The 243,793-nt window shown below is 41.8% G+C and overlaps 1 protein-coding gene and 1 long non-coding RNA gene across 7 annotated transcripts; one reads left to right on the forward strand and one right to left on the reverse strand.

Moving 5' to 3' along the window:
- Positions 1–49,903: 49,903 nt before the first annotated feature.
- On the reverse strand, positions 49,904–53,755 carry LOC116568988. The gene is made up of 2 exons (XR_004276812.1): positions 53,609–53,755; positions 49,904–49,990 (listed from the first exon to the last, which is right to left on the reverse strand). It is a non-coding gene; the product is annotated as an uncharacterized LOC116568988 (long non-coding RNA).
- Positions 53,756–54,086: 331 nt separating this feature from the next.
- On the forward strand, positions 54,087–235,917 carry SLC25A13 (solute carrier family 25 member 13). 6 transcript variants are annotated; one of them, XM_032304864.1, is made up of 18 exons: positions 54,087–54,243; positions 80,179–80,232; positions 89,360–89,502; positions 122,269–122,384; positions 144,186–144,325; positions 158,398–158,544; positions 160,377–160,515; positions 161,273–161,366; positions 161,578–161,662; positions 165,183–165,270; positions 165,722–165,880; positions 178,148–178,200; positions 179,685–179,765; positions 201,112–201,252; positions 222,231–222,369; positions 234,190–234,348; positions 234,442–234,532; positions 234,807–235,917. In XM_032304864.1, the coding sequence occupies exons 1-18, from the start codon at positions 54,229–54,231 to the stop codon at positions 234,991–234,993; spliced, it is 2,031 nt and encodes a 676-aa protein (XP_032160755.1). In that variant the 5' UTR covers positions 54,087–54,228; the 3' UTR covers positions 234,994–235,917. The 6 variants fall into 6 exon arrangements, with proteins under 6 accessions (XP_032160755.1, XP_032160756.1, XP_032160758.1 ...); XM_032304865.1 differs by having other exon boundaries at positions 165,186–165,270; XM_032304867.1 differs by lacking the exon at positions 201,112–201,252.
- Positions 235,918–243,793: the final 7,876 nt, after the last annotated feature.

Consider the following 243,793-nt stretch of genomic DNA (forward strand, 5'->3'; position numbering starts at 1 on the left):
CATTCATGACTTCTTCTTTTTTTATTACCTTTTAGCCTAGTGTTTCACAGCCCTATTGGGCTTGACGGCACCTTTTAACAAATATTTTGTTAAGTCCCTTTTAAAATCCTAAAATGAAAATACACAATATAACCTGTATACACCTATTTTTTAAAAGTCAAGATCATGCCTTAAGCATGACGTAAATTAGAAATAAAGGGAGAATGATTTTTTAATAAAATTATATATATTCCAATAATGTATATTCTAATTTGCTTGGGAATAACTACATCGAAAGACGTAATGAAGTAGTCAGAAGCTGGCATTAGATAGAGAACCACCTTTGACTTCAACAGCTATAAACACAAACCAAGACAAATGTGTTATATAGACAACTAAATTCCCTGAGCAATGTTGCAATTTTCCAACAGTTCCATAAATTTCCAAAATAATGAACAACTTAAAAAAAAAGTTCTGAGCAAGGCATAAGGTTTTATCCCTAGAAAACTTAGGGTGTGTTAAAACTGTGTAATAAATATGTTGTGCTTATATATAAAATGGAATTAGATTTTTAGTTGAAAAGATACATAGGCTTGTCCAAATTCATGACTGTCTATTCAAAAGTCATGTACGGAACAATTCTTCATTGTGCAGGACTGTCCCAAAGGAAATATTATTTTCTGTACAGCTTTGTGCCAGGACTGTCTTGCAACATGTCAGTATCCCTAACATTTGCCCGGTAAATGTTAGTAATGGTCCCCAATCAGTGTGACAATCAAAAAACAAAACTCATGAATTTTTGAAATGACCCAAAAGTAGAAGAATAACTTGCCTAATCTTTTAGAGGTGGGAAGCCAGCAGATAATTCGAAGTGCCTTTAACAATTCGCAAGTATGTTTACACACCTAATTTCCTGAGTGGGATATGGAGAAAGAAAGGCTCGGACAAATTAGGCAGGGAGGCTCCTCGTGTCCTGGCCCATGCCATGGGCCTGAGATCTTATCCTCTGCCTTTTTTTTTCCAGACGTTCCATCCACCACCACCTTTGCCAAGCTTCATAAAGATAGGAAAGTACATAAACAGTTTTCCTGTGGTGTAGTGGAACCTCTGGGGTTGAACATGCAAATTATGTCGTTACAGCTTCAAAAAAGGTTCAGGTTCTTTCCTCCATTTCATTTTTCCCTTCTAAGCTCACCCTTAATTGCAGCCTCCAGACCAAAGCTGCAAGTCTTGGCATAGCTCCCATACCATTCAAAAATCTAATAATTCCTTTCTATATGTGTCTCCAATTCCACCTCCTACTTGGTTCCTTGCCTACAATGGTCTCGAAGTTTGCCTGAGCTAAACTTGGTGGCTTCCTGCATTCTGTGCCACAATCACCCTGGAAACTGAGCTTTCTATTCTCCAACATTTTAGTGTTCTGGGTCATCTTTCCTGAGTGGCCAATCTTGCCACATATCAAAAATATGTTCTAGGGGCGCCTGGGTGGCTCAGTGGGTTGGGCCTCTGCCTTTGACTCAGATCATTATCTCAGGGTCCTGGGATTGAGCCCGGTGTCGGGCTCTCTGCTCAGCAGGGAGCCTGCTTCCCCCCTCTCTCTCTCTGCCTGCCTCTCTGCCTACTTGCGATTTCTCTCTCCGTCAAATAAATAAATAAAATCGTTTAAAAAAAAATATGTTCTAACAGAGCCGATGCCTTCTATGCCTCATAGACTCTAAAATTTTTCTCCAGCCCTGATCACTTATGTTGCCTACCTAGACCCCAAGATAATCCTACAAAATGGATTGAGAAGGTGACATCTTTTCACTAAGGTCACTGAGATGGGACAGATTGACTTGCTAAAGTTCCATAACTAATAAGTAGCAGAAGTAGGGAACGAACATGGATTTTGTTTCACTTACTTGATTTTTGTCTTTATTTTCTTACTTTAATTCAGTAGGCTTTTTAGGGGTTAGTTCACTAACCCCATTAAAATAAAAACCTCTTGAGTGAACTATTTCATGTTTACCCTTTCCACTCTCCTTTGAGATTGTGCAAGTCTCTCAAAAAGCCTTCTTGCTTTGCTTGCTGTCAGTCTGGCAGAAAACCCCTCATTTCCTAGTCTATCATCACATCCCCAGAAGTGCCTCTGCCCTTTAGATGGTTTAAGGTGCCCTTCCTTTGACCCCTTCCCCCATTCTTATTTTTCCTAGACACACAGAATCCAGATTGCCACTAAAAAACATGTTTGCCCTGCCTCTGGGTACCAAAGGTGTGCTAATATTTGCTGTTTTATTTCTGAAGCATATTGTAGGCAGGAGAGCACTTTGGACTTGGGACTTTTCAGAGCAATCATTGCTGTAGGTTCACCAGCTGCTGAGGCGCCAGCTTCCTATGGGTCTTCCTTTGCCCCTGAACCACACTGCTCTTCGGCCCCTTTCTGCCCTCAAATATGACCCCATCTTTAAGGCCTTGCCCACATGCCGCCTCCTGTGTAAATCTTCCTTTAAACTTCCAAAAGAATTCCTCTATTTCTCTCATAGAAGATCATCTAAAGTCCATTTAGCACCTGTTTAATTCTGTGGGATATTCTAGTAAAATGCTCACAAATATTTGTTTTGCATTCTTTCTTCTTTTTGCCTGGCATTACATTTCACTCATTTCCTTGCTTATCGTTGTTATCGAACCTCCTGCTTCTCTCTAGAGTTGCTTCTTTCTAGAGTAGACTCTATCTGAGAGGATCTGTGGATGTTAAATTTCTTGAGTTCTATATGTTTCAGTTAAGGAATTTTGGTCTACAGGTAACACAAATCCCTGCTCAGATGGTTTTAAAAATAAAGGAACTTAATTATCTCACCAACAGCTCCCAAGACAGGGCAGCTGCATGCAAAGATATCATCTGAAGGAATGATTCTTCTCATCTCATGCTGCTAGTCTCCACCTTTCTCATTTGCTCTGGGATTAACTCCCTTCTTGACCATGGTCGCCACAATCCCAGATATCACAGGCAGACATGATAATGTCCAAGGAAAGAGTACGCTGCCTCTTTTCCTCTGGACCTCTTGGAAGGGAAGGAGAACTTTCACATAGTCCCCCAGCACACTTCTCAAATCGAATTGGTCAGGACTGAGTTACCCTGCCCTTTCTATACCAACAAATGTCAAGGGGAATGGGATTACTGTGATCTAAGATCTACCTTTTCTTGAGGGCCAGAAGATGAGGGCAAACACCATTACCATCTTGTGATAAGGATAGCACTTGGCTTGTTGGACCACATTTATAAGAACGCCTTCCAAGAACGTACTTAGTCCCCACAAAGAGTTATTCTCGAGCCTGGCGAAGCAGGATTCACAATGGGTCATGTCCTAGGACAGAGAGCTCATGGCTGCACTGCTTTAGCAGGCTTGAAGAGGCAGCAGGGATACTTAACCAATCCTGCAACTGAAAACTCAGGGCAATGGCCTTTCTGGTGAGAATATGTGGAAGTGGGACAGTAGCTACCTGCAGTTTTCTTTCCAGCTCTGGTGTCAGCTATAGACTTCATAGGACACCCCACTGAACCAGCTTGTTGCTAGGTCTGTAGGAAGGGGAAAAGAGTTCCGAGGATGTATGATAAGAGTTTGTCTTGCCTCATCCCTAAATTACATGGAGAAAGAATGAACACTTCAGAAAAACAGGGCTCTCCCTGCAAGAGAGAAAGTTTCTTTAGAGAAGGCTATTGAGTGTGTTCTATACCTTGAATGTTTGAAACCCTCACCAGCTGTGGCTGAGTCTTAATTCTAGACCCAAGTTCTTTCCCCTTCAATACTCTGAAGATATTGCTTCATTGTTTTTTCTCATCTAGGATTATAGGTGAGAAATCTGTGAGTAATCTGTTTTGATTCTTTAGAATAGTTTTTGCATTTTTTTAATCTTTAATGTGCCAAAATGTCATAACTTTATGCAAATATGTGAAGTTGTTTCATCCTGTTTGGCGCACAGTACTCCCTTTCAATCTAAGATGGTGTTCCTTTTTTTTTCAGGTGTTATTTCTTTAGTCATTTGCTTGAGGATTTCTTTCATTTTCTCTATTTTATTCCTTCTGACTAACCCAGGAGACTCATGCATCATTAAACACATTTTCTTTCTTTTTTTTTTTTTTAAGATTTTATTTATTTATTTGACAGACGAGATCACAAGTAGGCAGAGAGAGAGAGAGAGGAGGAAGCAGGCTTTCCGCAGAGCAGACAGCCCAATGTGGGGCTCGATCCCAGGACACTGGGATTCTGACCCGAGCCGAAGGCAGAATATCTCATCCAAGTCACTTAAGTTCTCTTGCCCACTTTTCCTCTATTTATTCTTTGTGCTCCCTTCTGTAAGGATACTTGCTCCATTTTTCAGCACACTATTTAGCTCTTTCATTTTTATTTTATGCTGCTTAGCCCTCATTGAGTTTGTTTTTCTAATAAACTTCATTATTGAAATATAACACACTTACAGAAAAGTGCATAAATCCTAAGCATACAGGTTGATGAGGACTCGCAAAATGAACTCTCATCTGTTACATCTGTGTAACCCTCACAGATGAAAAAGGAGGACAGCACCAGGGAATGTTGCCTTTGCAGCTTTAATATACAGGACGTATGTTTCTGATATGTAAATTAGTGAAGTGAAAGAATAAAGAGAAAGTGGAAAGTACTGCCAGACTCCTCTTTAACTTAGCTTGCAATTCCGGCCAAGTATTCATTCTGCTAGAGCCGCCATTCTGGTCCTGGGTCAGAGAAGAGTTTTGTTCCCACGAGATAAGTATGCGATCCTCTTTCTCTATAAAGATCTAGTTTACTGTGATATTGCTGACAAAAGTCCTAATTATTTCCTCTTGTTCATATGATCATTCTCCTCACTCTTCCTCTCTGTGATGTCAGCTCATGAGTGTCTATGGCCAAACCAAACCAAGTGGAAGTTTTTCTGAACAAACCCTTTCCTAGAAGTCTAAGGATGGATTATTATGCAAGGGCCCATCCCTGATTGGGAGGATTAAGAGGAAAGGGTTATTTCTTCTCAGTAAGAGATATATGGAAATGACAACTCTCCCTGGACCATCAAGTCAATGTAGCCTGGCCTGCTTATTGCCTCAGGAGTGATCTGGAAGGGGATTCTGGAGAGATATGCTATCTTCCTTACCCAACGTTCTGCCTGCCACTCTCAAAGTTATTGTCACTCATTCTCCTTGTGGAGGACTCTGTTTTAGCAGATACTGTCGTGAGGAGAAAAATCTCAAGAAATGGATCACAACTTGCAGTTCTCATATAGGTCCAATGAAGTCTCAAAAAATGGGTCATAGCTAGAAACTTCTGTGACTCATTAAATTCAATAGATGTTATTGAGCACCTACCATTTTTTAAAATTTAGTCAACAACTATTTATTGATCAACTACTATGCATCAGTCTCTGTTTTAGGAGCCATAGTAAACACAGGAAATAAGATGAGACCCTGCTCTGAAGGAAATCATAGTTCAGTTGGAATGGAAAAGCATATAGAAATCACGAAAACCAATGGCAGAAAAAGGCATTGCCCTGGAGCAGTATAAACAAATGACACTGGGAGAGGAAAGGGAAGGTCAAAAGAAGATGCAGATGTAGTGAAAAGAAGGTGTACATGCACCCCAATGTTCATAGCAGAAATGCCCACAATAGCCAAACTGTGGAAGGAGTTGAGATACCCTTCCACAGATGAATGGATAAAGATGATGTGTTTCATATATACAATGGAATATTACTCAGCCACCAGAAAGGATGAATACTCACCATTTGCATCAACATGGATGGAACTGGAGGGGATTATGCTAAGTGAAATTAGTCAAGCAGAGAAAGACAATTATCATATGGTTTAACTTATTTATGGAACATAAGGAATAGCATGGAGGACATTAGGAGAAGGAAGGGGAAAATGAAAGGTGAGAAATCAGAGGGGGAGATGAACCATAAGAGACTATGGACTCTGGGAAGCAAACTGAGAGTTTCAGAGGGAAGGGGGTGGGGGGATGGGTTAGCCTGGTGATGGATATTAAGGAGGGCATGTATTGCCACAAGCACTGGGTGTTATACACAAACAATGAATCATGGAACACTACATCAAAAGCTAATGAAGTACTGTAGGTGACTAACATAACATAATTTTTAAAACATTTTTTAAAAAGAGGGAGCTCACACTCAGATCAGTAAACCAGGAGGGCTTTGTGGAAGATAATATTTAAGATAATCCTTATGGCTAGGTAGGAATTTGACAGCGGGGATGGAAGGAAGAGCATTCCAAGAGAGAAAACTAGAAAGCTGCTTAAGAAAGGGATGGAATTAAACGCAGACAAAGTATTTGCGTGTGGCTGGAATGGCAGTAGTGACAAATAAACAGAGGTTGTTGTTTTTTTTTTTTTTAAATAGAGGTTGGTCTGTGGGCACCATACTTATAGATAGCAACTCTAACCAACAGCCAATGGAGAGTGTGTCATCTAAAACAAACTATTTTATAGAAAAGAATAGGGTTTCCGACCGAAAATAAATGGTATTTTTGTTAATCCAATATAGTCTGGGTTGAAAGCAAAGTGCCAAAATGACCCTTTCCTTAAGGAGTCCTCTTTTTCATAAATGGATTAGAGGAACCAAAAATTTGCCCAGTTTCCCTAGCTAAAAAAATATGGGTAAGCTAAGGTAAACATTATTAAAGAATTAGTTCCAGCTAAAAGGACCATGGAGAGCTTTCTGGAAAATGCACATTTAAGCAGAATTTTGAATGGTGGGACAGGGGTGGAGAAGATGGATCTGGGAAGATCAAGCTCCCAGTTCTATTTGTAATGCTCATGGGGCGTGGGTGCCTATGGAATCATATGCCCTCCACAGACATAAGCTCCCGAAGCACTCTGACCCAGCCAATTAAGTGTGGGTATCAAATGAGCTTCTCATTAGCATCAAGTGCTATGATGGATAAACATTTTATGAATCCTGTGCAATCCTCTAGGCATTTAAACAGGGGCTTTTTTTATCTTCTGTAATCACTATTACATAATACCATGTGTGGCCACTATCCCCACAATCTGGGGGGATGGAAAGGAGAGAAGTTGGGGACGGCTTCTGGGAGAAGTGGATGGTGAATTTAAGATCTAAAAGTCGAGATGGAGAGAGAGGGAGAGCATCCCAAGAGGAAGGTAAAGGGGGCGACACAGAATTTGGTGGACTCAAGAAATGTCCATAGTTCTGGGGCACTGAGGTAGAGGAAGACTTTAAGTAAGGGGAGTATGAGCCACATCTAAGGCCTGGAATACCACCGTAAGAAGGTTAGTTCTTACCCTAAAGGCGATGGGAGTCATCAAAGCGTTGCCAACAGGAGCAAACTTCTGCTTTAGAAAAACCACTCTGGCGCCTGGGAGAAAGAATTGAGCAGTAGGAGGATGGACGGCAGAGAGTGGAGTCCAGCTTCCACCACAGTTTCCCCAGCCAAAGCAAGGTGGGCCCGGATCGGAGTGTAGTAACTAAAACTCACTTTTAAGAGCTGCAGAACACACTTACTTTTCTGCCGCCTGGTAATGTCGTTAAGGTCTCTCAACACCCCTTGTTTGTCAGAACATTGCCCAAGCCAATTTTTTAAACCAAAAGGCTTAGGAGTAAGAATATCACATACACTGAGGAAATTTTAATTTAACTTTCCTGAAATTGGGAAACCAACCTCTTGCACAGTTCAGCACATTCCTCAAAGCTGCCCTCACTTTCCTGCCCGGCTGAGTCAGGCAGCAAGAGGACGTCGTTGCTAAGACGACTCCATCCAAGGCCCAGCACTCGGCACTGCCCTCTGCTGCACTCTCTGGCCAAACCCTTTGGGATTGCTTGGAAAATTACAAATGAAAACTAGCAACGCTACTTCTCCACCTCTCTTTCTCAGAAATCCCGCTTGAGGCATCCCATTCTAACTACCATGTTATTTCTGTATCTGTCTGTCCTGCCTCAAATTCTTTCTTCTTTGAAAGGAAACGTGAACTTTCCATTGAAATTAGGTTTCATTTTCTGATATCTTCAGACCTTATTTACTTTTATTCTATCTGTTGGAAACCCATCTAAGGAAGGAGGAGAAAGGGAAGGAGAGAAGGTGCATCTGATCTAATGTATGTTGCCCAGTGCTAAGTATTATGAGGCATCCGGGTACCAAATCTAAACACATTTCCTTGTTAATATATATGACACCATATATTAAATAAGAGCAATACACTACATCTGGATTTCAAAAGGTATTTGGCAAAGTTTCAGTATAAGGAACAAGGTGAAGAAATGGAGACTAGTCAAGGTTGTGTGGTTAGCATGATTCAAATCTGACAACATGCAGAGCATGTCGATTAAAGAATCCCTGACATTTTGTAGCAAGGGCTTTAATCTTAACCCTATCCTATTTATCAAATTCATAATCACTTAGATAGCAACATGTGCTATTAATTTCTTAAATGATCCAATGCATCTAGTGCAATTCTAGGAACTTAGTAATTGCTCAATAAATGTTGAATTTAATAGAGAGAAAACTATTGATACTTCACCTGACAGAATCACAATTCTAAATTAATTCATTAGTCTGAAAGAAAGTAAAAATACAAATACAATAATATTGAAAAGGTAAAAATTGGTTTTGTACTCTTGGGCTCAAATAATTTATGTTCAAGTATAGGATTGAAAAAGCCTAATTTAACATGTGATTTTAAAAATTAAGATTTAGGGGGCTCCTGGGGGGCTCAGTTGTTAAGTGTCTGCCTTCGGCTCAGGTCATGATCCCAGGGTCCTGGGATCGAGCCCCGCATCAGACTCTCTGCTCAGTGGGGAGCCTGCTTCTCCCTCTCCCCTTGCTTGTGTTCCCTCTCTCACTCTTTCTGTTAAATAGATAAATAAAATCTTCTTTAAAAAAATTAAGATTTAGCCAACTACAAGCAAAGTATGCATTAATAGGTGACTTTTCTCTCCCTGCAAAACTAATTCAGGCTACATAGCATCATATACGGATCAAGGCAGATAACAGTGTACTCGCCATTGAGCTGTTTAGACATCTGGAAACTGTGCTTCATACTAGACACTGCATTTTAAAAGGATTATTAATCAAGAGACTGTTTCCAGACTAGATTAGGCATAATGGAGCTCCTATGAGGAAAATGTCAAGATATTTGAATTATTTGCCTATATTACAAAATAAAATTTATGCCAGAATAGGGGTAATACTGCGAGTCTTCATAGTAGCTACCTTCACATGTTGAAACGCTATCATGTACAAGCAGAATTCAGATGATTCTTATTTGCTCTAGAGGGCTTAGTTTAACTAAACTCAGCTTAGCTAAGCTAAATTTAACTTAACTAAGTTTAACTTAGCTTAACTACACATTTGAAAGAAGTGAAAATAAAGCAGACTTTGACTGTAAGTAAGAAATAATTCCTTAGCAAATAAATTGGCCAATAAATGAAATAGTAAGTGTTCCAAAGAAATACTGAAAAGCAGGTTACTTTTAGAGAGAATTATTACGTGAAATAGTTTGTTGAATTTTAAAAAATACTTCATATTTTGAAGTCCCTACCATCCCTAAGACTGACTGACTATGATCACAGTTACATTGTCTGAAAGAAAAAAACAAAAATTAAACCACCATAACCAACTAATCATCATGCAGACCAATACGATGCATGAATTTAAGAAATACTAATGCAGTTGAATTCCACATGTCTTTGGGGATTGCTTCTTTAGTACTAGGCACTTTGTAGATGCTGACTTTATCATTGACGCTTACAGTCTTGTGGTGAAGAATGATCTAAGTGGGTAATTTCAATATGCTTCATAACATTCATAACACGTAACAGACATTTGTATTAGTTTCCAATGGCTGCTGTAAGAAATTGCCAAATTTAGCCGCTTAAAACACCACAATTTTACTTACAGTTCTGGAGGTCAAAAGTCCAAAATGGACCTCATTATAAGCTAAAATCAAAATGTCAGCATTCTAGTTCCTTTTGGAGGCTATAGGAAAGAATCTGTTTCCTTGCCTTTCACAGCTTCTAGAAACCATCCATATTCCCTGGTCTGTGGCTGCATTCTTACAACTTCAAAGCCAGTGACATTAAGCGCAGTTGTCCTTATACTGCCATTCTTCTGATTCTGCCTCCCTCTTCCATATCTGAAGGCCCTTAGGATTATGTTGGCCCTACCCAGATAATCCAGGATAATCTCCCTATTGAAAGGTCAATGGAAGAGCAAACTTAATTCCCTTGCTGTTGTATTAGTCATGGAGGGCTGCCATAACAAAATACCACAGACTAGATGCCTTAAAAAACAATTTTTTTTTCTCATAGTTCCAGAGGCTGAAAGTCTAAGATCAAGGTAGTGGCAGAGTTGGTTTCTGGTGAGACCTCAGTTTCTGGCTTCTAGACATCCTCCTTCGCCCTGTGTCCTCACATGACCTTCCCTCTGTACATGCATACTCCTGGTATCTCTTTCTCTTCACAGGGATGCCAGGCCTATTGGATTAGGGCCCTCCTATTATAACTTCATTTAACCTTAATTATTCCTTAAGACCCTCCCTCTAAATGTAGTCACATTGGGGTTCAGGATTTGAACACATGAAATTTGTAGGGGGACACAATTCAGCCCATAACAGCCATGTAACCTAATATATTCCCAGGTTCCAGGCATTAGGACATGCATATGTTTAGGGGGCCATTTCTTGTCTACCGCTGTCAGTGAATGTTTGTTGAATGAGTGAATGAATGCTAAGGCAGGACTGCTGACAGGGAAGCTCAGAAGAGATTCTTGGGTCAACCTGGTATCTCAGGGAAAGATTTCTAGAGAACTAATTATGGATGCATATAAAGTCAATAGGGGAAATTGTGGGGAAAAATATTAAGCATCATGCAGTCCAATGCTCAATTTACAAAGAAAAAAATGAAGGGTCAGGGAGGTTAAGTGACTTGTGATAGAAGCTAGTTTTCTCTACCTTTAGTCTAATACTCAGTCTACCATATTGGTCAACACTTGGGACAGCATGGAGAAGGGCTGCCCCTTTGACAGTGCGAAGAAAGCAAACAATAGGTAGAATGAAACAGAAGCACTCCATCTCATCAGACAAAACAATCCCCTTGGGGATTTGGGAAACTACAAGGAAACTGCTCTAAGTATGAGATGATGAGAACTTAGGTAAAGTGCGAGCCCCTGTTTCATCATCTACAACATGGGGAAATAGCAACTTTGATTTCATCCAGTTATTGTCAACTTAAAAAAATAAGTGTTCTTAGAATAGCCTTTTGTGCATAAGAAGTACTCAATGAATGTAGATACCATTATTATTGTTATTATCATTACTAGCAACTTCTAATGTCTTTATTGTAATCGACATACCTCCCAGCTAACTGGCGCTGAAATAGTACCAGGACACAGAAATCAACAAGAGAGTTTCCACCACGGAGGACATCAGTCCAGCCAATGCCTAAATGACTATGATAGTCACACAGGTGGTCTCTGTGAGTGAAACGAGCCAGCTGGACCCTGTGGCAGGAGGAGGGCCATGTCCAGCGTATGTGGAACAACTACTGAGTTCCAGACAATTTTTGCCATATAGCATCTTGCCCAATTGTCTGATAGACCAGTTTTTCAGAGGAAGCTGAAGATCTGGATATTTACGTATAAAATATCAAAATTTTTCACTGGCAATTCAAATCATAAACATCTGTGAACCAGATGTGGCCCATAGACTACAAGTTTGCAATGTCTAAGGTGAAGAAAGCACTGAGTAATTAACTAGCAGTTCTTTACCTGGGGTCCTAGATAGAATTCAGGGGTCTTTGAACATAAATGGGGGGAAAAAACACCTAATTTATATATAACATAATTTCCGTATCTTTTTATATCTATTTGTATTTCTTTTATTAAATAATAGAAAATAAATTGTATATATTTATTTTTCTAACACCTAACTGAAATTGAGCATCTCCTTAATTATGAGTATCAACAACAGACCACAGGAGTATTAGAAGTACCTGTAGCTATCACCCATAGAAACGACAAATATTTTTACATCACATTATACCATAGTGGCATCTCAAAATATCTACTGTGCTCATTATTGCTTTGAAATCACAATTAGTAGATCTACCCTAGGTCTTGCTGTTTAATGTATAATGTATTTAACGTGTGTGTGTGTGTGTGTATAACATACATAATACCGTATCATGAATTTGATTTTTATTTATTTTATTTTTTTAGATTTTATTTATTTATTTGACAGAGATCACAAGCAGGCAGAGAGACAGGCAGAGAGAGAGAGGAGAAAGCCGACTCCCCGTGGAGCAGAGAGCCCGATGTGGGGCTCGATCTCAGGACCCTGGGATCATTACCTGAGCTGAAGGCAGAGGCTTTAACCCACTGAGCCACCCAGGTGCCCCTGATTTTTATTTTAATATTTTGATAACTATTTCATCGTATTTGGTTACTTTTGCAATGCTTTTTTATTTTATGAACTGAGAAAGATTATCCTGAGGAGGGTTCCATATTCTTCACCAGACTGCGAAGGAGTCCATGGAACGCACTACACACACGCCTACACTCACACACACACGCACACACACGTGCACATGCACACGCCAGGAATGAACATTGAGCGTCCAAGGAGGGGAACGAAGGATCCAGAAAGACAAAAGTCTTCTCCAAAAGTAGCACACACAAGAATTGTGCATCTTGGTTTGCTCTTTGAGAAAATGTTAGTGTGTGGCCGTGCAGCAGTGGCCCATCTCTAACTATCCCTGAATTCATCCAGTCTTCTCAGGTACTACAGTTAAATTGAATTTCAACGCCCAGGAGTGACTGAGTGTTGTGAAACCGAAGCCTGCTGTTGTTAAGCATTATTATGGAAGCCGGCTAGCTGAGGAACCTCATTTTGTTCAGTAAACGGGTCATGCTAGAACTTCAGCTGTAGTCACAGATAAAGTTTTTTTGTTTCGGTCTCGCTGGGCTGAGGAGCTTCTAATTATTTGCTTGCGATCCCCTCTTACCAGAGCCTCTCTGCTGGTGGATGATGGTGGGTTCCTTTGCAGGTCTGGGAAATGTGTTTGGCCTGCTCCAGTCTGGGCTGCCGGCTCTGCTTGCTGGGTTTTGCAAATCTGAGCTCGGTTGTGGGTTTATTTAGTTCCAGGAGACTGGTTTGGCTTTTCACATTCCTAGGTCTCGTGTGTCTGAAGACCTTCAGTTTGGCTTTACGAATGATCCTATGGTGTAACACTAGCTCCTAAGCGGTAACATAAGTTTGGTAATAATAATAAAACAGAAATAGGGAGCTATCAGAGATTATTAGTACTGGCATATGAATTAAACCATATTGTAACAAATCTGTTTCAAGGGTAATAATCTTAGTTTGGACAGAACTGAATTCAAGACCTCAGTCTCGCTGGCATTTCCCACATCCACTTCCTCTGAATATGAAGATTTCCAGATATACTTACATGATGTACGTTCCCAACTAGTCTTCAGATAGTGCTCTAAAGGAAGTCATTTCTATCAAACTCTGTTTTCAAATGTCCTCGTAATTTTTGAGTTCTAGTATTTTTTGAATACTCCCAAAGTCATAAATAAGAGGGCCCCCATACCTATTTATAGGCCTGAAGGGGAGAAATACTTGTTTCTTTTGTTCGTCATGGTTCATCTCTAGCCTGGCACACGATAGGTGTTCAAAAAATACTAGTTGGTTTAGTAAATATATGAATCAATGCAACACAAATTAAGTGTAATTACAATGCTTACTTCAATAGTTATCGAAGGGATTAAGACACCATTTTAAAAACATTCATAAACTCGTAAGTCCTACATAAGTGAATAAACTGGATTCACCAGTGCCATAAACCATAGTTAACCTCACACCCTCCCTCCATTGATACCAACTCTAATAGTCTTTCAATTATATAAAAACCTGTCGCTAATTAAAATTATATATTTGGCATACTTTTATTTGCTGCCATTCTATTCTCTTTCTCTTTTCTTTAATAAGATTTTATTTATTTATTTGACAGACAGAGATCACAAATAGGCAGAGAGGCAGGCAGAGAGAGAAGAGGAAACAGGCTCTCCGCTGAGAGCAGAGAGCCCGATTCGGGGCTCGATCCCAGGACCCTGAGATCATGACCTGAGCCGAAGACAGAAGCTTAACCCACTGAGCCACCCAGGTGCCCCCATTCTATTCTCTTTTTATCAATGCTACCCTCATTGTGGGGGCTGCAACTTCCAGGGGTCCAGGGTCCTCACAAAATCTTACACATTTGACATAATTAGTTTAGAAGATACCCGCTTCCTTACTCCCGACACTGAACATCTCCTAACATTGCCTCCCTACCCTCAAAATTTATCTTTTTTTATGTGCTATTTGTTCTCAGTTGTACCGAAGCTAACCTGAAGAGCTTTATATATGTAGGTATGTCTCAGCAGGTTACTACTTAATGTCATATCCTTCCTGGTTGGTGCATGTGTCTTTCAGTAGGGGCAAATACTTCAGCCATCCTGGCAAAATGGCAGGAGCATACTGGCTTTTCCAGGATCATTACGTATTATACCATATTGGTAGCTACCTATTTGGTGCATAAATTGAGCTCTACCAGTACATGCAAAGGCTTATTTTGCCTCTATGCCACCCAGGTGCACTGGGAGACCTGGGCAAATTGCCCCATGTCTCTCTGCCTTAATTTCTTCACGTATAAATTGAAAAGGGAGGACAGAAGTGCCCCAGATAATCTAGTCCTTACTGCACCTAAAAGAGCAGTGGTTCCGGGGTTATCTCTAATAAACCATGTTAAATGAGAAATCTGTAAGAGATGCTGATGTTTTTCTCACCCTCACTTGACACCAGTCTTTGACAATAGAGTAATTTAGGGATATATATAGATATATAGATACACGTATACATGCTCTTGGCCATGTACCAGCCTGAGGTGAGAATTGCCAGTTGGTATTTCCACTGCTTAGTAATCATTCAGGAACCCAGGCTAAAGGTGACTCAGATATCTGGCCCCTAGTAACACCTTCAATTCCATTTATGAGCTTAGAAATAGACCACAAACTGGTAATTTTATCACTTTGTACTTTAAAACATGATTCACAAATTGACTTATGTCTTCTTTCTATAAATTCGACTTTTTAAAAAAAAATCACGGCATGATGACTCCTTAACTTCATGTAGTGGGCAAACTTGATAAAACATATAGAGTCATTTTTTATCTCTACGATGACCTAATAAATGAATCTGAAGGCTTATTTCTTGTTTATATGATTCTTCTGTTCAATACAAAATGTCAACGATTGATAACAAAGGTCTATGTTTTTAATGTCTTATTTGCCATCATGTTAATATGTCAATGTCAGGCCGTCCTTTCTGTAGAGGGAACTAAACTTTTAAATATAAACAAAGGAATGAGTTCCTTTGTGTTCCACTTTGGTTGACACTGGATTTTTCTGGACAAAAATAAAGCCCTTTCCCCCCATCATAAGTAGTGACTCTAAATTGACCAAAAAGGAAAAATAAAAAGACAGTAATGTGTTGTCATATGCCAGAAGACAGTGGTGACTGTTTTTATTTTTATAGTGCATTGTAAAAGACATCTAACAAAAGAAGTTTGAGGGACTGCTAAGAATAAAATACATTTAAAGGTCTCTGGCTTCCTTTTCAAACATGACTTGAAGGATGATCAGCATTCATTTCTGGGGGATAAATAGAAAGTCAAGGAAAGTAAGTCAGCTTATAAAGAAATATATTTACCAAAACCCAGAAAATGAAAAAAGTTATGCTCTTCACATCCATCCAATACAAGTTTGTTTGCGACTGTGGAGAGCTGTGATATCCTATTGGCTAGAACTGCCACGTGGTTTCTCCATTTGGCTGGATCTTTAGGGCGAGCAGACCCACAGCAGCTGAGCAAACAGGCTGGAGTTATATGTAGCTTGAGACCACCACGAGGGCTGCTGGAGGAAGGCAAGACAGCCATACTGTGGAACCTGGGGGAGTGGCTTCTGAGAATGAGATGGTCTCAGGGGTGTCAGAAGCCTGTTATGGACTCTGTGCCAAGATGCTGAGTCTCCCAGATCAGCAAGGTCCCCCAGATCAGGTTAAGTCTGGGGTCCCCTGCCTGCCTCTGTCAGACAGCCAACGATACTTGGTGCTAAGTCCCAAGGAACTGTTTCTGGGCCCTCCCACGGCTGTCTCACAGTAGTTTTGGCCCAGATCATTTCCTGCTACATTTCCTTTCTCCATTGCCATGTAGAAAAGTGTGATGGGGCATGAAAAATAGTATTGCGAGCCAAACAACACACTCTATTTGAAAAGATTGGTCTGGTATCCTTAAATAAAAAATAATTTTGCTTGTAATTTCAAATGCTAGCCTACGAACTTGAAAGAAACCCAAATGACCACAGGATGGGGTGGTATAGACTACCATGTGGCAGACAGCAGAAAATGCAGATCCCATAAGAGCCTGGGAAAGGGGTCCCTAATTAGAAGGTGCGGCTCTGGGGTTGGGCCTGAAGGCATTTGACTATAGTTAAGGACTTTCCAGGACTCAGAAGCCTGAGGTGAAGTTAGTTATACATCTAATGCCTGCTCACACTAAGTCTCAAAAGTTAATTGTACCAAAGTATACTTTTTCATTTGTATTATTTTATTTGTTAGCATTAAAATTCTTCTGCTTTATTTTCAAAATCTGACAAATTACTAAACAATATAAGGTAAGAGTAAATCTGAAAACATCTGAGATTTGACAAATGGGTTCCAGACTGACCACTTGCTTATTGGCTACTCTGGGGAAAACTCTCCCACTTCGGGTCTTTAAGCAAAAACTTATTACAACGAGTTTGATAGGAATAAATCTGGAAAATTAAAATGATCAATGTCCTTGCCCCTAGGCAAGATTAAAGGCAAATAAATATACTATTTTTCAAAAAATATTCATTACTACATAACTAAAGAAAATATACTATTTTTCAATAAATATTCATTACTACTTCATTACTACTTCAGTCTCCCTTTTCCTTTAAAAAAAATTGTTATTAACATATAATGTCTTATTTGTTTCAGGGGTACAAATCTGTGATTCATCAGTCTTACACAATTCACAGCACTGCCCATAGCACATGCCCTCCCTAATGTCCATCTCCCAGTTTCATTTGTATTATTAAAGAGAGTCAGGTTGCAGTCTCATATCTTGTAGTCTATCCCACATTAGCAGAAATAGTTACAAATTAAGGTTATCAAATGTATGAATATATATTTAATGCAAAATATTCGTGGCAGGTAATTCCGTTGGAAAGCAGTCATTCTCTTCTTAGCCCATGCACATGTGTGCACAAGCACCAATACTATTACACACGCACAGAATTCAAAGACAGACCCAAAGGAAAAAAGATGAGTAAGGAAAAACAACTCGGGAAGAGTGGGGCAGAATTGGAAATCAAAGCAAACTTATATTTGAAATGATGTGATTAATAAAGTAGCCAAAGAATGGCCCTTCAACATCAAAGTAATGCAAGACATTTTCCAAAGCTCCGTGGAGAATAAGGAAGTCATTTCACTGCATGAACTACAACAATATACACAACACTAGCTCTCCTTTCTAGTCATAACAAAAATTACTTGAAACATATACAGAGTGAAGGAAAGAATTTTGGTTGTGAATATTGAGAATTCAAGAAAAGAGATTTCCTCTGAAGGCTGAAAATCTACCCAGTATGTATGTATCTATATATATCACACACACATATATATGTGATTTTTAAAATTCAAATTCTTGTTTTCTCCTTTACCTTGAAAACCTAAAATAATTTAATCTTCTTGCAAATTATTTTAGAAAATAGACTGTAAACATTCACATTATTGAGCATATGTTTAATGGAGATAAAAGAACAAGAACAAGAATTTTAATGAGGCATTTTTGCTAAGAAAAGATCTGAGTGAATTTCATGCTGGCTTAGAAAAATAGAGTGGGTGTGTTTCATGAAGATTAATGTTATTTGGAAAGTTATAGGATAAGATTTTAAATCCATTTTATGATAATAACGACAAGTCACCTTAAGTAGTGCCATTATATGCTGTTAATAAGTTAATTCATAACTGAACTTTCCTTCTTTCACAATAGAAAAATTCAAAAATTTTAACACCACGAAAGATAAATAAGAAAGGGGACTTGTCTCGATTAAAGGAAACTGGAGAGAATGACAACCATATGCAATGTACAATCTTTGACTGGATCCTCAAACAAAAATAACTGCAATAAACTATGTTTTGTGGAAAATTGAAGAAATTTGAATATAGACCCTTTATTAGATATTATTGAATCAATATTAAGTTTCTTGGATGGTTTGGTAGACTATCTTCATTCTTAGGAAATATATGCTTTAGGAGATGTATATAGGAGAAAAGTGTAAAGTAAAGTTGCTTTCAAATATACATACAGATATACAAGTGTGTGTGTGTGTGTGTGTGTGTGTGTGTAGAGAGAGAGAGAGAGAGAGGTAAAAGCAAATGTGACAAAATGTTAACAATTGGTGGATCCAGGTAAAATATATGGGTTTTCATTGTACTATTCTTTCAACTTTTTAGTTGATTTGAAATTGTAAGGACCCTGAGTTACTAAGTTATAGATGAGAGCTATTTCACTTTTTAGCAGTATTTCAGGTAATAATTGAAGAAAGAATGATAAAATTAGTCTATCTCCATTTTGCAATTTCTAATTACTTATGAATCTAAATGCCGAGCATCAGTGGCCATAAAAGGAAAGATGATCAGATATTATGTGCCTTTTAAGAGAACACATCACTGAGAACACACCATTGTTATAGAGTGGGCTTGAAAGAAAAATTAAAAAACAACAACAAAAGTATCGAACCTAAGTTCAGCTTCCAGGCTGTCTGTTCTCAAACATCAGCAGAATCAGAATCTCCTGGAAGGCTAGGTTAAACCACAGACTGCGGTCCTTCAAGTCCAGAATTTCTGATTCCATAGGCTTGGAGTAAGTTTCAGTGATTTGCGTTTCTAACAAGTTCCCCAGTAATGCTGAGGCAGTGATCTTGGTCCACCCTTTGAGAACAACCTCTCCATATCAACATATTAACTTACAAGAACTACAAATGACAGAGAAACAAGTCAATTAATACCATAGGGCTGATATCAACCAAACCAGACTGGGGGTAAGCAAAGGAAAGAACAATCTGCTTCTTAAATACAGTACAATGTAAATAAAGTTGAAAGGGGAACCTGTAGGTTAAAAGAGATTTAAAAGAGGTACCCATCAATTGTAACATGTAAAATTTTACTTGGATTCTTATTTAACTGTTGTGTTGTTGTTTTTTTAAGATTGTATTTGTTTATTTGAGAGAGAGGGGGCATAAGCAGAGTCAGAGAGAGAGGGAAAAGCAGGCTTGGAGCTCCATCCCAGGACCCTGAAATCACGACCTGAGCCGAAGGCAGACACTTAACTGACTGAGCCACCCATGCACCCCTTAACTATTTTTTAGAAGTATTTATTACATTTACGAGACATTTAGAAATTTGGCCACTGACTGGATAAATTATGGTTAATTTTTTAGTTGTATTAGTGGTATTATGGGGTTTTTTTAAAAAAAAGAAAGTTCTGGGGCGCCTCGGTGGCTCAGTGGGCTAAGCCTCTGCCTTAGCCCACTGAGGTCTCAGGTCATGGTCTCAGGGTCCTGGGATCGAGCCCCACATTGGGCTCTCTGCTTAGCAGGGAGCCTGCTTCCCCCCCTGTCTCTCTCTGCCTACTAATGATATCTCTCTCACTGTGTGTGTCAAAAAAATAAATAAAATCTTTAAAAAAATAAAATAAAAAGTAAAAAAGAAAGTTCTTATTTTTAGATGTATGTATTGAAATATTTACAGATGAGAAAAGTTAGAGGGAAAAAATAAAGGCAAAAAAATCTATAATTCTTAATAGCTTTGCTGATTTTTATTCTCCAGAAAGAATATTTTTTTTATCCTTGCTTGTTTCATCATTAACATTCCTGTCTATCTTTTTAAAAATCCTCCTTTCCCCTGATGATGACTCAGTTCTTGGAAATCTGAGATGGCCCTCACAATTATTCTCGTGGTTAAATTCTCTTTTCTTTGGTGCCAGCATGAGTCTTCCTGAATCCAAAGTACCCATGTGTTGATTTCCTCATTAATTTGACATTTCAAAATGTCAAAATACCAAAATACATACTAAAATACCAAACACATTCAATATAAGTTCCATTTTAATTACAAACAAAATCATGAAAAATTAAGTTCAGTTTTATTGTGAAAATACTATATATAAAGTGTATATGATGAATAGATAAAGAATACCAATGAAAACCATCCATCAACCACTCAGCTTAAGAAATAAGACTATCAGTACCTTAGAAGACCCCATGTGCCACCATCTAAATCACCTCCCCTTCCCTGCCCCGGGAAAGTAACACTATGCTGAATTTCACACTAATTAGTCCTTTGCTGTATAATGGTTTTATCTTCTAACACTATAGTTTTGACCGTTTTGATACCTACATAAGTAGAATCATACCACGCATTCCTCTGTGTGTCCTTATTGCTATTTTACATCATGTTTTTCAATTTCAGCCATATAGAAATGTATAGCAGTCACCCATCCTTTTTCACTGCTGTATAGTATTCAATTATCCATTTGTACAGGTTTCCAAGATTTATCAGTTCTTGCATTGACAGATAGTTTCTCTCTTCTTTTCCAAATTTTAAACCTGTTTATTTGCTGGCTTTTAGAACTTTTCTTTATTCATTTGCTCTTTCTTCTAAGGACATCATTTTGTTTAGATTATTGATTGTTTTTTTAAAAAAGATTTTATGTATTTATTTGACAGAGAGAGATCACAAGTAGACAGAGAGGCAGGCAGAGAGAGAGAGAGAGAGAAGCAGGCTCCCTGCTGAGCAGTGAGCCCAATGCGGGACTTGATCCCAGGACCCTGAGATCATGACCTGAGCCAAAGGCAGTGGCTTAACCCACTGAGCCACCCAGGTGCCCCAAGATTTTTCTGGTTTTTTTTTTTTTTGTTTTGTTTTTTTTATGTTAGTTTTGGCGGATTATCTTTCCTAAATAAAAGTTCATCTGTTCAGGGGTGACTGGGTTGCTCAGTCTGTTAAGCATCTGCCTTCAACTCAGGTCATGATCCCAGGTTTCTGAGATGGAGCCCCGAGTCAGGCTCCTTGCTTGGCCGGGAGTCTGTTTCTCCTTCTCCCTTTGTCATGCTCATGCTCTCTTGGTCTTTCTTTCTCAAATAAATAAATAAAATCTTTTTTAAAAAATGTTACTCTGTCAGCTAAATTTTCAAATATATTTTCAGAGCTGAGTGTTCCCTTAGATTCGTTTTATTTCCTTTGTTTCTACCATTGTTTCTCTGTAATCATTCTTCTTTTATTTTTTTTTGTCCTTTTTTATTAACTTGCCCAGTGTTTTGTCTACTTTATCATTTTAAAGAACTTGTTATATTTTCTGTGTTCTGAATCACTAATTATATTGTTACCATTTCTTTCCATTTGCTGTGCTTCATTTTTTTCAGCCAGATACCAAAACATTATTCACTCTTTGGAGTCTTCTACCAAAATTATTAAAGCTATTGAATTTTCCTCTAATGGCTGCTTTAGCTCTATTCCGTATGTTTTGATAGTATTCACATTTGTGTCCTTTTGTAGAAATCCTGTGGTTTTTGTTTGGATTTCTTCGTTAACCCAAAAGTTGTTTAAAGAGAGCTTTTAAAATTCCAGGCAAGAGGGGTTTTTTTTTTCATGATTAGTTTGTAGTTTATGATTTCCAGTGTATATTCAGAAAGCAACTGAAAATATTGTCTATTTCCAGGGCACAGGTTTTGTGATACTAAAATCCTATTAACTATTTTTTCAGTTCTTTATATACTTCCATACAGGCTTTTCATCCATTTAAGCTATCATTAACTATGTCTTCTTTCCAGGCACATGGTTAAAGTGTTCTACCTACCCCAATTTAGGTTAGAGATGGCTGTATTGATTGCTGTGGATAATGAAATGTGAGCAAAAGTAGCATGCAGCATTTCCAGGTGAAGGTCTTTAAATGCTGGTGCACTACTTATTTACACATCAGCTTGCCACAGTACCAGGAAAGGAATTTGGAGTAAAGGAGACTCCATCAGCCTATAAGCCTCAGTGAAGGAGGCCTTGAGAACAGGCCCTTATTCACCCATGATGCACATGTCGCATAGGCAAGAACTTAATTTTGTTAGTTAAGCTGCTGAGATTTGGGGATTGTTTGTTCATCAGCAGGGTGGGCAGGACCCAGTTCATCTGAATACAGCAGGTATTGAAGACGCTTCGAGGCAGAAGCGTCTGCTTCAACAGCTTGATATGTCATCAAAGACCCAAGTTTTTGTACCTTTAAATCTTGACTTCAGCTTCTCCCTGATAATAAGAGATGTAGAGGTTCTAGGACTTAGACTCAGACATGAAATAGCAAAAACAAGAAGAAAGAGCATATTTCCTCTACTCTCTCTTAGGAAATGAGAAACTCCCTGATACAGTCCAGCAGAGGGCCCTTTCTGCCTCGTTGCCTAGAACTGTCACAAGCCTATTTCTGAGCCAATCACTGGCAAGAGGGATGGAATTTCACGATTGACATCGACTAATGGTCTAGGATAAAACAGATGTTGGGGTCTCAACCACAATGACTGCTGGTAGCCAATGATCTCTATTAGTATGTATATATATGTAGGAATGATTATTTTTCAATATTTTTACAGAAGAAATATGTTGGTTTCTAGAATTTTCCTGATAAATAAGAAACATAATATAAAACAAAGTCATTAATTTTCTCCAAATTCTGAATTTAAAAACTTTTGTTTCTTAGGTGATAGTTTATATATTATCATTTGTATCTCATATAGGCCTTTTATTTGTAAAAATAGCCACTCACATGGTGTCAATAGAAACAGAAATGATAAAAATGTGTAAAATTATAATCCAGAATAAGCAATGATCAGAGTATATTTGTACACTGGCAAATATATATTTCTTATTACCTGAGAAAGGACAACTTTATTTCTTATTACCTGAGAAAGGACACTTTAACCAAGGTTCCCATACTTTCTGACAGCTAAATTTGGCCTTTTGTCTTACTTGCCGAAAATATTTCTTCTTGTCCAGACTTCAGTCAATTACCATGTATGTTATCTCCTTGTCAGATGCTGCTCCTGTTCAGTTTATTTATTTGTAGCAAATAGTCAATGATATTTCAGAGATCATTTCCCATTAATACATGCATCCTTTTAATGTGTACATCATATCTTTTGTATGAATGGATCTTAATTTAACCTGTCGCCCCCATTTATATGTATTGAGGTTATTGCCAGTCTTTTGTTTTTATAAGCAATGTTGCGATGAGCATCTATTTTTGTTCATTTATATAAGCATATCTGTAGCAGAAATTCCTAAAAGGGAAGTGTGTTTTCACCACTTGACACAGCTCTGATATGAGTCAGACTTGCCATTTTTAAGAAATTATTCAGAGGATGTATCCACAAATAAATAACTCTAAAAACATTACTTGATTCATAGGAAGATAAAATGTTGAATGAATCTTGTCCCTGTAAGAACACACCTCTTTATTTTTATTTCACCACTTTTTCTGGTTGTTCACAAAGTTCACATTACCACAGAATGATTTATTCATGATTGTCAATGTGATTTAATTAATTTGGGGGATTTACAGCTATTTCATTCACTTATAAATATGAGAATAAATGACCATTAAAAATAACAAAATAAATACCACCATCAGGAACTTGTGAGAAGAAAAGAGTAGTTTGAAAAATAATGTTTTCCAAATGCTCCCTATATTTCATTCAAGGCTCATCTCTCAGGGCATTATTTTATATATTTTTAAAAATGTTTTATGGGTCCTTTGTGAAATACTGAAGGTTACTGGATGTATGACTTAAGTTTTGCAAATCAAATGTTTCTTTAAAATTCAACAAATTTTCAATGAGGTTTAATTAGGCAGAGAAGTGGTTCAGAACTCATTTTAAAACATGCATGATAATTAGGGAACATCAAAGAGTATTGTTACATTCTAAACAGTAAACAACCAGCTGTTAATGATTTAACAAATTCCAAATGTTAGTTCAGAGAACTGAAGCTTTGTTTTTTTAAGGCAAGTATAGATTAAGTCAATGATTTACTCAATTCCTCTTCTCAAAAAATAGTTTCACCAAAGATTGCAAGGGTCAAAGTTCATGGAATTTTGGACCTGAGAGACGTTCTGTGTCTTCCCATCCACGAGCAGGGGAGGACACTGTCTTGGCCAAGGTCATATTTGGTTACCAATAGGCTGAGCTAGGACACAGTTTCCCGGGCTCTCAATCTAGGTCACTTTCTACTAGACTGTGCTATGTCTTCATTAATGTATGTAAAAAAAACTCACAACACCATCTACTGAGTTTACTGCGGTATATACTTTTTTTAAATACACTTAAAAAAAAAAAACAAAAAAAAACCTATGTTGAAAATCATGGATAAATTACAGATACACCAGTGAAGGAGGGAGAAAAAGTTTCTCTCAGGAATCCATGTTCTGGTGGGAAAAGTGCATCCCTGATGATTAGAATTAGAAGAGGCACTTGGGGAGAATGAGAAATCCTGCTAGGACTGATGAGCCTTTCTGCCCTGGACTTGCTGGGAGTGGTGGCATGTCTGTCCCATTATGTCATGGTTGCCTAAGATCTACCACATTTTCATTACAATCATAATCCCTCCTTCTTACACCCTTTACAGGTTTTAAAACATGTCTCCATGACTGTCCTCACAGTGAATTGTGAGGCAGTTGTTATCTCCAGTTTCTAATTAAGAAACCCACTGTTATGAGAGGGTGACTTGCCCACAGCCTCACAGCCAGAAACTTGTAGAAGTGGGACTGGAACCCCAGGATTTCTAGCCTTTGCTCCAATGAGTTGTTCACTATTAATCAACCTGAATTTCCCAAATTCCAAATATTAGTTTACTGGGAATTCTGAGGTTACTTTGGAAGGGAGATCCTTCAGTGGAAGTTTGGGTAACCTAAATTTCCAAATTATAGCATGCTTTCTTGGAAAAGGAAAATAGTAGCGCCCAAAAGTTCCATGGAAGTGCTTGTGGCTGTTAGTGAACTGTGAGGATGGCATTTTGTTAGAAGCATGAAACCACAGTGAGCTTTGAGTTCCTCAGTTTGTTTGTTCCATTCCTTGTCATGGGGATAAGGAAACTTGAAAATAAAATATCACTGAAATTAAATGCATCTGGAAAGAAGTTTACCAAAATGTTACTAGTCCCTGGGTGGTTGTATTGCAAGCTAATTTTGTTTTCTGAATTTTCCACATTTCCTACAATAATTATGTTACTTTGATAATCAGAAATTACATAATTCATCTGTAGCTGTATATAATTCCCAACCTATTCAAAAGGGAAATTTACATTTTCTTGATCTATATACTTAGATGGACAGACATTTGTAACCTCTCCTAACAGAAAAACATCCTTTAAAAAAATCAATCTGTGAGTGAGCTAAGGAATTCATTCAGGCATCTATCCATTCTTCTAACAAATATTTATTGAGCACCTACAGTGTACCAGGCATACTTAGACACTGGGACTACAGCACTAAACAAAACAGATAGAAATCCTTGCCTTCATGGACCTTCCATTTCAGAAAGGGAGACATGAGTATGAAATGAGTATAACAGAATATGTTAAATGGTGCTAAATTATCAGAAAAAAAAAAAAAAGCATGGAAGAATGGAGTGCTTAGGGTGGGAACATTTGGGATAGGGTATTCAGGGAAAGCATCTCTGAAGAGGTGACCTGAAAGAAATGAGGTAGTGAGCCTGATGAGTTTCTGGAGGAAGAGAAATCCAGGTAGAGAGAGCAGTGAGTGCAAAGGCGTAGGGCAGGGATATACTTTGCATGTTCACAAACCTCGAGGTGGCAGGATCGTCTGGAAGACCTCATGTAGCAGGAGAAAGAGTAGAGGATGCCATTGGCAAGAAAGAAATAGAATCTGACTTAGACTTTAGGATCATTTTGGCTGCTGAGATAGGGATAGATTGAAGGCAAGCAGAGGCCGATGCAGGGAAACAGATGGAAGGAACATTATAAACCTCACCAAGTGGAGTTGGTGGCTTGAACCAGAGGGGCGGGGACGCAAGGAGTCAGAAGCAGAGAGCTGCTGGATATACTGGGAAGGCGGGGCTACTGGGATTTGCTCATAGATTGACTGAAGGTTGTCCGAGAGTCAGCCGTGACTCAAAAAGTTTCCAACTGAGCAACTAGAAAATTGGAGTTGTCATTTCCCAAAATGGGGAAGATGGTGGGAAACACAGACCGGAGATGGACAGAATCAGGATCTCACTTTTGGACATGCTAACTCTGAGATGCTTATCCTCTATCAAAGTAGACATGTTGATTGACCCTTGGGTATACAAAGGAGTGGTTTGAGCTGGAGTTAAAAAATTGAGACATGTCAGCATGCAGATGACAGGTGAACCTAAAAGGCCAGGTAAGAGCAACAAGGAGTGAGTGAGAGCAGACAAGAGAGCCAAGGAGTCTTGAGTCCCAGCTCCTTATAGAAACCAGGGGAGGAAGAGCCAAGAGATGGCATATCCTGGGGGCCCAGTGAAAACCTAGTGAAACAACAAAGAGGGTATATATCAGGTGGTGGTAAGTCAAATGTAGCTGAGAATTATTGTGCTTCAGACCAGTTATTTCTCAGAAACATCTGAGTAGTGTTTGTTCCAGGGACTAACAACTCATAACGACTGTGCCAGAAAAAAAAAGCATTTTAGAACCCATAGTATCACTTCTTAGCATTTTGGCTAAGATAGAGTATAAAGGCCATGGTATAATGAAAGATGGAAAACATGGGTTGGAAGACCAGCTCCACTATTTATTGGCTGTGTGATCTGGGAGAGTCACGTAGCCGGTTCTCTTCTAGGTGTCCACATCTGTAAGACTGAAGCAATACTAGCTATCCCATTCTGTTGCTGCGAGGAATAATGGAGAAAAAAAATCTCTATCTATCTTTGTTGTTTCTAGCAAACAACAGGCACTCAATAAATGTTAGCTTCCTCTTTGGTATTAAGTGGCAGAGTTGTTGGGCTGTGTAGTAGAAGGTAATATGGTCCGACCTTATAACAGATTTCAGACTCTATGAAATTGGTCCTCAATGACCTAATTCCCCAAGGTCCCCCTTTGTAATTACTCAGGTGCCAAATATGTGTCCCTTGCTAAACTTTAAACTTGGCTTCTCAAACTCAAAAACATGAAGCTGAGGAAGTTTTAAAAAATACTGGCTTATGTTCTCCATATTCTTTTTTTTTTTTTTTTAATTTATTGATTTGACAGACAGAGATCACAAGTAGGCAGAGAGAGCGAGGAAGGGAAGCAGAGCAGAGAGCTGCTGAGCAGAGAGCCCGACACGGGGCTCAATGCCAGGACCCCGGGATCATGACCTGAGCCGAAGGCAGAGGCTTTAACCCACTGAAGCACCCAGGCATACCATGTTCTCCATATTCTTAACGTCGTCAAAGCAAAGAAAGGTTTAGGAACTGTTCCAGCGCGAAGGAGAATAAAAAGACATGACAAGTAGATACAATATGTGATCCTGGACTAGATCCTGGACTGTTGGGGGTCAGGGGGCTGCTTGAAAGGACATAATCGGGACAACTGACAAGATTGGAATATGGACTATACATTTATTGTTAACATGTTAATAACATTAGATGCCCTGAATTTGATAATTCTGCATGTATATCTAAGGGAATATCCTTGATTTAGGAAATGCCACTAAATCATTTCAGATTAGTAATTCATTAAAATAATTATATATAGAACAGAGAGATAGAAAATGAGAAACAAACATGACAAAATGTTAAAAGTCAATTAATCTGGGTAATGGATATACAAATTATCTCTATTCTTGCAACTTTTCTGTACATTTGAAATGATTTCAAAATAGGAAGTTGAAAAATATTACTTCATGGAATATGCTGTTTAGTATATGTGCTGCCGAAGCGAGCACTGGAGTATGCTGTTAATTACTTCATGCAAAAAGCTTCTTGCCCAGGGCCTCCTGGGTGGCTCAGTGGGTTAAAGCCTCTGCCTTTGGCTCAGGTCATGATCCCAGGGTCCTGGGATCAAGCCCTGAATCAGGTTCTCTGCTTAGCAGGGAGTCTGCTTCCTCCCCTCTCTCTCTTTGCCTGCCTCTCTGCCTACTTGTGATCTCTGTCAAATAAATAAATGAAATCTTAAAAAAGAAAAGGAAGAATCTCTTATTATTAAAAAAAGGAAAAAAAAAGTTTCTTGCCCAGAGGGGCAATTTGTCTTTCACATATATTTTATACATATGATGATTTTCACAACAAAAAAATTAAAAAATAATAATGAGGAATGTCTAAATGTCTGTATTTATATGGAAATATGTCAGGTGAAAAATGAAATTGCAGGCCTTTGAATTACAAACACCTTTGGTTATGGAAACATATACACACGTTATACTTGGTTTATGTCTGGAAGATAGAAAAAACAAAACCTTTAAAAGCAATTCCTCTGAGGAGTCCAATTGTAATTTTATTCCAATAATTTTCTTTCCTGTTCAAGTTTTTTAAATCATTGCTTTTCTAATTTAAAATATATTTTAAGGTGGATAATAAATGATACTGTTAAAATTTGTGAACCGATAATGAGGGAGTGGTTTTGAAAGAGAAAAGCAGAGAATTTCTCCTGCTGCAAATACAAAGATTAGAAAAACTAGAATTTATCAGTCTTTGTCTTTTGTCTAGGATCACATTACGGCAGGAAGCAGAATTATTCCTGAGAATGGACAAAGCAACTGTTATTTAAGATCTTACTGGCTTTCAGATATTTAGGTAAATTGTTTTTTTTTAAATATTTATTTATTAGAGAGAGAGAGAGCGGGGGGGGGGGGCAGAGGGAGAGGGAGAAGCAGGCTCCCCACTGAGCTGAGAACCAGACATGGGGCTCAGTCCCAGGACCCCAAGATCATGACCCAAGCCAAAGGCAGGCATTTAACAGACTGAACCACACAGGCACCCCTAGGTAAATTATTCTTAGTCTCCAGTTCCCTGGCTTCTGAAAATCTAGAGCTTCCCCATGAGTTCTGCTAACATCTGACTTTATCATTCTAGTTTACTCTGCTTCTTCAACATCCAAAGCCACTTTGTTGCTGCCTGGGTTTTCTTTGCTGCCTTTCACAAGGAGCTCAGGTACGTTCCTGGTTTACAACTGCATAATTTAAGGAAAGACTTGAAGAGTGTTGGAAGCACCTTTACCAGACATTGTCAAACCCTCCACTATCTCCCTCTTTCACATTACCCTGACTCCCCAAAAATGGATGCTCTCGTTCTATGAGCCTGGGGCTGTGTGTATACCCTCCAAAAGGTAGTAACATTCTATCCTAGCAGTTGCATCTACAGTGGGCCAGCGGGGCTATCCTCCTTGCCCCAACTCCCCTTGGAATTCTGGTGAATGGAGTGTCTGTGAGTAAGAGTTTATGATTATGGTTTTTGCAAATGAAACATCCAATCAGGCACAATTGTGGTAGGGAGTGAAACTGATTCATGGAAGTCAATAGTTATCAAAAGACTGTACCTGAAATGCGCTGATGTCTCCTCTGACTCATCCCTCCTTATTCTTAAAGACATGATCCTGGGATCACTTCCTGGTGAAAAATGTTTATAGCTCTCTGGTCCATCTCCAGGCCGATCATCTTTAGATGCACATAGTAGCTGAAACCACACAGGTAAGTGAGGTGGTCTAAAGGGTCCGTGAAATACAGAGCAACAACAGCAATAAAAATAAATGACTATGATTAGAGACGCAGACTATAGACACTGGCACCCAGAATTCAACTCCAGATCCTCTCCTGGCCACTTTGATCATAATGATACTTGCTAGACTACGTGCAGGGAAAAGAGAATCACACAAATTCCTTTGAAGATCGTGGGGAATTTGTTTTATTTACTTTCATGAAAATGAGGGCATGTACAGAGGTGGGAAAATTTTATAAGGAAATCTATCAATGAAGTTTAGTAAGCCTTCCAATGTATGGCTTGTCTTGTTTCTGACCTTGAAGTATTCCATACCTTTTCTTCATTATTTTCCCACTTACAGCCATTGACCAAAACATTTGTGTTTGTCTCTCAGGAAAAAAGGTCATGAAAGGTCTTTAAAGACCTACCTCGGTAGGAGCCTTGAAGTTAGTTAAAATCCAAAATAGAAGAATGAGGTTCATCTCAAGCTGACACTGGCCTATCCATCTAAGCTCTGGAACCCCTCGCCGAGTGTGGCAGACAGAATAATGGCTCCAAATCCCTGAAAGCTGTGAATCTATTACCTAACATAGCAAAAGAGACTTTGCCAATGTCATTAGATTAAAGAGATAGAGAGATTATCCTGGATTATTCAGTAGGTCCAACGAAACCATAAAGGCTGTTATAAGCAGAGATAGGAGAGGGGCGCCTGGGTGGCTCAGTGGGTTAAAGTCTCTGCTATAGGCTCAGGTCATGATCCCAGGGTCCTGGGAACGAGCCCTGCATCGGGCTCTCTGCTCAGCAGGGAGCCTGCTTTCCTTCCTCTCTCTCTGTCTGCCTCTCTGCCTGCCTGTGATCTCTGTCTGTCAAATAAATTTAAAAAAAAAAATTAAAAATAAGCAGAGGTAGGAGAGCAAGAGTCAGGAAAGAGAGTTGCAGGTGCTGTGCTCCTGGTTTTGGAGATAGAAAAAGGGACTGTGAGCCAAGGAACACAGGTGGCCTCTAGAAGCTGAGAAAAGCAAAGAAGCAGATTTCTAGCTGGAGCCTCCAGAATGATCACAGCCCTGCCAAAACCTTGACTCTTCTAACCAGTTCAGACTCTTCTGACCTCCTGAACTGAGTAATCATAAATGCGTGTTGTTTTAAGCCATGAAAAGTGTGTAATTTATTATAGCAGCCGTAGGGAACTAATACACCAAGTCACCCACATTATTTTCTTCTCATACTTCTCTCTAGCTGAAACTGTGTTGTTCAACTGATTTGTTACTTCCTTACCTCTCTACTCCCTCAAGAATGTAAGCTACACGTGATAATGAGAAATAGCCTAGGACTGAGCTTGTTCCCTGTCTCTCGAGCGACAGAACTACTAATTATGCTGCTGAAATAGGTTGACATTAGTCAGTATCACCAGATACCAAGAACCCGGTATTCATTCTCATGTGTTCTTAGGAATCTGTGACGGGCCAGGTACTTGGAAAGTGTTGGATGGAGAGAAATATAAACATGGCTCTGGACACCTAGGAGTTCTCACTCCAATTACATAGAATAACAAGGTAATATTGATTGTAAAAGTGTTTTTTGAGCAATCAAAATGCAAATAGAATAGCAATGTTTTAGAAGTCTGTGTTTTACAAGAAAGGTATGGTGGTTCAGTGGTGAAGAGTAGTAGCTTTCAGCTCAAGGCATTTAGTTGAGAGTCTTGACCCTTCTTTCTTTCCCCGGGACAATCTAGAGTGGCTACTTCTCTCTTCAACCTTATTTCCTCATCAGTAAAATGGGACAGTGAGATTCATGCCATAATCATTGTGATAATTAAATTGGAAAATGTATGTGGGAGCCTTTAGTATAATGCCTGGCACAAAATAATCACTCCATAAATGATACCTTAAAAATAGAATTCATTTCTCGATATCCAGAAGCAATTTTTACAGAACTGGATGGTTTCCCAACTTTTCCTCACCAAGAATCTCCAGAACTGAGTTATTATTTTGAAGAGCTTTGCTTCCCATGTGTCCCTACTCCTTCCCCCATTCCCAAATCCATAGTTTCTACTCACTGCTGAAATGACTTTCCAAGTCAGATTTGTCAACTAGGATTTTCATTAGCCTATTTTCTTTTTAAGGGATGGGCCCCAGTCAGAAAAGGGGTTTTGGAGGTTAGTTAGGAGCCTCTCCAAATAAAAATACAAACATCATTCAGGAGGCACCATAAGAAAGCAGAAATATAAGGACACAATTATTCTTCTTTTTATGGTCAAGATGGATGAGCTAAATGTGTTAGGGCAATTTTGTTTGCCTATATGTGTGTGTGTGGTGGTGGGGCTATAAAATCCCTCATTGTTCATTTTCTGCTGGATGTTTTGCAATATGAGTTTCATGGTTTTCGTTCCAACACCTCACTGCCAAACCTGATTGGAAAGGCAACTGAGTTTACCTTTCAAAGGTTAAGTTATAAAGTTGAACACATGTGCCAGATTTTCTCTTTAACACATAAAAATGCTTTGTCTTATTTCTTTTCCATCTAACTCAACACACAAAAATACTCAATCTTATATTCTGAATATTCAGCAGCTAATGCGGGGAGTAATAAAGAATGATCAACAGATGGGGCTCCTGGGTGGCTCAGTGGGTTAAGTGGCTGCCTTGGGCTCAGCTCATGATCTCAGGGTCCTGGGATTGAGCCCCACGTCGGGTTCCTACTCAGTCTGCCTCTCCCTCTGCCCCATCCCCCAACTTGTGCACTTCTCCCTCAAATAAATAAAATCTTTTTAAAAAATGAATGATCAACAGATACATAGACCAGTGAAACAGAATTGAGAGCCCAAAAGTAACCCAATCATACACAGTCCACTAGTATTTAACAAAGGAGCCAAGAATACTTAGTGGAGAAGAGATAGCCTCTTTAATAAACGGTGCTGGGAAAATTGGATATTCACAAGTAAAAGAATGACCCAGTATCCTTATCTTTAATCATACACAAAAATAGACTCAAAAGACTTAAATGTAAGGTGTGAAACTATGAAGCTTCTAGGAGAAATTGTAGGAAATTGCAATTTGACTTTTTTTTTTTTTTGGCAATGACTTGACATGGTTCTTGGTAATGATTTTTTAGAAATTACACATAAAGAACAAACAACAAGATAAAAAATAAGCAAGTGGGATTCATCAAACTTAAAAACTTCTGCACAGTAAAAGAAACCTTCAACAAAGTAAAAAGATAACCTACAGAATGGGAAAAAAAATATTTTCAAAGCACATATCTGATAAGGGTTTCATGTCCAGGATATATAAACTACATAGCAAAACAAAACAAATGAAACCCACAAATAATCCAATTAAAAATAGGCAAAGGACCTGAACTGGCATTTTTCCTAAGAAGATATACAAATGCTAACAGGTACATGAAAAGATGCTCAACATCACTAGTTATTAAGGAAATGCAACTAAAACCACACTGAGATGTTACCTCACAATTTTAGAATGGCCATCGCCAAAAAGACAAGAGACAATAAATAAATGCTGGCCAGAACTGGAGAAAACTGTGCACTTTGGTAGGATTGTAAATTGGTACAGCAACTCTGGAAAACAGTATGAAGTTTCCTCAAAAAATTAAAAATAGGTCTTCCCTAAGATCTGGCAACTCCCAATTCTGGAAAAATATCCACAGGAAATGAAAACACTAACTTAGGGGCGCGCTGCCTTTGGCTCAGGTCATGATCTCAGGGTCCTGGGATCGAGTCCCGCATCGGGCTCTCTGCTCAGCAGGGAGCCTGCTTCCCTCTCTCTCTCTCTGCCTGCCTCTCCATCTACTTGTGATTTCTCTCTGTCAAATAAATAAATAAAATCTTTAAAAAAAAAAAAAAAGAAAACACTAACTTAAAAAGATACCTGTACTCCTGTATTCCTTGCAGCATTATTTACAATAGCCATGACATGCAAATAATTTAAGTGCCTATCGATAGATGAATAGATACAGAAATTGTGGTATACATACACAATTTATTCAGCCATAAAAACTGAGGAAATCCAACTATTTGTAATAACATGGATGGGACATATATGCATTATGCTAAATGAAATAAGTCAGAGAAGGACAAATACTATATGATCTCACTTACATGTGGAACCTAACACAAAACCAAACAAACAACAACAACAAAAAAACTGCACATGAAACTCATATTAAAAGAGACTAGAGTCATAGTTTTCAGAGGTAGGGTGTGGGGGAGGAGGAATTGGAGGAAGTAGGCAAAAGGTGCAAACCTCCAGTTGTAAGATAGGTAAGTACTAGCAATGTAATGCACAATGTGACGACCATTGTTAACACTACTGCCTGGTATAGAAAGAAGTTGTTAAGAGAGTATTTCCCAAACATGGGCATCACAGGAAGCTAATTTTGTGTGTGTGTGTGTGATGAGTATTCTTAGAATCTATTCTCTTATAAACATTTCCATATATCACACAGGAGTGATATATGTGATGATATTTTTTCTTTTCCTCTTATTGTATCTGTATGAGGTAATGCATGCTAACTAAACCTATTGTGGCAATCAGTTTACGGTATGTCTAACTGAAACAGTCCTGCTATATACATTAAACTTATAAAGTGATATATGTCAATTATTTCTCAATAAATCTGAAAAGAAAATAATAATTAAGTCCCTTAATTTTTTTTTTTACTTTTTATTTCTTTTTGGTATTTTGTTTTGTTAGGGTTTAAAGATTTTATTTATTTGAGAGAGAGAGAGAAAGAGAGAGAACAAGTAGGGGGAGCAGCAGGTAGAGGGAGAGGGAGAAGCAGACTCCCTGCCGGGCAGGGAGTCCAATGAGGGGCTTGATCCCAGGGTCTAGGATCAAAGCCTGAGCCAAAGGCAGCCGCTTAACTGACTAAACCATCCAGGTGACCCTGTTTTGTTAGGGTTTTAATGTCTTTTTTAAAATTGAAAATCAATCAATTAACATATAGTGCATTGTTAGTTTCAGAGGTAGAGTTTAGCGACTCATCAGTTGCATACATAGCAGTGCACATTACATTAAGTGCTGTCTTCAATGCCCATCCCCCAGTTACTCCATCCTCCAACCACCCTCCCCTCTAACAACCCTCAGTTTGTTTCCTATAGTTAAGAGTCTCCCATGGATTGTCTCCCCGACGCCCGCCAAAGTAGAGACTCTTTTTGTTTTTGTAAAGTTTTTATTTTAATTCCAGTTAGCTAACATTTACTGGGGTTTAAACGGTCTTATTACAACGTGGGAGCCGATGTGTCTCTTTTCCTTTGTTTTCCAAATAGAAAGAACTCAAGTAGCAGTCCCAGTAATGAAACCAGCCCTGTGGAATGGGGGTTATCACCTGTAATTTCCTCATATGCTGGTGTCTTTCGGAAAATCCAACCTTCCCGCTGAGTAAAGGGTCTCGGCAAATATGGCACCTTTTCCCCATTTATTACGGCAGCTACCCAGGAATCTGTGATAGGGTCATATTCCTTTTGGAGAGGTGGGAAATTTGAGGAGAGTAGTCTATGGAGTCATGCTTGGAAGGATAGACCCGTGGAAGAGTACTCGTCATTTGTGATGGGCAGGGGCTGGGAGCTGCTGGTAATCACAGCACAACCTCCCCTTGAGGACACCGTGACTATTGAGTCTGCCTTTCTGGCTTGCCTGCTGAGACCTGTGTGGAGCCTCAGCAGGCACAGTACGTGATATGTAATTCCTGGGCTCTCAGAAGGCAACAGAAGCCAACTTCAAACCCTTGCAAAAGAATTCAGGCTGTTTAACAGTGGGGATCTACCAATCAAGATGTATGAATGAATGTCAGCCTCCCTCACTTAGAAATCTAAACCAGAGTATATATTTTGCCACATGGGTCAGTGTGTGTGAAGACTGGAATCTCTCCCTGTCTCAGGCTATTGAATTCAGTTCAATTTGTCCTTACTACTTATTAAATTCCTTCTGTCTGTATAGCTCCGTAGAACACATTACTCTGGTAAACACAGAAATGAGTGATGATGTCCGAAAGAGAGGAAGACCACATTTAGAGAGTCCATTCTATGTATCTGCTTTAATTCTTTCTTAAATGTTTCTCGTCACAACCCCAAGAGGCTGTGCAGTCTGAATTAAGGGTCCAGCCTTGTGTAATGAGCAGTCTAAATGCTGAAACCACATTAAAACAGAAGTTTCTTTTTTCTCATGGAAGAGTCCAGAAGTCAGTGCTCTGGGCACTTTCTACCTTGTACTCAGCCATCCCTAGAGTGTTACTCTCATCTGTATAATGTAAGATGGCTCTGCACCCCATCGACATTCCCTCTCCTTGCCCGTGTCCCTTCCGCTCACAGCCTGTTTATCAAAGCTTAGCCTCATGGCTAAATCTCCCTGGGAAGTGGAGGCCTTCTAATAGGTGGTCACATGCCAGGCTACAAGGCAGAAATCATTTACATAAGAGCTAAGGAAGAAACAGATGTTGTAGAACTTAGATCATTCTAATGATTCCCATTTTACATTTATGAAACTGAGATACACACGATTCATTCATAACTAACCTTCCCCAGATCCAGGGGCTTTACTGACCTGTACTGCCTCTCTGTAATGCCCTACAATAGTTGCTTTAGCCTATTGGCTAAGCTTTTCCTGCCAGAATAGAGTCCTGAAATGCCAGAAGTATGCATTTCCACAGTTCTATATTCTTTATGTAATCGGAAATAAGACTAGGATGAAAGCTATTTAAGGGAGAGCACTTAAGAGGTTCCAAAGCTCTCATTCAGCCAGCAAAGGAAAATCAGGTTTTGTTTAAGTGGGAATTCTGCTAGGGTGTGGGAAGAAGTCCAACACACCAAGCAGCCAGGGTGGCAAGGTTGTAAGACTTGTCTGGGAGGAGTCAAGGTAGAACCTTCCCTCTCTCTGGTTTTATACTCTCAATATGACAGTGGTCACCATCACGACAACTCAAGTCTGCCATCATAACATGAAAACAGCCCTAGGTTAGACAGTATCAAGCAAATGGGCATGGCTGTGTTCCAATAAAATATTATTTATGGACACTGAAACTTGGCTTTCATGGGCCACAAAATACTATTCATCTTTTGATGTCTTCAACCATTTAAAAATGTAAAAATCATTCTGAACTCATACTCCATTTTTAAAACAAGTAACAGGTACATCTGTACTATGGATACTACTTAACAATAAAAGGAAACAAATTTTGATACATATGACAACTGGCAGGGATCTCAAGGATGTTATGCTGAGTGAAAAGTCACTCTCAAAGGTGACATACATTATGATTAGATTAAATAAGAGTCTCAAAATGACAAAATTACATAGAGAACACAGTAGTGGTTAAGGATTAGGGATGATGGGGGATTGTGGTATGGTTGTGACTACAAAGGAGTGGCACGAGGGAGATCTTTGTGATGATAATGGAATTGTTCTGTGTCCTGATTGCGGTGGTGTCTGCATGAATCTTTACCTGTGATAAAGTGGCACAGACGCACACATGCACACGCCCACACACACATGCACACACGCACACACACATATTATGCCAATTTGGATTTCTTGGCTTTGACGTTGTACTAAATTCTATAAAATGTAACCAGTAGGAAAAACTGGGTAAAGCCTACATGGCACCTTTCTGTATTATCTTTGAAATTTCATGTGAATCTATAATTACTTCAGAATTAAAAATTTAAAAAAGAAATTAAAACACACAGTGGGTTTGGCTCATGGGCTGTAGTATGTCAACCACTGGACTAGAAAAAAATTTGCAATATATATAATAGGAAGATATTAATATACATAATTATGTAAGAATATGTAAGTCAACAGGGAAATGATAAGCAACCCATTTTTAAAAATGAACAAAGGATATAGGTAACTCACAAAGAAATACAAAGGCCAATAAGGATATAAAAAAATGATTAAAGCAACACAGTAATTTAAAAATTAATAACAATAAGCATCTTGCTACAATATAAAAAACACAAGATTAATATTATCAGGTGTTGGCAATGTGATGGAGAAATGGATACTGTCAGTAGGACAGTAAAGTGGTGAATTAAATTTGAAAGACAACTTGGTGGTTTCTGTGAAAAATTCAAAAGACATCCCTCTGGTCCACCAATTATACATCTCAAAATTAATTCTCTGGATATACTTCCACAGGACCACAAAGATGCGTATAAGGATTTTCAGTATAGGGCACCTGGGTGGCTCAGTGGGTTAAGCCACTGCCTTCAGCTCAGGTCATGATCTCAGGGTCCTGGGATCGAGTCCCGCATCGGGCTCTCTGCTCAGCGGGGAGCCTGCTTCCTCCTCTCTCTCTCTCTGCCTGCCTCTCTGCCTACTTGTGATCTCTCTCTGTCAAATAAATAAATAAAATCTTCAAAGAAAAAAAGAATTTTCAGTATAGTTTACTTGTTTGTTTTTTTAAAAGCAGCTTTATTGAGTTATAATTTATGTAGCATAAAATTAACTCATTTAAATATACAAGTCAATGATCATTAGTAAATTTACAGTCATAAAAATCTATCATAAAATCCAATTTTAGATCATTTCCATCACCCCCAAAAGACACCACCCACCCGTTTGCAGTCACTCCTTGTTCCTATCCCTAGACCCTGGCAACCACTAATGCACTTCTTCTGTCTCTGTAGACTTGTCTTCCCTGGATATTTCATACAAGTATTGCATTTTAGTTTTAATTGGGACATGTTCAGTATTCAACAACATAATATTTGTTTCACTAATGCTCTGGTACCAACTATGGACATGATTTAAAATCATGCTTGAATTTAGCTTAAAAGCATCAAGGATACAGCTTCAGTAAGAAGGAGCTTGAAGAATATTAAATAGCATGTAAATTTGCATGTATACCATCTTCCTTCAGAATTTGATAAGCAAAAGCTGTTGAAATTTGTTAGAGAGTAATGCCATGCAACTGTTACACTGTTCCCCTTCCACAGGGGATACAAAGTTGATCCGTGTATTTTCGAAGTGGGAGGCATTGGTACTTTGACAGAGTTCTATTACAGTGACAGTATTCTTGTTACACCCAGTGTCTAATGTACACCTAATTGTATTAGACACAGAAAGCTGTTATGCACTGATTACCAACTGCTGTTTGTAATCTTTTGAATGCACTTTTCTGATGCTGAAAAAAATGCTGGAAAAAGTCACAAGAGAGAGAAAATGGAAGAGAAAGTGATCCATAAACAATGGGGCTTCATATAGCTCCATGTGGCTACATCAAGCCTCATGATGTCTCAGAGACTCTGACAAGTTCTAGGAGCATAATAAATTTCTAGGCTTAATAGCAATAAAGCAAATGGTAGCTTCTGATTTAATAGGTACATGGGTGTCAGGATTATGGTAACACTTGATATCATGAGTCCTTTGAGACTTAGACCTCCTGACAACTGCTGAGCCTACTACACCCCAACCATAAATCATCAGTCCTCCTAATCAATCAAAGATCAATTTTCTTGTAAGCAAACTGCTAATTTAAATGTTCAGGGCTATTTTCTGTTTGTTATGATCCAATTACATTTTCAAATATTTGAAAGGTTCAGTAGCGAGAGAAAATAAAAAGATTTGGTTCCTTCAAGCAGGATAGGTGCTATTGATACCTACAAATTCAGCCACCATGATAAGAAAACAAAAAACATAGGGTTGTTCTCCATTGGGACCAGATACTGAAACTCTGCTCTCTCCTGTCCATATAGTAATCATTTTGGGAGAAAAGTGAGAGAGTGGTAACAATAGAGTAACATCTTCCCCACAGTAGAACAAGCAAGATTTGAAAAGAACCAAGGCAAAAAGAGAGTGGGGGAAGAGTTTAAGAAACTAAAATTAGTTCAGCTTGACTAAAGCAGAAGTTGCAGGGAAGAAAGTGGCAAAAGATGAGGCTGACGTGTAGACAAGAGCCAGCAAGCAATGTTAAGGCTTCGGGAATTTACTCAAGGGCTAAGGAGAGCTATTAAATAAAAGATTCTGAGTAAAGAAGCAGCCTGATGAGGCTTGGAATTTTAAGGTTCACTTTGGATACAGGGTGAAGAACAGTGTGGAGGAGAATGAAGCAGGGGCAGGGGAGACCCTTTAAGAGATCATCAGAATTCCTCAGGAGAGATGATCATGCTGACATTACTACCGTGGTGGTAGGACAGAGAAGAGGTATTTACATGGTGGAATCTACAGCACTTGAATCTACACTGATTGAAGAGATGTGGAGAGTGAGGGAAAGAGAAGGAGAAGTCAAGAATGCTCTCTGTGTTTCTAGTTTGGGCAACGAGATGGCTGATGGTGACATTTACTGAAATAGAGGTCAATATGGGAGTAGCTTGTTTAAACTTGGACATATTTTTTTTTTTTTTAAGATTTTATTTATTTGTCAGAGTGAGAGGGAGAGAGTACAAGCAGGTAGAGGGGCAGGCAGTAGAAGAGGGAGAGGCAAACTCCCCACTGAGCAAGGAGCCTGATGTGGGACTTGATCCCAGAACCCAGGGATCATGACTTGAGCCGAAGGCAGATGCCCAACCGACTGAGCCACCCAGACATCCCCCAACTTGGACATATTAAAGTACTAATATTAAATATTAAAGAAATGGTCAGAAGGCAAGTACATAAACAATATGAGTTGGAAGTTCAGGAAGAGAAAGGAAAAGGGTAAATATTTGAGAGTGATATATTAAAGCTATAAAGATAATGAGATGAGACAAGTTTATGGGGAAACTGGGACACAAAGACAGGCCACAAAGATAGTATTATTGGAGCTGGGATCACAATCCTCATATAGTGGCCTTGCCTAAGTATCAGAAGACAGAGCCATCTAGCATTGTAGCAGAGAGCCCCAAATTAGGAAAAAGAGCAGTTTGAATCCCAACCTGGTCACATATAAATCAAATGATATTAGGCAAGTGCCCTAGACTCTTTATGCCTTGCTTTCTTAAGCTGTGGTAAGCAGATAATAGTAATATGAGCTTGAAGGTATTGGAGATGGAATGTGAATGCAAAGCCAAAGCATCTAGTTCAGTGTATCAAATAATAAATGGTAGTTCTTACTATCATTTTCAATAAATGGAAGGAAAAAATTTCTTTGAAGATCATTACATATTATTACATATTACAGATTATGTTGAGAGATGCTGATTTTAATATTTTCATTCTAATTGAAATTTAGTCAACTTTCACCTTTACTTCTCATTTAAAATGCCTGATCTTTAACTTACACAAATTGTACTTTTTTTTTTAAACAGTAGTTATACTACAAGAGGATTGGTTGGCCCAAGATCATACTATATAAGTGCTAGAGAGGATAATCTGCAGTCTATATTGGAAAAGCTCTGCCTAAGGCTGAGAAAGACACAAGAACCATGTACAGTGTCACACTTATTCACATTAGGGGCTACTGGTATTCTGTATAGAAACAGTACATATCTCTATAAAGAATAGGGTACCATAAGTGGAGGGGTAAGTGCCTACATCATAGGCAGTACTGTTTAATCTGTTTGGGGAAGAAAGAGCCCATATGAAAGAACATGATAAATATGCTAAGTTTATACAATACATGCTCAGTGATAAATATTCTAAGCATGTACTTCAATAATTCTCTCATCAGCACAGCCTTGTTACCCCCACCATCAGCAGATACTGATAATTAATCAACTGAAATGAATCTTTACAGAATAAACAAATCTGTTATACATGAATGATGATTATGTCTCTTTCAGTTGTGAAGGCTTTTCATAACTTATTCATGCCAACGTTTGAAGACTTTTCCCTTAGGGAACAAAATCTTTTTGGTGAGACCTCTTTTTAGATTGTTTCTGGTGATCAGTGGCATTTCAGCCATATTCAGTGGATGTAGGGAATTTTAAGGAGCATATGGGGTTTGTGCGGTGTTACTCCAGTCCATTCTCCAGGAGGGAGGGAGTGAGCTCCTCATTCTGTCTCACAGGCACTTTGCAGTCTTGCTGGCAGAGCTGGGATGGTTTGCTCTGACTATACTCGTGGAAGTGGACATGATGTTATTGTATCCAGATCTGAATAAATCTCTGTATAGGCTACTTTGCAGCTTATGCATACAGACATTAAGTCCTGTGGATAAGGAATATGGAAAGAAAGTGCCACACGCCAGACAAAAAGAGGCCTCAGGTTGGTCCTGATGAAAATAACAGCAGTCTCATGAATACAATATACAGACATACTCCAACCAGTTCCTAATACCATCTTCATGCCCATAATGAAGGTAATACCCTACAGGTCTCTTGCATTTTTGCACATCTTATTAGCAGAGGCTTTACTGGCGTTTGCTCCAAATTGTCTCATTAGGACATTTGTATAACAAACAGCCTTGGAGACTTCTGGCCATAGAACAGCTGTCTGTTCTGTCCCTTATAAAAGATTCAGGTTCCCTAATTCAGGGTCCTCCCCTGTAATGCAAATAACTGCATGGAGAGGTATCACCTGGCCCTCTTTGTGTCACCTTATGGGAATGGGACTTAGAAAAACCAAAACCAATATCCCGGCTGTTGCTGTAATTGTGAATAATAAACTGTCCTCTGTCTCTGACTCAGGAGTCTCATGTCTTCTGCCAGCATCTGTGAAACTTGTTAGCTTTCAGGTAGACTAAAGTCTCAGAGCCTTTACAGTTTTTAACACTGGGTTTCACCACATCTAATATCTGAGTTATTTTCAGTTTCAATATACCTTGAAAATTTGCCTTGGTGCTTCTAGTCCTTCAAATGTGAAATGCGGGATAGAGAGAATTGATCTGTAGTCAGTACAAAGAGAAGATATTTCTGAAAGTCATGTGGAAAGCCAAATAGTCAAAGCCTGTTCTAAATCACCCATAGGAGATAGGAAATTATAAAACACTCTTCTATATCTTAAATGACAAAAAAACTCCCAAAGAATGATAACTAAAATGTTTTTCTAAAGAGTCAGACATAAAATTTCAAAATAGGAAGAAAACTTAAAAATAAGTTGATTTGACTGATTCTGTCTATTCAAAAAGATAAGGTATGTAAGGACACTCACTGACTTCCTTTGCATTCTCTGTAATAGTTTTGGTAGACTTCTTTCACTTTCCTTAAATTATTAGAGCAAATTTGATGTGCAAAGTTATTTGTCCCATTTTACCTATGGTAGATAAAATGATAAATGATTTAAAACTCCCAACCATTAGAGAATGCTTAAGTGTTGATAAATTCTTGCAGTGTAATATCATGTAGCAATTATATTTTTCAAGAATAATTAGTGACATGATATAATTTTTATGCCAAATCATTGAAACAGTAAGATACACAAATTATGCAATCCCAATAATATAACACATCATTATAACACACACTCATGCATACAAAGAAAAAAACTGGAAGAAAGTTACTGTAAAGTATTAAAATAGTTATAACTGGATTAGGGGAATGTGGATGATTTTTATTTTTTTCTCCTTTGTTGTTTTTGGTGTTGTCAGAACTCTCTCTAATCTAATTAAAATTTTAAAATAACTGGGGTGCCTGGGTGGCTCTGTGGGTTAAAGTCTCTGCCTTCGGCTCAGGTCATGATCCCAGGGTCCTGGAATCAAGCCCCGCATCGGGCTCTCTGCTCAGTGGGAAGCCTGCTTTCTCCTCTCTTTCTGCCTGCCTCTCTGTCTACTTGTGATCCCTGTCTGTCAAATAAATAAACAAAATCTTAAAAAAAACAAAAACAAAAGATGCTTTATGCCATAAAATCAAAATCCTATTCCTAAATAACTAAGGTTCAGTCTGTGTTTAATCCACCACGCTGTTTATTTTAGCCTTTCTCCTTTCCATTTAGAGCTCTTTTTGCCAGTTGGGCAAGCTCAGGGTACAGTGTGGTTTTGAGGTGGGACGGGTAACAGAATTGTATCTGACTTTTCTGCCTCCCACTTCATCCGATTCCTCTTACCCTATCCTCATGTGAAATCCCATATCTGAAAATCCCTCAAATGGTCATCTCTGGGTACGCCAATCCATGACCTGGTATTGCTGGACTTTGGCCATCTTGCTGCCTAATGGTGCAATTGAGTACAAATTGGGGACACACTAGGCAGAATATCTTCTTGATTCACTCCCATCTTCTCCATCAAGTCCCTCTTTTCTGTACCAATTCCTGCTCCTTTTCCTCCTCCTCTTCCTCCTTCTCCTGTTTCTCTCTCCTGCCCCCCTCCCTACACACAACTAGCTCTGGATCAGCCCTATTCAATAGCAACATCATTTGAGTTCCTCAGTAATTTAAAATTTTCTATGAGCTACATTAAAAGAAACTTCCTATTGGAAGTGGCTTCCTATTTCACCTTATGTCTGAGGTTGGCTGGCTGGCTGACTGGCAGTCTGTTTAAATGAATCAGGAGAAGAAAACAGAATATTAGTACTTGATTGAGCATTTGCAACATCAAGTACATTGACTTTATTGGTAAAAAAAAACCTGAGTCTTGGAGGGGAGAAGTAATTTGCCCACAGTGATAAGATTGGTAAGTGGCAGAACTGGATTAGAACTAAAATCTGGGTCCTCTGACCCTTAGCCCATGACATCAAATCTCAAATCATTTACTTGTGACAGTGTTGATTGAGCTCCTGCACCAGGTCATTTACCAGTAGAAAGGCCCAGGATCTACTCCAGAACTAGAAGCCATTCACCTTCTCCACCTAGCTCCAATCTTTCTGTCCCAAGTAACTTTCCACACCAATGCCCAGAAAACACACACACACGTGATTACTCACTGTCATAAATGCTAAAAGGGCCAGAAACAGGATGCAGAGATAGAGAACAACAAGGAGGTTCCTGCTTTAGAAAGGAGGTGGGGAAGGCACCCCTGAGTACCTGAGGATGAAAAAGAAGATCAGGGAGAGGGACTGGCGGTGTTCGCTGCAGACTCAACAGTCTGTGCAGAGATCCTGGGGCGGGAAAGCTCGGCCCGTTGAGGAACTGGAGGCAGTTAGGAAATAAGAGGTGGGAGAACCTGAGAGGCAGGAGGGGCCACATTCCATGGGCTCTCACAGAGAAAAGCCAGACAGTCAGCTGGAGTTTGAATTCTCCTGCCCCTTTTGGTATCTGGTGAGTTTCTTTTTACTTTTACCTGTTGATGTTTAACGACCTCTTATTTGTTTAAAGATCCTCTTATTCTCAAGAGAATGAGCTCTGCCATCTGCACGAGTCCTTGGAGGTTGGCTGTGCGGGCCTCTCTTTCTAGTTGGCCCGGGATCCCTAATGGACTTAGGCAGTGGCAGCCAGAAGGATGATAAAGCACTGCAAAGGCCGGTGGCCCTGGGGCTGGAACTGTGATTGTGTCCAAGTGACAAACAAGTTCAGACATGAACCATCTGGTCCAATATCTTCAAATTGGAAACCTAGAGCTAACACTGGTAGGTTGTTCGTAAAGACTCAGGGGCTCTCATGTTCTCTGCCTTATTGGAATTTCAAGTTCCAGCTTTGAAAGTAAATTTTCCACGTCTTCTAAATTGATCTGCCTCCCTTCTTCGTTTCCACCCCTATGTTTGCCCGCCTTTGAAAGATTCTGAGACAGTGCGCCTAGGCCTGGATAGTCTTCATCTGTGTAACAGAATACTAGAAGCAGTAACACTAGAATAGTCATGAGAGCAGGAAAGAGTCAAGGAGGACGGCTGCTCTGACCCTTTCATTCTTGTATTGCTATTATTTAGAACCCACTTTTACGTGCTGAATGATTTACATATTCAATTCAGTATCATAGCAACCTTGCAAAATGGGTACTTTTATTTCATTTACAGATCAAGAGACTGAGGCTCAGAGAGGTTACTAACTGCCCAAAGGCTCTGCAGCCATAACTGGCAACTGGCGGAGCTGGGACTGCAATAAAGGTCTGTCTGATTATTCACTCACCATTCAATCGGAAGCTAGTTAGACAAACAGACACAGAGAGAGATAGATGAGGAGATAGTAAGAGCCAGGGTAGAATCTACATAGCCCAACTAGTTCTTGCTCATCTATATCTTGATTAGCTATAAAGAAGGGTGAGAGGGAAATAATACCTGTGACAGAGTTTGTTGTTGTTGGTGGTGGTGTTTTTCTTTGTTTGTTTTTGATGCTTACTTTTTATTAAAAACAAAACAAGGGGCGCCTGGGTGGCTCAGTGGGTTAAAGCCTCTGCCTTTGGCTTGGGTCATGATCCCAGGGTCCTGGGTTCGAGCCCCGCATCGGGCTCTCTGCTCAGCGGGGAGGCTGCTTCCTCCTCTCTCTGCCTGCCTCTCTGCCTACTTGTGATCTCTCTGTCAAATAAATAAATTAAAACAAAACAAAACAAAACAAAAAAACAAAAACAAAAACCAAGTCTCATGAAACCAGTTTTGGTAAGATTGTTTTCCTGAGCATCTAATTCCATAAGGAATTATAGAGCTCTTGATGAAGAGTTTTAGGAGTTCTTGTGAAAGAAATAGCTGCCCTAAGAAGGAATGCTCCGTGCTATAGCTGGTCAGGCCTGGAGAGCTCACTATACGTTACTGGCTTCTGCTCCTTCCTGCTGATCAGATGCTGGCCTGCTGACACATTTGCCTGTTCTGCTACATCCCTTCTGGGTGCCCCGAGGGGTTGGGGTGGTCTATGCCTGACTTGCCACTGCTTTGAGTGGATTGCTGGGCTTGGGGGACCTCAGTCAGACTCATAAACACAGAGTTGGGTTTGGTGAACAAACCCTCGAGTATTCTCCTTCCGGACTGTAGAGATAGAGCTTAATCTCTTTAAAGACTTGACCTAATCCCCGTTAGCAATCAGTTTCGCTTTGGTTAAAGGTTTTAAATATTCTATTCTCAGAACTGCTATTTCTCAAAGATTTGCTATGCCAGTGATACCATATTCAGCACAAGGTGTGTTAGGCTCCCCAAAGGCATTCGTGTCTCCATCTTCAGAACCTCTGAATATGTTACATTACATTATGTGGCAAAAGAGGATTAAGGTAGGAGGTGGAATTAAAATTGCTAACCATTATGAACTGAATTGTGTCCCCCTCAAAATTCATATACTGAAATACTAACCCCCAGAACCTAAGAATGTGCCTGTTTTTGGATATGGGTATTTAAAGAGGTAATTAAATTTAAATGAGATCACTAGGATTGCCTCTAATCCAGTATGACTGGTATCTCTATAAGAAGGGAAGATTAGGACACAGGGATGCACACAGGGAAGACCATGTGAAGACACAGGCAGAAGACAGCCATCTATAAATCAAGAAGAGAGATTTACTAACCCTGCTAAAGACAAACCCAGCTGACACTTTGGTCAGAGACTTTTAAACTCCAAAATTGTTAAGAAAATAAGTTTCCGTTGCTTAAGTCACTTAGTCTGTGGCACTTTATGGTAAACGCTAACAAACTAATACACTAGTCACTTGACCTTAACATTGGAAGGTTATCCTGAATTGTGTGGCTCAGCCTGACGTAATCACAAGGGTCCTTAAATATAAAAGAGCAAGCAGAAGAAGAGATCAGATTGATGTGATACGGGAAGAACTAGACCTGCTCTTGCTGCCTTTGAAGATGGAAGAGGGCCATGAGCCAAGGTATGAAGTGACTTCTAGAAGCTGAATAGGCAAGGAATAAATGGATTCTCTCCTAGAGCCTCCAGAAAATAACACAGCCCCACCGATATCTTGATTTTTTACCCATTTTGGACTTCTGAACTATAAGATAATACACTTATGATGTTCTAAACAAGAAACTTGTGGCAATTCATTATAATGGCAACAGGAAACCAATGCACAAAGGTTCTGAGCCTGGTCCGTACAACACAGCAGGATATAAGGCATGACTCTTGCTTCAACATGGTTCAGACTTTCCTTGTTCTCATACTATTAGTTCTTCAAAATATCCCTATTATTTCTTATTTACCTACCTCTTTTGTCAGTGTTGTATAAGATTCCAGGGGCGTTTCTCTTATGAATGGTGCTGGAATAAGGTACTGGAAAGAGCAACTGCTCTGGTCTAATATAGGAACATTCACAATTTGCCTTGAAATTGTGGATGAAGCCAAGTCATCAGGATGTCCTTAATTTAAACTTTGACTCACTGGCCCCTGTGGGGTAATCTTCCTCAGTCATTAGAGGCATTGGTGCTGTAGGTGTAGGACTTCATGTATTCAATGCATACGTTAAAGGGATATTTATTGAGTGCCTTACACATGTCAGTGTTGCAGACACCAGGCATACAATCTCTACTTCCTTTCCAATGGGGGAAGGCAGAAGACAAATAAATTATAAATGTATTCCAGGTGATAAGGTGATAAGAATGAAAACCTAAGCAGCAGGTGAATGGAGGAGGGGCAGATTTCTCTGATCCAATGACATCTGACAAAGACAAGAATGATAGATCTGTGAATTCTCTGAGGGCCAGGACTGTGTCTTCTTCACCTTGGCTTCTGAGCGTAGAATATGATGTAGGGCAGGAAAATGAATAGAATATAAGGCCATGTTGGCAGGGGCTGCAATGGTCAACACTTAAGCCATGGAAGTATAAGTAATGTGTATAATCCCATGAATCCTGGTCAAGCATCGGCTCTCTACTGAATTTTACCCAAGAGTCCGTTATGCTCTCAGAATAAACAGCAATCACATACCTCTGTCAACTTAGAACTTTTTGGGGTACTATGTGCCATCTGTTACCCCAGTACCATATTTAGATACTCTTACCAGTAAATACTGTAGTCTAGGGACTTGAAATGAAATTGGAAACCTGAATTCATCCCCAAAGCTGTAGTGGCTATAGCAGATTTTAGAGGTTTTTCTTTGCCTCCTGCAAAGCTCTATGTACTTTGAGTGCCTGTGAATCTCATCATTTATCCCTGGAATATTTGGCTATTGACCAAGACATTATGGTGAATTATATGTAAAGTTAGTGATTGTGATTCCTTTTCCCCAGCAGACTGTTGGTAGTTACTAATATGGCCCCTACTTCCATTTTTGGGTAGCTTTCAAAGCTCACATTTTATATTAGGTGAAACTGAAGGTCTACCCAACGGGGCAAGTGTTCACAGGCTTGTGTAACCTGCTCTGGTCTCAGCAACTAGCTATTCAAGGCCAAGAGCATATCTCAAAACTCTGGGGATTTGATATCAATACACTTTCTCAAGATGTCTTCTTTTCTTATCTTGACTCCCTTCCTCCCTTTCCTTTCTTTTTAACTCTAAAAAGGTTGACACAGCTTTCTCTTTTTGATCTACTAAGAATACTAGGTCATATTCATTTCTGACCTACTTTTAGCCCACTCTCAGGGAAGCCTTGTCATGCTTGATCGGACACTGGCAGGATTCGCAAACCAAACGACTGCCCCAGAGGGTCCTGGGTCCTGAGCAAGGTCAGAACTTGGGAACTCTTCATTTACTTATTTCATGGTGCTCCTCTTGCTCTGGCACACATGTCCTTTACCTGCTCTGCCATTACCTTTGCAAAACGCAATCCATACAAAGGATCGTGTTGCAACTTATAGTAAATGCTTAAAATTTCCAGTAGATGATGTGTTTCGCAAGCATTTTTGCTGGAGTAGACTTTCCAGCATGCTGGGATCTGGGAGCAGGCTGGTAGTGGTAAGGGTACCGCTTACTGGCTTGTCTGCTTTTTAGGGAGCTGAGGAAAACCAGATAGTTTAAGAGCACGGTCAAAGGGCATCTACAAGGTATGGCTGCTCTGGGAAAGGTGAAAGCTCAGAGCAGGACACGTTGTTCACTTTTCTGAATTCCTGGGGCTTGAGCTCACACTCGGGCTGTGTGCCTTCATAGCCCATGAGCTTTCCCCATGATTTGGATTGGCTGCTTTCCCAGCATGCCAGGTTGGCACCTGGTGCTATAAGACAGATGGCTTTGGGACCTCTATGGGTTTCTTTGGGCGGCTATAACAAAGTACTACAAACTGGGTAGCTTCAAACAACAGAAATTTATTATCTCATGGTTCTGCGGAGTACAAGTCCCCAGTCAAGGTGATTTTCCCAATCAAATCAAGCAGAACCATGCTCCCACCGAGATTCTAGGTAAAATTCTGTCTTTTGTCTTCTTAGTTTCTGGTGGTGGCTATTGACTGTTGGCATTCCTTGGCTCATAGCTGGGTCACACTAATCTCTGCCTTCTGATCACCTGGCCTTCTTTGGTATGTCTCTGTGGCTTCTTCTAAGTGCATCAGTGTCGGTTACTTTCAAATGGTAGGGAGGATGGTAGTCTGGGAACAGAGAGAAGGGACAAGTATGAGACAAGTCAGTTATCAAGAGTGCACCTAAGCCTGTCAGGACATGATGAAGAGGTCAGAGGGAACATGGTAGGTGCCCAGGCAACTTACACTTTATCTTCTCAGATGATGTTTCACATCATGTTGGGCCCCAAGAGGCTAAGATGGCGCCGGGTGGCCTTCTCTTCCGGATCGGGAACCCACATGGCCGACCACAAAGGCGCCAAAGTGGCGGTTTCGGTTTCCCATCAGTTTCATTTCCCGCGAGTCTCCACCCCCTGCAGGGCGTGTCTCTCCCAACTCCCGCCGACACGGCACATCCCCATTGGCCCCCACTTTGCTGACCTCACTTCCCTTCCCTCACCCCATATAAGCCGCTGCCCTGCTCAATAAAGCGAGATCCTGCTTCGACAGACTTCCCGAGGCCTCCGGCTGGCCCGGGCGCCTCCTCCCCTCGGCGGGGAGCCCAACAACATCATGCTATTGCTTCCAAGGAAATCAAGGAGGATCTTTCCTATTTCAGAGCTTGTGACTGAAAAGTTCCTATTTTGAAAAACTTTTTGAAAATTTCTTTTTTTGGGGAAATTCTAAAATGAAGGAAGAAGCTTAATAATTGAGTCTGACTCCAAATGTAAGTCAAAATTCACTTTTATCCATATGTGGATACACTTGCATCCATAGAGTGGTAGGTTTTGTAGGTGGACTGATAGCCCCCCAAAAGACGTCCACATCCTAAACTCTGGAGCCTATAAATGTTAATGTCTATGGCAGAGACTTTGCAGATGTGATTAAGGATCTGGAGGGTGGGAAGATTATCCTGGATTATCTGGGTTGGCTCTAGATGCCACTGTGAGTGTCCCTAAGGGGGAAGTGGAGGAATTCTTAGACAGAAGACACCATGTGAGGGAAGCAGAGTCACACACAGAAGATGCTATCTATGTATGTGGGCTTAGAAGATGAAGAAAAGGCCGTGAACCCCTGGAAAAGGTAAAGAAACAGATTCTCGCCTATATCTTCTGGAGAAAGCCCAGCCCTACCATCACCTTGATTGTAGTCCCTTAAGGCTCATTTTGAAATTCTGACCTCCAGAATCGTAAGAGAATATATTTCTGTTGTACATCACCAACCATGTGGTAACTTTGTTAGAACAGCCATAAGAAACTTACAAACAAGAGTACGATGCTTTGTCCTATATTTAAAAACATAACTCTTTCAGAAAACTTATCATGAGCACTGAGTAAGATATAGACTGGTGAATCACTCTATTGTACACCTGAAACTGAAATAACACTATATTTATTCAGTATATAAAACTGAAAGAAATTAAAGAAAATATATAACTCTCTTACATAAGGACATAGATACATCAAGACTTGAAGACAATACAGTAAAATGTTTAACAGTGGCTAACTCTGGTGGTGGGATTTCGAGTGATTTTTTTTTTTTTTTGGTCATTATTATGATTTCCTAAATTCTCCAAGATATCCAGAGAAAATCTTACAGATTCTTGATTCTTTTTCTATTTTTTTTTCTTTAAAAGTTAAGGGAATATTATTCAATCTTAAAGAATCTTAAAACTCTGACACACACTGCCACATGGATGGAACTTAAGGACATTATGCTCAATCAAGTAAGCCAGTCACAAAAAGACAAATATTATATGATTTCACTTTTATGAGGTATCCAGTATAGTCAAATTTTTAGAGACATAACGTAGAATGGTAGTTGGTTGCCAGGGGCTGCAGGGGAGGGAAGACTGGGAGTGGCTGTTTAATAAGCATAGAGTTTTAGTTCTGCAAGATAAAAAGAGTTCTGGAGATTGCATAACATGAGTGTGCTTAACAGGACTGAACCATACACTTAAGATTGGTTAAAAATAGATTCAAACCACATTGAGGGCGCCTGGGTGGCTCAGTCGGTTTGGCGACTGCCTTCAGCTCAGGTCATGATCCCGGAGTCCTGGGATGGAGGGTGGTCCCCAGGGACTCAGCTTCTCCCTCTGATCTTCCACCCTCTCATGCTCTCTCTTACTTGTTCTCTCTCAAATAAATAAATAAAATCTTCAGAAAAAAAAAAAAACCCACACGTTGAAAATTTTTAAAGTTCATCTACATTATAAAAGGAGAGCTTCAGTGATGCCCTTAAAAATAAATATGCGGTATGTGATGTGATCTTGGTTACATGAGGTTGTGTCTGACACAACCTTTAAATTCCTTTTAAATTCCTTTAGAGCAGCTGGGGCCACTTCTCCGCATGAGCTGTAGACCCATCCCCCTGCCATTCTTTTCTCTATCAATTCCCCTGGTTTTGCTTTTGTTTTTGTTCTTTCACTCTGCATGGTCTTCCTTCTCTATGAACATGTTCAAGTTTTTCTGGCTCTGTTAGATCTCTTGGGAGTATGTTAATCAGTTGCTCCTCTTTGAAATGCTTATTTTACTGGCTTTTCAAGGTAATATGTATATTGCACATCCTCTTCTTACAAAAAGACACACACTTCAAAACACTCCTCTCTTGTATTACTGATCTCGGGTGTCTTGCCAACATTCATATACCAGGGATGTAGGTGCAAGATAGGACGACTCTGCTTCTCTCTCCCACCTCCACATATATTAGTCATCACAGGTGACTAATTTTACCTCCTATATATTCTTTTAGCCCCATCCCATCTCTAGTTTCAGGCCCTCAGCCTGCCTTGTCTGAATATACCAACAGTTCCATCTTGCCCCATCTTCCCCACTGCAAGCAGAGTGATCCATCTGTATTGCAAAACTTCAAACACTACTTCCTGCTCTAAAGCCCTTCAGTTACTACCCTTCAGCATGGCACCTGACACCCTCTATGACATGATCCCTACCTGTCCATCCAGACCCTTCATGCACCAGTCCCACAGCTCAAGTCACCTTTCATGACCAACTACTTTCATAACTTGCTGTGGTTCTCCAGCAATTTCTGAGTCTCCTGTCTCTCTTCCTTTTCTCTGGCTGGAAAACCTTTCCCCTCCATTTCACTGAACTAATACACAGCCTCTTTTCTGCATACAACTTAGGCATTATCTCCCCAAGGTACTTTCAGAGTCCTCAGTGTTCCCACAGTGCCCTGGGAACAGGTTATTGCCTTAACAGGTTATTTAAATAGCAGTTAACTATTTATGCATGGACCTCCTCACTAGCCCTTAAGCTGTTTAAGGGCTGGGACCATCTTTCAAGTCATTTTGATGTTCCCAGTATCTAGCACAGTGCCTGGCACATGTAGGCACTCAATTGGTATTGATGTATTAAAATAATTAATAATACACTTTTGCTGAAAGGTTATATCCATAACCCACAAAACATTTAAAGCCCTTTTCTCTCACCACCATTGCCCTAATTATAAATTGTCATGGCAGAGACACGTGAATGGAATTTTGATAAAGAGGGCTAAGATCTCTGGAGGGTTACACATTCAAATTTTCCAATTAAAATTCTGACCTAGTTATCTTAACAGAGCCTATATTCGGGGTGTGTGTGTGTGTGTGTGTGTGTGTGTTGGGGCGAATCTTTGACCTCTTCCATCCTAATACGTGGGGCTGAAACGAAGTAGCCTCCCGAATATTATGTTCCGCACTATATATACCTGGTTGGTACTTAGAGTTTACAGATTTGGCCTCAAAGTAGATTTGCCAGTGATATCACTTTGCTATCTTCCCTTCGACTGGCCAATGCCTTTGGATACATTCTACTATGGTGCAGAGTGGAGCCCCTTTGAAGGCGAACCGACATAGAAAATGTGGCTAAAGAGTGACCTAGTGGAGTTCTCGGCTTCCTCAGGCTCCGTGCCCCTCCTGGCGAGTCTCACCCGGGTCTGGCCGTTCCCAGTCGAAGTCAGAAGCTTCCCTCGTCAGGTCACCTACCCCCAGGCCACCGGTCCGCGCCGCCGAGGTCGCCGCCCCGGGGCCGGGGTCACGTGCGCGCGCCCCGTCCAGCGCCTCCCGGACCCGGGCCCGCCCCGGGCCGCAGGGCAGAGGCCGTCGGATCACGCGCGCCCCGGCGGCCCCGGCCGGGCGCAGCCAATGGGCGGGCGGCGCCCGCATGACCCGCGCCGGCGGGAGGGCGTGGGGAGGCAGGCCAGGCGCGCACGCTGTCGGGCTGTATCGCCACCCCCGCTGCCGCCCGGACTGGAAGTGAGCCGCCGGGGCCCACGGTGCCAGCCAGCCTCCGGGAGGGTCCTGCAGCCGCCCACACTCGGGGCGCAGCATGGCGACCGCCAAGGTAAGCGTCGGCCCGTTGCCCCGGGGAGCGTGCCGGCCGGCCGGGGCGGGGGGACTCGGGAGCCTCAGGCGTTCACGTGCCGAGTTGGTGCAACGTGGAAAACAAATGGGAGAGGGGCGTGGGGCAGCTGTTCCACCTTGCAGCAGCGGGAGGAGATGGGTGACCGTTCCTCCTGGGGTAGCACATGTGGCCGGTGCGGGGACGGAGGCCCGACCTTGCGGTAGAAACTTTGCCGGTTGAACCCTCCCACTTGGCCCGGGAGGGGAGTCGGTGCCTGGTCGGCGCCCTGCGGGCTGAACCACGCTGGGCCTTGGAGAAGCCCGGTGGGCCAGGGCGGGCGAGGGCCCGGGGTCCTTAAGAGCCCCGCGACTGCCCCAGAGCGCACCTGCTTCTGACCCCGGTTGTTGTTGACTCGGGCCTCTCCTTCCCGGCGGCACAGCGCGGGCTGAAGCCGGAGCCTATTAGGTTTCAAAGGCCCCGCCCTCCCGCGGGTGGGGAAGTCACCTTGACTTCCGGCTGGTCGGAGAAGTTGGTGTGCGCGCGCGCGCGTGTGTAACAACTCCGGAGGACCCCCGTCCCGCCCCCACTTTCCATTCTTCAGCCCTCTCCCCATCTGACAACACTTACATACCGGCCTCTGAGCGTTTGAGAGGCTTCTTTTTAGAAACGACAAAACAGATTGTCCTGGGAGCCTGTTAACTCTTGTGAAGTTTTACTTAAAAGGAATTCTGTGTAATGTGAATCATTCACAAACCCAGAGGAAAGGCAACTCCGACAGCTTGACCTTTCCTCTTTCACCGTTTTTTGGAAACCTGGACACCATTTCAGTCTCTTTGGACTCCATTTCAACTTTTCTGACAGAACACCATATTTAGTCCCAATCACTTGACTCATTGGAATTTATTGCTTTTAATTTTAAGTTCACGAAGGCAGCCCTTTAATCAAGCCTATACAACTTCTTAGTTCGTTTTAAGTGCCGTGAACTTAAATATACCCAACATCTCAAACATTTGTCCTTAATCAAAACTCGGTGATAACCCTCAAGAGGAAAACATGGCCAACACATCATATTCCTATTTATTCAAGCAAACTAATCACATTTGCAATGGAAATTGTAAGCAGACAAATATATTTAAATGCTGTTCTATGACTTAAGTTTCTCCAGGCTCCCCAAATCTGCAGACTTCGTGTTCCTAACTATGTGGCCTAAGTGGCCTTTTTCTTTTCTGTAATTACTCTTGAGTTCCATCCTCAAGAGTCTGCTCTTGGGTGTGTGCATGAGTGTGTTTATGTGTGTGTGAACATATGGGTATAGAGAATATAGAGAACTATTTTAGGTAGATTCTTTAAGGATCCCTGGTATTCATTTTTGGAAACTACATTAACCCTTTCAAACCCAGTAGCCCTTGACCTTTTCTTTGCATTAAATTTGCATGCATTCAGAGCCCAAGGCTTCATATGAATGCGTTCTCTCCTGGTAACTTCTTGTAGCAGAGTAGGTGAAAGTAGATTCCCGTACTTTATTTTTTAAATATCTGCAGGTGATTTAAATAATTTTAATTTGGGGATAAAATAATTGAGGGGCCTAAATTGAGGAATATGCATATAATATAATTGGAGTACAAGAAAAAGATCATTAACCAGTATGAAGTAAATAAGTGATATGGAAGCAGATCCTGCTTTTTGGTTGTATCTTTGTGAAACTGTCACATCATGTCAATAAGTGCAGTTGAATTTTAGCCAAGTATGAGAGAGAAAATGAAACATTTCATTTTTGCTCTTCTGGAGTTTGTGTTTCTGTTTGTTTATTCATTTTAGCCTTGCCTCTTTTCAGGGTTTCTGATGGCTCATGTCATGTATACCTGTATTTATAAGCCAACAAGACATCAACCACCAAGTCAGAGTAGGTGAGAAAAACAGGATGAAGGGAAAGTAAGATGCAGCCAGGACTAAAGTTAGTGGAAAATAAGGATGTGCTTGCTAGAGGTGACTGAATTTTCTAGCATCCAAAGTAAAGAGGAAATGATCAGTGAGGTCAGTTCCTTGAGAGAGAGGTCTCCTTGTTCTGAGGATGGTTTCTCCCCATGTCCTTTTATATGCTGTGAGTGAAGTGCATTCAAAACTAGCTCATGACCACACATATATGTCTTTGGGTTCCATAAGGCCATTTCTTGTAGTGTTACTCCCTGTAGCTCAAGGGCAGTGCCATAAATGTAGTCTTAAAAGTTCCCTAAATGACTGTGGTGGTCTGCCTTAATCCAAGAGTGTCTCTTATTTAGTTGCCTTTTAGCACTATTCTTGCGAGGTGATTGTGTTGGCTACTAGTCAGTGTTGGACAACCCAAGTTAAAGGCTGTGCTCTTTGCTTTTTCCTGGAGTGCAGTTATTCCATATTGCTGGGTTGAACACAGAGTTATAGTCTAATTTAGAAGTAGGACTGACATCCCCTCTTATTAAAACGTGAAGAGCTTGTCTAGGAGAGAGCTCACTTAAATGGAATGTCTCCGAGGTTGGGCCAAGAGTCTGAAACTTAGCAGTTTATAGGTGAATTCCAGCACTCACTGTGATGAATTATTTGAATATTTAATTAGGCAGATTTGATATTTTCTGGATGAACTCAGTCACACCTAGCAGTTTCTTGATCTCTTTATTCTGAGTTTCCTTGTTTTTGTTTTTTTTTCTTTTTCCCCAAATGTAACTAATTGCTCATGTCCCTCATCCTTTAAGTAGTTCATATAGGCAGGCCAAGAATCTAGTCTTTGGTCTGCTTTTATTTTGCATGAAGACTCCACATAACGATGCCAAAGGTACATGTTTTTCATGATGTAACATTTATCTGACTCCTAGTATTTTGAGACAAACTCAAAAAACTTCCATTCTCGGGGCACCTGGGTGGCTCAGTGGGTTAAGCCTCTGCCTTTGGCTCAGGTCATAATGTCAGGGTCCTGGGATAGAGCCCGGTGGGGAGCCTGCTTCCCCCCTCTCTCTGCGGGCCTCTCTGCCTGCTTGTGATCTCTGTCTGTCAAATAAGTAAATAAAATCCTTAAAAAAAAAAGCTTCCATTCTCTTGTTCTGCCTACTTTCATAAGGATAATCCTATGGGTTCCCTTGCTATATGGTAAATGGTAAGTGGTCTGCCTGTACTGTTGTGTTGTTTTCAGGATTTCTTTTAAAAACTTCCAAGCACTCCCCGCGTGTATTAAAATGCAGATGAGTTTTTCAAAATTCACGCAACTCCACAAAAACTGCATTTTTAAAAAATTAGTATTAGAGAGGAAAAACCTTTCCTTCCCCTTCACCCCTTGTTTGGTTGTAGGGAACATTCCTTCTTGGTCATCGGTTGAGTTTGTACATTAATAATGAGGAAGTGAAACTAAATGAAACTCTTAAAAGTTAGAGAATGCTCCCTCCAGTTCAGCCAGGAGAGACGTTCAGAAACAATACTGGACATGACCAGTAATTTATCTAAAATTAGCCTAGACCTGAAAGAAAGGAATTTGGAGACAAATTGAAGTGTTAGTCATGAAAATGTGGTCTGTAGGACTAGTACACTTAGTATTGATAGTCACTTCTTGGATGAGATGTTGCCATGATCGTATTATGTTCTTTCTTATGTTCCAAATGTGGCTAAGTTGAGGATATGAAAATGAGTTGGTCTCCCTTTGGACCTTCAAGAAGACCACAGCCACACTGCAGGCGGATTCCTCATATGGAAATGCCTGGGTAGGATTAGTGCTATAACAAGGGCTATGGGGGCATCAGGGAAGGAGACCATTTCTGTGGGCATAGGTGGTGGTATTTCAGCGTGAATGGTTGGGGGGAAGAGGGAAGACCCATTCCAGTGATAAGAAACAGCAGGTGAAAGGCAGAGTTATGTTACTTACAGAGGAACCTTGGTCCGGCAGCCTTTTCCCCTGGCTCACCTGGTTTGGGACCCTGTGCTGTAGGTGTTCCTCAGTTAGGCCACACTCCTTACAAGTGTCGCTCAGCCAATAGAGAACTGGGGGGTGGGAGTGGTGGGAAGGATTGAAAGCCAGGATATAACACTTAAACTAGGGAGCACATCTTTTTGGGTATGGAGTTATTTATAAGATTGCTGGAGGGGCTGTGGCTCCTTCTGCTTCTTTGACTTTTTGTCCTATGTGTGGCCTCTACTTCTGTTCGGTTCTTAAATGGAATCATTCTGCCCTGAGTTTCCCACTCTCTGTCAGTGGGAAGCTCCCCTCTTCGCTCAGCATGTGCTTCTTCATAAGCATCCATCCTTGCTGCCATGATGCCTTGGGGTGTATCTTGGAAAGGAGGAATGTGTGACTCTGCAGATGCATGTTGGTTTTGCTGGGAAGTAAGGGGGCTGTGCCCTCGCCACGGTGATACAGTTCCTTTAGCATGTCTTCAGCAGCAACTGAGCAAGCCCTGTTTTCATGGCCCATTTAACCAGACCCTCTTGTTGGGTTAAATCGGCCCAGTTAATGGTGGCTCTGGTGTGTTACCTCAGAATTATTCCCAGTGGTTGATATGTAGCGTGGTGGTCTGGTTTGTTGATTGGAAACGTTTACAAGATAGAGTACTCATATTCAGCCATTTCCTTTGGAAATTTGCTGTGCAGTTGTGTGAGTGAAAATAAGCCCGGATGGTTCCTTTTGACTTTAGGTGCTGACAACATAGCAGAGTTGGCAGTGTTGAAATTCTTAGTAATTTAACCTAAATAAACCACTCTATTTAATGACTGTTATTAGGCTGGTAGCTTTGTCTTGATTTCCACATGTAGTCACAGTTTCCACATGTTATCCATGAAAATTGTTGACTTGATATGTAAGAGTCAGATATTTCAAGATACACTTACTATTCTATGGTAAAACGTCTTTTGCATAAGACTCGCTTGGAGGAAAATTGTGTAAGTCTAAGTGTAGAGGAGGGAAAAGTTTTTCTGGACTCTCCTAGGGGTCCCTGGCTGGATCTGAGAATTAAATTGACAAAAACAAATGGACAGAAGAAAAGCACACAAATTTTACTGAATTTTTACCTGGGTATGGGAGTCTTCACAAGAGAATGAAGACCCAGAGAAGTGACCAGGGCAGGAAACTTTTATTCCTTTTAGACAAAGAAAGAGTGGGTTTGTAAATAACTGAGGTGAAGGGGTTTGGGCCAGGAGTAGTAAATGATGAAGAAGTAACTAGAAGACAAGGGTTAGTTTACCGAGGTTTTGTTTGTACAGCTGGCTGGGTCCCCACTTCCCCATCTCTGGCAGCGATAAGAATGTCTTTCTTCCTCCTGTTACAGGGAGGGTAACCTTCACCTGGGAGTTACATGACCGATTTCAGGAAAGAGGGTTGTGGGGGCGGAAGTCAGAGTGATCTTCCTGTTCCTGCTGTTTTCTCAGACTCCTTTGGCTTCAGACATTACAGATGCCAAGGTGCTGCGTTTTGGTGCAGTGTGTCCTGAATCCCATCATAAGCCTGATTTGAACAGGCTTGTAGCCCCAGGTGCCCATATAGAAGTTTTTCTAAGTTAGGCATGAGATTTTCGTGTGTCTGAGTCTGGTCTCGGTGGTAGGTTGAGCTGCAGAGGAGCTCGGAACTGATTTCTTAAGTGGGAGGAGGCTGCAAAGAACGTTTTATTTATTTATGTTTGTGGTTTATTGAGGAGCTAGCCGGGGAGGAGTGGGTTATGTGCCCGCAGCTTACATTGATGGTGAACACATGGATGAGTCTAACTTCTCTGGGAAAGTAGGGAGTGTCTGTGACGTGTGTGATGAGCAAATGCAGTGTAACATGTGCAAATTCTTTGGGGATTAGGAAGTGCTGCAGGATGGCCACGAGATGCCTTTGTGGGCTGTAGGACATTTCTACCTAACTGAAAACTGGGGGACATAGACATTATTTGATTTACCTGGACAAGACATAGTTTGCTTTTCTTATACTTGTGAGCCATTCAGTGTTCACCATAATAGTTAGCCGATGTGGCTGCTTAGCCAGATTGTCTGAGTGGTCTTCTGGAGACTTGCTGTTGGAACTTTCGGTCCATGGGCCAGCAGCTTTGGTTTACTTGGGAGCTTGTTAGAACTGCAGCATTTTTGGACTCAGCCCAGGCCAAAGATTTTGTTGCATCAGAATCTGCATTTTAACTAGATCCCCAGGGGACTGTATGCACATTAAAGTTTGAAGAATAGTGGTCTGGAACTCTCATTACTGTATAATTAAATGTAGTTGCCTTCCTATGCCAAGGTTGCAGCACCTTTTGAATTGGTTGTAAGTTAGTCCAACTTTTTGCAGAATTAAATAAATAATAATAAAATCCAGGATAAATTTTAGGGTTTTGGGATTAGTTTTGATTCTGCATTGGGGTCAGGGTATTATTTTTGGAACATATCCCTGAATTATTATTTAAGGGAGTGTACGATTATTATACAAGGGTTGTACTTTTCTCCATTTGTTAACTACCCACCCATACTTACAGGTCCTGAAAATGAACTTGTGCATCTTCTCTTTTTTGACATTCCCTCCTAAAGTCGTCAGTTCTGAAACTGTTAGCCTGTCCTCCTCATATCTGGATTCATGGAGCCCCATGTCCCACCGCTTCCTGCCTGTAACACCTTTCATCAGCATTCACAATATCCCCTCTCACTGCTGGCATCTTAACTCTCTCATTATTCCTTTATTCTCGTTTGCCGGCTTCTTTTTGCCCTTCTGCTTCCCCCTGAACTGTGGGTGTCCCTAGATCCTCTTCCCTCTGAAGGGTGATGGCTCCGTGTCAGTCAGTCTGGATAGCTCTCTCAAGCAGCAGCCTTGCATTTGCAGCTGTTTGTTACAGATCTCAATTTTTCTGCCTCAAAGATATTTCCAACTCTGCTTACCTAGAATTGAATTCATCTTGTTGATCGTTCCTCACTTTCAGCTTGTGACTTAACTTTCCTACTGATTCAGGTTTCCAATCAGCTCAGTTACGTGCCTGTTGTGGGTGGCCAGGAGAGGCCATCGGTGGGAATTTGGAAGAGCACCAAGAGATGGGTCCAGTAAACCCTGATGCCCCAGAGCAGGAATGTCCTATCTCTTCCATTTATGTCCCAACTTTTCATAAAGCGTTGCTTTAGCTTCCAGCCTGGTCTTGCCTTTGGTCCGCTCCCTTCACTTCCCTCTCCATTCTGTCCAGGTCTGTCAAAGGCAGCTTCTAAGATTGGCTCTTATTGCCAGGCTCGTAGCAGTACTGTGTTCACGTGGACAGCGCTTAACAGTTTTTATTAAAAGATACATTTGGGTGTGTTATTGATACTGACCATCTGCCAGCTCATACTGTACTGGGCTTACCAATATGAGTCCGTTATTGGGCATGTTTTCAAGAATTCAGTCTATGGGGATTAAAATAACCAGGTAATATGAAGATCCATGCTTATCTTTATGATTATCTTTATAATCATCTATAGCATAACAGGGAAAAGGTATTGTAGCCTCATTTGACAGGGAAACTTAAGATTCAGAAATGTTGTGCAAGTAACAACAGCCTTAGCAGGTTACATTTATTTAATACAAAGTCAGGCACTGTTCTAGGCACTCTGAACATGAAGTAATTTAATCTTCTCAACAATTCTATGACATATAAATGCTGTTCTTATCTCCGTCATACAGATGGGCAGACTTACCTGAACAGAATGTTTAAGTATCTTGCTGAACAGAGAAGTTAAATGATTTGTCAAGGGCACACAGCTTAGAAGGGGCCAAGCTAGGATTTGGAAGTCAGGCAGCCTGGATCCAGAGTCCAAGCACATAACCACAAGATGATATTGCCTTCTTTAATTTGCCTTGTTACACAATGTAGTTTCGTATTGCCTATAGAATAAAATTAATCTCTTCAGCCAGCTAACGCTTCCTTGGTCTTGGCTGTTGTCTCTTTTTTCCAGTATTACCTCACCCTTGTTCCCTTCTGATATCCTTCACAGTGGTTTGTGAATGGGACCCCTGTTCTCATTCCCAGCCTTAAAGCTATGGCAACAGTGTAACTCCCAGGGAAAAAGGGAGCCTGTTTGTTTGTTTGTTATTTAATTTAGAGCTTAGTCAGAAGGGGTGTTTCTTGTCATTTCTCTGTATGGGTTGGTAGGTTTTTTAAGTTTTTTATTTTAACTTTTTTAGTTCTCTTTAGTTCTTCTTAGGAACAGGGGTCTTAGTTTTGTTTCACCATTCCTTCGGACACCTGCCAGGATGTTAATCCCATGTCCTGCAGTTATAGTTTTTACAGTTTGTTTGTTCTAATCAAGATTCAGACATGGGCCACACATGGCATTTGACTGATCTGCCTTTTAAATCCTGTTAATCTGTAGGTTCTGCTGCCTCTCATTTTATTTCCGTGCAGTTTATTCCATGAGGGAATTGGGTCATCTTTCCTGCAGCTTGGATTTTACTGGTTGCAGCCCCCTAGTGTTCTTTAGTCCTCAGTGTTTTCTGACAAGTGATCGATCTGGAGGCTTAATCAAGTTTAGAGTTTTATTAATTTTTATTTTTTGTGTTTGGCTTGAGTACTTCCTAAGGGATGCTGGGTGCCTCTCTCAGGTTATTGGGTACTTGGTACCGAGTACTACATCAGGGGCCCATAATTCTTGGTTCTTTCCTGTGATGTTATGTTTGATGAGTGGGTTTGGATGTTGCCTTTCTATTCCAGCAACTTCTGCATAATGTTTTATTTAAGTTGGCTAAATTTTTTTTAATTTTTATTTATTTACTTGACAGAGAAAAAGAGAGAGAGATCACAAGTAGGCAGAGAGGCAGGCAGAGAGAGAGAGGGAAGCAGGCTCCCCACTGAGCAGAGAGCCCAATGTGGGGCTCGATCCCAGGACCCTGAGATCATGACTTGAGCCGAAGGCAGAGGCTTAACCCATTGAGCCACCCAGGCACCCCTAAGTTGGCTAAATTTTAATATTAGCAGTCATTCTCATGTATTATGATTTTCATTCTTTAAACACACACACATATGTGTATACATACCCATATTACAATGAGTATGTCTCACAATTATTACAAAAAAAAATGGCTGTTAAAATCAGTTAGCTATCAGTGGCTATAGAGTTTGTTTGGAATGATGAAATGAGGAGAGCTGGTGGTTGTCCAACATTGTGCATACACTAAATGCCACTGAATTGTGCACTTGAAAATGGTTAAAATGTTAAGTTTTGTAGGTATTTTACCATGAAAAAAAAATCAATTGCAAATAGACTGTAACACATTGAATAAAAAGAGCCACACTGTCATTTCATGAGAGAGTAGTATTCATGCCCCCAAAAGTCAAAGTGAGACAGAGAGTGAGAGGTATAGCTTTTTTCTTTTCTTAAATACCAAAGAATGCCAACCAATAAAGGTGGAAGGCTCGATAGAATTAGGAAAAGGAAAAAAATACCACTTCATAACTGATTTGGGCAAGGTTCTTCCAGTGGATGCTAAAACAGTCCAGTAAAAGACTGTTGGAATTCCCATTGTCTCAGAGTATCTCCTTATAAATTACTGTACAATGAAGAGCTCTGCTTCGACCTCTGATCCAATTTAACATTATCAGGAAATGGAACAAGCTATCATTGACAGTCCTCTGAGGTGATGCATTGGGAAGTACACAACATTCATGACATTGGGAGAATGCTTGTTAAAAATGTTGGATCTAAGTCTAATCACAGAGAAACAATCAGACAAATACAGAAAGTAGGACTTTCTGTAAGACCTCTGGTCTGACTTCAAAAATGTCAGTGTTGTGAATGAAAAGGCTAGATTAAAGACGTTCAAGGAGATGTGACAGCCAAATGCAGTACTTGAACCTGGGTCCAAAATAAATAAATGAAACAGTAAAATAAATAAGTAAAAGAATGCCCAACTGGTGTAACTTGAATGAGTGTATATTAAAGGATTCTGGATTAATTTGCTAGGGCTGCCATAACAAAGTACCAGAGACAGAGTGGCTTAAACAACAGGAGTTTATTTACTTACAGATCTAGAGGCAGAAGTCCAGGATCAAGGTGTTGGCAGGGTTGGCAAGGTGAGATAAGATTTAGAATTTGCTCGTTAGTCCTTGGATGGCCTTTTTCTCCCTGTGTCTTCACATAGTCTTCCCGTAGCGTCTGTGTCCCGATTTGATTTCTTGGGAGCATTCACACTCTTCTCTTACTGCAGGTTGATGTTGACTCTGTTTGAGGATCCCACTTCTTTCCAGTGTCTCCCATTGCAGTACCAGAAGGAAAAGCTCAGTCCCTGCTTCTCTCTTTTGGGGGTTCTTGGAGATTTGTTAGCCCTATTTTGGTGTCCACCAGCAGTTTGAGAAGACCCTGGTCTTGACCTTTGTCCAGTTTTCTGTTGGATTATTTGTCTTTTCACATTGATTTGTTCTAAAAGCACTTTTAAGAACCTTGGCCCTTTGCCCTGTCTGTTGCACATTTTTTTTTTTTTTTTTTGGTAGTTGTTTAACTGGTCAATACTCACCTTTGATTTAAAAAAGGTTTTTAAATTAAAAAATTACATATTTATTAATCTTTTCATTTATGGATTCCTTTATGGATTCTGAGCTGTTTGTGATGTTTAAACATGGCTTCCCCATTTAATAATATATAGGAAACCACTTGTGTTTTTCTAGTACTCTTTATAAGTCTCTCTTCTCTCTTTTTGAAATTATTAATTATCTGAAGTTATTTTAATACAAGATGAAAGGTAGGAAACCAGTTTAATTTTTGTTGTTGTTGTTCAACCCCGGGAAGTCATGAACCTTCACTGTAGTGCCACATCCCCAGCCACCATGACCTGCTGCCAGCTCAGTCCAGACCCTCTGCTGGCTTAGATTCTTAAGAGAAAATACGATTAGTTCAGAAAGCCAAGACAGCCTCCCCTTGCGGCCCAGTTGTCCTCCTGTGACTCCATCAGCTCAGCTGCTATGAATAGGAATATGGAAAGGGTACCAGGAACTGGGGAGCGAGGCACTGCTAGATTCTGTCCCAGCTTACACTGCTTTCATTCAGTCCTTTCCCTCCCTTCCCCGCCTCCTCACAAATGAGAGCACAGGCGATCATGTTGCTGGTTAGTGATAGAGTGAAAATTCAAATGTCCAATTGCAAGGCTCATAAAACAAGGGCAAGTAGCATTCCATGAGGGGAATTTGGTTGGACAAGTAGGAAAATCTTCCAAGAGGAATTGGCATTTGACCTAGGTCTTCAAAGAACTGCAGCATTTTTAAACTTCTCATTATGGAAATTTTCCATGATGTAGAAAAAAAAGAAAGAAAAAAAAAAAGAAAAGTATAATGAACCTCCATGTTCCTATCTAGCCAATTTCAGGAATCATCAGTTTGTGGCCAGTAATTGTTTCATTTATACTGCACTGGCTCTTCTCCTTCCATCCCCCGGATGTTTTCAGTACAAATCCCCATCATCACATCATTGTATATGTAAATATCAGTGTGTATCTCTAAAAGAGATTTTTTTTTTAAATGCACAACCAAAATATTATACCTAAAAAAAAAAAATTAGTGATTCTTCAATATGATCAGATATCTATTCTGTACACTCTTGATACATTTTCCCATTTCTTAAAATTTTTTAAATAGTTTTTTTTTTAATATTTTTATTTTTATTTATTTGACAGACAGAGATCACAAGTAGGAAGACAGGAAGGCAGAGGGAGGGGAGGGAGAGAAGCAGGCTCCCTGCCGAGCAGAGAGCCCGACGCGGGGCTCTATCCCAGGACCCTGGGATCATGACCTGAGCCGAAGGCAGAGGCTTTAATCCACTGAGCCACCCAGGCACCCCCTTTAAATAGTTTTTTAAATTGTCATCTACATAAGACCCAGGCATTGCAGTTAGTTGGTGTGTCTTAATTTTCTTTTAATCTCTAGGTTCTCTTGCTCTTTCAGTCTTGTAGTCTCTAAAAGCCAGTATAATATAATGGTTGAAATCTTGGACTCTGTGTTCAGATTATGGCTCTGGGCAAGTTACTCTATGTATACCTCAGTTTCCTGACTTATAAAAAGGGGCATAGTTGCATTTGTTTCCTGGGTCAATGTGCTCATGTTTGCAAGGCTCAGAGCCAGGCCTGTAACATAGGTAGCTTATGGAAGTGTTAGCTGTGGGTTTGGAATCAGAGAAGTTGCTCAGAGGAACGTGGGAAGTCTGTGGAGCATGGAAGAGAGCAGAGGAGGTCTCATTTGAGTGAAATTGTGTGCATTCTTTAGAAGGGGGGGCCCTGGCTGTGCAGAGGGTTCCTGTTCTTTTTCTTTAGGCTTCCTCCTGGCTCCTTGACTGTTCTTCAGTTCAGTGATGTTGATGCACAGTGGAATTTTGAACAGGTAAGGTATGATTTAGTGGAAGCAACTTTTCTATTGTCATTTGATTTGCTGCTTTCTCTTCCTCTGCATTTATGAAGTTAACTGTTCTCTCTCAGAAGCCATTTTAACTTTCGGTGGCATTATTTGGGCTCCAGCAACTTGTGATCTCTTAAGTAGAACCTTTCAGCACTTTATAAATATGTCATATACTTTTTATAGTCCTTTGTTCCCCATCAGGAACATACATCCCAGTCTTCCGAACAGCACAATCAGTTTTTATTCATTTAAGGAGCAGTAGTAATTTGACACTTGCTAATATGTAACAAATTATATTGGGAGCTGTAATTACAATTGCAGCTGGTTCCTAATTATACTGTAACCTTGATGCTTTAAAAAAAAATGAAGACCGAGTTCAACCTGTAATACAGGAGAATAATATTCTCCATTCGACAGGTCTGCTTTCTGCTGACTGTGGGCACTTACACATCGTAATGCCAAATTAAAAAGACTTTGTTAGTTTCAGCTCCGGTGTTGTCCGGTGATACCCTTCCATAAGGACAGCTTGAAGTCCCCATCCCTGCTTGCCAAATTCTCAGCACGTCCTCCAGGTATTATAATTAGTGTCAGAACATCCTGGGCTCTTGGGTCATTTTTGGCTCTGTAATTTACCTGCTCACTTGTGATGACTAAGAGTCTTATAGCCTCAGTTTCCTCATCTGAAAAATGGTGATAGTAATGACTCTTTGCCTTAAATAGTTTCAGAGATGTTCTAATGAGGTCAGATATAAAGACTTTAAGCACTGTGCCTAGCATAGACTAAAGGACCCGGTAAAAGTTACCTGGTTACTGTTAATTGCTGTCACCAATAATGAACAGTCCAGCTCCAGAGACTTTACCTCTACAACCCCCCAACACCAACAGAATTACAGTTTTAGTTCTGCCACCACTCTAATTTGCAGAAGCACGTATCTCCACTGATGGATCAGGCTGGCATTCCCGTTGTGAGGCAGGGTCTCTGGCTTATTTGGCATTGTGTCCTCAGTACCTGGCGCTGGGCCTGGTGCAGGGAAGGCTTCCCCGAGGCGATGGCGTTGTGAGAACGGGCAGCACCATCTAGACAGTGGTTCTCAACTCAGGGTGCAGTAAATCTGCCCCAGGGCATATTTGGTAATGTCTGGGTACATATTTGGTGGTCACATCGGGGAGGAGGGGTGGCCAGAGATGTTGCTAAACATCCAGTGCATCAGACAGCCCCCTGTAACAAAGTATGACGGGGCATCCAAAATGTCAGTAGGGCCAAGATTGAGAAAGCCTGCTCTGAGGTAACCTGACTGCCCGGGTTATGGTCCTGTGGAATAGATTTGGGGTTTGGGGTAGATCAACCTGTTTGACCTGCAGTTTTCTCATCTGTAAAGGAAGAGAGTCAAACCTGCTTCAAGCGTTCTTTGAAAATAAAGGGGGATTAAACAGGTGTGTCCCTAGTTACACTACCTAATTAAGTTAATCTTTTTTAGAAAGGGGGAGAGCACAAGCTAGGGGAGAGGCAGAGGGAGAAGCAGACTCCCCGCTGAGCAGGGAGCCTGATATAAGACTTGATCCTAGGACTCTGGGATCATGACCTGAGCCAAAGGCAGATGCTTAACCAACTGAGCCTCCCAGGTGCCCCTAATTAAGTTTCTGATTGTTCTGGCTACTCATGATTTTTTTTCCCCCAGTAGACTTAATTTTTTTTTTTTAAGATTTTATTTGTTTATTTGACAGAGAGAGAGGTCACAAGTAGACAGAGAGGCAGGCAGAGAGAAGGGGAAGCAGGCTCCCTGCTGAGCTGAGAGTCCGTTGCAGGGCTCAGTCTCCGGAGCCTGAGATCATGACCTGAGCCCAAGGCAGAGGCTTAACCCACTGAGCCACCCAGGCCCCCCTAGACTTAATAGTTTTGAATAGTTTTAGGTTCACAGCAAAATTGAAAGGAAGGTTCAGAGGTTTCTTATATACCACTTGTTCCTAAGAGTGCACAATCTCCCCATTATTTTCCTTCAGAATGGTACATGCGGTACAGGTGATGAACCTACATTGACATATCGTTATCACAAAAGTCCCTGGTTTGCATTCGGATTCACTTCTGGTGGTGTACATTCTGTGGGTTTGGACAAATTGTATAATGATATGTATCCACCATAATAGTATCATAATTGGTATTTTCACTGCTCTAAAAATCCTCTGTACTCTGCCTGTTCTCCTTCCCTACTCCCTCACCTCTAGCAACCACTGATCTTACTTACTATCACCACACGTTTGCCTTTTTTTTAACCAGTGTCATGTAGTTACAGTCATACAGTATGTAGTCTTTTCAGATTAGCTTCTTTCACTCAGTAATCTGCATTTAAGTTTCCTTCATGACTCTTCATCACTTCGTAGCTCTTTTTTTTTTTTTTATGCTGAATAATACTCCAATATCTGGATGTCCATGGTTTAATTAACCATTCACTGAAATACACTTTGGTTGCTTCCATTTTTCAATAATTAGGAATATAGCTGCTGTAAACATTCATGAGTAAGTTTTTGTGTGGATATACATTTTCAATTTGTGAGTCATATGGTAAGACTATGGTAATTTTGTAGGAAACTGCCATTCTTTCTTCCAGAATGACCATAGCACTTTGCATTCGCATCAGTAATCCGTGAAGAGTTTCTGTTGCTGCTCATCCTCACTAGCGTTAGTGTTGTCAGGATTCTGCATTTGGGCCATTTAGATAGGCATGCATTGATATCTTGTTTTAATTTGTATTTCCCTGTTGGCAGATGATGTGGAGCAACTTCTTATATTTACTTCCTATCTATCATCCTCCTTGGAGATTTTTGTGAAGGTCTTTCGCCCATTTTTGTATTTTTTTTTTTTTTTCTTACTGTAGAGTTTTAAGAGTTCTTTGTGTATTTTGGATAGTAGTTCTTAATTGGCTCCTCTTTTGCAAATACTTGATCCCAGTCTTTTGCTTCTCTCTTCATTTTCTTGACATTGTCTTTTGCAGAGCAGAAATTTCTATTTTAGTCAAGTCCAGCTTCTCAGTTCTTTCTTTTGTGGGACATGCCGTGGGTGCTACATCTAAAAAGTCCATGCCTAACCCTAGGCCATCTGAGTTTGCTCCTTTATGATCTTCTAGGAAGTTTACATTTAGGTCTCTGACCCATTTTGAGTTAATTTTTGTGAAGGGTTTAGGTTTGTGTGTGGATTCTTTTTTTTTTTTTTTTTTTTTCCTGTTGTTATCTAATTGTTCCAGCACCATGGTTGAAGAGGCTGTCTTTGCCCTCTTGTGAAAGATAGTTGGCTCTATTTATGTAGGTCTATTTCTAGGTTTTCTGTTCTGTTCCACGGGAGATCGTTAATATCCTCTTGGAGGATTGACCCTTCTGTCATTCTCTAATGTCCCTCTTTATCCCTGGTAACTTTCCTTGCTTCAAAATGGGCTCTGACTGAAATTAATATAGCTACTTTTGCTTTCTTTTGATTAGTGTGTAGGTGACAGTATCTTTCCTTGTTCATTTACTTTTTTGTTTTTTAAAGATTTGTTTATTTTAGAGAGGGCAGGAGTGAGTAGGAGGGAGGGCAGAGGGAGAGGATCTCAAGCAGACTCTCCACTGAGTGAGGAGCCCACTGTGGGTCTCAACACAGGATTCAGTCTGTCGACCCTGAGATCATGATCTAAGCCGAAATCAAGAGTCAGGCACTTAACTGAGCCACCCAGATGCCTGCCCCCTGTTCATTTACTTTTAATATATAAGTATTTTTATATTTACAGGGTTTTTTTTTTGTTTCTTTGAAGGTAGCATATAGTTGGTTGTTATTTTATTTTTTGATGCATCTGACAAGCTCTGTCTTTTAATTAGTTGGTACATTTAGATCATTAATATTTAAGGTGATTTTGATTATCTTGCTTAGTTTTTTCTATCTTCATGGATTTGTGGTTTCATGTCTGACATTGGAGGGAAGTTCTCAGTCATTATTATTTCAAGTAATTCCTGCTGTTCCTTTTTTCTTCTCCTTCTGGTATTTGTTTTACATCTGTGTTACATTTTTTGTAGCTGTACTGCAGTTCTTGGATATTCTGTTTCCCCTATTCTACCCCCACCCCCCCCATCTTTTTTCTCTCTGCTTTTCAGTTTTGGAGATTTCTGTTGAGATATCCTCAAACTCAGAGATTCTCCTCTTAGTCATGTCCAGTATACTAATAAACCCATGAAAAACATTCTTCATTATCCTTAAAGTGTTTTTGATCTCTGCTGTTTCTTTTGGTTCTTCCTTAGAATTTCCATTTTTCTACTTACATTGCTGATTCGTCATTGTATGCTGTCTACTTTATCCATTAGAGCCCTTAGCATATTAATTGTAGTCGTTTTAAATTCCTGTTTGATCATTTCAACATTCTTCCCATATTTGAGGCTGGTTTTGATGCTACTCTGTTTCTTCAAATTGTGTGTGTGTGTGTTTTGCCATTTGCTATGCTTTGTAATTTTTTCTTGGTAGCCAGACATGATGTACTGGATGGACAAAAGGAACTGCAGCAAATTTGCCTTTGGTAGTGTGGTGGTGGGGTGCAGAGGGGGAGGAAGTGTCCTGCAGGCCTGTGATTAGGTCTCCACCCATTGGAGAGTCTCTGGCTCCAGGCAGCGTACTTCATAAAGATGTCTCAGTTTTTCCGCCTTCCCTGAGGTGGGAGAGAATGGCTAGCAGTGGCTGGGATTAGGGTATTTATCATGCCAGTAGTAAGGTAGGCTCTGATAATACCCCAGCAGGTTAGACTGTTAATAAGTAATTTCACCTGAGGACAGATCTTGTTAAAAAGAACCGAATACTCGGATGGCATTTCGGAATGGTTCCTTTTCCTGTCCTTGTGTGGGATGTGCAAATGATTTTTCTCCCACTTTCACTGTGAGAACCAGGTGGAGTTCCCAGAGGGGAAATGCACAAAAATGTGGAGACCCTCCTATGGCTGGGACTTCCTAGAGTTTTCAAATCTCTGTCTGGTCCACACTGAGCCTCCAGCAGTTTGTCTTTCATAGGTCAGGTTTTCCTGCATCAACACAGGTTCCCACAGAGGTCCTAGTTGGTCCTTAAAATAACTTTCTGAAATAGATACGCAGGTTTCGTTACTTTGCCCATTTTATAGATGAGGAAACTAACTTGGAGATATTACTTGATTGTCCGGGGTCACCGGGTTAGTAATACACTGGACCCAGATCTTTACTCTGAACCTGGGGATGTTTGCTTTTGTCAGGGTGGGCAAATACCTTCTGTCTCCATGAGGAGTTGAAAATATAAACAGAAAAATGTCTATTTTAGAAAAGACTCATACTGTCTCTTGTCAGGTTTTTACTCTTGGGAACATTTACTGGAATGTTAGCTTTAGCTTAATAACAATAATAAAATCTAAAATTAGTGTGTTTAAAGTTATTTTAGCATCACAGAACCCACAGCTAAAACACCACCATTCATTTCTTAACTGTTATATTCTGCTTCTTAATACGGAATTGTAATGGTGGTGGCTTTATCCTTGTTTAAAGTTTGTCTACAACAGTGCAGAGTTAAATCCAGCACACTTCACAAGCTACTGAATCCTTCTGATAAACATCTGCAGCACCCCTGACATGACCCGTTTGTGTAATTACCTGGTGGGTTAACGTTTGTGGTATCTGGTGCCTTATAAGTCAGCTGTTGAGTGATGTGAACTTTTGAGGGTTGATTACACAGAAAGGCTGTGGTTTGAAGCATGCTTAACAATGCATATTGTCTCTATACTAACGCATGTTTCAGTAGCTTTTTATAATCACTGCTCTTCATTTGTTAGAACTAAGGAAAACTGTAGGATGAGGAATGAGTGACTTAGTGAATTCGGTAAAAAAATGATTTTTCTTCAGTTTGATAAGACACCTCATTCTTTCTTTTAGAGTTAATGCTAGCTGTGGTTTTGGGGAATTCCAGACTTTCTTTCGAAGTTACTGATTGTATCAGTCAAGGTTCACTTGCAGAGAACAGAATCTACTCTAGCTGATTTAAGCAGAGGGAGATTTAATACAGGGTATTAAATGGCTTACAGAATTTGTTGGGAAGGTGAAGAAACAGACTTCAGGTTGAGCTTCCAGGAGTGCCTCCTAGGCCCTCACGGCAGACCAGGCCACCAAGGGAGCAGCAACCTTTTGTATAGTCATGAAATGGCTTGCCGGAAGGGGAGTGTTCAGATCTGTACTGCCACTGACATGGGCAGGAGGTTGGCATGGGAAAATCCAGTACTTCTAGCAGTGATACTTGCTGGCAGAAGCAGCAGAAGCATGGCCCCCTCCTTCCCAGTTTTTGCTTTACAAAATGTTGCCTTCCACATTTTACCTAGCTTCATTGGATGGACAGCACCTAGGCCACATAGCTGCAAGGGAGTCTGGGAAATGTAGTTTTAGCCTTCCAGTCTCTGCAGTATGGGAAGTAGATGGGAAGGAGAGTTGGGCCCAGCTTCTAAATTGTTGGGCCACACCCAGTAGAGCTTTCCTCTGGGATTCAGGTCCGCCTACTACACTTCCTCAGATTCAGAAGACAGGCAGAGAGATTTCTTTCTCCACCTCCCATTTTCTGCTTGTCCCTGCATGTGTGCCTGTACATACAGCAGAGGCTAGCTCACTTTGATGAGCTGTCTCTTCTGGTTTTTATTTCATATCTAAGGTAAATAATTACTTCATGACAGTAGAATTTTCAGTGTAAGCCTGTGCTTGTCTTAGCTTTCAGACCTTTTAGGTTTCTGGGTGGGGGGTGGGGGTGGTTGGGCACAGGGCTGAGTGAAGGCGGTGTTGTGCAGTTGGTGGAGTAGCAAAGCTGAGATTGGGATTTTAGGGCCTAACTCAGTGGGTCTCAGCTGAACCCCACAGTATAATCTCTTGCTGAAGCTTTGAAGGTACCCATTTCGGAGATTCTGCTTGGATTGACCTTCGCAGTCTAATCTGATAGGCCTGGACCTGATAAAACCCAGAAGTTCTTCGGGAGACTTGAATAGACAGCTGGGACTGAGAATAGCAGCCCTAACCAGACCGAATTGGACATTAGCTAAAGCTGTGGTTCTTAAATTCTAATAGCATCAGAATCACCTGGAGGACTTGTTCAGTGAAGTTCCCATTGGAGGCTGATGGTCCAGTGCCCACACTTTGAGCACCCCTAGCCTAGAAGGAACTACTATGTATTTTCACTGTACAGATTTGATTTCTACTCATCTGAAAAACTTTCTTCCTGCATCAACATTTTTGGAGCATCTGCTTAGTTTCTTTTCTTTGCAGGAGTTGGGAGTAAGATGCATTTGAGGAGATCATGCATATATAAATAGATATCGTACAGCTTTTCACTGGAAGAAGAGAGCTTTTCTTCTCTTTACATTTTCTTCTTCAAATTAGTATCCCTTATTCTGTGTAGGTGTTCTTGTGGTGTTCCCCACTGCCCTGTTGGACTCACAATTCTGTACTACTGCGATTTGTTAATGAGCTTATAACTGTGCTTGATTCCAGTGTTAGAAAGTCAGTTTAAAAAAATATTGCTCCACGCAGAATAATCTTTCCTGGTGTTCTCCTCCTTTTGGCTGTTCTAACTCATACTAAAATAAGAATGAATTTATTTGTCCTGAAAGTATTTTTCTGGTTCTCCTTGTCATGCTTCCTGGCACCACCTTTTAAAAACACAGTCATTGAAGTTATGTTCTTGTTGGCTATTTTTTAAATATGTAGGATATACCTAGTTAGTGCATCTGTTTTGCAAATGCTATTGTTAACCTGTTCAAGCTATTATATCTAATGTTTGTCTTGTCAAAAATTTTACATACTCAGTGGTCCTGAAATTTTGTTCTGTGAAACATAGATTCACTGAATTGACCTGAAATTTCCATATTAAAGTTCAGTAAAGGTAAACTTCTCCCGGTTTGGGGGGTGGGGAATATATATATATATAGCATAGTTTTTTCAATTTTAACCCTCCCTCTTTTCACTGAGTCTTGACTGTGTGTGAAAGTTAGCTGCTATAGTATGAGGCTCTGTTGTATTGATTTAAGGAGCAAATGGTAATATTTCATAGTCATCTGCCAAGAACTCTTTTCCTTCATGGTGATTTTCCTAACTATGCTGGAAAACTAGTACCTTTATTTAAAACTTCTAATATACAAATTTTGTTTAATAGTGGAATCTGTTCTTGCAAATGCAAATTCAGAAGCATGATGATAAAATCAGGCAATTAATTTGGAAGAACAGTAGCTGTAAATATTTACATACTGTTAGTATAAGGAAAAAAAAAAACTTATAACAATGAGATTCAGCCTTCTGGAAACAATCTGAAGTTTGATGAATCTTCTAAAGGCTTGTTAAAGTGATGCAGAGTGTGCATGCTGAGCCACTGTTTGAGTTGACTTGAAAAGGGAGGCTGCATTTCTGTAGTTCCCCTTTTCCAGCTCCCCAAACTTCCTGGGTATTGATTTTTGCCACCAGGCAGAATCCATCTCAGTACACCTTCAGAACACTGGTACTTCTAGCTCTAACTTAATGTTGTCTCAAAAGAAGCTGTGTTTAGTATTCTTCCTTCACTGCACATGATACCCAACAAGATAGGAATGGGAGGTAGAAGTAGAAATGGGAATTCTGGCTAGCCACACAGCAGGGGGGAGGCCAAGAGACCAGTAAAAGAGTTTTTTGAATTTATCCCCAATTGAACCATAGTTATTTTGTGCTTCATTAGTATGTTCAGGACCTAATAACACACATTTCCACAGGCTGCAGGGAAATTCCATGGTGTATCTGGAACTTGGGATCTGTTTTCAAGAAGTCGCATTGGTTGAGTCTCAGATAGCAGAAGGGATGAGTTAGGAAAACGTCTGTGGTTGGTGGTTTGCTGAATGCTTTTGAAGATCCATGAGTTCCTTTCCCCTCCCTCCTCCTCATTTTTTCCTTGTCAATTTATATGCCAGGTTACTCATCGCTTAGACTTTTTGAAGAGTAAGCATGGTAGAAGATAAACACCTTTCCACAAATAGTACAAATAATGGATTTCATTTGAGTGCTTTAACTGTGTGTCCTTTTGTTGCTAAGCACTAGATGTTATTATCTCCTGTAACTCTTGCAACCATCCAGGACTTCTGATTTTACAGGGGAGGAAAGGGAGACTGAGAGGTCAGAGGTCTAGCTCAAGGTCACACAACTAGTAGGTTTAGATGTCACACCTAATCCCAGTCACAGGTGGGCTGATACTAAAGCCATGTTTTTTGTTGTTGTTGTTTTGTTTTGTTTTTAAGATTTTTAAACATTTATTTATTTATTTATTTAGTGAAAGTCAGGGAGGGGCAAAGGGAGAGGGAGAGAGAGAATCCCAAGCCAACTCCATGCCCAGTGCAGAGCTCGATGTAGGGCTCGGCAGGGCTCAATCCAGCATGCTGAAATCATAACCTGAGCTGAAACCAAGAGTCTGATGACATGCAACCATCTGAGCCACCCAGGCACCCCTAGAGCCATGTTCTTAGTAATAGCACTGGATGGATGCTACAGTCTGGTGGTTGTAGGATAAAATCTTGATTTCTAGGCATGTACTATATTAGTGGTTAACTTAAGTTATGGTCAGTTTGAAGCTCTCTACCATGTGGCTCAGTGGAAAAACCAATAGAGTAGGAGGTGGAAGATTGGGAATCTGATCTCAGCTCAGATGTTACTTAGATATGTAAGCAGAAATGGGTACCAGATCTGACTTTTGGGGAAGTACTTGACCCTCTTTGAGCCTTGGTTTCTCCTTCTATAAAGTGGGTGCAATATTATGCTGTCTGCAGGTCTCAGATTTTGCTGTGAAGATCCAGTGAAGTAATAGTCATGCATTGAAAATATTAAATGTTCTATACACATTAGGTGATATGGCTTAGATTTGTTAGGTAACTATACGGATTTTTAAAAAATAAATTTATAGAATTCAGTACTTCAGCTAATATTTATTGAATCCCTCTTATGCCAAACATTATACTAGATGTTGGTCATACATTGATGAATAACTCCTGCTTTTTAAACAAAAAAATTTTTTTTAAAAGATTTTATTTACTTATTTGACAGACAGAGATCACAAGTAGGCAGAGACAGGCAGAGAGAGAGGGGGAAGCAGGCTCCCCGCTGAGTAGAGAGCCTGATGCGGGGATTGATCTCAGGACCCCGGGATCATGACCTGAGCCAAAGGCAGAGGCTTAACCCACTGAGCCACTCAGACGTCCCTAAACAAAATTTTTAATAAATTTATATACCCTTCACCCATTTCTCCCACCCCACTCCCCTGTCTCTAGCAACCACCAGTCTGTTCTCTGTATCTATTTTTTTCCCTCTGTATCTGTTTTTGTATAGATACATAGATTCCATATATAAGATCATACAGTACTTGTTTTTCTCTGATTTATTTCACTTAGCATATGCTCTTGAGGTCCATCCATGTTGTTGCAAATGGCAAGATTTCATTCTTTCTTATGCCTGAATAATAATCCATTATTTATTTATTTATATATATTTATCTATTTCACAATTTCTTTGTCCATTCATCCATCAGTGGACACTTAGGTTGTTGCTTTGTCTTGGCTATTGTAAATAAAGCTTCAGTGAACATGAGGGCGCATATATATCTTTTCAAGTTAGTGTTTTCATTTTCTTCAGATAAATACTCTCTTAGTAGAATAGTTCCATTTTTTAAATTTTTTGAGGAACCTACGTAATGTTTTCTGTAATGGCTGCGCTAATTATCATTCTCACCAGCAGTGTACGGTTACCTTTTCTCTACATTCTTGCCAACACTTACTATTTTCTTGTCTTTTTTTTCTTATAATTAGTCTAACAGGTGTAAGGTAACATCTCATTGTGGTTTTGATTCTCATTTTCCTGATGATGAGTGATACTGAGCATCTTTTCATGTATCTGTTGGCCATCTGTATGTCTTCTTTGGAGAAGTTTCACTTGTTCATGGTGTATGATCCTTTTAATAATATATTGTTGAATTTGGTTTGCAAGTATTTGTTGAGGATTTTTGCACATATGTTCATCAGGGATACTAGCCTGTAATTTTTTTTTTTTTTTCTTGCGACATCCTTTTCTGGTTTTGGTATCAGGCTATGCTGGACTCATGAGTTTGGAAGAGTTTCTTCCTCTTCTATATTTTGCAAGAGTTGGAGAAGGATTGGTATTAATTCTTTGAATAGTTGATAGAGTTTTTTAGTGGAGCTGTCTGGTCCTAGACTTGTGTTTTGGGAGGTTTTAAATTATTGATTAAATCTCCTTACTAGTAATTGGTGTCTTCAGATTTTTGTATTTCATTATGATTCAGTCTTGGTAAGTTGTGTGTTTCTAGGCATTTACTCATTTCTTCTAGGTCGTCCCATTTGTTAATATAATTGTTATAGTGGTCTTTTATCTTTCATATTTCGGTGGTACCAGTTGTTGATGTCTCCTCTTTCATTTTTGATTTTATTTGTGCCATCTGTCTTTTATGCTTGGTGAATCTGGTTAAAGGTTTGTCAGTTTTGTTCATTTTTCAAAGAACCAGCTGTGTTACATTGATGTTTCCTATTGTCATTTTAGTCTCTGTTTCATTGATCTCTGCTCTCATCTTTGTTGTTTTCTCCCTCTATGGATTGTGTTCCCCTGTGCCCCTTAGATCCTGGCAGAGTCGGGGAGTGAAAGCCTTGTTTCTTAGGGAGGTGCAGTCCTGCTGGGGGATACTGATGTGCATTTGGGGGTTAGCAATGGAAGAATGCTGTGGGAATTTAGGGCAGGGGAAGTTCACTCTAAAATAGCATTGCCCTGGGAATGCTTGATGAAGTGCATGGAATAGTGAAGTAATTAGATTTTGAAGGATGTGGTATTCAAATGGAGCAAGAATAGTTCACTTGGTGGAAACCTAACCTTTGTTTTTAAAAGGAAACCCAGCTAAGTGCCTATGGTAACCATATGCCTTTTAAAAAATGTCACATATGGGGGCACCTGGGTGGCTCAGAATGTTAAGCATCTGCTTTTGGCTCAGGTCATGATCTGTGGGTCCTGGGATCGAGTCCCACTTTGGGCTCCTTGCTCAGCGGGGAGACTGCTTCTTCTCTCCCTCTCCCTCTCCCTCTTCTGCTTGTGCTCTCTCTGTTTCTGTCTCAGTAAAATAAAATATTTTTTAAAAATGTCACATATGGACGGTTTCAAGATACGGAACTTGGAGGGACTTTGTCCGCCCTTAAGAGGATGGAGGCGTTTTTATGCTGTCTCATCTTCTTCAGTAGTGTTTGGCCTATCCTACCTTTCTCAGAATATAAACCCGAAAGGAAGGAATCTTCTCTGGAAATGTGTAGATTGGCACTATCATCAGTCTTAGGTTGGTTAGCATTCTGTTTTTTCCTCCTTAATTGAATAGCAAAGAATACTAATTTAGAATTTTAAAAAGATTTCCAAATCTTACGGACAAAAAAATGCATTGGTGGTTACAAGTGCTCAGTTGAAATTAAAGGAGTTATCAGTCTTGCTTTGGGAAACAAGGTGAGTAGCCAACTCGTTTTAGAAAAACTACCTTTCCCATTCCAGCGATTAGTTAATAAAATTATTCCTGACAGTGGCAGGCCAAGAAGCTCGGCAGTTACACATTTAGAGACAGAGAACCCATTGTCCAAAGATCTCAGAAGAGCCTCTGCAAACACACAGAAGGGATTTAGAACAATTTGCATAAATCTCCCTGTGGATAGCGACATGGCTCTGGTATTAGGGTGGTTCCAGGAACCCCTCCTTGGCTGTATCATGGGGTGACGCTGTGCTTGGTGAGACTTAAGTCCCATGACGGTTATTGCCAGCAGGATTGGGTGATGGGACACTGAATAAGCCCACTGTTTGGTTCCACATAAGGACTCTTTTGTGTTGGCCTGGGGTGGCCATATTCAAGTTTGTCTTGCTTTTTCTCCACTGATGTTTTTGGACTTTGTGGGCTGGGGAATTAAGCACAACACCTATTCTGAGCTAATCTGTCAAATTTTGTTCTCAAAAGGTAACCATAGCCCCTTGTATTTCTAGAATGTGGAGAATAATAGTCATACCTTTGGAGACTTTGACTTCTTAAATTAAAAGTTGGGGAGGGAAGGAGACCTTGCTTGGCATGCCCAGATAGCTAGGTATTCATGCGTGTTCCTGGCAGAACTGTGAGAAGTAATTCCCTTGTTTGTTAATATGATTTGCCTTGTTCACCAACTTCTTTAAGAACTGTGTTCTCTTGCATAGTTAACAAACAAGTTGTACTTTAATATTTAATATTCCTCTGTGGAAAGGTATGGATCACTCTGGTGTGTAGTTTAAAAATGCCAGGTGGTCACAGATCTGTTTCCAGTTTTCTTTTTTTCTAATTTTTGGGGAAAAAAAATGATATACATTAAGTACCGCATACTAAGAGCTTTATTGGTTTCTTGCACAGACTGTTACCATTCTAGAAGCCACATAAGGAGTCTGATTTAAAATCCAGGGAGTAGTTTATGCAATGGGGAAATTTGGTGCTTTAAGTACAAAAATGACATCTACTAATTTCTAACCTGGAGTTTATTTTCTTTCAGTCTGCTAGCTTGATTTCTCAGCTTTGTTCTAATAATATAAACATTTTTATGTTTATTTATAGGTGGTTTTAACCAAGAGAGCAGATCCAGCTGAGCTTAGAACAATATTTTTGAAGGTCAGTATAAAGGAATGTTTCTTGTTTCTTGTTTGATTTGTGTTCTTGAACTTTTAAAGATTATTTTCAAACAGCTCTTTATTTCATTGTTATATATATATATATATGAAAGATACCTTAAGTAAAGGATCTTTACTTAAGACTTATGAAAGAGATCCATTTCAGTTCTATCTGTTTTTTGAAATGTGTCAGCAGCTTGCAGGTGACTGTGAGGACAGTATGGTTTACATTTTAATTTCTTGTCTCTCACTTGGTGTCAGATACTGGAAGGGGGTTGTTGGGGGATTTAGTCTTACAACTCATTGACCCTTCCAGGACTCTCCTATGTGTTGTGATGATTGTGGTTTTTCTCCTAGGAGGCTGAAAGCTCTTTGCTAACACTTCCATAATCTTGATCCATCCAGAGAGGGCTGTCTTTGCCTCTCATTGGCCATTGTTGTTACCATCATCATCATCATTATCATGGTTTTATTGCAAGTGTGGTTCATGGTGGAAGCCCAGTATGAGTAACAATACATACCAGTTCATGACAGATACCGTATATTTCCTTAGTTTCTTATATTGACCCTACTTGGTGACCTTGGGCAGTGAATGAATGATAGATAACTCAAATAGAAGTCTAGCCCAGGTCCCAAACCTTGAATCACATGTTATTTTACCTTGATTAAACTACTCAAAAAAGGAAAGGCCACCTCTGTAAAGATCATTCAAAAGGTGTATATGTGGGCCTTTTCTAAACATGATGGAAAAGCAGCTGTGCTGTATTCTTGAGGACCAAGGCTTCAAATGAAACACTTCGCCTGCTGCTGTGTACCAAATATATGGCCCTGAAAGTCACTAATTCTGTGAGCATCTCTTTCCTTATGAGAGTGTGGTACAATTAAAAAATACTGAGAAATCAGAGAATTTGAATACCGACAGGATTAACTGATATCAAGGAATTGTTACTGATTTTTTTTTTTTTTCCTGAATGATGATATTGTGATAGGAGCTATAAAGAGTCTTTTTCTGTTAGAGAGTGAAGTGTTTATAGATAAGATTATGTCTTAGGTTGGCTTTTAAACACCCCAGTTTTGGTGGGGGAGGGAAAATGCCTTGTCCGTGTGGTGGTAATACTTGAAATTGGTAAAGGGAACATTGAGTTTCTTACCCTATTCTTTCTACTTTGTTCATGTATGAACATCTTGTGAGTTATAAAAATTTGTAAAGATTGAGTGAAAAAACTTGGGTGAAAGTGCCCAGCGCCTTACTGATAACTGATCAGTAAGTATTTGAAATTAAATAATTCAACACAAGAGACAGGCTTCAAAAGGAGATGGTTAAAAATGTGAGTAGGGCTGGGGGTGGGGGGAAGGGATAATATGTAAGGAGGTTTGGATTATGTATAAGAAAGCAGAATTCTTTATCAATTTGGTTTTAACCTGAAAGGACAACACAGTATACAGATTCGAAGGTGGAAAAGGATTGTAGGCCATGCAAATCCAGAAAGCAGAAATGCTTTGTTTCTCACCTGGACTAGTATCTGTTACTCTGCATTTGCGGCCCACCGTGATTGGGATGAGGTGTGTATGTGGGAACCGTGGACATTTTTATTGTGTATATTTAAGATTTATAGTATAAAACTTAAAATTCTAGGAGACCACTTGCAGTGGGTTGCCAGAGACCCTAGAGAAATGGGTAAAAGCTCATTAACCTCAGCTGGCAACGTCATAATCATTCTTCGAACTCAGGACCTCGCTATTACTTCTGTTTTCTAAACCAGCAGTAATTGTGGGCTTCCTTCTGACAGGAAATGGGAACAAGTTTGAAGATCTTAGTAGATGGTACATCTTGGGCACCTCTTGGTCTTTTGGCGTGATCCAGTAGAAAGACTCCACCTGGGTAAAAGCTGTGCCCACCTTTTGAGGCTGCATGGCCGCTGGGTTAGGTTAAGATCCCACTTTGGAGAGCCTGTCTTTTCCATCTACTCCTGTTAATAGGAGGCGAGTCCCTGCTGGAGACAGATCAGATTGGTCAGAGTTCTGGAGAGCCAGCTGTGAGGTTTCTGTGTCAGTGAGCCTGAAAGCTGGGGCGGGATCTTTGGCAGCACGTGGGGAAATGCCGTCGGCTCTTGGGGTGGCTAAGACGATGTGGCTTTTGAGTGAGAGTGTGACTTAGAGTCCAAGGGAACGATGGGGCCAGGAAGGCGGGAGTGGGGGGGAGACTGTCCGTGAAGAAAAGAGTGATCAGCAGTTTCTGGAAGGGATTGTGGCTCTGGCAGAGGTTTGGGTGATCTCATCAGGCCTGGGCAGGGTCGTACCAACACAAATCCACCTTGGCTCAGCATGTGGGGGATCTCTTGTTTACCGTCTGCCACAGATGGTGGTGTGGTGGGAGGAGAAAAGGGATGAGAATTGGGGTGAGGGTTGGGGACTCTGCCAGGCACTGCTCCACTGTGGCCAGGCTTTCCCATTAAGTGGGGGGATCAGCAGTAAGCTCTCTGCAAACTGGGCTACTTTGCTGATTTTCTGTGACTTTCTCCTGACTTTTCTTCCTGATAAATAAACCAGCCTTCTGACTGTCACGCTAGTTAGGGGATTCTTCTGTAGCTCAGGGGAGGTGGACCTTTGGACCAGATGAGCTGATAGCAGGGGAGATGGCAACTGTGGAGGTCCGAGAGAGCCAGTGGAACTGGCAGAGAGGAGGAAAGAGGGGTCCTGGAGGACGGAGATGGGCCCTTGAGAAGGGTTACACTTTCTTCTTTTTTTGTGGGGAGGGGTTGCTTACTGTATGTGAAGTGTAGCATTAAGTGTTGGGGATATAAAGATGCATAAATCATGGATCCTGCTTTTTACTAGTTCACTGTGTGTAAGTGTAAACAACAAAAAAAGCCATGATATGGTTGATAAGCATTATATGGTGTTAATTAGTAGGAAGATGATGTGGGGCTAATTAGATCTAGCCGAGGTCATTGCAATTACAGAGAGGTGGTGGTGTTGGAGCTGGGCTTGACAGTGAGTAGGTACTTACCAGCTGGAGATGGTATAGGGGGGCTGTGGGCAGAGGGCAGAGGAGGACCATTCCGGGCAGAGGCAGCAGCAGGTGTGGAACAGAGGGCTGTAAGAGTGCCAGGCGGGGGGTGACCTGGAGCACAGGCTCTTGGGCAGCGCAGTTGGGTGGTGGGCAGGGGGCACTCAGTGGCTAGCATTCCTAGCCTGAGGGGTTGAGTTGGTTATGCAGCCTCTTCGGGTGACAAGTGGTGGCTAACATTTTGTCTGCGTGTGGAAGTTGAAGTCCAGGTGTGGTCAGTTACGTTTCTAATCTAAGTGTTGACATGCGTTTTGGAGCAGGTGTGCTGAGTACTTCCAGTTTAAATAAAACACCGTGAAACTTCAAGGTGAGTAGGGTGTATAGAAGAGGTATAAGCAGCAACCAAGTCTTCAAGGAGTTCAGCTTTTACACGGGAGACCACATTTACAGGTAGGCAGCGGGTGAAAAAGAATCTAGGTTCACGTAAGTGCCAGTGCGGTGAGCGAATATGGAAGTTGAGGTCCAGGTATGGTCAGTTCTGTTTTGTGGCACACAGGAAACCGAGAGGCTGGAGTGGCCTCTGTGGTGAGGAGAAGGCTCCCTGGAGAGGGACCTGGGAGAGCCGCAGGGCGAGTCGGCACTGGAGTCAGGAGGAGGGCAGCTGGGGAGTTCCGGGAGAGAGGGCCACATTCGAGGGAAGGCCGGGAGATGGGTTTGGGAGCACACAGCCTCTCCACGTTGAAGGATTCTTGCTCTTTCAACTTGTTGATTTAAATTCAGCTCTGTGCCAGGGAGTCTGCCAAGCCTTACAGGGTGTGGGTGACAAAATTAGCAAGGTAATTGGGAGTTTGGCACGCCTGCTGAACAAGAGGAAGCCACTGGGTTCATCCAGTGACACTGGCAGGGTGGGTCGAGATTTGGCAGCAGGGTCATGAGTTAGGCGGCCTTGGCGGGTAATCCCGGTGCAGGGCCCTGAAGACTTGTTAGGGTTATGATAGCAGCAGGGGGATGGAGAATGGGGGAGGTTAAGACATTTTGAAGGACTGCTTGATGGACATGATCTTGTACAATGTATGAGAGGGTGCAGGGTAAATACAGCCCCTGGATAGAGCCTGGGTTAGGGAGGTGCCAGTAAAGAGAAGGGGAAAATTGAGAAGGACAGTGTTCGCTCAAGGGAGAGCAAAGAGGGTGGTATGTACTGTTTACGGGTGGAAGTAGCTGAATGCCTGTAGTGTAAGTTGTGGGAGATGACAAAACTGGGTAAAGGGACTACTAGACAAGGGGAATAGGCCTTATGACAGTTTGTAATGATACATAGTGAATTACACTTGGATTTTTTATAATTGTTCTTTGTCAGCAAAACATACATATTTAGAAATTAGTTAACAAAATTGGAAAAACAGTTAATTTCTTTATTGAAAACTTAAGATGAGAAAATGCTTCATATTGGCAAAAATTTAAAAAGCAAAAGTATATAAAGAAAATTAATATGTGATTCTGCTGTATAGCTAAAATCCATATCTATATCTATGTATAAATATGTAAAATTATATTTTATATACCTCTCTCTGTCCGTATCTCTGTGTATGTATATAAAACCTTTTTTTTCTTAACAGGAGAAAAAATACTTTTTTATCCAGCTTTTCCCTTTACCTAATACGTTAGGAAAACTTTTTTCCTATAATTGAATGTATTTCTACAGTATTTTTATTGTCATGAGCTATCCCTGTGTATGGCTCTTTTTACCATAATTTATCTAGCCACTTCATATTTTTGGGTGCTTAGTTGTGTTTCCTGCTTTGCTAGTATAACAACACTGTACTGAATACTCTTGGACCTGCATTTTTGCATATAGCCTGCATATGTTTAATCATATTAGAACTTACAAAAATTTGTAAGGGAGAGAGAGAGGCTTCAGGTCACTTGTAAAATCTAGTCCCCAAAAAGGATTAAATACCATTTTAAAGGTAGTGAGAGCTGTGTGGTCCACTCCCTTGACGGGGACCCCTGCGCGCCCTGGGGCCCCATTGGCAGTACATTCTTACTATGATCTGTCTTTGTCCGTCAGTTGAAGGAACAACCTTTGACATTTTTACTGTAATCACAAGGCAGACCACCCAGCCTTGGTAATGCGCTGGTTTTGCAATCTGAAGAAAACTGTTTTCCATGTTCAGATTAATATGTTCTTATATTTATAAAATTATTTCATTATCACCTCTAAAAACTGGGGCAGAAAATATCTTGATTTTTTTAAAAAATGTAAAATGCTGAGGTATAAATCAAGTGCCCAAATCATAAATGTACATACAGCTCCATTAATGTTCCCAAAGTGAGCTCACACCCATGTAACGAGCCCCCCCAGAAGCCATCTGATGCCCCGTCTAGTCAGGATCCACCTCTTCTGAGGGGAACCAGTTGTCTGGTTTTCAGCTTCTTAAAAATGGAAAAAACACTATATTTTCTTGTGTCTCATTTCTTTCATTCTTGCTTTATTTATTTATTAAAAAAGATTTTATTTATTTGACACAGAGATCACAAGTAGGCAGAGAGGCAGGCAGAGAGAGAAGGGGGAAGCAGGCTCCCTGCTGAGCAGATAGCCCGACATGGGGATCGAACCCAGGACCCTGAGGCTTTAACCCACTGAGCCACCCAGGCGCCCCTCACTCTTGCTTTAGTTGTTAAAATTCATTCCTGTTGTTGCATGTGGTTGGCGTTCTCCTATTCTCATGGCCGTGTTGTATTCCGTAGTGTGATTGTACCACAGTACACAGTTCATCTGTACATCCTATTGTTGGTTGTTGTTTGAGTTATTTTCCATCTTTTCGCTATTGAAGCTAATGCTGCTATGGACATTACAATGCCATTGTAATGGCACACGTTTCTGTTGGAGACCTCCTTAGAGTTGAAATTGCTGTGTCTGAGGTTCTGTGCATGTTCAGTTAGAGGAGATGCTGCCAGACAGTGTTCTAAAGTGGTTTGACAGTTTACTCTCATGACACCAGTGTATGAGAATTGCATTTGCTACCTGTTTCTGCAAACACTTGTTATTTCTTTTTAATTGTCCTATGTAAGGGTTAGAGGTATGGCATTATAATTTTATTTTGCACTTTCAGTGGAATTCTTTTTAAGGGGGACAGCAGCTCAACAATGATTCTGAATGTTACCTGGGGGAAAAATCAAAGACTGATCATGGCCCAGAAAACTCCCAGGAGGGAAAGTAGCACAATAATTTTAAACTTTCTTCCATTCAATAGATGTGTATTGACCATGGTTCTCTCTGCCTGACACCAGTCCAGGACCCTGAGGATGTTGCAGTGAGAACCACGGGAACAAATCCTGTCCAGACAGAGCTTTCCCTTTAGTTGTAGCAATTAAGGTGCATGTAGTCTTGGAAGAGTAGACAGGTGAGTTGGCCAGGACTCCTGCTGGAGGAATGGTAGGAGTTGACAGCACATCCCTTCAGGGAATTTGATGGATGAAGCATCCCTTCATGGAATTTGAGGGCAGCCCCAGAGGGGAGTCTCTACCTTAGGAAGCCATTTGTCGCCAACTGATCAGAACTAGTGTTGAAGAAGGACTTACTTGCCAGGCTGTTCCCTGATGATCATGTGATAATTAGTATGTGATACACTTGCATCTTAAAGACAAGGGAAGGGAGAATGATTTCATTTGTGCGCCTGGGACAATCAAGAGATTAAGTGGGGAAAAACTAAAGTAGGAGGATCCTCACCTCAGACCACATAAAACAATAAAGTACCAGTGCATTGAAACTTAAGAAATAAACCTACTTAAAAGTTAAGAGAAAATATGGGTAGATACTAGTCTTGAGATGAGGAAGGCCTGGGTTTTAGATTTAGAAGTAAGCAATGGAAGAAATTGCAGAGGAGGAAGAAAAATCTACAGACTCCGTTATCTGCAAGTATCAAACTGGATAAATATTTACAACAAATCTGGTAGGGAGGAAAAGGGCATGTTCACACACTGCTGGTGGGAGTGTAGATTGGTACAGTCTTTTCTGGAGAGCAGGGTGATAATAAGTATCAAGAGCCTTCAAGTTCCCTCTCCTTGACTCAACATTTTCTCTTCCGGGAGTGGAGCCTTTGAAGATTGCCAAGAATTTGGATAATTGTTATATACAAGCTGGTTACCTTGGCTTTATTTAAAAATAGCCCAAACTGGAAAACAACCTTAACATCTACTGGTGGGAGAAGAGTTAAATTGTGTTTTTAGCTAAATTAATTACTCACCGCTGTAAGCAAGCTAGTATGATTCTCGATCATGGCTCGTTGTAGTTAGCTGGGACATCTCCCTTGTACTTCTGTCTTGTTTTGCCTCCAGAAGGTCCAATATAATTCTTCCATGTTTCCAAAAAGCCATTTCAATGCTAAGTGAATAATAGGGGATTCTTGGACCATTTTTGAGCTTTTCTTTTGTACCATGCTAAAAATTAACCAAAAACGGATTGTACAGAACATTTATGAAGTGCTTATTGTGTATAGTGTGTTGTGCTAAGTATATTATGTGATTATTCGTTTATTTCTAGCATTGACCTTAAGAAGCAGGCGGTGTTGTTATCCCAGTTTTATGGGGGAGGAGCCAGAGGCCCAGGAAGCTTACTTTACAGGTCATCCAGGTGGTGAGAGGCAGAAGCAGAGCTCAGTGCAGCCCAGGCCTGAGGAATCCAGGGCTGGTTCCTGAGTATCTAAGCAAGTTTATCCTGCCTTGGAATTAAAATGTAGAAGTAACAAGTGACTTATAGAAACAGTTGTAATGGGACTTGACCCTGTGGCTGCAGAGGGAGTGGAGGTGCTTTGGTTGCACTTCCCTTCCCGGGTGCACCACATCACAGCGGCCTCCAGCTTGCCTTGCTCTTCCTGCAGCTCTCGGAATTCACCTCCCCACCCCCAGTCACTGTCCTGTCCCCAGGGTCAACAGGTCTTCTCCTCTGCCATCAGAATACCGGATGATCCTGTGTTGTTTCTCAGCATCCCCTGTGTCCCCTGGGACTCCACGAGACAGGGATGAGAAGCTTCCTGCTTCCCGGCACTGGATTCTGCCACTAAAGGCAGGAGGAACGCTGTGTGAAAGCATTGAGTGTACCCAATTCTTTTTTGTTTTTTTTTTAAAGATTTTATTTATTTGACAGAGAGAGATCACAAGTAGGCAGAGAGGCAGGCAGAGAGAGAGAGAGAGGAGGAAGCAGGCTCCCTGCTGAGCAGAGAGCCTGATGTGGGACTCGATCCCAGGACCCTGAGATCATGACCTGAGCCGAAGGCAGCGGCTTAACCCACTGAGCACCCGAGTGTACCCAATTCTTACGGACCATTTCTACTCTGGAACGGAGAGGAAGCTAACTAGAGCAGCCTTTCACATCTCCTTCCATAAAATCCCACGAGCAGCCATACAGTTGACAGTTTGCTTTCCCGCTTAGCCTGTTTGTCCTGCTTTCTTGCATTATTGGTGTCCTTGGTGTCCTTGAAACAAATGGGGCAAAAGAATTAGGTTGTTCCCATCCATGATTTTTTAAAGCTGTATGTCCTTGCTAAAAACAAGATGTAATTTTCCTTCCAAGTTTCTGTAAACTAGGGTTTCTCATTGTCAATACTGTTGACATTTGGGGCTGGCTCACTCTGTTGTAGGGGGTCATCCTGACCTCTCCTAACTAGATGCTGCTAGCATCCCTTCCCGTCAGGTTATGACAGTCAAATTTGTCATCAGACACTGTCAGATGTCCTCTGTGGAGAAATAGAAAACAAATGGAGAAAGTGCAAAGCAAGAGAAACCTCGCCCAGCCCTCCCGCCCTCCCCAAAAGGCAGGTTACATAGAGAGGGTGGGCCTCTTAGGTTTTGCTTGGCTGTTAGGGGGATGTTGATGTTTAAAAGCTGGACAGTCAGGCTAAGCTGCCCCCAGTTGAGAACCACTGGTATAAATATAAAACTTGGAAGACTTAACATGTTTCTGTTTTTTTCTGTGAGATGTTCGGAAATAACTGTGCTCGAGAAGAGTGTATTATCATGTCTGATGTCTTATCTGTTGAATATTTTCAGCTTTTTCACATTGATCTCATGATTATGTACTTTTGAGGGTAAAATACTTTCTCTTTTTTTTTCTAAACAGTATGCAAGCATTGAAAAAAATGGTGAGTTTTTCATGTCTCCCAATGACTTCGTCACTCGATACTTGAACATTTTTGGAGAAAGGCAGCCTAATCCAAAGACTGTGGAACTTCTAAGTGGTGTAGTGGATCAGACCAAAGATGGGTATGTTTGTTTTTAATTATCTTATTTAATATTTTTTGTTTGAAATAGCTTTTTATCACTTTAAATATTAGGAAGTCACTGAATACCTTTCTCTCTCTCAAGAGCATTTTGTCTACCTATTACAATTAATTCATTATTAGGAATTATACCTTTAACATTTCCTTCTTATCACAGTTGGGGATTCTATGTGTGTGTGTTTTTTGTTTTTTTTTTTAAGATTTTATTTATTTAGAGAGAGAGAGCACGCTTGAGTTGGGGGAGGGGCAAAGGGAGAGGGAGGGAGAGAATTTCAAGCAGACTCTGCACTGGGCATAGAGCCCTGTGTGGGACTCAGTCTCATTTCCCTGAGATCATCACCTGAGCTGGAATTAGGGATTGGATGCATAATTGACTGAGCCACCCAGACACCCCGTGTGTGTATTTTTTAACAGTAAAGAACTGCTTATGGTTTTAGAGACTTAACTATAGTTGATGAATGGTGTGAGATCTACTAAAGTGTTTGTACATATTTGGTATTTTTCAAGGGAACTCTAAGAACTGTGAGTAAATGTAAAATATAGCTCTACGAACATGATCTTTCCCTCTGCTCAAATAACTTTTGAAATCTTTTGTATGATTAAATCGTATGACTCTAAACAGAATAATATGATGATTCCAAATCACTAAGAAGGCATTCTACCCAAGCTGGAAGAGACAGATACTTTGCAAAATGCCTTTGGATTTCTTTTCCCCTACCAGTGTTGTCACATTTTAAAAATGAGTTTTTCCTAAGCTGTTTAAGATTGTAGCTGGCTGGGGCACCTGGGCAGCTCAGTGGGTTAAGCCTCTGCCTTTGGCTCAGGTCATGGTCTTGGGGTCCTGGGATCGAGCCCCACATTGGGCTCTCTGCTCAGCAGGTAGTCTGTTTCTCTCCTCACCCCCGAACCCTGCCTGCCTCTCTGCCTACTCGTGATCTCTGTCTGTCAAATAAATAAATAAAATCTTTAAGGAAAAAAGAAAAAAAAAAAGATTGCAGTTGGCTTTTACCATTAAGTGTGGAATTTTAGGCCCCAAACTCTCAATAATAGAAATACCAACATCCCCTAGTAGCCAAGTACAACGTCCAAGAGCCGGCCTTCTCTGTATTACCTGTGGTAGACCCAACCTCCCACCCTTGCTACCTGTCAGCACCCTCTTCCATAGATTGCAGTGACCTGCTCTTCCAGAGTGGCTTTCTCTAGCTCTGGGCCTTCTCTGTTTGTCGCCTGTGATTTTTCCCACATGCACTGGTGAAGATACAACTATGGTAAAATTTGTTGATGTATCGCAAATGCTTTCAGTTTTCACCAGCACTTTCCTTTTCTTATTTATGTACCTGTGGTCCCATCTTGCATGGAAGTAATCTCCTCTAAAATGAAGGTGTTGCAGGTAGGAGCCCAGGTAGGAGGGAGAAGGATGGATCTTGGCAGTGATACTCACAGTCATATCCCAGAGAGTTGCTGGATTATGCCTTCTCTGTTTATTCCGGAGGAGGTTATTTGAGTTACTTCTATTTTCCACCTCCACCTGGACACAGCATTCTTTGCCTGGTGGGTAAGTGTGTGTAATGCATGAGCAGCCCATCGTTCCCTCACAGGGCCTCCTCGGGGTTGCGTATATGTTTCATATATTTTCACACTATATTTTTTTAATATATATTTCGTATTTTTCACACTAGTCCGTCAACTAGTGTGACATATGTTTCATATATGTCATATATATGTGAAATATGTCACACTAATCCATCGAAGCAAAAGCTAGATAGAACATAGATTTGTTCCAGCAGATGTATTTTTGTGGGGAAAATTTGGTTGCTTTCACACACCTTGTGTTCATGATTCATACGAAGTGTGACCAAGCTCACATGCAACAAGAATGATTTGATTCAAGGTTTAAGGCCAATTTTTTTTCTTACTTGATGGTTTAAAAATTCTTGGGCGCCTGGGTCGGTCAGTGGGTTAAGCCTCTGCCTTTGTCTCAGGTCATGATCCCAGGGTCCTAGGGTTGAGCCCCACATCTGGCTCTCTGCTCCGCGGGGAGCCTGCTTTTCCCTCTTCCTGCCGCTCCTCCTGCTTGTGCTCTCTGACAAGTAAATAAAGTCTTAAAAAAAAATTCTTTAGGGGCACCTGAGTGGCTCAGTTGGTTAAGCCGCTGCCTTTGGATTGGGTCATGATCCTAGGGTCCTGGGATCGAGTCCCGAATCGGGCTCCTTGCTTGGCAGGGAGCCTGCTTCTCTCGCTGCCTCTGCCTGCCACTCTGCCTGCTTATGTTTACTCTCTCTCTCTCTGACAAATAAATAAAATCTTAAAAAAAAAAAAATTCTTTAAATTACAGAAACATTGAAAGAATGTAATGAATACCTATTATATACTCTGCACCTAGACTAATTAACACATTTGTCACCTTTGTCTTCTCTTTATACACACACACATGCTTTCTACATACAAATACATGTATACACGTCATTTTCTTTTTTGGCTGAACCATTTAATTATAAACTGTAGACATTATGATATTTTAGCATTTATCTTCTAAGGATAAGAACATTCTTCTACGTAACCACCATACCATTATCTTCCTCAGGAGCATTAGCAGTGGCATGTAATATCTTCTGATTTCCAGTCTGTATTCCAATATACTGGATCTTTCTACCTGCCCCCCAACCTCAAATGGCTCTTTGCTGGTTTTTGTTTTTTTGTTTTTTGCTTTTAAATCTGGGATCCAGTCAAGGTTCTTATATTACACTTAGTTGTTATATCTCTTTTAATCTAGAATAGAATTTTGCCTTCTGATGTTTTTTTCATGATACTGACTTACAACCTTACAATCTGGGCCAGTTATTTTATTGAAAGTCCCATGTTCTGGACTCCTCTGGTTGCTTCTTCAGGCCTGGATTCATGTGAGTTTTTGGTGCAGGTTGGGAGAGATTCTGTATTCTCTATTGTACCTCCCAGGAGGCATGTCGTCACAGCATTGACAATGGGAAGTTGGATGTCTTGGTTAAGGTGGCATCCCCCAGATTCTACAGAGATCATTTTTATTCGTAATTAGTAAAGAGATACTGAGAGCATGTGCATATCCTGTCTCTGGCGGCTCAACATCCACTAGTATTAGCATCCTTGATGATCCTTCCCTGAATTAGTTTCTATGCTGTGGTTTGAAAAGTGGTGATTTTTCTTTCTTCCTTCCTTTCTTTTCTTTTTTAAGATTTTATTTACTTATTTGAGAGAGAGTGAGAGAACACAGGAGTAGGGGGAAGATCAGAAGCAGAGAGAGAAGCAGACTCCCCTGCTGAGCAGGGAGCCCAATTGGGGGCTTGATCCCAGGACTTGAGCCAAAGGCATATGCTTAACTAACTAAGGCACCCAGGTGCCCTGAAAGAGAAGTGGTTGATTTTTCAAATTCTGTTATTTCTCCTGTATTTATTATTCAGCATTCTTTGTTAAGGAGAAGCTTTTCTTTTTTTTTTTTTTAAAGATTTTATTTATTTATTTGACAGAGAGAGATCACAGTAGACAGAGAGGCAGGCAGAGAGAGAGAGGGAAGCAGGCTCCCTGCTGAGCAGAGAGCCCGATGCGGGACTCGATCCCAGGACCCTGAGATCATGACCTGAGCCGAAGGCAGCGGCTTAATCCACTGAGCCACCCAGGCGCCCCAGGAGAAGCTTTTCTTCACTCTGTTTTCTTTCTCTCTTTATATTGGTATAAAGTAATGGAAGTTCTTACTTTAAATTCAGTGTATTATAGTCTATTGCTGTTACTCTTACTGATGCTCAGCTTGTCCCACTGTGGGCAGAGGGAATCCCTTTAGCCTGAATTCTGTGACTTCTGCCTGTGAGGGCTCCTTGCTTCTGGAGTGTAAGGGGTTCCAGGCTCACAGTGTGTATTCCCTACTTCCAACCTGGAAATCACTCTTTTCTTCAAGAAGTCCTGTTTTTTTTTAGGTTGGGAATGGGGCTTAGAAGCAGAGCTGGGCACAGGTTTTTCGCTACTAGGTTGTTACTACTACTACTACTACTTCTCAGTGGAAAGAACAGAGAAATGTATTTAATAAAATCAAAACTTCATAATGACATTTCCTATTTACATTTAACATGTTAGGAATTTTTCCCAATAGTTCATCTCTTTCTTTCAGTGAACATTTTGGTTCCTTATTAAATTAATATATTTATGGGCATTAACTTGTATAATTGTTATACCTTCTAATTTTTTTCCCAAATTAACATACTTATTTTTGCAGGTGCTCTCCAAAAATAATAGCCTTTGATTCATTAGATAACATACTGTACTGTAACGTACGTTGTATATATATAACGTAACAGATACATTTTTTCAAAAGCTTCTAACAAATCTGAAATGCTGGCTCTGCTTTCCTGGTTGTGCAGATGAGCTAGCTAGGGCTGTTGCTGACCAGGTTGTTCACCACGAGGCCTGGCTGGCTCCAGAGACTGTGTGGCCTTTCCACTGCTTCAGACTGCCTTTTCTCTCATAAGCTTGTCATCCTCTTCAACTTGACATTTTCTTTCAGATTTTGTATTATCTTAAATATCAGTGTTTGACTGTAACAGAGAAAATCTTAGATGGATGGCCTCAATCTCTTGCCCTATGACTTTTTCTTCATTCGGTTGCAAAAACTTCAGTTTCAGAAAATAACGATCCATAATCTTTTCATCTCGACACGATTATTTAGAGTTTTTCAGTGTCTCCTGTGATTTGTTAACCTACATCAATATTTTCCATCATCTGAATGTATTTTAATTGCAGTTCTTTTATAATGCAGTTCTTTTATAAACTTTTATAATCTTTTAGACTGTATCAACCAATTCTCTTATTTCCATATGCGGTTCATATTAACAGTGGTAAATAGTTCATCATTTTCTATGAAATTATGTACCATACTTTATGAAATTGTGCCCTTCTAGAGTTATTTCAGTTTTCCTATTGTTTCTAGTTTTCCTTTTGTTTAATTAATTCCCTTGGAAGAACTTAGAGGCATTCCTCGATGCAAGGGTAGAAATATTTTAAGTCTCACCATAAGCATTGTAATTCTTTCCAAAAGAATTCAAAACTGAGTAAGTTGAAGAACTTGTCCAAACTATTAAAGCTTTCTGAGCTAGTAGCACAGCACTGGTGTTTGAGCCGAGACCTGCCTAAGCCCCAAGCCTGTTCAGATGTTCGTGCGCCATTTTCCCAAAGCCTATCCTGGACACACAGCTCCTCAGTATTTATGTCACACATAGGTGTAGCTGTACATCTGTTCTCAATGTAAAACTGAGAATGCCTTCATTTCCCCTTCCTTTCCCTTTCATTGGAAGCAAAGCATTTATCAAGTTGACAAGTCACAAATCGTCTTCCCAAATCAACTACTGTTCCTTGAAAAAATTATACGACGAAGCCACATGTTGGCACACGGAAGCACAACACCTACAGCAGCCAAAGGAGAAGCACTGGTGTGGGCTCTGTTTGTCTCTCGAGGCTCTTTCCACATCGCTTGGCTGGCCAGAGGGATTTTAGTGCATAACCTTATTAAAATTTGAAAAACTATTTGTAGATTGGTAACTTTAGGAATAAATATAGTGGCAGCTGTGCCGACCCAGATGGCAGGGTGAACTGTGGTAGTTACTTTTAGGTAGATACTGGCCCACGAGCTGTGGTTTCTTGAGTGTGTAGACCAGGTCTTGCATATTTGCAGATCTCCAGTGTCTAGTCCAATATCTGGCCTCTGTTTCACAGCAATTTGTTGACCAAATATAGGTAAATCTACTGAGAAGTATTTATTCCCCTTCCTACCCCTTAAGTTATGAGAGCTCAGGTGTACTGAGGAATGGAGGTTCTAGTTCAGTTTCAAGGTTACCCACTGTAGTAGCTGAATAATGTCTACCTGTAGATACCAAGTCATATTCCCTCGAACTTGGAAGTGTGACCCTCTTAAGAAAAAGTATCTTTGTAGACATGATTAAATCAAGGATCTCGAAATGAAGAGATTACCCTGGCTTAGCCATGCCTTAAATGGTGTAAGTGTCCTTATGAGAAGTAGAGACAGATGTGACACAGACACTGGGGCCACCAGAGGCTTGAAGAGGCGAAGAAGGCTTCTCTCCTAAAGAATCTGCCTTTGGAGGGAGTGTGACCCTGCTGCAGCCTTGGTTCTGGACGTGGGGTCCCCAGAACTGGGGTGGAACAAATTTCTGTTGTGTTCAGCAACCTAGTTCTTGGTAGTGTGTTAGAGCAGCTCCGGGAAACTCCTACATTCACACACCTGTTTTCTCTGGTTTAGAAAGCCTGTAGTCAAACTGGCCTGATCGTGAACTGCCTTTTTTCCAGTAGTAACTTTTGGCCAGATCCCGACATTTTCCAGGCGGAGACCCCTGCCGCAGCCTGTCTCTGTGAGGGCACTGCCCCTTCCCAAAGGCTTTGCTTCTGTGTCGGGTTGGGCTGAACTCTAGGCATGAGAGTTAAATGCCTGTGCACTGCATGAACTTAACGGACAGGGATTCTCTTTCTTTGGAGCAGTCTTGATTGTGATGCAGTGTTTCACTGGGTAGTGACTTGGTCATACTTCCGTTCTGTGGGCTTCTTGCTCATTTTCTGAAATGCAGAGGGTGGCATGCCAGGAACATGGGAAGTGCAGGACACAGTGATGGGAGAGGCAGGCCGTGGTCGACTGTGTAGGAGCTTGGTGTTGAGGATTGGAGATCTTTGAGAGCACTGAAGAGCCGTCAAAGGATAATTTGAGTCCGGCAGTTGTTACAATTTGCCTGTGTTAGAGCCTTCTCAGAGTCTTTGATTTCACCTTTCCCCACCCCTCTTCTAATTGCCTGTTGTGTTTAGATTTTCCCAAATTGCGCCATTTTAATAGATTTAATAATGGGTTTAATCAATTTGTGAAGTTCCTTGAGAGAAAGGAGAAGAAGCTTTGAGTGCCCAATCCTGGAGACTTTGCTTGGTGGGCCTCATGGGTAAGGAGAGCTTATTGCAGTGTTTGAGGAGAATGAGGAGGAGGAGGGGTTGGAAAATGGAGAGTCTCTAGGACTCTCTGATCTGGGGGCCAGATCCTCTTACCTTAGCCAGACGGTAAGAATTCTCTGCTTGATGTTGGGTTGATTTGTATGATTTTTGATGTGTGTCTTAGATTTGTCATCATTATGGTTTTGTTTAAAATGGGATTGAAGCTTTCTTTGTATATTATCCAAGGGTAATTTTCACACATTATACAAGAGCAAGTAAAAGTAATTTTGTGATTGTCCTTTTGAGCTTTGCAAGCATGTTTCTCTTTGTTATTTAATATTAAGGGATATGTCATTAGGGAGAGCTGGGCTCAAGAGCTGTTTTCCCTAGTACTTGAACTTCTTACCTGGGAAGATTAAGTGGGGCCTCAGTAAGCTGGAGGTATTGAACGCCTTGCCTCTTGAACTTAGGGTGCTCATTGCCCGGTACAGCCTGACCCCTGTCTTTGTGGCGGTGGGCACTGGCTGCCTCTGGCATCCGATCAGTTTGCTGAGATCATGTATGACTTTAACATGTACATGTTTTCCATCTCAGGCAAAGAAGTTCTTTGTGGTCAACACGAGAACAGAAGTTGGCTCTTCTTTTGAAAACAGCACAATCAGAAATGCTGATTTCTTAATGAGCTGACCTGTCCATTTTACCGTTACAGCCCCCACTTTATTGTATTAAAATGATAGCTCTATAATCAACACATAATTCCTTTCTCTTCAGAGAACAGAGTTCTGGGCCTGTTCTCATTTTGAGGCAGGAGGAATAAGGGTGTCAAAGAAGAAACAATAAAAAAGAAATCTAGGGCTTTAAAACGTGTGGCTGTATAAATTAGGTGTGTTCTCTGCCTTTCCCTTGTTCGTTCTTAATCTGAGGGAAGGAAAAGTATGGCCTGTAAATACTCAACAAAGTGAAGGAGGATATAATAATGTTGTTGATGATAACATCATTTTTATATACCTGTTTTCACTTTGTGAGGCTGTTGCAATGAGATCCAGGCCTTGGCCACATGCTGGGAGTTAATGAGGTTTACAATTGGCAATGCTTAAAGAGTATTAGGGTAATGTATTTAAATATCAGCAGTTCCCAGTCAGAAATGCTCATCATCTGTCAAATATAATCCGGAATCAATACGAGGAGGTCTTTAAGTTTGCTAATGAGGAGTGTTTTCTACATGCTAGGGTGGACACAGATTTCAGATAAACACCTGAAATTCATAAACTATAGAATTAAGCAAAAGCATCTCTTTCATTAAAAAAAGTTGGTAATAATCAACAGCAGTCACCTGAGAAGCTTAAATTTTCTTCTTAGTCATCAGACTCCCAAATTAATCTACCAAAACAAAAAGCCTCATTAGCAGCTCTCATTGAATCAGTGTTATTTTTTCTTTCTCTCAAGGTGTCTGATTAACCCCCTTTCTTTTTGCATTTCTCACTTTGTGTTAATATTTGATGTCTGAAATCATAGGGGGGTGCGTGCAATGTGGTGGCTAGACACTGTCTGCAAGGAGCAAATTAAAAAGAATTCTTAAAAAGGTTTGTATTATGTCTCTGGTATATTAGAAAACCTTTAGGAATGTCAGGTGCCTGGGTTTATTTTTCTTTTTAATTTGGGAAAGGGTTGATTAATGACTGGGTGTTGATTTCACTTCTCATTCATATGTAGGGACAGCCCTCCTCCTCTTCCCCCTTCTGCTACATACGAAATGCAGGCCCTCTTTTGGAGAGTGTTGCTGTCAAGGGAAGGTGAGAAATGGGGCCAGAGCTGGTGGGGGAGGGGAGGTGAAAGGAGTGTTGTGGATAGATGACAGCATAATGTAAGCTGACGGTAATGACTGTAGAGAGCGGAGCCCTGGCAAGAAGGAGAGAAAAGGAGGAAATTCTAGCGCGTTGTCTGAGAAGGAGGTCCATTCTTGTGAGAACTGGGTGAGTTCATCTTGAACAGCTGTTCTCAAAGTGTCTCCCCCGCCCCCCGCCCAGGTCCCTGGGAGTTTCTGAAAACCTTCTCAAGGAATCTGTGAGGTCAGAGTTGTTTACCTAATAATATTAAGATTCACATCTACCTTTTTCCACTGTGTTGTCTCTGAACAGATGATTCTGAAAGCAGTCGGGGTGAGGGAGTGAGGTGTCAAATGTGTGGTGCCTTAGCTGCCGTTAGGGAGTGCCACCAAGCCGAACAAGACAGGTGAGCAGTCACGCTCTTCACTACCACACGTTCACGGTGACGGAAGTGATGAGCATGTCAGGTCCACTTCAAAGTGTCCTTGAAGAAGCAGTAAAAATCACTGATTTTTATTAAATCTCACCCTTGAGTACACATAATTTGAAAATTCTGGGTGGCTAAATGAGAAATTGGCATAAGGAATTGCTGCTGGTTATTGTCATGTGGTGAGTTGTCTGAGGAAAAGGACTTGACTGCTGATTTGAGTTGCTCGCTGAGTAGTGATTATTTTTCATACAATACTTTCTAAGAGAATTAAAATTTTCATGTGACAGTTTCCCAATACTTAGATTTTTCTGATGTAATTAGTGGGGATATTAATGATTGTGAGCTTATAATACAGTGTAATGAAATGTGCCAACATTTGGAAGATCGGCATAACTTAGGGAAAGGTGTTTTTCGTTGTCCCGTACAGAGTGTTTCAAAATCATGCCTGGATAAGAGATCTAGTCCTAGTGCAAGACAGATCCGTGGAGTTTAAAGTCCCAGAATGGGTGCAGTTTCAGAGCCCACATTGTAACTAATCTCTGAGGAAGGATCACTTGTTAGGATTTGGTGTTGTACCAGAGGAATCAGGTACCTGAAAAGGCTGTTAAAATACTCCTTCTCTTTCTATGGATCTGCATGAGGCTGAAATCCTTCGTATCCCTCCACAAAACAACATATTATAGCAGACTGAATGCAGCTGTCTTCCATTACGTCAGACATTTAAGAGATTTGCAGTGACATGAAATGCTCTTTTTCTCACTTCATTTTCTGTTTTAGAGGATAGTTATTTTTCATACAGATGTGCTATTTATATTGCCATGTAATAGGTTTATCACTTGTAAATGAATTAGTAAATATTTTAAAAGTTTATCTCTTTTAATTTCCAGTACAGTAATTACACATATAACCCATGTAAGTAAAACTCTTGGGACTCCTCAGTATTTCATAAGAATATTTCAGTTTTACCACCTGAAAAACTGGCAAATATTTCAAAACCCTAAGAAACGCTGAGCTAGAAGAATGGAAGAGCAGGTAGAGTATAGAACAGAGACGTGTAGGTATGGTGGTGGGATTTGGGAGACGTTGTCTTCTGGTTTCCTTGGTTCTGCTCAGGGAAGTAGATGGGAAGGAGGATGTGGGTTGAGGTGCTGGTCGTTTGAGGAGAGAGGAGGGTATACTACATAATGATTGCCTGTAGACTGAACCTGGGTAAGGGGCAAAGAGAGGACAGCGGCATGTGAGGCAATGAGAGGGTGGTAGGCTTATTGAATTGTATGTTTGAATGTGGTTGAAGATGGTTTAGGGTATAAGAGGGAGGAAGAGCAGGATGATTAGGAGATAGTGGCTTAAATGTGAGATGCATGACATTGAGAATAAGGAAGTTTTGCAGTTATCGGTAATGGCCGACATCTGGAGTCTGTGGGTGTGAGTGTCTGAGGAAGGATAGGAAAAGGATCACTAGAAGAGGGGAGGAGCTCAAGTATTTGGAAGGTTTGTGTGTTTGTGTGTGTGTTTAAGATTTTATTTATTTGAGAGCATGCGCCTATGTGCATACGAGTGGGGGAGGGGCAGAAGGAGAGGGAGAGAATCCCAAGTAGAGTCTGTGCTAAGTATGGAGCCTGATGCAGGGCTCAATCTCATGACCCTGAGATCATGACCCGAGCTGAAACCAAGAGTTGGATGCTCAACCAATTAAGCCACCAGGTGCCCCAGGTCTAGGTGTTTGAAGGCTCAGTGTTGAAGTGTTAGTACATGGAGCTAAAATTTGGTTGGGGTTATGAATCAGGGACATTAAGTGATGGAAATCAGGAAGGTTGCTGTGTGGTGTAGTCAGGTGGTGTGAGTATTTCACTGGGAGTGGGGTAAGAAAGGAAGGGTTGGGGAATGGTCTAGAAGAGGTGATGAGAAGGAAGGAGTTTACCTGCCCTATTTATAAGCCTGGTCCACCTAGGAAGGCTGAAGAAAGCCCATCCATACTCTAGAGGGGGCTGCAGAGGAAGCATTGCCCTCAAGGAAAAGCCAGGTATTGGTTAGAACAATAAGGCAAAGGGATATTTAGAGGATTTCTCTGAAAGGGATCCCTTCAGAGAGGAGATTGCATAAGATCTTGCTCATTATGTCTTATAGAAAGCACAGTGCAAGGGTTTTTGAGAAATAGCACAGAATAAGGAAAGTACAGAGCCCTGGGGATTAGACGTGGGTGATGGAGAGTGAGGGGGGAGCCAGTGAAAAGGAAATCTGGGCTGCCAGTGGAGGTTGACATACATGCACAGGATAAAGGGCACAATGAGATTAGTCCTGGTGCACTCTAGGTCATGCGTCCTGGGAGACTGGGATCTTGCGGAGTAAGAAGGAGCAATTTTACCACCTGAATAACTTTCAAAGCAAAAATATCCTGTGGGATAGAAGCTCTGTTGATAGTTCCTCCTAGATGGTTAGACCAAAGACTGTAGGAAGCAAATAGTTGCTGAGTACATGCATGATTCCAGGTCTGGTGCTAAGAGTTTCCATCCAGTTTCTTCCTACTTGATCTTAGCCAAAAGGCCGAGAATTGATCCATCCAGTTTCTTACTTAATCTTCGTAACAACTCTTTAAAACAGGTACTTTGACTCCCTACTTTAAAGGGAGGTATAGAATCAGAAGTGTGCCCAAAGTAATGCAGTGAGTTGCTGGAACTAGAATTTGGGCCCAGTTCTTTCGGGCTTTGGGGCTTGTACCTAATCTGTTCTTCCATGGGACTTTCCACACACAGAGTAGAGTAAACTATTGAAGGTGGAGCTTTGCATAAGAACTCCGCCTATGTCCTTGCTTACAAGTTCTGATGCTCTTTGCAAGATTCTTAGCTCCTAAAAACTCATTCTTTGGCCAGCATGAGGTGGGCCTGAGTTCTCCATGTGCACTTCTCCAACTGTCATCCACACCCACAGACGGAGGAAAAACTGCCCTCACATTCCTCTCATCCATTTTTTTCTAAGCAAGGGATAGTTTTTGGATCATTCTCCCCCTTTCACTATTCTTAGACTCAGCCTTGAGGTCCCACTGCATACCATATTCTCAGAATTCTTGTTTTTCTTTACTGGGCCAACTGAAAATACCAGCCCCCTCTTCCACATTCTTCCCAGCGTGCGGAGGTGCTCAGATAATGAAAGAGCAAAACAAGTGCCTTCCCGTTTTCCGTGGTTGGTTGTCTAGTCGTGCTTTACTCTGGCTCAGAGGTGTTTAAAACTCAGATCTAAAATGTTAAAGGCAAAGAAATCAAGGATAAGCTCTGTTAGCTGGCTGCTGGAAGGTCTGTTTCTCTACCAGTGACAGTGTCATAGGCATGGGGTGTGGCATTGCTGGAATTAAAACAGCCTTACCATAAAGCTGTGAGGGATTCCTGAAGTGAATTGTGAGGAGATTTGGTGCCTGTTAACTCTCCATTGCTGGTGGCGTAATTGTCGGTGCGTCACTTCCTAGTAAAGAGAGTGGGAGTCTCAGATCTTAATGAGGGTTTCCGGGGGTGAGGCTCCCATTACAGTCTGATGGAAAGGTTTTGGGATTTTCAGTCTAGAAGAGCAGGAGATGAAAGAAGATGATGGTTGAACTTGCACAGAAATTATAAAGTAACTTCGTCTCTGTAATAAAGGATATATGGTATGGTAAAGTGACCAGGTGTTACAGACCCGAGAGAACCTAATCCTTGAAAAATCTAGATTAATTTCAGATTTATTAATCCATTTAACTAATATTTATTGACAGTAGCTGTGTGCCAGGCACCGTTCTAAACAAAATGGTGAACAGTGTACCCTTCTGTTGCGAATAGTGCACACCGATAGATGTGTACGGCACCGAGGCAGGTGGCTGCGTCTCTTAGAGCAGGGAAGGAGGTGCTGAGCAGCTGTGTGCTCTGGGGTGCCATGGTGGATAGGGTGGTCAGGGAAGGCCTCTGCAAAGTGACATTTGGGCAGAGATTGCAGTAAGAGTGCTCCAGGTGAGAAACTGGGAGTTGAGTTTTCTGGGTAGTGGGAATAGCAGATGCAGAGGAGGTAGGAAAGCGCTTGGCGCGTTTGGGAAGTAGCAAGGAGACTGAGACTGGCGAGGAGCCGGAAAGTGAAAGAAACCAGAAAGACATCCAGGGATCAGATTGTGTAGCTCTTGGACAGTTTTATTCCAAGTGTAGAGGTCATTGGAGAGCTTTGAGCGTGGGACTGACACAATGTGAGCTAACTTAGGACAGATCTCCCTAACTTACTTGTACAGAATAGAATGAAGTAGGCAGGAATGGAAGAAGGCAGAAGATGGCAGGATTAGAGGGCCCATTGTGGAGACGGTGGTAAGTGGTTGAATTTGGGGTTTTCTTGCCACATTGGCTCTGAGATGGGAAAGGGCAAGTTAAGCAACTGAGGGAGTCCTGTGGGTGGGATGGGTTTGGAAGCAAAAGCAAGACTTCTGTAGGACATGTTAGTACTGACTTGTCCATTCCACAGGCTACTAGAGAGCTTGGCTGTTAGGTGTTTGCATCTGGATTTCAGGGGGGAGGTCGACCTAGAAGTACAGGTAAGCCAGATTCCTTGATCTGAGAGCGTTTTCAGCATAAGCAACTGGTAGTATAATAACTTCCGAGGGTTCGGAATTGGGGTTATTTTTTGTAGGAATGAGGACCTTTATTATATTGAATATTGTGAACTCATAGAATGCTTTTTAAGTTAATATTTGGCATGACTTTAATCAATTGTATTTCTCTCATTTTTGGCCAGTGGGGGTCCATTTACATTTTCTCCTTAGCGATCCAGTAGTATTTGATAGCTTCCTTGTTTTCTGGCACAACAGGACATTGTTTTGTGTGTTTCCTGCTGCAGACCTAGAATCGTCTGCTCTTCATGGAGTCTTTATTCTTTGTAATGGGCAGTTGTATTTAGAGATCACAGTGTAGGTATTAGTTGCTTCTTTTGGGTTCCCATTGCTTTAAGGTCTTAGCAGCTACTTGGGGGAAACGTTTTCAATTCATACGGGATTTCTGACTCAAAGTGAACAATTGACAGGATTAGATTCAAAGTATTTTTATTTCTTTGCTTTTTCTATCATCTCTTTACTCTTTCATTGAAAAATCTTGGTTACCAGCAACAAATTCATGTAATTACATATTTGCAATATGTAGGTTATATTCAAAACAATAACACCAGTATTGCTGCTAATGGTTAGATATTGAATGAAGTTTCAGATTTCTTTTCAGCTCTTTTTGTGCTTCGAATGTATCCCACTAAAGACTTACAGTGAAAGACTGTGTTCTAAAGTTATTTGAAACAATTCATTTCTCTGTGTGGTTTTGCCACCAACTTGATATATGGTTAGGTTCATTCGTTTCAGTTTGTTTTCAATTTTTAGGGGTTGTTTTTTTTCTTTTAGATTTAATTTAATTCTTGAATATGTAAAACATATGTTGCCCGAGTCAAAGCTGTATTAACAGAAGCAAGGTATCCTCAAAAATGTGACTTAACATGTCTCCTCTCTCCCCTTAGAGGTCACTCTTCTTTCATTTAGTTCATGGCTGCTGCTTCCATATGGTGTTTCTCCCCCAAGTATAAGGAAATTGGTCATTTTTCTGGCCCGGTCATATCTATGAGAGATGATCTTAGAGTGTGTGTGCATATGTGCATGTGTGTGGTGGATCAGGGTTCTCCAGAGAAACACAACCAATAGGAGATGTGTGTGTGTGTGTGTGTGTGTGTGTGTGTGTGTGTGTGTGTGTGTGTGTGTAGGGGTGGGGAGAGGGAGCAGAGAGGGAAACTTTTTTTTATAAGGAATTGGCTCATGTGATTCTGAAGTTGAGAAAGCAAGCTGCAGACCCAGAAAGGCCAGTGGTGTAGGTCACTCTGGAGCCAAAGGGTTGAGAACCAGGGGAGCCAATGGTGTGAGTTCCAGTTGGAGGGTAAGAGAAGATGGACGTCCCCCTTCAGTCAGGCAGGCAGAGAGCAAAGTCTTCTCTCATCTTTTCTTCTATTCAGGCTCTCAACAGATTGGATGATGCCCACCCACGTTGGGGAGGGTTTGGCTCAGTTCATCCATTTAAATGCTAATCTCACCCAGACACACCCTCACAGACACACCTAGAAATAATGTTTAATCTGGACATGTTTAATAATGTCTAACCCCAGATCCCAATCAGGTTGACATATTAAGTTAATTATCACAACATACCTGTAAGATTAGTCCCTAGGACATACATACACTTGCTTTTGTCACTTAGCCATATATCCTAGAGATCACTCTAAATATATAAAGAAATACCTTCATTCCTTTCTATGGCTACTGAGGACAAGAATATACATTTTTAATCATTTCCCCAGTTTCTTCTAATACTCACCGAAGCTGTGGGCCATTGCTTTTTAAGGTGGCTTACATTACTTGGGTCATATGGACATTTTCCCAGGGTTCTCTTCGAAGAGAACTGGACGCACTATGAGGAACTGGATGAACTCCAATTACACTCAGGATATGCTTTTCCTTCCTTCTGTCTATCTCCGGCTTTCCTGCATCAAACGCTTCCAAGCGTTTGCCTCCCTTGTCCACTCCTACAAGGAAAAAGTCTTGGATGTTACAGATCTCAGTGTGATTCTTCTGGTCACTACTTCCTCAGACAGAAAGGATTGTTCACATGGCAAAGGCATTGTCTAGTGGAAGGAACTAGACAGTGGTTGATAAAAGCCACATTTACATCTTACTTAATTTCTTAAAAGCTCTGGAGCCTTAGCTTAGACGAGTGACCTAAACTTTCGGAGGTAGTTTTCTCACCTGATTAAATGGGTTTATTCCTTGCTCTGTGCACACTTCCGTGTCGTCTCCCAGTGACGTACCATCTGTGGCGGTGTAGTCTGCCTTCCCTTCTCCCCGGTCTCCCTGGTACGTTCCAGCATTCCTCCTCCTCCTCTGCTTATCACCTGCCACTCCTCCGCCCCCACTGCTGGCGTCTTTTCCTGGCGACACACATATTTTCCAGTATCTTTACCAAATGAAGAATATCTTCTCATGATTCCACTTTCTCCTCCAGCTTCTGCCTTGCATCTGTTCTTTCTGAAAAGTACATCGAGAGCGTTCTGTTCCGGCCCTCTGCTCTTCACCCCTGCCTATTTGCGCTTGAGTGCCCTCCGGCGTGGATTTTCTTCCACTATTCTGCTCTTGTTAAGATCCTGAGAAGGAAACAATTCCTCTTCCTCCTGTGTGTATCTCCTTTACTGCTCACACAGGACACTTCACTCTGACTCTCCTAGAACTGTCACACGTTCACCAACCTGGATGCTCCCTGGACACTTTTGGGATTTTCATGGAGGCTTCACCATGTAGTTGATTGGTCCATTTACAGCCCCTCTGCCCTCCTTGGAGAATGGGGGATGGGCTGAAAATTCCAAGCTGCCAGTGATGGCTTGGTCTTCTTGGTGACCAGCTCCTATTCAGGGTCCCACCCAGAATCGCTTTACTAGAACAAAGCCACAGCTGTCATTCAGGCAATTCCAAGGGGTTTATTAGGAGCTGTGTGCCCATGAGCCAGGGGCAGGGATCTCTCTATAGTTTCTCTCTTACCTCACAGAACTGATAGGAAAATCCAGTCCCAAGTCCTCAGGTTAACATAGTTTCTCCCTTGCACCTTTCTGGAAATAACTCTTTCACTTTCAGGACACTCATCACATTCTTTTATCTCCCTGATTGTTTATTCTCATTCTCCTTTTTGGTTCTTCCTCATCTCCCATCCTCAGAGCTCCGTCCTTGGACTTGTAGTTTCTTCTGACTACTTCTTTGCAGTCTCTCCTCTCACTTCACAGTTCTAAATACGTCATAATTCCTACTTTTATGTCTCTAGCCCTCCCTTCTCCTTGAACTCCAGGGTCCTATATGCCCAGCTGCTTGCTTAAGATCTCCATTTGCATATTTAGCAGGCCTCTGGAAACCTCAAGTGTCCGAAACTGGGTTCCTGATTCTTTTTGCAAAAATATTCTTCCTTTCTTATTTGTTATCTCAGGATGTTCCATTGTAACTGTCATTCAGGTCCTAAACCTGGAGACATCCCTGCTTCCTACTTTCCTCTCACACTTCACATTTAATCTTTCATCAGATCTGTTGGCTTTACCCTCAAAATATAGTAAAACTCCATCCGTCCAGTTTCTTAGCACAGTGGCAGGAGCAACAGCTTCTCCTCAGGTTTCATGATACCAGTATGGACAGTATGGAAATGGGAGATGGCAGAAAGTTGACCAGGAGAGACAAAGACTTAGTATCTGGGGCGAATCCAAAACACGAGAAAAGGTGCAAAGGCAAACTCTAAGACAAGTTCAGTTACTTTGTCTTGTTTCCTAAAGGGGCAGAGGACAAATTATAAGGAAGTTTCCAGCCCAGTTTCCTAACTGCCGTGGTCCTCTCTGGAGAACGGGCAGTTTGCGGCTCCCTGACCAGGGGAAGTGCTTAGTGAAAGACTCAGCAGGTGGATTTCTAACACTGAGCCCATGTAACCAGAAAATGTGGTGACGCCCTGGCTGCTAGTGAGTGTGAAGAGGGACAGCAGGGGACTGGAGGTCCCCACCGCTGTAGTTCTGCTTGTGTTTGTCTTCTCTTTAAGCTGATCTAAATGTAAATTTTCAAAACTAGAACTGTATTAAATGAGCTCACGCCCAGAACAATACCGGAAGTCTCATTAACTCACTCCCTGGTGATTCCGCGCAGCTGGTGATGGGCGTGTGGCCCCCGGTTGACAAATTCTGTAGATTCATTGCTAGTGAGTCAGTGATCTCCCAGTAAACATGACCCTGCATTTTACATGATTTAGGTTCTTTTTTTATTCCATTTATAGCACTGTGGCAGAAAGTTACAGTGCATCCAGAATGTGGCCATTTCTTTCCTCCTCTGCTGCTACTATGCTAGTTTGAGGCGAGACCATCTCTCACCCAGATCTCTGTCATAGCCTCTTAATAAGTCTCCCTGGTTCTGTTCTTGCTTCCCTTCCGTCTGCTCAGCCCAGCAGCCGGAGTGATCCTGTTCCTACTTAAGTTGGATCGTGTCACTCTTGACTCACAACCCATTTTGCCTCCCCATTTCACCCGGAGTGAAAGCCCAGGTCCTGACTGCGGCCAGCAAGGCCTCACAGAGGCCACGTTCCTTCCCTTCCCCCTGCTTCGTCTGCTCCTGTTCTTCCTCCTAAGGACTTTGTTCGGCCCCTTCACTGATCTTGCTGCACCTTGAACACGCCGTGCTCAGTCTTACCTCAGGGCCTTTGTATTTCCTCTTCCCGTGAGAAACTCCCGTCCTTCCTTTAGGTCTTTGCTCTGATGACACCCTCTTAGGTGGGCTTTCCCTGAGCCTGCTATTTTAAGTCGTACCCCTAACATACCTTTTCCTTTTTACTCTGGTGTCCTTCACAGTGGTTATCTTGCAACATAAGGATTTTATTCGTTGTTTTACTGTGTCCTCCTCCACCTCTTCACACACACTTCCTGTATGCTCCGTGAAGGCGGGGATATTTGTTTTGTCCACTGCCAAGTCTGCAGCGCCTGGGACGGTAAGGTCAGCATGTAGGAGCCCTCCATCCATATCTGTGGAATGACTTTGAATGGATGGGGCACGTGAAGTGCCATCAGTGTGTGACATATCATCAGATAGATGATGAGGGGGTGAGAGTCTCGGGCTCTCCTTTTGGTTCCATATTGAAATTCAGCATGTTAAAATCCTCTGTTGGCATTTTTCTCCCAGAGTCACTAACATTTTATGCAGTCTGCCTCTGTAATAGGTGCTGGAACTTTCAGCAAATCTTTTTTCTTCTCATGTCTTCACTTTTATCTTCCCTAAATAGGCTGCTGCCACAATAGTCTGAGGTCATTCTAGTTTTTGTAAAATTACTCTGAGAGATTCTTTGTATTGAGAAAACCACTCATAGGATTAGGTTTTTGATCCTTTTCAGACTCCTACCCTTCCCTTCAGCACCCTGAGAAGGCCTGGATATTCACTGAGCGCCATTCGCCATCGCCCCTCTGCCCCTTGTCCCTCTTGCCTGTGCAGCTCTGTCCTCTGCCCTTATCATCTCTGCTTATGGTCTGGTGAGTTCAGGCCTTCTGCAGTAGAGTTAAATAAATGCAGTCATGTCTTAGTTCTGAATGCATTTTAGTTCACAGTCGTCTTCTGGTTATTAATTTAACAATTTTAGAATTCACTAATGGTGTTGCATTTCCATGGGTGAAAACCCCTTTTTAAAGTGTCTGAGGATTGGCTGAATGTGTAATTCATATTGAAACCTTTTTCTGTGCTTTTTACAATGTCCTGATCAGTGCTTTCTTCTATAGGGTTTTCTTTTTTCTTCTTTTTTTTTTTTTTTTAAGTCCGGAAGTAAAACAGTCACCAACTTACTGAAGGAAAAAGCATTAAAACGCTGATGTTGCTTTTCCACAATTAGCAGTAATTATACCCAGAAAAAGCAAAACAGTCTCAAAAGTCTCGTAGCTTAATTTGGTTTTGCAAAAATATAAAGTACTCCTAGCAGTTTCTAATTTTGATTATTCTTTACAATCTCTATTCTGTGTTGTAATTGCCTGCTTTTAAAAAAGCTTGGTATTGTGAGGAGACCTTTAGAAATAGGACTTGCTAATGAATACAGAGATAGTGTGGAATAGGATGGGGAAACATGGTGGGCAGAAATTTTTTCTTTTTTGCTGTTTTTCAACATTTATATAGGTTCTTTCAGAGAATAAAATAAAATATAAACCTATGTAGGCCAGGCTTAAAAAGTTATAATAAATGTTTTTGGTTGTTTTAATGAGAATCTGCATTTGTGGGTGGTCTGTGTTAACAGATGAATTTATTGTATTTTGTTCATGGTTATTTATGTAGTAAAACACAATTAAATACAAAAAAATTTCTTTTCAAGATTCTTACCAGTCTTAGGCAAGCAAGTTATGCTCATGTAGTAAAATTTTAATTAATCCTTATTGGGGATAAGGATGGAAATAGCAGTCTGTTTATTGTGAATTATGGGTAAAATCCAGAAACACTACTTAATCGAGCCGTTGTAATCAGGAATCACTTTTTATTTCAATTCTCGTATTAAGTTATTAGGGTTTTTTTTTTTTTTGCAATAATGGCGGTTTATGCAACCTAGTCTTAATTTTAAAATTTTATTTGAAATCGCAGAGTATCTTAGATAATCATTCAGAATACGAATTCTCATAGAGGCATTGGGGTATGACTGAATCTGTACTGATCCCAGTATATCCTGAAAATGTTTTGCATAAAGATTTATCAGTGCTAGTGCTATCAGTTTGTTTCTCACAATTTGCCTCATTTCAGAGCAGAGTGCTAAAACCAAAAAACCAAAACATGTTTAATACCGAGTATATATATTTTTTTCTCCATCTGCATCTCAGCCCCTGGACTGAACATGACGATGGAAGTTTTATTCAGGCAGCTACAGGAGTATTCGTGGAGTGGTGGGAGGTGGAAGCATGGGACCTGAGGCTAAGTCATGGTATTTTGTGTGGCCGTTTCTTCCTTATCGTGGATCAGAAAACAGATTTGGGAAGGAGAAAAAAGACAGTTCACCGTCGTAGTTGTATCTTGGGATCTCAGTCCCATAACCAAGAACTCCCTTGTTCTTGGCAGAGCTTTCTTCTTAGTGACTCTTAGGTTGACTCGACTGCTTTGCAGTTGACCTCTGAACCTTGATCAGTCCTCCCCGCCACCCTGGTCACTGTTGAGCCTCACCTGCCCCCTCTCCTTTCCAGGATTTTGGAGCTGCCTTCCTCCTATACTGGGAAAGGTGAGAAAGTATATTGGATTTGGCACTGCCACCTGAGGACTCATTTCCATTTTGTACGTGTCCTTTAAAATGAGCATTGTAAATTCAGAGACCCTTTCCAATGCAGATGATACAAGGCAAGTTGTAATTGCTTCTAGGCCAAGAGTTTAGACTTAATTTGGAATTACGATTATGTCTCAGAAAAATCAGAAGTCCACTGTTTTGGAACTGTAATCTGCTTGGGAAGGTTGGTGGGGAGGCTGTAAGTGTTGTAGAGCCAAGCGCGTTGTTCTTCTTAGACATGAGTGCTGGTTTGCGGTGGCATGGGAGGGAGGGCTGATGGATTATTTGGGATGGTGGTTACTCTTAATGCAGGCACTGGTTCTAGAAAACTGTGAATAAAACCATATGTTGCCATATCTAAACTATAGAACATATTATTAAATTTTTAATATTTAAAATATTTTTAGATAATGCATGATGTCTCCTGTACTTTTATTTATTACTGTGTGCCTTGAGTTTTAAGCACCTTATCCTCTAAGTTAATTTTGTTGCTGAACTCAAGTGCCTTCTCCACACCTTGTTATAAAGAGTAAAAGTCTTCGGTGGTCTGAGATGCAATTGATGGAATTGTTGTACAACTTTGAGTAAATCTGAAAAGGAAACTCTGAGTAAAAAACCCAATCCTTTTTTGTTTACATTGAATATGATAAGACGTTTTACCCCTGGAACTTGTCTGAATTCTCTTATGTTATCAGAAATTTCTGCAAATTGAATTTGGAATCAACACGTGGGTACTTCTTTTTTTCTTTTTCATGGTCTTAAATACAGAAAATCATAATCTATTTTAAGCTTCTTATAAATGATGGAGCACTTGTTTACATGGGTAAAATGACTCTATCTAAGTAGTGTATTGAAGTTCATGTTAATGTTTGCTATTTAATGACACCTAATGATATTCAATGAAGGGTTATGCTAAACCGAAGAGAAAATGTGTTACCCAGGCAACTGCCTCAGGCAGAGTAGAGATGCAGGCATATGGCTCTATAGTACACATTATTTCAGCATCTTTAAGCATAAAGAACCACACATGTAATTGACTGTGAAAAATTACTGCTCAGTTACTGTATTGTATGGTCATAATAGAAGTAAATGAATACGTCATTGTTGTTGGAACAAGTCTGTTGGGAATCACTTGTAGACTCTACTATTTAAGAAGCAAAAATACAATAAGAAGAAAATAGCTGGTTTAATTAACATGTAAAATTGGGTTAATTTGAATTCAGCTGGCACAGCAGATATTAATGTTGGCTTTTTTGTGTGTATGATATTCTGGCTTAAGCCTGTGTGCTTTTACTTCTTCTTGCCCACAGCATGAATAATTTTATTTTTAAAAATATGATAAAGGCTATTTCAGTCATTTAATTTTTGCTTCGCCAAGTGCTTATGTTATGATCACATCAGAAAAGGTATTTGTGTGTATCCATAGTGTAAGACTTAAACTGAATAAAAGAAAAAGTTGAAATACTTCTGAGTAATTGATAATAGTCCCTGAAGAGGAATCAGTAAAACTTGATTTCATAGGTTTTAAAAAAAATTTAGTTTACTGCTTATTTTTAATTTTGTTTTTAATAAAGTGACTAACTGGCAGTTGTCATTAGCAGATGCAAGAAAGTAGCATATTTGCTCTTGTCACTTTCTGTATGTCTGTGCTTAGGTGTTCATCTGTTTTCGAATATCCCTGTAATCATCATTACCTTGCTTCAAAGATTCAGAAAAACACGTTGAGAAAAGGCATTGTGTCCCAATTAAAAAATCATTCAACTCAATCGATTTGGGGTATTTTAAAATGCTATTTGAGCAAAGAATACCCATAGTTAATATGGGCCTGTGCTAAAAGTATGCATGAGAAAATTCTGTTCTTCACCTTGTCTCCTGGGCTTTAAGTACTCAAAATCTCTTGAGTGGAAGGTACTTTTTGTGCTCTTTAGTGCTAAACCAAGGGAAAATTAAACTGAAGACTGAAGTCAGGTAAGTAAAGGGTTTGGCAGCATGTGCTCTACTGGAAGCATTTCAAGTACCTAGTTATCCAGTGGTAACCTAACAAGCAACCTGCTACTTTATGCAGAGTGATAGCAAATATATAGCAGTCACTTGAAAAAAAATGCTAGGTAACAAATTTGTGTGCCTAGTGGCATTTTAGGTCCTGATTATCTTATCTAAAGCTTACATATCTCCATTATCCTTCTTCATTTACCATTTTAATAGAATTGAAACCTTCTCATCCAGCCTGAAAAGGACAAAGGAAGATCTCAGAAATAGATTTTTTTTTAAATTTTTTTTTAAAAGATTCCATTTATTCACCTGACAGACAGAGACCCCAAGTAGGCAGAGAGGCAGGCAGAGAGAGAGGGGGAAGCAGCCTTCCCTGCAGAGCAGAGAGCCCGATGCGGGGCTCGATCCCAGGACCCTGGGATCATGACCTGAGCCGAAGGCAGAGGCCTTAACCCACTGAGCCACCCAGGCGCCCTAGAAATAGATTTTTTTTTAGTTTACTTTGCTTACCTGAGTGACTTTTCCATTATGGCTTAGAACTACTCTCTCCCCACCCCTCGCCATTTTTTTTTTTTTTTTTAAACCAGTGGTCTTTCTCCCTTTCAATTTTTCTCTTCCATTAAAGGTCCCCTTTAAACTTTTTAGGGTTTTTGTTATTTTCTATTTACAATCCCTGTTAGTGTTTAAGAACAAAGAGGATATTTATCTAGAGTATATTGGAGATAGAGAATGTGATTTGTCTCTAGCTTTAAACTCCCTGTGGGAATTCTTTTCCTCAGTGCAGTGTTACTCTTGTGGAGATTGGCCACAATTAGAACTTTTTTATGATTCAAAGTTTAAAGGGTTGGGGAGGTGACAGGACCTGAAGACAGATTCTCCTGAGGTCATTGGGCAGTGGGCATACTATTTAACAGGGGCAAGAAGGAATGGGGTGTAGAATGTGTAGAGGTGAAAGACCTTTTTGAGTGTGTGGTTCAGCAGACTGTTAGCAGAAGAGAAGTAGAATGGGGGTGAGTCATACCTGTTAAATGTGCAGATCCCTCTGATAAGGCAGGCATTGTTGGAGGTGTAAGAATGTCCTGTATGAATCCCAATAGTTGGCACAGTTGGCCCTGGGCCACTTGAGTGCTATTTGGAGTGAACTGTAAGCGGTGGGCAGACAGGGAGATCTGGAAATACGGGCTTATCACTTACTGAGTCAAGTTCACAACTATGAGAGCCTGTGTATTTATCTACTGTTGGCAATATGGAGGCAGTGATATATGTAGAGGTGGTATTTATAGGCGAAACTCATGATAACAATACACCAGAATTGCTAATAAAATCTTTAATAGGTTTTTAAAGCCAGGCAGTAGCCTGCTTGTTTGAACAGTATTCAATCTGCTAGATTTCACTGGAGCCAGTGAATTTAAATAGAACCCTGGCAAACGCTGCAGTGAGATTTGAACCCAAGTGTGTGTGTAGAACTGAGGAGCCAGCTGGCCTCAGAACAGATGTGCTCCCAGCAGTGCCAGTGCTGGAACCACAGTGGGCACGGGAGGGCTCCCTGTGGCCGAATGTGAAAGAAAACAGGATTGTGGACTGAAAGGCATTGGAGAGAGACTCCTTCATAGATCAGCAAAGATCTGCTCCAACTTGCCCAGCAAAATCATTCAGCCACTCAGGCAAAGGAAGAACTGGAACTGAGGCCGCTTTCCACCTTACTCCTGATGATGTTAGCATATACAATTAGGTAATAATAATTCATTTTCTCCTTAAAGTGTGTTAAGAACAATTGGAATGAATTTGCCTGATTGGGTTATATGGCTTCGTTTGCTTTCTCACTGACCATCAACTGGCACCATTTACTTACGAGCTCCTCCACCATCTGCCCAACTAGTAGTTTTCATATCCTACGTGACCGCAGGGCCTCAGAGTCTGTACCGCTAGCTGCCGTAGCCCATGGGGCCATAGGCCATTGGGTGTCCCTGATAGGCACCTGACTCCCCGGGCTTGAATAGCTGTGTGCTGTGACTTCTCAGACAAGCCATGGATTTGAACACTTCTCAGATCTCTCTGCTAATACGCAAGCCCTTGGCCCAGCCTGCTGCAGCCTCTTTGGATTGGGCTCACTGCCTCCCCCTGCAGTCTGTGCTCTGCAGCATCCCGAGTGTTCTTCCCATGCAATCCCGGCATTCCTGGGTCTAAAGTCCTTGGTGGAGGCTGTCCCCCATGCGTCCTTGTGGTACAGTCCACATCACCGCATACAGCCCTGCACGCTCCTTCATTCCCGTCTCCCTCCTGCTTCCCTCGTCCTCTAGTCTCCAGCCCTTTGGTGGCTCCCTGCCCCATGGGGCTTGCCAGGGTTGGCCTGTCTTAGGGCTGGCGCAGGCACTGAGGTTCTTTGCCCCCAAAATTCTTGGTCCGCATCTTTCCAGTGCTTCCTCCTCCTCACCATTCAGATCTTCATGCTACCTCCCACGATGTGTTTCCTGACCACATAGGCAGAGCAGCCCCGCTCCCGTCCCCATTCTTCTCAAGCTTGGCTGCACAGTAGAATCACTTGGGAAGTGGGAAGAAACAAAAGGCTGCCCAGGTCCCTCCAAAGACAATTAATAGGCTGTCTGGGGCTGAGAAGCAACTGCTTTAAGCTATCTTATGCTCTATATGGAAGTTAACTGATAATGAATCATCTTATTTTTATGTGGGTATGTTTGTGTTCATTGCCTCTTTTCTCCACTAGAATGGAATTCCTGGAGGACACAATTCTGTCCATCTTAGTATCCTTAGTGCCTGGGGCATTGCCTGGTACACCAGAGATGCAGGGAACTTACTTGCTTGGTGGCTTGAACCACATATATTTGCAAGGCGTTTGGGAGGGAAATAAAAGAGCTGGAAAACCCCATGTTAAAATCATGGAGGCCAAAGCTCTTTTGATAAACTTGGGATCTCAGGAAAGCCCAGTTCTGTGTTTCTGGTCTCCCCCCACCCCCGCACCCCCTGCCCCACTCCCGACATTCACAGATACTTGAACCTGGGTGGTCTGGTGGTTGGAACTGAGTTTTTGGAGTTCATTTTGACTTTTATCTCTGCCATTAATCCTGGACAATTGTTTGGCTTCTGTTGTAACACACGGAAGAGGGTTATAAGAAGAAGTTATTTTTGCGAAGCACTCTTGTGGTTAGGAGCCTTAAGTAAAAGTGGTAATTGGATTTTGATATGGTGCATTGTCTACAACCAAACTTCCTGAAGGCTGAGCAGATCAGATCCTTATGTGCAGTTGCTTAAACTTTCCTAGCCACAGAGTTGGCCTGGAGGTGGAAGCCAGGCAGAGGATGAAAGGAACCACATGGGGTATAAGCCACTGCTGAGCAGGAATAAGCAACAGCCGGCAGGAAGAGAAGCTGGAGGTTGTCCTCCTTGGATAGCCGGTTAATGTGACTTTCTGTCATTTGTTTCTTTTTTCAGTCCCCCCATCCCCATCCCTCATTCAGTCCTCCTGCCTCTACCTAAGCTTAGATCCTTGATGTTTTGTTTCGTGTAAACTTTAATTCTTTCTCTCATTACAAAAGTAATTTAGGACATGTATTATGGAAAAGACTAAAAAATATGGGTAAGCAAAAGGAGAAAACTTTGTTTCTAAGATTTTAACTACCTGGAGAGAACCATTGTCAACACGTTGGCATACATCCTTCGCACTTTTATGTATGTGTTATTTTTGTCCATTTTTAACAAAATGGAATCTTTTTTGTATCCACTTATATAACTGACCTTTTACTTAATAATGTGAATCTGTTTGTAACGATTGTGGTTGGAGAGTATTCTGTATATGGATGTTCCTTTATTTAATTAATCACGTATTTTTGCATATTGAGGTGGTTTTCGCTTTTTGCACTATTGACTGTGCCACTTGAACATCCTTACACATAAAAGTTTGTGCACGTTCATTCCTTATTTTCTAGGACACAGCCTGGAAGTGGGATTGTGGTGTCAAAGAGTGTGGGCACTTCTCAGACTCTTGCTGTGTTGTCAGATTGCCTCTTTGGAGAGCGTAGCACTCTAGACTCCCTTCGCCTTGTCCTAAGCCACCCTTCTTTCCTCCAGGCCTTCATGGCTCTTTCCTGGATTTAGCCAACACATCCCCCGACGCCTGGCTCTTCTCCTTCCAGCTCAGTTAACACTCCTCTGCCAGACTAAATGGTTTAAAGCACAGTTCGTCGTGTCATGAAGAATTTCAGACCTGGGGTACTGTCAGGATGTGAGCCCCTTTGCCCCTGCCCTTACTCCAGCATTCTCGCACCGCTGGTGGCTTGTCACCTGCAGCCTTCCTGCCTTGGTTCCTGGCCCACGGTCTGCCACCCTGTCCCAGGCCATCAGTTCGGGGCTGGGGGAGGGGAGGGCGGCAGGGGTTGCACTTTTCACCTGTGTCTTCCCTGCACACAGAGTAGGCATTGAAGCCCCACTGCTTTTGGCGGCCTCTCCTTCCCCCACCTCCCTTCTCTGCTCGGTCACATGTTCCTTCTGCAAGATTGATGGCACACGTCCTCTTGGTTGCATCGTCCCTCTGACATCATGTGATGGTACCGACAGTCCCTATCTCTTTTCCCTCAGTATAATAAAAATCTTTCCTTCCTCTCCACTTCTGTTACTCGCCACTTTTTCCCATAATATAGTTTTCAGTCTGCAGTCTCTAAGCATCTCTTGGCTTGCAAATATGGGAGGAGACCTAAGGGGGTGCCAGTATAAGGAAACGCTGGCATCGTTTGGTGTGTGTCCTTCTCGTATCCTACTGTGTATGTAAGAGTTACATAATCGTACGCAGTCCTGAGCCCAGTGTGCACATACAGTCCACTTGGAATCCCTTTTCTGCTTGCCTTAGTATTTGAGTATAGGATGTGGTGTTTAGGCCACTTTATGCGGCTCTCGTGGGGTTGTAACATTGCTGCTGTTCCAGGTGGCTTTAGAACGAGGAGAATAATGGCTCAGGTGGTTTGAAACACAAAAACGACTTCCTTAAAAAAATCTCTGGTGACATTGGAACCAAGAACAGTAGTTAGAAACCTACTTTTCACTCATCCGAGTGGTTGAAGGCCTTTGAAAATGGGACTGCTGGGTTTGCTTCTCTTCACTTACCCGTGTCCTGCTCTTCATCGCTGCGGGTGGGTGCACGCGAACACTGTTCCGCAGGTAGCGATCACGGAGTCCGACCAGAGTTGTGGGATTTATTTTAGAGGGCATCGGACATTGTCAGAGAAGTTTTGGGTGGAAACGGAACCAAGTGAGCTCACCAGCCAGGTCTGAACTTGATTAAGCTTGTATTTTTTGTTGTAATTTACTTTAATACCCATTAAATCTATAAAGCAAGACTGAAATACTGTTTATGTGAAAGTATATATATACGTCTGTGTGTGTGTGTGTAGATAGCATGCTGTAAAGGAATATAGTACTGTGTAATTATTCTGTTAGCCCTCTAGTCAGATTACCTTGAAAATCCTTAGTGATCTTGCTGAACAGTAAGACATTATGATTTCATGGTTCATCTGTCTACCTCCTACATAGATGTATAATACTTGTATCTAACAGGATTACCAAATTACATACCTTTTTGGTATCTGTAACATGCCTAAAATACCAGAGTATTCATTGGCCAAATGGCCAGAAACCACAGTGACATTGCCAGATGAGGATTTGTTCATGCATATAAGATAGGTTTCTCATACCATTTTGAGAGATGTAAGATACTCTTTTTATTGTATTTAAGTCTTTATTCCAATCATTAAAATTTTTAAAAATGCCTCTTTTCTGAATAATACACTGTGCAATTCGCTTTTAATTAACCACACGTCTGTGCGGGGATAATTGAGCAAATAGGCACAAATTTTGTGCCCTGACAAATTGCCAGCAAGCAGTTGTGTGGCTGTATGGTTGTTGGTACCTGCTCAGAGGAGTCCTGGGAGTAGGAGCAGTGGCGAGAAGAAGGAGAGTCAGAGACGTGTTCCCTCTCTCCTGCTTCAGTAGTGTGGAGAGCGGAGTGTGAGCCCTGGACTGAGCAGCCTCGGGCAGTCTCATTCACAGCTTTAAGGTGTCTTTGTTTCAAAACTCCCAGATCTGTTTCCTGTCTTAGCCTTTGTATGAGTTTGCTAGGGCTGCTATAACAAAGTTCCCCCAACTTGGAAGACTTTAAAAATAAGTAAATTTATTGTCTCACCGTTGTGGAGGGTGGGATCAAGGGTGTCAGCGAGGTTGCTTTCTTCTGAGGGCTGGGAGGGAAGATCTGTTCCATGCCTGTCCCCAAGCTTCTGCTGGTTTGCTGGAAATCTCTGGCATTCCTTTGTTTATAGAAGCATCTGATCTCTGCCTTTATCTTCACAGATATTCTTCCTGTGTGCATGTCTGCGTCCAAGCATGCACTTTTTAGGACTCTAGTCATACTGGATTAGGTGCACACCCTATTTGGGTTGGAGCTCCTCTTCACTAATTACATTACAACAACCCTGTTTCCAGGCAGTGGTCATATTCTGAAGTACTGGGGTTTACGACTTAAGCATGAAATTTTTGGGGGAGGATGCAGTTCAACTCCTGTCAGCCCCTCTCCCGAGTTCCACACTGGTGCTTTTGGTTTCCTGCTGATCACGATATTCAGTGTCCCACCAGTACCTCAAATGGAATAGTCAGAATTGGTCTTATTGTCTTGCAAGGCCGTTCTCTCTTCTTTTTTTCTCTTACTCTATCTTTGTTGGTCATAGCTTCCTGCTTAGTTAGCCAGGTTGGATGTTTTGGTTGTAGTGAGACCCTTTTCCTGGCCCTCACTCTCTGACATCCATCTCTACCGAGTTCTGACATTCCTGCCTCAACTGTATTTCTCTAGCCTTTCCTCTCTTTTCAATCCTGGTGTGATAGCTCTGGCTGAGACCCTTGTTGTCTCTTGCTCTCACACTATCTATCTCCCATCTCATCTTGACTCTTTTAAATTCATATTCCACCCCAATTCTTTTTCTTTCTTTCTTTTTTTTTTTTTAAAAGATTTTATTTATTTATTTGACAGAGAGAGAGAAAGAGAGAGCGCGTGCGCACAAGCAGGCAGAGTGGCAGGCAGAGGCAGAGAGAGAAGAAGGCTCCCCACCAAGCAAGGAGCCCGATTCAGTACTTGATCCCAGGACCGTAGGATCATGACCCAAGCCGAAGGCAGCAGCTTAACCGACTGAGCCACCCAGGCGTCCTACCCAATCCTTTTCTAAGACAAAGATCTGAACCTGATATTTATTAGTGCCCCCCCACCCCAACTTTCAGTGACCTCACTGCTTGCAAAGATGACAGGATTTAGTAACTTGAGCCTTTAAGGTGTTCCACAGGTGGCATTATTATAGCTCAAGTCATTGTTCACCCTTCACAGCCTGTTAGACATGGGGTTGGCAACTCCTGCATCCTTCCTTAAGCACAGCATATCCCATATGTTGTCAGCTCTGTGTTTTCCTCTGTTCTTTCCTCAGTGTGGAACGTCTTCTCTATGCCCTTCACTCTTCTCGCCATCTTCCCATCCCAGCTGGAATTGGGTCTCAGTCAGATGGAAACGAGGACACCTGGTTTTTCGGCCAGAATGCCAGAATCAGTTGCTTCCCCTTCATAGAAGTCGTTGACTTCTAGTTTTCTCAGAAGTAAAATGAGGGGGTGCCTGGGTGGCTCAGTCATTTAAGTGTCTGCCTTCTGCTCAGGTCATGATCCTGGAGTCCTGGGGCAGGGAGTCTGTTTCTCCCTCTCCCTCTGCTGTTCCCCCTGCTTGTGCGTGCATGCTCTCTCTCTGTCAGATAAATAAAACCTTAAAAAAAAAAAAAAAGCAATATGAAGAGATGGAAGTAGATGATCTTTAAGATCTTCTCAATTTCAAAATTTTTTTTTTAAAGATTTTATTTATTTATTTGAGAGAGAGAATGAGAGAGAGAGCATAAAAAGAGGGAGGGTCAGAGAGAGAAGCAGACTCCCCGCCAAGCAGGGATCCCGATGCGGGACTGGATCCCGGAACTCCAGGATCGTGACCTGAGCCGAAGGCAGTCACTTAACCAACTGAGCCACCCAGGTGCCCCTAAAATTTCTTCTTTAAATGCCACATCTCCATGAAGCATTCCCTAGGTTTGTAGGCAGAATAAATCACTCCTGTTGTGTCCCCGTAACACTTTGTCTTCTGTAACTTATGACCCTCAACTCGTGCATTCTGGTGGGCATATATGCACGTGACTACCTTGTGCTCCCCCAACAGGCAATAAGCTCGTCAAGGACCCCTGAGAATGTTTGACTCCGCTTTGCTTCTTTTCCCATCCCTGTCTACCCAGGTCTTGCTTGCATGTAGACTCTCACTGAGACACACTGAGTGGTAGAGAAGATGCTCTTGGGCAGGCATATTTATGTAACACATGCTGTTCCTGGTCCTGAATATTCCCTTGCATTTGGAAGGATGTGTTTTGGATGGTGAATGACAGAAATCGTCTATTGAACACACGATGGGATTTTCCTTCCTTTGTGACTTTATTATGATCAGGTGACTTTCTGGAAAACACTTAACTTTGTAACACTTTGTATAAAAATGTGTTCTCTCTATGAGATGCTTAGAAGTAATTAAGTGTTTTGAGAAACATAGGAAAACACTCCTGTTTTCTTCCTCCCTCTCTATCCTCCAGAGACTTGGACTATTTCAGGGTATTATTGAAATATTTGGACATTTAAAATACAGAACAGTGGCACAGAACATTTCTGGGAAAGCTTTTGTGGATGTGTTTCCTCCTTGGAAGTCAAAGCATCTGTGGCCTGCTGTATTGTTCCTGACGGCCAGATTTGATCATGTCATGACCTTGCCCAGAAGCTGTCAATCACTTCTTGCTTCCTAGAGAAGAAAAAAGAGGCCCTTTTTTTGTTTTCATGCCCATCTCTGGTCTTCTACTTCTAATCGCATTTCACAGTGTTTTTCTTTTATGTGCTCTGCTGCCCAGACAAAATCAGTTCCTCACTGTTTTCCCTTGTCCACGCCCTAGCTTTCTCGCACCTGCCTTTCTGCTAGGGTCCCCTGACCAGAGTTCCCGCCCTTCTGTGTCCATTACTACGTACCTGAACCTCACGTGTTTTTCAAGACCCAGCTCGCATTCCATTTCTGCTGCAAAGTTTTCTTTGATTTCCTCCCAGAATTCTGTTTTCATCGTGTTGGTCCCTGTCTTAACTTTGTGTACTATCTCTAGTTTTAGACTAGTGTCATCTGCCTAATGGGACCGAAACGTCCTTGGCGTCCCATTTCATGTCTGTTTGTATTCTACTGCCCCTACCAGTGCTGTGCGGCCGGCTGAATCCACATGCGGTCGGTGGATATAAGCAATGGATGGGTCTCTGTGAGCCCTTTTTACATGGTGTATAAAGGTGTAAATGAGTGACAAAGCTGCTCTGTTTTGCTGCTACACAATCACATTCTAATCTAAAATATCTCCTCTTTAATTCTAGAATCCAGCAATATGCCTGAAACAAAAATGCCATTTTGGCTAAAACAGTTACATTTGAAATTATAATTCAAACCTGTCATGTCCTTTCTTAAGGTCCTCTACATTGCTGTTTCAGTCCACTGTATGTGAAGGGAAATGCTGAGTGTTAATCAATGGTATTAGGTTTGAATGTAGTTTTTTGACAGTGATGTTTAATTTTTTTCCTAAGTGTCTATTTGTGTATGCTTTTATTTGCCACAAGCTACTGATTTTATGCTCTGTGCTTGTTTTATGTTGCAGATTAATATCCTTTCAAGAGTTCGTAGCATTTGAATCTGTCCTTTGTGCCCCGGATGCTTTGTTCATGGTGGCCTTTCAGCTGTTTGACAAAGCTGGCAAAGGAGAAGTGACTTTTGGTAAGGGCATGAGTGTGTGTGCACCTAAGTGAGTACAGACTTGTGTCAGCCATTTGTTTGTTTGTTTCTGTGTGTGTGTGTTTGTTTTCATCCCCAGGAATGAAGTGTAGGGAGAAGCTTTGCAGAAGTTAAGCATATCCCTTTTAACAAAGATTGTTCTGTGTTTTGAGCTCCAGATATCTTTCTGTTTGAAAAAAAACCAGATCTCTGGCTTAGTTTTGAAACTCTGGTTTAGTTTTAAAGTGAGGGAGGTTGTGCGTGACTTTTTCAGAGCCATAGACCATGGGAGCTAGGCAGGACTTCCTTTCATTCCCTTCAGAGTCAGTGGTGCGTCCCACGGATAGGAGGAAGACGTCATCCACTGCCCAAGAACAGAAGGTACCTGCGCCCCCAGCACTTACGGTCCTTACCTGGTTCCCACGGAGTAGCTTGAGTGCCAGGGCTCTGCCCAGGATAGGAGCTCAGGGCAGCGCCAGAAGAACCTCGGTCTTCCAAGCCCTGTGTGCCCCCTTGCCTGGGTCATTGTGCTTGCTGTGCTTCCGCCTTCTTTATTGTGAAAAGCCAGAACCCGTCTCACAGGGAGTAGCTGCAAAGCTGCAGAAAACCCAGAAGTCCATTAAGTATTAGGAGAAAGGAAGCAGCGGGCCAGGAGTAGGTTCTTTATTAAAAATAAACTGCTTCCTGACGTATGAAAAAAAGTGTACAAATAAACTTTTTTATGCTGAAGATATAGATTGGCTGGAAAGTACCACAGTTTCCTTGGTCTGTGTGGTATCCAGTGGGTGCTCTTTGTGCACATGAACCTGCTGTAGATAGCACTGCCCGTGTAAAGCAGTGGAGACGTTTTGGACTTAAACATTGTTGATGCAGGGGAGGTGGCTAAGGTGCCCATTTCAAATGTCTTTATTCATAGTTTCCAATTCATTTAGACTTCTTGGGCTTTTCTTACTTGACGGATGGTGAGAAATGTACAGATGGGAGGAAAATACAGACCGTATCAGCGTACCATCTATTCTGGAATAGTTTGGAAATTGGAGACACTTAGCTCCTTCTACCTCTTGGCTCTGTTGTGCTTGAGCAAGTTAATCATCCTCTCAGGTCTTCATTTGCCTTCTCAGAAATGAAGACAATAGCTGCCTAAAGTACAGGTAAGGCAGTATAATAGACTTATTCTAGAAGCCTTCCCCCTTCTGCAGCCATTCATCCACATTCATTGGACATGGCAGTTATTTAAGGCTTGATCAACTGAGGCAAAACATGGACATGTGCCTGGTTTTGTTTTGTATAGTCTAGAAGCTCAGATGCTTTCCGTGAATACTCCTTGAGGATTATTTCATATTTAAACATCCCAGGAATAACTTCAGTTTTTTCCTTTCCCATCAACCCAGTTTGTCTTAGTGTCACTGTAACCACAGCTTTTCAGTGGAACACCAATAAAAACATGTCCCCATTGAAACTGTGGGGTAACAGATGAGCAGCTGGCTCATGGTGGCCTTCATTGACGCAGTAGAAGCCAGTTTGATGAATACATTAGGACAGCGTTTCCTGGGGGTTTACAGAGGACCGGGGGCCGCACATCTGAGTGAGTTGGGCAGTGTCATGCACTCAAGCTCTCCTCCTTCCTGGAGCACATGTGGAGGCGGGGGTGCGGGGGTGCGGGGGCACCGGGGTGTAGACTGGGGCCCTGAGAAATGGCCTGCACGTGTTCTCCTTACGTCTGAGTGTGAAGCAGTAACAGGTATGGGTGGCACCAGCCGTAGACTGACCTGGTGGAGAAAAGAATCAGGAGATTGTCCCCCTGTGGGGAGGGAGGGGCTGTTGGTGTGAGCAGAAGGAAGGAGCAGGGGAAGAGGCAGGGGTGTGTGTGGGGGGGTCATCTGTGAGGTACAGCCGGCGCAGTAGCAGGAGCATTCTCTGGTGCTTACTAGTGCTCTGTTGATGGGCAGATCGTTTCAGCCTTCTGAGCCTTATTTTCCTCATCTGCAGAATCATGGTAGTAACAATCTGAGTCACAGAGCCATGTGAGGATTACAGGGTACACTGCATATAGAGGTGCTGTCTGGAGAACAAAGAACAGAGGCCTCTATAAAAATATTACTAAAAGAAAAAACTTGAGAGAGCAAAGGAGGATTTCTTTCTTTTCTTCTTCTCCTCCTCCTCCTCTTTTTTTTTCTTTTTCTTTTTCTTTTTCTTTTCCTTTTGTTTTTGTTTTTGTTTTTCATGTGTGTGTTTTGGGAAGCCCTGCACTTCCAATTTGCTGTTTAACCACGGGCCGGGTAGCTAGTCATTTGCTTACCATCTGTTCTGTGTTAACACCATCTCATCTCTGAAGGCATAGGACATTGAAATGAGAAATCACGGTTTCTAAGGAGCTAAAATTCTAATGACAACATCAGTTGCGTATAACTTGTAGGAGAAATGCACATCTCCTCTCCCAGTGTCCTGCCCTCCACAGGCAGTTCGTTCCAGAACGTGCCTGTCTGTCGACAAAACAGAAACAGCATATGTCCTGTATGCATTTATGTTGCGCTGATGGGGTCCTCACCTGGGGGTGGGGGGTCACACAAAGTAGCCTGGGCTTTTCTGAGCTATTCCTCCCTATTTGGGATTAAGCTGAAACTGATATACACTACAAACAAGAACCCAAATCACCATCAAATTACAAATTAATAGCTGACTTTTTAACGTTTTTCATAAGGTAGGGTCCTCCAAGAGAAGTGGGTGCTGTGTTTAGGAGGCTTTTACCCAGTAAACAAAATCACAGGGGAGATATGGCAGCCTAAGGAGTGTTTCAGCAGCAGGTATCTTTAGAAGAAGCTAGTAACAAGTATGTTTTACAGGAAACATATAATGGGGTTGGAGAAACTTTTTTAAAAAATGGAGTTTGGGAGAAAAGGGGACTGACTTGGTCTCATAAGCCTGCAGAATTCAGAGCATCCCGATCTGTGACCTGGCAGCCTGTCTCTGTGAGGCGTTGGAGATGTACCTAGTGACACTCCTACCTCCACTTACGTCCTTAGCTCCTTGTAAACCCTTCACCCAAGAATGACCCTTTCATGTTTCAGAAGGTTGCCTGGGTGTGCCTCTTTGGGAGGGGTAAGCATGAAGAGATAAGAGAAAAAGTTCTCCTTTCTTACCTCCCAGATTGTCTCCGTTGGCTGTGGTCACGAGGAGAGCATTGTTTCATGGGACACAGATTGATCTGGGGTCTTCCCGTGGGCTGCAGGGCTGAGGGAGGAGAGTGGCCTCGCTTCCCCATACCTCCTGGCCTTGCATCCTGTCCAGAGGAGAGCTTTTACCTTCTTGATCTGCACTTGTCATGGATTTTCACATGAGGGCTTGTTTGGAGCAGGGCTGGACGAAGCTCCTTAAGCAGCAGTGTTAGCTACAAGCCGCCGTACTCCTGCTCCCGCTAGTGCTGATTCTGGTACACACCGAACAAAACTCAGGTGGCGTGAGGGGCGGATATTCCAGTGTTACCTTTCAGTGAAGGCTTGCCCTGTTTCCTCTGAGGCCTTGTTTATGTTTGTCATGTTTTCATGTCTAGATACTTCTGTGTTTGCTGCATTGAAAAGATCTTGATTAGGCCAGTTTCATTCCTTTGATATCGAGTTTGTTATGTTCACTTGTTTCCTCTGAGGAAAACTGTATCTTTAGTGTTTTGTTCTCACCATGTTTTCTTGTTTTGATACTTGATATTTGTAAGTGCGTTTTGAGATGTCAACAGATGTGTACCAGGGTGTCGGCCTAAGAAGAAAATTCTAGTTAACAATTTGCAAAAACACTTTGTTCTGTTTTTATTTGTGTTTTTAGCCTATTTTACATGTGATAGTGAATTTTTGCTTTTAATTTTTTAAAGTATGCTTCTCACATAAACATAGTATACATACAGAAGAATGCACATATCCTAAGTTCTCACAGAAACATAGCATGCCTACAGAAGAATGCACACATCCTAAGTGTACGTCTTGATGAACTTTTGCACAGTGTCTGTACTTGTTTTATCACCATCCGGATCAGAAGGAGAATAGTGCTGGTGCTCCCCGGGCCCCTTTCCAGTTATCGTCCCCCAGGCTCAGTGCTAACCGCTAACAACAGCTAACATCTGTCACCATCCACTGGGTTTGCTTGTTTTTAAACTTGATAAAAATGAAGAGATACAGAACATTCCATCTCGCTCTGACTTTTGGTCAAATTTCATTTGTGAGAGTCAGCCATGTCTTTGTTGTATTTGTTTTTCCCCTTGTTCTTTTTCTTTGTTGTATACTATTCCTTTGCATGACTTTATCCTAATTTGTTTATTCATCTCACCACTGGTAGACATTTGCACATGTCCAGCTTCAGTAGCTGCAAATAATGTGCTTTGGATGCTGTTTCATCTGTCTTTTGGGTTGAGGGTGTGGGGCCATTTCTAGGAGTAGAACTGTTGGGTCTTAGAAAAGGTGTGTGTTTAGCTTCAGTAGATACTGCCAGACAGTTTTCCAGAGTGCTTGTACCAGTGCATTCACACTTTCAGTGTGTGAGAGTTGTCGTTATCCTGTGCCTTTGCTAACACTTGGTATTACCAGTCACTTTTATTTCAGTGATAGCTCATTATGTGGCTTTAATTTGCATTCCCTGACTGCTAATGGCTTGTGCAACCTTAAAAAAAGTATTTGCTGGCCATTTGTGTATTCTTTAGTGGTGTGCTGGTTTTTCTACAAACAAGCTGTTGATGGGTTGTGTATCTCAGATATCTTCATTCCGTGACTTAACATTTTCACTCACTCAGTAGGGCCCTAAGGAACACAAGTTCTGAAACTTGGGTAGTACAAATTATCGACATTTTCTTTTACAGATAGTGCTTTCTGTGTTCTATTTGAGAAATCTTTGCTTATATTGAGGTCCCAAAGATAAATCTCCTGTGTTATCTTCCAGAAGTTTTTTATTTGCCTTTCAAATTTAGATTTTTAGTCTTTCTAGAATGTGCTTGTGTTTTTTGTTTGTTTACTTTTGCATGTTGTGGGGGTCAAGATTCTTCCCCAAACCTCATGGATACCTAGTTTCCCAGCACAGTTTATTGAAACAATTGCTCTTTTACTGCCCTGTGGTGATACAGTGATCATAATCACCTGTGGGTCTTTTTCTGCACCCTGTCCTATAATTGTCTGTCCACACCATTGCTATACTCTCTTAATTACTAAAGCTTTGTAATAAGTCTTGATTTCATGTGAATCTTCCCACTTTATTTTCTAAGATTATTTTGGCTATTCCTGGCCTTTGGAATTATCAAAACAGCTTTAGAAAAAGTTGTCTTTACAAAAATCCTGCTGAGATTTTGAATGCTGTTGCATTGAATATTTTAGTGTGTTTTTACGTATATCTGTATGTGCGTAAATTTTTGACTGCCTAAAGGGTTTTTTGGAGTAGTTAAATAAAAGCTTATTTATTTTTTTTTTAAAAAAGATTTTATGTATCTATTTGAGAAAGAGAGAAATTCAGCAGGGGAAGGGGCAGGGGAAGAAGTACTAGCAGACTGCCCACTGAGCGGGGATCATCATGAGTCATGAGTCATGACCTCCTGACCTCATGGTCAGTCATAACTTGAGCTGATGTCAGATGCTTAATCGACTGAGCCATCCAGGCACCCCTAAATGAAAGCTTATTTAGTAATAAATGTTAGTCTGCCTGTTCCACCGCTATTTAGAAAGCATAAGTTGATGGAAACTACAAATTTTGAAAGAGAGAAGAGATGATACATATCTGTGTGATTGTCATCTGAAGATGCTAGTGTATATCTGCCATTTTGTAGCTAGGTCTCTTGCCAGTAGGAGTCAGCGCTAAACCTCTCAGAAGGAAGAGAGCAGGAACAAGAGCCGTATTTTATATGTAAGCTGAAGAGTAAGCATGATTTTTAAAAATATTCATGAATCTTTTAATAGATTTATATATTATGTTGACACATTGAATATAATAAATGGAAAGAAACTTCAGAATTCTGTGAACTTGAACATCATTGATACTTAACTATCACATTAACATAGTGGGCAGGAAGGACATACAGAAGAGTAACTCATGGTGGAAAGCAAGCAAGGAAGGAAAAAGAGGAAATATTTGTTGATGGTCTAGTTATTTAACCAAAGGAAAGAAAGAATGAATAAAGTGATATTATAATAATTACATATTTCTACACCATTATGTGAGGAGTTGTTTATAAGAACTTTGGTTTATGATATTTAAGGCCTAAGACCTTATCTTTTTAAAATTATGTTTTTTGAGTATCAACATGATTTTCCTTTTTTAAAGCATTACTTCTCTGCTAGATCAGGAGCAGCACATTTTTTCTATGAAGGACCAGATAGTAAATATTTTGAACTTCATGGGCCTTAGGGTCTCTGATAACTAGTCAACTTTGCTGTTCCCATGGACAGTATGTAAACGAATGGGTTTGGTGGTCTTCCAGTAAACGTTTACGTACAGAAAGAGTTGGTGGGTCAGTGGAACATAGTTTTCCAACCTGTTCACCAGACTAGTAATAGGAACATCTACAAGTTGATAATTTTAATGCTAGGCATTAAAGAATTAATAGAATGGGTAAGTTCTGGTAATATTGGGGTGATTACAGTGAGCTATGAAACAAAGAGTGTACTCCTCTGTGCACAGTATGGTTTGGTTGGCTTTATTGAGAAAGTGACTTTTGAGCACAGACTTGAAAGAGGTAGGGGAATTGATCCTGTGGACAGGTGGAAGAAGGGGAGAGATTGTCCTAAACAGAAGGAATAGCTGTTGTCTAGGTTTGAAGGCTGGAGTGCACTCGGCACAGTTGAGGACTACAAGGAGATCCTGTGTGAACTAAAAGAGTCAGGGAGAGCCTAGTAGGAAAGAAGCTCAGAGAAGTAACAAAGCTGATAAAGTAAGACCCTTTATAAAGATCAGATTAGGTGTTGGACATTGATGGTAAGTGAACTGAGGAACTGTTGCAGGATTTTTTTTTTTAAAGCAGAATTACATAATCTGATTTATGTTTTAACTGGATCACTCTGGCTGCTGTGTTGAGAATAGATCATGGAAGGAACAGAGTAGAGAGAGAGGGACCAGTTAGACAGCTATTGCAGTAATCCACATGAATGATCCCTGTGACTTGGACCTGAGTGAGTTTAGGGGTATTTTGAGGAGAAAATCAGCAGGGTTCTCTGATGGATTGGATGTGGGCTGTGGAAGAGAGAGGAGGCAACAGTGATTTCAAAGACTTTGGCCAGTTACAAAGTGGAGTCACCAACCAAGATGGGAAGGGCTACAGGCTCGGGTGGGAGGAAAACAGGAGGTCACTTATGGATGTGTTAGTTTCATGCCTCTTAGATATGTAAATGAGGTTGTCAAATAGGCACTTAGGTATATATGAGTGTGCAATTTGGGAGATAGACATTTGGTAGTTATCAGCAAATAGTGCTTGAAGCCATTTAATTGGTAGGGGCAAAAGAATTAGTAAAGATAGGGATATCTTTTAGATCTGACTATATTGTAAGACTGAAGATTATAAAATCTCCAGGGAATTTACGTTTTAGGTAGAAAGTAAACAAAAATTATATGATGTCAGGATAGACTATAATGTAAGCTAAGTGCTAGGAGGGTTAGAGGCCCTACGAGCAGTGCTAGAGGAGTGTCTGCGAACACCCAGGAGCTGTGTGGCCTGTGAATGGCAGGAACTTGGAGCTATGGGGGTCTGGAGGTGAAGGTCACTTGGGAGGTGCTATAACAGACTCATGGAGGTCTGGGTTGGCCTTGTAATCTCTCTGGACCTGCCAGCGAATGAATCCTATATGACTAAACTGTGAGGGTATAGGGGGGTCCAAGGGCAGGAAGAAGGACCGGATAGTAGGTACCGAGCTTGTTCTGCTCCAAAGACAGTTTTATATAATCTCTTGAGAGAAGGCAAGTACCTAACATTTTTATCTTTATCGATCACTTATTACCTACTTGCCTCTGGGCTAAGTGCTTTCTATGTAATTTATTACTTAATCCTCCCAATCTGGGAGATCTGACCTATATAATTCTGATTTTACTGAAAGGAAATGGCCTTGGGAAGGTTAAGTAACTTGCCCACAGTTGTGGTTGCTGTGGTACAGGCCGGGTAGCAGCCTGATGACCGCCAAGGGTTTGCTGTTTACCGTGTGCTCCTGCCTCCTCCAGGGGGTGACTGTGCTCTGTGGGGCGGCCCTTCCTTCCTAATGAAGACAGGGGCTGACTAATCTGGAATAATTTTAATCTTTATCAGACATGGGAGGGATTTAATAATTTTTCCATGAAGAAGTAAAGAACTTTCATGAAGAAGTAAGCAACTGCATTTAGTTAGGAGTTTGTACGGCTGTAGCAGGAAGTAATTGTAAGGAAGAACATACCCGGATTAGAGTTCTCAGTAGACACAGAAAGTTGCCTTGGTGGCACAGTTGTCCAGGTAATTTGTTGAAATGCATTTGATATTGTCTCACCAAGGAAGCTTTATCTTTTGATGTGAACAGAATTTCTAAAGTCGGGGAGGGGGATTCATGGAGTGATAGGGGGTGGGAAAATGGTCTTCGTACAGGCTGAGGAAGCCCTTGATTGAAATGAACACCTTGAGAGCTGTGGGCACAATACGATGGAGGAGGTTCCTGGGCAGGAGTTTTTAGTTAATAAGAGAGGAAGTTGGGAGGCCCGCAGGCTATTCAGAGAACAGGGACCAGATCCAAATGATGCCTAGAAAAGATGGATTTTCTTGCATTAATTGGAGTGGGGCACAGCCAGAGGCAGACGTGCCTATGGTCATTTTGTGGACTTTCCAGTACCTCTGTGAGGCAGGCAGATGACCACTCTCCTGTGAACAGAGGAAGTGAAGGTTAGGGCTTAAATGTGTGGTGTAGACACATTGCGAAGGGTGGTTTCCCAAACACTTCCATTTTCCCATGTTTCTTATTTGAGGATGCCAGGAAAGCAAAGCATTTTCCTTATGAATTTTAAGAAAGAGCTTGTGTTGTGGGGGCAGGGTGGTGGTGGTGGTGGTGGTAACGAAACTGTTAATCCTGATGTATTTAGTGTGCCATCACCAGTGACCCATCTCTTGATGATACTAATTTCACATGACCGATTCCAGCCCTTTGCTCGTTCTTTGGTTGTTGTATCTGCAGTAGGCCACAGGAACAGCCTAGCCCAATAGTAGTAGACAGCCTGAATTTTACTTTGGTCCAGTGAACGTCATAGGTGGACCCCCTGAAAACTCAAGAGTATGTTACTATACCATAGTACTTCTTAGGTTGAAATCTGAAATTTTTGCTTACTTGCATAATGCTAATACATGTTTTTCTCTTTAACTTACCTTTTGCATTCCAGTGAACAAAACTTCATGAACTGTTTTATAACGCAATTTTAAAGTTATCGTTCTTAGTACGTGAGAGTAGCCCCCAGTTTCATTGTCTATGTGGCAGTGATGTGTGTAGGGATCTGCGGTTTTTAATTGAACTTTAAAGACAGGAATTCCCCAAAGACAAGGACTTCTTGACTCTGGGGTTCTGGGTAAGTGCTGGAGTCCAAGAATGGCCACAGTTGTCAATAATGTCAATAATGTTCTGTCTAAATGAGCATTTGCTTTTAGCACATCTCAAAGAGGTCGTGATCTGCCAAAAGATAAGTGCTTTTTGTAGAGGGACAGTTTGAATGAATAAACATCTTATTTAAGACTTTTCTAGCTGTTAAAGACTTTGGTTGTGAAATAGTGCCATGCTTGGGAAGCTTTGACTGGCTTTCTGCTTCAGGTTCGTCAGTTGACCTGGAGTCCAAAAAAAAACTAGCCCAGTCTTGCTCTTTTAGAAATTGCAGTGGCCTCTTGTCCTTTAATCTTCGCTGTTGAATGATATTGTGAGTTTTGGGTATCTTCAAGTAGTAGTGTTTCCTGTTTCTGTTAATGTTATGTGAAAAAAAGATTTTCCTACCAGACAGTCACTTTTAAAGTCTAAAATTTTTACTTTATTAAAGCTCTGCAAAGTCCTGCAGAAAAATAAATCAATTTAACTTTGTCAGACTTACTTGAACAGGACCTTTCTTTTGTCTTTGAGACCTAAACACAAACTCCAGAACTAATGAAGTGATTGATCTCTGATGCCTTTCTCTAGTTAATCCTTTGACATGGATGGTGGTGTTTGGAGGGGCCCTTTCTTGGTTCACTATTAGATTTTGTACTGGAGCATCTGCTGTGAAAGTAGAGTGGGCACTCTCTGGGAAACAGGCAGGCTAGCTGACATGACAAAATACACGGAAACAGTCTGCTTCAGTCATTTTAACTCAGGTTGCAGAAAATGATGAGCGCTAAAATTATGGAAATAAGTTTTGAAGGTATGCTCCCAAATTTATAATACATGTAAAAGGCTAGAGGAATGTATGTAGTGGATTCGACGAGGACAGAACTTTAGCCGTAATTTTTTAAACTTGCTGGGAAGATCATTTATTTTTATCTTTATAAAGGCACTTGGAAAATGAAATATTCCAGAGATAAGCGAGAGCAAAAATTGGTTAAGGGTTGAAAGGAGCATTATTTGGGGGAGGTTCTGATTTTGGTGTTTCACAAAAATAGTGTGTTATTTTGCTGAAAGAAACTTACTGCCCTACAGTAGATTTAGTTTATATTATTTTGGGACTCAAGTCCATTTTCTTATACACATTCCAGTAGAGAATGAGAATATTGGATAAGAACAGTGTGTGTCTTGAAAGTAAATAACTTCCACATTGATAAGAATTGTGGCATGCCTCGGTGCTGAGTGTCTTGTCTGAGATCCCAGAGACTGTTCAGAAGCTGTTCCAGTTCATTGGGTCAAAAATCCACTATTTACGAAAAGCTAAATACGGATTTGCACGATTGACCATAATGGCTTCAATTTTGAAAGATAGTAGTATCAGGGAGCACTTCCAGTTGGTGGGATAATTTGAGAATCGTCCATGCTCAAATGGCTAAAATATTGTACTTTTTGCTACTTCATCACTCCGTTTTAAAAATAGGGAGGGGGGATAAAGGCCTGTTGAGAAGGTGGGCGAATGTCAGTTGGAGAGTAAATCACAACAACCCTGTGAAGCCCCTCCTTAGTTAACAGCTGCCTGACGGTTAGCGTACTTCAGGAGCCTGTCAGTGTGGAGAGGCTGGCTGGGGGATTCTGCCCCCGTTTGCGTGGATGTGTGCGCACGCACGTGTGGGTCAGGTGGAGGGAGAGGAGGCCTTGTGAATTGGGTAGAAGGTGTGGAGAACGGAAAGCCAGCAGTAAATCCTAAAACTTGGAGCACTGGGAAAATTGTACTATTTTAAACTGTACTGCTCACTTAAAAATAGTAAAATTACACCATTATTCTTTCAGTATGAGGGAGAGATAAAAATACAGTTTTTCCAAATTGGAAAATTTGCTGTAATCTTGCTGCTAATGACTGATTTCTTGCAACAGTTGCAAGGCAGTTTTTGCTCTGATAGATTGATAAAGGAAACAAAATCAAGAACATATTGGAAATTCTCAGAGAAAATTACAGTTTAGGTATGTGTTGGGGGTGGATAGTTAGACATTTTAATTGAAATAAAACAGTTTTATACTAATATGGGATCACTGTGGGTGTACATTTGTAGTACATCTGCTCTTGAAGCATTTCAGTGGGGTTAAATGTATGTTAATGCTTTTGCAAGAAAATCATTTTTGATCACATCCGTCTAAGGAAACTGGCTGAGGAAATTGGTTTTTTAGACAATACAGATATTATGCTTGCATTTAGAGAATGAATTAGGAATTCTGTACTCCCTTAAAATTTTCAAAGACTTGGAATTTTTTGGTTGTGGTCTTCTCTAGTGGTGAGGAAAGTTAATGGTAATTAGTACAACAGATGATTAAAGCAAACACATACCTGGAGAGTGACCACAGTCTCCTCTATGCCTCCAGACATTGTTTTACGGCACCTACTTTTGATACTATGAAAGACTGCTCATGGTTTGGTTTATCTGGTTGAAAACACCTTGTCTAGCATGTGTATCAAAAACATCTCAGTTGACCTTTCACTGTGTATTGCATATGATAAAAGATGACTATCAAGTGCTAGGTATCTGCCAGGCTTTAACCTTTTTTTTTTTTTTTCCAAATTTTTGTGAAGCAGCGTTTATACTGTGATGAGTTAAGCAGTGTGGTAACCCCAAGGATTTATAGCTCCATCAGATTTTAGAATAGGAAGGATTCTTACCAGTAAGGCAGACCATGGGTTTTGGTTGTAATAGTGTGGAGGTGTTCATTACCACTGTGGACTTTCTGGCTCCCTCTCAAGTCTGCAGAATCAAAAGCTTAGGGTGTGGGGCTTGGGAATTTGTTTTAAACAAGCTCTCCAGGGAATGTCAGTTTTCACCACAGTTGAACAATGGCTGGTGTAGTTCATGGCTTTCTTTCATGGATATGGAAAGAAGCCCAGAGTGGGGTGGAAAGTGACTGGTTTTTCCAGAACCACAACTTTGCCTTCTACACCATGAGAAGGACGATCTTTTTCTTGGATGCCCATGACCTCAGCAGAGTAGTTGCATCCCTTTCTAAGTACTGGATTGGAAGAGGTGCACATTAGCTCTCATTAGCTCTCCGGCACCGCATTTATATGACTTCAGTCTCCTCTTGGGCCCAGCCTGCCTGCGTGTGTGCGCGCAGAGTGCGTATGTGCTTAGAAAGATACTTACCACCGCTGTACCTGTATGTTGAGAATAATAATAATAAAAAGTTTCAGGGGCTTACAGGGAACTCAGTTTTAATGAGAGGGGCTGCGTGTGTGAAGTACTTACTCTTTACTTACTCTCTTTTAATGGCACCCATTTTCCCCCTAGAACTTTTTGAGCGAGTGTGAATTGTAGCCACAATACTTCTTTCCTCTTCAGACCCTTAACTGTGATTAATATAAAAAGGCACTTGTCAAAAGGGTTTGAAATGGCAGCCTTGATCCTGGAGCACGTGGAGGTAGAGATGGGTCTGCATCCACTCGCTCCATTATGTTATTTAACTTACCAGTTCAACAATTTGTCTTCTGCTCCTTGCTTAAGAGACGATGGCCGTGTGAGCTGTTGTTAACTGTATCAGCAGGGTGGGATATTATTTCCCTTAGAGCGAAAGCACAACTTTCTTTGAGGATTTAGTGCACGTTAGGAAAGCACCCCAATGAAGCCGTTCCGAGCTGAAGTGCAGGTTGTTCGGCAAGTCTCCCTCTGCCTCCGAGAGGGATTACTTTGAGGTTTAATAAACATCCTTTTTGTGTTTATTGTATTAATGAAATTTTTTAGGATCCATGAGAGAGATGATGGTTCAGTGTTTAAAATAATGTAGCTTGATGAACCTTTTTTATTTGAATGGGAAACTCGTTTTCGTTGATTTGCAGCTTCAATAAGTGAATCTTTTGGAAATTAAAGTGCATTAATTTAGTTATTCTGTATGGAAACAAAAACATAGAAAGTTAAAATTTGCATAAGTGAAGACCTTGATGATTTCAGATTATAGTGTGGTGGAGGTTAAGGAATAAGAGCCCATAGAATTTGTAAAAAACAAATTCAGTCTAACCACTTAATGGCATGTGCAAGTAATTTGCCAATTAAATATTTCTAGTTATCTGAAAGATTTAAAAGTAAAGAGTGGAGGCTCTTAATCTTTCTTAATTTCGTACTTTCAGAAACATAATAGAAAATTACTAAATTTTTGATCACTTTTCTTTCAAAAATTTAATATATGAGCTAAGAGAAGGATGGATTTTAAGTATTTGAGGAAAATTATTGCTTTTTGAGAAATGTATAAACTATGATATTTCCAAATCACACTGTGCCTGATTTTTTAGGTATCATTTGTAAATATTTGATTCCCAGATGACAGTTTTCAATATAATTAAGACTTCAGATTTTGGAGTTTTACCATTTTGATGGTCACCTACTATGTTTAGAACCTGTGCTAGGCATACTTAGCTCCACACAGCACTCTGAGGTAGATATTTTATTCCCATTTTACAGAGAAAATTGAGTCAGAGTTAGTAATTTGCTTAATGTCCCTCATTAGTAAGAGGCAGATCTGACAGTCCTAAGTTTTTTAAACAACAGTTTATTGAGATAAAATTTACCCACTTAAAGCATATATAATTCAGCGGTTTCTAGTATATTCATAAATTTGTGCAACCATTGCCACAGTCAATTTTAGAACATTTTTGTTACCCCGAGGACATGTTTATCACCCCATACCTTAGCATTCCTCACTCTTTGCCTGTTATGAATAATGCTACCATGAACATTTGTGTACAAGTTTTTGTGTGAACATATGTTTTCACTTCTCTTGGATATATACATAGGGGTGGAATTGTTGGGGTATTTGGGAACTATGCGATTTTCCAAAGCGACTACATGGTTTTACATCCCCACCAACTGGGTATGAGGGTTTTGGCTTCATACCCTCATCAGTACTTGTTATTTTAGTGGGGATGAAGTGGTTATCTCATTGTGATTTTGGTTTGCATTTCCTTGATGGCTGATGAAGTTGAGCACCTCGTATGTGTTTATTGGCCATTGTATGTCTTTTTCGGAGAAATACCTACTCAAAATCTTTTGCCATTTTTAAAGCTGGGTTATTTGTCCTTTTATTATTGAGTTACAAGGGTTCTTTATATGTTCCAAAGTTCTTTATCAGGTACATGAGTTGCAGAATTTTCCTGCCATTTTGTAATTTGTCTTTTCACTTTGCTGATCGTATCCTTTAGAGAACAGAAGTTTGAAATTTTGATGAAATCCAATTTATTATTTTCATGTGTCGCATGTGTCATAATCAAGATCATTGTTAATCTTGAGTCAGAGAAATATATGCCTGTGTTTTCCAGTAAGAGCTTCACAGTTTTAGCTCTTATACTTAGTTCTTTGCTCTATTTCGAGTGAGTTTTTGTATATATTGTGAGGTAGGGTTCTAACTACTTCTTATTTTATTTTATTTTTTTGTTAAAAAGACTAATCTTTCCATGTTTAATTATCTTGTCATTCTTATTGAAAGCAAGTGACCAAAAACACGTTTAATTTCTTGACACTTAGTTCTTTTCTATCTGTCTGTATGTCTGTCTTTATATCAGTACCATGCAGTCTTGATTACTCTATTTTTGTAGTAAATTTAAATTATAACTTTGTTCTTTTTCAAGATTGTTTTGGCTCTTCTAGGTCTCTTAAATTTCCATATGAATTTTAGGGTCAACTGGTCTATTTCTGCAAAGAAGCCAGCTAGACTTTTGATGATGGATCTACTGAATCTGTAGATCACTTTGGGATAATACTGCTACCTTAACAAATTAAGTCTTCCAGTCTATGAACATGGAATATTTTCCCATTTATTTAAGTCTTTAATTTCTGTCAACAGTGTTTTGTAGTTTTTGGAGTATGAGTTTTGCGTGTCTTGTTCAATTTATCCTTAAGTATATTTTTTCTTTTTGAGGCTATTATAAATGGAGTTATTTTCTTAATTTCATTTTTTGGTTGATTACTTTTGGTGTCTAGAAACACAGTTGATTTTTGTATATTGATTTTATATCCTTTAGCCTTGCTGGATTCATTTTTAAGTTCTAAGAGTTTTTTAGTGGAGTCCTTAGGACTTTCTACAGACAACATGATGTTGTCCATGACCCAGTTTTAAAAATTTACAACTTTTTCTGCTATAACATACTCTGTAGCCTGAGAAATTTATTAACTTCAGAGAAATTACTTGACTTTTTGAGGTTATGTTTAGGAAAGAAACAGTTGCCACAAACAATTGCCAATAATTGTCTTTTTGTAATCTTTAAAAAAAGTACGGTGGACATTTAGGCTGGAAACATTTATGGGGAAAGCAAAGTCTCACAGATAAACTCAGAGGATCCTTGAGCTTATTTGGTAAGTCTTGCTTTAAATAATACCACCATTATTTGGTGATATTATGGGAACTGTATGCCTTCCAAACATTGTTTGGCACAGACTGAAATAACAGTGATTATACTTTAAGAGATAAGCATTCTAATTTGTTTTTACTTTCAAGAGTAGTGGCTGCGCTAAGAAAAGTACAACTTTAAATACCTAAAACACATAATGTGGTGCCTCATTCCTATTTCAGTGGTAATTCAGTTTTGCTTCTTGGCCTATTTGACCTCTACCTGGGGTTACAGTTTTAAGTCCTTGTGTTTTAGACCAGGATAGACCTTCTTCTCATTCTTTTTAAGTTAGTGATAAATCTGTCCTCTGGTGCTTATTTGAAAGCTATCAACTGATGAAGTATGAATTATCGTTACATATGTAGCTCAGTGAACCAAATACGTAACCAAAAAGCCTAGAACATTTGGGGTTTCAGAACATTTGGGGTTTCCTCTTTCCCATCCAGGAATACAAGTTAGGTTTGGAAAGGTCAGAGAGTGGAAAGGTTTAGTGATAGGATGGCCTTCAGGTTGATTCCTGGAGTCTTTTATGGTAAAGCTCATGGAATTTCCAGTGGGATCCAGAGTCCAGAGCAGAAATTGGAAATTGCTTTGGTTTTTAGTTTCTAATTTTCTAGCTATAAAATAGGAAGAGTACTCTTACCTTTTTGTTGCCTTACTAGGCAGTCAGATCTCCAACAATCAAATGTTAGAAGAGAAAGCTCTTTGTACCTGCTAAAAGGAGAAAAGAATATTAACCTGAGGTGATATTACACTGCCTTCCAAAGTGAAGGGGGGAATTCCAGGACCCATTGTGACTCTTGGCTCACGGATGTTTGTGTTCATGAAGTGAAAGGAAAGTTATAGAGACAAAGCATTTCAGAAGACAAAGGCCCCAGAATGACTTACAGAACAGGATGAAGTAATCATTGACTTGGGAACCTGTTCAGTACTTTTGTACAAAATGTGTGAGTTTTCCAGAGTGGCAAAACTTGATATTTTACTTCTTTAAAAGAGTTGATTAGTGATGAAAACGAGTAGAAATATTGGTAGTTCTCTTTTTAGGAAGAATCCTGCTTCCCTCTTGCACAGTCATCTGGTCTCTCCAGTTACAATGGCCTGGCAGTCTTAAGATATTTGAATACATAAACCTCTATTAGGTGAATTAGGAAAGTGTAAAATGAATTTTGTAGAAATTGTACCAAATGGTTTTTTTTAAAAAAAAGCCCCTGGGTCTTTTTCTCTGCAGAGTCCCGTGAACAGTTCTTCTTCCACAGCAACCTTTTCTTCACCGTAAGTGTGGCGTCAAGTCCTTGGGGTTTAAAAATAATATTTGGTCTGGCAAGTGAAGCCAGCGTCTATAACTGCCTGGAGCAGGATCTGTCATGTGTCTGTGACCCTGGGTGGCTTTGGTCCAAAGCACTCTGATTGGACCCTTAATTCACTTCAGAGGAAATGAACCCTTTTCCATGCTGTTGCTCTCCACTGAAAAACTCCCTCACAGATTTATCTGGATAAGTCCTTGGCAGTCTTCAGGATCCCGATCATGTTGTGTCTTCTCCAAGAAGCCTTTTTCTCTTCTAGAAGGGCCCCCCTCCTGATGGCTTCTGTTTCCTTGCCACGAGGAACTCCTGCAGGTGAACACTTCCTGTGGTACTGTGAGGGTCTGCTGTTTAGTTGTTTCTTATGGATTAGACTTGGATACAGCAGCACGCCTTCTCCCCCTGTTCGGCTTCCCACATGGCGAGTACACTGTGCACAGTGGCTGCGCTACTTCCGAGCTGTCAGTTAGCTAGCTGAGCCCTGGCGTTCTTACCATAGCCAGATTGTCAGAGCAGCTGAGAGCTAGTAGAGGGACCACATTCTCAGGGTCATGTCCAGTGGAGCCCGTCCAGCTCCAGGGAGCATCAGACGCATGGGACGTGAAGAGGAGGTCATCCACTGGGTTGCACAGTGTGGCAGCCCTGTGAGTCCTGTTGTGTCTATAAGTGGTCTGTGTCTACATGTTACTGGATTACATTTGCTGGACTGGAGACTCTTTCCTACCTCCATCCTGTCATATGTTTGTCTCTCAGTGAGAAGTTAAAAGTTAGGAAAGAGTGAATCTAACTTTTCCATAACTTTTTGGGGCAGTTTTTTAAAAAATGAGGTCTTAGACCATAGACCGACCCTTGTATCAGAAACACTAGCTATTCTGGTTAAAATGCAGACCCTCAACCCTCCTGATAGATAGGAGTCAGTCTAGGAGTGGAACTGAAGACTTTATTAAGCAGAACTGATGATTCATAATATGTACCTCCCTGAAATCTTAGGAAATGATTGTGGTGCGTGTGTGTGTATTTCTTTTTAAAGATTTTATTTATTTGAGAGAGAGAGAATGAGAGAGAAAGAGAGCATGAGAGGGAAGAGGTCAGAGGGAAAAGACGACTCCTTGCCGAGCAGGGTGCCCGATGCGGGACTCGATCTCGGGACTCCCGGGATCATGACCTGAGCTGAAGGTAGTCGCTTAACCAACTGAGCCATCCAGGCGCCCCTGGGAAATGATTGTTGAAATAGCTTCTCAGTAAGTGGAATCTATAGTGCCTCAAAGGGTTAATGCCACTGTCTTTAATCTGTTGCTCTACTGTCAACATTTACTGACTCATTTAAATTCTATTTAGTAGGTAGTTGCTCTAAACCTACTAAACCAGCCATGGTGGGAGAATCAGATGTGAACAGAAGGCCCTTTGCTCTGGAGGTGCTGATCATCTAGGTGGAAAGAAAAGATACATAATAGGGCGCCTGGGTGGCTCAGTGGGTTAAGCCGCTGCCTTCGGCTCAGGTCATGATCTCAGGGTCCTGGGATCGAGTCCCGCATCGGGCTCTCTGCTCAGCAGGGAGCCTGCTTCCCTCTCTCTCTCTCTGCCTGCCTCTCCATCTACTTGTGATTTCTCTCTGTCAAATAAATAAAAATAAAATCTTTAAAAAAAAAAAAAGATACATAATAAATACATGCACTCACAACACATATCTGCTTATATATACATATTATATAAATATATCTTGAAAACTGATTATTACCAATGGTACAGGTCTGTAGGATTGACAGTACGTGGTGTTACATCTTCGGGATCACATATAGCTCTGCGCTTTAGAGTGACTGGATGTCAGTACTCCAGGCAGGCTTCATAGGAGAGAGCAGCTCTGTGGAATAGTGGCAGAAGGTGCTCGACTTAAGGGTTCACAGTTCATGTTTTGAATTCAAGTCAGAGCCTCTAGCAGGCAGTAAATGTTACTTTAATTATAGAAAAACTAATTAGGTTATGGTGAGGCATATTTTAAATTCATTTACTAATTTTTGAATGACTTAAATTTATGCACGTATATTTCCAGTTTTAGACCGTAAATATATTAAAATGGATAATAAGTGCCATAGCTTTAGATACCAGCATTTGCCTACTACAGTCTGTTACTTTCTATGGGACAGTGAAGGAGAGAGAGGTCCGGAAAAAGAAGGATGTCATTTTTGATAGGTATGCAGGATTATTGCATGAAACTTTACTCCACAAGCATGCTTGGCAGAAAAGTGGCTAGGACACTGTTCTTGCTTGCATTTTATTATGCTATGAAATGTTTACTTATAGTGTAAAAAATTGTGTTTTTTCTTTTGGTCCCATCTTTGTCATTTGAACATCATCTCCCACTAGATACTTTATTGGTCTAGGTTAGAAGATGGTGGGAGCCTTCCCGGAACCTCTGTGGGGCCTGCTTCATGCAGAGGTGTGGAAATGGAGAATGGAAAGGAGCCACGGATTTTCTGGGGGCACTGTCTCTTGTACAACTTGTGCGTAGCACCATTAGAACAGTCCCTGGCACACGAGCAGTGTCTGAGAAAGGTTAGTCACTGGAATTCCGGGTTAGGAATTTCTTTTCGGATGTTTAGAGCTGTAAAGAAACTTGTTTTTCCTGCTTAATTTATTTCATCAAGGATGACTGTTACCCCCACTCTCTTGGGTGGGGGTGGGGGGGTCTTTCTTTTCTTTTTTTTTTTTTTTCCTTTTAAACCCCAGTTCTTGTTTCACTTCCTTTTTCCTTATGTCCTCTCTGTTTTTCCTAAAAGTGGGGAAGGCAGAATAAAGTCAGAGAAATTAAAGGTTGTACTTTAAAACTTCTAGTGTTACTGTCTTCATTAGGGCAGCTGAGATTTTCTGCCACCTTTTATAAAATTTATGCCCAGTGTAGTTCTGATTTTTACTGTGTAGGTAAACACCCATCCTTCTGCTGATGGCAGCACTGCTGTTTCTTCATAGCCAAACTTAAAAAAAAAAAAAAAAATCCTGGAAATGTTAAAAGCATGGAATAAAAACTTGGGGTTGTAATGCGCTAGAAGTAGTAGATTTGGGGGAACAGTGGAAACCTGTGCCAAAGTTTTTGGCTCCTTTCAGAAACCTGAAGGATTATCTTCTTTATTCTTTTTTAAAATAGGTGCAAAGGAGGGAAAAAATCCCGAAGGTATAGCTTGGTCATAAAAATGAGCAGGTTTGGTAGATATATTTAAGGAAGTGAAGGCCAGGACAGAACCTCATTAATATAATAATATGTGTCCCTCTGCCTTTCACACACACATTTTTGTTGGGAGGGGGAGACTTGTAAAGAGAAATGTGAAGCTTTAGAAAAATCAGGTTTTCCCTGTTCTTGTTTTCTTTGTCAGTTTTCAGACGATTTGTGATAGAGGCCCAAACGAGGTAAAGGATCAGTACAAGTACATTTGGTGCCCATCTGAAATGGGATTCTGTGGGCAAGTGCAGTGCCGAGTTGAAGAATTGGGCTTTGGACTCTACTCCCCATCACCTTTGTCTTCAGGTGCCTTTCTCTCATGACCAGTGGAACTTCTTAAAGCTCAGATAGAGTCTTAGCACTATTGAATATGTGCTTCAAGATACATCTAACTGATTTCTAAATCCTCGATAATTTTAAAAAATGGAAGTGTATTTAGCATACAGTGTTGTATTAGTTTCGGGAGTACAACATAATGACTTAGCAATTCTCTGTATATTCAGTGCTTACCATGATAAATGTAGTCACCATCATGTGTTCCTTAAATTCCACATATGAGTGAAGTCCCATGGTTATTTGTCTTTCTCTGACTTATGTCACTTGAAGACAACACAAACAAATGGAAGAATATTCCATGCTCATGGATTGAGAGAACCAATATTATTAAATCATCAAGAACTTTTTAATGACTTGAAAAAGGACTATATTGAAGACTTGTATAGTGCTGTATGTGTTTCTATATGTGTATATGTGTTTCCTGCCACTAACAGTTGAATTATGTCCCCTGTGTTTAGAAAATAATATTTGTTGAAACAAAATATGTGAGATGATGATACTAGGTTTAAATTATTATTTTGGGGGCGCCTGGGTGGCTCAGTGGGTTAAAGCCTCTGCTTTCGGCTCAGGTCATGATCTCAGGGTCCTGGGATCGAGCCCCGCATCAGGCTCTCTGCTCAGCGGGGAGCCTGCTTTCCTCTCTCTCTCTCTGCCTGCCTCTCTGACTACTTGTGATCTCTGTCAAATAAATAAATAAAATCTTTTTAAAAAAATAAATAAATAAATTATTATTTTGGTTTGGTTTCCCACTTCCTTCTAGGTGCATGAACGGACACACGCACACATGGGTGTATATGTGTGTGTGACTTCTTGATTTTTTTTTTTCTCTTTATTAGTGGGACTTTTAATTTTGGGTTCTTCACTAATTCATGAAGATTCCAACTTTTATTTTTGCTATGGTTTTATAACCTGTGTTGTTTTAAAATTGAATTATTTTTGTAAGAGGAAAATAACTATCCTTTTAATAACTTACTATATAAGGATGAATCTGATTTGTTTTAATCAGTTTTTCTTTTCTCTTTTCAGAGGACGTTAAGCAAGTTTTTGGACAGACTACAATTCACCAACATATTCCGTTTAACTGGGATTCAGAATTTGTGCAACTACATTTTGGAAAAGAAAGAAAAAGACACCTGACATATGCAGAATTCACTCAGTTTTTACTGGTGGGTCCAGCTCTTAAAGTGTAAATAAGTAAAACTGGGATCCTGATTTACCTCAAAATCACTAACCTGGCCAAACCATCCTATTTGAAAGTATTTCTTTATTAGTATGTAAACAAAATATCACTAAATGGGTTCTTACAGACCGTGTAGAATCCCTTCTTGTGGAAAGGAATATGCATTGAGGCCCAAGGAAATCAAGTGATTTGCTGAAAAGTCATATAAGTCGGGGAGGGGGCAGGATTGGAACTTGAATTCTTGACTTACGACTAGTTCCACTGTTCGTCGATATTTTATTTTCCTTTGAGGGATGACAGACACGTCATCATCAGCCTCTAACTATAGAATTATTTCACTTGAGGCCTTTTATAGACAAAGGCACTGGGTCTGCAACTTGACTACAGATTGAAATCACCCGGGGAACTTTAAAAAACAACTGGTATCTGGGTCCCCCACCTCTAGAGACTAGATTTGACTGGGCAGGGGGGCAGCGAGAACCTGGGCATTGGGATAGTGAAAGCATTCCAGGTGCTTCTAATGTGCAGCTGAGTTTGAGAAGCGCTGTTCAGAGAGCACCTGCTGTCCATACCCAGGGTTAAACTCGGGGTTGTTTACATTTCTGGGGTTCACCTTCCTTGGCCTCGTCCCTCCTGCCTTTCTCTCATCACCACCCTTGCCCCATTATGGTCTCACCATTTTGCCACTGATGATATCAGTGGGCGAGTAATAACAAAATATGATTGCAGTTTAGTTTTCCTCCTGAAGCACAATTTTTAAAATGTTTTAATTCCAGTATTAACAGTTACTAGAGGTCAATATCTGTATGGTATGTAGGCTCTATGATAAACCACTCTTTCTTTTGGACTTCGATGCATTTGTTTTGTTTCTCTAACGATTAAATTTTATTTATGTTTTATTAAATATAATTTTAAAAGACTCACTTAAGGCCATTACTTTGCTGTGTTTAAATTCTTGGTCTTGAGGAAAAATTTGCCAGGGAAATTACCTTCTTTCCTTTGTCACTAGAAATATCTTTGGGGGTGGGGGGGCTGTTTCCTGATGCCTCTGTTTATTTCCTGTGCTCAGCACTTTGCCAGAGCCCTCTGAGGAGTGGTTGGAAGCTGGAGTGTCGGGGTGGATGTGGAGGGCTCAAGAGCGCACACGCAGGCCGCCATGTGTGCTCATTCAGTCAGCGTTTTGTGGGATCTGTTCTCAGGCACCAGCATATGTAATAGGTTGACTTTAATAGGTACTTCTCTTTTTGACTTCTGGTGGTTTTGTTATGATACGTATAATTCGCCATGCTATTTATTTAGTTTGCTTTTATGTGCCAGGCCTTTGGGAACTTAAAGCAAGATGTTTTAAACATACCTTTATATATTTTTTTAAAGTGTTCATGTCTATGAATCCCCCTTTTCCGTTCTGTGTAAACACAAACCTACTTAAATAACTCAGGTGGGGAATGGAATGTGAGTTATGGATTTTTGCTGTTGTTTACACAAGACATTGGTGCGCAGTAGGAGGTGGTATTCGTTTTGATGAGGAATAATTACAATAATGCTATTGAGACAAATGCCTCAAATTGACTTTATGGAACACAGCCTAATTAACTTTTAGCCTTAATGGGATGTTAGCAGTAGTAAGGATGATCACGTTTCCCTTTTAAGCAGGTATCAATTATGCTGAATTGAGTCGGCTGTAAGCCACTCACGGCGGCTTCTAGGCCTTCTTCAAGATACGGAGAAGCCAGAGTCAAAGCTTAAGATGACTCAGGGATTACCGATAGTTTCCAGCTGCAACTTAGAGGGCATTCACTTATATTTGACTCCTTTTTATAATGTTAAATGGAAAAACAGCCCCTAGTGTCCTGCATGGGATGATTTTTGACTTTGTAGCCAGAGTGCAAGTGCTGAACATACACTAGATTAACGTGGTTATGGTGGATAATTATCTCAGCGAGGGCCTTGTTTTTGTGCTGTGCTCCAGGTCCAGATCTAAAGGAATTAATGGATGTATCACGATAGAATCTCTATGAATGTCAGCGAAATGCTGGTTTTGATGTCTGTCATTGGGTTACTCTCCCCTTCCCGCCGTTCAGATGTTTTGTTGGCTTCCTGTGAACTCTTTTCTGAATGCAGGTTTAGCTTCAAACCCCTACTCCAAATGCTTTGTTTGCTTCCTTTGGGCTCTTTTTTGTAGGCAGGAACTTCTTAAAAATACAAGAAAGCTTAATTTCCTATATTTTGGGCTCTTGCTTTGTCAAGCACACACCCGCCGTTCTGCTTTAGGGCGAGGCTCCGAAGTAGACAGCAGCTCCCAGGCAGGTGCCAAGGTTGTGAAGGCAGATGCTAGGCCGCTGGAGCCTGGAAAGGCCTGCCCCGGGGCTTGTTGCTACCTGTCACCTGACAAGAAAGAGGAGCAGCCCCCGGGACAGCTGAGAAGTGTGTGTGTTTTCAGGGAGCCTTAGTGCTAGAGAAAACCCTGCTGAATCCCACAGACGTCCTAGAAGGGAGGTCAGGTTGGTTCCAGCCAACTCAGGTCTGACGTTTGTGGGTTACCTGTGCTGATAGACATACATGGGCTTGTGACTGGTGAGCAGAACTGGTCTCTGCGAGGTCAGATTTCTGTTTCCTTCCCTTAATGAATGTTTCACTTTATCTGAACAAGGGTGAGTTGGTTATAAGCCACCACGTGGCTGTGAGGACTCTGCTCACATGTCCCATCTGTGTACTGTCTGGCCAAGCTGCCCCCTGGCCAGGGTGGGGCAGGTCACAGGCGCTGCTCAAATGCCGTGCTGTGTGTCGCTTTGTGTACTTCTGTTTTTAACTTCATAAAGTGGTGAATCAAGTTGATATTCTTTTAGTCGAACCTGCCTGACTTACACTTTCCCTGTAAATGATAGTGTTGAAGCAAGAACCAGGGGTACAAAGACTTCTTCCCAGAGTCGTGTTCCTAGTTGGTGGAGAAGGATTTCAGACGTGAGTGGGACCGCAGTCCTCTTACCTCATCACTGACGCTGTTGAATTTACTAGGGCTGTGTTTTGTCTGCAGGCTGTGGTGCATCAGTGTGAATGGGAGTAGTTTGTTATGGAGGTATGCATGTTAAAATATTATGAATATTTCCACATCCCTCTGTTCCGGTTTTATGGTTGCTAGTTGAAAAATGGATTTTAATATACAGAATTTTTTAGAAAACGGTATCTATACCTGATGGAACTCTTTTTCATAAATGGTATTAATGTAAACTCTCTTCCCTGTTTGGAGTTATTTCTTGTGCTGTGGTTATGACTTGCTTGTGACAAACCACCCAGTTGAGCAAATGTTTGCTGAACATGCAGGGTTTGTGCAGAGGCCTTGTGCAAAGCGCCAAGAGGTACAGAGATAACAACTTTTTAGATACTTACAGTGCACAAGTCTAGGGGTCATTTCTGTGTTTATCCATCTGACGGGCTCAGAAGAAACAGCTGTAAGCAAGTGGGTACACCCTACAAGGCTGCTCTCTTACAGCTGAAGCCCTTGCAGCATAGGCCCTTATGGCAGCTATAAAGCTGAAACCAACATTCAGGTGTGCTTAGGGGAGCATCCAAAGTATAAACTTGAAGGACCAGATACTAGCATAAGTATGGCTAGTTAACCTCCCCATTTTATAGTTGAGAAACAGGCCTTTCACTTTAGGTCTCTTAGCAGTATCTCATTTGTGATTTTGATTTGCATTTCTCCAATGACTAATGATGCCAAGCATCTTTTCATGTGCTTATTGGGGCATTTTGTTATGTTCTTTGGAAGATCCATTTCTAGCTTGTTACTGGGTGGACATCATAGGCAAATGTGGGTACAGAGTGAGAGGCTTCTTAAACTTTTCTGCCAAATTATTCTGTTGGTGCTAAGATTCACTCTTGAAAATAGAAGTAATAATAGTAACCGTCTTTATAATTTACAAAGTGCTTTTCAATACTTTGTTTCTGATAATGACATCCCAGTACCATGAGAGGTAGTTATCATTACCCCCTATTGTATGGGAAAGAATAAATGGACTTTAGGTAAAAGTTTGCATTTACAGGTAATATTCTGAGGAAAGTGATACTGGCTTTTCATTGGGTTCCCAAAGGAGTACCCCTAAGGAGTACACAGAAACTATTCTAGAGTTTAGCTTCTTCTGTAAGATCACAGACCTGTGATTCAAAAATAGTATGTTGTTTCCATTTTATTACATTTTCTCCAGGGCCAAGGCTATGAAAAATTAGTTTCTGTTTCTAGAAGGGGCTGTGCTTCTGAATGGTGCACAGTCATGCCTTGCTAGACATTTGATCATTCCTGACCCCCACCAATTAATTGCCAAATATGATAACAAAAAGAGGCCCTTAGTAGGGGGTGTGTGTTTCTGTCATTTTCAGTTACTTTTTTTTTTTTTTTTTTAAGATTTATTTATTTTAGAGAGAGAGCACAAGTGGGAGGGGCAGAGGGAGAAGGAGAGAGAATCTCCAGCAGACTCTGCACTGAATGCAGAGCCCTGTGTGGGGCTCAGTCCCACTACCCTGAGATCATGACCTGAGCCAAAACGAGGCGCTCAACCGACTGAGCCCCTACCCCCTCCAACCCCCGGCAGGCATCCCTGTCATTTTCAGGTACTTTTTGATGATCTTTTATAATCATAGGTATATATTTCATATATAATTATTATAATTTTAAAATAATCTACACATTAGGAGATTCTAGTTGCTCCAGATTCAGAATAGAGAAGCCTAGGGTGGCTACCAAATGTAATATGTGCGTTAACTAGAAATCTGTTGTTACTGGTTACCTCTTACATAGCATTTTCCAGCTTAGAAAGTGCTTTTACTTGTATTTGTCCTTGTGATGATCTTAGACATTAAGCATTTGCTCTTGTTTCTGTATGAAAGACAATCACACAGAGGCTTAGTTTTCTGGAATTGTTCAAGCTGAGATACATGGAACCGAAGCTAATTTTAATTTTCCTAAGTCTCTATCAATGTTTTTCAGAGTTTGGGTAAAATATTTCTGAAGTGATTATTTTATTTTATTTATTTATTTATTTTTATTTTTAAAGATTTTATTTATTTATTTGACAGAGAGAAATCACAGGTAAGCAGAGAGGCAGGCAGAGAGAGGAGGAAGCAGGCTTCTCGCGGAGCAGAGAGCCTGATGCGGGGCTCGGTCCCAGGACCCTGGGGTCATGACCTGAGCCGAAAGCAGAGGCTTTAACCCACTGAGCCACCCAGGCGCCCCTGAAGTGATTATTTTAAAAGATAAGAGTCCTGAGACTGTCTGCCTCTCAGGAGTCTGATTCAGCAGGTCTGGATAGGGCTCTTCCACTGAGGACAGAGAAGACTGGTTGGTCACTTTCTTTTTTTTTTTTTAAGATTTTATTTATTTATTTGACAGAGATCACAAGTAGGCAGAGAGGCAGGCAGAGAGAGAGAGAGAGAGAGAGAGAGAGGAGGAAGCAGGCTCCCTGCGGAGCAGAGAGCCAGATGCAGGACTCGATCCCAGGACCCCGAGATCATGACCTGAGCCGAAGGCAGAGGCTTACCACACTGAGCCACCCAGGCGCCTGGCTGGTCACTTTCTAATGCAAGAGAGAAGCAGCAGTGGCCTGGGTTGGATGGTAATGCTGATGAGCCAAAGGACTGGACTCAAGAGAAGGGATAGGCCTGGCCAGCCTTGGGATTTAATAGGATGGAGATAGTTAAGGACATGGTAAAACTCCCAGTTCACAGATTTTTCAAGATGAGTTTTAGGTTTCAGGCACGTGGAAGGATGGTGATGGGTACTGAATGGGGAACACGGAGGAGGCTGTTTTCCCAGGGGCTGCAGGGCAATGCTTTGCTTGTAATTGCTGTTCGCATGTGCACAGCTGGGTTGTTTCCCCCTTTCTCAGTCTGGAGGTCAGATGATGCTATAGGAGTCCCACAGAACGGGCCCACGGACATGGGCATTTCCAAGGAATTCTTTTCCACGTTTTGTGGAGCCAGGACACTTCTGTTTCCAAAGGCCTTCCTCTTCTTGCTCTAGGAAACATCAAGAAAACAACAATGCTCTGAATTCATGAAGAGGCTAGATTTTGAAGTTTGGGTTGCTTTAGTTACCCGAGAAACAGGATTGCCGACTTGGGAGGGAATGAAGCTAAAAATGTCTCTGAGTGTCTTCTCCTCAAATGGAGTTTAGGAGTGAACACGAAGGTGTGCGTGTTTTACTGTAACTTTATTCAGGTCCCCCTTTTGTCAGAAGAGGATGAGTCATAGCTGATGGAGCTGGGAGTAGCACCTGGGAGTCAGAGCTGTGTCTCGTGCCTTAGACTGGACACACACACATTGGCAAGGATCTCAGGTTTGGATGACAAAGCATATTCATGCTGATAATGCAACTGAACAGTTTTGGTTCTTTTTGCGAAGTGAGACTGACCCAGTATTTTGGCTTCTGGTCAGCATGTTGTACAGATCTGGTCTAGTCTTTTCGGTATAAAGTGGACATCATGGTTATTCAGGTTCTGAGCCCTAAAGAGTAGAGCTGTGGAAACTTCTATTCCCAGGCGCTGGCGGTTGTCACCTTCCCTCTCCGGGCCAGAGATTTGCTGCTCCTAGTCAGCTGTGGTCTGGGTTTCAGAGTCCCCATCACTTACGATGCTGTATTTGTCATGCCGTCCTAGTAGAAGGCAAAACTTTCAACACAAAAAAGAAATTGTCCTCCCCCCACCCCACCCCAGCACCACTAAACAGAGGGAAATGTAACCTTCAGCCGTGGCAACATCAAATTCTCATGCTTTGGAATTGATGGAACACTTTGAGTGTGAACAAAAAACAGTCACTTGTCGTAGAACTCAACCAAAGCCATGATGTTTAACAGGTTGGTAGACAGTAACAAGGTCCTTGTTTAGGATCGAATAATCCAAGCCGTTTGTACCTCCCTTTTGTCCCTCACCTTACCATCTGTATTAGTTAAAATATCTAGACCATGGATCTTTAGTAGCCAGAGACCAGGATTTTATTTTCATTTTTAACATGTGAGTACTTTTTAAGTTGGACCAGATGGAGATGAAGTACAGCTTCGGTATTGTTTCTTCAGTACAGCCCCACCTTGGTATTCCAGAGTGAAATGATTGAAAGTAGCTAATGTTGTTTACCCTCAGCTCTTCTCGGAGATTATCTTTGTATTTTGTGTTCAGCTGGAAGGCGTTGCTGGTTTGTTGATGGGTGACAGAAAAGGTGGTCCTGTCCTGGTCACTTGGAGGATTAGATGCAGGACACGTGGCATTCATGTTGTCCTTTCTGCTCTCAGAGCAGAGGAAATCAGAATTCACCATGCTGCTGTGTCCATGGTGTTCGTCTGCTTGCTGTTTTGCTGAGCAGCCGGTAAAAATGAGCATCTCCCCAGCCACTACCCACTGTGAAGTTTAACATTAAATCCCAAGAGCGAGGCAGTCGAGATGGACGAGCTCTGTACTTGGTTTCTGCTGAGGTGTTGCTGTGTGTGCAGGCCCACGGGCCACGCGGCTTCTAAAGACTCCTTCAGTTAAAGGCCCCATCCGGTGACCTGGGGAGGAAATTTCACCCTGAACTCTGAAAGTCTGACTGCGTGGGTGGAACATGGAGGCACAGAAAGGTGTTAAGAATGGGAACTGCTTATCTCTCTACCTAGTCCTTTACTAAGTTCTGTTTTTAACTCGGTTTAATAATATGTGGATCTTTATTTTAACCAGATTTTTCCCCCTCCGGATTAGCAAAGGATTGTGAAAATGAAGCAGATACTTGTATGTTGAAGAGGATACAGGTTCTGATACTCGAGGTGATACAGAATTTTTGTGAAGGAGGCCTGAATGTGATACCATATTTTTAAAGCGAATCTTCATACATTTTCTTCCTTTCATAAATAGTTATGTGCATTTTTGCCAGAATTCTTCTACCAGGACTTCTAAAAGAGAATTCTTTTGAGTCATATCCTCATTGATAACTCCTTGCTTTTATTAAAGTTCTGGTTATTTTTTTTTAAATTCACAACTGTACAAAACACAAAACATGCAAACTAGCCAGGGGTCTTTTTTGGTATTCTTGGCTTTATAATATAAATCATCTGGTTCTGCTGCTTGTTTTGAAGGTCTCTTGGTCTGTTTTGTTTTGTTTTTGTTCTGATAAATTGTCCTCGGGCTGAAGCACAAACTTGCATATCTGAATAGAGGTGGAGAGAATTTTTGCATTCAAAATATACCCACTTGAAAATTGGAGATTATTAAGGAAATGACAGGCCTGGAACTATTAGAAGCATGAATGTTAGACCTGAAGTGGTATAGCCCCCCTCTATATGTTTATTTCTGTACAGCTAGCAATTTTGAAGAGTTTAATTTTGTTCTTTCCCTCCAGCAGTCTGAATGGGTGTGCTGAAGTAGTTGGAAACGGCTGCAGTAAAAGCCTATTCCATTAATCATCATGCAGCAGAATAGTGGGAACAGAAAACTGTTCGCTGGCAAATAAGAAAGAGAAATTGGGCCTCCTTCCATGTGTTTGAGCACGACTGCCTTCGAGATAGCCCTGCGGCTCCTTGCTCTGCGACCTTCTGGCCTTGGGTGAAGGATGGCCCTTTCTCCTTAGTCTTTGCTGTCCCCAGCAACAGCTCTTAGCAAGGGACACTGGTGAGATCTGAGCTTCTTTGGCAGGGCTGCTCCGTCTTCCAGCTCTCTGGGTTTCCCACTAGTCCCAGGTCCTCCATTTTATTTCCATACTCACCTTTTAGATACTTGGTTCCATTTTATGGTCACCTGGCTGCTCTTCCTGTGTACTATGGGACGATCTCCTCTATTTCTGCTACTGTTATTTTTTCCTTCTGGTTTTTCCTAGGCCATCCCCCTGAAGGGAATAGGCAGTCCATATAGGTTAAGGTTGCGGCTCCAGAGGTGGACCGCCCAGGGGCATGTCCAGTTCATCTTCAGTGTCATGTGACCCTGAGCAGCTCTTGACCTCGTTGTCCCATCTACTAAAGGGAGGGGATGGTAGGGCCCACCTCAGTCCTTTGGGAGGATTCAGAGAGATGAAATAGGAAAACACAACAGTTACTACAGCATAATACACACTTAATAACGCTTAGTACGTGGTAGCCTTTGGTTTTCTCCCCTCGGAGATCCTGCTGTCTCTCTTCCCCGCATTTATATTTCTGTCTCTATCTCTAGCCTTCTTTTGTTTATAGCTCAGGTTAAGCCCATCTCCCTCCAGTTTCTCATCGTGGCCAGCTGTCTCGTCTCTTTCCCCTTAGGTGTTCTCCCCCCTGGTGGATTCTTCTGTCTCATCATCCAAGGAGAGAATTATTTGAGGTCTGTCTTGCTTCATTTTTATGGGCAAGTCTTCGTCAAAACTTTTCTTAAAATCTCTTATCCAGGTGTCTGTTACAGTGGTCTTACTCACAGGTTTACCCAAAGCAGCATCAGCTAGTGGTTACAGATCCCAGGCTTGGAGTCAGAGCTAGCTCAGGATAGATAGATCCCAGCTCTATCACTTCCTGGCTGTGTGACCTTGGGCTAATCAGTTACCTCCCAGAGCTCCAGGTTCCTCTCTGGGAGATGAAGATCATATTTCTTCACAGGACTATCTTGAGGCTTTAATGAAGTACCATGTTTTCAGTTCTTGGCCCGCCGCTGGCCGGTAGTGAGCGGCCTAAGCATTCGTCTGTTACTGTTCTCCACCCGGTCTGGTCTTCATCTCGGTTCCTGTGGCTGCTTCAGAATGACTCAGCAGAGCCACTGTTCCTTACAAGGTGATTTTTTTTAAAGACTCAAAGAACTTACACTGAAAGGGTCTTTAGGGGATTTTAAACCATTCACCTCAACAAAAATCAGAGCTCCCACTTAGTAAGTGCTGGTCATGCATGACGTCTCGTTTTTACAACCCTCCGCAGTGGATGTTGCACGGGCTCTGAGATATATACTCCTCTAATCCTCCTCGGAGTGTCATGATTGATATTTGAGCTCTGCTCATTCCTGTTCCAAACTCCAGATTTTTGTCATCACAACATATTGCTTCCATAACTCCCTGTATGAAAATAAACAGGTTCCTTGACTTATGTTCCTCAGCTTGTCATTGCACAGATATTGCCAGTGACTGGGAGCCTGCTACTTTGCAGTGTAGCCCCCTTCACTGCTGGAGAGTTGGACAGGTTAAAGATTTTGGTGTTTTGTGCTAAAACCTGATCCCTGTATTTTTTTCTCTGTGGATTTTTTTTTTTCTTTTTAAAGAAGTACAGGGAACCAGTCTAACTTCTTTTTTACCTGGTAGTCCTTTTAACCTTTAAATATTTGAATGTAACTCTTACTTCTCCCGTTGTTCTCTGCTCCTCTGCTCGTTTTGGAAAGCTCGCTCTTTTCCTTGTACCCTCATCGTGCATGTCTGGGCTCTCCGTTCCACTTTTATCCCCCTGGGTTCAGATCTAGGAGCCATCGGGGTCTGGGCTCTGTGGGTATGCATTAGATTCACCTTAAGCACCTTCAGAGGTGTCTGTGAAGAGCTCTGATTTTCAGCTATTCTGGCATCAATAGCAAGGCTGAATATTTATTTCAAAAGCCATTCATTCTCAACTGAAGTGTTTATAGAGGCTCTGTGTGTTGGCTCCCTCAGGCCTCCTTATTTGTCTTTCCTTCACTCAGTCTGTTAGGGTTGTAAGTGAGCAGCGCCAGGAGAAGACCTTAGATTTGGTTCCTCCTGTCTCTGCTCTTGTTGGGAGAACAGTCCTAGCCCTTGGAGAACATAAAAGACATTTTTGTGAAGGAAAGTGTCTCAGAAATTATACTGTTTTCTCCTGAAAATCGACAACAGAATATCTGGAGCATTAAGAATTTTAAAAGCAAACTTGAATTTTTGTCTTTTCATACTTACTAAGATTCCTAAATGTCAGATGTATTTTGTCATCAGATTCCAGACAGGCACATGATCCAGTCTTCTGAGGTGCTGTGCGAAAGCGATAGCAGCAGCGTCAGTGGGCAGAGCTGCCTGGGTTCGCATTCCAGCTTCGCGGCTTCCCAGGAGACCTTGGTTTCCTCAAATGCCATGACAAAGTTAATGGTTGAGCCCACCTCTTATGGTTGCTGTGAGCAGGAAGTGACTTTAAACTGTGACAAACTTTAGAACGGTATAAATGCTGTTCACGTAGTGGTTGTGTTGGTTGAGGTAATAGCTTTACTTCTTCACCCAGAAGAAGAAATAATCATGACATAAACAGTTGCTCTTCACAAGGCAAGCTGCTTTTGGTTTGAGGAAACACTTAACTAAATGTTTTTACTCTATCCTACTATGTAGAGAATGATGTTCAGTTAGCTTCTTGTTTTTTATAGGATTTATGGTGACCCCAGTCTTTCAGAGCTGTTAGAAATGTATTCTAAAGTTGTTCATCATGAGAGTAAAAATGCTTTCGTGTTCTGCAGTGGGGGGGATCAGAAGCGGGTAGTGACACCATCCCTGTTATCACAGATGCAGCCCCTGGTCTGACTCTGGAGCACCCACCCCCACCAGGTTGTCTGTTTCCCAATTTGAAATCCAAGTGGGTTGGTCTTAGTGTTCTGAGGAGAAGAGGGGGCCAGGAATTCTGGGGGTGGCCAGGGTGAGTGATGCCATTTTTGGAATCCTGATCTGAGGAGCCCTAGGTCTCTAGATGGGTTATGAGCTCTAGGGGAAAATGGTAACTAACTGAACACACCTTCTGCTGTTGTTGGGAGTAATCTTGCCTTACAATAGCTTTAGCAGTGGGTCTGGCAATTCGAAGGAGACGGTGTTCATTTACTTTCAATTGAATACATACTGTGGTCGTTTTTCACTACAGGGTGTTTAACAGTTGGTTTCTTCCTTCCTCTCAAATTGGAGGCACTTATATAGAGAACCCCTTTTTGTTTAGTAGAGTGTGATTTGTTCATCAGTTGGTTTTATGGAACACCTGTCACTGAAGGTTATATCTGTGATTTATTGAGTACCTAGTATATCTGAGGCATTCTGCCTATGCCAGTACATGGATGAACAGGGCGTGGTCTCTTTTCCCTGGCAGGTAGGGAAAGACAGGAATATAAACAACTGCTTCAAGTAAGATGGAATAAGATAAGTCACAATTGAGGTGTGAGCTGGGAGCCACATGACCACATCAGTTCTTTCCAGCTAAGAGACCTGCTTATATTTACTTAAGTGGTGGCATTGGAGTTAAGCCTGGAGGAAGTGGTAGGATTTCAGGAACTAGGAAAAGAAGCTGCAGTCTACACCAGGTGGAGGGAGGAGTGCAGACAAAGTTGGGATGTGTGGAAGGTCTGGAAGGACTGAACGTGGGGTGCTGGAGACCAGGCTGAGAGTAGCTCCTTGGATTTAGTGATGTGCCATGGCGTGGCCTTTCCAGGAGACCCACGTGGATATATTCTCTGTGCACTTAGGGATTCTGGTCCAGCAGAGAGGTGTGGGGGATTTGGATCTTGGAATCAAGCCTTCTGAGAAATCTTTAAGGCCTAGGGGAGTAGAGCAAGGGGACTTGAGGACAGAGGGCTGACAGAAGCCTCCTTCCACCAGGGAGATTAAGGTCCCAGAAGAGACTTGGGACCGGGACAGGTTGGATCAAAACTGGCAGATGCCATGACTGAGAAGAAGCCTTTGAATAGGATAAGAACTCTGATTCTTGCTGTTGTGTTGTCTTTTAAAAATTTTTTTTAAATTTAAAATTTTCAAATTCTACTAAAGTATTAAAGTATATTATACTGTGACTCACTGTGTTCCCATTACGCAGTTTCAATTATCAATATTTTATCAAACTTCCTTCATCTCCTACCTTTCTGGGGGAAGAGAAGGGAGATGGAGCACTTCAAGTGAATCATTTCTGTAGTGCTTAAGTTCTCACTAGTTTGTAAGGGACAGTTTGTTTTTACACTACTCTCAGTCATTGTCTTGCCAGAGTTTAAAAAAATAGTGACTCTCCCCTTCCAATTTACCCCAACTCCCTTCTCCTCTCTAACACCCCTTGTCTGGTGAAAAAATAATGAATACTGTTTTTCTGAAAATAAATAAATTGAAAAAATTTTAAAAAAATAAATAAAAAGCCAAAAAAAAATACAGTGACTCTCTATCAACTAATGACACTTCTTTTTGTTTAAATAATTTGAAGTCCTTGTGGTGGTTTTTAATTCCACAGATATCAGTTCTCACTCTGAGGGCCTAATCACGAAATAGGCAATGTCATGAGGAAGATAATGAAGTGCCCTCTGCAGACAGGATGCTTCTCCCACACTGCACCTGATGGGGTTTGATGGCAGCTGTTTATTTTGTGTGTACATTCACTCCTTGTGAATCACAACTGAAATCTAAATTGGGCTTCCTGTCTAGATGGGAGGAAAGAAAACAGTGGTACTGTGAGCTGACCCACATACCACCCACTTCCTCGTTCTGGAGCAGCAGTCCTCATTTGGGACCTGTGGCCCTCTCTGGATGCATTGTTGTCATGCTCTTGGTAGTAAAGAGGCTACCATCCTCTAGCGCAGAGAGAGAGAGGGGAGGGATGCACTGGACAGCTCTCCATAACAAAAGCTTAACCCTCCCAAAATAGCAGTAGTGCCAAGCCTGAGAAACTGTACGTTAGAGGAACAGCATATTCCAGAGGAGAAGCTCCTTTTTCGGTTTATTACATCACATGTTTGTGTACCAGGTTACCAGTGAGAATTTTTCTGTCTTCTTTGGAGAGAGCTTAATGTCCCTGTAGATGTTTTTCATTGGATCATCTGCATCACCTAAGTTGGGTTTGGCCGTATCTCTGGGCCTTCCAGACGTCATTCCAATTTTTATTTTCGTTGTGTCCTCAGACTCCAGCAGAACATGAAAGTGATTTGGTTTCTCTGGGCAGGAGATTTAAGGTAGAATGCATTTTCCAAGACATGTTCACTGGTCTGAGCAAAGTTCTGTCTGGGGAAGAAGAGGATAGCTTGAGGGTGTTATTTAACAAGCTGGTAATGCTTGTTAAATCAAGATATGATCTGTATTTCTTCACCCTGACTTGAAATTGAGCAGTCTTTTGTAGTAATTAGTAAACATAAATTATTTCACTTTTATTATTTGTAGGAAATACAGTTGGAACATGCAAAGCAAGCCTTTGTGCAAAGGGACAATGCCAGGACTGGAAAAATTACAGCCATTGACTTCCGAGATATCATGGTCACCATCCGGCCCCATGTCTTGACACCTTTTGTAGAAGAATGTCTGGTAGCTGTAAGTTTTAACTTGCCCTAATGAAGCAGGTTTGTTTGTTTGTTTTTACCTGGCGAAAGCTCACTAAATAAGGGATTATAAGAACAATTCTTTAAAATTAAGTGGAGTTTTTTCAGTTTAAAACAAAAACCTTTTCTTATTGTGATCCCATGTATTATCAAACTTATAGACAGTATATTTTGGCTGGTTTTAATGGAGATAGGTTAATTTGTGTTCTGTATCATATGGAATATCTTTAATGTATTAACTGGTTTAAAAAAAACAGAAAAATTTATGATTTCATGTTAATTTTGCTGTATCTTTTAAGGTATATCAAATTCTAATCTTCACTTTCATCTATTTTCCAAAGCAAATTTTTTTTGAAAATATACTACATGCAGATACATTTCTTTTAATTGTCAGCAGAAGAGAGACTCTAAAGCTTTGATTTACTCATTCATTTAAGATGGGTGTGTTGAAGGAACCATGACTCATATGGTGGGCAAGGCCCGGCTGTCCTGTGTGGTAGCTTAAATCCCAGTGGGTGCCCAGCCACTCTTCTGACCTCATGGGCCTAGGATGTGGTCCAGAATATTCTGTGCTGGAGGCCCCCAGGCCTTGGTCACAAAATACAAATCACCAGGGATTTACTTACTAAAAAATACAGGTAGTAAAGTTTTCTTCTGGGCCTATGGATTGATCAACTATAGGTGTGAGGTCCTAGAATCTCCTTTCTAAAGCTTCCCAGGTAATTCTGATGATCCTGCAGATTTGGAAACCCTCACACAGTGCTTTTGTTAGTCCCAGGGAGAAGACTTCCGGAGTGTTTCTGTCACACTCTGGGGTTCCCACAATGTTTACCATAGGCAGGAACTCAGCGTAGCATTTCACTTTCATTTAATTTTTCCTGGTACCTCTTTTTAGAGGTACAGAATTCTGAGGAGGCCTTTCCACTCGGCACTGTGTTAATCTAGCTCCTTTCCTTGCCTTCCCGCATCCTGCCCTACACCATTTTAAACTCTTAGGTTAGCTGTTTTAAATGATTACTACGTGTAGATTTATGTGCTTGTTACCTTATAAAGAAGTGCTTTTCCTAATAAATATATTTTGTCTTGTTAGGGAAGGACAGAATTGAGACCCCAAACTGAAGTTCCATTCCATTCATATCTGTTTCCCTTGCCCCCAGAGAAGAAATATGGCTTCTTACAAATTCCGATTATCAGAGTTCTGACCAGTCTTAACCCCCCCACCCAAGCATATGACATCTCATAATTTTACCCGAATATGCTAGTTTGTTAGAAATCCTACCATTGTAAAGTCTGTACTTAAATGATTATTTATTGCCAGTTTTAAGTAACATGACAAATCATGATATTAATGTTAGATTGACCACTTTTCATACTGTGTTTGTGTTGGTATAATATAGTTTTACATGTCAAAGCACACGCACGTGTGCATGTGTATAGTATAGTTGTGCATGTCTAAGCCTCTCAGAATTGCTCATTAGATGAAATAAACAAACTTATAAAACATTTCCAATTGAAATTTGAACTCTGTAAATTACTACTGGTCCTGTTGTTATAATCCTACACATGTATTTATTTAGTTTTCTAGGACTTGTGTGTGGAGAGTATAAGCTCTGGTCATGATTAGTTGCAGTTACTTTTAAAATTCATTTATAGCTTTTTTTTTTTTTTAATGTGAAAGGAAAATACTTATGGCTATTTTTTCTTATACATGCATTCTTGATTACTTCCAAAACTAGCCTTTGATATATGTACTTCTGAATCTTCTTCATTCTATAAATCCTTTGTTTGTTTTTCTTCTCCCCTTTTATTTTCAACTTATTTGAGGCTGCTGGAGGCACTACGTCCCATCAAGTTAGTTTCTCCTATTTTAATGGATTTAATTCACTCCTTAACAACATGGAACTCATTAGAAAGATCTACAGCACTCTGGCTGGCAACAGGAAAGATGTAGAGGTGACCAAGGGTGAGTGAGAATAAATCTGAATTTTTGTTAGTATCTTGGTGTATTATTATTAGGGTAAAGAAGGCAACCAAGAATTGACATTACAGATTTTTCTGTTTCATTGACACGTCTCAAGCATGTGGCCCATGTGTGTTCTCCATCCTTTGATTAGGCAAACAAAAGCAAATAAAACAATCTTCGGCAAGTTTTAAATAAACTGAAGACAACCTTTGAATTAGGAAACCATGTAAAATTTCCTGTTTCCAAATCGTGCTAAAAGCTGAGCTCAATTGGTGGCCCCTAAAGTGGCCTTCAGACTTACATGAGGAATTCTGTGAGCTCACACTGATGACAGCCTTAGAACGAGATATCCGCATTTTAATGTTTTTTGTTTGTTTGTTTGTTTTAAGAGAGAGAGAATGGCCTTGAGAATTGCACAGCTTCATTAATATAACCTCCCAGGCCTGATGCATGTGAAGGTCTCTATCTGCTTCCTTGTTTTCTCTGACCTGCAGTTTCAATCACGTCCTGTGTCATTTATCCCAAGCCTTCAGTGAGACACCCGGCTTTGAAAGTCAATGTTAGAGAAGCTCTTCTGCACACTTCTTACGGACAAATAAAAGAATTGCAAAAATTCTTACCCTGTTTGGGTTTAGTGGAATTCAGTGACTGATAACAAAGTTTTGTGATGTTCACTCAGCCCAGCATCTTGAGTTAATGCTGCATTTAGCAGCTATTCCTTCTTGAATCTCTCCCTTTTAACTCTTTTTCCATGCAGAGGAGTTTGTTCTGGCAGCTCAGAAATTTGGTCAGGTTACACCCATGGAAGTTGACATCTTGTTTCAGTTAGCAGATTTATATGAGCCACGGGGGTAAGTAGGCCTCCCCCCCCCCCCAATTAGTTTAATAAAAGGAGGTTGGGGGTGGGGGTTGGAGGAGGACAGCACACTGGGAGAAAAAGAAGCCAAATAAAAGAGGACTTTGAAATACAGGAACAAAAAAGGGGAATGTTTGCAAATTCCATAATGCAGATTTTAATAAACTTATATTTTGTTGTTGCTCATGCTTTTTTTTCCCCTCCAGACGTATGACCTTAGCAGACATTGAACGAATTGCTCCCCTGGAAGAGGGAACTCTGCCCTTCAGCTTGGCTGAGGCCCAGAGGCAGGTGAGCAAAAGGAACAAACTTGCTTCCTGATTTCTCTCCAGTAGGGTACCCCAAACCCTTCCAACTGACAGTTGCCTTTTCAGCACCTATCTGACCTGCCATTGTAACATGTTGCACCAAAAATGCAGACAAATTTCAAAAGGCTGCAAAGAGAAATTACTTAAGAGATGTTTTGGTTGACAGAGTTGCTTTCAAAGGTGGGTTGATTTCCGCACTGCACTGGAAGCCTGTCTCCCCTGCTCCCTGCCAAAATAGGCAGAAGATCTTTTCTTCTTCCCTATGCTCCGGTGTTGGGGGGTATGGGCCAGGCGTCCTGTTTTGATGTCGCTGCCCCAACGAGGCAGCACGCTGCTGACTGAGAGCCTTCTCTGCCCCACAGAGAGGTGCTTCACCAGCTCATTGTGTGACTGCCGTGCCTCCCATTTTTCTGAATATCAAAATGAGATAATTTTGTTTAGTCTGGAGTAACAGTTTGAAGGCTTTTAGACTTCTTTTCTCTGTGAAAGGATTCATAAGTTATGTGGAAACAATTTGAGGAATGCTAAATTTTATTTTATGGTTAACAGAAACCAATCTCGTGAAGTCATGAGAGTCAGAAACTTAAGACACGGGATCTCCTTGTTTAACTCTTGCTCGCCTTGCTGTGGACCAGGATTAGAGAATAAAAGCTTTCATAGCATGTGTTGTGCTTACATGTTGTTTGTAAAGTAAATCCAGTCACAGACGAGCATCGTCTTAGGAAAATACCTCCTTTAAGGCAAAGCCACCTCTGAATCCTGTGAGACTTAACAGTTTTTGGCTTGGAGCTCAGAGTCTGTACAGAGACGCCAGTTTGACCACAATGGGTTGATGCGGGCTACATTTTTAGGACTGGCAGGCCTCGAGCCAGCATCCCTCCTTTCAGCTCCTCCCCCCCCCCCCAACAAACGCGGTGGTGAGTTTTGTGTGCAGCGTGTAACTCAAAGTGGTGGGTGTATGCTCAGTAAATCCTAACTAGGCACCTCTGGAAAACCAGCTGGCTGTTGTTAAAAGAGGGAGCCGATGTCCCCGAGCGCAGGAGAGAGCACTGTGTAATCACGTGCAGAGGGAGAAGCAGCACTGCTCTCTTCCCTTTGATTTTTAGACACTGCTTACCAGACAATTATCTCTTCATCTCTATGCAACTAGCTGTTGGAGAAATTTGGGGATTAAGAAAAAGCAGAGGGTTTTGTTTTATTTTGTTTTTGTTTTTTTAAAGATTCCTTCTGTTCTCCAGCTGGCAGTGGTATCCCACAATTTTTCCTTCCTGCCCTTTGCAGCTTTTGAGACTTTATGGTGGGTGCTCATTGATACTGGCCATGCAGGGGTCGGAGGAGAGTTACAGCAGGAGATGATGGGCTGTGGCCGAGAGGTCTAGAGCAATTCACAGAGGCCTTGCCTGGAATATTCTTTCCTGTACGAATGTCAGTAGGCCTGACAGCACTGACAGGCTCAAGCAGTGGCAGTCATCCACCTGGTAGGCTCTGTGCTAGCATGTGTCCTCAACAGAGGGGTGCAGGAATGGGACTCTTTCCTGTCTTATGAGCATGCTACATTTTGCGCTTCAGAGCTTCAGAGAAGTTAAATGAAAATCTGGGACTCTATTTATTTTGTCCTTTCGATTAAGAGTTAGTGATAGCAGTAGGTCAGCCCCCCCCCCCCATTATTTTCAAAGTATTTTCACTCATTATTTTAATGCCAGGCCTCTCTAAGTATTGCATATTTATATCCATATAAAAAAGTAGTGCCTTTCTTAGGGATGTATTTGTCAAAATGAAGTTACTCGTGATTTCCATCTGTGCAGAGATAGAGTTGGAAACCCTCATGAAATTCGCAGAAGAAATGTTTTACATTCTAAAGATGCATATTTCTGTGTAAAGGTGTTTTCAGTGAAGTCACTTTACAGGAGATTCCAAATTATCTCATCTATTAGAATTGTATAACATTAATAGCACCTAAAATTCAGTGGGTTGATAGTTGGGGTTGGTAATTATTTTCTTTGTTCACCTATTTTAATTATCATGGCTTTTGAAAAAAATTTTATTGAATGTATTTATTCATTCAACAGGTATTATTAAGCACTATCACCCTCATTTGACAACTTTGCTTGACATAAAATTGCTGTTTTATTTATGTAGACAGAAAAATGCAATACTCTAAGATGTTCTGGCATCAAAAACATGGTAAGGATAATAGGCCAAAAGAACAATAAAATAACGACTGGCCTGAAGAATGAATTTAGTAAAAAGTGGATAGAAAAGAGGGGAAAGTAACAGTTACCAGTAATACAACCACGTAGTTGTAGCCACTGTAAATATTTTGTGTTATCTCTGGGTGTTGGGATAGCCAAAATGTTAGTATGTTTCTATATGCATACATATGCCCACAAATAATTTTAATTAAAAACAACATCATATTGTACCAGTCTTTAACATTGTTCTTAAAAGATTATAATGAAATATTTCAAACATTTATAAAGGTAAACAGGATCATATCATGAATACCTGTCTAACTGCCATATTCCTTTTAACCTATTTTCACTTTATATTCCCTTATGACTATTTATCTTAACATCAAATACTCTTTTACAATGACATACGATTTCGTTTTAAGGCTGTAGCATTTTTTTAAAGTTTATTTATTTATTTAAATAATCTCCTTACCAACTGTGGGACTCGTACTCACGACCCTGTGATCAAGTGTTACGTACCTTATAGACTGAGCCAGCCACGCATCCCAAGCCTGCAACATTGTTAACCAGTCCTCTGTTACTGGACACGTAGGTTACTTTCAATGTTTTTGCTCTTCAACAGTATTGCTTTTTAACATTCTGGTAGCTTGATCCATGTTCACGTCCATGATTATTTTCTAGTCTGATATTTTATAAGGCGATCTGCAGGGTCAGAGGTTATGTACAAGAGTTTGGGTGTATGTTACCAAGTTTCCCTTCAAGTTTGTACTTGATTAAATGGTAGGTTATCAACTCTTACCAGGCTGGGTATTGCCATTAGAAAACAAACTATGGTGATAGATGGTAGTTAGGTTTATCATGGTGAACACAAGGGTCCATCAGTGTCGAAATACTATGCTTTACACCTGAAGTTAGTATGTTGTAGGTCAGCGACAGTTCACTAAAATGAATAAACAAAACCCCTCAAACCTACCAGTTTGACTGATGAAGAATAATGTCTCCTTAATGTTTTTCAGTTTGGATCTCCCTGGTCACTGCTAAGAATTAAACATTTGAAAATAGGTTAATAACACTTTGGAGGGAGTACATAATGGTTTTGATTATGTTCAAATTTGGTTTTCAGCATTAACAATAGTAATAACTTTTTATTAATAAGAACAACATAATCTAATCCTGCCTTCCTCTTTGATATGTTAGTTGATACCATGAATTTGGAACCCAGTGGGCAGTTTTAAAAATCATATGTGCTCATTTCTGTTCTGTCCTTCTTTCTGTCTTCTGACCCTGCCCCCGACTCCTGTATGTGCAAAGAAGAAGGCCTCGGTGGACTCATCCCGACCAGTTCTCCTGCAGGTTGCAGAGTCGGCCTACAGGTTTGGGCTGGGTTCCATTGCTGGAGGTTAGTCATGGATGAGTGCAGCTTTTTCACTTTTATTATTTCTCTGATTTTCCACCTTACGGTATTAAAGGACAGAGCCTGCCTTGGTCTTTCCAAGCCAGTTTCCTGTCTGTACCTCTGAGATGGGACGAGAGCAAAGGAACCTGCCTGTGGTCAGGGCCTTTTCTCTTAGCTGCAGATAGGCTTTTTAAAAGACAGGTGAACGAGAAAGTTAGGCTGAAGGTGATGTGTTTTGTACATTTGAACTGTCTGGGACATCGTTTTACCAGGAGGCATCTGAGTGAAAACCCGTAGTTGTTTAGGAAAGTTGGAAAGTTGGTGCACTTTTACAATCTGTACGTGCACAGTTTGTCCCTTTCCTTCATCCGGCCTCTCTTTGACGGTGACCACCTTCCCCTTTCCTCTGACTGACCTGACTGCCTTCTGAACTATTGGCATTATCTGATTTTAGCTGTTGGAGCCACTGCCGTGTATCCTATCGATCTCGTAAAAACTCGAATGCAGAACCAACGATCAACCGGCTCTTTTGTGGGAGAACTTATGTATAAAAACAGCTTTGACTGTTTTAAGAAAGTGCTACGCTATGAAGGCTTCTTTGGACTGTACAGAGGTTAGTGGCATGTGCTAAAGTCATGTAAGGTGAAATAGTAGCCAGAAGGTTTGGTTTTCCATCTGCATGCCTGAAATGGATTAGGGAGACTGCATTACAATGGAAATGCAGCAGATTCTCAATTATCCATGCTAATGGGAGTAGGCTGGAGGCATCCAGGGCATGGCTAATCAAAACAGCCCGTAATCTGAAAGCCATTTATATTGCTTTTTAGTATGTCTTATTTCTTAAAATAATTATTTTTTACAAATATCCTCAGTGGGTTTTTTGAAAGGCTCATATGATTTGTCTTCTTGAAGTAACTCTGCTCACCAGCTAAAAGGAAAAGGCATCCTGGGGACGGAGCAGAGCCTACTCAGGATTAATGATTGTCCTTGAATATACCCCCCAAAAGTCCATTAAGTGGGTAAGAAAGTCCAAGTAAAGCAGGTTCAGTGGAACCCTCTTTCACTGCCTCTTTCTTGGTTAAATTTGCCCCTTTCCTTCCTCTCACTATATACCCAGTGGAGTTGATTCATGCACCACTCTAACAGGTAGTCCTATCCAGCTGTTCCTTCCATCCTCTAAGGTTCATGAAACAAGGGAAACAGTAGCAAGATGTATGGCATCATAGAAAAGATCCCACAGATCCTAACTGGTTTTCTGTTGGCATTGGCTTAAAGAGGCTTGACTTTACTCCCCCACCTCTCTGTATTGCCTTCTACAAAGAGAAAAGAAGTAAGTGTATTTGCTAAAATACAGTATTGCAGGGTGCCTGGGTGGCTCAAGTGGGTTAAGCCTCTGCTTTCGGTTCAGGTCATGATCTCGAGTCCTGGGATCAAGCCCCGCGTTGGACTCCCTGCTCAGGGGGGAGCCTGCTTTTTCCTTCCCCTCTGTGTGCCTCTCTGCCTACTTATGATCTGTCTCTCTGTCAAATACAAAAATAAAAATCTTTAAAAATAAAAAAAAATACAGTATTGTGGGGCAGCTGGATAGCTCACTTAGTTAAACTGTCCTACTCTTGGTTTTGATTAGGGTCATGATATCGGGGTCATGAGATCAAGCCCCATGTTGGGTTCTGTACTAGGCACAGATTCTGCTTAAGATTCCTTCTTTCCCTCTGCCCCTCCCCCATGCACGTGTGCCCGCACACATTCTGTCTCTCTCTCTCAAACACACATACATACACACACACACACACACACACACACACACACACACACACGGTATTGCAAGGTGTTTTAAGCTGAGCCACTTTGCCATTTGGCAACTGCACCATTGGCAAGGTCTTCCCTCCCTCTCAGTGCTTGCTGTAGAAGAAAATAGTATTTAGTACTCTGTGGGGACAGACCTTGGAACTGGCAGCCACGGAAACCTGTGCCTCTAGGCCTCTTCTGCCATCTGCTGATTCCAGGCTTCATCTTATGCATCCAAGTGTAAGAAAACAAAGCCCCCTCTTGAAATCTCTCGCCTTAGAAACTAGGGGGTTTTAAACTCCAGAGAAGCTCCATTTTGCAGGTTCTGTTGTGTAGGTAGATAACTCCCATCAAAGGCCTTTTGATCTGTTCTCTACCCTCTTTCCCTCACCCCCTGCCTCTTCTTACAATTGGGAAGGTCTTTGACCCCAGGTGATTGATGATGACCCTTACAGGGTCACTGCCTTCCATTTGAAATACTCTTCTGTCCTGGTGACAACAAACCTCACAAATGAAATGTCTCCCAAGTAGTACAAGGTTAATGTCACAGTGCCTGCTTTGCAGTGATTCGGGCAAAGGCTGCCACCTGCCCCATTCCCGTGGGTGGTGTTCTGCCTGGAGAGCTTTGTGCATCAAGGCAGAAGGACGTCTGAGCCTTGCCATTGCTTCACAGACTGCTTTTATGGCCTTCCCTTGTATTGGATTAAATGTCGAGAGTGTCTTTAGGATTGTGAGAAATACTTTTTGTCTGGCTCTATGTCTTTAATATGCTTGTGTGACCTGGTTTGATGTGATGTTGAGTCCCTTCTCTTTCCTCTTTGACCAGCCTGACAGATTTTGATTCTTGGTTGTATCCAGGTTTTCTTCCTTGACCTGTTCTTTTAACCCCATAGACAGAATAGCTTAAAGCATATATGAGTACTGAGTGCTGAGCTATAATATGGCCATCCCACAAAGATCATGCAATTTCAGAGATTATGTATGTAAAATGAGGGGCTGGAGGATGGGGGGCGGGGAGCTGGTTTTAACTCCTTAGGGAAGGGGAGTCAGCCCCCTATTACACATGGAAGCTCACTTTGAAAACCAAAGATGCAGTCCTCCCCTTTTTCCTGGTTTAGAAGCAGCTGTTTATCTCACTGTTTTGGCTGCATGAACCCTAGGGGGTTCCCTGGGGTTCCCTGTGAGAGGGTGCTAGGTAGAATGTTGAATATAAGAAGATTAATTCTGAGAGTCATCTCTGTTCATTCCCTCTTGAATTCTTCTATTTTCTAGTAAATGGTTTTAAAGCAAAAGATGTATTTTAAAACCTTGTTGGGTTTTGTTCTTTAGTTTGGATTTTGAGAGCAAAGAGATGATTGGTGGTAGTTCAGGTTAAAAAAAAAAAATCATTTTTGACCTTGCTTCATAAAAATGACCTGTTCCTATTATAGATTAGTTGGGGACCAATTCTCTTTCATTCCTTGTACATAATTATTAATTAATAATTGTATGTAGCTGCTTATTTATGAATGCTTGTCATTAGGGTAGGAGAAAGATGAGATGAAAATGGGAAGTCGTCAGTACTAGTGTAAATTTTAATAGAAACAGCAAAACCTGAGGTACCCTGGGAATCACTATTGTAACCTGTGTGTGCAGTGTTAAGACAGCATGCAGCCTGCGTGCGGTTCTTTCACTAAATTTCTCATCAGATGTAATTCTGATGTTTAAAAATTTTATTTTAGGGGAAACTTGAATTTCAGTTTTGGGAATTTAGAATTGCCTTTGATAACGCTTCACCTAGCAGGATGTGAGAAGGTGTCAGAGGACATCTCGAATTTATAAACATGTTTTGAAATATGGAGCCTATTTTTTCTATTATGGAATTTTGCTTAACATGTAATTTTTCTGCATCAATACATATGTAATTGCTAATATTTCCTGAGTAGTATAATTTGGGAATGTTGCACAAGTAAGGTCTCTCCCCCTATTTTAAAATTATCTTTATGCATATTTCAGAAAAAAGTTGGCAGTTCACCCTGAAAGAAGGTGCTTGCCGCATGCATCCTTATTATAAGGTGAATGAGCATCTTCCTCCCTCTCTCTTTTTTTTTTGATAACAAGAATACAGATCTCTCCAGGGGTGCTGTTTGTCTGGGGAAATAATCCCTCGTGCAACAGCTAGAATGAAGATCTTTCTAAAGAATTTTTGATACCTCCGCCACAGGTGGTTTTTTCTCTTTGCTTCTCTGGCAGCGGCCAGCCTCTGCGTGCAGTCAGGAGGTTATCCAGTCCTAAATGGGGAGTGCCTTTCGAACACCGCCCCGGGGTCCAAAGGGGATTGATAACAGTGTCAGCAACTGTCCTCAGTGGATGTGGTGGGGCGTCCTGGACCTCCAGCAAGCCAGGAGGTGTTGTAGTATTGGGGATCTCTTAGTCTTACTCTCCATGTCTCTGTGTGGTGCACCGTTCCCTTGTCTCCGAGAGTCTCTTATGGGATTGGGATTAATGATTGTCCTTTGGAAATCCTATGAGACTGACTCCGCAGACCTTCTCTGTTGTATACACTATTTTGTTGTTGTTGTTGTTGTTGTTGTTATGAGAAAATGACTGATTTTCCAAGATTTTTCTGTAATTTTTGAAAATCAGACCCTCAGGCTAAGTCTGTCTGTAGGAGGGGAAATAACACCCAGGAAAATCCAGATCTGCCTGAAGTCGGTTGTAGAAGGCTTCCTTTTATATCCTCCTCCCTCTCCAGATTGATTTCACGCATTCAGGTGTTTAAAATTCCTAATGAAGTACCTGACAGCTCATTTGGTTTGAATGAACCGTGGGACCAAATGAGTCATTTATTGGCCTGCTATTGACTTGGCATATTAAAGAGAAACAATTGATTGGGTTGGGTAATCATCCCCAATTAAATGCTCTTACCAGTCCAGGAATAACTGATTTCTGCCTTTAAACTTTGCTATACTCTCCTCCCTCTCCCATCTCCTCAGATGCTTCAGGTAATGAGAGGAGCAGCCTTAGAATTAGGAAAGTTTGGGGGAGGATCTTTGGGGAGAGAGATTCAAGAGAAATCAGAATCCATGAGAAATACTTCTTAAGGAAAGGTTTTTGTTTTTGTTTCTGTTGATGGGAGAAGTCATGGAAAATCTATCAGAAGGAAAAATTAGATCATTTTATGAATTCAACTTAATTTGGAGCACTACTTAATTTTTTAGTTAATTGGCAGAAAAAAATTTTTTTTTGTTTTGTTTTAATTAAACCCTTCAATCAAGGCTTACAGAGTCTCAGATGGGTCTATTTCACGTTGTCTGTGTGGTGCAAAAGCAGTCGTCTTCCATCCTGGAATGTTCTCAAGGTGACATCTAGAGGATATTGTGGTGATATCTCAGGATGTTATTGATATGTTTGCATTCTGGAAGGAAGTTTTATCAGACATCTAGTTTAAGCGAGGCCTCTTGTTGTGGTTAATGTCTCTATAGAGGGTAGTACCCAAATTACATGGGTCCACAGTGAAGTTTCTTCTTGAGTAATTCTTGTGTTTAAAAATAAACTTAAAAAAATTCTGGTACCAAAATAAAACGATTGGAATTTCTGCAACTGTTTTGCATAACTTAAGAATGCATGTGTCTTGGAACCAACTGCATTGAATCCTTGAACTGCGCCAAATCCTGGGGGTCTATCCTTGTCCAGCAAAGCTTCTAATGAGCACAAAATAGATTGGTTTGAATCTAACTATTTTTTTCTTTTTTAGCCAGTTTTTTTTGCTTATTTTAATTTAGGGTATTAAGGCTGTGAAAAGATCAGAAGGCAGACATTTGCGCCTAGGAATCTGTGAGCTGGGTAATCACATCTGTGGAGATGTACCGCCAGCCAGCCCTACTGAGCACAGGGTGTTAACACAGGAGGCAGAGGTAGCACAAGGTCAGACCAAGGGGGTGGGTGCAATATCAGAGGCCAGAGAGCGCCAGATGACAAGAGTGGTGAGCTTAGAAACTTGGGAAGGATGACGAAAAGATCGAAGTAGACGTAGCCCAGCGAAGAAAAGATTGAGTGAGTTAGCCCTCCAGGATGGTAATTTGCAACCAGTTGCCGTTACTGAGGCCACAGCAAGCAAAACAGGTTAAACCTCATCAGCAAGGAATTAGTTGAGGCAGAAGAAAAGAAGAATAGGAGTTGTCATGTACCAGAGTGACAAATGGAAGGAGGGGATATGACCTTTCTTCCCAGTGATCTTCACTTCTAGAAAGCCAGCCCCATACAGAGGAGTCAAAGGAACTAAATCCTTCCTAGACAATAATCAGTATCATTCATTTACATTTTGACACTCAGTCTTCCGAAGGCATCCTGAACCATGGTTGGTTCTTGACATTTGGAGTAAAACATTTAATCCAGATGAGCAGTCATTTAAATCTGACCATCTGCACTGTGGTCCCCCCTCCCAGCCGTTTCCGCAGCTCCGCTGCACAGTCCCTGTGGGTTGCTGCCCAGGAGCCAGTGCAGAGACCTGGAGTGATCTGAAAGGGGATAGCCCAGTAGGGAGGGTGGAAATGCCTCATGCCTCGGGGCAATATGAGTCAAAGGTGGACAGACGGGCGGTTGGAGGAGGAGGGAGGAAAGAAGGTTTGAACAAGTGAAGAGAGAAGGCCATGGAACTAGGAGCAGGAATAAAAGCTGTGAGACAGGGCACATAGAGTGCTGATAGCTCCAGAATGAAGGGTAATCTGATGTTGAAAGCAAGGTGGGCTCTTTGGGAAGATGAGGGCAAGTGTAGTGGCCTCTGGGAGGAGGTCAGGAGGGTAAGAATTTAACATTGGAGGGGTTTCCTCTGGGTTGAAACTAGATAACACAAAAAAGTGCTTCATGTGCCTTTGGCTAGAGGACTGGGAATCGTTTATGTGCTCATTTCCCCTCCCAAACTCCACTGCCGCCTCTGCCCTGGACGCCCCCTTCCCCATTACGAGCTCAGCAGTCGCTTTCTCAGGACTGTACTTGCCACTCCCGAGTGTGTTTTTGTCTGCCCGGGACAGATGCTGCTTTAGTTACAGAGTTTCTTCGTTGCTGGGGGCCCTCAGCATCTGTGCTCCTGCCTGCCTCAGCGAGTGGGGCGTTGCGGGAGAGCTGCACAAGGTGCTTGCACCGTCTATGGGCGGCCACCTGCCGCTCTTCCCAAGCCTGCTTCCCCTGTGCGTGCCTGGATTCGGCCCTGTTCTCCAGGTTGTCACCAGCAGGTTGGCCCTGCTGTTCAGTCCTTCAGTGCCCGGTACTCAACGCCTGTAAAGATAGAGCAGTAGGTACGTGATGTGGATGCCCATCACACCTCCACTGAGCTCCTTTTGCCCTGTGGAAGGGCCCATCTGTGCAGGGTGCTGGCCCAGTACTGGCCGGGGCCCAGAGAAAAGTTTCAAACAGTCTGGGCCAGAAGAAAAGCCTTTACAGAGCAAAGAAAGGTGGAGCAGTAAGTCTACTAGAGGAATCGGAGAGACGCCAAGCAGGGGCAGAAAACCCCGGCTGGAGGAGAGCAGTGGAGCTGAATGAACTCAACTCCAAGCGCCACTGCCCACAAGAACACAGTTAGTAGCTACCGGAGACAGCCTTGCAGACCGAGCATCCTGGGTCCAGACTCCACAGTCCTCTGCCACTCGCTAGAAGTCACGTTGTAAAAAGTCGCTTATCATGAGAGGTTGAGTAGTGTATAACTTCTTAACAGAAACATTTTAGTTTAACTTGAAAACCTAAAGATGTATTGTTATGTCTGTGCTACTTCCTTATTTCTGCACAGAGGAAGCAGGGCCACGAGACACTCTCGGACCAGATGTTCCCTTACATCTAGGGGACAGCTCTCCTAAGGCATGATGCTATGGAGACAGCACTCTACTCCAGACTTAACTCTGGGCTGTGAGCATTAATCCGTAGAATTGCCTCTTGTATGCAGGAGCAGAATCAAGGACATGCCTCGAACAGATAGGTAGAAACAGCTCATTTTTGAATATGTAATGAGGGCTGTGAACCGTGTCTCGCTCTGCGTTTACTCGTATAATCATTGTGATAAACCAGTGAGTCATCATCAGCGCCTGTGATTTACCAGTGAAGAACCTAAAGTTCAAGGAAGAACATCCCCAAGATCACTTACCAGGAAAAAGGTGCAGGCCTCGGATTCCAGCCCGGGTCTGTCAACCTCCAAAGCCCAGGCTCCAAGCCATTCATTTTGCTGCCAAGCCATCGGAAATAAATTGCTTCAGTTAGGCCAGCAGTATTAATGAGTTTCTCTCAGAGTCCCTCCCAACCCTGAGATTCTAGAATTCTATTTCTAAAGGTTTTTAAAGTAAAGAATAGCATAGTAGCCCTCTGATCCAGCACAGTGCTCCAGGAACCTCTTTGGGGTGCTATAGGACACTAAGGATGGAGGGTCCTGATGGGGGCTTAGTTTCCTACACCACCAGCTCAGTTCTCGCTGGGTTTGCAAGAGGGTCTAGGATCAGAGGGGGTAGTGTGATTTATATCTCAGCCTTATGAAATTTGAAGACAAAATACTATATTAATATTGTGCCCTGTAAATCTTTTCTCGCATTAGCAGCCTTCTGGTAAAGTTTGCCAAGGAAGCATTGCCATATGTGCTGATGGAGCTGAACTGAAATGAGAAGATTAGAAAACTAACCACACTAATAAATTTCATTTGAGGCAGTTGGAAAATAGACTGCTGTTTTGACAAGTTCGAAACAACACACACATCCATTCTCTGTTAAAATGAGTTTCCACAATCCAACAGAAACATCTTGCATTAGAAGCCTAATTTTTCTGCTGAGTTACCCAGATGTCAAACATGCATGTGCTTTAAACCTCACTGGGATGGTTCTGGAGTGCCATAGCCAAACTGGCTGTTTTGGGCATTACTGAGCCACGCCCCTCCCCAACCCCCTCCCCCGCTCCCTGGGGCAGGGGGTCAGGGATCCAGAAGGGTTCCTGAAATCCCCACCTCTGGGACTTTTCACTGTCCCACACATCATGACCCTTTCCAGAGGGCATTTATGCAGGGCTTCTGGTGTCCAGGCCCAGTCCGTAGTGGCACTCAGCTCAGGTCACGGTCCACAGCTGCCTTTGTTTCCCCGATTAGCCAGAGCAGTCATCACAAGGGTGGACCTTACCCAGTGTGTCCCCAGGGGCCAACATCTGGCCTAAGTCTTAGGAATGGGTCTGTACTTTGATTTTATTCTTCCTGAGTTGAAGTTGTTCATTTAGTGAAATTCAGGGCCTCCTATTATATTACTTTAACCTCTTGATTACTCTTCCTGCCTTAGGTCTCTGGCCCTAGCATCTGTCCTCCACCAGCCTCTAGAACTTTTTATTCTTTGAATTTTCGCTGTCTACTTTAAAAGCCACCCATGTATCTACAGACTTTGGCCCGAGCTCCTTAGTGTGCCCTGGGAGAGAAGCAGTATGCTGTAGCAGTACAATGCACCAGATAGGAGCACCCCTCCAGCCAGACCGCCTGGGTTGAACCCATTCTCCCGTCTAACAGCTGAGTGACCTTGGGCAGGCTCCTTGAAGTCTGTTTCAGTTTCTCTTGATGGGATAAGAATAACTTGCACTGAGTTACTGTTTTGACTTAGGTGGATTAAGTGTGTTGAGTCACCTAAAGCCCGCAGAATAGTGCCTGACATGTGGGAGGTGCCCCCGAATTCTGGCTGTCACTACTGTCACTACTACAGTTACTTAGCACCCGATCTGTGATCCAGCCACAACCTTCAGTGGTCTTGCTCCAACCCCGACTGTGCCGTGCTCTTCAGACTTTGCTGCCTGTCACTCACTGGCCCCAGCTCTTTTCTCCAGTGAACCTCTGCATTGCCTTCAAGACCCAGATCTAGTACCTCCTCCTGTTTGATGCTCTCCTCTCTCCTGCAGGAAACAGCTGGCGCTCTCCACTGTATTCATGTAGTTCTTTGATGCCTCTGGGCTCTGGGACTTACCAGAGATCCAGAGATGGTTTATCTTTTTTTTTTTTTTTTTAGGTGGTTTATCTCCCTTCAGGGGCACACAGAGACACCTAGGGTTCTCTTTTCTTCTACACTGAGAAGTTCTCTTGGGGGCGGCACAGACCTCACTGGGTCCATCCCCGTTCCTTCCAGTCCCAGGCACCGCAGAAGGCTCTTGATAAATGTTTGCTGAACAAATAAATATCTGCTGCCCTACATTTAGTCTTAAATACAGGGTTTTCTCTTTTGTTTGGTTTTGTTTTTTGCTGTTCACGGTACATTACTAAATTTATAGTGAGAAAGATAAATCTCGATAGCTTAAAAGGCTGGCTGAAGTGATTGTGTCTAACGCTGTAGTCATTTGGCTCTGTGGGCTGTTTTTTATTAGTCATTTTAAAAGACTGTCACAGGGTGGTTATAGAGACAAGAGATCATCATTTAAATCACAGTGCTTTCAGCCCATCCATGGTTTTGGTCTACAATTTAATGATGAGAAAAATATATCTAGTGAGTAAATATTTTAACTAAACATTTTGATACTTGACCTGAATACAGAGGAAAATGGAAATTGTAAATGTTAAGGTGTAGTTAAAACAGTGCATTCCTCTACTTTACCTGTAGAAATTAGCATTGTACTTGTATAAAGTCATAACAAAGCCTCTTTTCTCCTATCAGAGACATCATATTCTATCATTCAGTATAAGTAAAAGGTTCCTAAGTGAATCTAGTTCAGGAGGAGAGAGTGGCTCACTTTGAGTAAGAGTACTTGCTTGGGCCAGGTGGTTTCGTATTCATGTTTTCTGTGCTGCTTTGGTTCATTTAGATTATAAAGAGCTTAGCCCATCTCCCAGCTAGTGAGAGCAGAGTTTTGGTAAGAGTTTATTCAAGAGAGAAAGAAGGCAGAGATCCCCCAGCGATGCCAGGGTAGGAATGTCCGTGGAACCTGGCCTCTGAGGGACCAGAAGATGGTCAAGGCCGCCACCCCCACCCCCCGCCCACCGACCTGGGCACCCTTCATGGGCTGTGTTCTCTCTCTTTGGTGTTTCTGTTGCATTGGCTTCCCATTCTCTTCTCTCTGCCCGTCCACTTCTTATTATTCTGTTCCTCGTGCTTCATCTCAGTATTCGGCCATCCAGGGTTCAGCCGCCCCCGCTCCCGGTCTGCAGGGCGTCTGCTCCATCTGCACGTCTGTGCTCACTGGCCCTTCACTCTTTGGAGTCTGTTGCACAGTGGGTGAAGATCGCCCACTGGCCAGCTCCACTTAGGCTGCCAGCTCGTAGGACTCAGGTTGCTGGCCTCGTGGCCTGCACATGTTTTAGGTGTCTGATCCTTGTGCGATCAGCTGTGCGTGTGGGGCGAAGCAGGCTGCAGATGTGGTGCCCTGGAGAAGACCTTGCAAACTCAAAGGATTCTAGGGTCCGGGCAGGTTATGTACGTGAAGAAAGGCAGGGTGTGAGATTCATGTTTGCTGTGGGGCCCAGGACAGGTGAGTGTTGTCTAAAAACATGGACTCTCGAGGAGGAGGGCCCAGGTCGGAATCCCAGCCTCACCATTTATCAGCTGGGTGAGTCGGAGTGATGAATCTCTGTCTACCTCAGTTTCCTCTCTGCAGGGTGGTTATAACAAGTAAATGAGTCAGTGAAATGCTGAAGGTGGTGCCTGATACATCATAAATAATACGTTAGCTGTTTTTAGGTCAACCGTTGTTAAAGAACAGTTTCGTTAGCATCTGCATTCTTATCATTGCGTTCCACAGCTTGCTCCCATTTTCCCTCAAACACGAAGCTGTTTGTGCTTTTTGTAGAACCAGAGGCATAGAAAAACATTTCTCTCTTGTGAAGATAGCAACAGAGCAGGAAAAATAATGAATGACGGTTGTCCTCAATCCCACGTCATCAGTAGGGAGTTGGGGGGACAAATGCTCGGTCCTAAAGGGCAGAGCCTCGCCCAGCTGGAGCAGATTGCCGTGCTGTCAGAAAGCGGCCAAGGGCTGTCAGATCGATGCAGTTGTCAGTCCATCGATCGATCTGTCTTTACATCTTTACAGTAAGCTCAAATTACATTTGAAACCTTGCGCTACTCTATAAAACACATCTGCAGACTGGATACAGACAGCCCTCAGGCTGGCAACTTTCAGCCATAGGCTGAGGAAGATGGTGTTTGCCACGCTGATCTGGCACAGGGGACACTGCCAGTGGATCGACCTTCTTATGTGGACGAATTAGAAAATTGTCCCTACCGACAGAGGCCATGAAGTCCCTCGCAAGGACGGCAGTATGACAAGGGGACAGTACGCTCTGATTCTCAGAGTTAGCTCACGGTGTGTTTCCAAGAAAAGGTTTTTGCCTTTGATTTTATTTCCTTAGCACAAATGAAAATGATGACAGTTTTTAGTTTACCTATATCAGCCCGCTCCTGTTGTGACTGCCTTTCCCAGAAGCTGCCTTTCCTGTGAAAGGCATCCTCTTCCTGTGCCCTTGATATGTAATTCCCACTCTGTCCAACATGTTTAAAACAGAATTTCTCACTTCCCACCCCAAACTCGTTACTCTCCCCAGGTATTCATGTCAAGCCCAGTTTTTCTTTTTCTGTCTTCTCTCCTCACACACACACACACACACACACACACACACACACGTCTTCAGGAAAGCCTCTCTCTTTCTTCCGCCCGAGGCTGGTCAGAGCAAGAACCTTGTTTGTCTTGTGCTTGTCACCAAGTTATAGTTGCTAAATGAATGAATGGCTAAACTGTGGGCCTTCGGGGGCGGGGAGATGGGAAGAGCGTTAGAAAAAAAATAATAGACTCACTAAAGTACACTTACTTCACGTATTTAAGAGGCAGGAGGGAAAAGAACAAACTTAAGGAATAATGAGATTTCCTCTCTCACTAATGCTGTTGATTTACCCAACGTGCAAACGACCCAGAATATAAGAAGGAATTTACTTGGTCCTGATGTGGCTCTTAGACACATTTGTACCTACACATTCCATTTTGTGTATTCGCATTAAAAGTAATTGCAGAAAATCGCAGCCAAGATTGCCCCAGTGTTTAGATGGTGATCCCTTCTTTAGAGCTGTTGATTTGTTTGGTTAACGGTATTTTATTTAATATACTTCTGCTTTTTGTTGCTTCTTAGGTCTGTTGCCACAGTTATTGGGAGTTGCCCCAGAGAAGGCCATAAAACTTACAGTAAGTCTTTTCAGTTGATGCTTCGTATGCAGGGAGTTTGCACACACTCAGGCGTCTAGCAGATTCTCAAGTTTGTGTTTCCTCGGAGGTGCTGGCTCCTTCGAACCTAGGGCACTCATCACACACAGCTTGTCACTGTCCTCCACCGAACACTGAACATCCAAAAATGTGATGCTGTATTTGAACAGGACCTGTGGTGCCTGCTACCCACCACCACCACCACCGTCAGCCATCACCATCCCCCTCAGCCACCAGTGCCGGCAGCAGCTGCCACTAAATTTGCCTCCACCCGTGCTGTCTGTACGGTACATCACGTACCTGTGTGACCTACTTTTGTTTCACCTCCAGCAAAGTGGGACCCAGCATTTACACATGAGGAAAGTGAGGCCCACAAGGTTTCAGTATTTACCCATGTCCACAGTTCCTGTGGACAGTTCCTGAGCGGAAAGATTAGAATCCAAAACCAGGTTTTTCTGACTCCCAAAGTGGCATGTGCCATTGATAGAATTCATGGTTCGGGCATATTCCATAAGCATCTGCCAGGCCACCTGACGGGTCTCAGTTCTAGCTAAAGTTGATCCATTTTCCAGTTCCAAGCTCTCTTGTGACACACGGGAGATACTCAGTAAATTAGTGGAATGGACAGATACTGCTGTTACATAACGAAGGTCATAAAGCCCCAGAAAGTTAAACTCTTCTTTGAGATTGGGCTCTGTAGCCTTGGGGCCTGAAATTCTTTTACAGTGTTAATGTGTGACCTCAGGACAACGCATCTTCTCTGGCTTGTATCTTCCAAAAACGTGGTTGATTTTTAAGATGGCCTGTAGTACATACGATTTTTGAGTACATTATACTTAGTTAATTAAGGTTACTGATGTTGAGAATTCTTAGATACTGAATTTCTACTAAGCTAAAAAATCTGCTTAGCCAACTTTTTCTCGGTGATACATTTTGTTTTAGATTAAATTTTGTTAGCGGACGTGAAAGTGATTTTTAATCAGACTCCATAAACCAGTTTTTAAGTTCTAAAATGTATGTTTTTATTGTGTCCTTGGTGTCAATATGTCTCTCTTACCTCATTGTAATTGGCAGACATATTTGCATTTGAGGCTTGTAAACCATCTATCTTTTTTTTTTATTTTAAAGACTTTAGGTAATTGCTACTCCCGTAATGGGGCTGCAACTCACAACCTGGAGATCAGAGGTCACACTGTCCACCCACTGAGCCAGCCAGCCACCCCTAAGCCATCTGTCTTTCGATTTCTTTCTCCTGAAACATCAGGAATACTTATATGTTTTACCTTTAAAAAAGTACATATGTGCTCTTAAAGGCACTTCTCAAACTCTTTTAAGATTCTTAATTTATTCAGTTTATGATTACTTGAGTAATACTGACAGAGTACGTATTTACAGTTGTATATTTATATGTGTTTAATGACTTTCTTTATATTTTTCATCAGCTTCTGTAAATATTTTTCTTCAAGGTGAATGATTTTGTGAGGGATAAATTTATGCGCAAAGATGGTTCGGTCCCACTCGCAGCAGAGATTCTTGCTGGAGGCTGTGTAAGTATCTTTTACAGAACCCTGTGTTGCAAAGACTTGTTGCACATGCATACCCCCACCGTGGTAACCTAATGTGGACTAAGGCTTCTGTTCAACCACAGATCCTGTGCAGGGGCAGAGTCCTCTAGGGCCCGAGAACCATTCCTGAGATGGAAGGGTAAATGTTTCTGATCTTATTGCCTGTTAAGTCATGCCTGTTCAATCCGTCATTGCTTTCGGTTGGTTCCGCAGTAGAAGTCGTTTGTGGCAGAAAGTGTTTGGCCTTTGAAAGAATCTTTGCTGACCTTTTCCTAAAGTTCATTTGTAGTACGTTCTTCCGTCATGGCACCCTCTGCTGGGCCAGGCACTAAAACCTGTAGTTCGTGGAGTCGGCAGCCGTGGCTCTCTGCTTTGCTTGACCTTCCATATACCAGCACCTGCTCAAGCTTCTGTGTGCTTCTGGAAGAAGGATGCTGCGAAGCAACTGGCTGAGTGTGCTCCGCATTGTCGATAGCGCTTGGAATGAGTATTTCTTTCTTTGGATGAACGGCCTGCATCTTGTTCTTAACCTCAGCAAAACGTGATGTCTAGTTTTACCTCATGTACAAGTTTGTTCATGGGAATGCAAATACTTTAAGTAAATTAAACTCTTCTACAAAGACTGGTGCTATTTGATGATATGGTCGGTTAAATAAACGGGCTTTGATCACTAGGGCAATACAGTATTGGTATATTTTCCATCTAAACCTGTTTCTTAAAGATGAAGTCACTTATTTTTTCAATTAGTTCTGTACAGGTAATGGCCTTCATAGAATAATCTTTTCTTAAAAATCGTTGCATTTCAATGCTGGGCAAACACATGAGAATATTAAACCTTTGTTTGGAAAGGGCTTATTGTCCTGTTTGGCTTTGAATGGGGGTTCCTTAAAGGGAGGAGGAGCTAAGAAATCATCCTGGCCATTCTTAAGAGGTAGACGGAATTTGGCTCTTGCCTGACTCTCTTTCTGTTTGATCACTGACCTGTCGTAGATGGCCAGGTAGGGTCCCCTTGTCCTGTAACTTTAGGAGCATTCAGACTGGAAAAAGGGAGGCCTTCTTATTCTAAGTAAAAAGGGCACACAGTGATAATCAAAAAGAATATTATTAGGAGGTGCAGAAGCTGCTCTTCCTGGTAAGTACTTTTCATTTGAAACAACAGGAGTGCCCGTTTGCGTCTCTGGGTTTTCTCCTGTTAAAGGGGTGCGCGTCCATCTGCTGCCTCTGGCCTGGCCTCCGGGCTGTTGCAGGGGTGTTTCTGTACGGGGGACGTAGGAGGGGTTGTTTCTCTTAAGTCAGGTTTTAAACCTTCTTGAAAAGACATGATTCTCTATCGCTGTAAGAATTTAAAATGTGAAATTAATTATGTGACACTGCTCAAGATTTTGGCAATAACCTAGAGGTTTATTATCTTTTTAACGAAAACACCTTGCCAGCACGTGGGTCTGGGAGATGGGTTGTGGCACGTATTGTCTGCTGTAGGTGGTCTTGTTTTCTTGTCTGTGGTCGCCCATTTCAAACACAAAGCACAGATTGGCATCAGAAGTGGTGCCTAGTTGTTGTAAAGGGGTGCAGCCCTTCTTGAAGCCTGATCTAAACACGGGCTTAAAATTGGAGCCGCTTGGGCTTTACAGCTACTTAAAATATCTGTGAAATGAGGTTTACCATCCTTCATCTCAAAGGCAGGTAGACCGTGTCCTCAGTGTTTCAAGGCTCCTGTTGTGCTCCCTCCGCCCCACCAACGCTGCTTTAAGAAGTCAGAGTTTATTGTTCAAGTGTGCAGTCTTGTAGGTAGCAAAACAGTCCAGACCCTTCAGCTCTCTGAGCAGCTGTTTTTAAAGAAGCGGCGTCTTCCTTTGCTGCGACAGAGTTTTCCCACCCTTGGAGCTAGACACACACCTGAGAAGGTCCTCGTGGCTTCCACAGCCTCATCGCTCCAATTGGGAATACAAAGGGCTTTGAAGGGCTGTGTCACGTGGTCAGCTCCCCTTCTTGGTTCACCCAAGCATGCCAGGCATTGACTTTTAAGTCCCCGGGGAGCTCCCCTTGCTTCATTATTACTGAGAATTAGTACACATGGCTGACTTTTCACTTGTAACTGAAGCTGCTCATGTCTTTGAAGAAGGCTTTTTCTGTTTTATAGTCTGTTTTCTGCAAAAACAGGAAGAATATGTGGGGAGATCTTTGTTTTATAACCTTCACAGCACTTGGCAAAACTAATAGTCTGTTTTATTATATTGTTTTGTTATATTATATTATATGATAGTAAATTTGGAGGAAAATTTTAGAAGACAAAAACAACAAAACTTCATTCACTAATTTATTTTTGATTATAGCAACATCTATAACTGAAGAAATAAAAAAAATCTTCTGTTTCTTTGATGTATATAAGAGGATCAAATCTGACTTTATTTTAAAGTCATTGTTTGCACCGAGAGTAATTTTGGTTTAGAGCACTATTAAAAATTTGACTTGAGCTTTCTGAGCATTTTTATAGATTCACACATAACAGTAGTGATATAGTTAGCACCGTTCCAGACCAAACTAAAATGCCGAGCCTGGGGTTTACAAACTCTGAGTCTGAAAAGTTCTTTGCGGTGCATGTTCTCTATACGTTGCTTTGCTACGCTCTGTATTAGGCAATAGTTGCAGGAGTTTTGGCAGAGACCCAGATCCTAAGGCATCCCTGCACGAAATATATATTCCTTCTGTTTCTTTCCATCTTTCTCCTTCTTGGGTCAGAAGCTCGGTGCCTGGAGGGGGACACGATGAGAGGCCGCTGGTCAGTAACGGTGGAGCTCACAGGAAACGTGGCAGAGGAGAAGGGGCCTGTCACCACCCCCTTCCTAGTAGGTTCCCAGTGAATTTAAAAACTGACGTCACCTCTCACCACATTGTTGTTAACTGCTGTGTCGCTACTACTTACACCTGACACACATGGTGCCTCGTCTGTAAGTGGCGGTCCTTAATTCAGCAAAACAGATGTCTATTGACGGAGTTCTCTGCATCTGCTGAAGTAGAGGGTTGAAATCCCGAGGAGTCTGGGATCTTCAGTTTTTGATCCTTTGATCTTAACAAGTTATCAGATAAGGAAAGACAAGTGGTGCCATGACTGGTTTCAAGGAGAAGGTAAACATGAGTAACTTATTTGGCATGAGAATAAATCTACATTGAAATGAAAAGAAATACTATTCACTGGGGGAAAAAAGTGACCAACTTTAAACCTCTCTCTTTTAAAGCTCATATTTAGTAAAAATTATTTGTATACCAATGGAAAATTTCTGTGATAATTTTTAGAAAGACAAGTAAACGTGCTTTTTGAGCAGTAGTCCTTTGAAAGTAGGCCCATGGTATTTTTTTCCTTCGCAATCCCCACACACAAACACACACACACATGCACACGGGTGTATGTGTGTGTACTATATCTAATGCTTGGGGCAGTTTATACTCCTATCAAGTGGCAAAAGCAATTGATGTGCCCCATCACTGGTTTGGAAAAGGACTGGTGAGGCTGTGGCATGAAGGGCCGTCCTCACTGCAGTCCCCTCCACGTATGGCCCTGTCATTGTCACCTTTATTCCCGTTACTATGGCGAGCCCCACAGGCATGATATCTTTATTCCTGTGGATATAGCTGTGAATCAGATACCATTTTTGAGGCACGTTTTTATCACTCACCTCTTTTACATCACATTCAGTTGTGGTTAATCTTCATTATGTAAAAAACAAAAAGGTACAGACCCTCATGTGCTTACCGCTTAGCTTCAGAGGTCAGACTGGACAAGTGAGGCTGGATGGAGGTTGTCCTCTTTCTGATGCAATAGCTTGTCCCTCCTTAATCTCCCAGGAGATAACCTTATCCCGAAAGTGGTGATTTTCATTTCCACGCATATCTTTATACTTTCTATAAGTGCCGCCCTGAGCAGTATAAATGTTTGCCTTTGGAGGCTTCATTCTGTAGGACAGCTCATGATTCTTACATCGATGCCTTCGCAGTTTTTCCTGCTGGTGCAACTCATGTGCTTTGTTTGCAAGAAAAGAACAGTAAATGGGAATATAACATTGAAATGTTGTAATGTGGCATACTGTGAGTATGCCTGTTACAGATGTGTGGGTTTATAGGATTTTGTATAGATATAATTGGGACAGTGTATTTATTTAACCAATTTTTTTTGTAACTTGGAGTTTCTTCCCTAGACCTTCCCCTCGTTCCTTCCTCAGTCTCACCATTTAAACTCATGCCCAACACTAAGTAGATTTAAAATTACAACCCTCCTCACTGCCAGCATATATGCTCCCTCTCTGCGTTACTGTCCCCACTCCTTCCCTCCCTCCTAATGGGAATGATTTCAGTGTTTTTCTCCATCACTGAGAAGGAGCTGTGTTCTGGTTATCTACTGTTGCATAACAACTCATCCTAAAACTCAGTGGCCTCAAAAAGCAGTTTATTATCTCTTACGTTTATGTGGGTTGACTGGGCTCAGCTGGGCACGTCTCATTTCTGATCTCCATGTGGTTACCAGCAGAGAGCAGCCGGGGCTGGAGTCATCTGAAGGCTTGACCGGGATGGATGTCCAAGATGACTCCCTTGTGGCTGCAGTGATGCCAGGGAGGCTGTTGTCCAGCACTCCTGCTGTGGCTTCTCTCGTAGCTTGGGCAGCTTGATTCTGAAGGGGGGCTTCCCCAAAGTAGGTGTTCGGAGAGCCCTAGGCAGAAGCTACAAGTCTTCTTAGGACCACTTAAGACTTTTGAGTGTCATTCCTCCTGGATTCTGTTGGTCAAACAGACCTCATATGCCAGAGTTCAAAAGGAGAGAAATTAGATTTTTACCTTTCAATGAGAATAACACTAAAGAATCTCCAGACTGCCTCTGGAGGGTTCAGCAGCCAGAATTGCAGGACAGGAACATCCTCACTGGCCTCTACTTATGACGATTTCATTGTTTATCTGACGTCTTCTCTCAGGGTCTCTTGCTGATTCTAGAACCCATTCCTGCTTCAGATCCCTTTTGGCTGCAGGGGGCAGAATCTCTAAAGTAACAGTAGCAAAATGAGGGTTTACTAAGGGTGTCTGCGAAACTAAAGGCACTCGAGAATCAAGGCAGTTCTGGGAGCTGGCTGCTTTCTGCATTTTCTCCTCTTGGCCTCCCTGGGCTCTCTCACAGTGACTTTACGTGTTTCTGCACATTTTTTAAGATTGTATTTTTTTTTTTTTCAAGACGGTTTTTGGTTCACAGAACTGGGAGAAAAATACAGAGATTCCCCTGAATACCTTTTACCCCTACACATGCATAAACTCCACTAGCATCAACATCCCCCAACAGAGTGGTATAATTATTACAATTGATGCACCTACATTGACACATCTTTATCATTCAAAATCAGTAATTCACATTATGGTTCATTCATGGTGTTATTCATTCTCTGGGTTTGGACAAATGTATCGTAACATACATCTATGATATTAATAATCATACAGAGTATTTTCACTGTCCTAAAAATCTTTTGAGCTCTGCCTATTCATCTCTCCCCTTCTCTTCTACCGGAAACTCACTTCCATCAATCTTTTATACTGTCTTTACAGTTTTTCCTTTTCCAGAATATCTTAGAGTTGAAATCACATAGTGTGTAGCCTTTCCAGATTGTCTTCTTTCACTTAGTAATATGCACTTAAGGTTCCTCTGTGTTTTTCATGGCTCAGTAGCTCATTTCTCTTTAGACTGAATAATATTCCTTTGTCTGGATGTACCCGCAGTTTATTTATTTATTCTCTTACTGAAGAACATCTTAATTTCTTCCAGGTTTGGGCAATTATAAATAAGATTGCTATAAACATCCTTGTGCAGGTTTTTGAGTAAATATCAGGGAGTACAATTGTTGGATCTTACGTTAAGAGTTTGTTTAGTTTTATAAGGGACCTCTGAACTGTCTTCCAAAGTGGCTATACCATTTTCCATTTCCACCGGCAACAAATGAGAGTTCCTTTTGCTCCAAATCCTCTCCAGTGTTTGGCATTGTCAGTGTCATGAATAGCGTTTTATTTTGCTGATCCATTTCTTCTCTTCCTCATGGTTTTGAATTCTTCAAGAATTCCTTCATATTCTTGCTGGCCATCTGGCCTGTCTCACTAACAGATGACCTTCAGCTTCTTTTCATCATCAGCCCCAGCTAATTAGTGCAGGTAGCTCAATTTTGTTTTGTTTTGGTTTTCATTTAATTATTAATGAAGAAGTTTGGGGTGCCTGCGTGGCTCATTGGGTTAAGCCTCTGCCTTCTGCTCAGGTCATGATCTCAGGGTCTTGGGATCGAGCCCTGCATTGGGCTCACTGCTCAGCGGGGAGCCTGCTTCCCCCTCTATCTCTCTCTGCCTGCTTCTCTGCCTACTTACGATCTGTCTGTCAAATAAATAAAATCTTAAAAAAAAGAAATGAGGAAGTTTGATTGGCAAGTATCAGCTTTGGGTGCCAGGCTATAGATCAGTCTTGAGTCATGACCCTGCCCCTGCCCAGATATTAATAACTTTGCCTAACAAAATCATTTGTTTCAGCCGTCTGTGAACTCATTTAAATACATCTTGTACTTGAATTCTGCAAGTATCCCGTGAATAATAATGTATGTACTTTTGTTATAAAATACACCTAAAGTCATATTCTTTATGATTAAGCTTGAAATCCCTTGAGGTTTCACAAACAAGTCATATAAAACCAGGGAGAAAACTTCTTCATGTAATGAAGACATATGCTCTGATATTCGGCTGGTGAGTCAGATTGCCTGAAGTGGATAAGTCCTACTTCTGTGATCTTTCTCTTCTCAGCGTGTTCTGTGGAGGTGTGGTCTCACAGTGTAGATAGATCTCTTGAGGTAGAATTGTTACTTATGTGTGTAGATGTCTGTGCACATATCCTACCTATAAATATAGAATGATGTGAGGCTCAGTCACTAAGTTCAGTCTGTGAGGTTGCTCCTATGTTACATGAAAATAGACAGAATTTATTATGCATTGTAGTGAAGCTGTGGGAGTGAGGTTTTTTTTTTTTAATTTTTTTAATGCTTGCACATTTATAGTTAACTTGTTTAATGAAAATCTAATGGTTAGTAACATTGTTTTCAGATGGTGTCATTATTATTATTTGGAATAATCTCTGGGAAGTTTCTCTGCATGCCCCCCCAGATTTAAGCCCATATTGTATTCCAGTCTTCCTCACTCACTCCCTTCCTCATTTGTCAATGGCAATTTCTAATTTGATAGATGACTTCTAATAGGATTGTAGTGGATTAAATTATTTTTACTTACAAAAGCTTCACATTATTTACTTTTCATTCATTTCCATATATTTACAAACTTAAAATTGTACCAAACACATATTTTAGCCAACATTTTCTATATTTCAACATGTTTTATAATTCTGCCTTTTTATTATGGAAAAATAGCCATATTCAAGCTAAGGTAGAAAATAAAGCAAAAGAAACTGACCATAATTCTTCAATTCTCATAGTGTAAGGTTTTTTTTTAATTTCTACATATGCTTCACCCCTCTCTGTCCACTCTGTTGACTCCAAGGCCTAGAGACTGTATCAGGTAATGTGTACAAACTGGTAGTTTGTCATGTCTGATCTGTCTTTACCACTTAAGGAGCTTTTCCTTTATAGGTGCTGTCAGGTCCTTGCATCCTGGGGATCGTGGGTAAATGTTGCCAGCCCTGAGATATCCACTAATGCTGAGAACAGGACCCACGTCTCACTGTTAATGTCCACATGCCTAGCATTGTGTCTGATATATGGGAGAGGCTTAAAAAACATTTATTGAATGAATAAATGCTTGATTAAAAGGTGTTGGTAATGAGGGCAGTAAATGTAGGGTAGTGATTTGATGTACTGAGTTGCTGTTAACTTCGATACAGATAATCATGAAAGAGGCAGTAATTCCAGGGATCAGAGTGTAAAGGAAATGATGGACTTGAGGGAATGGCTGTAACATGCCCATGCCTATAGATACATATCTGGGATGTTTCTTTTTTCCTTTTCTTTTCTTTTTTTTTTTTTTAAGATTTTATTTATCTGTCAGAGAGAGAGTGAGAGCACAAACAGGGGGAGCGGCATGAAGAGGGAGAGGGAGAAGCAGGCTCCCCACTGAGCAGGGAGCCCGATGTGGGACTCGATTCCAGAACCCTGAGATCATGACCTGAGCCCATGCTTAACCGGCTGAGCTACCCAGGCATCCTTATCCAGGATGTCTTATAAGAAATGTTTTCTGTCCCTCAGTAAAGGAACTAACTGTTAAAAAGGTTCTGTTTATTTTATTTGGCTTTATTCCAATCCCCAAAATACACAGAACCTTAGGAGCAGAATGAATGTAAAATATTTAAAATACCTGGGGTACTTGATACAGCTTATTTATTATTGCTTATGTTGTTAGAAAAGGTTTCATTGAATAATTAATGTATGAAGTTATCATGTCAGAATCATGAAGGAGTCATGCAAAAGGGTGGCTTTATTTTTTTAAAAAAATTTTACTTATTTGAGAGAGAGAGTAAGAAAGAGGATGAGAGGGGAGGAGGTCAGAGGGAGGAGCAGACTCCCCGTGGAGCTGGGAGCCGGATGTGGGACTCGATCCTGGGACTCTGGGTTCATGACCTGAGCTGATGGCAGTTGCCCAGCCAGCTGAGCCACCCAGGTGCCCCTGAAAGAGTGGCTTTAAAACAAAAGAGACCAACAGAGAGCTTGTACTACACACCTGTTAGAATGGTTGAATTTTGAACCACTGACAGCATGCCAGGGAGTGTGTGAAGCAACAGGAACTCTCATCTGTTGCCGGTGGAAATGCAGAATGGTGCAGCCACTTCGGAACTTAGTTTTGAGGTTTCTTATAAAAGTAAACTGTAAGATCTGGTGATTGCAGTGCTTGGATTTTTCCCGGAGGAGTTGAAAACTTGTGTTTTCAACAAAAACCTGTACAAGGATACTTAAAACAGCTTTAATCATAGCTACCAGCTACCAAAACTTGGGGGACACTAAGATGTCCCTCAGTAGATGACTGGATATATAAACCATGGGATAGCCAGACAAAGGGATATTATTGAGTCTAAAAGGAAATGCGGTATGGAGGCATGAAGAGACTTGGAAGAACCTTAAATGCATATTAGTAAGTGAAAGAAGCCAGTGGGAAAGGCCATGTACTGTGTGATTACAGCATAGAATCCAGAAGAGATAAGACATTCTGGAAAAGGCCCAAACTATGGAGACAGTAAAAAGATCAGTGGTTGCTAGGGGTGGAGGAGAGGCAGAGAAATGCATAGAATGTAGACATTTTTAGGGCAGTGAACATAGCTCTGATACTGTCGTGGTGGATATGTCATTATACATTTGTCCAAACTGATAGAATGTACCAAGAATGAACTGTAAGGTGGACTGTGGACTTCGGGTTGTCATGATGTGTCAGTGTGGGTTCTTCAGTTCTAAGAAACGCAGCACCCCGGTGGGGGTGATGATAGTGGGGGAGGTTTGCATGTGTGGGGGCAAGAGGTAGGTGGGAAATGCTTTTGTAAACCTGAAACAACTCTAAAAAATAGAAGACCCAGTAAGTAGCAAAAAATGTTAACCGTGACAGTCTCTTAAGTTGGAGATTTCAGAGAAGCTCATGAGGCAGCTTGGTCACAGTGTGGCCAGAAAGTCTTCTGGGGCTGGGACTCGGGCAGCGGGCTGGAAGCCTGGCTGCTTCCGGGGGAGCTCGTGCTCCAGATTTGAGCTGGACTTGGAGCACGAAGAACAGAGGTATCTGATGGCACCCAGTTTATCAGGGTGGCCTGCCTAGCATCTTCTGTGTGAGGGGAAAGTCCAGCTCCTAAGAGGCCCTGAGCCAGCCAGATCTCTCTCTCGTTTCCTCCCTTTTCCTTCTGTGGCAAAGTCACAGCCTTGTTTGACTCAACACGGTTCAAGCACTGGGCCATCCTTCTGGTTATCTAATAAATGGAGGAGGGGGTTGTTATGATGTGAAAATACAAAGAAAGATTGGGCTACAGCTTTTATGCAGTTAAGGTACTTTAGACATTGAAGGTCTGTAAATCATTACATGATTCTGGTAGTAGTAGTCAAAATAGACACGGATCACAGACACAGCCCAAATTTTTGACAGGTCTGTAACTTAATTGCTTTTTAATGTCAGTCAAATGGATTCCACTTTGGTTTCTTGGCCAGGCTTCTATAGGCCTATTAAAATCCTATGAAGTTGAAAATATGATACTTGATACTTGTAAAATGTGTAAACAGCATAGCCTTTTTGCCGTGTAGTTAAGAAGTTAAGAATAGGAAATTTCAGTTTGGTGTCTCTCAAAAACAGTTAAGTGGTGAGACTCCAGTTCTCTCTTAAAATTTCCATTAGTTCCAGAGTTTTTACTGAACAGGTTCCTTTACACATCACATCCAAGGAGGCGACCCTGTACTGGTTCACGGTCTGAGGCTGCGTGTAGTCAGATAGCTAGGCATACTAGTTTGCTAGGACTGCCGTAACAAAATGCCACACACTGCACAGTCGAAGTCACAGAAGTTTATTTTCTCAGACTTAGGAAAGCCAGGAGCCCAAGAGCAGGGTGCCTGGGTTTCCTTCTGCAGCGTGTGTTCTTTGCTTGTGGACGGCCGTCTCTTTGCTGTGTCTTCATATGTCAGCCCTTGGTCTGTGTGAGGCCCATGTTTTCATCACCTTTAAAGACTCCAGTCATACAGAATGAGGGCCCATCCACATGACCTCATTTTACCTTAATTGCCTCTCTAATGTCCCTGTTTTCAAATACAGTCACAACCCAAGGGTGTAGGGTTAGGTCTCCAACATAGGAATTCTTGAGGGATGCCATTGAGCCTATAGCACCAGGAGTTGAGCTAAAGGTTCTTTTCTCAACTTGGAGCAAGGACTCGGTTTCTCCCTTTTAGCTGAGCAATGATGTCTCCTGTGGGCACTGGGTCCAACACTGTCCCCAGCACTGTCCCTTCAGAGCTGGATAGAGGGTGAGGGACTTCTTGGCTCGTGCCCCCTCACGTTTGCCAGCTTCTTTGTGAGATTGTTGAATTCCTGTCTTGGGTATTGCCACATACCTGACGGCTGTCAGCTACTGTATTTTAATTTCATTCATCCTCCACTATTTGCTGAATATTTTTTTAAACCTCTTTTTTTTTTTTTTTTTTAAGTAAGCTCTATGCCCAATGTTTGACGCTTGAACTCAGGACCCCGAGATCGAGAGTCATGAGCTTCACTGAGCTAGCCAGGTACCTCCCTGTGATATATTTTTTTTCTTTTTTGAAAGAGGGTGAGGCGGGGGGCGAGGAAGGGGGCAGACTCCCCACTGAACACGGAGCCCGATGCAAGGCTCGAACTCAGGATCCCGAGATTATGACCTGAGCCGAAATCAAGAGTCAAGACACTTAACCAAACTGAGCTGCCCAGGTGCCCCACTGTGATCTTTATATATGATGATAATACCTGTACTACTTACAAGTTATTTTCATGTCTGCATGTAACATTGATTTAGTAAGAGAATAAATAGAAAATATCTCGGAACTTAGATTTCTTAAGCAGTCTTTGTTTTTCAGGGTGCCTGGGTGTCTCAGTCAGTAAGCATCTGCCTTCAACTCAGGTCTGGCATTGAGTCTCACGTGCGGCTCCCTGTTCAGAGGAGAGTCTGCGTCTCCCCTCTGTGTGTGCTTGCTCTCTCTCTCTCTCAAATAAATAAAATATTAAAAAAAAAAGAACAACTTTGTTTTTTAGTTTCTCTAAATATTAGATACTGTCATCACTTGAACATTCATTTTATGTGAAATGTGCATCATTAGACATTTACTAGTGTAGACCTTTTTTATAGTTATAATTTAATTTGTATCCAAATAATCAAAATAATGTATTTGGGTATTAGTTTAAAAAAGCCATATTCCATAACTTCATATTAATCTATTTTTGACACATGTAAGCACACATTTTAGAATGTCAGTGTGCAATTAGATATTCTTAGCACATGTCATTTGTGAAAAGCACTTTAAATCTAAGTACATTCAATTGAGCATAATTAAAATATCAAGATACACATTCTTCATATACATTTTGCCACTTAATTTTTTAAGTAGCTATAAGTATTTACCATGTGAATTCAAATTAAAGGGAGGTGATTATATTTAATGCTTTTAGTTTAAAATATAGCAGGAATTATGCTATGTTAAAAAAAATACACTGCTGTGTTTTCTGTGGACAGCAGATTGATGACAGGATTGATTTTTTTTTTTTTTTTAATGCATGACTGTTAATAGTTTCTGAATATTCTCAAGACTGTTGCCCAGAATGGCTTGAGGGGTATAGATCATACAAAAGCATGCTTTTTCATCGTGTGAGTTCTTTTGGCTTGACTCCCCAGGTCCCAGGAAAAATGGTCAGGGATACCATCCAGGTTAGGAAAGAAGCTTTGGAGAAGGGCTTGTTTAGTTCCTAACAGGTGAAAGAAAATGGATCCTGGAGAAGTATGAACCGGAGCTCCTGAACCAGTCCTTTAGATAATGTATTTAGATATACATTTAGATAATGTGTTAAAGCTATAGCTCTCTTCTGTAGCTTAATGATAAGCAGATAGCCTTGGCAACTCATTCTAAGGCATGTGACTTTAAAACCTACTTGTTCACCATTATTGGACCTAAACTATGATAGTTTCACTTTAGTGTGAGGTCACTGTCCTTAGGGCCCTAGGGTATGTTGCCTTTCTATTTGATTTTTTGAAATTCTGTTTTTAAAAAGTAGATTCACCCCTTCCCACAATAAAATTACCTGTGCGGCATCAGAAGTGTCAACAGTGAGCTTCATCATTACATAACATGGCAAGAGAAATTTGGGTGAGAGAATTGTGAGAAAGAAGAAGAAATCAAGCTTACAGTAGTCTCTGTTCAGTGAGCAAAAGCTGGGACAGGAGCCACATTTCAGGTTCTTTGCATTCTCTCTAGTCCATTTCAGAGAGGCGGGTATTAGAGGGAAAAACCCTGTGATTTTACTTCGAGCCATGAGGAGCATGTCATGTGAAAAATTAGAGCATTTGGAAATAATGATGCTTTGTGTCGAGAGAGCCCTGTCCATTTGGGAGGCTTGGTGCTTGGGCCTCACGCTGACATAGTTGCAGCTTGCTCAGTCCCATGCCCCTGGCTGAGCTGGGTTGCCCTCAGCCCTCCTGATGCACAGGTGAACTGACGAAGATGGTGCATTGTAGTCCTGTAGTGGCTGTAGATCACAGCCACTGCAGCTCTCCCGGAGACGTGGATGTTTGGTAGCAGAATGGGACGTCCAGCATTGACTTGGGACAGCTTTAAAGGTCCAGAAGCAGTAGAAGTTGATCTTGGATGGAATGGGCATTTGTGAGGCTTTCCCTATAGCAGTCTCACGGCCTGGTCAGAAGAACGTGCCCCGTGCCTCATTTTCGGTGGTGGGAGCTTTGGTGCAGTGCCCAACCTGATCTCCTTCTCCACTGCTTCTGTGACTCATGGTGCTCGTTTCCAGAGTGGTTTGCTGGTATTTGGGGGCGGTCCACAGCTGGATGGAAGTGCGGAAACCAGTTCCCCCAAGAGAGTGGGGGAGACACTGTACTGGTTAGCTACCATGGCTGCTTTACCAGCTCTTTCCTACAGCTGGACAGGACGAGGCTTTTTTCAGTAACAGAAGTATTTCAGAATTAGAAGTACCCAAGTTTTGTTGAATGTGAGCTTGGATTTAACTGATAAAGTTAAATGAATTTAAATAAAAACTCTCCCGTTATGTTGAGCATCTCTCCATCACCCATCACTAGGAGAGGTTTTTTTTTCCCCCCCCCGAAACTTTTTTACTCTAGATTACTACTTCATAGAATGCTCAGTATCACGGTGCTTTCCTCAAAAAGAAAGTTTAATTTACAGATTTCTAGGGAAAGACAAAATGGGAGCTCATTGTACTGGCTTTGAGGGCATTTGGTAAGCGAAATTCACCTAAACAGTATTTGTTAATGGTGATCAGTACCGTTGATTGAGTAGCATGCTAAGTACTAGGATACACGCTTTATGTGCACGCTTTCATTTCATCTTTACATAGTCCTATAAATAACTTCTAGAATGTGTGCTCTGTAAGGGTGGGGGCTCTTCTTAGTTCTGTGCACTCTTACACAGCTGCTATAGAGTGGGAACACAATTTCTTTTAAAAAAGTTGCTACAAAATACTTTGTCATATTGACACTGGTATTCACTACAGTGCATTGGGCAGTGCAGTGTTCTTGCTCAGTACCTGGTAACAGCCCAGGGAAGAGTCCCCATCTCACTGAACTGACTCATTCCTCACCTGCAGGTCCCGTGCACTCAGTGGGCTAGGGTCTCAGGAAACCCACTGTGGTGCCTTCCGTGGCTCTGGGTCCTCTCGGACAGGTGCACATCACAGCCCTAACTAGCACATGGGCACACCGCAGCCTACTGTGTTTCGGTCTTTCAGAGTTGAGGCGAGGAATGCATGAGCCATTGCCCTGGACTCGTCTTCCAGAAGTCATTAGCTACCTTGTTGACCTGTCTGTGTTGCACATTGGACTAAGCTCACCATAACTTCTGGGGAGCCAGGACATTGTGTTTACTGTTGATTCTCAGAGGTCATTTGTTTTTATGTTTGGTTTATGCTTCAGAACTTTCATGATCTCCGTTTGCTGAATCCTGACCCATTTGATTATATTTTGCTGTATCTTTGGAGCAGAAGGAGTAGGGAAAAGCCCGGTTTTACACCCTGCTTTCCTCTCCTCCCCTACCCAGAACCCGTATGCTGTCATGTATAAGTGTAACATAACCATCCCCAGTTCTGTCTTCCTTTTCTCCTTAATTACGCTAAATACATTTGCATTCTACCTTGCTTGCTTCCAAATACGATATCGCCTCTCCCTTTTCCTTCCCTTAAAAATGTGGATTATAGGGGCACCTGTGTGGCTTAGTCGTTAAGTGGCTGCCTTCGGCTTAGGCCATGATCCCAGGGTCCTGGGATTGAGTCCCGCATCGGACTCCCTGCTCAGTGGGAAGCCTGCTTCTCCTTCTCCCACTCCCCCTACTTGTGTTCCCTCTCTTGCTGTGTCTCTCTCTGTCCAATAAATAAATAAAATCTTAAAAAAAAACCAAATGTGGATTATACAAACTCTAATTCCCCAGCGTCCATTTTCCCATCTTCCCGGTCACAGATCACACCGTATGCCGGACCTTGTCTCCCTTTGCCGGCAGGCATTGCTGCGATTCCACTGTTGGCTTCTCCCCTCCGGAAGTCCCTTTCTTGACTTCAGTGCCTGGACTTCTGAACACTGTGGTTTGTGGCAGAGGCTTCTCGTCACATCTTAGGTTTCCACTCCGTGTTTCATCTCCCTGTAGCCCATGGAAGCTCCTGCCTTTGGTTAGCACAGATGTGGGGAAAGGCTCTCCTCTGTCTCCATCCCTGCTCCCAGCACACCTTTCCATTGCCTTCTGGAAGTGTCCCCCACCCTTATGTGCCTATGGTCCTGTTACACAGATGTAAAACGCTGGGTTCTTTCTTTGCTCCTACACACTCCTTTGGCCCCACATTCAGCAGCCAGGCCCGGTGCTCGGTACTATGTCTGTTACTTACGCAACCTCTACCCCTTACCTGATCAGTGAAGTTCTGATTCTGGCCTTTTTGTTTTTGTTTTTGTTTTTTAAATCTCCCACCTAGTCTGCTTTAGCAGGCCCTAATTGTCTGCCCTGCCTCAGGGCTCTCCTTCCCTCCTGAACCCTCTCCCTTCTGCCATCCGGTCATCTTTCTGCGACACAGATACTAGTCATAACCTCTCCAGCTCCCAGGCTTGATTCCGGACCTGCTCTCCTCCCGGCACACGCAGTGGAAGGTGCTGTCTGCAGGATGGAGCCCGAGTCTTCAGTGTCGCATTCGAGACCTCCCGTGATTTGGCCCCCGTGGCCTTATCTGCGTTGTCTGTCTCCTAGCCCCGCAGGCCCCGTGTGAGTGGCTGGCTGGTTCTGCGAGCTGCCAGGACGGAATGTGCGGTGCTCCGTGGCGTGAGGGCACGGCCGGCCCCCAGCAGGTGTGCTCTGCGTCCAGGCTCCCCCCTTCCCAGCTTTGTGATTTCGGGCATGTTACATGAGCTCCTTCAGCCTTCTGGTCTCGCTTTGTTCTCTTATAAAACTGGAAGAGTGTTGCCCACCTTCTGTGATGAGGACCGAAAGGGAAGATTCTTACAGCGCTCTTGGCATAGTGCCTGGTACATAGTAAGCACCCAAATAAATGCCAGTGGGTGAAAATGTTGATCTCACCATAGTGATCACTCTTACTAAGATTTCGCTTGGACAGGTGTGGTGTGGGTCTCTGTACCCTGTGAGTGTGGCAGGCCCCCGTCACTGTGCCTTTGTGCCATTCTCCACCTGGATTAGCTAAATCCGAACTGCACGCAGTCGCCAGCTGATGTGTTATTTTCTTACATGCCTTCCCGCCTCCCCACATTATCCCAGCCAGCAGAAATGTTGCCCTCCTTCAGATTGCCATGGCAATTTGTCTGGACCTTACCTCTTGTATATTATAATTACCTTTCTTCCCATGTGCTGTTTTTTTTTCCTCATAAGGCATGTATTTATCGGGCCCAGTCGAAAATCCTCTGCTCGCAGGCTGCGTAGCCCTGCATAAGTGCTGTATTGGCTTGCTTGCCCTGCTGTAACACAATACCACAGCCTGGGTGACTTAAACAACATGAATTCATTTTCTCACCTCCCTGGAGGCTGGAAGTCCAAGCTGGTGTCAGCAGGGTTGGTTTCTTCTGAGGCCTCTCTCCTTGGCTCGATGATGGCTGCCTTCTCTCTGTGCGCTCACGTGGTCTCTTCTGTGTGCACGTTTGTGTCCGTATCTCAGTTGGCTCTTATGGTACATAGTAGGGCAGCAGTTACGTTGAAGTAGGACCCACTCATATGACCTCTTCTTCCCTTAGCTGCCTTTGGAAAAGGCCTGTCTCAAAATACAGTCACCCTCTGAGGTGCTGAGGGTTAGGACTCACTTCAGTCTATGAATTATTTTGGATACAGTTCAGCCCATAGCAGTTCCTTTAATGTTTTATGCCTCAGTTTTCTCTTCTGTAAAATCTAGAAGAAAGACCTCTGGGAGGGCTGGAGATAGGTAATCCATGCAGAGCAATACCCCAGTGGCCAGTAAGGGGTGCTTCATTAATATTTATTCCTTCACTCTTATTTCAAGCTCCTTGAGAACAGGCATGCTTTCTCACTCACCTCATGTGCTTGTGGAGTTCTTAGGACAAACTCTGAGCACGATTACTTATGAATATGTGGTGAATCTTTATGATGTGAGTGAAAGCATGATCAGGTAGCAGAGGTGAGTCTGCTGTGAGTGCGTGTTTGTCTTGACGGATGCACTAGCAGCTACGATTCCGGCGAGAAGGAGCACACCAAGAGACCTGTAGATGAGTCTGTGTGCCCGCGGTAAAGACGACATACCACACAGAGCAAGTCCTAGTGTCGAAGGTCTTCGCCCGTTCTACTTGCCACAGACTCCGGAAAGTCACAGGGAAGTGATCTGTGACACAGTTCCACACACACACACAGGATGTCTTCACACAGCCAGGTCTCTCCAGTGATGAGGGACACCAAGCCGGCACACATAGTAGGTGTTCCTGTTGGCAGCCCCTGGAGCCCACTGTCTTTGATCTCCCAGAGGAGGCACAGGGGTAAGGCACTGTGAATGGACAACAGGCCGGGAGTCGGGACAGCCGCAGCCAGCATGCCGCTCAGTGGTCCTGTCGTAGTGATGCCAAGACACTGCGCATCTGGTGATAAGCCTCGTCGCTTGGTGCCTCGGGGTCTCCCATTTTTCTCTAGCTTGACTCCAAAGGACCGATTCATCTTCGGAACCTCTACAATGTGCCACTTTGAATCTGTCTGTTCTTTCTTTCTGAGCCCACCCGAGGCAAGGAGCCCATCCTTTTTTCTCGGTATCCCTACCCTCTCTTCCCAGTGTGTCTGTTCCCTGCAGCTGTCTGAAGTGGATCTGACTTTTGCATTGTCCTTAGTGATTAGAATTCACTCTGCTGTGCTCAGAGAATCAGTATGATTGGCTTGGAGTCAGGGAATGGAGTATTAAGTTCTTATTTTGTATATAACCTGAACTTTGACAAGTGTTTGTACAGATGGAAGAGAACAAGTAAGAAAGCAATTCTGTACCTAAGAATTGTACCTTTACTAATGGCACCACTTGGATCTGTAGAAGTTTGTTGTGAGGTCACATGTAAAATAAAGCTGCTTTCTGAAATAAAGTGGAAAGCTGGCATTAGAAATCCCAGCTGGGGGCGCCTGGGTGGCTCAGTGGGTTGGGCCGCTGCCTTCGGCTCGGGTCGTGATCTTGGGGTGCTGGGATCGAGTCCCGTATCAGGCTCTCTGCTCGGCGGGGGGCCTGCTTCCCTCTGTCTCTCTCTGCCTGCCTCTCCATCTACTTGTGGTTTCTCTCTGTCAAATAAATAAATAAATAAAATCTTTAAAAAAAAAAAAAAAGAAAGAAAGAAATCCCAGCTGTAGGAGGCCTGTCTAGCAGCCTCTCAGCATTCAGAGGGATCTGGAGGTGATGCAGTGAAGTCAGGCAATCGTCAGCTCTCACTGCACATCTTACTCCTGCAGGAGCAGTTTGTAAAAGGGTGGTTGCGGAATTTCTTATTTGTCTGGAGTAGGATTTAGAAGTCACTGCTTTTCAGAGCTCTTAAAGTGACTAATATGCAGATGGAGAGAAGAACCGTCCCTCTTAGGAGACCGGAAAAGAGTCAGGTTTGGAGTCACTACCATGTCCCAAGCACTGTGCTGGCTGCAGTCCGTTCACCATCTCTTTGGGCCTCGTATGAGGTGAGGTGGTTTGACTCAACCATCAATTTGGGCCTCGTATGAGGTGAGGTGGTTTGACTCAAAGGGACGAGGGGGGTGGGGTTGGTCATCCCAGGGGACGCTCCGCCTGCAGGCCGTGTATGCTGCTTTGCGTTTGTTCCTGTGCTGTTCTTTGAGATCAGTGTATGCAGACCGCTTTCCCTTCTGCCCTCGGTAGAGATGCTCTTGCCCACTTCTGAGCTTTTAAAAATCAGTCTCAGAGTAATTCCTACTTCGCAAGTCTTTCTCAGCAGTTCTGCTCCCATGCATGATTTCAGAATAAGTTTTCATTCATTACTGCAGCTCAAGAGCTTGGATCAAGAAGCACAAACCTAATCCTCACTGTGCCATTGGTACTGTTACTAAGCCGGGTCCGTCTCCTCACTTCCTTCTGCCGACCTTAACTCCCTGGCGCGTTGTGTGCAGCGATGGAGGTGCAACCCCACAGAATCCTGAAGGGCTGTAGACAGGCTGTGGGTTGGCCCCGCCACCTCCTTGCAGGTCACAGCAGTGTGGAAGCAAAGCATGGCTCTTCTAAGCCAACGAGAAGAGGGAGCCTAGTGTCTGTGCAGACCAGAAGAACACATTGGCCTCTAGGCGTGTCGCCTCACGCTCTTCTTCCCACTTTACGAGGGCCTTTCTTGGGCCTTTTGATGGATCCGTTCTAGGTTTTTTTCTACCAGAGTTGTTTGTCCCATCTCCTAAGAGTCACCTAGGAGAGCCGGAGGGGGTGAGTAAAACAAGCAAGTGAGAAGGACTGGTCCGTGTGGCAGTCAAGACACTGGGCAATACCGCTGCCTTGAAAACAGTTGTAATGTGGGCAGAGAGTGGAAAGCTTGGTCTGTTTTTAACAACAAGTGTGTCTTGATTAAGGGATCAAGTTAGTAAAGGTGAAAAAGCAATTTGATTTATAGAGAATTAATGGGTGAACAAATTTCTTTTTTTTTTTTTTTCTAATGTTGCTATGTATATCAGGTAAGTTATGTAGAGGCATTTGTGTTTTTTTTTGTAGAGGTAATACATGATCTGTGTAGAAGAAATACAAAATAGAGCAGAAAAGAAAAGAAAACACTTGTATCCTACCAGTCAAAAGCACTGCACTGGTGTGTTCTGTACATGGTGGTAAGGAATAACGGGGACAGCTGGACATGCATTTCAGTAGGAGGGTTCTTACTTCCCAGGATGTATGTTGAACATTTTCCACAGTATTTTTATTGGCAGCATATAGTACTCATTGCATGGCATACTCAGATTCATTTAATTCATCCCCGATCATTGGTATGTACGTTATCTCATTTTCGTTTCCGAGTAGTTTAAGTTTCCAAGATCATCTTTGCAGCCACTGTTGGTTAGTACTGGCCCTTTGGTGAGGGCCCATACATTGGTTAATGATGTCAGGGAATCTAGCCAGAAGTAGTTTTGTGTCCTATGAGTCTACATCATGCTTGTTACCGTGATGGCACCGACGGAGCTGTAAAATAGCAGCATCGCCGCTGTGGTGGCATCGCTCTGTGGTAACGTTACTGTGCAGTCAGGATTCTGAACTGTACCCTGTGTCAGCCTGAGTGCGGATGAAATAAAAATTTAATGTATGTGTGACAGGGAATAACAAGTTGAAGTACAGTGGGAAAGAATGTAATTGCTTATAATAAATACAGGCTTAGCTTTGAAATAACTAGCTTAAAATTTCCCTTATAGTACACTTTAAAGATTTCCACCGATGGTCACAGGGGTGGGGCACCCAGTCACTGCTGGAATGAAATAACACACGTTGCTCAAAGTTTGGGCCATGATTGATTTAATGCATATTTTTACTACTTGGACATTTATCTTCATGAAAAGAGCAATCTTACACAGGTAATACATAAATAAAATTATAAGAATATGCAACTCCATAAAAGGGTGTTTGATGATGGACCTGATTTTTTAAGAGAAGAAAAAAGAGCTTTCATCTTCGTTTACATGTTCTCTGGCAATTATTGAGTCACTGCCAGAGTCAAGAGGTCCGTCATGGGAGAACCTGTGTCCACCTTGTCTCCTCCTTTTCTGACAAGCAGGTTAGTGTGTCTTGATTTGGATACTCTTTGATTTTAATTCTCTTGTTGCCTTTGTGCCCTTGGCTTTGAGCCCTGTGATGGCAGCTGCTTGTACTTCAGGGAATCTTTGTCATTTCCATGCGAAGACACTGGTGAGGCCAGGAGACATCAGTCTCTGGTTTTTTCCTTCTTTCAACCTCTGAGTGAGGGAAATAGGATCTCAGTACCCCAAGTCTCCTTGGCAATAGCTGTATTTTTGATCAGACTCGTCACTGTCTTAATTGTGAAACTATAGACTCTTGAAGATAGAATATTCTGCACTCCGTGAAGGATAATGCCTCCACTCTTCCTAACCCATCTTACCCTTACCCTTCTTTGGTCCTAAATCTTTACTTTTTCTCTCTTTTAGGCAGGAGGCTCCCAGGTCATTTTCACAAATCCTTTGGAAATCGTCAAGATCCGTTTGCAAGTGGCTGGAGAGATCACCACTGGTCCCCGAGTCAGTGCCCTGTCTGTCGTAAGGGACCTGGGGTTCTTCGGGATCTACAAGGTAACTTTCCTTTTAGTCAATTATTAGTTCCGTGTTCAACTTCTAAATTAGCAAATGGAGCAAACTATGTAAGTAAACTTCTCCTCGGCATGAAATCGATTCCTCACATTTTGGTACCTGGAGAAGACATTTCATTGGGGCCCATAGGGCACCTTCACGCCCGGTGTCAAAAAGCCATCCTCAGAATACACTGATCACGGTTGACTGTGAGGTGAATGGCGCCCAGCTGCGTAGCTCCTTACAGCATCAATGGCAGGGAACTTTTGGTTTTGTTACTGGTGCAAAACCCTAGTTCCCAGTGCTGCCCTCTATGAAGGATTAGATGAATCACAGGGTGCCGTTTCTCGGAAGACAGGCTGAGCACTGAGTTCCAGGAAAAGCCTGTACCAGATGGGGAATTTATTTCCTGGTCCTGTACATTCCGGCCCTGTCCGTATGTATTTTTCATTTAGAAAACATTTTTGGAATAATGACAAAAACTGGGCTTTCAGAAAGTTCTTGATATTTGTTATTCACAATCCTCTACCAAAAAGTTGAATTGGAATCTGTTAGAATTAGCTCCATATATGCACAGCTCTAAGGCGTTATCAAACATAAGGTGTTTACCATTTTTCAGTAAGAAGGTTTAAAAAATGTTTTCCGTGGCCAACTTGACTAAATAAAGCTTCAGGAATAAGTAAACCTGAAGTCAGATGTTCCCAGAAAATGGTGGTCATTGATTTCCCCATAAATATACAAAATCCCATCATAGAAAAATTGGTATTACTCTTTTCTGTACATAGGTATCAAGAAATATTCTGTGCAAACTCTTTGTAAAAATTTTGAATCAGTGTTTTGATCACCGCTTTTTGAATCAGCCATTCACGTGGTCTCACGGAGGGCACTGTGTCCATTTGTATCTCACGCTGGCAAGGTGAAGCACTTTCGGGCTCTGTGTGCATGGTCATCCCTGGAAGTTTTATCCTACAGACACAAAACATTAGGATAGTTGTTTCTTTTCTCCTCTCCCCGGTTCACCCTTAGTGGACATACCTGGTCCCATCGTGTAACAACCGCTAACTGCTTTTGAGAGTGAACTTCCAGTGCCTGGTTTTGACATCCAGCACAGCATTTGTGATATCCGACTCCCAGGAAGAGTTTTTCACCCTTTTTTTAAAAACTCAAGCTTTGCAGGTGATGTTGGGAGGCACCCAGTGTTAGTTTAGTAAGAGCTGACGTTGTTTCGAGCAAATTTGCCCTTCCCGGAATGCTACTCTGTACTTCTCAGGGTGAAGGGATTGGAAAAGTACCCCCTGATCCGAGACTTGTTAGAATTGAATATAATGTGACCCCTTCTTTTCTGGGGACCTAGGGGAAACCTTGCTTTATATTTAGGCATGTGTGGTGTTTAGGAACAAATGTGCTGGTTTTTTAAGTAGCACTTCAAATGCTCAGTGTGTGATTGTGCCGCGGAGAACACTGTTAGAGCCATTTCATCTACCAAATTATTATCCAGCCGCAAAGGAACTCGTTGCTGTATTATCACGAAGCATAGCATTGATAAATTTGAAGAAAAATCATCTTTTGTAAATTTTTAGGCTCCTTGCAGACTGTAACACAATGTGGCAGCGCGTCATTCTGACAAGACACCACGCCGTCTTTCAGCAGGCTGTCTGGGGGGAAAGCACTTAGGCGCTATGGCAATGACTGCTATCGAAATGTCTCGAAAGATAAAATGGTAAAAACTTGTTTGATGACACAGAAACGGAGACTGTTAAACTACCTGCAAATGATACAAGACTGAGAGCGAGCCCTTTCCACCTTCACGGCATTTCCAAACCGAAATCCCCTCTCCAGCCCCTGGGAAGGAGCAGTTAGGAGGGCAGAGGCTGCTGAGGACGGCGTCTGTGCTGACGCTGGGGCTCCGAGGTGGCTTGTTTCCACTTCCGTGCTGCAGTTGCTTTCCTGAAATGAGCAGGACCGCTCAAGTTTGAGCAAGAGATCTCTCCCATATAAAGTTGGTTTAATTACTAGCCCGGTGGTTTAATCTAGTTCAGAGGCATTCCACAGGGCTTGGTGCCGTCTTAGAAAACGCCGCTTTTGGTGTAGTGGTAATTACCAAGTGAGGTCACCACCACCTTGAGCTTCGGGAAACTTGATTTCTGTGCAGGAGAGTGAGTTGGCAGTCTCATCCTTTTTGCAGGTCATGGGTGTCATCGGCTCCATCGGCTAAGACGGAGTCTAGACCTCACTCAGCGGAGTTCACCTTTCAGCTCCGTCAGCGGGATCCTCCGTTACAGTATCCCGCAGTTTTGTTTCTGGGGACTGGCTCTCCTCCGGCCCCACTCACCGTCCCCCAGCCCTCCCTGATCAGAAGTCATTTAGCAATTCAAGAGCCATCCTTGTCCAGGCATCACAGCTTTTGCATTTCTGTATGGTTTAATGTGATTTTGTTTCAGGATAGCGCTTTTCAGTAATAAAGGTTTTTCTGTTTCTCCTCATCATTGGGTAGAAAAATGCACCTGACCCGGAGTGACCTGATACTTTAGAACTTGTATGCTTCCCTGCCAGTGGGTCTTTAAAAAGGGAGAGGGAGAACTGGTGTCCTGGTCTTAGTGCGGACTGGTGATCTTCATTCTCCTGCCCTTGGGTCTTCTGTTTGCTGTCGTTAACATGACAATGTGGGACCCAGGGGAGTGCTCAGTGAGTGGCTCGGTCTGTGTGGTTAGGCCTGCTGTTTAACCTCACCTAAATTGGACTTAACCTGTCTTCCTATTTTTCTCCTGAATTGACTTGCAAAATGCCCAGCTATTCTGTGACTTCCCAGTAAATGGTAATTAGAATATTTGCTTTAAAAATACATTTACAACTGAAAAAAAAAAGTGGCTGTGGTAAACATTTCACATTCCTGAGGTTAGAAATAGTTTAGAGCAGATACAGTGAACTCTGCAAACAAAGCCCCCCCTCTTTTGGTAACATTAAAAGATGGAGTCGCTGTGCAGACTAGGTGGGTGATTGAAGTCAAGGCAGGATAATTAACTGCCCCTGCAGGAGCTACTTGAATATAATGTAGTTGGTTTTGCTGTTTTGGGGGGGGGGGTGTTTGTTTTTAACAAAACCTGCACCATACACTACCTTTCTTAAGAATGTATGAGGTCTACATAATTTTGTTTAACTGCATAAGCCGCTGGAGCATAAGTAAAATAAATTAAATACATTCTGTCCTGGAAGAGGAGGTGGTATCCATCTTCTGATCCCTCTTCTCTTGGATGGTGCCTTTTCCATAGGAGGCAACAGAGAGCTTTGATAAGGGAATGGATTACACTGTAGGAAGAGAAAGAAACCTCATTTCACATTAAATGGGAACATGGCTGATAGAGGCTACAAAGATGCTTCCTTAAGCAGTGGACCAATTTCTGTCTTTTTCTGAGGACAGTGAGGTCTGTGAGGCCCGTGAGGCACTGACAGCCAGGGCAGCAAGCATTATTGGCAGCTGCTTTCTGATTGTTTAATCATGAGTTACGCATCAGCTGTATCCTGGAAAGTGGTTACCTCGGGATGTGGGCTGTGCGTCTGCTGTGTTCTAACCAAAAGCGTTTGTCCCACTGCATTCAGCAGTGTTCAGACACAGTTTTCATAGGCATGCGTGCATGTCGCGTATGTCTGTTCGTTCACGGAGTGTACGTGAATGAGCTGTTGGAGCTACTGGCCATAAAATCAGAAAGCAAGTAATGATATATCGGGTACATTTCTATTTCGTCTGCTAGTTGTCTCCAGATGTTGTTTGTGTGTTCTAAAAGTTAAAATACAAGTTCACATTGCAAAAAAAATAATTCAGGAACGCATGTGAGAAAGATTCTCTCTCTACTACTCCCCGTTTCCTCCTCTTTTCAGAGGATAACCAGTCTTCGTTACATACCCTTCAGAAAAGAAAACCTTTCTGTTTACATCAATATTTCTCAATTCTTTCTTCCTCTCTTTTTCTCTCTGTGTATCACATACTGGATCAATATCAGTGCTCTGTGTGTGTGTGTGTGTGTGTGTGTGTTTTAATGCAAATAGAGTATTTCTAAATACACAGTATTTCTTTTTTTTTAATTGAACTATAGTTGACACACAATGTTATGTGAGTTTGAAATGCACACAATTTACCTTAAAGCTCTTTCCTCATTTTATATAAGAGCTGTGTAGAATTTTTTCTAGAGTTTTTTTAAGCGGTTTCCTGTTGATAGGTGTTCATGTTGTTTCCAGTTTGTGGGTATTGCCAGCAACAGCAAGGTGAATATCCCTGCGAGATATTTTGACATATTTTTATGAGTATATACAAGTGATAAGTTCCCAGCAATTAAAATTTTTAGGTCAAGGGGCATATGCATTGTTTTAGTGTTAGTAGATTTTGTTAGATTACAACAGTTTAGCAAATTGAGCTTGATAAAATAGGAGTACATAAGAATAATTACTCAATTTAGTAGTTTAAAAAATATCTATTTTGGGACGCCCGCGTGGCTTAGTGGGTTAAAGCCTCTGTCTTCGGCTCAGGTCATGATCCCAGGGTCCTGGGATCCTGGCCACATTGGGCTCCCTGATCAGCAGGGAGCCTGCTTCCCCCCACTCGCTGCCTGCCTCTCTGCCTACTTGTGATCTCTGTCTGTCAAATAAACAAAAACTTAAAAAAAAGAATAACGTTTTTAAAAATATTTTTATGAGTTCATGGCCCCACCCGTTGTGCCCTTGGGGACAGTGGTGCCCTGCGAATTTTCTAACACCGAGGGCCACTTCATGGTTTTACAGCCTCTCCATTGCTGATTCTCACCCCTACCTCCCACATTTGTCTTTCCTCTGGGCCTCTGTGAAAGCCTCCTCATGGGCTTACTCATTTTGATTCTTGACTTCCCTAAATCTGTTGTCCCCAGAATTGATCTGTTTAAAGTGTAATCAGATTAATTGATTGGGAATGCAATCAACATACTTCTGATGAAAGCTGACTGGTAGGTGAGGAGTCCCTTCCCTGCTCAGAAAAAGTCACCCTTGAAGAAAACAGATTTTTGTTTTTTGGGGAGGCGGAGGGATGGGCAAAATGGGTGAAGAAGAGGGGGAGGTACAGCTTCTAGTTATGGAGCAAATCAGCTGCAGGGATAAAAGTCACAGCATAAGGAATTGAGTCCGTGACCCTGCAGTAGGGTTGTGTGGTGACCTCTGGTAGCCACACTTCAGGTGAGCTCAGCATATACAGAGACGTTGAATCACTGTGTTGTACACCTGAAACGAATGTAATAATTGTGTCAGCTCTACTAAAAAATAAATAAATAAATAAAAAATGAAAAAACCTTGCACATCTCTGACATCAGAAGGGAAAGGAGGCAGGTGAGTGGAGAAGGGCCAAGGCAGGGTGGGATGTGGTAGTGGGGGGATACATTTTAATAGGGTGATCCATGGAGCCTCTCAGATGAGATGATATTTGAGCAGAAACCAGAGGAAATGAGAAATAAGTGTGCCCTACAGAAACTGGGGTCCCTGATGGAAAACCATCTAGCAGGTTCCTGCTGCACTTAGAATAGAGTCCCAGCTCCTCCCCGGTGGCCCCGTCTTCTCCACCCTCCATTTTGTGCCATCCTCTTCTAGCTACACTGGCTGCCTTTCTTTTATTCAGGTATTCCAAGTTCACTCCCTCTGCCTGAAGGTTTCTTCCCTTCACATCTTAGGTCAGCAGAGGCTTGCTCGGAAAAACAGCCAGGTCGCTCATTGTCCCTAGTGCCGTCTTCCAGTTCTGTTCAGGGAACCCAGTACCATCTGCTGGTTGTAGATGTGGTTGTGTGTTTGTGTCTGCTCATCTAGAGTATACTCTGATAACAGAGAGCTAGCTTTTTCACTGCTGTTTGTAACTGTTTGTGGCACATAAATAGACATTTGATAAATACTTGTTGAGCAAATGAATGGCAAGCAAAAACCAGGTGTTCCCAAGTTACAAACAAGGATATTAGAGCGCAGAAAGTGAGTGAAATGGCAAGTAGTGACCAAAGATTATGGTACCAGGGACATCAAATGTAAAGAAAGTATCTGATTGAAAGCTTGATTTCGCATTTCTGGAGTCTTCCATTCCTTCATCTAGCAAGCTCTGCACTGGGCACTGGGGATACAAACAAAAATGCATGGTTTTCTAAGAAGTTCACCATCACATGGAGCAGTCAGACAGGTAAAAAGATCCTTGGAATACAGCATGTGTGCAGTTGGGAAGGGCTGTCAGGGAGTGTAAGACGTGGTCCCTGGGGAATTGGGGCTGACTCAGTGGCAAGGACAGAAAGGCTTTCCGAAGGGGAGGTAGCCTTAAAGGAGGAGTCATTTTTCACCAGTGGAAGGCAAAGACAAAAGGTGTGATCAGGATAGTGTTTGAAGAAGGATAATTCAGTTTCAGTATGGACATGCCACGTAGGAGCTTAAGATTGAAGGTGGGTGGCTTGTTAGGAGGATCTAGGCTGGGGATGGTGGGAAATGATGGTGGAGATAGAGGGATAGAGGGGGTATGTTTGGGGTTTTTTGTTTTTTATCAGTTTAAAATTTAGATATGTTTGCCATATATAGATAGATAGATACAAATATATATATATATATATGTATCAAGTTTTATTTTCAGTGAGAGAGGGGATATATTTGAACGATGCTTGAGAATCCATCTCATAAATTCTTGGAAAGTGTGGCAAAGTGAAAAATAAAGATTAAAAGATGACTTCCAGGTTTCTGGCTTGAGCACCTGGATACAGTAAACTTTAGAATTTTCTGATATTTAAGAAGCTGCAGAAACTTCACAAGACCTTCTATCTTGTGTTACCTTTCTAATTGAGATGAGAAGCCCAAAAATCTTGGTTTTACCCAGGTGACTTAGTAGGCAGGGGTAGGGCTATAAGAGCCTGTCTCCTGACTCCCTGTGTGGTGTTTGCCCTGCCCTGCCTTTCTGAGTATAAAACCAAAGCCGTGTCAGACCTTGTCAGAGGGCTGGGGACCCGAAAGGCTCTTTTAAGGGTCATATGCATGTGTGAAACTAGGAGAGTGGGTAATATCTCCAAGCCGATGGGACTCCAGTGATGCAACGTGGAGACCACCCGCATCTAGGTGGCAAAAAGAAGAATGGATGGAAAAAACTAGAAGCAGCTCTCAGGTGGAAAACTGAAATGAACTGTTGTTAGTAGGAGTTGGTGGAGGGATAAAGTACAGAGGAGGTGGGTAGCAGTGAGTGGTATTAAGTGCAACAGAGACCAGACAGGATAAAGCCCAAGAAAAAAGGTCTTTGAACTTAAAGATGGAGGTCAGCAGTTATTTTTAAAAAATCAATTTAAGTAGAATGGCAGAAGTAGAAACCTATATGAGAAAATATTAGCAGCTACAGACCACTCAGCTTAAAGATTTTACTGTGAAAGAAAAGAAGAAAAAGAGTACAGCAACTTGAAGAAAAGGAGTGGAAGGATGTTCAGGAGAGAGGAGGTTGAGAGATTCGTTGCCTTTTTCAATTTTGTTATGAGAACTAGAGCTAACTATAGACAGGAAAAAGAGTCTCTAGAGACAGAAGGATTTGAAGCATCTGAAGATAGCAAGATCGAATATGGTGCTAGGATTTCAGGAGAGGCAGTAGAGACAGAGCCCAGGCTTGGGAGAGAGAAAGAGAGAATGCATGTCGGTGCATAATGGCACAGACACTCACTGGAGGTCGTGTGACTGAGCGCTTACCTGTGCCAGGCCCTGTGCTTCAAGCTCTATATTATGTCGTGTCATTTAATTCATACTACAGTCAAGGAGGCAGTTAGTAGTGTTTTTTGTGGGGGTTTTTTTTGGAGGTTTTTTTGTTTTTTTTGGGTTTTTTTAAGCTCCCAAGTTACCACCGAGGCAAAGAAGTCTTGATGGGTTTGGGTAATTTGTCTAAGGTCACAGACGTTTTAAGTAAGTAGGAGACTGGGTTGCTAACTCAGTCCAGTCTCTCTTTCTTTGAAACCTGAGCTATCACATAAAGGTCTGTTGAGACAGATAGGAGAGAGCACATGCTGGCTGGTTGGGGGAAGTTTGACCACAGAGTTATATACTGAGCGCAGACAGGGAGCCATAGCTGGCAGGTTTGGGGTCGTCATTGACAGTGAGAGTGGAAGTGGAGAGAGTTGAGACAGCGCTAAGCATTGTGAACTTGGCTTGGCTGAGGCCCGGGCAGGTAGCTGCTCTTGCTGTTGGTTTTTTTTTTTTTTTTTTTTTTTTTTAAAGATTTTATTTATTTATTTGGCAGACAGAGATCACCAGTAGACAGAGAGGTAGGCAGAGAGAGAGAGGAGGAAGCAGGCTCCCTGTGGAGCAGAGAGCCCGATGCGGGGCTTGATCCCAGGACCCTGAGATCATGACCTGAGCTGAAGGCAGAGGCTTTAACCCACTGAGCCACCCAGGTGCCCCTTGCTGATGGTTTTTTGTAACCAGTGCTATTTGTATACGGTGGCTATCCTGGGAGAAGGACTCCGCTTTGCTCTGTTTTGTTTTTTTAGACTAAGAACATGTTAGATCTTCTGTCAGCTCTTTAAATTGTAGAAATTAAAGTTATTTTATCCCTTGTGAGGCAAAAGGGCCCTTTATTTTTTTAAATGTTAAGCAGCGTAGCAACCAGGAATCTCATATGTTGTACCAAAAGCCCCAGGTAACCTGGCAGCAGGGCCGTATTGCTTTTGCTGTTCCAAGTGATAGCTGTTGGTGTGCCTTCCTGATGGCTTTGTCAAAAATACCCTCCACGGATATGCACATTTTGGACATCTTATTTAAAAGGCCGAATTTTTGAAGTTCGGAAGAGGATGTCAAATACCTCAAGGGGTCCAGGTTTTGTATCTAATATGGTGAGAATTTGAGAATAATACTGGAAGTAATATGATATTATCCGTATTATGCTTAAAGGTTGCCTTAATGAAAAAAAAAAAAACCTGGAAAGAAAAAGACTTTCTATCTTCCTGTCTCTGTGTTCTAGGTGCATCAAAGAGGAGAGTCTAGTTGTGCACATGTTCACAGGGTTGTTGTCGGGATTTACGAAAATAATGCATGTGAAGGACATAAATTAGAAACTAGCTCATAGTTTGTATGATGTGTTATTATTAATTTTAAATTATGGGATGTCAACTAATGGATAACCTTGTAGAAATACGTGGTTCCTGCCACTCTGCCCCAGTCCTGGGTAGTTTCTGATGATGTGTGGTCAACAGCTGTGTCTAGGTCAGGCATGCTTCTTTGGACTTTGGAATAGGAAATAAAATTTATTTCCTATTATATTCATTTATTTTATTTAATAAATAAATAAAATAGGAAATATAGGAAATAAATAAAAATAAAATAGGAAATAAAATAAATAGGAAATAAAATAAAATAAGAAATAAAATAAATTTATAGGAAATAAATAGGAAATAAAATATTTTATTTCCTATTTCCTAATAAAATAAAATAGGAAATAAAATAGGAAATAATAGGAAATAAAAGGAGGAACCTTGAAAAATACTGTTTTGTTTTGTTTTTTTAAAGATTTTATTTATTTATTTGACAGAGAGAGATCACAAGTAGACAGAGAGGCAGGCAGAGAGAGAGGAGGAAGCAGTCTCCCTGCTGAGCAGAGAGCCCAATGCGGGACTCAATCCCAGGACTCTGAGATCATGACCTGAGCCGAAGGCAGCAGCTTAACCCACTGAGCCACCCAGGTGCCCTGAAAAATACTGTTTTTATAAAACACTACCCAAGGGAGTTAAATGTGCTGAAAAGAGGACTCGAAAATGTTCTTAAAAATATTAGAAAATGACTGCATTGTACACCTGAAGCTAACACTATATGTTAACTGTATTGGAATTAAAAATTTTAAACTTCATAAAGAAAATAAAAAATACTGGAAAATTATTCATTTTTTAAAATCATTTTTCCATTTGTTCACCAAATATTTTTTGAGGGCTGACACTGTACTAGGAGCTGGAGTTACAAGGATGAATATGCTATCATTGCCTTCAAAGTGACCAGTGCTCGGGGAGGGGATAGAATATAACCATGTTGCCATAGTTCTTTAATAATTAGTGCCATAAAGGTTTTTTGGGTTGTTGTTGTTGTTGTTGTTGTTGTTTTGTTTTTTAAAAGAGGAAAAGAGGGTGTGGAGAACAGAGGGTGAGAGAGAATCCCAGGCAGGCTCTATGCCCAGTGCAGAGCCCAACATGGGACTCAGTCTTATAACCCTGAGGTCATGACCTGAGCTGAAATTAAGAGTTGGTCACAACCAGTTGAGCCATGAAGCTGCCCCATGTTTTTTTTAGTAGGCAAACTAGTTTTTAAAAGTAGAAAATTCAGATATAAAAGAGTATATGACAGGGGCACCTGTCAGGGGCACAGGTCATGATCTCAGGGTCCTGGGATGCAGCTCCACATCAGGCTCTCTGCTCAGCGGGGAGCCTGCTTCCTCCTCTCTGTCTCTCTCCCTGCCTCTCTGCCTACTTGTGATCTCTGTGAAATAAATAAAATCTTAAAAAAAAATGTTTATTGACTGTAAAGTTAAGGAGATACACTGTGTGACACTCAAAAATTCCCCTTTGGGGTCTGATCAATTTAGCAAACCAGTACAAACCTAGGATTAGGTGTTTTGCCAAATTAAAGATTGGCTCTTAGCCTGATAAATAGAAAACTCTACTGTGATTCAGGTGTGAAACCATCTAGTAGTAATACTTCAGCAGCAAGTTGTTTAAAGACTATATTAGCTATTTCTATTTTCTGCTGCAACAGGACAGTGTGCTTTTCATTGCTAATGGTAATGACCTTTATATCATCACCTTTTATTGAAGTTCCTTTTGCTAAGTATTATACTGAGTACTTTATGCTAGTCATTGGATCTAAATTCTCATGTCACTAAGAAGTTACATTTAATAGATGAGGAATTTGAGGTACAGAAATACTGAGAATGTATAGCTAAGTGGCAGGGCAGTGATCTGAGCTCAGGTTTCTGACTCGCAAAGCCTGTATTCTTGTTCCAACAGTGTCCTGCCATTGGTAGGAAGTGGCAGAATTCAGATATAGATCCATATTAAGATGGTACTTTAAAAAAATATATTTGTTTGTCAGGGAGAGTAGCAGGCAGAGGGAGAAGCAGACTTCTTCCCCCTCCCCGCCCCCCGCCCCAGCAAGGAGGCCTATGTGGGACTCAGTCCCAGGCCCAGTCATCATGACCTGAGCTGAAGGCAGATGCTTAACCAGCTGAGCCATCCAGATATCCCAGAGATGGTACATTTTGACTGTTCTTTGTTTTTTGTTTTTTTAATACAGTCTGCTTCTTCTCTGAAAAGTCATTTTCTTCAAGAAGTTAGTTGCATGTAGAAAGGTGGAACATGAGGATGATAACCAGGCTTGACTAGGTGATCAGCCGTAGTGGTTGACAGTGCAAGAGAGATGGCCTCCATTGAGTGTATGTCAAGGAGAAAAAGTGAAAAAGGAATTATCAGGGGGTGTTATGTGTATAATATTGCACATTTTGAAGGAAACTTGTCAAAGGAATGTATCAAGAGCAAGCCAGCTTGAACATCTCTTTAAGGCAGTAGGTTCTCCTCATAGGGTTTCTGACCATTGGCAGATAGGATGTTTGAGCTGATCACCCCATTGAAAACAATAAAAAATGTTGGGTAATATACTTTAGTGTATTTTGTAAAAGCCTTTTCAGATTCATAAGCTAGTCAGGAGTATCAAGCCAAAATTTAGGTGAGATAAGCAGAACCCTAAGGCTGGCTGGCTTTGGCCTTCAAGGCATTTGCCAAACACCTGAACTTGAGTATTAATTCTTGATGTCCCAGGGGACAGCCACATAACTGCCCAGAGTGCTAAGTCTAAAAGAAAAGGGTATAACTCAGGTGGGCAAGCAAGGCACTTACTGTCAGGTGCTGAGCTTGTTGAGCAGTCCCGTGACTGAGTGCATCCTTCACGTCTCTACTTTAGGGACTACTCTTGCCGTATCTAATTCCTGGTCCTAAAGAAATTCCTCTTCCATAAAGCTGGACTTCAAAGGGTTATAATTGTAAGCCAACCCTTCTGTGTAAGGGTATAATTAAAATGCTCTCTTTTACCGCTCTGGACTATAAGGAAAATTGCTTTGGTTCTGGAGGGAGAGAGAAGAGAGAGGGGAAGACCCACTCTTGGTAATAATTTGGAATTCTAAGCTTGTCTCATATGGGTTTGCATTGTTAAATTTCTATTTCTTGGGTGATTAAAAAAACTCTCAAGCTGGCAAAGTCTTGAATTGGTAGTACCCCTAGGTACCTGACAGAAACAAACACAAGTTCTCTCTTTTTTATTTTAATTTTTTTAAAATTTTTTTTAAGACTTTATTTATTTATTTGACAGAGATTACAAGTAGGCAGAGAGGCAGGCAGAGAGAGAGGAGGAAGCAGGCTTCCTGCTGAGCAGAGAGCCCAATGTGGGGCTCGATCCCAGGACTCTGAGATCATGACTGAGCCGAAGGCAGAAGCCTCAACCCACTGAACTACCCAGGTGCCCCTCTTTTTTACTTTTTTTAAAGATTTTATTTATTTGACAGATCACAAGTAGGTAGAGAGGCGGGCAGAGAAAGAGAGGGGGAAGCAGGCTCACTGCTGAGCAGAGAGCCTGATGCAGGACTTGATCCCAGGACCCTGAGACCTTGACCCAAGCCAAAGGCAGAGACTTAACTCACTGAGCCACTCAGGGGCCCCCAAACACAAGTTCTCTTGAAAGGAGCCCACCTTCACACCTGTTAGGATGAACAGTGGGCATTATATGTAAATGATGAACTCCTGAACTCCACTCCTGAAACCAATATTGAACTGTATGTCAACAATAACTAGAATTTAAAATAAATAAATAAATAAATAAATAAAGCCCACCTTCAGCCCAGACCTCAGAGTTTCCACAGATATTATTCCAAGGAAAAGGAACAGCTCATAGTCTAAAATCTCAAGTCACACAAGGAAACAAGGGACTTTAAGAAGAGATAGCAGCTTTTTAAACCTACAACAGGCAGCTTTTTAAACCTACAAAGATTTAAATTTCAAAATTATCAGAAATATAAAATGAATGTTTGTATTTGTTTTAAAAGATTAAAAGGGATGAAATATTTATAATGATTAAACTTTAAAACCAAACATTTCAAAATTCTGGCTTTAAGAACAGACTAAACATAGCTGAAGAGAGAATTAGTGAACTAGAACATAAGGGAATGACTCAGAACAGAGAGATTGAGACAGAGGAAAGTATGAGCTGATCTCATAAGTATAAAAGGAAACCAGAAGGAAAGGAGAGATGATATCTAAAAATTCCCCAGAACCATTAAAAAGCTATCAGTCCTTAGATTCAGAAGCACAACAAATTGCAAGTGGGATAAATAAAAATAATCCAGATTAAGATGTCACAGTGACACTGCTGAATACCAAGACTTCCGGGAAGTCCATAGATGGCCAGAAGGAACAGCAGGTGCCCCCAAAGGAGAATGGTTGAACTGACAACCAACTTAAAAACCCAGAATAGTAAAAGCCAGACATCAGCACAGTGTTTTCAGTGTGTGGAGGAAAAACCTTTCAACTTAGAATTCTATACTCGGTGCAAGTGTCTTCCAGGAACAGGGATAAAATAAAGACATTGTTTAGACTAGCAAAACTGAAAATGCATACCACAAACAGGCCCTTACTAAAGGAAATTCTAGAATGTACTTTAAGTAGAAGGAAAGTGATTCAGATGACAGTTTGGAGACGTAGCAAGGAATGAGGAGCAAAGAGTGGTATATGTTTAGTCTAAATAGCATTGTGTGAATTTAAATATATGTGTGATGGTAATTACAGTTGTTCATATTTTTAAAGCTAGAATTAAAGTACCTGACAATAAGATGGGGGGGGTTGCTTATAATGTAAGTTGTATAAAATGCATGTATTACACAGGAGGAAGGAGATAACAAAGACAGTAAATACATATATTAAGATTTCCAGGGTAGAAACGCTTAGAGTAAAAACAGTCTGAACCTTGCAAATAGATAGTGGGGAGATGTCAGAAGAAAGAAGGCAAGAAAGGAAAGGAAAGGAAAACTGAAAAGGTGGGACATGTTTTATAGATTAGCTTTGTGAAGGCGACATGCTCAGAGACTACAATTCCATGTAATAAAACTCTGTGCCACTTCCTGAATTTCTAGCCTGTCTAAATGTGAGCATACTTGATGGCAAAGCAGCATACAATAGAACAGTAGAGAACTAGAACCCACACAGGAGTGGCATTTCCTACCAAAAACAAAACAACAAAAAAAGAAAAAACCCTTGAGTCTCCAAGATGCTTTGGTTAGAATTGCAATGAAATTAAGGAGAAGCCAGTATCCTGAAAGTCCCCAGACTAAAGAAACTAAATAATAGGTTTTGATATTTCATATTCAAATTGAAGTAATTTCAGTGTCACCGATATCAAGTCTCCAGTTGTTGGCTGGGTCATTTGGTTTTAACACCAGTGACACAATCTCATAACGGGTCTTGGCACCAGTGCTTTTTCTCCACAAGATACTGAAACTCACCCTGTTCAAATCCCAGGCACGTGGGCCTCACTCTCCCTTGACTGGGCAGGAGAGGTGCTGCCAGGCTGTGTATACAAGGGTTAACTCACTGGGGAGAAACCAAGAGGAATGCTAAGGATCAAGACCTGACATGCTGCCCATTGTTTGTAGCTCCAGGATCAAAATATACAATTATACATGCCAAATAAATTCTAAACCTGTAAGGTAGGAAAGGAGGGGTGGCTCTGACTACAGGTGCCAGAAGCATTAAATAACGTCCCCAGACAAGGTGCACCACTGTTGTCTTGAATGCTGCAGGTCCCTCCGTCTGGCATTTTACCCCCTGCCAGACAATGTGCATTCACTGCAGGAGTCTCTGTTGAGCCTCCGTCTCCCAGACCTGCTGGCTCCTGGTGCCCGGCCCTGACACAGAGGTGCCTTTGTGAGTGTAATTACCTTCCCCTGTATGAGAAATACTCTGTTTGGAGCTGTGGTTGCAGGTACAGCTCGCATAAGCAAGAATTAGCATGCAAAAAGACTGCACTGCCCCAACTCCTTTATCAGCAGTCATTCTTGAGGCTTGTTTTTTGTTCCTCAGATTGATTGGGTAGGTGTGATACCATCCAAGATGCAGAGCTTTAAAGGGAAAAAAAAGAGCCTTTGGAGATAGCAGAGAGAGAGAGAGAGAGAGAGAGACAAATCCTGTTGTGTTCTTTTGACAATTTCATGCCTGACAGAGCTGCCGGAGTAAACTTGAGTGGATGCTTCTAGCAACTTAAGAACTGATTAAGCTCCCTTGGGCTTTCCCCAGTGTCCACATCAAAAAAAAAAAAAAAAGTGTGAAGCAGAAAACATAATTCTTTGGCCACAGCAATACTGTGGCCAGCGTCCCTGAGCCTGAGTGGCCCATGCTGACAGTGGATGATTAACCGGAGGTTAAGTGAGACGAAGCCTTGTAGAAGTTGGCCTAGACTCCGAAGAGAGAACGATGACAAGAGGCCTTAGATTGATACAGAATGAATGGAGCCAGGGTGGAGAAGTAAACTAGTTTGAGTTTTGATTCTAGTTTATTTATATATAGGTCTCCCCTCAGATGCCTTTTCTCATTCCTGTTATTAGTGGGCCTTTTGTTAAAAAGAACATTAAAAAAAATTTTTTTTTCCCTCTTTGGAGAAGTGCTTTAATAAATACCAAGAGATTCGATTATTGCATTTTGTGTTTATGAATTTTCCCCCAAGTGATTTTACTGTGTGTAGAGAGGAAATGTAGGGCTGACCAGAGAGCATCTTGAGGGCAGAGTTGCCCAGAGAACCAGTGAGAAAGATGTAAGGCAGGAAAATGTGGGGATTTTCCTATAGGGCAAGAACATTTAAAGATTTATTTAAGGTGGCACACACTTTGTAATTGATTAATTTTTTAATGGCCAGAGTAGTGATTTCGGTGTTGCTGACGCAGGCTCTTGGGCAGCACGGAATGTTGTCCCTGAGCACTTCGGAGAGCTGAGGCATGGAGCAAGTGGATTTCAAGTCCGACAGGTTCCGTGACGTGATGTGGGACTGCAGAGTGGGTACTCACAGTGGAGAGAAAAATTCTCACTGTTGGAACTTTGAAAGCCTTTTTTCACATCCTGCTTCCCTTTTCATTGTGCAGGAGCCACAGGTCAGGTGTTGCCGGAGGCAGCCTTACAAATTGGCACCTGCCTTTGTGCGGTGGACCTGAAGAAAGTAGTGGGGAAGGAAGGGGGGGCAGTGGAAGAAGTCTTTTTCTCCAACCTTTTGCAACTTTAGCTCTCCTGGGGAGTTGGGCTTTGATGCCTGCAATTCCCGATGCCTGAGAGGGATTTGCTGCAGGGAGATGCCTGAGCAGGCGAGCAGATGCCAGGAGAGGCTGGGACACCAACACCTCCTCGGGACTTTTGTGGTTTTACCATCATTTATTTTTAAGCCCGTGCCCCCACAGGTTTTCTTTCTTCCTTGGCTTTTCCTTCTCCCTTTTCTCAGATAATCAGAAACCCGTGACCTCTTTCATGGTCTGATCTTCATTCTAACATGTGTAAATTACTTGACAACATTGTCTGATTCCAGGTAGGAAAAATATGTCTTCCTGACCCATTTTTCCCGTGGTGGTTCACAGTGCATCTTCGGTTTTTCCTTAGCTTTGTTCTTTTTGTTTGTTTGCTCACTTGTGTTTTCATCAGGCCGTTTTTCTTCTCAGGGATCAGGAGTGTTTTCAGACATCTTAAACGTGTTGCACCCCTTACGAGACATGTGTTGTCACACAGATGCAGGATTTGTTGTCATGATTTCAGGACAGGAGGGAGTATTCCTTCTTGGGAAAACCCACCTGCGGCTTCCCATGGCCTTACTCTTCGGTGTCACAGGGAGGTTTCTAATTTCACATCATGTCTTCTTCCTGTGGCCTCCTAATCATCTTGAAGCCACATAATCATCTGACTTCCTCTCCTTTTTTTAAATATTCATATTCCAGTACAAAATCCTCAACTGCTTTTTCCTAAGTTCTATTACATTGTCCCCAACAAATTAGAGATCTTTGTTTGAAAAGCTAAAAGCTTGACTTTGGTTTCTAATACATTTCTCCAAGAAATGGGTTAGTTTTCCTTGTAGGAGCCTGACCATGTATCCCAAAGCCTCTGGTTTCTCTTTCTAATTGTGTTGCTTTGATCATTGTTGTTTCTGTGTGACTTGGTGGAGTCCAGTCAGTGTCACCAGAACATCCCTTAGGCACAAGCTGACAGCCACAGATTTTGCTGAGTGTTCTCTAGCCCCTGCTCCCTGGCCCTCGGTGCCTACTCTGTGAAATAGGCAGCATTAATCGAGGCAGAGAGAAGAGCACGAAGAAAATCAGAACAGCACTAAGGCAGTGCAGACATGTAGAGGTGTGTGGAATTCACTCGCTGTCTGCCCTCTAGTTAACGAATCATCGTGGGGCACCTGGGTGGCTCAGTGGGTTAAAGCCTCTGCCTTCGGCCCAGGTCATGACCTCAGGGTCCTGGGGTTGAGCCCTGCATTGGGCTGCCTGCTCAGTGGGTAGTCTGCTTCTCTGTCTGCCTTCTGCTCCCTGTGCTTGTGCTCTGTGTCTCTCTCTGTCTCTCTCTCTCTGACAAATCAGTAAAATAAAAAAAGGAAAGACTCCTTTGTGGAAAGGGTGGTATTTGGGCTTTAAGTGAATAGAGAGGTGCTATTCAAGGAGTTGATGTTCCCAGCTTAGCCATCCTCAAGGTCGTTGCAGGGTGATTGGGTTATCTTCATTGATCAGATGAGTGGGGCATTGAGCAGCTTTACCTGAGAGGAAACAGGCTGACCAAGGAGAGGAAGGTGGACAAGTGAAGGCATTACAAAGCTTTGAGAAGGGTGAGGATACGAGCCCTGATTCGCAGGACAGCCAAGACCAAAGATGGCTGTACAGTTTTGCAAACAGCAGATAGAAAGGAAATTTAGGCAGAATGGCTAAGTAATGAAGGAGATGCTAAACCATACCAGTCCCTACCTCCCCACTCCCACCCCCCAAATAACCCCCACAAAACCATACACCATGAATTGAAGGAGAAGAAAAGGATAACTCAGAATCACAGAATGACTGTCCCAACTATGGAATAGCTGCTAATTTTACTGATGGAAGGAAATGCTCCAAGGCATATACAGTTGCATTGGTTCTCTCTGGCTGGTGAAAATTAAGCAATTTAAATTTTTAATGCTTTTCTCTATTGTCTGTGATGAGCAGTTAATATTCTATAATCAAGGGGGAGAAACATTTTAAAGGAAAAATATTACCAGCAAAACAATAGACTGAAGTTTGGCTCTTAGATGTGAAGATTTTGGGAGATGAGGTTAAAAGTAAAAACTAATAGATTTAGTAAAAAGCAAGATTTGTGGGAGGAAGAATTTTATCAGCCTAAAAGATGACTCCAAAGAGATCTGTTTAGAAAGCCAGTAATACGGCAGTCTGTCTTTTACTATATAGAGGGAGTGGGGCATGAAGATCTCAACTGATCTTCATTTGAATTGGTTCTTTGGCATCTAATTTGAGTATCTCCTGAACAGAGTAAGCTAGCAGAACTTACCGGAAGGTCTGCAGGCAGATGAGGCAAAGGAAGTAAATGTAGTGAAACAGCTGGTGAGGGTCTTCCCCTACATATGAACTGATCCCAAGGGAAAGACTGGACGCTGAGCATGGATCCTGATGTTCTGCTGTACTTTCTCCCCCTGGAAAAAGCTGGGGGAAGTGGAAGGATTTGAGAGTCCTGTCCTGAGTTTTGCACCTGCCTCTGGCCCTGCCTCCAAGGTTGTCCCCTGAACGAGCCAGTAGTGTGACCCTTAATAAATGTGCAGCTGATAGATTAATAATAGTCCTGGGTACCCTTTGCACATATATATAAAAGGAGGAATTTGGGTGTGGTGGATTTTTTGGTTCTTCTTTTCAGTTAGATATTTAACCGTTTGGGGGTAGACAAGATACAGAAGTGTGGGTCGATCAGCAGAACGTGATGTACATCCACCCCCCTCCTTTCTGAGTATCTGTACAGAATGGACAGAGGTATCTTTTTTTTTTTTTTAAGATTTTATTTATTGGGACACTGGGATGGCTCAGTGAGCTAAAGCCTCTGCCTTAGGCTTGGGTCATGATCTCAGGGTCCTGGGGTCGAGCCCCGCATCGGGCTCTCTGCTCAGTGGGGAGCCTGGTCTCTTTCTGCCTGCCTCTCTGCCTACTTGTGATCTCTGTCTGTCAAAGAAATAAATAAAATCTTTAAAAAAAGAAAAAAGATTTTATTTGCTTATTTGACAGAGATCACAAGTAGGCAGAGAGGCAGGCGTGGGGTGGCGGGGGGTAATGCAGGCTCCCCACTGAGCAGAGGAGCCCAATGCGCGGCTCCGTTCCAGGACCCTGAGATCATGACCTGAGCTGAAGGCAGAGGCTTAACCCACTGAGCCACCCAGGCGTCCTTGGACAGAGGTATTTTAATATATCCATGGGTAGGTTGAGGAAGAGTGAGCAAGACAGAATCCAGATTGTAAGCATTTGTTCTGGCTAGAAGGATGGGCCAAGCTAGGACAAGGTTTACCAGGATGAAACAAAGCCCTGCTTATGTTATTTATTTAAGGCAGCTAATGAAGTTACAGTATCCATAGGTTAATGGTAGTTCATATGAAAAAGACTAGGGGTTTTATTACCCACAGTCTCAGTTTGAGTCAGGAGTGTAATGGTGGTGTCGCAAAGCCAAGGCTATGGTAACAGATGTGTCATGTTAGGAACTTTGACAGAGTGGAACCTAGCTTCAAGCAAAAATCCCCGCGATCCAACATCATTCAACCTTACTAAATTCACTGGGCTCGGCTAGATCTGTTGAATCTGGATGGATTCATTATTTTCTTTGAAGAATCTCTCAATTTAGTGGAAATTTTTAGGTATTAGAAATCTGTGAAAGAAATGATACTAAATCATTAGGTGTTGAAAAGGGGTGACTTCCTTCCCATTTAGCCTTCCTGAGACACAGTATGTGTCTCGTGGTTTTCATTAGAATGCTACGTTTCTGGGCACACACCAGTTCTCAAGGCCCCTCCGTGCATTATTTTGGCACCAGAAATTATTTGAAGACTTTGCTGTAGTTGCTAATTGCTCTACGCACAGCTCTTAAATGGGTGGGAATTATTGTAAATATGTTAAAGCTTTAGAACAAGCATTTATCAATGTTTCATACCCTAGAGGAGAAGGGTGAGTATGTGAATAAATTAGGGGATCCATGAACCCCTTGAAAAGGTATATAATTTTTTACGTATGTGTAATTTTTTCTGGGAAGGAGTCCAATGCTTTCATCAGAATCTCAAACAAGACAAAAACAAACCTCTTCCCCTGCTACCTATATAATTTGTCTACTTCCTAGTATGTAAACAGAGGGTACCTTGGTTGTTAACTGCCCATCTTCTGAGAACAGATACTCCTTGAAATGCCAGTGAGTGACATGGAATTTAAAAGGATGTTGTAGGCAGAGTTCCAAAAGTGTTTATTTTTTTTTTTAAAGATTTTGTTTATTTATTTGACAGAGATCACAGGTAGGCAGAGAGGCAGGCAGTGGGGGGGGGGGGGGGGCGGGAAGCAGGCTCCCTGTCGAGCAGAGAGCCTGATGCGGGGCTCAACCCCAGGACCCTGGGATCATGACCTGAGCCACCCAGGGCCCCACAAAAGTGTTTAAATTGGAGTCTTATCATTGAAATATATGAGAACTATCCCCTTCTTGCTCACACCACACAATAAAATTACTTTTATTTAAAAAAAAAAAACCTCAGATTTATTACTTGCAGAATTTGGGTTATTTTTTTCTGTTCCCCTTTCAGCTTGTGAGTACAAACTCAGTCTCCTCCAGGAATATTTTGTTCTGAGGTAAGTTCCAGAAAAGCTTGATCTTCTCAATGGGATATGTGTTTCATGTGGTTTTTCTTCCTTTTCAAATGTACAGGGTGCCAAAGCATGCTTTCTGCGGGACATTCCTTTCTCGGCCATCTACTTCCCGTGCTATGCTCATGTGAAGGCTTCCTTTGCAAATGAAGACGGGCAGATTAGTCCCGGAAGCCTGCTCTTGGCTGGCGCCATAGCTGGTGAGTGGCCCTCACAGAGCTCTGCTTGCCCCAGGCCCCTCCCATGTCACTGCCCTGGAATTTCTTACTTACAATTCTTGATAGGGCTCCTCTGAGGGGGCTGTAGATTGCTTTGAATAGCTACTGAAAAGAAAGGGGAAGAATTTAATCTTCTGGCAGATTAGATTAGGCAAGCTTAATTTCTTAACTCCAGAAAAGGCTCATTAAAATATGGTGCATTTTGTGGTATTGTTGAATTCTAAGTTCTGTATTCTTTCATAGTTTTGCTTCACAGCAAAACGGTGATAATGGTTCAGCCAGAAGTTTTTTAAAAATTTGAATACTTGTCCTTAAAGGTGTCTAACCAAAATAGTTCATAAATGCTTGTCCAGAATTTAAGCAGTGGTTATTATTTAATAACTTTTTAATTAATTTTTTAAAAGATTTTATTTATTTGAGAGAGAGAGAGAGAGAGAGAGAGAGAGAGCACAAACTGGTGGAGGGAGAAACAGACTCCCCACTGAGCAGGAAGCCGGAGGCTGGTTGGATCCCAAAGCCCTGAGATCATGACCTGAGCAGAAGGCAGATGCTTAGCCCACTGAGCCACCCAGCATCCCAGCAGTAGTTATTATTTAGATAAAAGTAACAGTAGAATCAGTAAGTCTCAGCCTGAGGACATACCGGATTCCTCTTAGCTGTGTTACAGGGCCAGGATATGTAAATTGAGCCCCAGAGGGAAATGGCTCTTGTTTTCTGTGCTACAGTGAATATGTCAATACAAAAACAACAACAACAACAACAAAACAGTGAATATGTCAATACAAAAAAAAAAAAAATAGATGAGGTCTGGGGAGGGCTTCTACATCTCAATGTAAATTCCCAGAGGAGATTTGATTATGGTCACTGCAGGAATCCGTTGGATCTTTGATGCTCCGTGTTCAGAGACCCTAAGGGCTCTAGCAATCCGGATTTGCTCTCTAGGTGGTGGCAAACATTTAATGAGTTAACAAACCCTAAGGCAGTCGTGGGATGCCTGGGTCCAAATGTTTCTGATACTGGCGTTGTTCTCCAGAGATGTGTGGCTTGAGTCTCAGGAGAACAACCCCCTGCTCTGAGAAGTTGTTTGCTGTTTTGTGGACCTGCCTGGAGCCTGGGAGCCCCTGAAGGCAGGAACCAGCAAGCTCCTCTTTAATTCTTCGGTAATCCCCTTCTTTGCAAGGCAGTGATGTTGGTCAGTGAAGCAGGGTTGTCTTTTCTTGGCTGCTCAGGGGCCTTCATCGTTCCAGGAGGCCACTCTGCTGCTATCACGAAATCATGATTTTGAGACGAGACTATAGAATTCCCAGTTTTAATCCCAATTTAGCTATTGTTTAACTATATCCTTTTATATGTCCTTTACATGTGCATAAGTGAGTATTTTTTAAACCAAAAATGACAGTACAATGCATTTTGTGCATTGCACAAGATAAATTACTTACTGGAAATGAGGTAGGACCTACTGGGAAGAACTGCCACACCACTTAATAGTGTGCTGGGTGGACCAGTTACCTCACCTCTCGAGCCTCCGCAGCCATCGCTGTGAATGGAGACGGTAATTGTGCCAACTGTTGAGCCAGTCTGGGAGGTGCAAGTGGGAACACCTGTGTGGAGGACTTTGCATCGTGCCTAGCACACAGTAAATTCTCGGGAAGTACTCGCCAGTATGATGCCGGATCCAAGAGAGTCTGTCTGTAACTTACCTAGAAATCAGTTGTGAGAACAGAAGATACATGTTAGAGCTCAAAGTCTAGGACTCTCTCACAGCTGAGTTTTCCTCACCCCACAAAAATAGCGCCTTTACGTCTTCCATTAGAGAAAGGTAGTCAACCAGGTTTCATCGCCAGGTAGGAATTTTCTAAGCAATCCATGCTACCAGAGCTGTAGAAATTCCTAGTGGATTTTTTTCCTCTTTAAGGTTTATTTTCTTCCTTCTGTTACTTTTATGATTAGGAAAATAATATTGCTAATTATAAAATATTTGGAAATTAATTGAAGGGATAAATAAGAAAATATTATCTGTTATTTTGCGACTGTAAAATAATCCCTATTTAACATTTCTGCTAAGTTTTTAACTTGCATAGTTGCTTAGTTTTAAGAGTTATAATCACACTGTGGAGATGTGGTTTTCACTTACTTTCATTACTGAAGCACCGTTAGCCAGCACCGCAAAATGGTTGATGGCATATTGCTGTGGGGCCAGACTAGGCAGATTCAAGTTCCTGTTTCTGTGATCTGCCCAAGTTCTGTAACCCCTCTCTGCTTGTTTTTCCATCTGCATATGGGGTGAAGAGTAGTATTAGTCTCATAAGCTTATTATAGAGATCAGTAGACATAAATTAATAAATGTAAAGATCCAAGAAAGTACCTGACACATAAGTATTTTTAACACATACATAATACATAATAATACATATTTTTTAAGACTTTATAAACCTAGGTTTTTTTTTTTTTTTTTTTTTTTTTTTTTAAAGATTTTATTTATTTATTTGACAGAGAGAGAAATCACAAGTAGGCGGAGAGTCAGGCAGAGAGAGAGAGAGAAGCAGGCTCCCGCTGAGCAAAGAGCCCGATGCGGGGCTTGATCCCAGGACACTGAGATCATGACCTGAGCCGAAGGCAGCGGCTTAATCCACTGAGCCACCCAGGCGCCCCATAAACCTAGTTTTTAACTGCTGCATATTTAACTCTCAATCTTAGGTACTTAAATTTTTTTAAAAAAATTTAAATACATTATATTATTTTTAAAAAAATCTTTGTGCTTAAAGACTTTTTTCCCTATTCTGGGACATTTTTCTTAGAGAAATAGATCTCTAAAGTTACTTTGCTGGTAAAACCGTAGGACCATTTTTATTTAACGCATTACCACGGTATCCTTGAAAGTCGGAACTGGAGCACCCTGCTCTCATAGCCCTGCAGCCATCTCACTATCTTTCAGAGTGGTTCTTCAGATAACTTCTCTATTCCCTATCTGTGGCTGCCTAACAGATACCCCAAAGCCCGCAAGCATTGATCATCTTTCTCACGGTTTCTGTGGACTGGGAGTGGCTTATCTGAGTGCCTCTAGCTCAGAGTCTGTCTCTCACGAGGTTGCAGGTACGATATCCGCCAGAGGCTCGACTGAAAGCAGAGAACTCCCGTCAAGGTGGCTCAGTCACAAGGCCGTTGGCAGAGAGGGCTCACTGTTTGTTGTTCACCTTGGATGTTGTTGTGACATGGTGGCCCCCCAGAGCCAGGTCAGAGAGGGATGAAGGGACTGGAGAGAAGGGTAGGTAGAAAAAGACAGAAAGAAGGCAAAGCAGTAGCTGCCATGTCCTGAGTCACCAAGCCCTGAAGTTTAACTCCTTCATTTCCACACCATCCCCTTGGTCACACCCATCAGGGAGACTGAATAGAGGCAGAGGTGTGAAGATAGGAGGTGAAGGTCATTGGGAGTCATTTGGGATCTGACCACAATGCTTCTTTTCATTTTATTGTCCATCTTCTTCCCTGTAGGGCAGGAGAATACAAGACAGACTGTGGTTGGTTTTTTCCTTCAAAGAAAAGATTAGTGTCAAAGCTTGATGTACCTATCATCCTTGTTTTTCAGGCATATTTGGGAGGTTCCAGTCAATCTGGTAAAAATAAAGAACAAGTGAGAGGTACAAATATTAGAAAAGAAGATGTGAATCTCTCATTATTTGTGAGTGACTATTCAGCTTAAAATCCAAATAAAAATGCCCCTAAATATATCAGAATTAACAAGTAATGTAACCTTGTTACAGAATGAACATAAACTCTATCTAGTGATAAGCAGGTAATGGATGTCAAAGGAGGAAGCAGGACAACCAGCTAGCCGCTCAGGGTCTAACCTTGCCCTGCAGGCTCAGCCATATTGCTGCACTGTGTGGAGAAGGGCAGGAAGACTTCTGTGGAGACATGTGTTGTGCCCAGTGCAAGAAGGGCAGTGAGCACAGAAATGCCCTCGTGTGGGCTGTTGGATAGAAGATGGGTCACATCCCCACATACCCTTTTGTGGATGCTTGTGAGACCAAAGCCAGTTCCTAGGGAGAAGACATACAGGAGGAGCAGGCTCAGAATGCTGGGAGGTAGAGCTGGAGGGAGCTGTGTCATTAAGAGAAAGGAGAAAAGCTTACCTCAAAATAAGCACAATGAATACCACTGACTTTGTATTATAACACAAATGTCTCATCACTATTTTTATGTGTGTCTTTATATAAAATATAATTTTAGATTTAAGTTGTGCTCCTACCCAGAATACATATAATTTTTGTTGAGCAATTGTATTATAAAAAAGGTGGATCTGGGATTTCATTAATATCATGCTATCTATATTTTGATGGCAATTTCAGTTATTCAGTAAGTACTATCTGTTTCTAAAAATTCTGTTTGACCTGAGGTTAGATTGCTTTAGCAATATTTTTTAAAATTTTTTATTTTTTCAGTGTTCCAAGATTCATTGTTTATGACCACACCCAGTGCTCTGTGCAATATGCGCCCTCCTTAATACCCACCACCGGGCTCTCCCTACCGCCTACCCCCTCCAAAACCCTCAGTTTGTTTTTCAGAGTCCACAGTCTCTCATGGTTCATCTCCCTCTCCAATTTATCCCCAACTCCCTTCTTCTCTCCTTCACCCAATGTCCTCTGTATTATTCCTTATGCTCCACAAGTAAGTGAAACCATCTGATAATTGACTCTCTCTGCTTGATTTGTTTCACTTAGCATAATCTCCTCTAGTCCCGTCCATGCTGATACAAAAGTTGGGTATTCATCCTTTCTGATGGAGGCATATTACTCCATTGCATATGTGGACCATATCTTCTTTATCCATTCGTCTGTTGAAGGGCATCTTGGCTCTTTCTACAGTTGGCGACTGTGGTCATTGCTGCTATGAACATTGGGGGTACAGATGGCCCTTTTCACTATGTCTGTATCTTTGGTGTAAATACTCAATAGTGCAGTTGCAGGGTCATAGGGTAGCTCTATTTTTAATTTCTTTAAGGAATCTCCACACTGTTTAGCAAAGTGGCTGCACCAACTTGCATTCCCACAACAGTGTAAGAGGGCTCCCCTTTCTCCACATCCTCTCCTACACCTGTTGTTTACTATCTTGTTGATTTTGGCCATTCTAACTGGTGTAAGGTGGTATCTCAATGTGGTTTTATTTGAATCTCCCTGATGGCTAATGATGATGAACATTTTTCATGTGTCTGTTAGCCATTTGTATGTCTTTATTGGAGAAGTGTCTGTTCATGTCTTCTGCCCATTTTTTGACTTGATTATGTTTTTTTGAGTGTTGAGTTTGAGGAGTTCTTTATGGATCTTGGATATCAGCCCTTTGTCTGTAGTGTCATTTGCGAATATGTTCTCCCATTCTGTGGGTTGCCTCTTTGTTTTGTTGACTGTTTCTTTTGCTTTGCAGAAGCTTTTGATTTTGATAAAGTCCCAAAAGCTCATTTTTGCTTTTGTTTCCTCTTGCCTTTGGAGACATGTCTTGAAGGAAGTTGCTGTGGCCAATGTCGAAAAGGTTACTGCCTATGTTCTCTTCTAGGATTTTGATAAATTCCTGCCTCATGTTGAGGTCTTTTATACATTTCGAGTTTATCTTTGTGTATGGTGTAAGAGAATGGTAGAGTTTCATTCTCCTATACATAGCTGTCCAATTTTCCTAGCACCATCTATTGAAGAGACTGTCTTTTTTCCACTGTATATTCTTTCCTGCTTTGTCGAAGATTAGTTGACAATAGAGTTGAGGGTCCATATCTGGGCTCTCTGTTCCACACTGGTCTTTGTGCGCTTTAGCAATATTTTAATAGGGGTGGTTGTTGAATTCTCAAAATCTGGAGAATATTGATTTTTTTTTTTTTTTTTTTTTTAGATTTATGTATCTGGTTGCAAACTGGGACTATCTAAATACTGGGAACATCTCCAGTATTTCACAGGATAGAATAAGCCTAATTGATATTTGAATTTGTGTTCATTGACCAGCATAACTTCATTTGTCAGAAGGTGAGAGCTGAAGCAGGGAGCCTGAAGTTAAGAAACTAAGGTTTAATTCCCTGTAATGAACGTGTTGCTTTTTGATAACACAAAGAGCATTTCAATATGACTTATGGATAGTCCCAAATAAAGGATATCTAGTACTTCTCAAATTTTAGAGCTTCATCATACCAGGTGATTTTAATTATCAGTGATGAGCCAAAGGGTAAGTCAGCTTTGACTAAGTTATAACTCGGGAGTATCTTTTCAAAGCTGTTCAATATACGGACAGTGAATTGCTAAATATGTGTAACTGTCAGGACGCTTTTGCAAATTTATTAAAAAGATTAAGTTAGGAGAGAAGTACTGTTGGCACAAATTTGTTAAATGATGTGGACAATAAAGGTTAAGACAATTTAAAAGCAATTCTTAGATCCTCAAAAAAATGTAATGGAGAGATTGAATCAAAGTAATAGACTGAGCATATTCATCTATCTTTCCTCTTCTCCCGAATACCTGAAAATGTCAGAAAATACATTTTTTAAAACTCCTATTGGCACTGGAAAATGTTAGCCCCAGCCCTGGGAAAGGAACAGAAGCATATTGAGTCTGAAACCGGACCGGTGGGTACCACGGCCCAGGACGCTGGCAGGAGAAACCATCCTTAATATAAGAAGAGAGCAGGAGAACTGTAACCTCTGAGGGAGTCACAGAATACCGAGCGTTGGGGAGGCCTGCAGGTAAATCTGTCACAGGAGTTCAAGAGCTGCCTTCGTGGCAGGAAGGTGGGGCTCTGTCCTCCCTGCTCCTCTTTGTCTCCGGCTTCAGACAGCACCTGAATCCAGACTGTGAAAGCCCAGAGCTGTTTTGCAAAGAAAAGCATCACCTGCCTGGAGAGGGCAAGTGTAAGGAACTGAAAGAAAGTAGGGTAAGGCTTCAGGTTCCAGACTTTCACCGCAGATGGCAAAAATAAAAAAAGAAACGAATGGTAACTGTCCCCAAGAGGGATGTAAAATTATTTCTTTTACTTTGAGAATGAAGTGCTCCACAGTCCAGAGATTTGGAAGGTCCCAACGCTGCCAGGCCTCCTCACCCCCGGTACCTAGTTTGCAGGCCTCCCCCATTCCACAAAGCCCATTGCCAGCCCTCCTACTCAGGAGAGGAGCCTGCAGAGGAGACTGACCCTAGGGGATGGTAGAAACTAGCACTACACTAATCAGCCCATTTTTGAACTTGAATATCAAGAGATAGCCAGGTGTTCCTCAGACATGGAACAGCAGAGGAGTTTCAAGGAAAACAACCAATTCAGAGGAAAGAGAACTTTTAGGAACTGTAACTAGGATCTGCAGAGATTTGAGAAGAAGAATCATTCTTTAAATGTTTTTTCTTTATTTTATTTTTTATGTTATCATATTTTTAAGAGGGGTGTAGGGGCAGACGGAGGGAGAGAATCCTAAGCAGACTCTACCCAGCAGTCCTGATGCAGGACTCGATCTCACAACCCCAAGATTTTGAACTGAACCAAAATCAAGAGTCAGAAGCTTAACCGACTGAGCCACCCAAGGCACCCCTTGAGAAGAACAATCCTTAAGGAGCTTTCTTGAAAATTAATAAAGGGATCATCAAAACTAAAAACCCATAAATGGTCTGAATGATAGAATGGATATGCTCAAATAGCAAATTACATCTGGAAAATGAAGTGATGGGAAAACAAAAACAAGAAATACAATATGGAGCAAAACAGAGATTAAAAAAGAAAGAGCAAATGTAAGACACATGTAGGATTAGTCCAGGAAGTCCAACACCCGTTTAATAGGAGTTCCCTGGATAGAAGTCATACGAAAGGTGGACTCAGAATGAATCAGTAATGAAAGTTGACTCAGCTTTTCTTTTTTTTTTCTTTCTTTTTTTTTTTTTTTTTAAGATTTTATTTAACACAGAGATCACAAGTAGGCAGAGAGAGGGGGAAGCAGCCTTCCCAGTGAGCAGAGATTTCCAATGCGGCACTTGATCCGAGGACCCCAGGACCCCAGGATCATGACCTGAGCAGAAGGCAGAAGTGTAACACACTGCGCCACCCAGGTGCCCCTTGACTCAGCTTTTCATCTGCAGTCCTAGCTACTTTGAAAAGATCAAGGAGAGGATATCTGGAACCTTGATGGCATTCCTAAGCACACGAGCATTCAGGAGGGAGGGCAACCTCAAGCTTGTTTTCTCCCATAACTTAAAGGTTACACCTCACAGACATTGCTGAAGCAAAGTGAGAAGTGAATTTAAGAAAGAAGAAAATATGGGATGTATGAAACAGCACACGTAAAAGTTACACCTGAGAGTAGATTTAAATAACTGGTGACTTTAGTATATGTATTTTAATATAAGTAGGGCTTGTTGGTGAGGGGTACAAATAAATGCTAATTTATTGTGCATACTGTAAATATTGTGCTTATGTGGTAAATGTGTATAATATTTAAATTAAATTAGGAAAGGGTGGCGATCAAAAGAAAAACCACTAGAAGCAGAGAAAATAAAGACTACAATATGGGATAGGAGAAGTAAGTCTAATAACCACAATTACAGCCACAATTGAATGGATTCAATGTCCCTAGTAAAAACAAATGCCTGTTTTAGATGAGTTGTGAAAAGAAATCTAGTCATCTGAAGTTTGAGAAAACAGTGACCTAGAACAACTGAAAGAGAACGGATTGAAAAATATGTCATTAGGCAAATACCAACAATAAGCAAGTTTAGCAATATTAATGTCAGAGTAAATGGAATTCATGGTTTAAAAATAGCGCTCAGAAGCACAGAGGCCTATTTGACACTCACAAAAGAAAATTCACTGAGAAGCCTGTGCCTGAGGCAAGCTGGGATTAGTAGGAATCGAGTTTATTCGGAACACGCTGCAGGCCAGTGTGTGGGCCAGGAGTGTGAGGCAGGGGTCCAGCCAGCATCCAGGCCGTAAGCTCACTGGCTTGAGGATGGGGAGACTTTGCCCGCCGGGTGTTCACTGGCCGGGAGATAAATCTCAGTCTTCTGCAAATCTGTTCCTAAGTTCCGTTCTTCTGAGGGAGCACACGGGAGAATCTCTGTCTCATACCTTCTGGTTCCATTTTATTTTATTTATTTATTTTTTTTAAGATTTTATTTATTCATTAGACACAGAGAGATCACAAGTAGGCAGAGAGGCAGGCAGAGAGAGAGAGGAGGAAGCAGGCTCCCCACGGAGCAGAGAACCCGATGCGGGACTCGATCCCAGGACCCTGAGATCATGACCTGAGCCGAAGGCAGCGGCTTAACCCACTGAGCCACCCAGGCGCCCCTGGTTCCATTTTAAACTGAAATCCTTTCCCCGTGTATTGCCGTCCGCTGCTTTGTATTATCAGCATACTCTTGTTTGCTTATACCCCAGCTTAACGGTATGATAAGAACATGATATTTTCTTATTCCAAAGCTTGACACTTAGAAGCTGGTCCATCAAGTAGATACTATGGATAAGGGTACGGATCCAAAACAAATAATATTAATTTCATATTCCCTAAACAGAGAAGCACATTCTTGACAAATGCTAATGGGATATTTGTGAGGATTGCAGATTTCTTGTCCCACAGTTGTATTTTGCTGGTTGTGCTTTCTGTTGTAAATGAACTTCTGTTCTCTAGGTGCTGGGCCCCCTTTAAAGGGTTATGTTTTATACTGAGCTGGAGAGCACCTCAGATGGTTCTTGTCCCAGAGGTGTAGTACGTAAGCCTCAAGGTCTCACGATTTGTTTCATCGCTGAAGCATGGGGCAGGCTGCTGTTGAGGAACCTAGAAGAAGCTTCTCTGTTTTCTAGCCGACTCTTGCTGTGCTGTCTTTGGGAATCAAGAAAGCCAGACCTCTTGATCAGTGTTGTCTTGGCCTTTTGCAAGCCAGGAGAGACCAGGCAGATTCACCCAGAGCCTTTGCCAGTCCTGGCCCACCCCCCAAATCAACAGATTTCTGGTGGCCAGGCTCTTCCTGGTGCATCCTGCTTTCCTGGCCGTGCTTTGGAGCAGCCTGAGGCTCTTCTCCAAGGTTTTGGCCAGTCTTACACCAGAAGTCCCCCATCCACAGAGAGACCCGAAGTTGCCAACCTGGGAAAGATGAGGGTGGCTGAGAGATGATGAGAGTCCCGGGCAGGCTGCTGTATTTCCAGCCCCCATCCCCCCACAGCACCACCACCACCTCCAATCAGTTTTGCCAGACAACTTACTAAGCATCTCACCCGTTTCTTTTGGCATGTTTATTTCATGATCAGTATGTTTCCTCCCTGTCTCTAGTACTTATCTCTTTTTTCTATAACAAGGAACTACTTACGAGAACTAACTGGAGGACACTTTTTACCTGCATTATTGCCTGTGTGTTTCCCACTGTCCCTCTGACATGCCTGCTCACTGTCGCAAGGAAGATTTTACTATGTGCTGAAAGCAGAGAGCCTCGCTACACTCTTTCTAAACCAGGAAGTAAAATGTGTGAACACAGTGGGTTTCTAAGCATTCTTCATGTTTCCTTCCATTATGTTGGAGGATAAATTCCTGGCTCAAAGTTAAAATAATTCCTCCAAATTAATAGGAAATTCAGTATGACTTATCCAGTGAAGCACTGGATATGAAGTGAGCTTTTTCACATGCAAAAAATGTGATGTATTTCATAAAACACAGTTACTTAACATGAGTGTTTGTGAGGAGCTCAATAAAGATGGAAGAGGAAGAGATGCAGTTTAGTAACACAAATACAGACGCGTGTGGTGCAGATTTCCCCAGGCACACACACACACGCACACACGCACACACACACACTGTAACTTTAAAGCTGTCTGTTAGAAGGATGAGATGTACTTGTGAGCCAGACCACGTCGGTTTGGACAGAAATTCTTACAGAATTATTAAGCCTTAAAAAAAGCAAAGGAGATTTATGCATCTGCATTTGACCAATTTGGTTTGGAATAGGTTCATAATGGAAAAGTAATAAAACCATAAGAGACAGTGTCTTCTGAGTACAGTCTCGCTTTTAAAAAATCTAAACATGGGCTGCCCCATTTTGGATAAAATGACTGTAGAAAAATTTCCCATTGGTAATTTTGGGAGGGTTTTGTTGCTGTTGTTGTTCCTTTTTCATTGATTATCAGCCAGTATAAACTTTCAGCTCTCTGTCAAATATTTTTTTTTCTGGAGATGTCAGTTTTAGGAAAAAGGCATCCTGAACTGTTATCTGTGGGAGTCTCCATCTCTGGTCACCACCCCCAACCCTCTCTCCCAGCCCCAACACACACATATACACAGAGTGTTTGCTTAGCCCTCAGTAAAGTCTTTTTCTGGTGTAACTGGAGAGGTTAGGCTTTGGTGGATAGGGGGTGGTTGAATGTGTGCGAGAAGGCACCTCGTGTGACTGCCAGCAACCACAGAAAAGCATGAAGAGGAAATGCATAACAAACTTCACCTCTGAAAATCGGACCTAATAACTTTGCAAGTTTCTGATTTAGACAGGGAAGAGAAAAGAAAAAAAAGAAAAGCTTTCTCCGTTTGTTCCAGTTGAAGTAGCGTTATGGAGAAATGATTCCTTAAAACCATTACTGAATACAGTCCGTACCAAAGAGCTTGCTTGGGTGCTTGGGGGAGGGCAGGAGAGGAATGTCTGCACAGCCTCCGTCACTAAGGTAGTCACGGCTGTGCCGCCCAGAGAGGACAGCAAAAGAGGCATTTGATTTCATCAGACTCTTAACTTTCCACGGCCAGCAGTTGAAAGCACAGTTATTTTTATATAGTGTGAATGTGACCAGACTGTGATGGTGGTGCGTCTCCTGCAGGTATGCCCGCGGCATCCTTGGTGACCCCTGCTGATGTTATCAAGACGCGATTACAGGTGGCCGCCCGGGCTGGCCAGACCACTTACAGCGGAGTAGTGGACTGCTTCAGGAAAATACTGCGGGAGGAAGGCCCAAAAGCTCTGTGGAAAGGAGCTGGTGGTAGGGAAATAATTTGTTCTTAACCAAACATTTTGTAGCAGGTAATTTTTTAAAAAATCTAATTATATCTGTTGCTCCCCCATTTCTTCAAAGCTCGTGTGTTCCGATCCTCTCCCCAGTTTGGTGTAACTTTGCTGACGTATGAATTGCTACAGCAGTGGTTCTACATTGACTTCGGAGGCGTGTAAGTATCCCGCTAAATCCGCAGCCAGGTTCGGCAACTCCAGTACTCGGTCGCTGTTAAGAAGGGTACGTCACTCTGATTGCTCTGATGAAATAAACAAGATGTAGGAAAATACTGAAATCACGTCACCACACTCATTTCCAGGGGGCACATACAACCAACTAGAATTCCACAACTCCTTTATGTGATGAAGATTTTCACAGCGTTTGCATGTTATTTTTACCGTGGTAAAAAATGATAAAACAGATTCTCACCCAATTTTCTCTTCTTTTAGGAAACCTGTGGGATCAGAGCCAGTTCCTAAATCCAGGATCGTACTGCCTGCTCCCAATCCTGATCATGTTGGAGGCTACAAACTGGCAGTTGCAACATTTGCAGGGATTGAAAACAAATTTGGACTCTACCTACCTCTCTTCAAGCGGCCGACATCTACCTCAGCGGGGATGAGCGCAGGCCCGTAGGAGGGGTGCTGCCGGGGGCGGAGAGCTCCTGGTCTCCCACAGAAACAGTGTTTCTCCTTTCACTTCCATCTCTTGTTTAAAATTCAAGTCGAGGCTTTTTAGAAGGTGAAATCATTCATTTTCTGTGTGTTTTCTTAACCACATCATCGTGAAATTATTCATAATTATTCTTTTGGGCCTCTGCTCGCAGACCTGGGTTTGTATCTGACATTTACTGGGATTTGGTGAACACTAATGTGATTTGGGGAAGGAGCAAGTCTGAGTAGAAGTTTGAGCTGCTCTTCTTGGATTAGGATTATAGTCTCAAAGAGACTCCTGAAAGGAGTTTCAGCTGGTAGAAAATGGGTGCATATTTATCACTGTAAAAAACACTGTAAGAAATGAAAAAAAAAAAAAAAAAAGATCAGAAATTGCCAGCCTGGCTTCAGATTTTAAACATGTACTAATTCTGTTTCTGGATTATATTATGAAGCTTTTATGTGAAACTTTTTTTTTGGTAATGGAAACCACATTGAAGATGTTTAATAATCATACTCTGTTAGTGGTACCAAGACTCTTAGAGAGAAGTCTTTGTATTTTAGGGAAGTACTTTGTGCCCATAGACCGAAAACCCCGGGGGGAGATACAGCACCTCTCCGGGATGTGCTAATTTTGGATCACAGCTCATCTGATGACACGTGCTGGTCTCTGCCTGTTGCAGTAGACGCTGTGGGAAGCACGTGCCCACGGGACTGGTGCCTGCTTTCATGCCCTTCCAACCCCCCCACAGTTGGCACCTCTTCACTTTTAAAGTCCCATTTATCTTGAATCATGTGAGACAAATATATTCTAATACATGCTTTTATTTAATTTGTGGTGCCTTGCATAATGGTCAGAAGGCTCAAGTGTTTGTAAAGGAGGAAATAAACTATTTTTAAAGCTGTTGAGTCGTTTGCTCTTGTGTATATCAGGTGGTCAGTGACTGTAATAATTGTCATTATTGGACTCTGTATGTTTCATTTTCAGGGTGCTTTTGTCCCTATTGGCATGGCTATATCTTCCTGGCCCTTCAAGGTCATATGTACCCTGATTTTCAGTGTGCCGACATCCAGCGTGAGTAAAAGAAATGACATTTAACCCTAGATAAGCAAAGAGTTCAGTGCTTGGACAGTTTTCCTCTATTCATCCCCAGTACTCCAGGCAGTTTCATTCGGTGAGAATTCATACAGATTCTCATTTTGTAATACAAAGTTTCACTGGAAGGTGAGCATTGAAATGGGTAGGAAATGACGATTGTGTTTTCTAATCTTCTCTGATCCTTCTTCATAAGAAAACCAGATGTCCGTGTATCTGACATTTGGTAGTATTTGGCCAACACTATCATTGGGGGAACAAAGCTAGTCTTGAACAGAATTTAGGGCTTTTGGACTTCTTAGACGCTGGCGAGGCTACTGAGAACCTGTGAGCAGTCAGTCTGAACTTTCCGCACCTCCAGAACGGCCCTCTAGGAGAGAGAGCCACTTTCCGTCTCTTGTCTGACTTTTAAGTCAGCGTGTTGACATTCAGAGTTACTGTTCAAAGCTGAGGAGCATCAATACCATCCGTGGGTCTGATTTTTTTTTCCCCTAAGTGAACAAAAGCTTTGTTAGCTTCACCAGAAACAGGACAAAGACCGAGGTGGCTCCCTTCATGGTTTTGGTTTTGCAAAACCAAAGCAAAAACCGTTCCCTCTGTCCACCCATCCTCACCCCCAATCCCTGCTTGGTGGGATACGTAGTAAATGCTTACATTTTATTTTATTTTATTTATTTATTTTTAAAAATATATCCTGAATCCAATCACTTTTCTCCATCTCCACTCTTTTTTTTTTTGTTTTGTTTTATAAAGATTTTATTTATTTATTTGACAGACAGAGATCACAAGTAGGCAGAGAGGCAGGCAGAGAGATGAAGGGAAGCAGGCTCCCTGTTGAGCAGAGAGCCCGATGCAGGGCTCGATCCCAGGACCCTGAGATCATGACCTGAGCCAAAGGCAGAGGCTTAACCCACTTAGCCACCCAGGCGCCCCAAATGCTTACATTTTAATCTCAAAGACCAGTCACAAAACTCCAAATACATCTTAGAAATACGGGTGGTGGGCGCCTGGGATTGAGCCACATATCGGGCTCTCTGCTCAGCAGGGAACCTGCTTCCTCCTCTCTCTCTCTCTCTCTCTCTCTCTCTCTCTGCCTATGATGTCTCCACCTACTTGTGATGTCTGTCAAATAAATAAATAAAATCTTAAAAAAAAAAAATACGGGTGGTGTTGCAGTAACACATCACTCAAGCTTTGGTATTTTGCACATGGACAGAAGTCCCTCAGTGTAAATCTCTGCATTCCTGTTTCTTCACTTGCTGGAATCGTGTGGGAGATCAGATTTTCATGCTAACAACAGTGACCCAGATCTCAGAAAAGGTGCATTGCCCTGCCTGCTTGTTCAAGAGCTGTTTTTATATTTACCTGCCACCGAGCACGGTTCTCTTCAGTAAGGGAGAAACCAGAGGAATGGGGGAGCCAAAGGGGATAGGGCCACCAGGCAGTGTTTCTTTAAAATCCTTGGCTGCTTCTCTTCGAGACACTTTGAAGGAGGCCTGATTTCCATCTGAGTTCTGCTCAGTGGGTGGTGTGACTGTGACATCCTTGAACAGGACTGCAATCACCCTGTGGTGAAAACCACGTCAAATTTGTTCTGGGTTTTCCTTCTTCCTGAAGTGACAGCACAGGACGTCAGCTGGGCCATGACTGCCGTTCATGCAGCTGGTCATTTCCCTCCTCGACGCTGAGGACCCAGAAGCTGTGTCACCCCATGCCCCCTGCCCGCCCCCAGGGGGTCAGCCTCCCCCTGCTCTGCCGGCCAGCCTTAGCGGTGAGTCTTTCTCAGCTCTGCCCTGGGTCCACCTCCTGTTGCTTAGTAGGTCGGGGTTGGGGGGAGAAGCCTGATTTTTGTAGCAGCTTCCTTTTTTTCAAGGAGGGGAAAAAATGTGAAACTGACCACAAAGTGAACACACTGGTTCTTGGGTTCCAGTCGTGGCTGGGTTTCTTGAGGCTGGGTGGCATGCTGTCGCCAAGCTCATGCCGCACCTCATAACCCACAACCATTTGCTGAGCTCCCTGGGGTCGCCTTAATCCCAGCAGCCAGGGTTGCACAGGGGAAAATAAGAATTCTGGCACAGAAAGGAGTCATTTAAGTGCTTATTGCATTTCAGGCTTCAGTTTTTACTTAGCTAAAATATTTACCATTGCTGGAAAACAATGTTTAAAATTTTGTGCTTATATGTTATTTAATGGTGTGGCCTATGTAAACCTCAGGATGCTTACATTTTGACAGTCTCCTGGAAATGTTTAACAGCACATAACTCAGTGCGCAGGGAATAAAAACGGGAAGAAATTGTGCTTGAAACCATTTGTAACCCCGTCCGGCTCAGTCTTCAAGTCACGTTGGAATTCTTCAGGTAGACAGAGGGCAGTCTCTAGCAATGGCATTTGCTGAGTTCTGTCTTACGGCCTCATGTATCAGCCTTGTAGGTGACTCTCTAAGTCATCCTGCCTTTTCACTGCAGAAGCCATTCTTCAGGGGACGAATTTGTATCTTTGCCACTGAGCAAAAGCCCATTTTAAATTCAGGGTAATCAAATGCTTACAGGATGTGGATTTTTCCAAAGTTTTTTTTTTTTTTAGTGACGTTCACTGTAAGAGCACAGAACTGTTCTTTCCACAAATGGTACTGCCCACAGAAGGGGTATGCCTTTTGTTTTACCTTTTGGGAATAACCCAACTCTTGCCAAGGAGTTCTCTTTTCAGTGCTAAGAAGACCACCTCATTTCCAAGGCCAGGACAGCTAAAAGCATTGAATCTCTGTCTTAAAACCCTACCAGTCTTTAATTTGAAAGCCCGGCCGGGGCTCTAATGAGGGTAGGGACTGCGATTTTTGTTCAGAGTCCGCAGTGTCTGGGACTTAGGAGGCTCTTGGTTATTATTTTGAAGGATGGGTGAATGGGTTTCCGAGGAATCTGTATTTTTTTCCCCAATGAGCAATCTCTTATTTTTCTACCTTACAAGACTTTGCTGCTGCTGGAGTTAAAACCATAACTGAAAACAATCACAGTCTTCTGTATTGATCACATACTTTAGAAGTTGTAACGACGTCTTTTATTCAAGCTGTAGCTGGCTTAAAATTGGTGTTAATGACTTAAGTTGACTCAGGAACTGTCATATAAACAATATTTAAAGTTCCTGATCGTTGTTAGAAATAGAGCTTTAAAAAAATCATTGCTTTGGAGGTGAGTGCTACATTGGGGTTGAGATAGGTCATTAAAATAGTTTCTCTTTTCAGTGAATATTAATTATTTATAACTCATTCTCTCTCTTTCTCTCACCGATGTGTATGTGTCCCTAAGAGCACAGTGGCGAGCTTTCCTTCAGAAGCTGCTGAGGACAACAGGAACTCTCTTTCAAAAGGGTTTGTATTTGACTAATGCATTAATTGACTCCAAAAAAGAGTCCAAATGGAAGACTCCGCTTTCATCTGCTGGGGCGACCTAATAAAATAATGTTTGTTTTTAGATTCCTGGCCGTTAAGGGGGTTTTGCTCAAGGCAAAACCACAGTCCCGTCGAATAACTTCAGAAGGAAAGTTAAGAAGACGCACTAATTGTGCCTGTCTGAGGCTTGCTTCTCCCAGGTCCCAGGCACACCCCCGGCACACTGGTCTGGCCACCAGGGCCTCAGTGCCCACCACCACTCTCATTCCATCAGCCAGGGTCCTTACCCCTTGCAAGATGCTTGATTTGGCAGTGGAGCAATTCTAAGGTGACTTTAAAATAGACTCAAGCTTTCAGAACAGACTTGTGCAAGTGTACCATAGTCTGTCTTGTGTGGTGGGGAGAAGGAAATTCAGCTTTAAGAAAACAGTGTTCCCTATCTCTTACCACCTCCCTCCACCTCTTGCTTTTGCTCTGGTCTTGTTGGGCTGCCTTCAAAAGAGAGAGGGGCAAGTCGCTGTGCCTCTGCCGTGGTGTTCTTTGGCCACTAAGAATTCATTAAATGTGAGGTAGTACATGCCAGGCATGATCTCATTAAATCCTCCCCACAGCCCTTAAAGTAGGTATTGTTCTTCTATGCTACAAATGAGGAAACCCAAGACTCGCAGGGGCACAGTGTCTTGTTCGTGGCTTCTCAGCAAATGAGGGGGGCTAGGAATTTGAATCTAGGTCTCATGGCAGCCCAGGCCCTGTTCTTTACCTACAGGGATTTCTCAACAAAACTCGGTCCAGGAAATTCTTAATATAGTCTTTGCCCAGAATTTCTTACTGTCCCCAGTTCTCAAAATCAGATGTGTCATTCCTAGGTTAGAGTAGAAGGGAAAGGTGTTTGCTGATTATTTACCACAGTAAGTACTTCTGCTAATTTGGAACATTCCAGAGCCTGAGGACCAGGCAAATCTTAACAAGCCTTTTGAGGTTCATCTTTTTTTTGTTTTTGTTTTTTAAGATTTTATTTATTTATTAGAGAGAGTGTGTGCTCGTGAGTAGGGGGGAGGAGCAGAGGGAGAGAGAAGCAGACTCCCTGCAAAGCAGGGAGCCCCACTTGGAGCTTGATCCCAGGACCCTCAGATCATGACCTGAGCCAATGGCAGACCCTTAACCAACTGAGCCACCCAGGCGCCCCAAGGTTCATCTTAAACTATTTTATGACCTATTAAAGTCAGTAAAGAGAGGATTAAGGTAAACTTGAAGCATTTGCCCCATGAGTTTAAAATGGAAAGGTAATGTGGAAAAAGCGGAGATAAATTTACAGACTGCTACAGTGCAACGTGATATGATGTGAACTGAATTGGACCATCTTAAAAATCTCTACTATAATTAGAAAATGCCATTCTTCAACAAAAGTTGGAAATAATGGAAAACCAAGTTAAAAGTAAATATCTATGGGCACTTGGCCTCAAAGTGTGTCTGGAGGGAATGGAGACAGTTTACAGAATGTGGGATTTGCTGGAATTACTTTTGGATGTAAAATCTCCATCACCACTAATGGTGGAAAAGTCTTACTCTATTCCCAATAAGTGCCCTGCAGTCCGTCAAGTCAAAGGAGAGGACATATACCCCTACACTCTGCTGCTTTCTCCACCATTCTTATATAAACAAGAGTGGATTACTGATTGACCCACACTAAACATGAACTGAAAAAAGCTGGTTTTATATCTGAGTATAGAGATGTGCTTTATTTGAGAATTTAGGTGTCTTTCCTAAAGAAGCTGCTTGTTATAATAACCTTGTTCTTTGACTCAGCTCTAGTCTTATAAAAGGCTTATACTCTGTTAGAATAAAATCAGAAAAGTGAAAAGTTGGGGGATGAGAAAAAATTGAAACGGGCATTCTATTTTTACTGAGACAGAAGTAAAGTGATGCCTGATGTCTGTCGAATTTTGTGATTGTGGAAGAGTGTAGAGAGGCTACCACACAGCGGTCTCGGCCCTTGTCCTACCTCATGTGCAGTGTACGCATTCCCCTCCTCCTAACTGAAGAAGCTATTTGTAGGCTAATATCTTAGTTGTCTGAGGTAATAAGAAGGCAAATAGGAGACGAACCAAAACCTTGAGAGGATCGTCTGGGGAATGGGATGTTACAGGGTTTTGAAGAGCCCTAGCATGCTGTAGGGAATCTGGAAGAACTCACATCCGGACTCAGAACAGTGCATGTGCTCAGGAGAGACCTGAGAAGGCCCTAAGTTCTCAATGTCCTGCCAATTCTGAGGCTCTCCAGAAAAAGGAGGTGAAGACTAATGCAGGGTGGTAAGCTGCCCAGCTGAGTGTTGAAGGTGCACCTCAGCTGAGGCACTTGAGCCCTTTGGCAAATACTGGCAGAGTCTTTTGATTCTAGGCATTTATGGAAATCTCTGTCCAGCCGTTAGCTAAACATCAAACTAACAGACCTCAGGGGTCACACATGACAAGAATAGATACTGTGTGGAATTAGTTCAGAGAATTTGCTAAATAAATAATTACAGTAAGCAACAACAAATCTGATTTCCAGAGTCCTACACTACAATATTCAGAACACCTCGTACTCACAATAAGTACAAGATATATAAAGAAACAGAGTATGACGTATACACAAGAAAAAAGAAATCAAGGAAACCTGTGCCCGAGGAAGCCCAGAGACTGGATTTTCATTCTAGACAAAGATTTTTTTAATATATATTTTTTATTAACATAATGCATTGTTTGCCCCAAGGGTACAGGTCTGTGAATCATCAGGCTTACACATTTCACAGCACTCACCATAGCACATACCCTCCCCAGTGTCCATAACCCAAACACCCTCTCCCTAACCCCAACCCCCCAGCCACCCTCAGTTTGTGTCATGAGAGTAAGAGTCTCATGGTTTGTCTCCCTCCCGATCCCATCTTTCTTCATTTTTTCCTTTTCTACTCCCCAAACCCCCTATTTTCCTCTCCAGTTCCTCATATCAGAGAGATCATATGATACTTGTCTGTTTTTGACTTATTTTGCTCCACATCATACTCTCTAGTTCCATCCACGTCATTGCAAATGGCAAGATTTCGTTTCTTTTGATGGCTGCATAGTATTCCATTGCATATATATACCTCCTCTTCTTTGTCCATTTTTCTGTTGATGGACATCTAGGTTCTTCCCAGAGTTTGGCTGTTGTGGACATTGGGGCTATAAACAGTCAGGTGCACATGCCCCTTCAGATCACTGTATTTGTATCTTTCTTTATCTTTTAAATAAACATATCATGTATTATTAGCCCCAGAGGTACAGTTCTGTGAATCGCCAGGTTTATATACTTCACAGCACTCACCATAGCACATACCCTCCCCAATGCCCATAACCCCACCATCCTCTCCCTACCCTCCTCCCCCTGGCAACCCTCAGTTTGTTTTTTAAGATTAAGAGTCTCTCATAGTTTGTCTCCCTTCTTCCTACCCCCCAAACCCCCCACATTGCATCTCCACTTTCTCATATCAGGGAGATCATATGATAGTTGTCTTTCTCCGATTGACTTATTTCACTAAGCATAATACCCTCTAGTTCCATGAACGTCATCGCAAATGGCAAGATTTCGTTTCTTTTGATGGCTGCATAGTATTCCATTGTATATATATATACCACCTCTTCTTTATCCATTCATCTGTTGATGGACATCTAGGTTCTTTCCAGAGTTTGGCTATTGTGGACATTGCTGCTATAAACATTCGGGTGCATGTGCCCCTTCGGATCATTATGTTTGTATCTTTAGGGTAAATACCCAGTAGTGCAATTGCTGGTCATAGGGTAGTTCTGTTTTCAACTTTTGGAGGAACCTCCATGCTGTTTTCCAGAGTGGCTGCACCAGCTTGCATTCCCACCTACAGTGTAGGAGGGTTCCCATTTCTCCGCATCCTCGCCAGCATCTGTCATTTCCTGACTTGTTAATTTTAGCCATTCTGACTGGTGTGAGGTGGTATCTCACTGTGGTTTTGATTATTTCCCTGAAGCCAAGTGATGTGTAGCACTTCTTCATGTGTCTGTTAGCCATTTGGATGTCTTCTTTGCAGAAATGTCTTCTGCCCATTTTTCGATTTAATTATGTATTCTTTGGGTGTTGAGTTTGAGAAGTCCTTTATAGATTTTGGATACTAGCCCTTTATCTGATATGTCATTTACAAATATCTTCTCCCATTCCGTCAGTTGTCTTTTGGTTTTGTTGACTGTTTCCTTTACTGTGCAGAAGCTTTTGATCTTGATGAATCCCCAGTAGTTCATTTTTGCCCTTGCTTCC

Source organism: Mustela erminea, chromosome 11 (assembly GCF_009829155.1).
Source record: "Mustela erminea isolate mMusErm1 chromosome 11, mMusErm1.Pri, whole genome shotgun sequence".
Taxonomy (NCBI): Eukaryota; Metazoa; Chordata; class Mammalia; order Carnivora; family Mustelidae; genus Mustela; species Mustela erminea.

Excerpts from the sequence above, each read along its gene's own strand:
- SLC25A13 (XM_032304864.1), top strand. Across the intron at positions 80,233-89,359 it reads TTAGAACAATATTTTTGAAG|TATGCAAGCATTGAAAAAAA; the intron begins GTCAGTATAAAG and ends TTTTCTAAACAG. Across the intron at positions 122,385-144,185 it reads CAAAGGAGAAGTGACTTTTG|AGGACGTTAAGCAAGTTTTT; the intron begins GTAAGGGCATGA and ends TTCTCTTTTCAG.